At 41.6% G+C, this 208,995-nt stretch overlaps 25 protein-coding genes, 2 long non-coding RNA genes, 5 other non-coding genes and 1 pseudogene across 56 annotated transcripts; 16 read left to right on the forward strand and 17 right to left on the reverse strand.

The window, feature by feature from the left end:
• The first annotated feature begins 932 nt into the window (after positions 1-932).
• LOC103979902 (probable apyrase 7) lies at positions 933-8,174 on the forward strand. 5 transcript variants are annotated; one of them, XR_010486246.1, is made up of 5 exons: positions 933-1,305; positions 2,808-4,805; positions 5,633-5,952; positions 7,330-7,412; positions 7,551-8,174. XR_010486246.1 is itself a non-coding variant. In XM_065105302.1 (4 exons), the coding sequence occupies exons 2-3, from the start codon at positions 2,966-2,968 to the stop codon at positions 5,926-5,928; spliced, it is 2,136 nt and encodes a 711-aa protein (XP_064961374.1). In that variant the 5' UTR covers positions 933-1,305; positions 2,808-2,965; the 3' UTR covers positions 5,929-5,952; positions 7,551-8,174. The 5 variants fall into 5 exon arrangements, 2 of the variants coding, with proteins under 2 accessions (XP_064961374.1, XP_064961373.1); XR_010486245.1 differs by having other exon boundaries at positions 7,330-7,408; XR_010486244.1 differs by lacking the exons at positions 7,330-7,412; positions 7,551-8,174 and adding exons at positions 6,635-6,798; positions 6,879-7,191.
• Positions 8,175-9,715: 1,541 nt separating this feature from the next.
• On the reverse strand, positions 9,716-11,484 carry LOC108953451 (uncharacterized). Its single transcript, XM_018829461.2, has one exon. It carries the CDS (start codon positions 10,653-10,655, stop codon positions 9,906-9,908), a length of 750 nt encoding a protein of 249 aa, XP_018685006.2. The 5' UTR covers positions 10,656-11,484; the 3' UTR covers positions 9,716-9,905.
• An 874-nt stretch (positions 11,485-12,358) lies between these two features.
• LOC108952938 (uncharacterized) lies at positions 12,359-19,874 on the reverse strand. Its single transcript, XR_010485695.1, has 3 exons — positions 19,235-19,874; positions 14,426-14,699; positions 12,359-14,269 (listed from the first exon to the last, which is right to left on the reverse strand). It is a non-coding gene; the product is annotated as an uncharacterized LOC108952938 (long non-coding RNA).
• On the reverse strand, positions 16,900-16,971 carry TRNAC-GCA (transfer RNA cysteine (anticodon GCA)). The gene has a single exon. It is a non-coding gene; the product is annotated as a tRNA-Cys (tRNA).
• On the reverse strand, positions 17,109-17,180 carry TRNAC-GCA (transfer RNA cysteine (anticodon GCA)). The gene has a single exon. It is a non-coding gene; the product is annotated as a tRNA-Cys (tRNA).
• A 4,181-nt stretch (positions 19,875-24,055) lies between the features above and the next one.
• Positions 24,056-24,127, reverse strand: TRNAC-GCA (transfer RNA cysteine (anticodon GCA)). The gene has a single exon. It is a non-coding gene; the product is annotated as a tRNA-Cys (tRNA).
• Positions 24,128-26,607: 2,480 nt separating this feature from the next.
• On the forward strand, positions 26,608-28,618 carry LOC135608774 (pentatricopeptide repeat-containing protein At1g31430-like). Its single transcript, XM_065101814.1, has 2 exons — positions 26,608-26,757; positions 26,801-28,618. Exons 1-2 carry the CDS (start codon positions 26,608-26,610, stop codon positions 28,616-28,618), a joined length of 1,968 nt encoding a protein of 655 aa, XP_064957886.1.
• LOC135610601 (tRNA dimethylallyltransferase 9-like) lies at positions 27,474-31,235 on the reverse strand. Of its 4 annotated transcripts, none has more exons than XM_065105304.1 (3): positions 30,945-31,235; positions 29,278-30,654; positions 27,474-28,537 (listed from the first exon to the last, which is right to left on the reverse strand). In XM_065105304.1, the coding sequence occupies exons 1-2, from the start codon at positions 30,958-30,960 to the stop codon at positions 29,279-29,281; spliced, it is 1,392 nt and encodes a 463-aa protein (XP_064961376.1). In that variant the 5' UTR covers positions 30,961-31,235; the 3' UTR covers positions 27,474-28,537; position 29,278. The 4 variants fall into 4 exon arrangements, with proteins under 4 accessions (XP_064961376.1, XP_064961379.1, XP_064961378.1 ...); XM_065105307.1 differs by having other exon boundaries at positions 30,916-31,234; XM_065105306.1 differs by having other exon boundaries at positions 29,278-30,720; positions 30,945-31,233.
• A 6,313-nt stretch (positions 31,236-37,548) lies between these two features.
• On the reverse strand, positions 37,549-39,580 carry LOC103980875 (2-methylpropanoate--CoA ligase CCL4-like). The gene is made up of 2 exons (XM_018823847.2): positions 39,339-39,580; positions 37,549-39,202 (listed from the first exon to the last, which is right to left on the reverse strand). The coding sequence occupies exons 1-2, from the start codon at positions 39,534-39,536 to the stop codon at positions 37,739-37,741; spliced, it is 1,662 nt and encodes a 553-aa protein (XP_018679392.2). The 5' UTR covers positions 39,537-39,580; the 3' UTR covers positions 37,549-37,738.
• Positions 39,581-52,961: 13,381 nt separating this feature from the next.
• On the reverse strand, positions 52,962-53,891 carry LOC103980864 (uncharacterized). Its single transcript, XM_009397391.2, has one exon. The coding sequence runs from the start codon at positions 53,889-53,891 to the stop codon at positions 52,962-52,964; it is 930 nt and encodes a 309-aa protein (XP_009395666.2).
• Positions 53,892-57,358: 3,467 nt separating this feature from the next.
• On the reverse strand, positions 57,359-58,113 carry LOC135609171 (uncharacterized). Its single transcript, XR_010485696.1, has 2 exons — positions 57,880-58,113; positions 57,359-57,684 (listed from the first exon to the last, which is right to left on the reverse strand). It is a non-coding gene; the product is annotated as an uncharacterized LOC135609171 (long non-coding RNA).
• Positions 58,114-59,621: 1,508 nt separating this feature from the next.
• LOC135610602 (2-methylpropanoate--CoA ligase CCL4-like) lies at positions 59,622-61,939 on the reverse strand. Its single transcript, XM_065105308.1, has 2 exons — positions 61,524-61,939; positions 59,622-61,387 (listed from the first exon to the last, which is right to left on the reverse strand). The coding sequence occupies exons 1-2, from the start codon at positions 61,866-61,868 to the stop codon at positions 59,924-59,926; spliced, it is 1,809 nt and encodes a 602-aa protein (XP_064961380.1). The 5' UTR covers positions 61,869-61,939; the 3' UTR covers positions 59,622-59,923.
• A 1,831-nt stretch (positions 61,940-63,770) lies between these two features.
• On the forward strand, positions 63,771-65,433 carry LOC135610603 (small ribosomal subunit protein mS78 (rPPR3a)-like). Its single transcript, XM_065105309.1, has one exon. It carries the CDS (start codon positions 63,933-63,935, stop codon positions 65,271-65,273), a length of 1,341 nt encoding a protein of 446 aa, XP_064961381.1. The 5' UTR covers positions 63,771-63,932; the 3' UTR covers positions 65,274-65,433.
• On the forward strand, positions 63,825-63,898 carry TRNAV-AAC (transfer RNA valine (anticodon AAC)). The gene has a single exon. It is a non-coding gene; the product is annotated as a tRNA-Val (tRNA).
• Positions 65,434-67,945: 2,512 nt separating the features above from the next.
• LOC135610605 (protein BPS1, chloroplastic-like) lies at positions 67,946-69,086 on the forward strand. The gene has a single exon (XM_065105315.1). It carries the CDS (start codon positions 68,013-68,015, stop codon positions 68,961-68,963), a length of 951 nt encoding a protein of 316 aa, XP_064961387.1. The 5' UTR covers positions 67,946-68,012; the 3' UTR covers positions 68,964-69,086.
• A 155-nt stretch (positions 69,087-69,241) lies between these two features.
• On the forward strand, positions 69,242-73,004 carry LOC103979850 (uracil-DNA glycosylase, mitochondrial). 4 transcript variants are annotated; one of them, XM_065105312.1, is made up of 8 exons: positions 69,242-69,735; positions 69,815-70,079; positions 70,145-70,371; positions 70,566-70,724; positions 71,224-71,254; positions 71,469-71,604; positions 71,887-71,970; positions 72,750-73,004. In XM_065105312.1, the coding sequence occupies exons 1-8, from the start codon at positions 69,466-69,468 to the stop codon at positions 72,814-72,816; spliced, it is 1,239 nt and encodes a 412-aa protein (XP_064961384.1). In that variant the 5' UTR covers positions 69,242-69,465; the 3' UTR covers positions 72,817-73,004. The 4 variants fall into 4 exon arrangements, 3 of the variants coding, with proteins under 3 accessions (XP_064961384.1, XP_064961386.1, XP_064961385.1); XM_065105314.1 differs by having other exon boundaries at positions 71,549-71,604; XM_065105313.1 differs by having other exon boundaries at positions 70,151-70,371.
• Positions 73,005-73,355: 351 nt separating this feature from the next.
• LOC135610604 (pentatricopeptide repeat-containing protein At5g66520-like) lies at positions 73,356-76,718 on the reverse strand. Its single transcript, XM_065105311.1, has 3 exons — positions 74,597-76,718; positions 73,771-74,073; positions 73,356-73,629 (listed from the first exon to the last, which is right to left on the reverse strand). The coding sequence occupies exon 1, from the start codon at positions 76,493-76,495 to the stop codon at positions 74,825-74,827; it is 1,671 nt and encodes a 556-aa protein (XP_064961383.1). The 5' UTR covers positions 76,496-76,718; the 3' UTR covers positions 73,356-73,629; positions 73,771-74,073; positions 74,597-74,824.
• A 1,358-nt stretch (positions 76,719-78,076) lies between these two features.
• Positions 78,077-85,786, reverse strand: LOC135586162 (two-component response regulator ORR6-like). Of its 6 annotated transcripts, XM_065105321.1 has the most exons (9): positions 85,455-85,592; positions 83,770-84,076; positions 81,883-82,067; positions 81,708-81,815; positions 78,992-81,627; positions 78,794-78,840; positions 78,639-78,716; positions 78,500-78,570; positions 78,077-78,416 (listed from the first exon to the last, which is right to left on the reverse strand). In XM_065105321.1, the coding sequence occupies exons 5-9, from the start codon at positions 79,119-79,121 to the stop codon at positions 78,332-78,334; spliced, it is 411 nt and encodes a 136-aa protein (XP_064961393.1). In that variant the 5' UTR covers positions 79,122-81,627; positions 81,708-81,815; positions 81,883-82,067; positions 83,770-84,076; positions 85,455-85,592; the 3' UTR covers positions 78,077-78,331. The 6 variants fall into 6 exon arrangements, with proteins under 6 accessions (XP_064961393.1, XP_064961394.1, XP_064961392.1 ...); XM_065105322.1 differs by lacking the exons at positions 83,770-84,076; positions 85,455-85,592 and having other exon boundaries at positions 81,883-83,762; XM_065105320.1 differs by lacking the exons at positions 78,077-78,416; positions 78,500-78,570; positions 78,639-78,716; positions 78,794-78,840 and having other exon boundaries at positions 81,140-81,282; positions 81,508-81,627; positions 81,932-82,067; ... (1 more) ...; positions 83,925-84,000; positions 85,455-85,786.
• Positions 85,787-89,336: 3,550 nt separating this feature from the next.
• LOC135582292 (uncharacterized) lies at positions 89,337-119,979 on the forward strand. 3 transcript variants are annotated; one of them, XM_065105323.1, is made up of 17 exons: positions 89,337-89,564; positions 90,479-90,600; positions 91,664-91,709; positions 91,789-91,861; positions 91,948-92,005; positions 93,547-93,642; positions 96,684-96,801; positions 99,688-99,954; positions 102,590-102,691; positions 102,858-103,215; positions 103,334-103,447; positions 105,275-105,903; positions 106,245-106,438; positions 111,106-111,328; positions 112,907-113,026; positions 114,085-114,858; positions 116,390-119,979. In XM_065105323.1, the coding sequence occupies exons 1-17, from the start codon at positions 89,469-89,471 to the stop codon at positions 119,486-119,488; spliced, it is 6,489 nt and encodes a 2,162-aa protein (XP_064961395.1). In that variant the 5' UTR covers positions 89,337-89,468; the 3' UTR covers positions 119,489-119,979. The 3 variants fall into 3 exon arrangements, with proteins under 3 accessions (XP_064961395.1, XP_064961396.1, XP_064961397.1); XM_065105324.1 differs by having other exon boundaries at positions 90,482-90,600; XM_065105325.1 differs by lacking the exons at positions 89,337-89,564; positions 90,479-90,600; positions 91,664-91,709; ... (3 more) ...; positions 96,684-96,801; positions 99,688-99,954 and adding an exon at positions 101,931-102,043 and having other exon boundaries at positions 116,390-119,712.
• Positions 119,980-120,182: 203 nt separating this feature from the next.
• LOC135610606 (protein OXIDATIVE STRESS 3-like) lies at positions 120,183-121,130 on the reverse strand. The gene is made up of 2 exons (XM_065105326.1): positions 120,782-121,130; positions 120,183-120,682 (listed from the first exon to the last, which is right to left on the reverse strand). The coding sequence occupies exons 1-2, from the start codon at positions 120,991-120,993 to the stop codon at positions 120,364-120,366; spliced, it is 531 nt and encodes a 176-aa protein (XP_064961398.1). The 5' UTR covers positions 120,994-121,130; the 3' UTR covers positions 120,183-120,363.
• Positions 121,131-123,699: 2,569 nt separating this feature from the next.
• On the forward strand, positions 123,700-127,439 carry LOC103980849 (polyamine oxidase 5-like; annotated as a pseudogene).
• Positions 127,440-135,598: 8,159 nt separating this feature from the next.
• Positions 135,599-139,628, forward strand: LOC135582296 (protein indeterminate-domain 5, chloroplastic-like). Of its 4 annotated transcripts, none has more exons than XM_009395963.3 (6): positions 135,645-135,885; positions 135,976-136,034; positions 136,121-136,173; positions 136,263-136,491; positions 136,842-137,238; positions 138,288-139,628. In XM_009395963.3, exons 4-6 carry the CDS (start codon positions 136,314-136,316, stop codon positions 139,381-139,383), a joined length of 1,671 nt encoding a protein of 556 aa, XP_009394238.2. In that variant the 5' UTR covers positions 135,645-135,885; positions 135,976-136,034; positions 136,121-136,173; positions 136,263-136,313; the 3' UTR covers positions 139,384-139,628. The 4 variants fall into 4 exon arrangements, with proteins under 4 accessions (XP_064961399.1, XP_009394238.2, XP_009394246.2 ...); XM_009395971.3 differs by having other exon boundaries at positions 135,645-135,865; XM_009395955.3 differs by having other exon boundaries at positions 135,645-135,849.
• Positions 139,629-140,816: 1,188 nt separating this feature from the next.
• Positions 140,817-150,955, reverse strand: LOC135610607 (protein argonaute 1A-like). Of its 2 annotated transcripts, none has more exons than XM_065105329.1 (23): positions 150,749-150,955; positions 148,576-149,252; positions 148,274-148,482; positions 148,011-148,160; positions 147,791-147,924; positions 147,409-147,518; positions 147,013-147,119; positions 146,771-146,909; positions 146,515-146,631; positions 145,472-145,579; positions 145,296-145,367; positions 143,443-143,565; positions 143,171-143,336; positions 142,890-143,014; positions 142,668-142,805; positions 142,432-142,574; positions 142,267-142,329; positions 142,124-142,187; positions 141,875-142,010; positions 141,692-141,765; positions 141,493-141,587; positions 141,378-141,409; positions 140,817-141,262 (listed from the first exon to the last, which is right to left on the reverse strand). In XM_065105329.1, the coding sequence occupies exons 2-23, from the start codon at positions 149,242-149,244 to the stop codon at positions 141,063-141,065; spliced, it is 3,174 nt and encodes a 1,057-aa protein (XP_064961401.1). In that variant the 5' UTR covers positions 149,245-149,252; positions 150,749-150,955; the 3' UTR covers positions 140,817-141,062. The 2 variants fall into 2 exon arrangements, with proteins under 2 accessions (XP_064961401.1, XP_064961402.1); XM_065105330.1 differs by having other exon boundaries at positions 148,247-148,482; positions 150,749-150,899.
• A 4,820-nt stretch (positions 150,956-155,775) lies between these two features.
• Positions 155,776-163,798, forward strand: LOC135610608 (SNF1-related protein kinase catalytic subunit alpha KIN10-like). The gene is made up of 11 exons (XM_065105331.1): positions 155,776-156,032; positions 158,120-158,308; positions 160,706-160,890; positions 161,152-161,334; positions 161,419-161,550; positions 161,644-161,829; positions 162,460-162,549; positions 162,629-162,712; positions 162,832-162,966; positions 163,052-163,297; positions 163,510-163,798. The coding sequence occupies exons 2-11, from the start codon at positions 158,125-158,127 to the stop codon at positions 163,621-163,623; spliced, it is 1,539 nt and encodes a 512-aa protein (XP_064961403.1). The 5' UTR covers positions 155,776-156,032; positions 158,120-158,124; the 3' UTR covers positions 163,624-163,798.
• A 1,228-nt stretch (positions 163,799-165,026) lies between these two features.
• Positions 165,027-165,661, reverse strand: LOC135610612 (histone H4). Its single transcript, XM_065105339.1, has one exon. The coding sequence runs from the start codon at positions 165,594-165,596 to the stop codon at positions 165,285-165,287; it is 312 nt and encodes a 103-aa protein (XP_064961411.1). The 5' UTR covers positions 165,597-165,661; the 3' UTR covers positions 165,027-165,284.
• A 5,667-nt stretch (positions 165,662-171,328) lies between these two features.
• LOC103979710 (peptidyl-prolyl cis-trans isomerase FKBP18, chloroplastic) lies at positions 171,329-174,625 on the forward strand. The gene is made up of 6 exons (XM_009395895.3): positions 171,329-171,878; positions 172,975-173,045; positions 173,156-173,242; positions 173,792-173,941; positions 174,077-174,136; positions 174,279-174,625. The coding sequence occupies exons 1-6, from the start codon at positions 171,623-171,625 to the stop codon at positions 174,339-174,341; spliced, it is 687 nt and encodes a 228-aa protein (XP_009394170.2). The 5' UTR covers positions 171,329-171,622; the 3' UTR covers positions 174,342-174,625.
• A 1,486-nt stretch (positions 174,626-176,111) lies between these two features.
• Positions 176,112-180,537, forward strand: LOC103979687 (outer envelope pore protein 21B, chloroplastic). Of its 2 annotated transcripts, none has more exons than XM_065105337.1 (5): positions 176,112-176,275; positions 176,774-176,848; positions 176,954-177,106; positions 179,784-179,872; positions 180,300-180,537. In XM_065105337.1, exons 1-4 carry the CDS (start codon positions 176,183-176,185, stop codon positions 179,838-179,840), a joined length of 378 nt encoding a protein of 125 aa, XP_064961409.1. In that variant the 5' UTR covers positions 176,112-176,182; the 3' UTR covers positions 179,841-179,872; positions 180,300-180,537. The 2 variants fall into 2 exon arrangements, with proteins under 2 accessions (XP_064961409.1, XP_009394141.3); XM_009395866.3 differs by having other exon boundaries at positions 176,113-176,275; positions 179,774-179,872.
• A 150-nt stretch (positions 180,538-180,687) lies between these two features.
• LOC135582309 (mitochondrial phosphate carrier protein 1, mitochondrial-like) lies at positions 180,688-184,714 on the forward strand. Of its 2 annotated transcripts, none has more exons than XM_065105335.1 (6): positions 180,688-181,194; positions 182,046-182,395; positions 182,541-182,584; positions 183,176-183,390; positions 183,488-183,665; positions 184,265-184,714. In XM_065105335.1, exons 1-5 carry the CDS (start codon positions 181,036-181,038, stop codon positions 183,614-183,616), a joined length of 897 nt encoding a protein of 298 aa, XP_064961407.1. In that variant the 5' UTR covers positions 180,688-181,035; the 3' UTR covers positions 183,617-183,665; positions 184,265-184,714. The 2 variants fall into 2 exon arrangements, with proteins under 2 accessions (XP_064961407.1, XP_064961406.1); XM_065105334.1 differs by having other exon boundaries at positions 183,488-183,612.
• Positions 184,715-185,973: 1,259 nt separating this feature from the next.
• On the forward strand, positions 185,974-189,806 carry LOC103979674 (uncharacterized). Of its 2 annotated transcripts, none has more exons than XM_009395855.3 (2): positions 185,974-187,268; positions 189,169-189,806. In XM_009395855.3, exon 1 carries the CDS (start codon positions 186,188-186,190, stop codon positions 187,208-187,210), a length of 1,023 nt encoding a protein of 340 aa, XP_009394130.2. In that variant the 5' UTR covers positions 185,974-186,187; the 3' UTR covers positions 187,211-187,268; positions 189,169-189,806. The 2 variants fall into 2 exon arrangements, with proteins under 2 accessions (XP_009394130.2, XP_009394122.2); XM_009395847.3 differs by lacking the exon at positions 189,169-189,806 and adding an exon at positions 187,555-187,878.
• Positions 189,807-192,242: 2,436 nt separating this feature from the next.
• LOC135610609 (protein REVEILLE 1-like) lies at positions 192,243-196,490 on the forward strand. The gene is made up of 6 exons (XM_065105332.1): positions 192,243-192,804; positions 193,675-193,812; positions 193,902-194,013; positions 194,095-194,156; positions 194,315-194,695; positions 194,778-196,490. Exons 1-6 carry the CDS (start codon positions 192,793-192,795, stop codon positions 195,531-195,533), a joined length of 1,461 nt encoding a protein of 486 aa, XP_064961404.1. The 5' UTR covers positions 192,243-192,792; the 3' UTR covers positions 195,534-196,490.
• Positions 196,491-200,202: 3,712 nt separating this feature from the next.
• Positions 200,203-200,775, forward strand: LOC135610610 (histone H4). Its single transcript, XM_065105338.1, has one exon. It carries the CDS (start codon positions 200,292-200,294, stop codon positions 200,601-200,603), a length of 312 nt encoding a protein of 103 aa, XP_064961410.1. The 5' UTR covers positions 200,203-200,291; the 3' UTR covers positions 200,604-200,775.
• Positions 200,776-200,917: 142 nt separating this feature from the next.
• On the reverse strand, positions 200,918-200,992 carry TRNAQ-CUG (transfer RNA glutamine (anticodon CUG)). The gene has a single exon. It is a non-coding gene; the product is annotated as a tRNA-Gln (tRNA).
• Positions 200,993-201,817: 825 nt separating this feature from the next.
• Positions 201,818-203,762, reverse strand: LOC103979655 (glycosyltransferase family 92 protein RCOM_0530710). The gene has a single exon (XM_009395826.3). The coding sequence runs from the start codon at positions 203,645-203,647 to the stop codon at positions 201,935-201,937; it is 1,713 nt and encodes a 570-aa protein (XP_009394101.3). The 5' UTR covers positions 203,648-203,762; the 3' UTR covers positions 201,818-201,934.
• Positions 203,763-208,995: the final 5,233 nt, after the last annotated feature.

Below are 208,995 nucleotides of genomic sequence, written 5' to 3' on the forward strand. Positions count from 1 at the left end.
TTGAGTTAATAGATATTATAATCAGCTTATGTGGCATATTGACTCATAATAAATCATTAATATAATATCATATGTAATATAAGTTTTAACAAAAATTGAAGTTCATCTTGTCGAGAAAGAGGAAGCGACAGAGGTCATAGTGGTGAACGAAAATGGAGAGGCCAAAGGTAAAGGTGAGGGAGAATTGGACCACTATGTTGTAGGCGCGGCAAGTAGGGACACAAGAAAAGACAAAGTGGGAGGTAATGAGGATGAAGACGCTTAGAAGGAGGAAGAGAGATCAGAAGATCACTAGTGCCTAGCATTGGAATAATCGATACACATCCACCTAAGGTAAGATCGAAAGCTCATAAACTTGTCGTCAACACGGGAGAGATTGCGTGCATACGATGCCCTTCTAGACAACTGTGGCTTAGTGTTATGCTAGTGATCGCTTCTACGACGACGTCTTTTCCTATCATTAATGGTGGTTTCAAGTTTTTTTTAAAACTTAAATTATATATATCATTATATTAATAATTTATTATGAGTCAACATATCACGTAAACAAACTCAAATATATTAATTCAGAATTGATAGGATAAACTTATATGTTATATTTTTAAAAATATAAAGATTATTTTAGATATAAATAAATTAAAATAACTCATGGTTAAAATCATAAGAACTAAAATAGACCTTCATATTTTTTTACTTAAATTATCTATATTATTATATTAATAAAATATTTATATACTATAATTTTAAAAATATAATGATTATTTTAGTTACAAATAAACAGTATAAGTTAAGTGAAAAATCACATGGCCCTTAATCCATTTTGCTCCGTCGGATCCATTGTTTCAAGTTTGGATCCGCTAGCTAGAGCCGTTATCGTCTTCACGGCTTTGCACGCGGTTCGAGTACAGTTACTAATCTGTTGGCTCGATCCATTGTAAGAAACAAAAAAGGAATACGTAATTAGGTACAGCGTTGTCTCTCCAAAGCCCTCCTCCCCTCTTCACAAAACTCCTCGCTTCGGAGGGGGATCGCCGCCACGCCACGCCACGCCGCCACCCTGCTCTCTGTCTCCTCCGATCCGCGGATCGCCGCCACCGCACCTGGATTCTCCGTCTCCTCTGATTTTGACGATTGCCCGCGCCAATCGTACAGATCCCGGGCGTAGCTCAGCCCTCTCTCCCCGATCTTCACCCTCTCCTCCCACCGCACCTCATTCCTTGATCTCCACGTCTCTGCTGGGTTCCTCCGTCACAGCCACCGATCTCCAGGGCTCCCTGGGGATCCATTCAAAGATAGATCGCCGAGGTACTGTATCTTTTTATGCTAGATTTGTAGCTGGAGACCTTGAATTCCTCCTTATCTGCTAGATAGTCTGTGTATTTACTCTAGTTTCCTCGCACTTTGCGAGGGCCGAGGATGATTTATATTCGTAATTTGAGATGTGTGAAATCAGAATATTCGAGAACTTATAGAATGCAGTTTAATATTTTTCCTTCATCTTTGATAAAATATATAACTTTCTGAAAAGTCATATGAAATTAAAAATGGAAAAAACAAAATAGGCATAGAAGGTTACAACGAAAAAACAAAATGATTCATTAAAAATGATTGTTGTATAACTACTATAATCGTATTATTAAGTATTAATGCAGTGAAGTATTAATACATAAATTTTATATGAATTGAAAACAAATCACCTCTATTTTTTAAGATAGCTATTTACCCATTTCAACTTCAATGTTTCTTTAATCACTTTGTGGGTGAAGTGTGAGGTGTTGAGGTAATATAATAATAATTAAATAAAATAATTCTGTGATGGGGATGCCCATAGAACTTGACATTATTCTCATATCCTATGACCTCTTCCTTCTTTTTTATGACATCCAACTTCCTAAGAGATCAAGGATTAGTTTTTATCTCTGTTTTCTACATCAACATGCTTTCTTCTTTGTTTTACTGGTGGTAGACAATAAACATTACAACAATGGTGGAAGATGATAGATTTGATGATTACAAGGATTAATGAACACATCAATCAATTTCAGCATCTCCTCTGATACATAGTTTTTTTTTTTTATTCTTCTTTTCATTTTGTCATCCCTCTTCATCATCTTCTGCTTCTTAGTTAAGGAAAACCAGAATCGTAGACAAAGCTGATAATTTGCTGGCTAGATTGACCATAATCTGCAATTTTATGCTATCACCCAGTTCTTTTTAAGTAGGTAAATGCCTTCTATGATGAATTGCATGCTCCGTATCCCTTCTAATACATCTATACTCTGTCGAAGTTCTATAAACATTTGCTTGCAATAATGATGGGAAGCTTTTTCTGGTGTCGTAAGGATATTTTTGTCAGATCTTAGTGAAATGAGCTTGTTCTTTTCATCCTGGAAATAATTTATGATGTCTATTTGTCAGTAAAAATAAACTTTCATATCTCTGCTTTGATATTTTTAAAAAAGATATTAGTTTATATGTCATTGCTTCTTGCTATTACTACCTATTATTTTCAGAAATTTTATCCAAAATTCTATTGTCAGTAGTTAAAGATGCCATCTGGGTGCAAAGACTAATGTCCACAACATCTGAGAAGAAAGAACTAATATCCACTGTGCATTATCATTTTGAAGTTTGGTCAACACTTTTGTTGGTTGGCATTACAAGTAGTGACAATCTTGTGAAAGTTCCACAGTTTTCAGATTCAGCATAATGCTTATAGCTGCATGGCCTCTGATCTGATGCTTGCTGTTTATCTTTGTATTATTGATCAATCCAGTCATTGTAGTTGATAACAAATATATTTTCAGGTACAAAGTTGTATATCACAAAGTTGCTGATTGATTCCTCATATTTATTTGGTGTTGGCGACAAACCAGAGGCAAATGATATTTAGTGACACTGCAGTACTTCATCCACTGTCTGCTAAAACAAGTTCTATTATATCACTCCTGAAAGGGAAGACAGCATGCGGCTTTCCTTGTCTCTGCAAGATCTAAAATCATTCTCTAAATTAAATTCAGGAGGGGTGGATGACCTTGTAAATGATAGGAGTTATGGACGTGCAAAACATCTTCGTGCTCTTCAAAGGGAAGGTGCTGCATCAAGCTTTTCGAAGGAGAAATCCTCTCCGTCAACACCAACCAAACGGAAGATATGGGTACGAGCAACAATATTTGTCATTACAGTTCTATTATTGATCTCATTGATCTTACTATTCTCAAGATTCTTTCGTACTTATTGGTCACGTGAGGCATCTGAGTATACCATTGTACTCGATTGTGGTAGTACTGGGACACGGGTTTATGTGTACAAGTGGGCTGTTGATCAAAATGAAGGCACTAGAAATTTTCCTATTGCATTAAGGTCTTTACCTGAAGGTCCTCAGAGAACTCCTGCAACACAAAGTGGTCGTGCATATCATCGTATGGAAACGGAGCCTGGTTTTCATAAACTTGTTCATAACGAATCTGGTTTAAGGGCTGCTTTGCAGCCACTTCTTCAGTGGGCTGAGACGCAAATACCAAAACATGCTCACAAAGGTACATCTCTGTTTCTGTATGCTACAGCAGGAGTTCGAAGGTTACCCAGTTCTGATTCAGAGTGGCTGCTGGAGAAGGCATGGACCATTCTGAAGAATTCATCATTTTTATGCAGGAGAGACTGGGTTAAGATTATATCTGGCATGGAGGAAGCATATTATGGGTGGATAGCTCTTAACTATCGTATGGGTTTCCTGGGTTCTTTACCAGTTGGAAAAACATATGGTTCACTTGACCTGGGTGGTTCATCATTGCAAGTTACTTTTGAAACAGAAACGCCCACACAAGATGACACAGGCATAGAATTGAGAATTGCATCTGCTAGTCACCATCTTAGTGCTTATTCTTTATCAGGTTATGGATTGAACGATGCATTTGACAAATCTGTGGCTCATCTTTTCAGAAAGATCGTGGGTACGACAGATAATATTAATAATGACAAGTTACAGCTTAAACATCCTTGCTTAAATACTGGCTATAGGGAGGAGTATACATGTTCTCGCTGTACTTCAGCTAGCTTAGAAGGAAGTCCTTTGATTGGAGGGAAAACCATGACCAAAGGTCTGACTGGAACAACTGTTGAACTGCTTGGTGCTCCTGAATGGGATAAATGCAGTGCACTTGCAAAATTAACAGTTAATCTGTCTGCATGGTCTAACCTTAGTTCTGGAGTTGACTGTGAACTTAAACCTTGTGCTCTCAGTGATGGTTTGCCTCATCCACATGGGAAATTCTATGCCATGTCAGGTTTCTATGTGGTTTTTCGGTTTTTTAATTTGTCTTCTGAGGCTTCTCTTGAAGATGTGCTAAAAAGGGGTCAGGATTTTTGTGGAAAAACATGGGAAGTTGCAAAGAATAGTGTTGCTCCACAACCTTTCATAGAACAATATTGCTTTAGAGCCCCTTATGTTGCATCCCTTTTGAGGGATGGGTTGCACATTAAAGATAGCGAGGTTATAATTGGTTCTGGTAGTATTACTTGGACCTTGGGGGTAGCCTTATTGGAGGCTGGACAAACATTGTCCAACAGAGTTCCACCACAGGGTTATAATATAGTACATGCAGACATACATCCGGCTATTCCTCTATTATTGCTTTTGATGTCAGTTGTATTACTTTGTTGTGCACTATCATGTGCAAGCAACTGGATTCCAAGATTTTCCCGAAGATCATACCTCCCACTTTTCAAGCATAACAGTGTCACAAACTCTGTTCTTAATATCCCTTCCCCTTTCAAATTCCAGCGGTGGAGTCCTATTATTTCAGGTAAGCTTCTCCATTGATGATAGTTTTGGTTCTCATATGCTTTAATCTTCTCTTTATGAGCCAAGAAAAAGCCTTTTTTCATCCGTCTCCAGAATAGTTCCCTTTGGCTGTTACATAATCCAGAAATGATGCTTGTTAGCATTTCTTGGCTACATTTATCACATAGTTTTCCTTATTTGCCACATTTTAGAATAGAAAAACACTGCTGCTCTTCTTGTAATTATGGTGGCTGGGTGATGAAATATTTCAGAGTAAAGGATAATAGTGCTGTAAATATTCTGAGACTGACAGTTGATATTGGTTGGTGTTTTAGTTAAAGTTCATGGTTCTATTTTGACGTCCTCTTCCTTTTCTGTAAAGAACCTAATTTCATGCTTTCTGAACGAACTTCTGTTGACATTAAAGTCATTCCAATAGGCTATTTGAATTTTTGTGATATTTGCCTCTATCAGCTCCTGCATGATTGATAAGCAGTATAATTTTAGATTGTCAAGCTGTATGATGATTCCAATAACATCTTTCTATCCGTAGAAATTTCTGAAGTCCAGGAAAATGCCATGAATTCTGCAGGTGTACCATTTCAATTGTTTTTAAGCCAGTGGATTCATGAGCTTGATCAAATGATGTTTACTAATTCTGCTGTAATGATGGAAATTTATTAAAGTATTGGAAGCCAATTGCTTTCAAAATTATCAGCTTTTTTTTGTTACGTAACTAGATTAATCAAATGAAGATTTTATTGGCATGTTGCTATTGTTCATTGACCAAAAAAAACCAAAAACAGCATATGATCCTTTTCAATTTGTTTTTTTCTTTTAATATATTAGGTGATGGAAGGATAAAGACACCACTCAGTCCTACAATTGGTGGTTCTGGGCAGCACCCATTTAGCATGCGACATGATTTGGGAGGCAGCAGCATACAGCTTAGTGAATCTTCTGTGCATCCCTTGGTTGTTTCTCATAGTTCTTCATCTGGTAGTTTAGGCCAAATGCAGTTTGGCAATGGTGCGGGAACCTTCTGGCCACCTCACCGGGGTCAGGCAACACTTTCGAGCCGGAAATCTCAGTCAAGAGAAGATCTCGACTCTTCATTGGCAGAAGCTCACATGGTGAAGATTTGACCTAGAGGTTGCACTGCAGACATGGTACAAGCTCTTAATTCTTTTTATTATATTTTCCATTATCTGGAGCAACTTCAGTAAAAAAGTTTAAACTAAAAATAACAAGGAGTCAGAGAAGTCAACTTGTAGTTCACTTCCAAATTCTCATAATCCTGGAAGACTCTGCCTACTGATTGCTGTAGCTTTGTGTGTTATGTGGTTCTTCTTTAGCAGGTGTTCAAATGTAACAGATCAAAATATCTGATGATATATCAACTTGCAACATTCTCCACGGCCGTCACACTTTATTTCTAACTTGATGGTTCTCCACCTTTGGCCATATTTATATAACAATAATGAAGTATTTTCCTTCGGTTTTCATAAATGATAATATGAATTTAAATGGTCTCATCCAACTATCACCATTACAGTAAATGTTGTTTGATGCACACCAATGATACAGTCGTCATTCATCTGGAATGACAAGCATGAGGTGGGGGTTTGTTTGGTTTTGTTGTTCAGCTTCGCTGAATGTAAGCGGTTGTGTATATCTTTCTTTTTGTAGGAAAAAATGTAATATTGATTATAACTGAGAATAAGCAAAATTACAGAGATATTCATACTGTAGAAACTTGCATAGTTGCTAGATGTTTTTGCAAATATAGTTGGACAAAGTCAATTTAGTTGAAACTACTAAAGGGTCTCTCATGTTTTTTTGGTGGTTCAGGTTGGATGAGATTCACAAACCACAAATATTTATGATGTGGTGTGTGACAGTCTGACTCACAACTCTTGGTGCATCAGTTAGTGACTTTCAGAATCTATATGATAATACGAAGTTTAATTAAGTTGCTGAACATTGCTCTGTTTGTCAACTGCCAATTTTTCCCGGTAACTCTATGAGTTGACTATTTCTGCTTGAACTGCATCTTGGACAATGGAGAACTAATTTGATGTTTCTGATTTAATAGGCAAACAGAAGTAGACGAGGTTTTGGCTAGCAGCTAATGGAAAGAACTTTATCACACTGCCGGCAAGATGAATTAAGATTGCCCTACTCTCATTTCATTTCCTGTTGCAACCATGTGAAGCCCCATTGGCTTAGCAGTTAAACTAGTGATACTGGATACTATGTGTCCAAGGAATCTGTTATATAGATCATTCTAATCATTAAAGGAATTCCATGATTTCTTTAAATCTACTTCGTTTCAAGCATGCCATAGTCTACGATTATTTGTTGATCTCAAATATACTATATAAAAAGATGGTGCCAGTATGCCTTCAGTTCTTGGGAAACTATTTTTGTTTGTGCTCTTTTCATTCTAGGTTAGATCTATTTGCAATTCTGAAACTTCTGTTGTTGCAGTTGATTGTTCCACTTGACCTGTTCGATCATATTTCAAGAATTCATTTCATTTGTAGTTGAACTCTCATGTTTGGAACGACAAGCTTTGATGAATTCCATTTCGGAGGCTTTTCTTCAATGAGAGCAATTAACTTTGTAGGTGATCTCCCAATATTTATTTCTGTTTGCAATAGTTATTTACAAGCATTTCAATTGAGAGCAATTAAATATTCTCTTATTGTATTTAATAACTTTCAGATCTTTCCTGTGACATCATATAATAATAATTATTTTCTAGGCAAGATGCTCCAAATTGAACCTACCATGGACCACAGCCTCAGCTTTCTTCTTCTCCATTCCTCCTTGAGTTTGTTTGACAGATCATGTTCTACCAAACTACATGTATAGAAGGCAGTGGACACCAGCACAGTGTCCAAAGGATCCTCTCAAGGAGTGTGACAGGCCACCATCAACACACACACAAAGCTGGATCTTTCTCTGCTGGACTTGGAAACCAACTTGTCCAAGACTGATGACAAGTTATTGATTAGATTAATCGATTGATTGAATGCTGTTATCTTTTGCATGCTCAGAGCTATTGGCCTTTCAGTTCTTCCAATTGAAGATTTCCTAGACTCACCATCAACCTTGCTGAGAGACCACAAAGGTATTATCTCTTCCAATGCTAGCTTGTGTCATATGCCACAAATTCTGGTTTCTTTCACACTAATCTGCTGATAGTTTGATGTCCTGAAACACTGGTTTAGAATTTGCACTGGCCATTTATAATATATAGCTCACTGTTAACAGGGCCAGTTACTATTTGATGAAGAGAATAGCAAAAAGTGTAGAGATTAAGAATGTTTATAACCAACAAGTATTATGGTTGTGATTCAATCAATGACACAAGCATTTTAAATCAGCCATGCATTGCAGACCTGCAACAGGTCAAAATCTTAAATGATGTGCTCTTCCTTGTGGGGATCATTACAAGTTTCTCTTAAGACAAAGAGAAGTTTATATAAAGTGAACCTGTCATTGTCACCTTGAATCAAGACTGGGACTTCGATAGGCACAGATGACCAGACAATTCATGAAATGACCTCTTGGTTTGTAGAAGAACACAAGAAGTTTCAGGACTCTTATAAGTAAGAAATGTCTTTCTTCTTGCAAGAAGAGCATAGTAATATATGAAATGAGTGGATCATCCTAATCCATTAAATTCTGAAGTCCCTGTTGTGTTTCTTTATGATAGAGACATAGTTCTTCCCTTGCTGAAATAGTGAATGGTCACAGTCAATGCCATGATAGATGAGTTCTAACCACCCCAGGACCATGGTCAGAGACAACTGAGTGAAAGGCTGCAAATATTGACATGGAACTGTTCCTGTGAGCAAAACTGATGTGGATCCTCAACAAACCAATTCTTACAGTAACAGGTTATTAAAACTGAAATCTCTGATCTTGAATAAAAACATAGGAAAAGAATTAAAGAATAAGCGCATAAACAATCACAAAAAACTGAGGTTTTATGATTCTAACAAATTTGACATTACAGGAAATGATGGGGATAAGGTTAACAATGATCCTTTTATCCTCACAAATATAGTAGCATAGTGGACAGCCATTTTGATGAGATCAGACAATATGTGTTCTCATCTTTTCCCAAGTTAGCATTTGCATACACATAATAAAGTTTGGGACTACATCAGCAACCTATATCAAGTGTTGGCTGTATATTTTTAGGCAAGTAATCAAGTTCTTAAAAGAATAATAGATCTGTCTGATGACTCTTTGACTTTATATATATATATATATATATATATATATATATATATATATATATATATATATATATATATATTCTGAAAAAAAGAAGAGAATAATGTGTCTGTTTATACATTAAATACAGCAAAAGAATCCCTATGGCTGGAAAGAGGTAACAAATTAAATGCTTTTGCATGATATCATGTGAAACCTTCTCTGATTCAGTCTGTTGCTTCTTAAATGATTGGAAGAGCAGTTAAGCTCTTCATACTAATATGTAAATATACACATGAAGAGGAGTGGTGATTCATATTTCTAGCAAGCAGCAACTGCTTGTACTGAAAAGTGTGTCACAGAGTGCAGGAAGCAGGAAAAGCATGTCTGACAAAAGACAAAGCATGAAGATCTAAGGACATCATCACCATCATCTTCTATCATATATTTTGGTCTCATTTTGTTCGATTTCATATGGAGAAATTTCCCCAAAATGTGGCTTCTGTTGGAGTAGATTATACTGGAAATGAGAATGTAGCAAAAGGTTGTTGTTGAACACAAGAGTTAGTATGATCTCCTCGATCAAATAGTAAGCAAATCCACACAAACACCAACCCAAGAACAGATCCTGAAATCCTCAAGGGAGACGAAACTTGAAATCCAAAGACGAAGAAAGAATGCAGACAGGAGAGACGAAAGAGATTGAGAGCCATGAATGAGATGTCTGAATTCAGGTAACATAAAGCAGCAGTCACAAGAGGACGGATGTGAAGTAGTTTTGGAGACTGTCGTACAGCAATTACCTTTTAGTATTGGAAGGGTTTTAAAGAGCTATTAAGAAGATGATGGAGGAGATGGAGATCAGTTGACGTGCATTTGCCTTTGCCATCTTCTACTGCCACCGCCGGCTACTGAGAAGCCGGATCTGCTCCCGGTTTTTCTTGATGAAATCGTCGAATCGCCGGTTCAACTCGTCGTGGCTCGCGGACGCCGCCGGTGGCTGTGGCGGTGGAGGCGACTGCTCCCCGATCATTTTCCTCGCGGCATCCGTCGACTCGATCTCGGTCTCCGCCACCGCCACCGCCTCGTCCTCCTCTTCCACCGTCGTCATGCTGCTCTGGGACTCCGGTTCGACGCTCCTCTTGCTCGCAAGCGCCGACGAAGCCGTGGACCTCTCGCCGGACTCCGCCGTGAGGCACGATGCTTCGGACGGCGAGCGCTCAACGGGATCCGGTGCTGGAGTCGCCATGGTCGTCGGAGGCGGCAAGATACCCGGCGACGGCCCCCGGAGAAGGCCAGCAGTAGGCGCGGGCTCGAAAGTTTTGAACCTTCTGGGACTCCCGGGCTCCGCCGTCCTCTCCTCCACCGCCCATTGCTCGCGGTGCTGCATCTGATCGGAGAGCTTCCAGATGGCGAGGATAATGAAATGGACGGCGATGAGGAGGTACGGCGGCGCGAGCCAGGAGCGGAGGGAGGCGCAAAAGCCCGGGAGGGCGGAGGACAGGACTTCAGCGGCGGCGGGGACAGCAGCCCTGGCGGCGGCGCCGCAAGAGACGACGCCGAGGAAGCAAAAAGCGACCTTGGTGGCCCAAATCGCTGTCTCGTAGCCGCTGGTCTGCGAACTCCATTTCGTGGCCGCCATCTCTGCAAACAATCTTACAAGAAGGAAGGAACACCTCGAACCAGAGAAACACCCAAAATCCAAGAGCAGGAGAGCTGCGATTAGGAGTGCGACGCCATTGTCGGCAACCCTCGAGCTTTCTCTGCGATGCGGGGGAGGCAGAAGGCGTGGGTTCGAATTCGAAGTGGAAACTGTAGGCTATTTATGGCGGAGGGAGAGAGAGAGAGAGAGGAGGGCGGAGTTAATTTCCGGCCAAATGACTTCTGTTTCTCGTGATTTGACCTAATTACACTGTACGAAATGTCATTCATTGTTGCTTTAATTGTCGTGCGAAGGAAAAGATTACAGCATGTGAAATGACTTAACGGGCCTCCACGCACATCAGCCGTTGGATGGACGATGGAGGGTTGATAAATTTTCGGCAAAGCGTTAATAAAAGCTAAAAAGCAAAAAAAAAAAAGTAAAAGGGATACAGTTAAATTCCGCCGCTTTGGCGGCGGATGCGGTGAGTCGCCAGATGTAGCAAACAGGAAAGGATGGGTTCCCAGTGGTCAAGCTATCAGTCGGGCCCTACAGAATCGAACCAATAGTGTCCTCGGTGGGACAAAACACACACGAGGTCAGGTACGGCGGATCAAAAAGTGTTCCTTGGTCATCAAGGTGGTGTGATTCTTCACATGCATCACAAACTTTTTGTCCCCAATACAAGTTAGAAATCATCCATATTAATATCAAATTTTACTTGTAGGTTATCAATTTTAATTATTATTTTTTGTCTCTGATCGCAAGGAAAGGTTGTGAGTGTCGATAGATCATCAGAAAAGAAATATATTATTCATTTACAAATAAGAACAAGGAATATGGATATCACTGACTGACAAAAGAGTTGGTATCCAATCCTCACGAATTAGTACTACCATGCCACTTGAAATCATCAAAGATGCATCAAACAAATTTGAATCCATATATGATGAAAGGATATCACAAGGTAGGACCTACTCTATCAACATCGTTCCAACTAATGATCTTATTAAAGTGTAACACAAAGGGCTCCTCGATGAGAAAATTTTGCTGGCATTGACTTACAAACCAAATCATTTTGGAGAGAGAGAGAGAGAGAGAGAGAGAGGGGGGGGGGGGGGATAGTGTTTTTGTCATAACTATAATAGGATCAGTGTTGTTCAAGAAACATGTTAATGACTCAGCATACAAGAGGAGCACTATTTAGAAAGAATAACTTTGGAGGTAGGAGAGTTAATGATCCATATACCAACACCTACTCTCACATGAAGAGTTTCTTTGGGGATCCATAATTATTATTATATACAACCGATACTTCATTAAAGTCTACATGTTACTATCCTTCTTCACTTAAATAAAGAGATTCTAAGTTCAAATCATTGTGGTAGTGGTTATCCAAGACTTCGAGTCAACCAATGCATGCCATGAAACAAAAAACATTATTGTTGACTACTACACTTCCCATTGCTTCTCTCAGTTGGTGGATGGTCCTGAAGGACAAAGAGTGGAGAAAAGGTTGACTATTTGATATATATGTGAGACTTGACCCCTTCCTTTCACCAACTACATGACCTGGTCAACAATAGGTTAAAAAGAATATATATATATATATATATATATATATATATATATATATATATATATATATATATATAAAACATACCAAAACTTAATAAATTAGAGAAATACTAAACCTACCCATATTGATCCTAAAATGTCTCTAACTCACATTGACTCACTAGTGGGAGAGGAGGACAAGAAGGCTGCCATCACCTTAGATATAACTCAAAAGAAGATTAACCATGTTTAAGAGACAACACAACCCAAGGTCAAGGACAAACCCTAATATGTATAATGCTAAAAAAATCAGTAGTTTAAAAAAAAGTTACAAACCCTAGAAGATGTTGAGCAACTTAGATGATAAAGAATTTGATAAATCATTATATGGGTTTTTTTGGGTTTGAATTCTTCTTTCCTCACTTATCGTTAAGGATTTAAAGAAGCTTCATGCGATCAGCTTCAATCAGGATATGCAATCATCCTTGTACTATAATTCTCCTAAAAACACACTTTTAATTTGCACACTTGTGAGTCGACAGTACAGTTTATATAGTCTTCCAAGCACAAGACAAAATGTAAGCCACTAGAAGCTTCTGCACCCTCCATGAAGGCACTTGAAAGTCGAAAACGACACTTATAATCCTAAATCCTAAACCACTTGGTCATCGTAGTAAGAACCAGTGCAAGGAAAACAACCCACATGAAAACAATCAACCCTCGCTCACCACTTTATCTTGCTTTTGCACCAAGGTAGCAACTCCAATGGGCTGATGATGACACCCATTGGCTCTATTCTCCTCCAACTTTCTTTTTGATAGGGCATATACAGGCGACGCACACTCCTAGGCAGCGGCCTGCAGCCACATCATCACCGGGCGTCGCACAGAGCTGAGGTGGCAGATCGCAACATGCCGGGTTCGGATCCCCGCAATACTGTACAAAGCCACCCATGGTACCATGCCACCTCGAAAAATCCGAGCTGACGTCGCTCGATGTCGTCCCGAAAAACTCAGGACGGTGCCGCAAGGTACGTGGCCACCCTGAAAAGCTTGGGGCGGCACCGCTCGACATCAATCCGTACGGGTTGATCGACGCCCACGTGGGAAGTATGGGTCGATCGCCCCAGCGGTCGACAGACATTAATTGACCAAGTACAATTGGCTCCGCACGTAGGTATAAAAACTCACCCCTGGTCAGTACCGGGAGGAGAAAAGGGAAAAAAAAACTAACTTAATCTTAGGAGGGGTCGAGTCGGGTCAGGAAATCTCCCGATCCCGACTTGTGTGCAGAGATCCGATAAACACATGACGAGACATTGGACACATGAAGACTGACACCCATCTCCTCTGCCCGAGTATCGGACCAAACGACCCTATGCATATGGAGTCAAGCCTTGCCGTGACTCCCCAACCACAAATATAAAGAGACACTAACACTTTTTTTTTTTTTCCTTCGCCTTTGTAGAAAAGTGTTAGGTAGAAGGTGCGGAAGATATTTTCTTGTGAGATGAAAATTCACGATATGATTGAGGATTAAAATATTCAATGATATTTATTTATTTTATTCATACTTATCTAATGATATTCTCCACATGGTAACAAGTTTGCTAACGCTGTGATTAAATCAAACTAACTGTAGTCTGACTTTTATCTCTACGAATAAGATGAAAAAAAAAGTGACATGTTAAGAGATTAAAAATACTATTGACCTGCAAAAAAATTCATTCCCGATATGCATCGTTCTGATGCTCTAGTAGTCGATTCAAATATTAACAAGTATTAACTTTTAAATGTAAGAATGTAGAGACAGGTCGCATACCTGGAGAGGGTTCTTGTTTGATGTTGATGGAAGATGAGTGACATGGACATCTCTGTGAAAGAACGGGACCGATGGAGTGGATCAGTGAACCCATCATACAGGACGGTGGGTGAGAGTTGATGCAGAGGCAACCCACTCGGTGTTTGGAGTTGTCATGGTTGGAATTGGTCTACGTACGGGCCCCATTCATGCCTCTGATGTTGAACGGATCGCCAGTCTGTACTATCTGAAATGAACTGATGAAAGGTAGCCAAAGTTGATCAGTTCGTCAAATCCAACGTAAAGTTGAATCTCAGTCGGTCTCAAATCCCATCAAAATATATCTGGTTTCGATTCAGACGAGTCGAAAATAGATATCGATATCTGTAATGAGTAGATGTTCGAATCTGAACCTGTCTGATTTGATGTGTCTGCACCCAAATCTAACTCTCTATTCGAATGTTTCTCGGATCGATCAAAGGATTTCTGAGGTCGCATGTTTGTGAATCATGAATCTCGTATTATTCTGCACATTTGCCGTGATTTCTTTCTTGTAGGATTGTCTGAGGGACCAAAGGATTTGACGTGCACAGATCTCGAATACGCCAATCAAAATGTTTTTGCACATCTCGAAGCAGCATAGCACGATGGAGGAGATAGATAAATCATGATATGAAATTGATACACCTACAAAAAAGCATACAAGTGTAAATTAAACACATAAGGGTATATTTTTTCATGCAAATTCACCTTCAATTCGACATTCAATGTACTATTTAAAGAAGGATATTTCCTTGAGAAATGTTCAATACAAAAAAAAAACAAATAAACAAACCAAGTAATTGACTTGAAATTGTTGGAACATTATGATTTGTTGTTGTGGTTTATAATGAATGGAGCAAGAGTACAAAAATAAATAAATTATAAAAAAAAAGGAATACTCCAAGAACAAAATAATAATTTATGTGAACTAAAAAGATAGAGGAGAATGAAAGAGCAATAAGCTTCATTTCTATAGCTGTTTAGATGGAGTCTGAGAATAATCAATAATATGCATGGCCTTTCACAACTGGAGCAGTAATATAATATTTCAATTGCACTTAGCTATTGTAGTTGTCTGATAAACCCCACTTGTAATATATAGCTCATACCTAACTACAAAAGCCAAAAACTTCAATCACTTAGAAACATTGATCCTTCCACCTACACATCTATCTTATATTGCCTGCAATCTTTGTGCTCTAAATACTGACTCTCATACAGCAGGTATGGGGGATGCTTCTTCCTAACCATTATCATATGGTTGCATCATCAACAAACAGGCACTAGAATTCATAAACAATTGACACCTAATTTAACATGATTCGAATTTCACTAAACAGCTATGTAGCTATTTTCTGTGCAGTCATGATGACATTTTTTAGGACAATGATGAAACCATTGATACAACAGGGAGCAGATTGTGACTTGCTTATTTGCATTGTCTAATGCCTCATGCATCAAAGATTGTGAGTGAGATATATTGACTTGAGCAAACTGCATCAGTTGCACTAATCATGAACTAGCATCCAAATGACATGGTTTAGCCATAACATTTATCAAATCTTCGTACAGTATGGCAAAAATTACACCAACCAGCAAGCACATCATTGTGGCATAATTAAATAACAAGAACCTTTTTTTAAATCCTAAAGTAAGTCAACAGCTTTGTTACACTCCATGCCACTTATTGCCTGTTAGATATATCTGATGAACAACAAAGTAAAAAAACAAAAAAGTAATTTACATGCTTGAACATATAACTAATTTGATCTTAATAAAATCATGCATGGTTTAATCATGAAACTAATCACATTGTGTGGCTGACAAGCCGCCTAATTAAAGTACTTACTCGGATTAGGAGCTGTATAGGATAAGGATAATGATTCGATATTTAAAATATGACAGCACAGATTTTGCTACTAGAATAAAACTGCTAGCAATCAAGACATCTGTTGCTAGCCCATTAAAAATATCTTGAACTGACCATGTCTCCAACATGCACAAAATAAACAAAGCCATCTACTAAAGTAACAAGCAACGTTGATGTCTCAACCTAAGCCATTATTGCAGCATTTGATTCAGAAACCCTTGTCATTTCATTATAACAGTGAACAGCTCTTTATTTCGAATACTATTTCAGTGAAGTACTGTCTCTAGTTGAAGATTGCTATGTCAGAAATTTGCTCATATAACGTGACATCTGGAACTATTGTCTTTGCTAATCTTAATATAACAGAACCATCGATCTGCCAATAAATCCAGCCAAATGAAGTTAGATCAGCATTTCATTGCTTGGAATAGGTATCAACATTCTACAAATTCATCAAGATTTCTTGGAAAAAAATTAAAGACAGTCAAAAACTTCATACAAACCTTTTTTTTTAAATCATGTCAAAAAACATAATAAACTTAAACTTGAAAAATTGGTCCCACACATTAGATGGATTAGGACAAGATTTAATTTTTATTTAACAAACATAATACGTCTTACAGTAGATAGAAGTACTATCATCATACTCTATTTAACGTTCTGAGATCTCATATATGATAAAAGTAAATTACCTATTATTATCAAAGATTACTCATGACTATAATACAAAAAATTATAATGTTGATATCTCATGTACAATAAAATAAGTTGTCTATTGTTATCGGATATTACTCATGATTATAATACAAAACATTATAATGTCAGGTCGATAATACCGATTTAGATTTTTTTAAGGATCATAGACCAACATTTTAATGCCCAAATGACATTAGTAGGCTAAAATTTGTAGATCATGAAACAGTTGATAATATTGAAAGCAAACAACCAGAAAATATTATAAATGAAAATTTTCATAGGGCCCAACCGGGTTCGAACCGGTGACCTCTTGATCTGCAGTCAAATGCTCTACCACTGAGCTATGGACCCATTTTTGTTTAATTTTAGGGATCATAAATAACATTATAATACCTAAATGACATTGTTAGAACATAAATTATAAATCAAGAGACAGTTTATAATATTGAAAGCAAAAAACCAGATAATATTATAAACGAAAAATTTACAGGGCCCAACCGGGTTCGAACCGGTGACCTCTTGATCTGCAGTCAAATGCTCTACCACTGAGCTATGGACCCGTTTTGATTAAATTTTAACTGATTTTTATTTCAACAATATGAGCTAAAATTTTAAGCTCAGGTAAACATGAAAGAAATACATGTAAACATTTAAACACCAATAAACACAAAAAACATCAATCGCATAATCTTCCATCATAAATAGCTAAGTTGGAAGGTTCCTGTTCTCATTTTATGCATGTTATGGGAGAAAGTGTGGACGACAGACATATCTAGCATAGCAAATCAGATCAACCTGTAAAATAAGTTGGGTAACTGTCCCAACCAACAGTATGTTATTGTAATTTAACTAACGTTTTGAATTCTCAGTGGGCTAATTCTACTTATACTTCTAGTAATGCTACATGTTTAAGTTACAGATTATGGACAAATTTAAGATCAAGAAAGCACAGATTTAGAGATTTTGACAAAATAAACCATCTTTCAAGTCAGATAGATATTTTGATAAAATAATCATCCTGTTTTCTTATACAAGTCAGATAGATTTTTCATGTTTGCGAATGGACAACATCCAAATTATTAATTAATAGGAAGAATTTGTCAATCTACGTCTATTAAAAAGATTTATTTTCTTCGGTGCAAATAACTTTAATATACTTGGCATTTTTTGGCTAAAGGACATATTATTGTATTAGGCTGACAGAGTTCCACTGATAAGTCTACTAAAGGATTTCTAGTCTACCCGAAGAGATTATGTCAATTTTACATCTTCATGTGAACTCCCAAATAATTACTGTACATACTTCAACATAACATCTTGCCATTTTTCCAACTTGATTTGAACTTCTATATCAATGCTATATAATCTCTCACTAGAAAAATCTTGTCCAAATATGAGAACTCGATAACTTAATAGATCAACATCCAAGCTTCCTATATATCCAACAGAATCTAACCCAAACGAGGGCACTGCATACACATTACGCATCATTTTTGAACCCTAATCTCATAAATGGCTAATAATAAAACAAGAATAATTGTAAAGATATCTATATATTATCCCTTTTGTCTGATGAAGAACTGTCGTCTCATGATCTTGTAAATGCAGCACTTCCTCATGTTACTTTCAGAAAAAGATCCTTTGATGAGTAACAATCAGATATCTGGCTGCATTTCTTAGATCAACATCCAAGTTTCCTACATATCTGGCTAAATCTAACGCAAAGGAGGACACTGCACGGACATTAAGCATCATTTTTGAACCCTAATCTCATAAATGGCTAATTCAAAAACAAGAATAATTGTATAGATATCTTGTATTGCCCCTTTTGTCTGATGAAAAACTATCGTCTCATGATCTTGTAAACGCATCACTTCCTCATGTTACTTTAAGAAAAAGATCCTTTGATGAGTAACAATCAGATACTTAGATGTCTTTCTATAAGATCTTCCTATGATGAGGATCGAAGAAGAGCTCGGCGGTACATGTCTCAGCAGATTCAATGGTAGAAGATTCAGGAAAGCAAGACTTCGAATCCCATTACTACAAGATAGATTACATGATACCAAGAATACCATCCAGTGTCAGGCTGAACATGGTCATAACAGAACCAAGAATAATACTATCAATTGTGTTTCCAATAGATAAAATCACAGGGCTACCAATTCAAGTCCTTTTTGTCCCTAGCGAAAACCTGCAACAAAAATCGGTCTTATGTCTCGATAAATCCATCTCAAACTCTACATCCTTACTCATAATAATAAATTATAATATTCTACAAGAGATGAGAACTGGTGTTTGGATAATCTTGAAGCACCTTGAATGTCCTGGGAACAATGGGAATTTTCATGCCCAATTTCAGGTTAAATTTCCATTCTCCACTCGATGCCCCAAAACAAAACAATCTATCAATTGACTAACGATTAGTACTGGTCTGGTTAAGATCCAAGTCTTGAATCTTACATCCAGTGCATACTTCTTTGAATCCAATCCGTCCTAAGCACAACCACCAAAAACTAGCGATTCTTGTACCATATAGAAAGTAATTACTCCGATGTAACGCTACCAATTCGTAGAAAGGAGAAAAACTGAACGGTCCAGCAGAAGAACAGACCTGAGAAGCCCATTCGACGACGGAGGAGATCAATATATGAGGTTTCCACGACAGCACACCGGTCGAGAACTCGCTTCGGCCGATCCCGCCGCAGCAGGCGAGAGGAGGGGAGCCGCCGAATGAGGAGGACAACGAGGGGTACCGGAGGCGGATGAGGCGGCTGAGATCGAGACGCCAGAGCTAGGAGGAGGGAAAGGGGAAGGGGGGGGGGGGGGGGGAGAAACCCGTCGCGGTAGTCTGGTAGAAATCGATGGCGAGCCCTCGCGGTTTGTTGCTTTTGGCGGGCGGTTTGTTGCTTTTGGCGGGCGGTGTTGTGGCTCTTATTACCGGTTCAACTCGGAGTGAGTTGTTGTGGCAGTCCGAGTCCACTCGTCGCGACATTGTGGAGTCGCACCGCAACTGGACTGTATGTTTTATAAGCCACATTGACCATCATCGAGCTTTTATCGCACATTGAATATTTTATTTCTGCATTCTGTGGCTCCATCATCGTCTTCGTCGATGGATGACCACCAGCTTTTGGGGCCATGAACGGTGGCAACCCGCCTCCCATTGCATTCCCCGTCAGAACGCAGAACACAGAGAGAGAGAGAGAGAGAGAGAGGCATGGCGATGATACCTTGGACTCTTGCAGTCATGGACCGCGGCCTCGCAGGGAAGAATCACCGGGGCGTCATGAACTCCATCTTCATGGCTGCGCCTTCCCTTCGGCTTCCGTTACCTCCTCCGACGAAATGTATGATCTGAAGAGAGTTGATGTACGTGATCTTACCATTATATAGCTCGAATCCTGATCGCCAGCTTATGGTGATGCCAATGTCCAAGTCACTGGCGCGATGTCTGTCCCTTGCCAAGCCGTGCATTCCCTTGTTCGAAGCCTGCACACAAGTGGCTCATCTCAGCAAAATTCATGCCCTTGTAATCACCAAGGGGATCTCCCAGAACCGACATGCGCCGAACGCTGTCCTCCTCCAGATGTGTAATAAGCTTCTAAGATCCCATTCCCGAGCGAATTCCCCGGGCACGGTCTTATTAGCCCTTTACAAGCAGCTGTTACGGTGCGATGCCAAACCCAACGGTGTCACCCTCTCCCTTGTTCTCAAGGCATGTCCCGATCTCAAAGCTATTGGTTTGGTAATGGATGTTCTTCCGCAGTCGGCTTTCGATCCGATACTCTGGTGCTGAACTCGTTGATCCACGCTTATACTGCTTGTGGGTCCGTAGGATTTGCTCACGGCGTGTTTGATGAATTTCCTGACAGAGATCAAATTGCTTTGACTGAGCTGATAAATGGTTACGTTCGTAGTAGAGTCTATGGACCTGTTCTCCCGTATAAAAGTATCACAATAAGTCATAATTCCATTTGATTTGAAAGCTGAAAGAGAATCACGAGAAAGTTGTTGGTGTTGAATAGAGACTAATTGTTGATCAAGACGGTCATACCAAGTATCGATTGGAACAATAATTGAAATAAGAGTGGTTGGCACGATGATTTGTGAAGTTGACAATCACTCGTAAGTATTGTCTTTATTCTAGCCTTGGACCAAGGATGCCCTCATGCTCAAATCCTTTACAAGAAACGAGTCAGGAAAAAAATTAATAAACATATTATTTTATTTATAAAATTGAGAAATAGAAATGATATTTCTTTTAATATGAAGTACATAGAACATCAGTGAGTGTTAAAATATTGGTGTTTAAATTAAGTATTTGTGGAACTAGTGTGAGTGATAGATATTTTGTTACCATCACCAATGATGATGTCTTCATTATCTCTATAGTCGTTAGTTGTAGATGAGGAAGACATGTTAAGAGTATGAACCATTCCGATAGATCAAACTATAAAAGAGGGGAGGTTGCTGCTTATCTCGATCTCCACTATTTGAACTTACATGACCGAGGAAGACCGTACATTCGAGAATTGGATGAGAGGTCTACTAATAGACATGCGGGTGTGAGAGAGGGTAGAGGGGCAACCACAATGATGTCTATCAGTAAAATAGCAACGACGATGGTTGGTGTTCCTTGCTAGCTTATGAGGAAGGTGGTAGGCAAAGGGGCGACCATAGTTGGCGATGTTGTGCACCCCCGAGGACGAGGAGGTCGAGAGGAGGCGACAAGCCTCTAGTTGTCTGGAAGCTATCGAGCGACCGCAATGAAGCAAAGAGGGAGCGCTCAAGGCAGAGAACGCTCGGTGGTCGATGAGGAGGAAAGGGAAGCGCTTGGGTTAGAGAGCGCTAGGTAGTGGGTAAGGAGGAAGGGGGAGCGCTCCTCCGTTCGAGCAACAATCAATGAGGAGAAAGAGAGAGGAGTAGTTCTCTAAGGAGAGGATGTTGTTGTTGCTACAGTGACAATAGCAAATCAACAATTTTGGTGCAGGTCTACGATGAGAACCATTAGGGAAACAAGAAAACTCTACAATTGATTGAAGCTTGAGGCAAGAGGAGGAAATCGAGTAACGACGATCAACAGAGAAGAGTGATTATTGTCGTCAAATAGTAAGGACGGGGATGTTTTACTTGAGACACCTCAAGAGGAGCTCCGATACTATGAAGAATTGAGAAATATAATATAACATATATGAATAAAATTTATTGAGATAATAAATATTTAAACAGGTTTTGAGGGAGAGATTTTCCTTAATCACTCACTCAAATCATGCAATTAGATTAGTTATTCAAATCGATCATCAAATCATAAGAAAATAAGAATATTATTTCATCTGTATTTCTATCCTAATCTTTTATTGGGGTTGAGCTTTATGGTGCACTACATGAATTACTGGTAAGAGTGAATTGGCACCCGAGAATGAGAGATTTATGGTGCACTACATGCGATAGATCTGTTGGAACATTATGATTTGTTGTTGTAGTTTATAATGGAGCAAGAGTATTAAAATTAAATAAATTAAAAAAGAAGAAGAGAATACTCCGGGAATAAAATAATTTCTGTGAACTAAAAAGATAAAAAGGAGAATGCAAGATTAATAAGCTTCATTTCTACAGTGATTTAGATGGAGTCTGACAATGACAATGACAAACCCCACTTGTAATATATATAGCCCATAGCAAACTACAAAAGCCAAAAACTTCAATCGTTTAGAAACATTGATCCTTCCACCTACACATCTATCTTATATTGCCTGCAATCTTTGTGCTCTAAAGACTGACTCTCATACAGCAGGTGGGGGATGCTTCTTCCTAACCATTATCATATGGTTGCATCATCAACAAACAGGCACTAGAATTCATAAACAATTGACACCTAATTGAACATGATTCGAATTTCACTAAACAGCTATGTAGCTATTTTCTGTGCAGTCATGATGACATTTTTTAGGACAATGATGAAACCATTGATACAACAGGGAGCAGACTGTGACTTGCTTATTTGCGTTGTCTAATGCCTCATGCATCAAAGATTGTGAGTGAGATATACTGACTTAAACAAACTGCATCAGTTGCACTAATCATGAACTAGCATCCAAATGACATGATTAGCCATAACATTTATCAAATCTTCGTACAGTAAGGCAAAAATTACACCAACCAGCAAGCACATCATTGTAGCATAATTAACTAACAAGAACCTTTTTTTAAATCCTAAAGTAAGTCAATAGCTTTGTTACTCTCCATGCTACTTATTGCCTATTAGATATATCTGATGAACAACAAAGTAAAAAAACAAAAAAGTAATTTACATGCTTGAACATATAACTAATTTGATCTTAATAAAATCATGCATGGTTTAATCATGAAACTAATCACATTGTGTGGCTGACAAGCCGCCTAATTAAAGTACTTACTCGGATTAGGAGCTATATAGGATAAGGATAATGATTTGACGACTAGAATAAAACTGCAAGCAATCAAGACATCTATTGCTAACCCATTAAAAATATTTTGAACTGACCATGTCTCCAACATGCACAAAATAAAAAAAGCCATCTACTAAAGTAATAAGCAACGTTGATGTCTCAACCTAAGCCATTGACGCAGCATTTGATTCAGAAACCCTTGTCATTTCATTATAACAGTGAACAGCTCTTTATTTCGAGTACTATTTCAGCGAAGTACTGTCTCTAGTTGAGGACGACTGTCAGAAAGTTAGCGAAGTACTGTCTCTATTTGAGGATGGCTATGTCAGAAAGTTAGCGAAGTACTGTCTCTATTTGAGGATGGCTGTGTCAGAAAGTTGCTCGTATAACGTAACATATGGAACTATTAAATTTGGTAATCTTATTATAACAGAACCATAGATCTGCCAATATATCCGACCAAGTGAAGTTAGATCAGCATTTCATTCCTTCAAATAGGTATCAACATTCTACACAATCATCAAGATTTCTTAGATTGTCATAATATAACTATAGAAAAAAAATTAAAGACACTCAAAAACTTCATACAAATCTTTTTTTTTTCAATCATGTTAAAAAACATAATAAACTCAAACTTGAAAAATTGGTGCCACATATTTGATGGATTAGGACAACATTGAATTTTTATTTAACAAACATAATAGGTCTTATAATCTTACATTAGATAGAAGTTAACAAACATAATGATACCATCTTCATACTCTACTTAACATATCTCATTCACGATAAAAATAAGTTATATATTGCCATCAAAGATTACTCATCATTATAATACAAAACATTATAATGTCAAGTTGATAATATTGATTAAGAATTTTTAAGGATCGTAGGCCAACATTTTAATGCCCAAATGACATTAATAGACCAGAATTTGTATTTCATAAAACAGTTGATAATATTGAAATCAAACAACCAGAAAATATTATAAATGACAAAAAATTTATAGGGCCCAACCGGGTTCGAACCGGTGACCTCTTGATCTGCAGTCAAATGCTCTACCACTGAGCTATGGACCCATTTTGATTTAATTTTAACTAATTTTTTATTTCATAAATAAGAGCTACAATTTTAAGCACCCATAAACTTGAAAGAAATATGTTAAACATTTAAGTACATAAACATCAATCGCATAATTTTCCATCACAAAGAGCTAAGTTGCAAGGTTCTTGTTCTCATTTTATACATGTTACGGGAGAAAGTGTAGACGACAAACATCTCTAGCATAGTAAATCAGATCAATCTGTAAAATAAGTTGGATAAGTATCCTAACCAACGATATGTTTTTATAATTTAACTAATGCTATGAATTCTCAGTGGGCTAATTTTACTTTTTCTTCTAGCCATGCAATATGTTTAAGTTGTGGATTATGGACTGATTTAAGATCAACAAAGTATAGATTTGGAGGTTTTGACAAAATATGTCATCTTTCATAATCTAATTTAAAATAATCATCCTATTTTCTTATATAAATCAGATGCATTTTTCATGTTTGCAAATGGACAAGATCCTAATTATTAATTAATAGGAAGAAATTGTTAATCTATGACTATTAAAAAGATTTATATTTTTCAGTGTAAATAACTTTAAGATACTTGACATTTTTTGGTTGAAGGACATTATTTTATTAGGCTGACAAAGTTCCACTGATAAGTTTATTGAAGGATTTCTGGTCTACCCGAAGAGATGATGTCAATTTTACATCTTCATGTGAACTCCCAAATAATTACTGTGCATACTTCACTAAATCATTTTTGTTTCAAATGATAAAAGTTTTAAGTGCAAATAACTTCTATACTCTTTTTTGCTGTAGAACTATTAGGACAACACAGTTCTATCATTCGTCTGCTAGAGGATTTCTGGTCCAACATAACATCTTCTGTCATTTTTACAACTTGATTTGAACTTCTATATCGATGCTATACAATCTCCCACTAGAAAAATCTTGTCCAAATCTGAGAACTCGGTAACTTAATAGATCAACATCCAAGCTTCCTACATATCCAGCTGAATCTGACCCAAGGGAGGGCACTGCATGCACATTACGCATTATTTTTGAACCCTAATCTCATAAATGGCTAATTCAAAAATAAGAATAATTGTAAAGATATCTTATATTGTCCCTTTTGTCAGATGAAGAATCATAGTCTCATGATGTTGTAAATGCAGCACTTCCTTATGTTACTTTCAGAAAAAGATCCTTTGATGAGTAACAATCAGATACCTAGATGTATTTCTATAAGATCTTCCTATGATGAGGATCGAAGAAGAGTTCAGCGATACATGTCTCAGCAGATTCAATGGTAGAAGATTCAGGAAAGCAAGACTTAGAATCCCATTACTACAAGATAGATTACATGATACCAAGAATACCATCCAGTTTCAGGCTGAACATGGTCATAACAGAACCAAGAATAATACTATCAATTGTGTTTTCAATAGATAAAATCACATGGCTACCAATTCAAGTCCTTTTTGTCCCTAGAGAAAACCTGGAATAAAAATCTGTCTTATGTCTTGATAAATCCATCTCAAACTCTACATCCTTACTCATAATAATAAATTATAATATTCTACAAGAGATGAGAACTGGTGTTTGGATAATCTTGAAGCACCTTGAACGTCCTGGGAACAATGAGAATTTTCATGCCCAATTTCAGGTTAAATTTCCATTCTCCACTCGATGCCCCAAAACAAAACAATCTATCAATTGACTAACGATTAGTACTGGTCTGGTTAAATCCAAGTCTTGAATCTTACATCCAGTGCATACTTCTTTGAATCCAATCCGTCCTAAGCACAACCACCAAAAACTAGCAATTCTTGTACCATATATAAAGTAATTACTCCGATACAACGCTACCAATTCGTAGAAAGGAGAAAAACTGCAACGGTCCAGCAGAAGAACAGACCTGAGAAGCCCATTCGACGACGGAGGAGATCAATATATGAGGTTCCCACGCCAGCACATCCGTCGAGAACTCGCTCCTGCCGATCCCGACGCAGCAGGCGAGAGGAGGGGAGCCGCCGAATGAGGAGGACAACGAGGGGTACCGGAGGCGGATGAGGCGGCTGAGATCGAGGCGCCAGAGCTAGGAGGAGGGAAAGGGGAAGGGGGGGCGGGAGAAACCCGTCGCGGTAGTCTGGTAGAAATCGATGGCGAGCCCTCGCGGTTTGTTGCTTTTGGCGGGCGGTTTCGTGGCTCTTAGTACCGGTTCAACTCGGAGTGAGTTGTTGTGGCAGTCCGAGTCCACTCGTCGCGACATTGTGGAGTCGCACCGCAACTGGACAGTATGTTTTATAAGCCACATTGACATCATCGAGCTTTTATCGCACATTGAATTTTTTAGTTCTGCATTCTGTGGCTCCATCATCGTCTTCGTCGATGGATGACCACCAGCTTTTGGGGCCATGAACGGTGGCAACCCGCCTCCCATTGCATTCCCCGTCAGAACGCAGAACACACACACAGAGAGAGAGAGAGAGAGAGAGAGAGGCATGGCGATGATACCTTGGACTCTTGCAGTCATGGACCGCGGCCTCGCAGGGAAGAAGTACCGGGACGTCATGAACTCCATCTTCATGGCTGCCTTCCCTTCGGCTTCCGTTACCTCCTCCGACGCAATGTATGATCTGAAGAGAGCTGAAGTACGTGATCTTACCAGTATATAGCTCGAATCCTGATCGCCAGCTTATGGTGATGCCAATGTCCAAGTCACTGGCCCGATGCCTGTCCCTTGCCAAGCCGTGCGTTCCCTTGCTCGAAGCCTGCACCCAAGTTGCTCATCTCAGCCAAATCCATGCCCTTGTAATCATCAAGGGGCTCTCCCAGAACCGACATGCGTCGAACGCAGTCCTCCTCCAGATATGTAATGAGCTTCTAAGATCCCATTCCCGAGCGAATTCCCCGGGCACGGTCTTATTAGCCCTTTACAAGCAGCTGTTACGGTGCGATGCCAAACCCAACGGTGTCACCCTCTCCCTTGTTCTCAAAGCATGTCCCGATCTCAAAGCTCTTGGTTTGGTTATGGGTGTTCATGCTCAGTCTATAGCATTCGGCTTTCGATCCGATACTCTGGTGCTGAACTCGTTGATCCACGCCTATGCTGCTTGTGGGTCCGTCGGATTTGCTCACGACGTGTTTGATGAATTGCCTGACAGAGATCAAATTGCTTGGACTGAGCTGATAAATGGTTACGTTCGTAGTGGCCGTGCTAAGGAGGCTGTCGACCTGTTCTCTCGAATGATGGAAGCAAACGTGAGGCCTGACGGGATTAGCATTGTGGCTGCATGCACCGCTTGTTCGCAGCTGGGTGATCTGAGCTTGGGTAGGATACTGGAAGGATTAGCATGCAAGAGGGGGGTGAAGGACAACACTCATGTGGTCAATTCATTGATCGACATGTACAACAAGTGTGGGAGCATCGATGATGCTTGGAAATTGTTCGATGAGATGCCCCACAAAGATGTGGTTTCTTGGAACTCCATGGTTGCTGGGTCGGCGAGGACTGGCGACATGGAGGCTGCACAGAGTCTGTTCGATCAAACACCAAACAAGAATGAAGTGTCCTGGAGTTCACTGATCAATGGGTACGTGCAAAACGATCGCTTCAAGCAGGCTTTGAGCGCGTACAAGGAGATGATCGACGCCGGTGTAGCTACCAACGAAGCAGCTATTACCAGCGCCGTCAACGCTTGTGCTCATCTGGGTGCTCTTCACTTGGGGCGGCAAGTACACCTGAGCTTGGACGAGAGCAAGCTCTGCCATGACACCGTCTTGAGCACTGTGCTTGTGGATATGTACGCCAAGTGTGGCTGTTTAGATACGGCTCGTTCTCTGTTCGCGAGGATGGTGCACAAGAGCCAGGTCTCATGGAATGTGATGCTGATGGGATTGGCCATTCACGGGAAAGCAGCCGAATGCCTCGAGCTCTTCTCGGAGATGTCCAAGGATGGCACAAGGCCAAGTAGCACCACCTTCGTTGCAATTTTATCGGCTTGTGCGTATGCTGGATGGATCGAAGAAGGAAGAGACTTCTTCGATAAGATGACCGAATCCTATGGGATTACTCCTCGCGCCGAGCACTTATCTTGCATGGTTCATCTGCTGGGAAGAGCCGGGCATGTTCCCGAAGCATGTGATCTTGTTAGAGCTGCTTCCCATATCGAACCAGACGTGGCAACTTGGGGAGCTCTACTGAGTTCTTGCAAAAGCCATGGCTACGCAGAGCTTGCAGACGTCGTTGCAGGAAAGATGCTCGAGTTGGATCCTTGCCACACCGGAGCTTATGTGCAGTTATCAAGTATGTATGCTTCTGAGAACAAATGGAGGGAAGTGGTGGAGATCCGAAGGGTGATGAAGGGGAGAGGCATCAAGAACCGCCCAGGATGGAGTTGGTTCGAGCTGGATGGGACCGTCCATGAATTCCTGGTAGGAGTGAATTGGCACCCGAGCATGAGAGAGATTTATGGTGCACTACATGCAATAGATCTCCACATAAATGCATGATAACTGTTTGGTTGAATGCACAGAATAGTAGTTTTTCTGGTATTAAACCAAAGCTATGCTATCTTGTGATCTATTTTCCTGTTTTATTTATAGAATAGCACAACATGTTGTCAGCCAAATCCTTTTTAACTGATCTGTGTCTTTTGTTCCTTGTTTGTTTTAGAGCATCCTAATTTATCCAAGTTTCTGGCTACAAGGAAGTCAAAAATGCATGAGGTTATACATGAGAAGATGAAAGAAGAAGAACTGAGCTCATGAATTTTCCTCAGTTTATTCAATTTCTTTTTCCATGAAAAGGCAACTTAATCATATCCTTAAATAACAGGCAAAAATGGCACAAAGGAGACTCTTTGCTCTTGAATTCACTTCACAATAAATTATGCTACAAGTTCTTGGAGGAATTTGGAGTGTGGCCACATTCATTATGCAGCATTTAGATGCAGAACAGTAGGTTTATAGAGATGGCAGTGAGTAAATGAGAAATATATTGGACATCACTACCACACTACTACTAAAGCATAAGAACCTCATTAATCACACTAACAAAATCATTCCAGCATGCATTTTCTAACTGGTTGACAAAATTCAATTGACAAAATAACTCACATACTCTGACAGAAAGGCGAAAACACTGACATCAATTTCTCATAAACTTGTACCTTATCGACGCTGGGTGCTTCTGATCCAATTCATAACATGATCGCAATCTTGATCGCGGCTAAACAGCTTAACTAGTGCTCGATAGGACTTCAACTCGTAGGTTTCCTGTCGCCCATTGGTGTGTTTCTTCATTTTAAGCGACTCGGGCACCACCAATCTCCCCGTTTGATCATGGTACGCATCACAAATGAAATCGATGACTTCTTCGAATGGTCTCGAGGCATCAAGCCAGTAATAGATAAGCTCATTCCGAAACCATGTGATCTGCCTCTTTGCAAAATTTCGAGATGCTTTTTGGAATTCGGATAAGAATGCACGGAACTCTTCAGGAGTGCTTCTTCCTCCTTGTTCCCTACAGCTCAGCAGGTACTCCATGGCTTGCCTGTACCCAATTGCTCGAGTCGCAGAATTCATGTTCGGATGAAGGCCAATGTCAAGCAGCCACGAGGCTTCTGAGAGAAGCCCTTCGGTTTCCATCAGCATGTCTTCGCACCTCAAGTCGATCGACCTATACAGATCAATTCTCGGGCCCGTAAGGAAGAAGCAAATGAAGTTGTAATCCAGGTCCTTTGCAGTGTTCAGGGAGCTGTTTGCATCAGGTAGGTGTTCGACGACCGAGGTGTGCGATGCTCTCGAATCAAGACGCTGGCGAAATGAATCATACGGCACACTGAAAGCTGAAGGAGGCATTCCAGAGGACCTGATGATCTCGAGACTACGCCGCAACCGATACCAGTTATTTGTGGGCAGAAACCGAGCATTTGGATCACCGGCCTTGACCACTAAATCCACAGCTGCATCCCACTGCTTACTGTTCTGCAATTCCATGAGCTCTGCACATACTTCGTGCGAAATCATGAACGACGCCTTTGGAACGTCTGGCTTTCCATATATGTACCATCTTAGATAGAGTCCAGTCCCTCCGGCAACAATTGGGACTCGGCCTCTTCCTACAACGCCCTCGGTTGCTCTCCTGGCATCCTCAAAGAACTGCCCGGCAGAGTAATCGTCCGAGGGTTGCAAGATGTCGATCAAGTGATGAGGCACTTCGTTTCTGTCCCACGTAGAAGGCTTGGCCGATCCGACATCAAGTCCACGGTACACTTGCACGGAATCAGCGCTAACGATCTCCCCATCGAGTGCCTTCGCTAGCTCTAATGCGAGCCTACTCTTTCCCGCTCCTGTGGGGCCGGAGATCACGATGACTCTGTTCTTCTTCGTCGAACCGGAGACGGAGCAAGTAGCCCTCAATGTGTTCGATGGTGGGAACCGAGCCGTCGGGGTTAGTCTCAGAGGTGAACAGAGAGGAAGATCCATCTGCAAGCTCGATGCCGGCCTCGTGCCCCACGAAGGCAACCCGAATCCCGTTCTTGTAACTGGAAGAACGTCTACAGTATATTAGACAGGAAATCTTTTCACACCATTGAGCACCGAAGGGTGGTCTGCACATCAGACACCATCATATTACCAGCTTCAAATCAAAGAAATATGAGAAATTGCATCAAAAATTCAACCGAAATAAGGGATTCATGGCATGTTAGAAGAGGAGAGGGAGGTCCATCCATAAGTAAAAGCCTAAAGATAGGTCACCCTCCGGCGAGAAGAACATGAAATAAAAAGGAAGAGGCTCGACGTACAGGCATTTCATCGAATGCTTGGTGCGCACCTATTCGTCGGATCATATCGCCTTCTCCGGTACCCCGCGGTAGGGTTATGGGAACCCAACCCTATCCGTAAGCCAGGCGGCGAACCGGAGAAGCGAAGAAGAGCGCTCCAAAAGGGCGATGCACGTCGCAGCAAAATAACGAACCCAACACCGACTCGACTTCGACGGCGTATCCAACGGTGTCAACTCGTACCGCATCCGTCTTTAGATTTCTCTTATCTTTTAAACCAGCGGGTCGACGAAACTCACCCTTTAGCCTTCTCCAACTAAGAAGAGCATGAGATGCGGCCCCACGTCGGCACAACGCGTATCAATCGATCGACACACCGGTAAACGATTCGGGTGAGAGATTTGTATGTGCCGGCTCGGGACCGAGCTCCGTAAACCAAACCGGGTCGGGTTTGTGCACGGTGTCCTAAAAGCCCAACCCATCACATCTGACCTAATCTTGTTACGTACTTATTGATCACGATCCGGTCAGATTTCGACACGTTGAACTCAATCGATCAATCTTGCCATGTCATCATGAATTAAAGGACAAAAATATATTTTTAAAAAATATTTGTTCGAATTTCTTAACTCGTACTGCGGATTCATGACATGATGAGAATTTACTTTTTAAGTATTTTATACTTATATTTTTATAATGGATAAATAATGAAAACAAGACTTAGAATTCTGAACGGACGACACCCATCTCATGATCGACTTGGTACACGTTTGCTAACAAAGCATCTCGAAATTGAGGGCAGCAGAAGTCGTGCAAGTCAGCTTGTATTATGTGAGACGATGCTATCCTACCTTAAGCCATCCACGATAACATAGGACAGTGTCATACGGTGCAAAGCCGATCAACCCGAGCTATACGGAAAGTATGGGTTAGCCTCTCGAGGTATTATAGATCATTAATGAGCCTCATACGATCAATCATTTGACAAATAAGTATAAAAACTAATTCCCTCCCCACCGACAAGGGGAGCATACCTCAAACATCTATGTACTATCTCGAGCTAACTTAAATTTCAAATGGATCAAGTCAGAAAATCCTTATCTTGATGTTGACTTTTCTCGAGAGGGAGGAGCAGCAATCAATGGCCCACCTTGAGTCGACCGAGGAGGTGCTCCCTGACTTGACTTGGTTCCTCCGTCACATTATCGGATCCTCGTGTGGGAGACCCTACATCCTTGTCACGATAGAACTAAGCGTTGAGTTCCATAATACCTTTCCATAACAAATTGCTTACCAAAACCATATAAACTTATTGCAAGTTTGATCTCGTCGACTTCTTCCTTACTGATTCAGGTTCTTAGTATTGTTTGATGTGCCTAGAGATTCGAAACCAATCTAAATTTAATATTTAAATCTATCACAAATCTGGGTGCTAGAATATACTCGAGCCCTACTAAATTTTCTGTACGATTATGTGCATCCAATAAAGATATCTTTTTCTGATACTTAAATTAGAATAAAAATTTAACAATTTAAAAATATTATTAGTAAAAAGTAAAAATAGGATATTATATAGGTCTTTTTTATGATGATTTTCGGCAATAATTAGAAGAAAGTGAAAATTAATTATGTGAAATCTTCGAACTATCTATCGGATCCAACCAACAAACAAACAACACCGTACAAACAACAAGGCGGTATCCTATCACGTCATTGACTTGGTTGCGGTCGTCGTCGTCCTTATCTTCCCGAGTTCTGGCCCCCACGGCGCAGGGCCCCTCGTGACGTCGATTCAGCTAATATTCCCGAGTTCTGGCCCCCACGGCGAAGGGGAAGTGCTTCTGTCCTTCAACCATATCCCCCTCGTGACGTCGATTCATCCTCGGAAGTACGTCCTTTCCTTAAGCGATTGGACCACCGAGGCATATGTAGTAACGCAAGTATAAGTTTAATTATCATACGGTCAACATCAAGCATACAAACAACGTATATTGGATCCTTCCAAGGATCTGATGAGGATAATAATGATGATAAAACTCGGATTGACGTCAGCTATCCCAGATGATGCCTCGCGCCTCAGTTGACCTGACACCACCTGGTCAAACAGACCGGAACGTCGCCCGAGGCACATTAACATCCTGCTCAGGCTCGATCCTTCACACCACGCCAATACCGCTGTCAGACGTTACCAGGAGTACAATCCTGCTCTCTGCAAACGGGCACATCAGGCAACGGTAACCTTCACTATAAAAACCCTCACGCTCCGAGGGGGAAAAGGGAGAGAAAAAGAACTAAAACCCCCTACGACTATTCACTAATTTGATCGTCGAAGAGGTCGGGCCAAGCTTTTCCGACCCGACCTATGTGCAAGTACGAAGGCAGACCACCTTCCCCGAATGCCCAGGAGAGGAGTCTCATCCCGGAGCGAATGGCGGCCCCGTCGGGATCGCACCAAGCAAAGCCGACTGCCTTAGCGGTCTCCGTGATCGTCTAGAAAGATCCCCGCCCATTCGGACCCGAACCAAGCCGTGTTGGCTCCGAGGCCATGGCTTAAAGTTGTTGACACTAACATTTTGGCGCTAGAAGGAGGGCCCGAATGTCAAGGGATCGGCCGATCGACTCAGACAAACCCGCAGCTGAGGGGTCACACCCGATCGGGGCTCCGGGAGAACACCCCCCTGTATGGAGAACCTCGAGATGAACACCCTGTCATGACCTCAGAGCACTATTGGCAGATATTTAACGACCAGGGCTTGTCGCCACCCGATGGCGCCATAGTCGACCCGTCGCCCGTGTCGTCAGAGGCCTTTTAGGACCTCACTCATCAAGTCCGAACTCTGACCGGTATGGTGCAGTCTATTATCCCACTCGTTTCTCCTCCGCTGCACCCGCTTGCGATCCAACCACTGCGGCAACAGGAGCCGCCCGTTCGGGCTCACACGCCACCTCCGGAGCTCCCCACTTCGCCTCGGGTCCGATCGACCCCACTCAGGGATCGGGAGATTGCAAACCCGAGCGGGCACCCAGAACCCAAAGCATTATCTTCGGATTCAATAGACTCCCTACGAGCCCAGCTGCGCTCTATTGGTCAGCGGCTCGACGAAGTGCAGAAGGAGGTTCGTAGGTCAAAGGGAGAGCTCGGGGGGGATACACACCATGGGTCTCCGTTCGTACTCGAGATACAAGATCAAATAGTTCCCCCGAGCTTCCGGCTCCCCTCTCTTGACCCGTATGATGGAGCCACCGATCCGTCGGACCATGTAGCCGCTTTCCACGCTCAAATGTCGTTGTATGGAACCCCGGACGCCTTGATGTGCAGGGCGTTTCCCATGACTCTAAAAGGCCCGGCCCGCTCATGGTATAGCGGCCTGAAGACCGGGACAATCGCCTCCTTTGATCAGCTCGTCAAAGATTTCGAGCTTAACTTCCTGGCCTGCGCCCGGCCAAAGCCGTCCGTGACACCGCTCCTCGGACTCAACCAAAAGGAGGACGAGCCCCTCTCCCACTTTGTAAATCGCTTTACTACGCAAATCCGGGGGTTGCCGGACGCTCATCCCTCTCTGTTAATGCAGGCTTTTATGATAGGCTTGCGGCCCTCCAGATTCTTCTGGTCCTTGGTGGAACGACCCCCCACCGCGGTCCCGGAGATGCTCCAACGGGCAAACCAGTTCATTGCGGCAGAGGTCTGGATGGCCAGGAAGCGGGAGGAACACAAAAGGGTCAGGACAGAGCCGTCCCGCGGGCAACAGTCTGCCACACCGAGGCGTAGATTGGACCGCCCCGACCCGCTGGTGTTGACATCTCGACTCCCCTCCTCGGGTGCGTCCCGAACAAATATATTTCTCCAGAGAAGAGACAAATGGTTGCTCAGAACCCCCAACCCGATGAGAAATCCGCGGGAACTCGCGGATTGGTAGAAGTATTGTTGTTTTCATCAGCAAAGCGGGCACGACACTGATGAGTGTCGCGAATTGAAGCGACAGATTGAGGAGCTCATCCGCAAAGGGCACCTCGGTCGGTAGCTCTAGCAGGGCGAGGAGCTTTCCCCCCGCCCAGAGGGTCCTATTGAGCGTCTGATCAATGTGATCACTGGCGGCCCAGCGGCCGGGGGGAATAGTATGTCCGGACGAAAGGCATACGCTCGGGCTACCGCGGCCGAGGCATAAACCCGACCCCGAGGTCACGTTTCCTGCCAAAGGGGCCGGGCGGTCCGAACATGACGATGCACTTGTCATAACGGCCAGGATTGCCAACACTCAAGTAAGGAGGATAATGATCGACACAGGGAGCTCGGCCGACGTACTTTATTTCGACGCCTTCCGGAAGCTTGGGCTAGCCAGAGAAACTTTGGAGCCGATGACCTCGGTGCTCACCGGGTTCACCAACGACTCGATTTCGCCGTTGGGAGCGGTCACTTTACCCCTAACCTTGGGAGCACCACCAAGATCGAAGACGGTGATGTCCACCTTCTTAGTGGTCGACCTCCCCACTGCATACAACGCCATCCTCGGTCACCCAACCCTCAATAAAATCAGGGCCATCGTCTCCACTTACCACCAAACGGTGAAGTTCCCGACCCACGCTGGGGCCGGAGAAGTCCGGGGAAGTCCCCGTGAATCCAGGCGGTGTTACTTGACGGCAGTCTCACTGCACAAAAGGGCGAGAACTGAGCAACCCCTAGGGGATCCCCGAGAAATGAAGAAGCCGACGACGCCAACTTGCGACTTGCCGTTAGTGGAGGATCGGTCGGACCGGACGATCAGAATCGGGTTGGAACTCCCCGAGCAAGAGCGAAGGCAGTTCATCGGCTTCCTACAAGAGAACGCCAACGTCTTCGCTTGGTCACCATCCGACATGACAGGCGTCGACCCAAAGACGACCCAACATTACCTGAGCATAGCGCCCGATGCTCGACCAGTAAAGCAGAAGCCCCGACGACAAGCTCCTGACAGACAACTGGCTATCCGCGAAGAGGTGGAGCGACTTTTGGCAGTAGGCTTCATAGAAGAAGTCAAATACCCGCGATGGCTGTCCAATGTAGTCCTTGTAAAGAAAACTAATGGGAGTTGGAGGATGTGTGTTGACTACACCAGTCTCAATCGTGCATGCCCAAAAGACTGCTACCCCCTCGCGAGGATCGACCAGTTGGTCGATGCAACCGCTGGGCATACTCGTCTTTCGTTTATGAACGCCTTCTCCTACTACAATCAGATCAGAATGGCGTTGATGACCAAGAGCACACGACTTTCCTCACCGACCTAAGGGTATATTTCTACAAGGTTATACCATTCGGGCTGAAGAATGCTAGTGCTACGTATCAGAGAGCCGTGAACAAAATGTTCACCCAATAGATCGGGAGGAACATCGAGATCTACGTCAACGACATGATCGTAAAGAGTTGTGCGACAGCAGACCACTTGACCGATTTGGCCGAAACGTTTGCTGCATTGCGAAGATATGGCCCGCGACTCAACCCGACAAAATGCATTTTTGGTGTCAGCCCGGGAAAATTTCTCGAATTCATCGTCCACGAGAGGGGAATCGACGCCAACCCAGAAAAGGTTCAGGCAATCATCGGTATGCAAACCCCTCGGACAATCAAGGACTTGCAGCAACTTAACGGGAGGCTCGCCGCCCTATCCTAGTTTCTATCCCAATCTGGTGAATGTTGCCTCCCCTTCTTCCGGGCCTTGAAAAACCCGAGTAACCTTCAATGGACGGCGAAATGCGAGGAAGCCTTCATACACGTGAAACAACACCTCGCCAGCCTTCCCCGCCTTGCCTCGGTCTCTCCTGGGGAGAAGCTCAATATCTACCCGGCCACCTCCCGGCACGCTGTTAGCTCCGTCCTGACAAAAGAATCCCCAGGTGAGCAGTTGCCGGTCTACTACATCAGCCATGTCCTAAACGGGCCTAAGGAGCGATACCCGCCGATCGAAAGACTCGCTCTGGCGCTCGTGCTGACAGCTCGAAAGCTACGCCCCTACTTCCAAGCTCATCCGATTGAGGTAATCACCGACTAACCGCTCCGGCTGGTTTTATCTAAATTCGATGTTGCAGGTCGGCTCCTCAAGTGGTCGGTAGAGCTTGGAGAGTTCGACATACACTACGTGCCGAGGACTGCCATCAAAGCCCAGTCGGTAGTCAACTTCATCTCGGAACTGGCTCAGATTGAGGACGAGGGTTCTGAACAGCTTGGGGAGGCATGGGTCCTGCTCAGGCTCGATCCTTCACGCCACGCCAACACCGCTGTCAGACATTACCAGGAGTACGATCCTGCTCCCTGCAAGCGGGCACATCAGGCAACAGTAACCTTCACTATAAAAACCCTCGCGCTCCGAGGGGGAAAAGAGAGAGAAAAAGAACTAAAACCCCCTACGACTATTCACTAACTTTATCGTCGGAGGGGTCGGGCCGAGTTTTTCCGACCCGACCTGTGTGCAGATACGAAGGCGGACCACCTTCCCCGAACGCCCAGGAGAGGAGTCCCATCTCGGAGCGAACGAAGACCCCATCGGGATCGCACCAAGCAAAGTCGGTTGCCTCAACGGTCTTCGGGGTCGTCCAGGAAGATCTCCATCCATTCGGATCCGAACCGAACCGTGTTGGCCTCGAGACTACGGCTTAAAGTTGTTGACACTAACATGACCCACCTGTGTTGACCAATAATTTATTGATTTGCCTTAAAAGATCACCCGTGACTTATGCACCCACGTGTCTTGTGAATGGAGGATGAGATAGAGCCGTCGTTGCCTCCGATCATAAGAAGCTAGCCGTCAGGGTCACGGATGTGCGGGTAGATGGAGTAATTGTTCTGCGAGGCCGACTCGGTCCGAGTCGTGGACTACATTCGACCCGGCCGAACGGCGGAGCCCATCTCCTTGGCCATCTCCCTCAGCACGTACTTCTGTATCTTCCCCGTCGACGTCTTCGGCAGCTCCGCTCGGAACACCACCGTTTTCGGCACCATGTAGTGCGGCATGCGCTCTCGGCACCACGCGATCACCTCGCTCTCCGTCGGTGGCGCCGCCGACGCTTCCTCCTTTAGGCCGACGAACGCGCACGGCGTCTCCCCCCAGAACTCGTCCGGTCGCGCCACCACCGCCGCCTCGTTCACCGCTGGGTGGCCGTACAGGATGGTCTCCACCTCCACGCTGCTTAGGTTCTCCCCGCCGCTGATGATCACGTCCTTGGACCGGTCCTTGATTTCGATGTAGTCGTCGGCGTGCATGACGCCAACGTCCCCCGTGTAGAACCACCCGTCCGCGCGCACCGCCTTCGCCGTCGCCTCCGGGTCCTTGAGGTAGCCCAGCATCACGCAGGCGCCGCGCAGCACGATCTCCCCCATGGTGTTCCCGTCCCTCTTCACGCTCTCCCCCGTCTCCCCGTCGATCACGTCGGCGGCCGTCATCGCCAGGCAGCGCACGCCCTGCCGCGCCTTCAGCCGCGCGCGCTCCGACGCCGGGAGCCGGTCCCACTGCCCCTTCCACGCGCAGGAGACCGCCATCCCCGCCGTCTCCGTTAGGCCGTACCCGTGGCTGACGGCAAAGCCGAGCGCCTCCGTGCGGTGGAGCACCGCGGCGGGGGGCGGCGCCCCGGCGGTGAGGACCTGGACCGGGCCGTGGAGCGGGCGACGGGCGGAGTCCGGGGCGTTGGCGAGCATGTTGAGGACCACGGGCGCGCCGCACATGTGGGTCACCCGGTGGGTCTCGATTGCGGCGTAGATGGCGGCGGCGTCGAAGCGGCGGAGGCAGACGTTGACGCCGGCGGCGGCGGCGATGCCCCAGGGGTAGCTCCACCCGTTGGCGTGGAACATGGGGAGCGTCCAAAGGTAGGTGGGCCGCCTCGGCACGGACCAGTCGATGAGGGAGTCGATGGTGATGAAGAAGAGGCCGCGGTGGCAGTGAACCACCCCCTTGGGGGCGGAGGTGGTTCCGGACGTGTAGTTAAGGACCATAGGGTCCCACTCGCTGCGGGGACGGACCCACCGGAACTCCGGGTCCCCCGTCTCGAGGAGCTTCTCGTACGTGAGGGCGGAGCTCTGTGGCGGCGGCGCGTCCTCGTAGGGATCCTCGATGGTGACGACCCGAGGGCGCTCGGCGGAGGCGGGGAAGAGTCGGAGGACGTCGTCGAGGAGGGGGCGGGAGAGGACGTCGACGAAGACGAGCTTGGAGGCGCTGTGGCGGAGGAGGATGGAGATGGTGCGGGCGTCGAGGCGGAGGTTTACGGTGTTGAGGACGGCGCCGCTCATCGGCACGCCGAAGTGCATCTCGTACATGGCCGGAACGTTGGGGGCGAGCACCGATACCTAAACCAAGATCCAACGATAGCGCCACAGGATCGAACAAGATCGAATCTCGAAGCAAAGAGAGACACCAAAAAAGATGGGATTTCAATGACACGGATCCTAATATGGAAACAGGAGGCGGAGGTTGCAGCGGTACCACATCGCCGGGGGAGATGCCGAGGGAGGAGAGGGCGGAGGCGAGGCGGAGGCAGCGGCGGAGGGTCTGCGACCAGGTGAAGGCGGTGCGGTTGTAGACGAGGGAGGGGCAGTCGCCGTAGACGGTGGCGGTGCGTTCGAGGAACTCGAGCGGCGTGACGGGGCAGCTGTTGGCGGCGTTGGGGCCCAAACCATCCATGGCGTTCCGCTGCTCTTTTTTGGTGGAAGGGGGCGATCTCCTCCGGGTTGGGATTTATAGGAGAGCAGACTGGGATGGTTACCGTTGGCGGGAATGCGTCAAGTCCATCCATCTTCTTCTAGTAGTAGCTCTTCGGGGATAGCTTGTCATAATATTCCATTATTAGTGGAAAGATTTGGAAAACACGGCAGAAGCATGATGAGAAAACCAGCTCTTCGTTATCATCTTCTTTCACGCTGATGGGGACAGCTCAGACTTTGAGATCGGAGCAAATGGGCCTCCGTCGCAATAATTATCCAAGCCAGCCTGTCGCAGTGCCCTCCGCTCCGCGTTAAGATTCATACGGCGGCATGGGCCGGACTTACGGTCCAACCCACCGAGGGCCCAAACACCACCACTATCCTAACCACCTCGGTGGGCCCCCGATCGGGTCACAAACCAACGCTAATGAGCTCAGCGAAACGGTCCGAGTCCCGAGGCTTATTGTGTAACGCGAATCTATCGATGTGCGACTAAAAGGCTCACCCGAGTCCATTTAAGTTGTGCTACCGAATCGACTTGGATGGTGATGACAATGATTGCGTTGCAACATCATCATGTGACCTCCTCTAATAGCGATGTCAATTGCATGCACTACTGAACATGGCGTCCATTGCCCCCTCTCTGTCACTCTTTTTCTTTTTACCCAAACCATATGAAAGAAACCGAGAAGAAGAAGAAGAAGAAGATGCATTTGCATTGCAGGGATCCATCTGCCAAACATATCCCACAATTCAGAATTTGAGGGCTCCACGGATCAGAGCCAATTCTTTTGATCACAGGAGCTCCAATCATTGTGTGAACGTTTTGGTAGATAGATAGGCCTCACATGCATGTCTATCCTCTTTTCGCCCTCTCTTCTTCTTCATGTTTTGGTAGGTTGATAGATAGGCCTCACATGCATGTTGATGAATTGACGTCTCATGGTTGGTGAGTCAGCACGACCGGTCCATGCATAATCACATCAAATATTTAAGTTATAAATTAATTTTTCTTTTCTTACTTGTCATTGTAATTTAAGGAATTCTTAATCTATTTCTTTGTTTGTTTATAAGAATTAAGGAAATAACTATTAAGCATTTCAAATAGAATGATATCATATTTGTTAGAATATTAAATAAAAAAGTATATTAAATAAATACGAAAATAAAAATATATTTTCTTTAATGGAGGCTCACCTCCTCCTATTTAAGGGGAGAGATTTCTCTCCTTCGTTCCTCACATATTCGAGCTTAGTAGCGGGAGGAACGAGGAGTTACACCTTGTTGACGAGAGGTAGCCTTTCTTGAATATAAAAGTTTTAGTTTTTATTTTGATTATTTAAATATTGAAAGTTTTAAAATTTAAAAAAAAATATTTATCAATCTTTTAAATGTCAAAATTTTTATTATTACAGTAAAGTAACCAGTTAAAGTTTTTATAATATTTTTCAACCTATAATTAAGATTTTTATTATAGATTTAAATATGTTAAAATTTTATATATTATATATGATATTTATTGTATTACAGTTTATCTTTAATCTTATCTGGATTAAAATATTGTTAGATAAAATATGTTATCAAAATTTTTTTTTAATATTCTTTGATCTGAAATTTAAAATATGTTATTTTGAATGATTTAAAATTTGACTAGAATATGTTGAAATTTTATATGTGTTGAAAGTATAATTTATATTTGAATTTAGAAGGTTATTTCCTTGTATTAAAACTTATCTCCCAATCTATCTTTTAATGTGTTATGATTTCTATTCAAATTTAAAATGTTATTTCCTTGTATTAAAGTCTTTCTCCTTATCTATCTTTTAATGCATTATTATGTTTTTATTTATATTGTTAATGGGTATATGCTGTGATATGAAATTGGATAGTAATTGGAATGAAATTGCTCACAGGCCAAGCCCAACCCACGGGACAGGCCTTGGCCGTAGGCTAACCCAACCCAACCATCATGGGAGATCACATGCGACGCACATGACCAGCCCATGGGCCAGGGCTGGGCTAACTTTGTGTGATGCATGCTCAATCATGTATAATACATATGACCAATAGATGAAATAGCTCAATCTAGCCCAATATTATTGTTGGATTTGAGCCCAAATATTGATTGAACTAAACTAGACTTAATTAGTCTAGATCAATTTAGGGTGATTCCGAATTGATTGACTTATTCAAATTAGTTTAACCTAAATTGAACTTAATCTAATCCAAATTATACTAGTCCAGGATGGTTCCAGACCAGTTAAATAAGGATTAGAGATCGGTTCAGTTAGGTTGTAGTAAATTGAGTTCAATTGAATCGATTGAACTAAAGTTCAAGCCAATTGAGGACTAATTTGTATTATTTGATATTGATGATATTTGAAAGAGATATTTTAAATATGTTATTTCATCCCGAAATGGACATGACTAGTGTGAGATTATATTATTTTCCTACCGAGAGCAGGTAGGGCGATTCCCTTCGGGGATTAGCGGGCTATCAAACGTGGCAGCTGGATGATTCCTCCATTCGCTGTTGGGAGGAACGTGTCCCCACTTTGGCGGGTGTGGGACGTCACTCCATCCGCTGTTGAGAGTACGATATGAGTTTGCCTCCATCCACTGTTGGGAGAACATAAACTCATCCCGTAGGATAAAGCCTCTCCATCCGCTATTGGGGGAGTACTCATTCAGGTATTTGATATATGCTAATGGGATGATTGATTGAATTTTGATCATGTATTCATTTTGATTTAACTTTTGGGGTTCCTACTTGGCGTTACGAAATTTTCTTTGTTTTTGATTTTCAGAGAAGCCTTCCTCTAGTACTAAGTCAGATTCCAATGGAGAGAGGACCTTCCTCTACCGCTAGGTAGAGCTACTTGAATGATTCTTGAAGTTAACATCACTATGTTTACTTTTCTATTTGTAATTTGATGAATAAATTAATTGTAATAAATGGTTATAAATGATGAATAAAGTGATGTTTATCTATTTAGCTTGAGTGTGTAGAAAGATACGGAAAAAAAAAATTCTAGGATTTGACATCTTTTATGGTATCAGAGCATAGTCTAGGGCCTGTAGGTGTATTAGGTCTCTTGATTGACTCTAACCAATGATTGTCTTTAACCTATTATAGGAGTAATGGAGCCAATTCTAGAGATTAGTGGTCCTGTCACTCGGGGTGCTCATGGTCGCAATACTACTGGTGTACGCACTCGGAGAGGTGTTCAAACAAATAATAACTTGGAAGCTCCATGCATCGTAGAGCAAACCCAATCCTCACGTACACCTATCATCGATTATGTGCCAGCTTCTCCGACTTTGTAGAATGCCCCTCATGCCCCAACACCCGTCAATACTCAAGATGACGTACACGGAGTCCTCAATGCTATTATAGGATACTTTGAGTGTCAAGAGGAACGAGATGAAACACCATGGGGTAGGAATAATACCTTAGATCACTTTAAGAGATTGGGACCACCAGTTTTTGAGGACAAGCCAGATCCAATCTTTGCTGAACATTGGATTCGTCAAGTGGAAAAGATATTAAAAGCTATCGAATGTAGAGAAAATCAGAAAGTGCCTTTTGCTTCTTTCATTTTGGAAGGGAAGGCAGACACTTGGTGGACCTAAAAAAAGAGGATGTTAGAGGCTGGAGGTTCCTACTCAGCGTTGATGAATTTTTTTTGTTTTTGATTTTCAGAGCAGCCTCCCTCTAGTACTAAGTAGGATTCCAGTGGAGAGCGGACCTTCCTCTACCGCTAGGTAGAGCTACTTGGATTATTCTGTTAGGACCCTTTTTCTGAGCTTTTGAATAATGTTTATTGAGTCCGTTTAGTCCAGTTGTTTATTGAGTCGATTTGGTTCAATTAGAGTCAAGTAGAGGTTTATTTAATATTTATTTATTATTAGAGTTCAAGTCCTGAGGGACTCTGGGTGGAACTCTATAAATAGGGATGTAACTACTTCTTTTCGGTAAGCTATGAAAAATATTATTCTGTCTTTTGACAAACCCTAGGAGGCCGATCCCCTCGAAGCGATCAAGGAGGGCCGATCCCCTCGAAGAGAACAAGGAGGGCTGATCCCCTCGAAGCGATCAAGGAGGCCGATCCCCTCGAAGAGAACAAGGAGGGCTGATCCCCTCGAAGCGATCAAGGAGGGCCGATCCCCTCGAAGCGATCAAGGAGGGCCGATCCCCTCGAAGCGATCATTATCATCCTCATTTCTCCTCTTTCTTCCACGATAAGGCTTTAGGGTCTTATCATTTGGTATCAGAGCCTACGATAAGACTTTAGGGTCTTATCATTTGGTATCAGAGCCTACGATAAGACTTTAGGGTCTTATCATTTGGTATCAGAGCTGCGTTCTTTGGCGTTCTCGCTGCAACGAAGCTATAAAAAAAAAAGAAAGAAAGAAAGAAAAAGAAAGAGAGAAAGAAGAAGCAGCAACCGCAGCCACGCACCCGCAGCCACGCTCGCCTGCTTCCCCTGCTTCCGGCCAGCCCACCCGCCGCCCGTCGCTGCTCTCCGGCCAGCAACCGACTCTGCCCCACCTCCGGCCAGAGTCCACCGCCGCCTCCCACCCGAGCCACCACCGCTGCCAGGAGACGACGCTGCCAGCGTCCCACTCCGCCGCAGCCCTGATCCTCTTCTCTACCGCCGCTGCAGGGCAACTCCTTCTCCACCGCCGCCGCTGCTTCCCGGCCGATCGATCACCGCCGCCCGCCTCCCAGCCGCAACCCTAGCTGTGCCCCCCCCTTGGGTCGCAGCCCCTCGTTGCAGCGGTTGCAGAAACAGAGTTCCTCTGTTGCTGCAGCCCCTCGTCGATCGCAGCCGCGCCTCCTCCAGCACTCCTCTTCCCCTCGAGCGCCGTCGTCGCCCAGCCGACCCACCACCACTGCCAGCCATCGTGCGACGACCGCCGCACGCCTCCCAGCAGCCGATCCTCCTTGCTCTGCATCTTTTGTAACCGAAACAGGGCTATCACGGCAACTCACATCTGCTGCCCTTGTTTCCAGCCGCCGACGTCGCCTCGAGCGCCGTCGCCGTCGCCTTCCAGCCGCTGCTCCCCCGTGCGACGACCGCCGCTCGCCTCCCAGCCGCTGCTCCCGCTCGCTTCCCAGCCGCTGCTTCCCCTTGATCTGCATCGGTGGTGACCGAAACAGGGCAGTTACCACCGTCGCAGTAGCGGGTCCCCTTGCTGCCGCAGTCGTGGATCCCCTTGCTGCTGCGAACGCCGGTTGCCACCACCGTCGCCACTGCTGCCCAGCCAGCGACGACGCCGCTCGCCGCCCAACCTGCCACGACCCTCGCTGCCTCCTTCTCCACCGCCGCCGCTACGCTCCGGCCAGCAACGACTGCTGCTGCTAGCCACCGCAGCCTTCACCTCAACCCCTTCAATCTGCACCGTTGCTGCAGCCCACCTTGCTCTGCATCGTTGCTGCAGCCTCAACCCCGGCCGCTTCAACGCCACCTCCCTCTTGTTCTGCCTCCGTTGCTGCAGTTGTCGGTTGCCATCATCGTAGCGTCAACACAGTTGCTCGGCGATTGCTTCCTTGGGTCACAACAGTCGCAACCGTCGTCTTTCAGCCTTGGTGCTCTCATCTCACGCAGTGACACAAACACAGGGTAGCTACTCTTCCTCTAACGCAGCGATCGCAGCACTGCCTTGGCGTCCACCTCCTCGGCAACTTCGCATCGATAGTGTTAATGCCCTTGACCCGACACCAAAAACAGGAGTTAGATTACAGATTTGCAGTCTTACGCAATGGCCATTGATAACTCGGTGAAAGCACAAATGGAAGCATTGGAAATCAGAATTGAGAATCGACTGCAAGAAACACTTAATGATTTCAAAAAGAGCCTAATGGAGAGCCTCAACAAATTTCAACAAAATGGGGACTCAAGTTCTACGTTGCATAGATCTGAAAATACAGGAAAAAGGTCCCAAGATTGTGACACAATCTACTCATACATGAAGGTGGATGAACAGCTCTAAAAAATTTATCAGACTTCTACAGTGTTGGAATATCAGAGTAGGTTTGAAGGATTGTCAAATCAAGCTAGAGATTAGTCGGAACGACAACTTCTAGATACATTTATTGAAGGGCTTATTCCAGAGATTCGGTGTGAAGTTAAGGCTCGTCAACCCCGCACTATGATAGCTGCGATCTCATTCGCACATCTACATGAGAAAAAAATCAAAAGGGAAAATCATGGAAACAGAAGTGACAACAACCAGATGATTAGTAAGCCACTGGCCCCATCTATTCCCAACCAAAGCCTTGACACCCGAAGACTAACCCAAGAAGAACTCAATGAAAGATCAGCAAAGGGTTTGCACTATGATGAAAAGTGGAGTATGGAGCACCAATGTAAACAAGGGCAACTTCTGATGATTGAACCAATTATAGAGGAATCGAAAGCTAAGAATGTGGACTCCGATCATGAAGGTATAAATTCTAATGAAGATGTTGGACCTACTATATATACAATGCATGCATTAGCCGACTACTCTAACCCGCAAACTATGGAAGTTGGCGAAACTCTGGAACATCAGCCTGTTATAGTTTTGATTGATACTGGTAGCACTAACAATTTTATGGACAATGAGACTGTTGACCGATTGGCCCACCACATTGAAGACTATGACAAATTCGAAGTAAAGATCGTTAATGGATGGATTTTCACTTGTGATAGCAAATGTTCAAAGATAAAATTGATTATACAGGGCTAGAAGTTTCATGCAACGATTGCTACATTGAAAGACCGACTTGTTGCTTACACTATTAAAAAGTGGAGATCATACTTACTTGATCAACGGGTTGTGATGCGTTACAGATAGTCTATGACAAAAGTACTGAAAGAGAAGCTCCCAGAGATTGATGCTGCTCAGCCTTGAGGACAAGGCTGATTTGAAGAGGAAGGAACTGTTAGGACCCTTTTTCTGAGCTTTTGAATAATGTTTATTGAGTCCGTTTAGTCCAGTTGTTTATTGAGTCGATTTGGTTCAATTAGAGTCAAGTAGAGGTTTATTTAATATTTATTTATTATTAGAGTTCAAGTCCTGAGGGACTCTGGGTGGAACTCTATAAATAGGGATGTAACTACTTCTTTTCGGTAAGCTATGAAAAATATTATTCTGTCTTTTGACAAACCCTAAGAGGCCGATCCCCTCGAAGCGATCAAGGAGGGCCGATCCCCTCGAAGTGATCAAGGAGGGTCGATCCCCTCGAAGCGATCAAGGAGGCTGATCCCCTCGAAGAGATCAAGGAGGGCCGATCCCCTCGAAGCGATCAAGGAGGCCGATCCCCTCGAAGCGATCATTATCAGAGCCTACGATAAGACTTTAGGGTCTTATCATTTGGTATCAGAGCCTACGATAAGACTTTAGGGTCTTATCAGATTCTTGAAGTTAACATCACTATGTTTACTTTTCTATTTGTAATTTGATGAATAAACTAATTATAATAAATGGTTATAAATGATGAATAAAGTGATGTTTATCTATTTAGCTTGAGTATGTGGAAAGATATATAAAAAAAAATTCAAGATGTGACACCACGGGTCGATGTCGGGAGTCGGCTTGACGGGTCACCGAAATTGATCGACCGCAGGTCGTGGTGGTGATCGACTCTTGGTTGGGATGGTAGTGGCTCGGGATGTTTGATCTCCCGATCGAAAATCCTTAGTTGTCGGTCGGGTTGTCGGTGCCGCTTGGGGAAGACGCTACTCGATCAAGATAATCGCGTCTCGGAGTGGCCTCTCTCCTGCACACAAGGCCCTCGTCGGGTGGTTCTCGACTTTGGCTCCTCAACGAGTAAGTTAGTGTTCAGTTCTCTGTTTTTTTGCCTCTACTTGGCCAGATGCCAGCCAGGGGTTTTTATACCACCGCATGAGGGTAGGTCGTACGCGGATTTGACATAACGATCGATCCTCGAGGGGCGAGATGGTACTTTTATGCAATTGTCGTCCTGGGATGCACGGAGCAACACTAGTCGACATTGTCTTGGGGTGCATGGAATGGCGTCAGTTGACGTCGTCCTGAGATGCACAGAACGACGCCAGTCGGCGCCGTCCCATGCTTTTCGGGACATACTAAGAAACAACGCGGATCCTAGCTTGGTGCGTGGGAGTGCTCCTCTTGCTGACCTAGCGATGGAGTTGACTGTGACATGGCCAGAGTCCAAAATATACCTTATCACTTCTCCCCCCCCACTAAGGCGTGCCATGGGACCCTTGCGAGAGAGCGAGGGGCACGCTTAGGTCGGCGTGCCGAGGGTGAATTGGTTGCTCGTGAGGGGAAGTTGGGCTTGGCGGGCGACACCCTATGCATTGGGAAGGGTTGAAACTATTGGCCGGGCGGTTGGGCCTAGGTAGGATGATACTAGCGAGTCGCTGGTCAGGAGGCTGAGTTGTGCGACTCAAGTACATATTGGACCTTTTGGCCGAGTGACTGGTCTCGGGCACAGGTTGAACTAGCGAGTCGCAAGTCGAGGGAGCCAACCTGCACGACTAGAGCAAAGACTAGACCTGTTGCCGAGTTACTGGTCTTAGGCGCAAGTTGAGGATTGACGAGTTGCAAGTCGGGGAGCCGAACTGTGCGACTAGAGCAAAGACTGGATATGTTGGCCGAGTGACAGATCTCGGGCTCAGGTTTAACTGGTGAGCCGTAAGTCGGGGAGTCGAACTGCGCGACTAGAGCAAAGACTGGACTTGTTGGTCAAGTGACTGGTCTTGGGCACAGGTTGAATTGGCGAGTCACAAGTCGAGGGATCGAGCTGCGTGACTCAAGCAAAGATTGGACCCGTTAGCCAAGTGACTGGTCTCGGGCACAAGTTGAACAAGCGAGTCGCAAGTCGGGGAATCGAACTACGCAACTAGAGTAAAGATGACCTGTTGGCCGAGTGACTAATCTCGGGTTCAGGTTTAACTGGCGAGTCGTAAGTCAGGGAGTAGAACTGTGCAACTTGAGCAAAGACTGGACCTGTTGGCCGAGTGACTGATCTCGAGCTCAGGTTGAGGATTAGTGAGTCACAAGTCGGGGAGTCGAACTGTGCGACTAGAGTAAAGACTATACATATTGGTCAAGTGACTGATCTCAAGCTTAGGTTTAACTGGCGAGTCACAAGTTGGGAAGCCGAACTGCGCGACTAGAGCAAAGACTGGACTTGTTGGCTGAGTGACTGGTCTCAGGCACAGGTTTAACTAGCGAGTCGCAAGTCAAGGAGCCAAACTGCACAACTAGAGCAAAGACTGGACCTATTGGCCGAGTGACTGGTCTCGGGCTCAGGTTTAAGACTAGCGAGTCGCAAGTCGGGGAGCTGAACTGCGCGACTAAAGCAAAGACTGGACCTATTAGCTGAGTGACTAGTTTCGGGCACAGGTTGAACTAGCGAGTCACAAGTCCCAAGCTGCGTGACTCGAGCAAAGATTAGACCTGTTGGCCGAGTGACTAGTCTCGAGCATAGGTTGAATTGGCGAGTCGCAAGTCGAGGGAGCCGAACTGCATGACTAGAGCAAAGACTAGACCTGTTGGCCGAGTAACTGGTCTTGGGCACAGGATGAATTGGCGAGTCGCAAGTCGAGGGACCGAGCTGTGCGACTCGAGCAAATATTGGACCTGTTGGCCGAGTGATTGGTCTTGGGCACAGGTTGAACTGGTAAGTCGCAAGTCGAGGAGCCAAACTGGGTGACTAGAGCAAAGACTGGATCTGTTGGCTGAGTGACTGATCTCAGGCTTAGGTTGAGGATTGGCGAGTCACAAGTTAGGGAGCCAAATTGCGCGACGAGAGCAAAGATTGGACATGTTGGCCAAGTGACTGATCTCGGCCTCAGGTTTAACTAACGAGTCACGAGTCAGGGAGCCAAACTGCGCGACCAGAGCAAAGACTGGACTTGTTGGCCGAGTGAGTGATCTCGGGCTCAGGTTGAGGACTGGTGAGTCACAAGTCGGGGGGTCAAACTGCACGACTAGAGCAAAGACTGGACCTGTTGGCCGAGTGACTGGTCTTGGGCACTGGTTGAACTAGCGAGTCGTAATTCGATGGATCGAGATACACGACTCGAGCAAAGATTGGACCTGTTGGCCGAGTGACTAGTCTTGGGCACAAGTTGAACTAGCGAGTCGTAAGTTGGGGAGCCGAACTGTGCGACTAGAGCAAAGACTGGACTTGTTGGCCGAGTGAATGATCACGGGCTCAGGTTTAACTGGCGAGTCGCAAGTCGGGGATCTAAACTATGCGACTAGAGCAAAGACTGGACCTGTTGGCCGAGTAACTAATCTCGGGCTTAGATTGAGGTCTGACGAGTCGCAAGTCGGGGAGCCAAACTGCACAACTAGAGCAAAGACTGGACCTGTTAGCCAAGTGAGTGGTCTCGGGCTTAGGTTTAAGACTGACGAGTCACAAGTTAGGGAGTCGGACTGCCCAACTAGAGCAAAGACTTGTACCTGTTGGCCTGGCGGGGCGTTGGGTGGCGCATCAGGGTGCATCGTGCCATGTGGCATGCCGAGTGGAGATGCGCAGGTTCTGGCAGGAAGTTTCTTGTCATTAGTGATTTCTGGCGAGAGGCCTCTCGTCATGAGCTGCTTCTAGTGGGAGACCTTTTGTCACGATGGTTTCTGGTGGGAGCTTCGAGACCGAAGAATCTGGGGAAATCCAAGGAGTCATGATGGGCTTCGAATGCTGTGACCATCTCTTTCCTCGAGGAGTCCAAACATCACTTTGCGGTGAGCTTGCTTCCTCTTTATAAGCTCCTTCCAGAACAATGGCCACTACTTTGCTCAGCCTTTCATTCCGTGCCTCGGCTCCTTTGTCCTATCTTTGAGGTCAGGATGTCTCCGTCTTCCTCTTCGTCTTCTTTCATTTCTTCCTTTTCATCTTCTTCTTTATCTTCTAGGGGCCCGGGGGTAGAGGTGGTTAGTTCGCCTTTGGGTGACATGCCCTTGGGGGCCGTCGGGGGTTTCACCTTACTTGAAACCCTCAAGGTGTGGCACGATATAGACTCAGTGGTGACCGAGGAACTCTTGGGGCAATTCAGGATCGCTATTGTATCCTAAAGTACTATGGTATTTGTGCCTCTCGGCTCGGTCAGCAGCCATATAATTCATTTCCCAACAGATTTGGGCTTATCGTGGGTTCCCTTGAGGTGGGACTGCGGTTTCTGTTGCATCCCGTTATTGAGGAGTGTCTCCGTAAGTGGGGGATATCGTCATCCCAAATGGTGCCAAACTCTTGGCAATATATGGTGGCTTTCCTTGTGGAGTGTTGGGGAGTGGGGATCGAACCAACCCAAACGCTCTTCCTGGCCTGCTTCCATCTGTGTAAGGTGCGAGGTGAGTATTACCTAACCGCCCATAGTGGTTTTAAGATTAGCGATGCTCCTTCCAACAAAAAAGGTTGGAAGAGTCGCTATTTTTTTATCTGTTGCAGTCAGGGGTGGAGTTTCAGTACCGGATGGACTTCACGAACCATCAACAATGTCCCCCCATTTCTTTATAACGGAGAAACAGCGTAAGTGAATCATTTAAGGGGAATTCTGTCCTCCTCTCGAGCAATTAGGAAGATAACCGAGGAATGGCTGGTCGAGGTGGGACTAAGCCCAGCCACTTGGGGTACGACCGCTCTTGCATTACGGATCGTCCACCTTATCCCGAGCTAGCTGATTGATCGGGTTTCTATTTGCAGAGATGGTGAACCTCCAGTCGGTGAAAGGGGTGTCTCATGCCAAGGCCGCTGCGTCGTCGTTTCGGGACGACGAGGGTTCTGGTGCTGGGGGTGCCTCGTAGAAGGGCACACCAAGGAGGACGTCGGGATCTCTAGAGGTAGGTTACCTATAGAAGAAGGCAAAAATCATGACTCGAAAGATGTACACGAGCTCTTTCGCCCCTGGGAGTGCCACCCCAAGGTCGTTTGAAGCCGCTCCTCAAGGTGAAGCTCTGGGGAGTGCGAAGGGAAAGGGGGTGGCTAGACCATCTGGTGATGACCCCTCAAGGAGGCCATTGGAGTGTCCAAGGTCAATGTGGGACTTGTGCCGTGTCCGGCCTCGGACCAAGGGTGATGAGTTTCAGGCCCTGTGCATGGCCGACATCCACGCGGGGGAGGCGGGGACCCCCTATGCCTCTCGGTGGGCAAACTGCCAGGCCGACAATCAGATCTGGGTCGATGGGCTGATTGCTCAGGAGTTTACCCAAGGGGCACTCCTCCTCGGAGACGCTGATGGACTGGGCGGTGAAGTCATTCATCTAGGTGCGTAGTGGTGTTCTTCCCTTGTGTTGATTCTTCCTCCTGCGTATGGATTTTAACGTCGATCTTGGTGTAGGGCTAGCATTATACCATGGTGCTGATCAATCACGTTTATGATGTCGAGAGGGTGATCGAGCGTCTATCGGACGCCAATTCCGGCCTTCGCCTGGAGGTCTTGGAGTTAAAGAGCAGATCCGGTCTGGAGGTCGTCGCCGCGGCCGAGCAGTGTGCCTCGGACCTAGGGGAGGAGGTGGATCGTCTGAAAGCCGAGTTGGAGGAAAGTTGAGCCCGTGTTTGGACACTCGACGATGAGCTGCAGACCCTCTCCTAGGATGTCGAATTCGCCAAGTCTTCTGCTTGGGCTGCTGAGGAGGTTCTGAAGGAGGAGCGTCTGGCACTGCCCGAGAAGATCAAGGGGGCGACTGCCGAGTATAAGTCGTCTCCCGGGTTCGAGCGCGACCTGGTGAGGTCAGGGCGGGTGGCATATGAGTTTGGGTATCAGGTTGCCTTTGCTCGCTTTCGTGTGAGGTACCCAGACCTAGAACTAGAGTCGGACCCCTTCGCCGACCAGTAGAAGGATCAGAATGTTTACATGTCAGCGAACATCCCTTTCGACGATGGGTCCAAGATTCCTCCCCTGAGCTAGGGTTGTAATATTTTCTCTTTTGCCTTGGTCGGGTCAAATTTTGATTTTGTATTGCCTGGCCACAATATGTATTTTCCTTTTGATCAATGAAAATTGACTTTTCGGCATCTTGGTCTTCTGCCTGGTTTTCTACCTTCATGGATAGAATCTTCTTAAATTTGTTGTGTTCCATGTCCTTGGTAGGGGATTCCCCTCCATGGTCTCGAGGTGGTATGCCCCTTCTCGGACCACATCGTAGACCCGATAGGGGCCCTCCTAGTTTGGCGCGAGCTTTCCCCTCGCTTGGGTCGGGTCACTTACCTCGACCTTTTGTTTCACCAGTTTTTGTTTCATCGGCCTAACCTCGGGATGGATGTTGAAGTGGTGTTGGGTCACCTCTAGGTCGATTATGGGCATCTCCTTGGAGGACCACGCAAACACATCAGCATTTGCCTTCGGGAAATCGATAAGCCGGAGCTGGTTTGCTTCAGGGAGTGTCGTCCTGACCTTCACGGTTAAATAGGATCGATTCCTCTTCAAGGGCACCTCGGTGAGTTAGTCAGGGGGCTCGAGGTGCATTGGGGTCGCGGCTCCTTCACGGGGATCTGGGACTTGATAGGTGCATGACCTCTCCGGGAGAGTAACAGCTGTAAGGTAGATTCTACTGGATCTCTTCGGGATTCCTTGACTCCTACCAAAGTTGAAAATTTGATGGCCTGGTGGTAGGTGGAAACTACCGCTTTCAATTTGTTGAGGGCCAGGTGGTCGAGGATGACGTTGTAGGCCGAAGGTAGATCGACTACTGTGAATGTAGTCATTGTCATCTTGGCTTTTGGCTCTTCCCCGATAGTAACGAGGAGGACGGTGGTCTCGAGCGGGGAGATGGAATCTCTGGTGAATCCGGCGAGCGCCAAGTTCATGGGGGTGAGGTCTTCATTGCTTAAGCTGAGCTTCTTGAAGGTGTTAAGGTACAACACGTTGGCAGAGCTCCCGGTGTCAACCATTATTGTTTTGACCCAAGCGTTGGCAATCCGGATGGAGATTACCAAAGCGTTGTCATGGTGGGAGGGCTCGAACTTAGGTCGGGGGCGTTTCTCCACTATGCTGTGGGCGTAGGCCTTCCTTGCTATCGAGTTGCTACCACCGGTAGTCGGTCCACCAGTAATGACATCGATCTGCCTCTCAAAAGGTCCCCTGGGGCTTGGAGTTGCTTCTCCTAGTTCCTTGAGGTAGCGCCTGAGGTGACCTCTTCGGATTAGCTCATTGATTTGATTTTGAAGGTCGTGGCAGTCCTCTGTGTCATGGACGTAGTCCCAATGGAACCTACAATATTTAGATCGATCCTTGTGAGTAGCCTTTAGGGGATTTAGTTGTCGTAAGAGACCTTTTTCCCTGATCTGGAGAAAGATCTTGGTACAAGATGTGTTCCGAGGCAGAGCTGGGGGCCTCGGGAGTGACAGCTCCATTCAATCGGGTCTCCTGTAAGACTGCGTTGGTGGCACCGAAGATAGTCCTTAGGCCAGCTCCATCCTCGACCTTTTGTTATCTTCACACGTCCCTACCATTAGGGCTTCGGCAGCGATGTATTGGTTGGCACATTGTAGCATCTCGAGGATGGTTGCAGGCGGCTTCTCAATCAACGACCAGAAGAACCTCGAGGGTCTCAGGGCCATCAGAAATGCCTGCATGATCAGAGAAGGGTGAGCATCCAAGAATCCCCATATTTCAGTGGCAAAACGTGTCACAAATTTGGAGAGTGATTCATCTTTGCGTTGGGATAATACGAGCAAGGTGGCGATGGAAGGCTTGGGCCGCACGTTGGCCAAGAAGTTTTGCTCGAACTCCCTTGCCAGCTGGTCAAAGGATGAGACCGAGAATGAGCGCAGTCGGCTGAACTATGCTCGCATCGATCCTCCGAAGGTAGTTGGGAATGCTCGACACATCAAGGCATCAGAGGTGCCATAGAAGGCCATCTGAGCCTGGAACGCAATGACGTGCTCTGCAGGGTCAGAGCCGCCATCGTACGTTTCCAATGCCGGTAGCCTGAAGTTAAGTGGCACAGGCTTGTCCTGTATTTCTTGAGCAAAGGGGGATCCACCTGAGTTGCCTTTGCCCGTCTCGCCTCGTGACTTCTGGATTTCACGCTGGAACTCATCCAAGCATCGGTTGACCGCGGATAGTTGGATTATGAATGAGTCATCCATTGAGTCTGATGATATGGTATTAGGTTTAGGGCGCGGGCATGCTTTGCTCGGGTAGGCCTCTCGGGTTTATTGTCTACTCTCGGGCTTCTCCCATCCCGAGTTGCTCCCTACTCGGCCTTTGCTACATCGGGTCGGTCGGGGAAGCTGCTAGTTGCACAATCTATGGCATGAGCGGGATGATCATCTGCATCATTCCCACCAAGGCTTGCACTTGCTTGGCTAAGCCGAGGAACTCCTCGGGTGACACGACCGAGGGTCCCGTGGTATATCCGGGGGGAGAAAACCCCGGATCATTGAATAGTCTCCAATAACGATTTGGCGTCAAGGCTGGGATCCCCCTGTCTCTAAGGACAAGGAGGGGCTAGTCCCCGAGTCCGGAAGGGGGTTGACTGGCTAGTGGCTCACCCTCGGGGAGAACTCCTACGGGACGCTCCTGCGACATGGCCCTCATTCTAACGCTGAAAATGTTGATGAACTGACGTACCGTGGCTGGTGAGTCAACACGGCCTGGTCCACGGGTCGATGTCGGGAGTCAAAGATCGGCTTGACGGGTCGCCAAAGTTGATCGACCGTGGGTCGGGGTGATGATCGTCTCCTCGTTAGGATGGTAGTGGGTCGGGACGTCTGATCTCCCGGTTGGAAATCCTTGAGCGCTGGCCAGGTTCTTGGTGCCACTTGGGGAAGATGCCTCTTGATCAGGATAATCGTGTCTCGGACTGGCCGCTCTCCTGCACACAAGGCCCTCGTCGGGTGGTTTCGACTTTCGCTCCTCGACGAGTAAGTTAGTGTTCAGTTCTCTGTTTTTTGCCTCTCCCAAGCTAGATGTCGGTCAGGGGTTTTTATACCACCGCTTGAGAGTAGGTCGTACGCGGATTTGGCGTGGTGGTCGATCCTTGAGGGGAGAGAAGGTACCTTTGTGCGACCGTCGTCTTGTGACGCACGGAACAACACCAGTCGGCGCCGTCCTAGGACGCACGGAGCAGCACCAGTTGACGTCGTCCTAGGGCGCACGGAACAACGCTAGACGACGTCGTCCCATGCTTTTCGGGACATATCGAGGAACGACGCAGATCATGGTTTAGTGCATGGGAGTGCTCTTCTTGCTGACCTGGCAATAGCATTGACTATGATGTGATCAAAGTCCAAAATATATCTTATCACTTCATGTCTCATTTATCTATTGTCAATGACCTAAAAGTAATTGTGTTTTTGTCTTCCCATACATTAATAACCAAAGAAAATACTAATCGTAAATATTGTGTCAATATCAGTTTTTTTTTCTTTTTCCTTTCCTTTTGATAGGACATATTTTGACGCAACTGTGTGATAACGAGCAGCAGCCACCTCATGACCGACGTGATGCACGTGTGCTGACAAAGTACCTTGGAACTTAGGGTGGCAAAAATCATACCCATGTTGCTTGGATCTATTCGATGCAACGCTGTCCTACCTTAAGCCATCCGCGATGATACAAGGCGGTGTCGCAAAGCGTAGAGCTGTGCATGTCGATCCGTGCCGCGCGGAAAGCATGGGTCAACCTCCCAAGATATCGTAGATCATTAACAAGCCTCATACAATCGTTCCTCCAACAAACAAGTATAAAAGCCAATCCTCTTCCCACCAAAAGGGGAGCACACTTATATACCACATTGAACTAACTTAAACTTCGAAACGGTTGAATCGAAAATCTCCCTCCCGACGTTGATCTTTCTTAACAAGAAGGAACGACAATCGAAGGCCCGCCTCTAGCCGATCAGTGAGATGCTGCTCCCTGACTCATGTGGGCCCATGTCGACTCCTCATGTTAAGTTCCACAACACCTTTTTCACATCAAATTGTTTGCCAAAGTCATCTAAACTCTGTTGCAAAGTTTGATTTCCTCAACTTCTTCCTTACTGATAATTAAGTTCTTGATATAGTAAATTATGATCGTTTGATGTGTCTAGAGATTCGAAACCAATCTAAATTTAATGTTTAAATCTATCACAAATCTGAGTGCCGAAATATACTCGAGCCCGACCAAATTTTCTTTAAGATTACATCAGGTTGTGCATCCAACAAAGATATTTTTTCTGATACTTAAATTAGTAAAAACAAATTTAACAATTTAAAAATATTATTAGTAAAAATAGGATATTATAAAGGTCTTTTTTATGATGATTTTCGGCAATAATTAGAAGAAAGTGAAAAATAATTATGTGAAATCTTCGTACTATCTATCGGATCCAACCAACAACCGACACCGAACAAACAATAAGGTCGTATCCTATCACGTCGTTGACTTAACCGAGATTCAGAAGCTGAAATTTCACCTCTCCCATCAATAGGTTTAGCCAGAGCATTTATAACACGACCCAAATAACCCTCACTCACAGGTATCTGAGCAATTCGTCCTGTTGCTTTTACGGAACTTCCCTCTTGTATCATCAAACCATCACCCATTAATACAACGCCAACATTATTTGATTCCAAATTCAGAGCAATGCCTATTGTACCCTCTTGAAACTCTACTAATTCACCTGCCATTACTTCATCAAGACCATGAACACGAGCAATTCCGTCGCCTACTTGAAGTACGGTACCGGTATTCACAATCTTTATTTCTCTACTATAGTTGCGGTCGTCCTCGTCCTTATCTTCCCGAGTTCTGGCCAACCCTATCCCCCTCGTGACGTCGATTCATCCTTGGAAGCACGTCCTTTGCTTAGCGATAAGACCACCAAGGCATATGTAGTAACGTAGGTACCAGTTTAATTATCATACGGTACACTTGCACGGAATCAGCGCTCTAATGCGAGCCTACTCTTTCCCGCTCCAGTGGGGCCGGAGATCACGATGACTCTGTTCTTCTTCGTCGAACCGGAGACGGAGCAAGTAGCCCTCAATGTGTTCGACGGTGGGAACCGAGCCGTCGGGGTTAGTCTCAGAGGTGAACAGAGAGGAAGATTCATCTGCAAGCTCGATGCCGGCCTCGTGCTCGTTCTTGTAACTGGAAGAACGTCTGCAGTATATTAGACAGGAAATCTTTTCACACCATTGAGCACCGAAGGGTGGTCTGCACATCAGACACTATCATATTACCAACTTCAAATCAAAGAAATATGAGAAATTGCATCAAAAATTCAACCGAAAAAAAGGATTCATGGCATGTTAGAAGAGGAGAGGGAGGTCCATCCATAAGAAAAAGCCTAAAGATAGGTCACCCTCCGGCGAGAAGAACATGAAATAAAAAGGAAGACGCTCGACGTACAGGCATTTCATCGAATGCTTGGTGCGCACCTATTCGTCGGATCATATCGCCTTCGCCGGTACCGCGCGGTAGGGTTTTGGGAACCCAACCCTATCCGTAAGCCAGGCGGCGAAGCGGAGAAGCGAAGAAGAGCGCTCCAAAAGGGTGACGCACGTCGCAGCAAAATTACGAACCCAACACCGACTCGACTTCAACGGTGTCAACTCGAACCGCGACCTTCTTTAGATTTCTCTGATCATGTAAACCTGCGGGACGACCAAACTCACCCTTTTGCGTTCTCGAACTAAGGAGAGCATGAGATGCGGCCCCGCGTCGGCCCCACGCATATCAAACGATCGACACACCGGTAAACGATTCGGGTGAGAGATTTGTGTGTGCCGGCTCGGGACCGAGCTCCGCAAACTAAATTGGGTCGAGTTTGTGGGTCGGTGGCCTACAAACCCAACCCATCACATCTGAACTAATCTTTGTTAGGTACTTATTGATCACGATCGATCAGATTTCAACACGTGGAACTCAATCGATCAATCTTGCCATGTCAGCATGAATTAAAGGAAAAATATATATTTGTTCGATTATGTTAATTTGTACTTCGGATTCATGACATGATGAGAATTTACTTTTTAAGTATTTTATACTTAAAATACCCATGTTGCTCGGATCTATTCGATGCAACGCTGTCCTACCTTAAGCCATCCGCGATGATACAAGGTGGTGTCGCAAAGCGTAGAGCTGTGCATGTCGATCCGTGTCGCGCAGGAAGCATTGGTCAACCTCCCAAGATATCGTAGATTGTTAACAAGCCTCGTACAATCTTTCCTCTGACAAATAGGTATAAAAGACAATCCTCTTCTCACTAACAATAGGAGCATACCTATATACCACATCGACCAGACTTAAACTTTAAATAGGTGAAATCAGAAATCCCTCTCTCAATGTTGACCTTTCTTGATAGAGAGGAGTAGCAATCGTAGGCCTATCTCAAGCCGAGAGATGCTCCTCGACCCATTTTGGTTCCTCTGTCACATCACCTTATCCTCATGTGAGCCCATGTCAACTCCTCAACGTTAAATTTCGCAACACCTTTTCACATCATCTAAACTCTGTTAAAAGTTTGATTTCCTCGACTTCTTCTTTACTGATAATCAAATCAAGTTCTTGATATAGTAAATTATGATTGTTTGATGTGTGTAGAGATTCAAAATCAATCAAAATTTAATGTTTAAATCTATCACAAATCTGGGTGCCGGAATATACTGGAGCCCGACAAAATTTGCTGTAAGATTACATCATTTGTGCATCCAATAAAGATATTTTTTCTGATACTTAAATTTTTTTAAAAAAAGTTTAACAATTTAAAATATTATTAGTAAAAAGTAAAAATAGGATATTATATAGGTCTTTTTATGATAATTTTCGGCAATAATCAGAAGAAAGTGAAAAATAATTATGTGAAATCTTAGTGCTATCTATCGGATCCAACAAACAAACAAGGCGGTATCCTATCACGTCATTTACTTGGTGACGTTTCGTCCTCGTCCTTATCTTCCCGAGTTCTGGGCCCCACGGCGAAGGGGGAAGTACATCTATCTTCCAACCCTGTCCCCCTCGTGACGTCGATTCAGCTAATCTTCTCGAGTTCTGGCCCCCACAGCGAAGGGGAAGTGCTTCGGTGACGTGGATTCATCCTCGGACGTACGTCCTTTCCTTGAGCGATAAGGCCACGGAGACAAATGCAATAATGCAGGAATAAGTTTAATTATCATACGGTCAACATCAAGCATACAAACAACGTCTAGTGGACCACTTCCAGGGCCCCACTCCTGTTGAAATCTAATCCCCGGAAGACCGATTGTGTTTGACCAATAATATGTTGATTTGCCTTAAAAGATTACCCGTGAGTTCTGCGCCCACCTGTCTGGTGAATGGAGGACGAGATGGAGCCGCCGTCGCCTCCGATCATAAGAAGCTAGCCGTCAGGTTCACGGATGTGTGGGTAGATGGAGTAATTGCTCTGCGAGGCCGACTCGGTCCGAGTCGTGGACTACATTCGACTCGGCCGAGCGGCGGAGCCCATCTTCTTGGCCATCTCCCTCAGCACGTACTTCTGTATCTTCCCCGTCGACGTCTTCGGCAGCTCCGCCGGGAACACCACCGTCTTCGGCACCATGTAGCGCGGCATACGCTCTCGGCACCACGCGATCACCTCGCTCTCCGTCGGTGGCGCCGCCGACGCTTCCTCCTTCAGGCTGACGAACGCGCACGGCGTCTCCCCCCAGAACTCGTCCGGTCGCGCCACCACCGCCGCCTCGTTCACCGCTGGGTGGCCGTACAGGATGGACTCCACCTCCACGCTGCTCAGGTTCTCCCCGCCGCTGATGATCACGTCCTTGGACCGGTCCTTGATCTCGATGTAGCCGTCGGCGTGCATGACGCCGACGTCCCCCGTGTAGAACCACCCGTCCGCGCGCACCGCCTTCGCCGTCGCCTCCGGGTCCTTGAGGTAGCCCAGCATCACGCAGGCGCCGCGCAGCACGATCTCCCCCATGGTGTTCCCGTCCCTCTTCACGCTCTCCCCCGTGTCGCCGTCGATCACGTCGGCGGCCGTCATCGCCAGGCAGCGCACGCCCTGCCGCGCCTTCAGCCGCGCGCGCTCCGACGCCGGGAGCCGGTCCCACTGCCCCTTCCACGCGCAGGAGACCGCCAGCCCCGCCGTCTCCGTCAGGCCGTACCCGTGGCTGACGGCGAAGCCGAGCGCCTCCGTGCGGTCGAGCACCGCGGCGGGGGGCGGCGCCCCGGCGGTGAGGACCTGGACCGGGCCGTGGAGCGGGCGACGGGCGGAGTCCGGGGCGTTGGCGAGCATGTTGAGGACCACGGGCGCGCCGCACATGTGGGTCACCCGGTGGGTCTCGATTGCGGCGTAGATGGCGGCGGCGTCGAAGCGGCGGAGGCAGACGTTGACGCCGCCGGCGGCAGCGATGCCCCAGGGGTAGCTCCACCCGTTGGCGTGGAACATGGGGAGCGTCCAAAGGTAGGTGGGCCGCCTCGGCACGGACCAGTCGATGAGGGAGTCGATGGTGATGAAGAAGAGGCCGCGGTGGCAGTGAACCACCCCCTTGGGGGCGGAGGTGGTTCCGGACGTGTAGTTAAGGACCATAGGGTCCCACTCGCTGCGGGGACGGACCCACCGGAACTCCGGGTCCCCCGTCTCGAGGAGCTTCTCGTACGTGAGGGCGGAGCTCTGTGGCGGCGGCGCGTCCTCGTAGGGATCCTCGATGATGACGACCCGAGGGCGCTCGGCGGAGGCGGGGAAGAGTCGGAGGACGTCGTCGAGGAGGGGGCAGGAGAGGACGTCGACGAAGACGAGCTTGGAGGCGCTGTGGCGGAGGAGGATGGAGATGGTGCGGGCGTCGAGGCGGAGGTTTACGGTGTTGAGGACGGCGCCGCTCATCGGCACGCCGAAGTGCATCTCGTACATGGCCGGAACGTTGGGGGCGAGCACCGATACCTAAACCAAGATCCAACGATAACGCCACAGGGTCGAACAAGATCGAATCTCGAAGCAAAGAGAGACAACAAAAAAGATCGGATTTCAAAGACACGGATCGTAATATGGAAACAGGAGGCGGAGGTTGCAGCGGTACCACATCGCCGGGGGAGATGCCGAGGGAGGAGAGGGCGGAGGCGAGGCGGAGGCAGCGGCGGAGGGTCTGCGACCAGGTGAAGGCGGTGCGGTTGTAGACGAGGGAGGGGCAGTCACCGTAGACGGTGGCGGTGCGCTCGAGGAACTCGAGCGGCGTGACGGGGCAGCTGTTGGCGGCGTTGGGGCCCAACCCATCCATGGCGTTCCGCTGCTCTTTTTTGGTGGAAGGGGGCGATCTCCTCCGGGTTGGATTTATCGGAGAGCAGACTGGGATTGTTAACCTCAGCAGGAATGAGTCAAAGTCCATCCATCTTCTTCTAGTAGTTCTTCGGGGATAGCTTGTCATAATATTCCATGATTAGTGGAAAGATTTGGAAGACAGGGCAGAAGAATTGGGCAAAAGCATGATGACAAAACCAGGTCTTCGTCATCATCTTCTTCCACGGTGGTGGAGACAGCTCAGACTTTGAGATCGGAGCACATGGACATCCGTCGCAATAAATATCCAAGCCAGCCTGACTCGGTGCCATCCGGTTTAAGATTCCTGTGGCGGCATGGGCCGGACCACGTTCCAACCCACCGAGGGCCCAAACACCACTATCCTAACCACCTCGGTGTGCCCCCGATCGGGTTACAAACCAACGCTAATGAGCTCAGGGAAACGGTCCGAGTCCCGAGGCTTAGTATGGAACGCGAATCTATCGATGTGGGACTAAAAGGCTCACCCGAGTCCATTTAAGTTGTGCTACTGAATCGACTTGGATGGTGATGACAATGATTGCGTTGCAACATCATCATGTGACCTCCTCTAAAAGGGAAACCTAGCGATATCGATTGCATGCACTACTGAACATGGCGTCCATTGCCCCTCTCTCTCTCTCTCTCACACACACACACACACTCTTTTTCTTTTTACCCAAACCATATGAAAGAAAGCGAGAAGAAGAAGAAGAAGAAGAAGATGCATTGCAGGGATCCATCTGCCAAACATATCCCACAATTCAGAATTTGAGGGCTCCACGGATCAGAGCCAATTCTTCTGCTCATGATCACAGGAGCTCCAATCATTATGTCAATGTTTTGGTAGATAGATAGGCCTCACATGCATGTCTTCCTCTTTTCTCCCACTCTTCTCCTTGGTGTCTCATTTCTCTACTGTCAAAGACCTAAAAGGATACAAAAAGAAGAAGCCCCCATTCAACGTGCAGTGCAGTTTGTCTTTGTTCACTGGCGATGCAGGAGAAAAAGGCATTCAATGGAACCAAAGGAACCACTAGCTTTACAAAATCAAATAGATGAAATGATAGATTACACAGTAACAAATGAAGCCATGAAGAAAGAAGCTTGTTTGAGGCAGCAGTTCGATAGAAAGGAAAAAAGAATCAGCTTTATTCAAAGGAGAAAAGAGCCATGCCTCTTCCTTTGCCTACTCTTCCCTTTTGTCAATCCGACTAATTGTACTGTTTGAGCAATTGTCCAAAATGTATCAAGATAAATTCTAACATCCGAAGAACAAGAAGAAAGAGCTACTGTTTATGTTCCATGCCATGCATACTTCTTCAGATTATAATCAAGAAATAACTTTCAGAAAAGCCATGTCTAGTAATACTCAAGAAAAGCACACTAATTTGACTGCATGCAATTGATCGCCAACATACGCTGGACAAGAGAAATCAAAATAAGAGAGAGAGAGAGAGAGAGAAGAAACATGCATGCTTGAAGGATTTGTCATGTTCTCGCAGGACTTTCATGAACTATCAACAAGGATCAAACCTGTCGCTCTTCTCCTCCTCAAACATGCACTGCACGAATCAGTTCTTACCCCTGCATGCAATCTGCCATCGCATAAACCAATCCAAAAGAACCTCGCTTTATCTCACGCGGAACCACCATAAATTCTGAAAGATCTGTCATGTTCTCCAGGGACTTTCTTGAACTATCAAGAGACGAACTGGGTTTCTCGACCGAGGACACAGCTTCACGCATTCACAGTTCAAGAAAGCCTGTGGAGGACATGTCCAGAATCTCGTGACCTGACAACACGTCAAGAGATCTAAACAAGGCAAAAATGAGGTCTAAAAATGGTGGAAGAGAGAGATGAATATGGTGAGAGAGACGACGGCCCGATCCCGGTTTAAATAGAGGCGTAAAGCCTCGAACCGGCGGGGCTCGATCCGTGCACGTGCCAACAGCGCCTTCCCGCTCGTGCTTTGATCCAACGGTTGTCCCTCGACGGCGGCTAGTACGTGGACGCATCTCGTTATCATCATCATGTAATAGTATTAAGTTACTACGTCACTAAGGTGCCGTGGTGTAGTTGGTTATCACGTCAGTCTAACACACTGAAGGTCTCCGGTTCGAGTCCGGGCGGCGCCATCCTTATACACTATTGTTTTTTGTTTTCCTTTATATGCGCGCGGGCACACGCGAAGAGGCCGAGAAACCTATCACTGGGAGAGAGCCTTCGTGTTTATGCGCTTTCCTCGACGGTGACCAGTTCTTGGCCAAAATGGCGGCGACACTTCGTCGAACGCTCAGATCCCCACTCTTCCGCTGCCGCCTCTCCCCACTCTCCACTACCACCTCGGCCGATGACCCCAAGCCCAGCTCCTCCCCGTCTGACACCACCTCTGCCGCTAAGTCGGCCGTCCGCTTGGAGTCCGACCCGGACCGTCTCGCAGCCCTCTTCGAGGCCGCCGCCCGCCACCCTTCCTTCTACGGCGACCGCCCCATCTACCATATCTCGATCCGTAAGCTCGCCCGCCACCGCCGCCCCGACCTCATCGAGCGCCTCCTCGAGGGCGCTATGTCGGATCCCAAAGCCCCCAAGTCGGAGGGCTTCCTCCTCCGCCTGCTCTCCCTCTATGCCGACGCCGGCATGCTCGACCACGCCGTCCGCACCTTCGATGCCATGCCTGGACTCGGATGCCGGCGCTCCGAGCGCTCACTCTGCGCCCTCCTGTCGGCCTTCCTCAAGAACGGCCGCGTCGACCGCCTTCAGGAGGCCTTCGATCGCGCCCCCGGAGAGTTCGGCGTCACTCCGGGCGTCGCCTCGTACAATGTCCTGCTGAAAGCTCTCTGTGTTAGCGGCGAAGTCGACAGAGCACGCTCCTTGCTCGATGAAATGCCCGAAAGGGGCATCGAGCCCGACATCATCTGCCACGACACGGTCTTGGATGGTTATCTAAAGAAAGGCGACCACGCCGGATTCGATAAGGTTCTCGAGGAGATCAGCAGGAAGAATCTTAGCCCAGACACCGGCACTTACAATTGTAGGATCGCGGCGCTCTGTGCGAAAAGCAACAGCTTAGAGGCGGCGGAGTTGTTGGAGGAGATGAAAGCAAACGGAATCCAGCCGGATCGGATCAGCTTCAACATCTTGATCGACGGGTTCCGCGAGGAAGGAAACATGGACTCGGCTATGAAGGTTTTCGAGAGAATGAAGGCTGTCAAGAGGCCGGACGGCGGTGCAATGTCGCCCAACTTCAAGACCTACATTGTGTTGCTGCAGGGTCTGGTGGAGAAGGCGGAGTTCGACGAGGCAGTGGAGATCTGCAGGGAGTGTTTGGAGAGGAAATGGCCGCCGCCGTTGGAGACGGTGAGAGGACTGCTGGATGGATTGACGAAGAGTTCGCGTGTGGAGGAGGCAAAGGATGTGATGGCGAGGATGAGGAAGGCGATCAGGGGCGACGCGAGAGACGCTTGGAGGGAGATCGAAGCGGCGGTGTCTCTCGGTGAGGCTCCAAAATAATGTACTCGTCATCGGTAGTCCTTCGGAGCGAGAGGATGAACAAAAACCAAGGGAAAGATGGATGTTAAGTGCTTAATAAATATTGTTTTAGCCACCACATCAAATATAGTAGTAGGAAAGGAAAATAGAAGTTGACATTTTAGTCAACGGTGAACACTAAGAGATAAGATCGATATGTGAATGTGTGCAAAGCACAAAAGTTGGCTGCACAAGTAGAAGATGTTGGAACAAGAATAGGAATTTTTAACCTCCCATCAAAACAACGTAAAATGTTCTAAAACGAAATCGAAAGAACGTAAAACAGAGGCATAGATCGATTCTCTTCGTCTCTTGTTAGGAAAACTGTTCAAGATATACTCATAATATAAATTTGAACATACGATGAGGAGGGTGGCAACCTTCTCACCGTACTCTAGAAGCAAATTGATATAAATATCCTTCCATCTCCTCCTCCTCCTCCCATACGATGAGGAGGGTGGCAACCTTCTCACCGTACTCTAGAAGCAAATTGATATAAATATCCTTCCATCTCCTCCTCCTCCTCCCTTTGCGTCTCTTCAAATAACAAAGTGAAAAGAGCTACTAACGAGATTGATGACCTAAGGGGCAACAATCAACAATAAGGAGTATTGGTTAGGAGGCAATGATCGATGATGAGCTTAGGGTTGGAGGAAAGCTCTATAATATTATACTATTTTTGAACAAATTTATAGTATTTTTGATAAATATATCAAAAATTTTATAATTCTATCTTAAAAATATAAATGATAATATAAATCTTATACGTGGAGATTAAATTATTTTACCCTATCGATTGACCCATAGTGTTTGGATAAGAAAACTCTGCTTAGTCATAGCAAGGGTATTTCAAAAATTATAAAACTATGGAAGGTGTCCCTTAGTAAATTTGAAAAGGGGGTATCTCTTTTAAGATTGATATTGGCTAACCTTATTGTGCTATTGGTAACCCCTTATTTTATCCCACCATCTAGAAAAAAATTATAAAATATATTTTTACTAAATAAAACCTCTCAATTACTGATATATCATGTAACTCATTTCAGCCACCAATCAATTATGTTGATAAGTTCCAACGACAAAACTCTAGTTGCATCCCCTCCAAATGAGAATAATAATAATAAAAGAAAATATATTTCATTAAGTGATAAATTGAGGGTATTTATGTATATTTTTATAAAAGAATATCTTAAGAGTATTAAAAAAATTAAAAGAATATTACTATTTATACCCCTCTCAGTTTACTATTTATAATATAATCTTAAAAAATATTAATATTTTAAAACTATCTATTTATAAATGAACATAAATATTATTTTTTTCTTTCTCTTCTTCCTCATCCTTTTCTTCTTCCTTCTTAAAGACGACGTGTCGAGCGGGCAACAAGTAGGGTTGAACAAAATTGATAATAAATAAAAACGAGAGGAGCAACATCACCGTCACCAACACTTACAATAAGCATGGATGATAGTGACAATAAATAGAAAGTCATTAGAGATAATGGCAAGTGATGCCTCTAGTAAGTAGGGTCGGTAAGAAATGACATATATAGTGAGGATGAAACAATAGATTATGGAAAAGAGAAAAAAAAAATGATAAAATCAATAAATATGATATTATAAATAATAAAAATAAATATATCATTATTTTAAATGAGATTATCAACAACAAGCAGCTTGTCAATAGTAAAATAAATAAATAAATAAATAAATGGTAAAACTTCTTCTTAAAATAGGGTTATAAATAACAAAAAAAAATGTCAATACAAACCTCGCAAACAAATCTGAAAAAAAGATCTTTTCTAGGATAATGCCATATTTTTATTGTTTATATATATATATATATATATATATATATATATATATATATATATATATATATATATATATATATATATATATATATATATATATATATATATATATATATATATATATATATATATATATATATATATATATATATATATATATATATATATATATATATATATAATGCTTTTGCACTTTGTTGCATCTCACGCCACCCACTCGTGGATAAGACCTTTTTGAGTTGGAATGGCTTTGGTCCAAACAAACACGCTTCCTCTTCTTAACAGTAGCATGCGTACACTGTGTCGTCCCGTCGGGCTTTGCGGCTTTCCAACGCCATTGCTTTGATCGTTCCTCCCAACTTGCCCAACTTGGAGGACTTTTAATCCGTGCCATCTCAACTTAGACTTTCCCACACCCAACACTCGGTCATGTGTTAGGTGGTGCCATTAGCAATCTTTCATCAGCCTCCATCCCTACCCTTTGCTTACCATTGTTGACCTCAACCGGTCTGCCTGCCTGCGCGTTGATTCGCATAGTACGTGGGCCCCGCGCGGGTCCCGTGTCTCCAGCCAAGTTTGCGTGTACGAACGGCTCGGACAGACCATGACATCATCCTCTCGTCCCTCCTTTGAGCACGATTCGAGCTACGACTCTTACCCTTTGGGATTTGGACAAGGCATCATCCGCTTCATCTCCCTTTCGTGTGGGACCCGTCTCGCGCGGGGTGGTTCCCCTGTCACATCACCCTCGTCAGTCTGTTTCCTCTCTTCTTCCGCCCTTGTCTGGACTCGGCATCACTTTCCTCTCTCCTCTCCCACTATATTTGCCAACATCCCAAACCATTACCGTCCATCCATCACAAAGAGTCCGCACCGGCGGAAGCCCAAAAGATCTACGAGTACCAGCCATGTTTCTTGTGCAGAAGAACTCGCTTCACCGTTTCCCTTTCCTCCCCTCTTCTCCCCCCAAATCTCCGCCTGCCTCCTTGGCACGACCCTTCGAGGACGCCCTCGCCGCCCGCCTCCTCTCGCTCCTCCCCCTCCCCGACTCCTCCCCGTCCCTCGCCCTCTCCTGGCTCGCCCGCGCCGTGCGTCTCCTCGCCCTCACCCTCTCCGATGCCGCCGCCTTGCTCCCTGACGCCACCTCCTCCTCCGACCGCGACGCCGTCGCCGCATACCTCGACTCCGGCGTCGCCCTTCTCGACGCCTGCAACGCCGCCTCCGCCGAGGTCGACCGCCTCCTCCGCCGTCGCCTCCACCTCCGCTTCGCCCTCCACCTCCTCTCCTCTTCCGACGAGGGCCGGAACCCGGAGAAGCTAAGCCGGGCGAGGGGCTCCTTGTCCGAGTGGCGGAGCTCCTCTCCCCGCCCGACCGGCGACTTGGCCCGGTCCCTCGCGCCCGCCCAGCCCCCCCGTGGCAAGCTCTCCGCCGTCCGTAGGGCGATCTACGCCGTGGAGGCCGTCTCCTACCTGCTATCCGGCGTCCTCGCGTCCGCCCTCGGCGGCGGGGACGTCGCCGCTCTCGTCCCCGCCGACCTCCCGTGGGCGAACGAATACCGCAAGGTGGCCGCGGCGGTCTCCCACAAGCTAGCCGGCGACCGCGCCCCCGCCGAGTTGAAGGCGGTGGAATCGGCGGTCAAAAAGATGACGGACGTCATGGATGGGATCCAATCAAACGGTGACGGAGACGACGCCGAAAGCTTACGGAAAGCGGTCGAAGCGACGGAGAAAGCGACAGGCGAGTTGACGGAGTCGTTGGACGCCTTATCAGGCGCCGTCAACGAGCTGTTCCGTTCCGCGTTGGCGTTGAGGAACACGGCGTTACATGGCTTCCGTGCCGGTCCGGCGGGATGTAAATAGTTGTGGGAACGGAGGGCAAACATGGAAGTTTTCGTAGGAAAAAGGTTGCACAGAATACCTATGGGGTGTATAAACTGCTGTATCTTTGGTGGCAAAGAGGAATTCAAATGGTCGATTCAAATATACATTTATCCCTCGGTGAATTGTGTTCATGAATCGCAGTTAATCAATTCATTGATCGAAATAACCATAACTTCGATCGAGTTGATCGTCGATCGAACCAATTCGCCGGCCTAAGTCTGATCTAGTCGACGGTCTTGCGGTGGGATGCCGGCAACCACACGGCGCCAACCACGACGAACGTGTCAAACTAAACCAGAGAGTATTCTAGTGGGTAATGGTCGACCGGTGGTTGGGTCAACGCCATTTTCCACACACGCACATCCACAGCTCACATGACAGCGATGTATACCAGATGCCGGCACGTGCAGTGGACGCGTGAGGAAGATAAGGTGCGGGAAACAGGACCACCAATAATTGAGGTTAAATTAAAGGAGGGGCGATGAGTGGGTGGGTGGGTGTTCCGAGTCCACACTCAAGATCCTTCTTGCGTGGATGTCACGCAAAGGGAGCGGCGGTCGCCATCGCGGGATGGACGGTCGATGCCCCCAACCTGTTCGTCATAATGTCTGGTTTGTCTGTGTGCAGACCAAACCGTGGGAACGTGGTTGCCCGCACGCTTCAACAGAATCGTGCGACGCATGACGACGGAGACCGCCAGAATACGGCAAGCTGGTTTGAAAATTATATTATCTCAAAAACCATTAATGGTGTACGTATATTTAATTGCATTAGCAATTCAAACAAGCCATCTCGACTTGGTCTGACCTGAGCTCGACCCAAATCCAAAGGCACGGACTTTGCCGGTCCCGCCAAAAGACACGACACGAGTCGCGACTGTGCGCGGGCACTCGAGGGGAGAAGAAATGGCCGCCTCCGCCAAAACCCTAGCGGAGCTCCTCCGTCCCCTCTCCCCCTCGACCAAAATCCAGATCTCCAAGTCCTCCTTCTCTGCCCGGACTCCCGAGCAGAAGAAGACGACCGAGACCAACAAAGCCCAGGCGCGATCGAAGCGGGACCTCCGGATCTGCACCGACATAATCGAGAAATCGAGAGGTATGCCACGGACCTTTAGGTGATCTCTCTTTGCTCTCTACTTTGACAGCGTCCGATGATGGTAGATTCAGCCGAAAAGATGGAGTACGCGAAGCTGGAGGAGCTTTTGGTGGAGGAGACGTGGTTGGAGGCTCTCGAGGGGGAGCTCCAGAAACCGTACGCGAAGAACCTGTGCAGGTTCGTGGAGAGGGAGATGCGTGGGAGCGTCCCGATCTACCCTCCGCCGCACCTTATATTCGATGCTCTCCACCGGACGCCTTTCCATCAAGTGAAGGCAGTGATCATTGGGCAGGTATGAACTCTGCAATTCCACATTACTTCATACAGGTTTAGATAATTGAAATGTAACATTGTGTGGACGATCCAAGGAGATTCAAGTTCCAAACTATGGATTGGATCACTCAATTTAAGATACTCGTAAGGCACAAAATATGGTGAATTAGGACATCCTTTAAAGATCACAGTTTGTGTATCTTTGTTCCACAGGATCCTTATCATGGACCTGGTCAAGCCATGGGTCTTGCTTTCTCGGTGCCGGAGGGTATCAAGGTTCCTTCCAGTTTAGTCAACATATTTAAGGAACTCAGGCAGGATGTTGGGTGTTCTTTGCCATCGCATGGAAATTTAGAGAGATGGGCTGTGCAGGTAAATAAGTTTGATCTATAGTGAATTTATTCTTTATATCTTTGTTCTTCTTGGACATAGTTTAATATCGAGCAATGTCTTGCACTGATGATGAAACCAGTGAAGACAACTAGTGAAGTGAATTCATGATTCATTACAGTTGCTCCTTCGCAACTTGGGCAACCAGGGTTCTAGAGATGTTACAAGCTTAAAGGCACATTGGTTAATTTGAGCTGATTTAGAATTCTGTTGATGACAATGGATCAAATGAGAGTATGTTAAGTTTGCACAAGCTAACAATTCTCAAGTTACATTGCTCAATTAAGTAGCAATATGTGTACGAAAAATTGCACACAGTTCATCTTATCGACTAGCTAGTTAGTGTCACCTGTCATACCCTTAGATGATTATTGCAACTAAACTCTGAGGTTGGTTGCCCTCATGTAATTGTTCAACAATTTTAAGAGTTGATTGTTTACTGAACTCTTGTGGACTTTCAACTGACATAATATTCATGCAGGGGGTTCTTCTGCTGAATGCTGTCCTCACCGGTATGCATATTTCTTTATTAGATTTTTGGATGTCAAGTTCATTGGTGAAAACTTCATTATGGCAAGGAAATCCATGTTCATTTGTGATGATAACAATGTTAGTTTTTGTTTAGTTAGATTTTCCTACCGTCATTGGTCTAGAAATCAGCTTTGTTTGCTAATATGGTGTTCTTCATAGTACTGGATAATTATTTTGTATTTTTGACTTCATCAGTTAGGAAACATCAGGCTAATTCACATGCTAAAAAAGGATGGGAGCCGTTTACTGATGCTATTATTCAAATAATTTCACAGAAGAAAACAGGAGTTGTTTTCCTCCTCTGGGGGAATTCTGCGCAAGCAAAATCAAGGTTTGTCTGTTCACTACTCAATTTCTATAATCAGACCATCATCTTCCACAAAAGCAGGAAAGTCGATTAAAACCTTTAACTTAAAAATCATCGAACAGCGGGTGTCCTAATAGATCTTGTTTTCTAGGTGAATGAAAATAGATTGTGGTTTGTATCATACAAAAAATGAATTGTTACCTGTTACCTATTGATTAAATAAAGAATTCCTTTGACTAACTTCATTTTGATTGTTGATTGGTACTCATGAATATCTGCTTAATTTGTTTGGAATTCAATTTGCAGATTGATCGACGAGTCAAAGCATCATATCCTAAGAGCAGCTCATCCATCTGGTCTTTCAGCCAACAGAGGGTTCTTCGGATGCAGGTTTGTCCTCGTAACTACAAATGTTAACAAATTTAATCAATTCCTTCAGATGCTACACTAGATTCCGAGATATTTCAAGGATATTCTTTTCATAAACCAATCAGTACTCAAGTTTGAATTTGCTAATTTTCAGAAGATGGAAGTACACTTTCTTAATTATTTTAAATCCTTATCAGTTACAACTTTGCTGCTTGTTAACTCTATTTGTATGTATATTTGGTGATCTACTTTTCTTTGGCTAATGCATATAAAGTTGCTCCTTTACCATAATCAAGATCTTAAGTCATGGAAATAAGCTCTCTACTTGTGCTCCCAAGATCATGTATCGACGAGGTCCTGATGAACCAGGCTGCCTCACCATGTATTGGATCTAACCTCAAATTAGGACCTTATGATGGTTTGATCTAACACTACACTTCTGATTGCACAGGTTTTTCTTTTGTCCTTAACTAATCATAGTTCAGTGGTCCTTTCTTTTACCTTGTGAGGCTGCATTGTTTCTGGTCATATGTACTCTCTGGCTTTCTCTTCCGATGCTCAATAGCAATGGTTCACATGCAGTAGTTGCTGTTCTCCTCTTGCTACATAGTATATATATTCTTTTCTTTTGTCAGTCAGTCTGTCATCTGCAATTATGCTTAATTGCGCCGTATAATTTGTAATGCATCTGCTCAGATAGCTTTTCTCCTATTACTGGTTTAGAGATAGCCATCCTCATACTTGCAGTCAAAATTTCAATCAACTTAAGGCTCCTCTGATGCTTAGCTCTTCGGTTTCAGGCATTTCTCTCAGACGAACCAGATACTGGAGAAACTTAACCTTTCTCCCATAGATTGGCAACTCTGAGCTCAGATAAATGCCGAATTATCAGGTGCAACCTCGCTACCATCACCTGATATGGACTCTCTAATCCGTGGACGGACCATCAGGCCTGACCAAATTTTGGTGTGATTTAACTATATATTGTTGTATATGATGTAATTCAATTTACCCCACTGTAAGGATACACTTACCTGCAATTTTCTTGTATTGAATTACCTCTGTCCAAAAGAACCTGCTTATATATATATATATATATATATATATATATATGAGCAGATGCTATTTTTTTGATAGAAAATTCAACTACTAATTTCTCGTTTGTTGTTCAAGTGTTTCTCAATAATTTATTGGTTAATCATTTTTATTTACAACACAGGGAAGGTAATGATAATTATAAGGCTGATTCAACTAAAGTGGTGTTTGGGTTGTCTGCTAGTGGTTGCATGCAACCAATCTAATGGTCTTACATTTGCTTGTCTGTAACTATTAATTGCACGCAATTCTAGATGTTTCTTAATTTAACAAGTAACAATGGCATTTGGAACGTATCAAAATTTTACAGGTAAACAACACTAGAATTATTTTATTAAAAAAACAGCATAAGGAACTAACTATATGTCATCCAAAAATTGATATATTTCCAATGGTCAAAGCATGCAACTCCAACGAGAGATATCCGAGTTCCAACCATGGGGCAAATGAGGAAGAACAATTAAGCAGTGTTCATGGATGTAATACCTTCTTGCCCCTCTGCTGGATCTCTTCCTCCTCTCAGAATCCCCCCATGAAGTTTCCATCATCTGGACTGGAATCCTCAGGGAATGAACTCCTATGCGGCTAGTTGCCATCAGAAAAACACATGTGAATTCACTCGGTGATGCAAAAGAACAAAAAAGAAACAATTGGGTGTATTGTTGGAGGTTTTCCACAAGTGTTTCAAAAGAGGGATGTTCTTTAGAAGAACAGAATCTCTCTTACCTTTTTCTTCTTCTTCTTCCCCACACATGTTTCTTTTAGCTGACAAGGCAATTACGCTGCTGCAACGACTCTTCGGATTTTGATTGATCGATGACACCATTCCCAAAATTGGGTTGGTAATCCATGGGATTCACATGCCTCCACAGACGTGGTACTGCGACAAATTGGTCCTCATGAACTTGCAACCACTTGAAACAAAACCATTTTATGTATCAAGACTTGTTAGATCATCCATCAGGTCATCCCCGTCAATAAAAGTTCTTGTTTGTGATCCTGGTTGTGCATCTGCTGCACAGCTATCTCCTGTAAAGCATCACTTATCTTGTTCAGTAAATTTGTCAGGCTTAAAAGAGAATACAACCTCCAACAATTTGGGGTTGCCTACATAAGAACAACATCTTCTCTCTTTTGAAGAGAAATATAAGAGTTCCAAGTATGTAACATTCTCCAAGTAGGTAATTGGAAGCATAACACAAATGGAAAAACCTAAAGAAACATATACCATAGTGGTTAGTGTGTTGTTGCGCAATTGATAGATCTCATGTTCTTCAAGTCTATGCGGGAATGTCTTGTATCTTGTTTAATTTTCTTAAAACAAAAACTAAAGAAACAAGGAAGCACAAGGACTACAAACACACTAATGTAGGAATGCATATAAATGATTGCTATTAATATTTAATTTTATTGTTTTCAGCATTTTGAAAATCTTTTAGAGATGCATCCTCTTTTAGAGCTTTCAGCTTTTTTTTTTTTTGACATCTTCTACAAAATAACACTTAGATGTCATGGATGATATTAACATGTAAACAAGTAAGGAACTAATTACCTCTTTAGCACCACCTTTCAACTCCCACATGCCACCTCAGTCAACTGACAATTAGTTTTGCCTGGAAATTACCGGCAGGCGACAGATATTAACTTCAATCAACACCGGCGATAGGAGGCAGTGTAACTCCACACAGTTGCAAGCAGTAAACTCCTATGATCTAAGGATTCTGTTCAAATTCTATCGCAAAAGTATCATCACCAAAAGACCGAAGTTGACTCCTATGATCTAAGGATTCTGTTCAAATTCTATCGCAAAAGTATCATCACCAAAAGACCGAAGTTGCATGTCGATCCGCTTTATCGCCACCAAAATTTCCTTCATCTGTGCGTGAGATCTGTCTCCGGCAATAAATTCACAAGCTACACCATCGACCTCAATCATGCTACAACCTGGCACTTTCATCACCTTCCTCATCTCCATTTCCCTCCTCACCCTAGCAACATCCTCCCACCTATCAGCTGAGGCACACATGTTTGACATCAACACATGCACTCCACTGTGATCAAGGCCCAGCTTCTTTAAGCTCTCGACAGTTTCCCTCCCTAGTTCTGCCTCTCCATGCATGCTACACGCATTTAACAAGGCACCCAACACATATGAGTCTGGTTCCATAGGCATCTCTCTCACCACCTTCTTTGCTTCCTCGATGAGTCCTGCTCTGCCCAAGAGATCCACCAAGCACCCATGGTGCTCTACTCCAGGCTTGATCTTGTAGACCCCCTCCATACTCTCAAAGATCTCCCTCCCTCTGTCTACCAGACCCATTCGTCCACATGCACTTAGGACACAGATAAAAGTGACCTCGTTCGGCCTCACTCCTTCCTCTTCCATTCTGCTGAATAGATCCATCGCCTCCTCGATGTGCCTACTGTTCGATAAACCTGAGATCATTGCTGTGTATGCATACACATCTCTCTCGGGCATCGAATGAAAGACTTCCAAGGCATTACTGACACATCCACATTTGGCATACATATCGATCAATGCAGTTCCTAGGATTTTGTCCAACTCCATTCCATTCCTTTCTGCAAACACATGAATCCACTTCCCCTGGTCCAAAGCCCCGAGAGAACCGCAGGCGGACAGAGCACCAACGATGCCCGCATGATTAGGCTGCACCCTGGCAAGCTGCATCTCGCTGAAGACTTCCAGCGCTTCTTTGAATCTCCCGAATTGGGCATACATAGTGATCATAGCACTCCAAGAAACTGCATTTCTTTCAGGCATCCGATCGAACAGCTCGCGAGCAGCATCCAATTTTCCCAACTTAGCGTACCCACTCAGCATCGCAGTCCACGAAATGACGTCTCTGTTGGAGCTACAGTCGAACAGCTTGCGGGCGGAGTCGACGCAGCCGCAATAAGAGTACATATGAATCAGCCCGTTCTGAACGAAATCGTACGACTCCCAACCCAGCCCTACGATCATGGCGTGGAACTTGCGGCCGTCCGACAAGGAATCGCGGTCGAGGCAGGCGCGGAGCAGGAACGAGAAGGTGTAGTTGTTGGGCAGGAAGCCGGCGGCAAACATCTGGTAATAAAGGCGGAGGGCGTCGGCGGGACGCCCCCTCTCGACGTGGGCTCGGATCATGGTGTTCCAGAGGAACGCGGAGCGGCAGGGGAGGCAGCGGAAGACGAGGCCCGCGTAGTCGAGGTCGCCGCGGTCGGAGACGGCGCAGAAGGCGACGAGCTTGCCGGCGACGTAGGGGTCGGAGATGGTGCCGGTGACGAGGAGGTGGGCGTGGATTCGCTTGGCTTCGCGCATGGAGAGGCGGGGGTGGCGGAGGAAGGAGAGGGTTCGGAGGTCGGACTTGACGTATTTGGTCAACGAAAGTAGCATCTCCCTTTGGTAGCCGTTGGAGAGAGAGATTTGTTTATACACATATTTCCTATACATAGGCCAATATTCAAAGTCTTTTATTTTTTATGATGCCCCTTTTTTTATTTTTTTTATTTTATATTATATATTTTTTTAATATCCTAAATATTCTTGATCATTAGTTTCTACGTTATCGTAGTCACCTTCTTCTACGTTATCGTAGTCACCTCCTTCGTATCACCTCATATAATTAAGTAGAGCTTTATGACGAACAAAAACGATGAGTCTCAGAAGAAAAGAAAGCGACCACAATGAAATCTCATAGACGACAACCGATAATGATAAAGATAATTAAGATATTAGAGGAAAAACATATGCACCAAAAAAAAATTTTAAAAATGGGGGATCATCGAGAAAAACCCTAAAAAGATTTTTTTTAAAAAAATTATCAAATATAATAAGTAAAATTTTATATTATATTATATTATATATATATATATATATATATATATATATATGTGATAATTTAAGTTTAACCTTTATATAAATATTTGGACCAAAAAATATGATTTTTATTCTTTATTTATAGCTAAAATATTAGTTTGACAGTGTAAACTAGCCAATTAGTGGTTGAGGATTTGAAACTTCCACTTAAGATAAGTTGGAGAGATTGACACATCATGTTTATTTTTACTTGATGAATCATTTTCCTAGTAAAATAACATAATGTCTTCCATAAATTCATGATGATAAGAATCAAGATATTCCAAGTGTTTTTATTTTTTGTTTATAATTTTAAATCAATCTAATAACTGATAGACTTTATTAGTAATTGTCAATCTGACTTTTCTGAATAGATGTATTTGTGACAAGTCTTAATATATTACACTAAAATCTTTGTGGAGGGATAGCAATTCCGATTTCCATAAATCACTGAGAAGATTACTAATTATAAGATCATCTTGGCTCACATTTTCCGTGTATATAGATTTAAATTATTGTTCTTGTTTCTCTGAAATCTTTTGGGATCATGAGATCACAAGGTGATGGCATGAAATCTCATCAAAACTGAATAATTAAAGATATTATATTGGTAGAAAATAATTAGAAGAGCAGTTAACAATGGATTCCAATCACACCCACCACATGTTTCTCACACCATATCAATGATTTTGTTCTTTGACATGTCTCTCTCTCTCTCTCTCTCTGTGACACCCATGTTTGCAGATGAACACAGCCAAAGAAGGAAGATAGTGAGGGATTCCTTCTATATTGCTTGCCATCACTATATCTCCATGGTTTTGAGAAGGAACATGTTGCCTTCAAGACTCTCTCTCTCTCTCCCTCTGACACTAATGTATGCAGAAGAGCACAGCTACAGAAGTGGGGAATTCCTGCTATATTTAATTCCCATCACTATCTCATTGGTTTTGAGATGGAAAATGTTGCCTTAAAAGTCTCTCTCTCTCTCTCTCTCTCTCTCTCTCTCTCTTTGGTTTTGAGATGGAAAATGTTGCCTTAAAAGTCTCTCTCTCTCTCTCTCTCTCTCTCTCTCTCTGCATTTGCAGATGAACAGAGAAACAGTGAGGAACTCCTGCTATTTCTATTCATCAACAGTGATTCCACTGAAAACAATAGGCAATGTCTGAAAACAAATCATGCAAGTGTGGAAAATGCTGCTAGTTTCTATTTCCACCACAACCATTCTGAAAGCCACAGACAAAATGTGAGGACAAGATCGGCATCTCTCTCTCTCTCTACATTTCTGTTCTCATATTATGCTCTCTAAGAACATGTTACCAGAGAAAGAATTCCAAAACAGGTATATGTATCTCCATCGAACAAAAAATAATCGAGCCAATTAAGAGCTTCAAAAACTCCTTTCTTCCTCCGACGTCGACCATCGTTAGCATGCTATCGGATTCGACTGCACAACCGAGACACATCGGATGGTCGAACGGGCTTCAGCAGGAAATCCTCAGCTCCTTCTGCCAAACACCTAAACACCCAAAACAGACGAAGCTGCACTCGTCACCCCATCCAACACCTTCGTGGATTCAGCTATTGAAATGTCTCTGTTACCTGTTGATCCTGTTGGGGACGTTCTCGGACGACATGATCACCACAGGGATCTCCCTCAGCTCCGAGGATTCCTGCAACCGAAGGAGAGGTGTTACCCTGTTCTTATGATTCAGGGAATGGGTCGTCTTGTTGATCGCACCTTTACTCTTTTGAGAAGCTCGTACCCTGTCATCTCCGGCATCCAGTAATCCGTGATGATCATGTTCACGTCCGGTTCCTGCCATCAGATGCCATCATCATCAGAACAGAGAGCTCGAAGAACAAGCAACCACGCGATCATCTCTCTCAACTCACCAGTCCCAGCAGCTCCAGTGCCTTCTTCCCGCTGTCCACCGTCGTCACTGCAACACAACGACGCTCAAGACATAAGTAGAGAGAGAGAGAGAGAGAGAGAGAGAGAGAGAGAGAGAGAGAGAGAGAGAGAGAGAGAGAGAGAGAGAGAGAGAGAGAGAGAGATGACATGAAGCTTGGGATGAACGGCTTGAAAACAACCTCTGTACTTGGAGCTGCGGAGGATCCTGGCGATCATGGCCCGGTCGACGGAGCTGTCGTCCACGGCCAAGACATGGATTTGGCGCTCTCCTTCTCCGCCGCAACCATTGCCTCCTCTCGACGACGACATTACAGACGCAGAGGAGTCCAAGCACCCGCAGGCGACGCCCTCTTCCTCAAACCGCCTTATATACGGAGGAGAGGCAGCAGCAGCAGCAGCGAAGACAGAGAATAAAGAGCAGGAAATCCCAACCAAATCCCCGTTATAAGAATCCCAAGGAGCGCTGTACCCGATCGAAAGAGACAATCTTTACGGATTCGGAACAGGGGTTGGGGTTGCGATGGGTGGAAGAAGAAGTCCACGCATTGACCCACTGACTCATCCCTCGCTGGCATCATCTAACCAGAGGAAAAGGATTGGCAGGGATATCTAATTGGATACCATATCATGCACGTCGACGGGAGGGAGGGAGGGAGGGGGACGAGATCTTTGGATCAGTACCGAGGGAGATCTCGCTGGAGTCGGAGGAGCTCATCATGCCGATGCTGAATCCAACCTCGGTGATGATGGTTGTGGAAGGATCGGGATTGGGGGGAGGAGATATTGGTCTGCGGGAAGCGTATCGAACCGCAGCGACAGCGAGATCTTTTGCCCCATCAGGAGATCGGACAGTGAGCAAACGGGGAAAGATTCGTCTGAGACCAGCAGATCTCATCATGTACTTCCCCTTCGCCAGCCCCACTAACTGAACCGGCTTCGGCTCGGCTCGGCTCGGCTCGGTTCGGTTCGTCGGGGTTTTAGCCGAGTGAAGTTTGGGTATGTATTTAATTTCTTCGACTCGAATCATGGGTTGGTTGAACCGGTGTAATTGAACCGGTGGGGAGGAGGTCCAAAATTATACCGTGGGGTGTTTGATCGTCTTAGGTCGGCAAGTACATATCTACAAGTTTGACCAAAATGTCACCATCAATTGGCATCGAGCTGAGGTGGGTTACTGTTCTTTTTCGAATAGTTTGGTTATATTACTTCATGTGCTTTAGTTAATTATTTGGTTAGACTTTACTGTGTCACAGATAGATTTGGTGAGCCTTTGACTCTTTTTTAATGCTAACCTTAGTACTTAAATTCACATCAAAATTATTTGTGATGTGTTATTGGATTACTGAACTATGTTGACCCCCATTTAATAGTAAAAATTCTATTAAATCACCGCAGGTCAACCACTTTATAATGCCAAATCCTACTAAAAGAATTCACTAATGTCAAGTAGGAAACACCGACTCACAACACTCCACCATTGCATGTGGAAGATAGCTGAGGGCAGTCGACTTGCAAATCAAATGCAATGTCATCCGAATTACTTAAGACACCATCACACAGCATGGCAAGAGACAGACAGACAGCTAAGAATTCGTTGACAAACTCGATGATATGAGGGTGGGAGTTGACATTCACAAGCAGGAAGACGCCGTTGTTTTGTTTGTTTTCGTTTACTGGGGTCAACCTCGACCTCGACGTGCAGCAAGATTTTGTGATTCCAAAGTCCAAATGCCAGCGAAGAGAAGACACAAGAAACAAAGATGCCAAGCTACTGATGTATAAAATAAGTCAACCTATTTCCTATCTGCTACGTACAGATAAAGCATTTAGATGGGTCAACTTGGAAGACACTACGTGGTTGCAATAATACTGATGGATTCACCCATCAATAATAGTTTTAAGCACCCGGCACAGATATATAGAAGAAGACATTATGCAGCAGACATGGATGAAATGAGTCCTACATTATAATACTGCTGTGAGATACACAATATTGTATACTTGTTGCATTCTAGTAAATGATGATTGCTACTGCGGTTAAGGATTTATGTCATGCGTACCGCAAGCATTGGGTTGACATCTATGTGGTCCACCATGAAATATATGCTAACAGTCAGTTAATAATATAGGCAAACTCTATTCAAACATGCCGGTCTTCTAATTTTCTTATTTCGAGTCAGCAGAGACGATAATTTTCTTCTATTCAAACATGCCGGTCTTCCGAGCACAAATAATTGACAAGATTAATGATGTTATATCGATAATCACGATATAACATCATTAATCTTAGTTTCAAATAAGGTCAGCTTAGTTTCAAATCTGTGAGATAAACTACCAATCCTCGTCATATTAGTTTCAAATAAGGTCAGCTATATTCATTGGCATTTCATCAATCTGCACACTGTAATATTGTTTGATTTCTCTTAGCATCCTGAGGTCATCATTTTGGTGCAAAGTTTATAGCCACAAGCTGCAAATGATCACAGAAATGCATGTTTAAAATTATGTACTTGAGAAAAACACCGAGCTAAGCTATGGAATCTAATTTGCAGCATCATGAACAAAGTGAAACATAAAGTGAATGTGTTCGATATTTATGACTGAGCATCATTATCTAACGAAATTAGCTGCCTCAAGTGAACCTGTGTAATGAAGTTTAAAATATCATAAAAAAAATTAACCGCTATGAAGTCACCTTTCTTTTCTTGCTGCAAAATATAACGGCTTGGGTAATGGTAAGATTGTCATGCAGGTCACATAACGTGCCAAATTTCCATTTGTCATGCTCAACAGCAACAAAGAATTGATTGATGCCCTATATACAGCAAATGAACAAGGTTAACATTCTAATAACGCACAGAAGTTAAGTGATAAGAGAACCTTCAAATACATTACCTCCAACATCAGTTCATCACGCTTTACAAGGACTCTTATGGGGTCGGCCATGAACTTGTTGGTCAACTCCAGAATTTCTTTGGGAAAAGTTGCAGATACCAAAACAACCTAGAGAAGTAATTCAGAAGTATCAGCAGCAGCAAACATTGCAATCTAGCACAAGGTTAGACATTACATTTATTTATCAACATAATCAGTGCAGAACCTAAGGGCTTCTTTGGAACCTGATACAACCGAGTCCAAATATTATATAGGACTATAACTGTAGGGCTGAAGAGGGGAAAGCAAGGTAGTGGAGTTGTTAGATGAATGGAGATCGCAACCCAAATTCCTAAATGATCCTTGCTCCTTCTGGAGATCCTGCAGTAAATTAGGTTGGTAGCTCATCTGAATAGGTAATGTATACAGTAAAGTACAACTACATATGCAGCAAAAACAGAAGGGAGGGAGAAACAAGGCTAGAGCTAAGGAATTATATAGAAGAATTGCTGTGCAATAATGTTGGAGAAGAAATCAAAATATTTCATTAAATGACAGGTGTTCTAGTTGGCAAACGATGACAATGATCCAATTACTAACATGCAGCAGCTTAGGAAAGTGACAAATAGGCTCTAGTTTCATAAGAGAAATGACAAAAAAAGAAGACAAGCAAACTGGAAAATTCTACTTACATGGTAACTGAAGCAAATAAGATATTGGAAGAAGAGATTGAGGAAAGGGAAGGAGGGGGTAAATCAAGTGCCTAAATGACAGACACGACAACCTTGAAAAGAAGATACGACACATGAGTGCAACAAGCAACAAAATGCAGACAAGTTAAAAAAGGTCAAATATAGAGAACAGAATAATAAGAGAGATAAAGAGAACAAAAATGGGTAGTAGACACAATACTCTATACCAAAGAACAAGGTATCAGAAAAAACTGACATGGGTAAAATCATGAACAAACACTATTTGATTGACCAAAAAAAATCCAGGCAAAAATAAAGCATAACAACAACAATAAAATCATAGGTCCCAACTATTTGAGGTCAGCTACATGGATCTTTTGCCGCCATTGAGATATGTAAAAAGTCATATGCTTATTTAAGTTTAGAGTACTTAAATATTTATTTATAGTTTCTATTAAGGTCTTTTTAAGCCTTCTTCTACCCCTATTCATACCACTAACATAAATCATTTCACCTTTTCTGGCTATCGCATTTGGAGGTCTCCTAAGCACATGCTCATATAATCTTAAATGATTTTCTCTCATCTTATCCTCAATAGAAACGATACCTAGTTGTTCACAAATAAAAATCTTTTTTTTCCTATCTAAAATGCAAAAACAAAGACAAATGAATTTGAAAAGAAATTCAATCATTCATCTACCCGATGTAGACTAATTTGTTCAAAAATTCTAGATTTAACTGTTTAAGTGATTAAGCATACATGGAAATGAAAAAATAAACGTTAATTTTACAAACTTCAGGATAGATAATGAACATGTATCTCTGAGATGTCAAGAAGTATAAATGTCTAATACATCAATCTTGTGCAAGACTTGAATAATAGGCTTATCACATTGAAGAGAGCTATGAGAATTGGCCTCTCAGCATCAACTGCGAAGTTGTTGGTAATGTATCAAAATCGTCGAAACAGGAGGGACGAAAAAATTGCCACCTTACATAATGGGTGAAAGCAAACAATACTCAGAAAGGGTAGGAAATGGAAAGAAGTGGAAGAAAATAAACTTATGAAATCTTAAATAGTGATTTTCAGTTCGTGCAACTTAGTCCATGTAGGAACTAAGTGTATTTCACATCAACAGGAAGCAAAGGACATCCAACAAAATAGATGGAGGAAAAGAAAGGACAATAAAAAAGATACACAGTTACAAACGTGCATCACCCGACTTCTTGTCCTTTGTCCTGATGTGCTAGACATTATATTCTGTGCTTCAGAGTTCAGAGATAGCAAACATATAGACCTAGCCTTGCACCTAGGTCGCAACCAGCAAACAGCTGAACAAAACCAACAAAATTACTGCAAGAGTGAGACAACTTTCGGTGTTGGGTCATACCTGAAGTTCAGGAGGAAGGTATATGTACACTTCATATCTAATCATTAAAACCTCTGCTCAGCATTTCATCGATCTTCATCCTTTGCCAATATCACCAATTAACTTAATGTTTCTTAAAACATAGCCTAAAACGGTATATCTCTGCATAAACCCACCAGGACTAGAAGTTTGATGGCTTTTGTGTATAAGCTCCTCTGCCCTTGATCATATCACAGAATCTACCTGGTGTCCCTGAAACCACATGAACACCAAGCTCTAGTTTTCTAATATCCTCACCTATGCTCTTTTCACCGATACATGCATGTGCCTGCACATTTATGCAATATCCCACAGCTAGTATTACTTTTTCAGTCTGAGCAGCAGGCTCTCTCATGGGGGAGAGAATAAGTGTCTGCACTATACGAAAGTTAAAGAGTACTTCTAAGAATAACTAGTTAAAAACAATCGAAAGCTGGGTTTCGCCACGTCCACATATCATATGAAATGTTTCACTAGCCAACATGAGGTGTACAAGGTGGAGGTAACAAACAGGTAAATTATGAATACCCAAGATCTTGTAAGACTTAAGACACTCGGAGTACGGATGAACAAACAGAGAAGCAAATGAAATACTAGAATAAGATAGAAAATACTTGGTATTTAAATAAACTATAGCATATGTTTAAGTGTTATCATTTTTTAACATTGAAGAGGTAATTACATTAAATCCTAAAACACACAGGAAAACTCTCTGGGGCTACAAGAGTTTCAGAATAAGAAAAGGAGCAAACGAAAAGATTAAAAAAAAGAGATAAGCCAAAAAGAACAGCGAAAATTACTTGTCTTTAGCTACTAGGAAGGACAAGAATAAATCGTGAAGGTTTTAGCAGATTTAACCATCACAAAGAACTGACTCACGCATCCAAAGACAAACAAGCAAACCATATGATGAAGAGACAATGCTAGTCAAGATATAAAAAGTTTTGGGTCCATTTTATTTGTCATAGAATGAAAATTCCCAACAAATAAAAGGAAAAAACAAGCCATGTTCAAAAGCAACAGAAAATAAGCAAGAAGTGTTTGGATTCACAAATTTCCTTAAAAGGATAGGACTGTCTGGCGTAAAGCATGCATATCTTATCGGTTCATATTTGCAGAATCAAACATTAAAATCATGGTAACTTCAACTTACTTGCTCCTATTCCAATTTAACCTGATATGTCTTCAAAAATGAAATGAATGCCTATAAGCCACATCGTTTTTGGTTAATCTTTAACTAAAAAATTTAAATTGCATTCTTCTGGGTTGAATATCAATCAGAACAACAATTGATTTCTTTAACTCCGGGCACTTTATTGTTTAACCAGTGCATAGGATGCCAAACTTGGTAGCCTCTTTGTATTACACCCTGATGGAAAATATCCTTTAGCTTATTGCTACTTGAATTAAAGGGCAAAAAAGAGGCAAGAGGGATTCTAACTTGTAGAACTCCGCACAATTTATACTCTGATTATAGTCTCAGTTATCGTATAGTATGTTTTGTGTTCATCCGAATAGCTAGAGTTTCCGACACTCATCACAATCAACACTCCTCTCCAATAACAAACGTAACAGTCAAAACAGATCGTTCATATCACCATCATGTAAACCGACCTAAAAGAAATCAACGTTATGTGATATGAAAACGATGCGAGAAACGATCATACTCTCTGGAGGTGGTGTCAATTATCTGGCAAACGTAGAGGGCGATCATCGAGGACTTTCGGGTACCGGACTGTGCCTGGGCGATGACGTCGCGGCCTTGGATGATGGGGACCACGGCCCGCTGCTGGATCGCGGATGGCTTCTCGAACCCGTAGGCGTAGATGCCCCGAAGAAGTTCGTCGCGGATCCCCATCTGGTCGAAGCTCGCGACGGCCTCCACCACGGGGCTCGTGTCGAACACCAGGTTCTTGTCGTCGACTCGACGGCCCGGAGGATGCCGACCCCGAGGGTCCGCCGTAGCAACTGCGGCAGCCATGGAGACGGATCGAAGCGAGACGGGTGGGAAGAGGGAAGAGTTCGAGCTCGCGGAGCGAGGAAACGAATCGATGGCGTTTCCACGGAATCCATCGGTAACGAGCAACACGGGGTTCAGTTACCCAATGGAATGATCAAACGATCACCCTCGCACCACGTCATGTATCCAACGGCTATTATTTTTCCAGATAAAATTGTTTTTTGGACATATTACGCGCTTAAAATTTTCCTTGTCTGTGTGTTAGTTTCTCTAATCCCTCTATTCTCCAATAAGTACGTTAGCTTTAATCAATCAAACTCGGTTAATGATCATTGACCATTACTATAAAAATTGACTTTATTGGGATTAAAGTTAATGCTTACAATTAAATCTATGTACTTATTTGTGTTTGCCTTTAAAGTTTTATAAGCTTGTCAGGATATAAATTAAAATATTTTTCGATATTTTTTAAGTCTTTTTAAAAAGTTTTTTTTCCATAAAGTACCACCTTTTTTTTTTTTTTCATATTATGCTCCTATTTCTTATAATATAGTAAATATTTATTATTATAATCCGTTGCATTGTCTTCGCCTTTGGCTCGTTACCCCCATCCTGCTCATTTCGTATATTCTCCTTCTTTGTCGAATCTAGATACTATCGGTTTCTAATCGAGTCGGTAGCCATGTCTCCACCTTTTTTTTTTTTTTGTTAGCCAATGTCTTTCTCTTTGTAACTGTAGTCACCATCATTCTCGTATCCCCTTTCCTTGATGTTTGTAAGCATTTTGTCATTCTCCTCCTCTTCCTTAATTTCGTTAATTTCTTATGGTCTCCCTCACCTTTATATCTATGATCATCATCAGAATGATTAAAAAGTATATAGCGAAATTTGTTAATAATGATAGGGCTACTCCTATCACGGTATGGGGAGCAAGTAGTCCTGAGTTTTTATAACTTGATTTTATTAATAAATTGGTTGGATATTGAAGAGATGGAAGGAGAGAAAACAGAGAGGGGATGGGGTGACGATAGTGAGGTGACAAAGATAATAAAGAGAACCCCATAGGCAAGGGCGGAGAGGATGGCAATGAGAATTTCATGGTGGTGGCATAAACGACAAACGACAACGATAGACATTTATGATATTATAATACATAAGAGCAAAAAATAAAAACAGTGATACATTTCCAGAAAAACAAAAAAAGAATAACTTTTTCAAGAAAATTAGCCTTATGTCTATACGGTTTTTTTTTTTTCATTACGTGGTTTTTATAATTTATTTTATTTAAATATTATAATTATGAGGACACATTTATATAGTTCTCTTAGCTTTATACATTGTATAGCATCTTGACCAATATGACATCGCCTCGAATACTTAGAAAACATGATTTTTAAAGTGCCAAAAAATAAAAAAAAAATAAACTTCATAAATTACATCATAAGAATCCTAAAATCTTGACAGGAGTGGACACGAGGAGAAATGTGTATAATAATAAGAACCAAAGAAAAAAGAATGGCAAAATTATAATTTTTATTACTGCCAATATCATAAATGTTATTCCACATGGATTCCAAAAAAATTAAATTATTATTATAAAATATTATCATGTTCCAATTTGCATTATAGAACTAATTGATTAGTTTAATAAGTTTAGTAAGTTTGCTTCGATGCAATCTACCACAACCCGATATTAGAGATGATCCATTAACTTAGTAAGTTTAGTTACTAATGTAAAATTCTTAAGTTTGAATTAACAAAAACTAATCCGAATTTTTTATATATATTTTCAATTATAGTTGAATTAATTATAATTTTTGAAATTTTTATTTGTTATTGAAAACTATTACATTCTTTTTGGCAAACCCAATAATTCTATCTCGACTTCTCTTCATTGGTACTCTTTCTTACCACACTACACATGCTAAAGTCTTAAAAATTTATGTGGTATTTTAGAACACTCAAATGCTATTTTCTAATTGTTCATTCATTCTTAATTCAGCCCAATTGCTTTTGTTTTTGAAGGCTTGTTGTTGCCAGAGTGTGCCACTTGCAAAAGGGAGCTCACAGCCATTTCTCCTGTTTCTTCATCATCTTTGCAGGGTTGTGAGCAATCATAGTAGAAGCATGGCTGACTGAATTCATTGCTTTTGCACTGGTTTTGGGTAGTGTCAGATCTGGCTACTGAATTATCACTGCAAAAGCTTGCATTGGTTTCATGGAGCAGCATACTCATTTCTGCACTACTTTTTGGTGTTCTTCAGCCTGTATTATATGATGACATATGATGAGGGCAGTGGATGACATGTCCTTCGTTTTGTTCTTTTGTGTGATAGAGTGGGACAATGGTGAATGAGAAAGTAGAAACACAATTTATGATCCTCCTTGCATGTGTAGTCACTCATCATAGTTTGTGTGGAAGGAGGGATATGAATATTTATTTCCGGGTTAATTATACATTATCTTTTATAATTAACTATTTATTTTGATCTATATATTTTTAAAAATTATATTAAAACCTAAACTTGTGAAAATAAAATATTTAATATTTTTTTTATGTCATCGACTCTCTTGATAGAAATATCAAAAGGTTTACCACTGAGTACATATTGATTCTGTCTTATTCTAATTTATCACTAAGCAAGTCGATATGAAAAATAAGATTAAATATTTAATTTTTATAAGTATTGGTATCGTAGTGTAATTTTTGAAAGTATAGGGATTGAGATACTAAATATAACTAATTACATTAGGTAATATGTAACTAACCCTTTGTTATATCATTTGGATGATTTATTACTTCAGCAAAAATATTATAATTTAATATACATATATATATATATATATATATATATATATATATATATATATATATATATAAATATAATTTGTTGGATAAAAATCAAGATTTTAGATGATTAAGAGAGTAATATTTTAATATACAATATTAAATGTTTCAATTTACTATGATAAAAAAGTCACTAATAATAATGTGCATTTATTATTCATCTGCTTTGTGAGAAAGAAGACACAATAATTGCATTAAAAAAAAAACCCAAATTTATTCTGCACTTTTGAAACAAGAATTTAAGAATAAAAAAGTGTCTATAGATAAATCAGCTATAATTTTCAGCCATTACTACAAGTTTAATGACTGGGAATTGCTTGGCAGGAGGTGAAGCTCTAAAATTCACAGATCCAAATAAATAAGATAAACAAAATTTCCAGTTGCTTCTGATTTTATGAGAAATTAAAAATTTAAAATATTTTGATTATTTTTAATTTTGATTTTATGTTTCTCAGTTGTCTTTAAAATTTTAACTAAAAATATTGAGTATTAGGTGAAAATTGGGAACTGTTATTGAATAACACAATGAATATTACAAAAATTATTATTATTATTATTATTATTTTATAATAACTGTAATTATTTTTAAGTAATTTCAATATTATAAATGTTATTATTTTTATGCTATATTAAAATCCAGTAATGATCTGATAATTTCAAACAATGTAAGGATAAATATGCAAATATATGCGTGTCATATTTCCAAATAAACCCATCCCGTCGCTTGAAAGCCGACTCAGCTTTCCTTTGACCCGACGAGGACCGACTCGCTCGCCCAAATGCGATGGCCCGTTAAGGATCTCGCCGGACCCAACCTTCGCTCCCGCGGCCGGGCGGCAGCAGCGCCTCCTTCCTCCCCTTCGATCCCCCGCGATGAACGCCGGAAGCGCGGCGAAGCTCATCGTCGAGGCGCTCCTGCAGCGCTTCCTCCCTCTCGCGCGCCGCCGCATCGAGACCGCGCAGGCTCAGGTCTGCTTCTCCACCCTGTTCTCGAAGTTTTGGTTTTCTTTGTGATTACTACGGAAATAATACTTTCTCTTAGGTCAATTAGTACCCTCCGCATCGGGCAGTGAGTTGACTTCTAGTCGAGGATAAAGGGCCGTTGGTCCTAATTCAAGCCGATCTTATTACCGTAGTTCTTCTCCTTCTTTCTTGCACGTAGGCAGTTGGTTTTCGCTGTCCTCGTTGTGGCAATACTTCCGTTTGAATGTGAACTCTCAAAAATGCATAAAGCAAGCATTCTTTTAACTACTTCTAGGTTTTCTTGTTTCTCTTCACATCTTAGTTAACAGTTCAGATTATACAGAACGATGGTGTGCTCCCATTTGAGGACGTTGTAGATGGAAGTCTCAGGTGGTAATGGAAATAATCGTTAAATGATGAAGTGACAAAACTTGATACATTTATTTGCTCCATGTGATTCATTTTTGTCTCCAAAATGATGTGGTAGATGTTGTCAGGATGCAGTTACAATGACATTTGAATTGCCAATTCCAATATGTCCTATGTGAGTTGAAACATGCTAACACTTCATAATGTATATAACGTTTGCATATTTCGTTAAATAACGGAGAAATTTCTATTGATTAATAGGAAAAGATAAAGATTGTTTTGTGAAATTATGGATTTCCATCTTGGGATGGTTTGATGCATAAAAAAAGATTTCTTGATATTACTATTAACTTTTGTTTTTTTTTATGCTTTTGTGTTGGGCTAGTGTTGGGAGGGAGCGAGCAGTTGAATGGTTTCAATTATTAACTTACATCCCCACTTATTTGATCTGAGCTACAATGATTGACCTTGAACTCTTTTTTTGGAATCATGCGTGTGGAATGCTATATGGTTATTTTACATTTCACATATCTAGCTACCTTTTTTTAAAGCAGGATGGACAATATCTCAGGCCGTCTGATCCAGCTTATGAGCAAGTATTGGATTCATTAGCTATGGTTGCACGACATACACCTGTGCCACTCTTGGAGGCCCTTCTTCGTTGGAGAGAAAGGTACATGGAAAGAATTTATTTTTACTTTAACTAGTTTGCTAATTTTGGTTGATTATTTATGCATGAACCACCTATTATGTTAATTGATTTTGTAGTCATGCTGATCTGTGTTGAAGGTGCCAACACATGGTTAGCTTAGGTTTTGGCTTATGTAGGTTGACACAAAGGTTGGCCAATCGGCATGGCAGGGTAGTGTTCCATGTCATACTTCAAGCTGTAGTTGCTCTAATTAAGCGAAAAGACTTCAAACATTCAAGCATAGATACAGAAATGCTAGTTTGAAGTTAATGAGGTATGATAGGTAGCATCAATCGATTCCATAGACTGCAGTTGGGTGCTCCATAAACTAGCATGTGACCTCAAGAATTTGATGCTCTATGGGCATTGGCATGCGTGGAAGATCCTTGTGAAGGAAAACCAACATATTCAATTCCTGTAATCTATAAAACCTTGTCACCTCATGCTTGCCAGAGTCAGTATCAACGTGTCACCTGAAGAATTCGATGATGTGTGGTATTCGACAACTATATACTGATCATGCAAGTTTTTAGTAGTGACATGATATCTGATCTTTGCATCAGATGGATATTCTGCCCAGTTATATGGTAGGAAGGGCTCATAGTCATACTTATGTTCTGAAACAAATTGAAAGGCATGCCATTGAAGATCCTGATAATATTTGGTCTATAACAAGCATATGCTGGCCATATAAAGCAGCAAGAAGGACTTGATCTGCCGATTTATCCTGCTTGAATGCACCTAGTAATTTTTTTCCAGATCAATGGTAGTTTATCTACATGCAAAGTGGGACCGTACATATTCTTCCTTGAAGTAGCGTAACTTTTCCATCGCCATTTGTGGTTCACATTAATGATGGTCCTCCGAAATGATTCCACGTGCATGCTTCATAAAAGAGTCCGAGTGATGTTTCTAAGTTCATAAATTATTCTAGACAAGCAAGACATGTTAATTTTAAAATTAATTATTTTTGGCTAGTATCTTATACAAATTAACCCAATTGCATACTTGTGGTTTACACATTAATTTCTGATTTCATCTCCAGTGAATCTCCTAAGGGTGCAAATGATGCTTCTACGTACCAAAGGAAGGTATGTTTCCCCGTATTGCACCATGTGGATTTTGGCGTTCATTTTATCACACTCGATACATTTTTATTTTCTCCCGCAGCTTGCAGTGGAGTGCATATTCTGCTCTGCTTGCATTCGCTTCGTGGAGTGTTGTCCCCAGGAAGGAATCACAGGTTATTGTTTTTACCAATTTATCTCATATAGTCCTGCAGATATCTGTTACATTACATATCTTCTAACTTGAATTAAGTTATTTCAGAAAAACTATGGTCTGGTCTTGAAAATTTTGTGTTTGACTGGCTAATTAATGCAGACAGGTGAGGCTTCTATTGGCTTTTATTTATTTCTTTTTCTTTCATTAGTGCCAACGACTTATACATGGGTTCGAGAAGTTTTTTTTTTAATGATGGAAACATCGGAAGTATTGTTTATGAATACACATTGAGAAGTGAATATTCAGAAATATTATTTTGATTGAGAAGTTTTTTAGTTTTTATATATTTATACGCTGATTGAAAGTAGCTTTAAAGTATATCGACTTGCACTCTACTGTTCTACTTGAGACACTAGTCTCAACCATGGTTTTAAATCTCCGTACAAGACCCATACGAGTTGCTGGTTGGACTGGTACTAATTGGGTATATCTTGATGGTTTGCCCGCGTATTGGTCGACACTGAGGAGGGAGGGGAGGTGCAAAAGGAGTATAGGAGGAGGAGAGAAGTGGAAGAGGAAGAGGAGACAAAGGAGGAGCATCGGAGATGGTAAGATGTGGGCAACACAGGGCAAAGAGAATCGAGAAAGAGAGAATTTTTGAAAAGACAGTAATCATGTAAATATTTTCTAAATAGTCATTGGTTATGCAAATTCATATTGATGAAGAAAGGTTGACTGGTGATGATATATTATGACGACCATGGTATCTGTAAATATAAATTGACATCGTTAAGTGTACATGGAATAAAAAATATATCGAGGATCCTTTCTTCGATTTGCACGATGACACATTACCTATCAGAACCATGGTTTCAAATATTGGTTGGTATGGCATATGTTGAGTGGTATTTACTGGTTTGGACTGTATTGTACCACTATGGTTTGGTACTGGTTGATATGTATTTCTTTTAGCTGAAACCGGATGGTAGGGCTTGGTATGTTGCCTGGTACCATATCAAACAAGTAGATTAGTAAAATTAGTATCCTAATTTCGTATTTGTTGCCACTTATTTATTCCAATCTTATTTGATGCTTTTCTGACGTGTTCAAGTATCTCTTACTGAAAAACTTTTAAATGCCACCAGAATTTGAAGTAATATACATGATTTTAGGTTGCATGCACTATGCTGTTGGTACATGCAATTTGAGATATTTTCTTTGGTTATTTTTGATCTGGCTTGAAGTTCAAGATGCAGATTGTTCTTTCGTACACTGTACCATACCAGAACAATGTATATTAAGTTGATGCTACACTCTTGTGCTTTTGGAATAAGACCCCAGTTGTGGTACTGGACCTTGGCCAGAATTGTTTGTGTCAGCTTGTATGGTCTAGCACAACCCAGAACTTTAAACCTTGTGTGGAAGAATTTAAGGCCTCTGGTAATAAGATGTCCTATGTATTTCACCATGTTTCTTTATTTTTCTCTTTTGTTTACTATGGTAAAGTAAAAGAAGATTTGAGTCTTTTTGAGGGATGAGCTGAAGAGCTGATGGTTGCACAAATTAAGTTCAATTTGCTAAATTATCTTCACTTGTTAATTGTCATATGATGAATCCATTAAGGTATTTTTACTGTGGTTTATTCATGAAGATATATCTGCTGTTGCTGAACCTTTGTTTGATGGTGTGTATATATATATATAGGGTTGTTAGCCAGGTTGACTACCCTTCATTGGTTGATCTACGAGGGCTTCTCTTAGATCTTGTTGCGCAACTTTTAGGTGCTTTATCTCGGATTAGGTATGTATTCACTTGCTTTATGCTTCATTAAAGTATTTTTTGGCTTCGGAATCAATACTTATATTGAAGCCCAAAATCCTTAAATACTTTTAAGATAAGGATGATAGTTTACTGGTTATGAATTAAGATGGTCTTTAATCTGTATATATTATCTAGTTTGAATCATCGTTCTTTTTATTTTTACCTGTGCAATTCTTTCAATGATGTCATATTATGTTTTGTTACTTTGAATATGCCATCCTTAAATGCTTTTAAGATAAGGATGGCAGTTTACTGGTTATGAATTAAGTTGGTCTTTAATCTGTACATATTTCCTCTTTTGAATCATCGTTCTTTTTATTTTTGGGTATGCGTTTCTTTCAATGATGTCATATTACGTTTTGCCACTTCGTAAGAACATTTTTTATTCTTAGCTTGTTAAATTATATATATTTCATAACAGAAAGTCTCTTCCGCCATAGTTATTGAAGAATCATCGTGTTTCATGACAACATCTTATCTATGAATGGATATTTATATATTTTGATATGAATCATATTTTGTTAAGCAACAATGTTAGTGTATGGGTTAGCCCATGGTTTTCATATTAATACTTGAAGTTCCATAAGCAAGTTCGAAATATGAAAATTTGAGTAGTCATCCTTTTCATTTTGGTCTATGAGACAAAAGTGTGCACTTAAATGCTTCATTTATGTAGTTGGAAGGATTGGAGAAAACTATAAGCCTATGGTGATTTCAAAACCAGTTCAGTCTCCTTTTGCTGCTTTACTGGAATCAGTTCTCTTTTTCTTGATCTTCTTTCCCACTATTTTCTTCTCTTCATCTTACGATTTAAGAATTAATCTAGTATTTTATGAGTGTAATTTCAAACAATCATTATTTGAATCCATCATGTAGAACATTGCTTTTTCCTGTGAGGCATAGTATCGAGGTTTTGGTGACTCGTGGGTAGAGGTATAGTAATACTGGCAGTTCTGTGAAAGGTCAACTACCTCCTTCATTAACATCATCTAAAGCACTGAAGTGACATGACTAATTGATTATGGATAGCGTTGTTTTAAAGCTTTTAATTCTCTTTAGAAAGGTTCTTAAATAGTTGAATGCATTTTTTATTTGATGTAGCTATTCATTTTCTAAACCAAGAAATGTTTTTGTTACTTTGAAGTTTGAACTGCAAATTGTTATTATTTAATTCCAGTGAGAAAATGCCTTTTGGTATGCACATTATGGTCTTCTTTGGACATGTTAAGTTTAGCTTGCATGACTTAACATCATTCCATCAGCCTTTGGTGCTTTGCCCAACTTATGACTTGTGCATTAAGTTGTTAACCCTTTCCTATTTATACTTCTTCATCCTTTTTGATATTCTCATTATAAATCAAATATTTTCAGGGTACACTGTTTCTTGTCTGGCAACATTCTTGTTTCATTTATAGCTATATACTTGATAATTAATATTATATCTGTAAATCTAAATCAATCACTGAATTACATTTTAAGTATGTTCTTTCTTGGTCATTTTCTCTCTTGTTAAACATTTCTTTCCTGTAGGAAACCTATCCAAGATGGTGGAAGTTACTTTTTCTACCATTGTTGCTGCTGCAGTCCCATCCCTCTTCTCGCTTCTCTCTTTTCCCTTCTCCCTCTTCTTCACTCTCTTCACTACCTTTCATCATTGATGCTGCTGACACCCACCACCCCTTGTTCTTGTTGTAATGACTATCTTTGCATTTTAAGCATGTTCATTCTTGGTCATTTTCTCTATTGTTAAGCATTTCTTTCCTGTAGGAAACCTATCCAAGATGGTGAAAGTTACTTTTTCTGCCATTGTTGCTGCTGCAGTCCCCTCCCTCTTCTCGGTTCTCTCTTTTCCCTTCTCTCTCTTTTTCTCTCTCTTTGGTACCTTTCATCATTGGCACTGCCGTTACCCACCACCCCTTTTTCTTGTTGTAATGACTATATTTATATTTAAATTTTTTATAAATTTTTAGAGGTAAGCATGTTACTTTACTCAGGTGAGCACCTAGCACTTTAGGCAATAAGGGATATCAATGCCTTAAAGCGCTTCATGCTTTTGAATTTTGAAAATTTTGTATGATATCATTGAATAAAATAATGAAAAGCATGAGTAATATGTCGAGTTGTACTGATGTTTGTGTTCCAATATCAATGCTTGGTTGGATTGGTAAATACCAACTGGTGTGTATTGATCCAATCAAGGTGTTTTAACTTTTAAACCATGTTCTCAGTGACTAATGTTATACCAATCAGCCCAAAGTATTTTAAATTTAAACTATGATCACTATGAGGTTTTCCCCTGTAGAACTTGTTAATCTCATTTTATTTGACAATCCTTTTCTTTTTCATTCCTTTTGTATATAATTGTTTATGAAATCATGCTCTTACTTTTCCCTAGTTTAGCATCTCCATTTTTTGTATATAGCATACCATTATGTTTTGCTGCTCACTATGTATGGTTTATCACTTCAAATACCATATCAACTTACTTGTGCTTGAAGCATAATATGTACAACTTTTGACATGGATTCCATCCTTCTATGACATCATTGCAAAATTTGTATATGACAATATCAGTTAATAAACTCACATGTGCTGTTTTATATTACTTTAGCTAGAGCTATGTCATTCTCAAATAATAAGATTTAAAAAATGCTACATGTTGATGATCACAATTTACTTTTCTCCATTTTTGCAAGTATAAAGCTCCGAGAGTACAACAACAACAACATATGGATATTTTGCAGCTATTGAGATTTGTAAAAAGTCATATGTTTAGTTAAGTTCAGACTTCAGAGTACTATTATTTGTATAAAAAGCTCCAAGAGCACTATTATTTGCAAGTATAAGTGAACCACATGAATTGACACTCGGTGATCGATTTGATCATTTGGGTAAAGTTTGAACCTAAATAGATTGTCTTTTAGCTTAAAAAATCATCGTTGTAGGAAGACATTGCATCTCATTTGGAGATTAATTTGTTTCTTAGAAGTTGTTGATGTATAGTATATCTATTCATGCAGGTTCAGTTCAGTGACGGAACGATTTTTCACGGAGCTTAATACTCGGCGTATCGATACTAGTGTTGCCAGAAGTGAGACACTTAGTATTATCAATGGGATGCGCTACCTTAAATTGGGAGTATGTGTTACATATCATGTACATGAAATCATAGTTTTGTTTGATGAAGCCTTTTTTTTTTTTTTCAAGCTATGTCTTCAGATGGATCATTAATATTGCTTGCTTTGTTTAAGTCAAGCTATTATCCTATTAATACCAGACACTACTAAATCATCAAATTACTGGTTTTCTTCTGAGAATGATGTTCTAACTTAACTTTTTTTATGCGATAAGCATAAGCATGGACATGGAGTACAAAAATGACACATTGCCTATATGTCGACATGGAAAATATTGAAAATCACAAAATGAGATTCTATGGACAAGGTAATTAACTAATACTTAAAGAAACTTCTGTAACTTTTCTACGAGGACATAAGTTATATGTCCACTATCTACAATCACCATAATATGTGACTTACGAGAGTCATTGCAATGATATTTACAGCAAATCTTAAGAATGTTATATTAAGGTCGCTCACTCAAAGTTGATGGCTCGATGCTGCTTGCAAATGCTATGGAACTATAAACAAACTTATGGATTATATTCTTCTCCATTATCTTTGTGCAAAACAAGTCTTGAACGATAAACATTTTGCAAATTGACTTGCTATCATGTGACCTAATTAGAGAAAGCACCTTGACAAGTAACAGAGGTAGTGCTAGGCAAGGTTTTTAATTTCGGGTGCTAGATCTGTTTTGGTCCATGGCTAAATTGGTACAGGTCTGGTTTGTTCCAGTGTGTATTGAGACATGGTATGTCAGAACATACTGCGGTACCATTATGCTGGAAGAGGGGGGAGGAAGAAGGAAGAAGGAAGGAAAAAGAAAAAGAGGAAAGAAGATGGAGGAGATGCACAGTAGATGAGGCCGATTGTGTGCAGCCGTGGTGATCAAACGTTGGACAGAGGAGAGGAATACTCATGAGTGAGCCGTAGGTGACAGGGCTTTTAAAAGGAAAAAAACACAAAATAGTCATCTTAATAAAGAAAAGGGACCAGGCCATCTGAAATAAGATGATCCTTTTCCAATAAGCTATTGCTTTTTCTTGTGATCTGCACTTCAAGATTAGTAGTGAAAATGAATTTCAGTCTTTTATAAACAATGTGGTGACACTGGGCTTTTTCCCTTCCTATGTTCCTCAAAAGGAAACTGTGCTGACATGAGATCTGTTATCATATTGTTACTTCTCATGCTAATCGCATTTGTTTGTGGTAACATCTTATTTTTATTCATTTCAGGATAGTAATATGACAGTACAGATTAAAAGAATGTAGCAATTTCAATGTTTGTTCAAATGCCAGAAATGCAAGCTTACTTAAGTTTGGCCACAAAGGTATCAGCATACACAATCCTGTGCTATCAGATCATGTTAAGACAACAGACAGCTAAAGATTTTTCAGTATACAATACTATTTATTATTATATTAATTATTAGCATACCCAATATAAGGTTTGCCAGTCTGCAGATTTCTCAAGTTCTATGAACAGCATCAGGGTAGGAAAAGGACGAAAGAGGGGGAAAAGAGAGAGAATGATGGAAGGGTGCAGACTCAGTTGTGGTGGAACCAACTGTTGTAGGTGGCGTTAGTGTTCAAGGAGATGAGGCCTCAGATAAGGCAGAGGCTAGGGATGTGGCCTTAGATAAGAAATTAGATGTGGCCATAGATAAGAAATTAGATGTGGCTTTAGTGTCGAGTAAGAGGACATTCCAGAAGTATGTAGGCTGTGTCAGGCATTGGATGAGTTATAGAGAGGCATCAAGCAGTCGATAAAGAGATAAGATGAAGCAGAAGAAAGAAGAGGGAATGCGAGAGGGTGAACAATGTTTGGCTCTGGAAGTGGTGTTGACAGACCTGGAGGATGGCAGACAGCCATGGTGCAGGTAGCTTGGTGCATCTAGCACAATAGGCATCACAATGTCCATTCGAGAAAAATCAACAGTTGAACATGGAGGATTATGGCTTTCGTTATGAGCTTTGGACTGACCCGAGCTGAATGTAGATGATGTCAAAAATTCGTTTGAGATGATATGAGCCAGCCTGTGCAGGGCTTGAAAGTTGAAGTAACTTGGTCAGAATCTCAGATCTATCTTGGTTATAGTCTGGCTCAATGGGTCCAATCTAGCTCAGGCCACTAGGAGCTCTAGTTATTTTGGGCTTTAGTTGATTATTTTGTTATAAATGACACTTTTTTGCAAGGTTTGTCGTACTGAGGCATGTTGCTCGGTATGAGCGATATGTACCGGTCCGACAGGAAACCGGTATATGAGCGGTACATTAGTATGCTTCGTTGTACCATGTGTCGGTATACTTGGTACGGCTTGGTACGTACCGTACCGATAGCTAGTTGGTACACCAGTACGGATCGATAAGGTGAACCATGCTTTTTTGTGCAAGCGACATTGTTTAGAGGATTGCTATTGAAGAGGCTGCTTTAAGTTGTCAAAATTACCGGCTTAGTTAATGTGCACTTGGGATATGTCAATATTGAAAAAATAATTGTTAATATGAATTATACAATGTGTGATAATGCTCATGCTAAGCAAAGCTCAAGTTTATGTGATGTGTAGACTTTATTAGAAGTAAATTTGGTTGTCGGGGAAAAGGGGTTTTAATCTAGTTCAAAAAAGAAAAAGGAAATCAATTGATAGAAGGTATATAACAAAAGACTGAAGGAAAGCTAAAATTCAATAAAAGTATTATATTGGTGCCTAGTTGTAGGAAGCTTCTATCTGATACTAAATAACTCCAGAATAAGACTATTGTGAGAGGAACTGAAAAATTTTTAGAAAATATTTTTCTTTTACTTAAATTATCTTAAAAAAATTTCTGTCTTAATGCTTAAAGAAATTCTTCTTTTTCTTTTGTCTATTGATGGTATGACTTGGTCCTTGACTTTTGCCAGGTAAAGACAGAGGGTGGTTTGAATGCATCAGCATCCTTTGTGGCAAAAGCTAATCCTCTCAATTGTACTCCTCACAAGAGAAAGAGTGAATTATATCATGCCTTATGTAATATGCTTTCAAGCATATTGGCACCGCTTGCAGAGGGCGGAAAAAGCCATTGGCCTCCGTTGGGAGTGGATTCTGCACTGGCATTATGGTATGAAGCAGTAGCTCGAATTAGAGGGAAACTGATGCATTGGATGGAGAAACAGAACAAGCACATAGCAGTAAGTAGCTCCTTGAAGATACATACTAGATCTGAATTTCTTCTCTTCACTATGCCAGGATTTTATATCTGCTAGTTGACTGTTCTACTGAAGGTTAATGTTTCAAATTGAAGGTTTCTGGAATAGTAATCTAATTTCCAAGCTCATTGCCTGTTCTATAGCAATATGAAAATTAGATTGAGAATTATAGTCTCTTGTTAGACATTGGATGTGTATACAACTGTCTTCTCAGTAGTGTACTAAATCTCCAGTCTGCTGGTAATATTGGTATGATTGTTTTGTGTTGAGTTGATACTGACTGATGTTAATTAGATATGCTGTTGTTAGAAACCTTTCAAATTTTATAGGCCCCTTTCTGGCTTCTTTTGAAGCCTTTGACCTCCATTTGGGTTTTGCTGTTGGATCCTGGGGAGGCTTTGGAGGAATTGAATATTTTAAGATCTTCTAAATGGGTCAACCGCATGGTACATTGTTATCGATTTTCTCAAATTTCATTTCAATTAACGCCACACATAAAGCACACTATATATAAGTTCTGAACATTGTAACACAGGGCACATCTTTGTATTGTCTGTGTTGGTTTCTGCTGGTGCTTGATGCTTGTATTTGTATGGTCATTGGCACATATTGAAGTGTACACATATCAATTTATTCCAAATATGATACAACATTAGTAATATTTCTATTATGTGAAACTGAATGAAAAAGAGGTCCACACAATTAAAATATAGGAACCCTTCTTTATTTTTTTAATATCTTGTAAACAGCTCCAAAAAGAACTGCTTGCACATTAGGTGCTTGATGTGTGCCACATAATATTTACAAAATGTAACGTTAATACATAGATGGTTAGATTGCTCTGTTATATGTAAGGTCTGGCTATGAATAGGCTTGCTCATGTAAGGTTTATATCTGGTACATTCTTGGCGCTGAGACTCAGCCCAATTGAAACCCCACCTAATGTGCAAGCAGTTCAAGGTTTCCTGACCTGGTAGCTGGTGCCAACTTTAACAACTAGAAGTGTATGTCCAATGTAAATGCATTGTGTCAGTGGGTTGTTTCTTGTTTCACATTGTGTTTGCAAAGTGACTGGCTTGGTGGTATTGCATTAAGCCTCACTATCTAGAAAAATCGTGCTCGATCTCAACCTGAACAGACATTTAAGAGTAATCAAGTTGTACACATTGGGTTTGATTAAATATGCTGAACCAGGTAACATTTTTTTAACTTGTGGATTTTCCGTGTCCTTGTGCTAGATTTAATACAGTGAGAACAAAAACATACAATTATCATGGAAAAGTCTAAGCTACCTTATGAATGTTGTTGAGACATGAGATGAGCGCACCATTGGAAGCAATGCTTTAAATATTGGTCAAACCATTGTGTACCAACCAGTAGTATTTATTGGCCCGACTAAGGACCAAAATCGGATCATATGGCTTAGTACTTGTTAGTATTCATTTTTTAATTATTTTTTTCAGTGATGTATGGAGGTACAGGTCTGTATACTGTATGGTTTACAAATTGTGCCTCTGTTTGACAATATGTTGAAGTCGATATCGGTTTGCGATTTTAAACCTTGATGGGAGGTCTAAAGTTTTGTGGATGGAGGTTGTTGTTTTAATGATGACCGAGATGTTACATTCTCGTGGAACGTATGCAGCATAAAGTTTTATACTTGGGTGGAATCAAAATAATGTGATATAATAATCCTAAAAGACAATTATAAGGAAGGTTTTAAAGAATTACTTCAATCTGGATTTAGATTAGGAACCAAAATTGCATTTTTTATTGTGAGCCAAGACCAATATTGTCATGTTTGTTTGTTGTTATTGATATTAAACACATGAAACTTTTGGATTGTTGAATTGCCTGTGTTTGTACTAATTTGCTAAGTTTTTTTTTTCTGTTTAAATGTTTGATAAATACAGTGGTGCATGAAACAAGCACGTATATTGGTTTGTATATATGTCTGCATCTAATTCAGCAAGGAGGCAAGAAGGAGAAAAGGGGGCCTGTGGAGATCATATTGTAGTGAGATGTATGAATATAAGTCCATACGAAGCCTACAAAATGAAAACTTGTACTTGTAAGTCCATCATATCTATTGATGTTGAAGATCCATAACTACAGAGTTAAAAAACTATTAGATCTGCAGATATGTACCTGACGTTATTGTGGATTGGATGCTATTTCCAAGTAGCGTTGATAATAGTTGATTCTCATCTCAGCTCAGTTACTCTGTGGTCTCTACCGTATTGCAAAATTGCTATCGGATGTCTGGGATATTTCGTATGTTAAAACAATTTTTTTAATGACCATTGGGGAAGATTAGAGAAGTCAATTCGTTTTCTTGGGCCTTTTCTCTTAGGAAATTTGCATGGACTAATGTTAATGTTTCACACAGCATATTGACATGCATAAAGCGCTCGCTACCTACAAAAAAGACCAATTGTGACAGATCCTCTAAAAAGAAAAATTATAAACTTAAAGCAGCAGGTAATATATCAATTGTGGTTGTGAAAGACACTGAAGTGCCATTCTCGCTGCAGTAGCAGACTTCAATTTGTTAACTGTTTTTGTCTTTGATCTAAATCCTTATAAATCTCGATTAATTTCTTTTCTTTTTTCCCAGGTTGGCTTCCCATTGGTGACCCTTCTACTCTGTCTAGGCGATCCCCAAACGTTCAATATTAACTTTGGTCCTCATATGGAGCTTTTGTATAAGCATCTTAAAGTGAGTCTTTTCTGTATAGTTTTCTTTTATATGCTAGTCTACTTTCATTTTGATTACTGGTAAATTTTTTTTGCTGTGGCATCTTGGGTTGGTTATTTGAAGGCAGTTATTCACCTTTTGATGTCCCATTCCTGTCAAGAACTAATTTGTTTCCATATTAATTCAGGACAAGAACCATCGTTCCATGGCACTAGATTGCCTGCACCGAGTTGTGAAATTTTATTTAAATGTTTATGCAGATTACCAACCTAAAAATCATGTATGGGATTATTTGTACAGTGTAACGTCACAGTTGTTGACTGTCCTAAAGAAAGGTCTGCTAACTCAAGATGTTCAGCATGATAAGCTTGTCGAGTTCTGTGTGACTTTGGCTGAGAGCAACTTAGATTTCACCATGAATCATATGATTTTGGAACTGTTGAAACCTGATAGTTCGAGTGAAGCAAAGGTTATTGGTCTTAGGGCTTTGCTTGCCATTGTCATGTCTCCTTCAAATCAACGGTTTGGCTTGGAAGTTTTTCATGGTGATACTTCTGATCCCCAGATTGTCTTTTCTTCAATACTGTTTCCTTTATATTTTGATTCTGTGCAATTTTGTATGTTGCTATTACCTTATTTTTAACTTGTTCGTTATTATTTCAGTCCATGGAGTTGGCCATTATGTTCCGAAAGTGAAATCTGCAATTGAGTCTATCCTAAGGTTATGTAATAAAGCCTATAGCCAAGCTCTTCTAACTTCACCAAAGTCGTCCATAGGTATGTTTTCTTTTCTTAATTCAAGGTTACTTTCTGTAAATGTATCTATGTGATCAAATTGTCCTAGTGGTGCAAATTTAAAGTGATTTAAGTCATCAGCATGAGAGAGTTTGTTTAGAGCATGGCTAGTATGGTGCAAAAGAAGATCTGATGTAGCTTGCTATATATCTTATTATAATCAGTGCTTCCTCCTGGAGCATATTTCTACTGTTATACATATCGTGAATGATTTTTATCCCTTTGAGAAGAACACATGGAACTTGGAAGTGCATAGCATCTTTTGTTTCATTCGTCTCCCTTGAGGATTAGGCCCTTAACAACAATCAGTCAAGATTACGCATAGTCGCATATTACATAATATTTTATGTACCAGATTTTAGAGATGTGGGTACAATTCTTGATTTATTGAGAAAGTAGAGTGAACCCATAGATTAGTTTGGGTGGGCATCTCATACCATGTTAAAGGAAACTTAACATTATTGGACAGTCGAGTTTCAACCTCATGAATGAATGGAGTATCAGGACATTGAAATTGTTAATGAGATAAGATTTGTTTGTGATGACTATGATATGTGGAAAATGCTTTAAAATTTCATCTTATGGTACCACTTTCCTCTTTCTAATATGGCAATCATATATCAAGTACCACGGTAACTGAGAAAGATATAATTAAGCTTGAAGTTTGTTTATGATAGCTTGGAACTTGACCATATTTGAAAGGTCAAGTTTGCACTTAAAATCTGAAGATATGGTCAAGTTTGAAGTGTATGCAGTCCTTTTGTATTGTATTCCAGTGATTACCTGTCAGATGAAAATTATTTTCAGTTTTAACTTGTGAGTAAAATTATTTTTAACAAACTTGAGAAAGAAAATTGAGATATTATGTTCAAATAAGGAGGGAAATTTATAAAAATAATGTGAGAGGAAATATCAACATATGGAAAATGTATTTTGATTAGTGGAATCTGCTATGCTTGTTGAAAAAATATTCACTATTCCATCTGAATTCAAGATATTTGTTTGGCAATTGTGCTTAAATTTTGTTGTAATTAACAAATTAGACGACTAGAGTGGTTTTGCCGATCATGAAATTCTGGAAAGTTGTATCATTTCTTTTGCTTTCATGATTAATATTGTTGTCAAAGTTTAGTTCTCGGACATCTGAAATAGTAGGACCTTCTTGAATGTTACATTACCATTCCGATAGATGCGCTAATGTATGATGAATACACTGGATCACTGATATCGGACAATGCAGGCACATTTTTGTGTTTAAGGTGTCCAACTTTGACTAATACAAATATTCTTGTTGACACAAAGAGGTGATTCCATGATTAATAGTCATTTAACACATGGCAGCGATTCTATTCTATCCAAAATGAATGCCCAAACATAGAAACATGATAGAATTCATGTAAAACAATCTTTTAATATTTTGAATGAAGAAAATGATTTATGGCTTATTCAAAGATAGAATGCTTGCTTACATCTGATTGTCTTCTGCGTGGTTGGTAACCAGCAGTAACTTTATCATATCAGTGGGGGGATGCTAAATTATAATTATATTTGTAGTTTAAAATTTAAATGTATTTGTTTGCTTTATCATTTAAAGCTGGAAACCAAGATCAAATCAAGACCTCGGGAAAATTCCAATTTTTGAGCTTTTTTAAAGTTGACTGGAATCTTTTGAACCTGTGTTCCTTTAAATTGTTTTTTATTTCCTGTTGTTAGAATGTTTGACTACTAATCCTATATTCTTCTGTTCTCCATATTATTTGTGGGTTAATTGTGAAATGTTTTTGACATCAACTTCAATAAGCTTTTCAGATGCTGTAATGAAGGAAAAATCTCAAGCATCTCTCTTCAGGTCAGTGCTGAAGTGCATACCATATTTGATCGAAGAAGTTGGCCGCAGTGATAAAATAACTGAAATCATTCCACAGCATGGCATAAGTTTTGATCCTGGTGTCCGTGAAGAAGCCGTGCAAGTAATGAACCGCATCGTGCGGCATCTTCCTCATCGTCGTTATGCTGTGGTGAGAGGGATGGCTAACTTTATACTGAAACTTCCTGATGAGTTCCCTCTTATAATCCAAACTTCACTGGGCCGCCTAGTGGAACTTATGCGCTTGTGGAGGGCTTGCTTGTCTGATGAATTGTCAATGAATGATGCTCAAACCATCAAGAGATCAAGTCTTGGAGGTGATAAAGTGAACAGTTCTCCGTTTCTTCAGTCAGCAGATTTGTCTGAGTTCCAAACAACAGAAGTGGATGCGCTTGGTCTTATTTTTCTCAGTTCAGTGGATGTTCAGATAAGACATACTGCACTAGAATTACTTCGGTCTGTTCGTGCTTTAAGAAATGACATCAGAGACTTGTCAGCAAACGAACGGGCTGATCATAGGTTACATGAGGCAGAACCAATTTTTGTCATTGACGTATTGGAAGAAAATGGGGTGATGTTTTCTGAAACTGCTTGTTTTTTTTTCATCTTTTCTATGTGGTTGCTGTTTATTATTTGATATAAATATCCTCTTTCTGACATGAAAAGCTCATGCATTATATATTTTAAAGATGTACAAGAAAGTAATGAATCTTAATGCTAGATGAGTTATATTTGGCAAAGAAATGTATTATCATATAGGCACAAATTTATTAATTATATTGGAACTGGTGTCATGTTCACTTAAGTGGTTGAGGAGTAGGATTTCTTAACAGGAACAAAATGATAGATCATTAAGTATGTTGGCTTCCAATTGCTTGGTGGTGTCCTGATAGTTTTTTATGTGTTTCGCAGGATGATATCGTTCAGAGTTGCTATTGGGATTCCGGTCGTCCTTTTGATTTGAGGAGGGAATTTGATCCGGTTCCTCCTGACATAACACTTCAATCAATTCTTGAAAACTCTGACAAAAACAGATGGACCCACTGTCTTAATGAGCTTGTTAAATTTGCTGCTGAACTTTGCCCAGCTTCTGTTCAGGAAGCAAGGTAATGCTATTTTACTTTGGTTAGGTGGATTACTATTTACTAATTTTCAGTCTTCAAGATTTAACTATTGCTGTCTTGTTTTGCCTTAGAGTGGTCTTTGATTTATAAATAGTGTTTTACATAGTTGGACTTATTGCTTGATCGAACTAGTGTTACATATTGAGTTGCTTTGATTTCAATGCCATGCTAAGACAAGGCATCACCTTCATTCCTACATAAAAGTTCAGACTTCTTGTCGGGTCATACTGGTAGCACGCTGAGTGCTCCATTGTGAAGTTTGTCAAATTATAAAATTGATTTTCAGCAACTTGTGAAGCTTTAATCTAGGTTTTGCCTGAGATTGTATATTAAGATGGCATGTTCCATGGTAGTGTGGATTGTTAGTGCTTGTTGCTTCTGTTCTTGTTCTTTTGCTTTCTTTTTGGACTTCTTAAAGAATACACATTATTGTCCTCTGTTTTATTAATGTCTGTCTTATTTTTTCCTTCTCCTTTTTGATAGAACTTGTAACCTCCTATCAGAGATCTCTATTTTGAGGAAGAAGACAAAGGCCTGCAAAAAACTAGCACTATGATTGATTTTGTCCCTCTTTTTTATTGAAGTCTGTCTTATTCTTCTCCTCTTCTGTTTTGATAGGATATGGCCCCTCTTACCAGAGATCTCTATTTTGAGAAAGACAAAGACCTGAGAAAATCTAGCACTAAGATTAATGTGCTAAGTTTATTGTAACAAAGACTTGATAAAAGAGAACAAAACCCATATGTCTAAGGCTTGAGAGCACATCTTTATAGGGCTACAGATACCATTAGGAAACATTTATAAAGTCTAATGCTAAATTATCCTAGAAATTCTCTATAGTTGCATAAGAAATGTTCTGAAAATAGCTAAATATTCCCATCATCTCATCCATTTTATGCCACTGTAGCTGTATTTATTTATTTCTGCATTGATTGTGGACGAGGCTACACAGTCATCCATGCTATTTGGAGAGTTTGGCAACAGAGTGAAGTTGCTTACTTCCTCTTTTTTAGCCGATTTGAGGCTGTATATCCTTAGTTTGGTTGGGAAAAGATATATCCGTTAAGGACTCTTTGGATTTTGCAACTTGACCAAGCCTCCTCTCCATTTTGTTGTAGGACTGCTGGTTGTAATTAATGAAGTCAATAGGTGGACCATCTGCTGCCTTGTGTAGATGGGCCAACTGCCAAGGACGTGGACCACCCTATCTAGGGTTTGGTTGGGGTCTGTTTCCGTTTTGAGTGTCATTATGACATTTGTAGGCTGTCAAATAATATTTAACCTACTTATGGTTATAACTTATGGTTTTTAGACTTCTTAGTTCTTACAATGATATGTCCTTATTTAACCTACTTTTGGGTATGCATCATGAGAACATGTTTTATTTGGATCAAGATTAGGAATACTCGAATGTGATTAGCTATTATTGAACCCCAAAATGTCAGTGGCTAAATGAGGTGTCCGCTATGTAAAGCCTGTGTCACACGATGCCTCAAGCAGATTTCTGCTCTTTTGTTAAGCTATTGATAGGACATCAGTCTGTTAGTGGTTCACTATGCTCATGCATAGTTGGATACCCTGCAAAGGGAGGCAACAAAGAAAAGTATAATTGTCTTGGTCAAATACAATTGATTATTGTATGCTTTGGAGATTTGTTACGTGGTTCACAAAGAGTTTGGCTGCTTGACTTGTATGTAGGGGTGCAACAGGGAGGCATGCTGAATCGGTCAATGACTACTAAGATAACTGTCTTTTCTTCAACTTTGGTTAACCTCTCAATGAAATCCATCTTAATATTTTCCCCAATTACGTATAAGCAGGGACTGAAGCCCACCAGACAGTTTCATGGTTTTGTAGTTGATTCTTTGACATGTTACAGTTGATTATGTGGTTACATGCATCCTTCCATATGCTTGGCCAAGAAAAATCAAAGTGACATGCTAAGCCTTAAATTTACCACCATGTCCAGCTAAGTAGTAGTAAGAAGGTGGACAAGATCTGGTCACAACGAAGAGAAATCTTCCCAGGCACATTTTGATTTTTGCAGTAAAGCATAGGTGGCCTGCTAATGTAGTGAGGGATGGAACTTGGAAGTAGCATCAGTCTAGTCATTGTTGAAGTTTAGTGATCTCAACGTCCATATTATAGGTAACTGCAAAATAATCAAGGATATGGGACGCTGGACTTGAAACCAAGGTTTGTCATCTCGTGTCGACCAGTGGTGCTAGTCCTGGCCCAGATCGGCCGGTGCTGGCATACTATCTGTTGGGACACCGGTATGTATCGACAAACCCAAAAAAAGCCCAAAAAGGGCCACAAAAATACTTGGAAAAGAAAATAATCCTATTTTAAATCTTTTAATTATAATTTAATATAATTTTAATTAAATTTCAATAAGGATTAGATAGCAAATTTATCTTGTTTTGATGTTGAGTAGCATCTTTGCCACATGTTCTCCGTTTCTACTGTTAATGTTGAATCATTTACAAAGATACGAGCAATGTTAGATTACATATTGAAACTCTAATTGAAGACACCTTCAATCATATGACACGTTTGACCACTTTATTCCCTCCAATTGAAGCTCTAATCACCGATTAGGATGTTTAATTAAGAAAGAGATGACAGAATGAGAAAGAGGGGGTGTTAAAAAGAGGGGAGTGAGGAAGGATTTAAAGGGTTGAACCAGGCCCAAAATGGGGTCCAATGGTCAATTCCAATGATCAAATTGACCATTGGACCAAATTAAATCCCAACCCTTGATACGGTATGGTTGAGATCCTGATCGTTACCAATCGAAACATGTTGGTAACGGTCATGTTTCGATCGTGTCACCCATTTGACTGTTGGACCAAATTAAATCCCAACCCTTGATGCGGTACAATTGAGATCCGACCACCACGGATTGAAATATGTTGATAATGGTTATGTTTCGTTCGTATCTTCTGATATTTGGGGTGTACTGGGTGGTACACCTCTGCATGATATCTTCCGCCCAATACGGGGCGGTTCGCGTATGGTCGTTGGGTGGACCAGTTCGTACCACCTGTACCATACCATATCGGGCAAAATTGCATTCCTTGGTTGAAACAGCACAAATTGTCCTCCTTTCTGATATATGAAAGTGCATTTGCAGGAGATTTGTTCATCCAATATAGTGTCTGCTATCCTTGAAATTTTGGCAGGTAATTATGCATTCATTTGCATAATTCCTTTCATATTGCTGTCACAAAAATTACAGCATTTAGGAAACACTATTAGAAGTTTCAGCTTCATCACTTTTAGATATTTCAGCATACATGTTTGAAAGTCCCTCGTTGATGTGATTAATTTGTACTGCCAAGGCAGATTCAGTTCCATACAATTTCTTGGTCACAGCAGGGAAAAAAATCAGTTGGAACAAGTGAAATTCAATTGGAGTTGGTTGGAGTAGATTGATTTCGACAATTTCTAGCAGATTTGTCAGCCTCACAAGAAGGAATAGTAGTAGAATGGGACCAATGGCTATCATAAAGTGTTAACTATAGGATAAGATGGAAGGGGACGAAGTAGGGTAAAAGTGAAATTTTTTGTTATTGTAAGTTTGTAACTGTGAAATGGAGGACATGCTATCGCATCATGCATGTCATGACCCTTGCCCTTATCATTCGTCACTGCTATTGATTTGTTTGTTGTCTGCTGCTGTTTGAGATAGAGGGAAAGCTAGATAAAAGGAAGAAGACAGTAGCGTTTAGGTTCTCAAGGGAAAAGCAATTCTATGTCAGAAAAGGATATCATGAGATTCAGGAGAACGTAAATTTTAAGGGTGATTGAAGAGATGCTAGGGTCTAGTGGGACCATTGCTCTCTTTTGAGCTGCAGATTGATCAGTTCTGAATCATTTTTGTGTGTTGTGTCATGTGTGTATATATAATATTTTTACTGCTATAATATTTTTGTATGATATGATATGATTGATATTCATATTCAGAATAAATACTTTAAATTAATTTTTTCTTTTATTTTTCATTGTTACTTTTACATAAATTTTCTTCTAGTTTTATTTTTTTTGGAAAAGTTAGGTAATTTGTAGAATATGAAACTCTTTAAAAGAATATTTTAATCATGTATACCTTTTTCCCCCTTAAATTTAATATTTTTTTAATTTCTTATGATTCTGTCATTTCCATTCATTCTAAATTTAATTTTGGGTCTTTGACTCTGTTGATCATATCTGTCCAGTCACATTGATGCCTACTTTGTTTCCCTTCGTCATTCTTGATTTTGATTTTTTTTTTCCTTGCAAAACATGATTTTAGTCAATTGTATTTAACACTTATGGTCTAACATATTAAATAACCTCAAAAACTTAAATTTATAGTATTTATTTTTTTCATATTATTTAAATTTAAAACTTATAGTTGAAGAGTTTGATGGGTGGATATGAGAGAAAAACAGATCTCTACTTTCACTGTATTCTAGATTGTTAGACTTACATGAGCTTCCTTCATTTGCATCACTCAATCAACAATTAGGGAATGCTTGTCATTGCAAGGCCCTTTTTTAGCATCATACAGTGGATGATTAATCAATAACTGTTTTTACTAATTATGATGTGTTAATTATTTATCCCCTGGGTAATTAAAATTTACTTTTGGCTTCTATTTGCAGGCTGGAGGTTATGCGTAGACTTGCACTTATTACACCTGTTGAATTAGGTGGGAAGGCTTCTCAGTCCCAAGATGCAGAAAACAAATTAGACCAGTGGCTAATGTATGCGATATTTGCATGCTCTTGTCCACCTGATAACAGAGAAGATGGTGGCTTCACAGCAGCTAAGGAACTTTTTCATTTGATATTACCATCACTTAGACATGGATCTGAAACACATGCTGTGAGTTCCTCTTTCAGATATTACCTTTTGATGACTTTTTGACAACCTTGTCCAAGGATAGGCAGCGGTGCGCTTATGGTTGAGACTAATTTTATGAAATTCATGCTGTATCATCAGTATTTATGATGCTTAATTTGTAGTGTTACAAAAGTTCTACTTTGCAACTGATTAAAAAGGGATTAGGACATTTGATTATAAGATGTTATAAACTATTACGTCCCGTAATTTCTTTTACATGTATAATATAACAAAGATTTATGCATCTAAGAAGAGGAGAACCTTGCATGTGAGAGTTTCACTAGCCTTGCCCATGCTCTTGCAGACTCATTTGGCTGAGTGGGCCCCTGGAACATGGCCAAGCACTTTGTGTGAGGCCTCAAGATCAGTATGTGAGGTTTCCTTGGAACAACCTTATAGAAGAATTCTGAGAGGATGTGATTGTAGTCATTTTGATGATCAGAATTAAGTTGGATGATTTGTTAGGCTGGTTGGTTGTGAGATAAAGAAGATTATAATGGCTAATACTTTGATATAGTAAAGCTATGATCTAACATCAAATTTGAAAGATAATTCTCATTAAAAGGTGGCTTTCAATGATATTTCTCATAATGGTCTTGGCATGAGAAGTAATATCAGATAGCGCAAAGCAAGGTACACACTGTACATACGAAACGTGTGCTGTATCATTAACATGGAAGTCTTGAGTTTCTACTTTCATCCAATAAACTATACAAGCATTAACTAGCACAGATTTATGGAAGAAGAAAGAATGTGATCACTACTTAGAGAACAGTCAAAACTTATTTGTAAATTTGCAGTGTTTTTTAAATTAGTATAATTTATGTAAAATATGTATTTTTTAATTAAAAGAAATAAATATTTTATGATTTATATCATATTATTTTTATATATTAAGTTATATATCTTAAAATATTTAAATTTACCCATGTTTTGGCACCCATACTTCAGATTTGGACCCTTATGAGCCATACATCCATATCCTAAATTAGACCCATGACACTGGGATCCATGCTGCTTTAATGTTTCTTACCTAAGCCAAAGCAATATAGTGTGTAAATTGTACAAATTACTGAATTAGTATAGGAACTTGTTGAAGATGCTGTGTGGCAAAAATTCAAGTAATCACTTTTTTATGAGAAAATCATGTCCCAGAAATGTTTGCAAATACATAATTTGTGAACTGCATATTATGTGTTTTGCTATCGAGAAAATCTATAGGTTGACTTGTATCTTCCTTTTTTGAGAAAATTTTTGAGAAACAAAGACCTATTCTTAGTGAATTTGATTAAATTTGTGAAAATACCTGGGAAAGGTCTCTTTTCTTTAAATTGTTATATAGATATTTTTTAATCTTTTAAGAAATAGGCCAGTAAAGAACTATGTTGTGTTCTCTTTAAGCATCTGATAACCTTTTTAATGTTTGGTATCTTTAAGTGGAAAAAAAATGTAGCACTTTAATATAAAGAGGCATAAATGCTCTCTCTTCTTGCATTTTCTAATTTTACTCTTAATGTTGGGATCATCAGTAATAGTGCATTTGCTGTTTTCTTGGTTTAGCATGGAGCTGTAGCTGCTCTTGGTCACTCAAACTTGGAAGTATGTGAAACTATGTTTGGCAAGCTTGCAACTTTTGTTGAAGAAGTTTCATCAGAAGCAGAAGGGAAGCCAAAATGGAAGGTGTAGCATTACTTGACTGAAAGTATTATTTTAATTGGTATACGAGCCTCTTAGTTGCTAAGCATCTCGGTAGATTTCTTGTGGGAAGTCTTCCATTCATATATGCTTGCTTAGACAAGTGGATTGTTCTTGATAAGTTGAGCTGCTTCTTTTGTACTGGCTATTTCAGGTTTTTCATGTAGATATGTTAGATTTTGTGCTAACTTAATCTTTCCATAACTTCGCATGCTTTTCATATTTTACTTGTCTGAATACAATATTGACATGGTAAATATAATATCCCTTTTTCATCAAACAAACTCAAGAGCTAGCTTCCATATTATAGCTTAATGTAGTTTTATTTTGGAATAGGAAGGTTGGAACTTGGAAAAATCTGTTTGGTGGATCTATGATATGGTCAGTTCAACTTACACCAGCTACCTAGTGTAATTTGCATTCCGGATATAGGCATGACTTTGGTCTTGTTTAGAAGTAGCAAGATGGAAAATCCATTTGCAAATTCACTAAGTCATGCTTAGTTTTATCTGAATCAGGCTTCATTTTGATGATTCTTTTCACCAATAATGCTTAATGGATTAAACCTACTACCATTTGGGATCATACTGAAGAACTCATTTGACTGAAAATCTTCTTGTTGTTCTGCCTGGCCTATTCTAAATACCTGAGGAAGTCTTGCTGTGTTTGTTGATCCATCTCTCTATATCATCTGGTGTCCCCTAATACACCGTTATGTGTCTGCAGAAATAAAATGAAATGACAATCATAATGTAGTAAGATATGATAAATGCTCTTAGCATTCCATTTGGGTGTTAAAATGACATGCCTTGTTTAGGTTTTCTTTTGTATCCTATCCCATCTTGTATAAAGTCATAATGTCCCAACTATTTGGGTTCAGTGGCATTGATCTTTTGCAGCCATTAAACTCTCTGAAAAATTATAGCTCTTGCATGTATATATATATATATATATATATATATATATATATATATATATATATATATATATATATATATATATAAGTTATGTATTGACTATTTATATTGAGTCTGTGCATGCAGAATCAGAAGTCTCGCCGTGAAGATTTTCGCATACACATTGCAAATATTTATCGTACAATTGCTGAGAAAGTTTGGCCAGGGATGCTTAGCCGAAAACCTGTTCTGAGACTTCATTTTCTGAGATTCATTGAGGAAACATACCGCCATACTAGCACATCATCCTCTGATAGCTTCCACGAATTGCAGCCTCTTCGTTATGCATTAGCTTCTGTTTTAAGATATTTAGCTCCAGAGTTTGTGGAGTCAAAGTCTGAGAAGTTTGATATCAGAACTCGAAAGAAACTTTTTGATCTCCTTATTTCTTGGTGTGATGATACAGGCAGCACATGGTCACAGGAAAGCAGTAGTGATTATCGTAGAGAAGTTGAGCGTTACAAGGTAGGACAGCATAACCGATCAAGGGAATCTATAGACAAAATTACCTTTGATAAGGATGTTGTTGAACAAGTGGAGGCAGTACAGTGGGCCTCCATGAATGCCATTTCCTCTCTTTTATATGGACCTTCTTTTGATGATAATGCCAGAAAGATGACTGGTCGGGTCATATCTTGGATTAACAACTTGTTTGTGGAACCAGCTCATAGGGCACCATTTGGGTATTCTCCTGTGGATCCACGAACTCCATCGTATTCAAAATATATAGGAGATGGAGGACGTTCAAATGCAGGACGGGATAAACATAAAGTTGGACATTTTCGGGTTCTTCTAGCGAAAACTGCCTTGAAAAATCTTTTGCAGACAAATCTGGAACTCTTTCCTGCTTGCATTGACCAGGTCAGTTTCATCTCAACATCTTCATACCAGCCTTAGCATATTCATTTGTGTCCAGTTGAACGGCATTCCACAAGTAACTCCTGTGGAGTTTTATCAATGCTGTCATGAAAATAATGGACATGAGACTTATGTATCCTTGTCTTTGCTAGACAATAGGCTCAATTACATAACCAAGTCAAACTGGTAAATACAAGCCGGTGCATACCGGTTCCTGCTGGTTTTTCCAACAATGGTCCCAATTACATATTTTCTTCTATTAAATTGAGAAATTCATGATAATGTGTAAGTTTGTAATTTTGTTTGGTACCGAGGTTGCAAATTTTCAAAAATGACAATCATTAACCATTTACAGCTATTAAACTGAATACTAGCAACTCATTATCAAGTTGAATGTTGAGATTGAAAGAACCCCTCCAAAAACAATGAAAATAACTGGAATAGAAGTGTTGCGTTTTTATTTGAGCCTTAAATGGCTGATAAGGAGGTGATTATGCATCGATCATCGAATAACTTACATCTGCTATATGGCTTCTCAGAGGTGCATCATGTTGTAGATTTTTTTCAGTTTTGTAATACAAATCTATTAATCAGCTAGTTTTAGTATTTAAGTCAGTCTTGGATGACACATCCATTGTAATAACACACAACAGTGATAACCTTCATATAAATTATTTCTTTTGGTCGGTTGATTTCTTAACAGTTGTATGCTGTCTCACCTGGTTTGCAACATGAGATATGTAGTTATGGTTGACAATGTGCATTAGGTCAGAATGGTAGAAGGAATCTTTTGTTCACTGATTACATGTGTACTTCTAGTGTATAGTAATTTTGCATATAGCTGCATGCTATTTTAAAGTAAATCATTTTCATGATTTTATGTCTGAATTACTTCACATATGATGACATTTTAGTAAAGAGGAAATTAGTGTCATCTGAGTTCTCCATTTGTTTTCCTTAACAGTCTTTAACATTGTGGATCCAAGTCACAAAATTTGGTGGTAACCTGTTATTGATCCAGGGTCAAAATTACCTTGTCAAAGTTCTTGTAACCTAGTCAAAGTTACCTTATCATGAGTCTGAGCAATCTGGCGTTACCTGATCATCAGTCCAAGCAATCTGGCTAACTACCTTTCTTAGCCCTGTTGCGTGTGTGTTCCATTCCCACATGTGTTTTCCAGATTTCTCGGATAGATTGAGCTAATTGGGTTGTACTACACCAGCCCGTCTCTAAATGTTTTGGTAGATCCTCATTCTGCTTTAATTTTAAACCAAGAGTTAGCTCTTAAGTCATTATTATCTGTAAACATTATACATCCTGTCCATTTTCATGTGCCATAGCATTCTTTATTGATTAATGCTTCCTAGAAAGAGTTTAAAGGAGTTCATATGTTTATTTAGAAAATCAAGATAACTGATTACTACTGCTGAAGTTTGAAACCTGTATAATGAGTAGTAGGATACTGTTATGATATTATCTTCCTTTGACAGATATGCTTGTTCATGATCCTAAGAACCCTTTTACTATGTACAGTGCTACTCTCCAGATTCTTCAATAGCAGATGGTTACTTCAGTGTACTAGCTGAAGTCTACATGCGTGAAGAAATTCCAAAGTGTGAGATCCAGAGACTACTAAGTTTAATCCTCTATAAGGTAGTTGATCAATCCAGACAAATTCGGGACAATGCCCTCCAAATGTTGGAGACCCTCTCTGCCCGTGAGTGGGCCGAGGATGATACTGAGGGTACAGGGCATTACCAGGCATCTGTGGTTGGTAACCTTCCAGACTCTTATCAGCAATTCCAATACAAGCTCTCCTCAAAACTTGCTAAAGACCATCCTGAACTGAGTGAGCTCCTTTGTGAGGAAATCATGCAGCGGCAGCTTGATGCAGTGGACATAATTGCACAGCATCAGGTTCTAACATGCATGGCCCCTTGGATTGAAAATCTTAACTTTTTGAAGCTTTGGAATTCTGGCTGGAGTGAAAGATTGCTGAAAAGCCTTTACTATGTGACATGGAAACATGGAGATCAATTTCCTGATGAGATAGAGAAGCTCTGGAGTACTGTTGCTAGCAATAACCGAAATATTATTCCAGTTCTTGATTTTTTGATCACCAAAGGGATTGAAGACTGTGATTCTAATACATCAATAGAGATAACCGGAGCATTTGCTACATACTTTTCTGTAGCGAAACGTGTGAGTTTATATCTTGCACGCATTTGCCCACAACAGACAATTGATCACTTGGTCTGTGAGTTATCACAGAGAATGCTGGAGGAGATTGAGGAACCTGTTAGGCCAAGCAAGGTTGATCCTTTGGCAAATTTTATCTTAGAGTTTTCTCAAGGGCCCACAACTGCTCAAGTCGCAACTGTTGCCGACAGCCAACCTCACATGTCTCCTTTGCTTGTTCGTGGCTCCCTTGATGGCCCACTTAGAAATGCTAGTGGGAACCTGAGCTGGCGGACTTCAGGAATTACAGGCCACAGTATCTCAGGCCCTCTGAGCCCAATGCACCCTGATGGTAACATGGTTGCTCCTACCACTGGCCGGTCTGGGCAACTCCTTCCATCACTTATGAACATACCAGGGATGAGCATGTCGGGACCGTTGATGAATATTCGAAGTTCAACTGGCAACTTAAGAAGCCGCCATGTGTCTCGTGACAGTGGAGATTGCCCAATTGATACGCCTAATTCAACTGAGGATATTTTGCATCCTGCAAGCAGTGTGATTCAAGGGATCAGTGCCAGTGAGCTCCAATCTGCTTTGCAAGGACATCAACAACACTTACTTTCCCGTGCAGATATAGCACTGATTCTACTTGCAGAAATTGCTTATGAAAATGATGAGGATTTTCGTGAACACTTGCCCTTGCTCTTTCATGTTACTTGTGTTTCCATGGATAGCTCAGAAGACATTGTGCTCCTGCATTCACAGCATCTGCTTGTTAATTTACTTTATTCACTTGCTGGTCGGCATCTGGAGTTGTACGAGGTTGAGAGTAGTGATGGGGAGAATAAGCAGAAGGTGTTTAGCTTAATAAAGTACATTCAGTCAAAGCGTGGCAGTTTAATGTGGGATAATGAGGACCCAACTCTTGTGAGAACTGAACTCCCTAGTACTGCACTACTTTCAGCACTTGTACTGAGCATGGTGGATGCCATCTTTTTTCAAGGGGATCTACGGGAAACATGGGGTGCAGAAGCTCTCAAGTGGGCAACAGAATGCACATCCAGACACCTTGCATGCCGCTCGCATCAGATATACAGGGCACTGCACCCTAGTGTAAAAAGCGAGAACTGTATGTTACTCCTCCGTTGCCTTTACAGGTGCTTGGGAAATCCTGTGCCAGCAGTTCTTGGCTTTGCGATGGAGATTCTCCTGACATTGCAAGTGATGGTAGAGAACATGGAGCCTGAGAAGGTAATTCTTTACCCGCAGCTTTTCTGGGGTTGTGTTGCAATGATGCACACAGACTTTGTGTACATCTACGGCCAGGTGCTTGAGCTCTTTTCCCGAGTGATTGATCGGCTGTCCTTCCACGACCGAACAACCGAAAATGTGTTATTATCCAGCATGCCACGTGATGAGTTTGACACATACAGCTGTGATGCAGCAGAGCTTCGTAGAGAAGAATCACGGTCTGGCATGGAACCATTGCCCCCAGAGAGTCAAAAGGTGCCGGCATTTGAAGGTGTGCAGCCTCTTGTTCTGAAGGGACTAATGTCCACTGTTAGTCATGGTTCTGCGATCGAGGTGCTATCTCGAATGACAGTTCCTTACTGTGACTCTATATTTGGGAACCCGGATACACGACTTTTGATGCATATCACAGGTCTACTGCCCTGGCTTGCCTTGCAGCTAATGAAGGATTCAGTTTCCACAGACTCGGTATCACCTCTCGAACATCAGTACCAGAAGGCTTGCTCTGTTGCTACCAACATTTGCCTCTGGTGCCGTGCGAAAGCTTTAGATGATCTAGCAGAAGTGTTTGTAGCATATTCGCGTGGTGAGATAACATCCGGTGATGACCTCTTTACTCGTGTGTCTCCACCAATTTGCTCTGCGTGGTTCCCTAAATACTCATCTTTAGCATTTGGTCATTTGCTGAGGTTGCTCGAGAAGGGTCCAGTGGCTTATCAGCGGGTGGTATTGCTAATGCTTAAAGCATTATTGCAGCAAGCTCCCATGGATGCCGCCCAGAGTCCCCATGTTTATGCAGTCGTCTCACAACTTGTGGAGAGCACATTATGTTGGGAGGCCCTTGGTGTTCTGGAAGCACTGTTGCAGAGTTGCAGCACTGTCGCTGGTGGACACATGGACGATCTGTTGTCAAATGAAAATGGGCATGGTGCAGGTGAGAGGTTTTTGCAAGGTATGTTGGCACCTCAGAGCTCGTTCAAGGCCCGAAGCGGACCTCTGCAATATTTAGCTGGATCAGCATTTGGAGCTGGACTCGCAGCTCAGGGTGCTGGGAGCACAACAGATGGTGGTTTGTCAGCAAGAGAAGTGGCACGTCAGAATACCCGTCTGCTTCTTGGTCGTGTACTCGATACTTGTGCTCTCGGAAAGAAGAGGGACTTCAAGCGACTTGTGCCCTTTGTTGCCAGCTTCGGTGCATGAAGCACATGTGATGTGGGAAGTCTTGTGCAACAATTGCATATGCTGGTATACCGGATATACTTCATCGACGAGGGATGATGCTGATGCTGAATGATCGTTTCATGGTATGTTCTTATTGTCGTTGTAGTGACTACCCGTGGAATGGGATTAGGAGCAAAAAGCTCCTGAACCGATGGAAGTTCTCCGCACAATTCATGGCTCAAGATCCTAAATTAGCCGCTTTCTCTCGGTGTGCTATTGTGGTATTAGATCCAAATTAGTTGTAAGTCTGGCAATCTTGAATGTATCAGGGATGTTATCTTGACCCAGATGTCTTTATGGCGTTTCCTTTTGTAGGTTGTTGAATCCATGCCAACGTCAAGTTAATTGGGTATGTAAGGTTGCTGTTCTTATAAGCTATAGTTGTGTCAGTACCTCAGCATGGTTAAGCAAAGAACCTAAGTGACAACCTTTTGTAGAAATGTTTCCCCATTAAAGATATTATCATCCAATTGTAATGTTCATGTCCAAAGATTGTCTTCTCTTAGTACCCCAAATTAAATGCATTGCATATTCTCTTGAAATTAAATTACGAGTGTTTCTATTTTTCTAGGCTGGTATTTTCACCAGCAACTTTTGATTCATAAGGTGTTGTATTATGATTTTGGATTCGAAATCTCATCTGACATATGAATTATAAGTTGGAAGGGCCATGTAGAATTAAACTTCCTTTTTCATTTGATATCACACACATACTTTGTAGGAAGCTTTGACAGTCTACTGAACCTAGATTTGGCTCTCCCTCAGATCATGATCAGATATCATGTCTCTTTGTTTAGGAGACACAGAAGATTGCATTGCATTGCATTGGCATCTAATACTTGCTTGAACAGTCATCAGGCAAACAAAAGGGTTTGGCTTGAGAAGTTGTTTGATCTCTGAGGAGCCACAGGAGGCCTGCCGCCACTAACAAAGCTGTGCTTCCTTCCACCGAGAGAAGACAACGGGCCCCTGGAAGCCTTCTTGGTGATGGTTCTGGAGGACTCCTTTGGAGACAGCGATCTCTGGTTGTCCAATCCCCACCCATAACTCTTGCACGGCTTCATCTTCTTCCTTTGTGGCCTCTCCGGCTTGGCAAGATCCTCCAGGCACCTCACACTGGACAAAGACGTGAAGGTCTTCGACTTCCCCTGGTAATACTTCGACAGCCCTCTCCTATTGCCACAAACACATGCAACGATCGTAAGCATCGACGATGATGTCCAGCCCTCGGTGTAGCTTGCTTAATGGCGAGGGATGATCCATTACACTTACTTGAAAGGAAGCTGTGCGACGAGGGAAGCCATCTCGTAGAGAGGCCCGTCACCATGCGGCTCCTCCTCCGTCGTCGGCGACGCAGAAGAGGCGGTGTCGTCCATGTCGTCCGAGGAGGAGGACGTCGAAGCACCGGGAACGCTCGAGAAGCTCTCCCCGTCGTCCTCATCCATGGTCCCATGGCTGCTTTGTGGGATGAAAGAAGCATTCATGGCCAGCTACACTGCTACTCGACTCTCTTACTCTACGCCTCAGCCCTTCCCCCCACCCTACCATACGCTTAAGCCTCCGATACCTGTCACCCCCTTACCTCTTCTCCTCGCTCTGAGCCCTTCTGATCCAAAGATCTTCCTTCTTCTACTACTGCTTCATGCTACAATCTGCAGCCGATGCTATCATAGGAAGACGAGTCGCGTGCACCGGCAAGAGAGACGTTTCTGGAGACACGGAAAGCAAATGGCTTGATTGGGTGGGTGGGACAGCAGGCGGCTATAAAAAGAGGATGGAGAGTCGAGTCGACAGTGAGGATAAGCATTGGTGGGTTTGCCTGAAACTTCTTTTTGGACTCTCAGATTCGGCGTTATCCACAATCTTGCTTTCCCGTCTCTTCTTTTGCCCCATGGCGCCGTGTAGAGACTATGGATAAGACCTCCACCTCTCTCTCTCTCTCTCTCTCTCTCTCTATGTTTACTTATAAGTAACTGCAAATAAATCTTGCCACTCCCAAGTAGCTCATCACTGAGCTTGGTGAAATGGTCCTCGATTAAGCTTCTGCATTCATGTGGATATCTTCTTCTTCTTCTTCTTCTTCTCATGCAGTTGTATCCATTTCAGTTTCATCTCATACTAACATTGTATGAAGTACTTGAGAAGCACATGTACAGATGAAATGGTTGCTGGTTAAGCCTGTGGATTGATGAAGATATATTGGAACTCAATATAGGATGTGAGCACAGTTATCTTCTGCTGTATTCATCTTTAGTCTCATCTCATACTGACATGGAAATTTCCTCAGCAGGACCATCATTTTTATAGTCAGATAATGATCTGCAGATGCTGCTTTTGAGGAGTCCCACAAGGCACTGATGCCACCAAAAGCAGAAACATACTGTGGCATAATGAAACCTATCTTGAAGCCTTTACCTAACTACTGCTTTCCATCTTTGACAAAGAGAGAGAAAATAAATACTCAGCAGCAGATGCAGCTTTGCTTTGCCTTTCTCACATTTGTTCTGGACCTCATAAAATCACACCCAAAATAGTTTCTTTAATGCCATCCAAATCATGTTTTTGTTTCTATCTTTGCATGCAGAACTTGCCACAAGAAGACCAGCTAAGTTTTGAGTGACAGACTCCATATGGATGGTGACAAACAGCAAAAAGGATTAGATTCCTTGGAAGGACCACCACAACAACAACTACTACTACTACTACCTTTGATGATGGACCCATTCATCTCTGCATGCATGGTTTAAGCTACAGAGAAACGAGCTCTGAAATCAAGAGCTTTAGATGATGTGAGATCCTAACTAAAATCTCACCAGAATCTTTCTTAGATTTTGTAGTTGTTTTCTGTCCTTTGAAGATCTAACCTGATCACGTTGACATTGACCAAGGACAAATCATAGTATACTTGCCATGGTGAGGAGAAATCTCACAACAAATCACATCCATGACCTATTAACTCATTTGAGCTTGGATCACCATTCATTTGAGTTTCTACTCTCTCTCTCTCTCTCTCTCTCTCTGCATCATTTCAACTATTTTTTTATTTTTTAAATTAATAAATTGAGTTTCTCTTTTTATATTTTAATAACATAATATAAGATACAATCATTTTTTTTATATTTTCAATACTTCCTCTGGCATGTAAATAATAGAATATGAATAGAAGATATATATTCTTTATATCAGTAAATAACAATATGATATTTAGTCAAATTTCTTTTATAAATAAAACAAATACCTCTCTATTACACATACAGTAATAGTCTATCCTTTTTCATTCTTAAATAATAAAAAAACAATTTGTACATTTGTGAGAATCTCCAAATACAATTTCAATTTTATTTTTAAAGCCTTCATCAATGATTCCTATCGCATCACTCATACAAAAATCTCATGAATGCCACGAAAACCTGAGCTGGCTGGACAAAGATATTGCATTGCAATTATAGCAGTCCAAATGAGTCATTTGCTCCTTTACATTTGATGTTGATGCTCAAAAGGTCAATAGAGCCACGTCATTAAATAATTACCACTATTCATCCTTAAATATATATATATATATATATATATATATATATATATATATATAGCTCCTAGTTTTAAATTTTTTTTACAAAAGGCCCCATCTTACAAAAAAGAAAACTAATTTCTCTTGTCTTTATTAGACTCGTTTCTATCTTCGTCCATAGTGTCGCTTACACCTTTGCCCTTGGTCGCTTTCGTCTCCGTATATTTTCTTGCTAGTAAACGATTGTCCTACCATTGAGAAATTCTCACCGTGTTCTTTTTTTTCTTAAATGATCATTTTACGCATATTGCTCATATCCCCTCATCTCGAACAATCGCTCATCGCCTATAGCATAGGCACAACTATGCGCAAAGGTAATTAGTGATAGAGGCCTTACCCTTGTTGGACATTGACAACCACATCTCTTGCCTTTTGCCCCTATTGACCCTATCGCCCATTGCTCTTACATGAGAAATGAGCGAGTGGGAGCGTCGCTACTATCCTCTCCTTTCTCGCCTATAGTAATTCCCTCATTCATCACTGGCAATTGATGACAAGAGAAATTTATGGATCTTGACGATGAGAAAGACGTATAGATACTAGTGAGAGCACACCCTCCCCTCATCTTGCAAGGCACTATAGGTAATAACGAGGGGAATTCGTGAATCTTGACGATGAGACCTATTTTTTCTCGCTCTATGGTACAAGAGAGAGGAGGGGATAACTAGGTCTGGTGAGAGCATAACACCGTATAGGGTAGACGCAGGAGTGGATCGAAAGGGAGTAGTGGTATCATAATTTTTTTATGTGGTCGAGAAAATCGTTTTATCGAGTATATATATATATATATATATATAATATAAGAAAAAATGGAGCCTCGTCTCTGAAGCTGGTTGGCCGACGGCACGCAAAGGACCTTTTCGTTCGTGTTCCCCGTCGTCTCGATCTCTCGCCGGTTTGGCGATCTCACGAAGGCCTCACGTATGAGCCGGTATGACCTTTTCCTTCGTGTTCCCCGTCGTCTCGAACTCTCGCCGGTTTGGGGATCTCACGAGGGCCTCACGTATGAGCTGGTTTGATAAGCTCCGTGGCTTCCCCGATCCGAGGCACCACGGCCTCATGATTCGATTCCTATACGTTCGTGTAGTCTTTTCTTGAATTCTCTATAATCTTAAGCGGAGAGCGGAGATCGGTAGGCTCTTGTGGCGGTCGACCGGCGTCAAAGGGGCAAGGGCTTCTCGAGCCGGAAGAATTCCAGAATTGGCGGTATTATGCTCTTCTCTGACGAGTTTCCTTTAACTTTCTTTCAATTGGATTTTCTTGAGATATATACATTGTTTGTTTTCCTTTACTTCCCAAGAAAGAAAAATTCTATTCTTGGATTTGGTATATGTATCTTGTTTATTGGAAATCTTGATTGATTCTATTATCTATCTATAGATTGCGTCGGCGTTTAGGGCACGCTTGGAAATGCAATCGTATTCTGTGCATTGTAGTGTATAACATTAGATTACGTATGTAAGTTTTAGGATAAGGAAGATGATGGAAATGCAAGTGAACAAGTGATGATTAGATTAGGTTCGAGCCCATATGGTTTGTAAAAGATGGTGTCAATTAACAGATGGCTAGCCATAATTTTAGGGTCATGTGTCTAAAACAGAAATGTCATGTAAAATTTCTGCTTCTTGAATTCTTTCTCCCTATCCTCATTATTTATAGGGGACATATCTATTGCGGGGTCTGGGGAGAGTCAAATGTACGTAGCCTTGCCTTTAAATATTTAAAGAGATTATTTCTGTGACTTAAACCCTAAGTCTCCCAGATCACAAAGGAGCAATCTTACCGTTGTACTAAGGTTGTTAGGACCTTTTTTCTGAGCTTTTGAATAATGTTTATTGAGTCTGTTTAGTTCAGTTATTTATTGAGTCGGTTTGGTTCAGTTAGAGTCAAGTAGAAGTTTATTTAATATTTATTTATTATTAGAGTTCAAGTCCTGATGGACTTTCGGTGGAACTCTATAAATAGGGATGTAGCTGCTTTTTTTCAGTAATCTATGAAAAATACTATTTTGTCTTTTGACAAACCCTAGGAGGACGATCTCCTCGAAGTGATCAAGGAGGGCCGATCCCCTCGAAGTGATCATCCCCTTTCTCTTCTTCTTTTTACGATAAGACTTTAGTGTCTTATCATTTGGTATCAGAGCGACGATAAGACCTTTAGGGTCTTATCAATTGCTATCAGACGATAAGACCTTTAGGGTCTTATCATTTGGTATCAGAGCGACGATAAGACTTTAGGGTCTTATCAAAGGCCCACCCTCTGTTGTCATTATTTATCCTTTCCAGATAATGAACTGGTCTTTTAATTGATATTGATGGCAAAACTGCTGTCTGTTTACTATTTTTTTCCTCTTGAAGAATATTTTGGCATCTAAGCTAATTTTCTATGGTTCTCCTTTTCTTTTAAGCCTCTTGGTAGACAACAAAAGGGGAGGAATAGTTGCTTTTTAGGATATTATACAAGAAACAATGAGGAACAAGCCCCTGGAAATAACAAGATGGATCAAGTAAAAGGATCATCCACAGAGAAGATTTGGAGAAAATCTACTTAGAAAATCTTTAGGTCCTGCTTTTGAACCCTTCTCAGTCTGTAGAAAAAACATATCTTGAAAAGAATGTTCTAGACGTGGCGTGTGGGCGCACCATTTCGCTCTAACGCTTTAGTGATGGGAATAAGAAAAATGTGATGCTCCAGTGTGGATTTGTTGCATACCTAACTAATTAAAAAAAAAAGAAATTCTCTAGGATTATCGAAAATAACCGAGATCCAAAGTAATGTCTGAAAGAGGTATGATAGATTTTTCTGTTGCTTAGTATCTTAAGTGGCACCAAAAAGGGCAGTAGAAAATGAACAAAATGTTTTAAACAAGATCTAGGAAGTTCAATGGGAAGCTGGCATCATTCATGTGAAACTTCATTGCTTTGTTGTCAGTGGATTTTGAAGTTGGCAGCATCCTGTATATAATTGTTCACTAACCTGCCTAGTATGTCTAGGCTGCTTGCTACATTTCAGATTTTAGCTGTGACGTTTCTGTTGTTGATTTCTCAGAATTTGTTTGTCACTGTTTCCGATATAATGCTCTTCATCGCAGAATGTGGTTTCCATTGTTTCAAACACATAGGGTAAAACTAAACATGAAGTTCCTAATCTTTTGCATTATCATCACATGAGCCCGAACCTAAATCGAATGATATTTGAACAGACAAATGGTTGAAAATTTTATTTTGCTGATTAGGGTGCATGAATGTTTCTTAATCTGGCACTTTCTTTTTTCAATACCCAGAAATCTCTGAGTCATTTACATCTTAGCTTACTGATACCAGTGGCTAAACTGTGAAGTCGTCAATTTCAACTTAATATATTTCTGTTCATTGACTAACTTCGCTTAATTCACCCCTATCAGGGTAACAAAAGTTGTGCAGCGTGGCAATAGAGTAATAATCACGGTGGACAATATAAGTACATTTGTAGCTGATGCTGCTATTATTACTGTTCCTCTTGGCTTCCAGAATGGAAACTCTGCAATCTCTGATCTTGGTGTTGGCATAGGGAATAAGATTGCTCTTCGCTTTAGCACCATCTTTCGGCCTAACGTAAAAGTGTTAGGGTTAGTAGCTCAGGCATCTTATGCCTGTGGCTATTTTCTCAATCTCCACAAAGCCCAGGACATCCTGTTCTTGTTTACATGGCTGCTGGAAGGTTTGCTTATGACATAGAAAAACTTTGTGATGAAGAAGCTGTAAACTTTGTGACGTTGCAGCTGAAGAAAATGATACCAGATGCGACAGATCCGGTTAGTTTGTTTGCTTGTATCGACCATATGGTACTTCAATTCCTCTAAAATCAAACGTAAATAAACTTGTTGTTTTCTGACAGATACAACATCTGGTTTTGTGCTGAGGAACATATCCAGACTCCCTCGGCTCCTATTCTTGTGATCTAGAAGGGAAGCCATCCCACTTGTACGAGAAATGTATATTTTGCTGGCGAAGCAGCAAGTGGTGATCATTCCGAGTCTGTTCATAGAGCCTACACCTCTGGCATGACGGCTGCTGAAGTCTGCCGAAGGCGCCTATCGGTACAGCATAGTGTATCAGATCTCTTCTCGATTGTGGTGAGGGAGGAATTTGCAGAAGCTATCATGCTTTAGGACTTGTATCTATTTAAAAGATGTTTTAGGTACTCTAAAAACTCTTGTTTTCTCTCTACATTTCTTGGTCTGCTCAGTTTCCATGACATAATCGTGATGATCTCTTTGATGTTTGTTGATGTTGTCTATGAACTATGCCTCAAGCGCATAAACATCCTTGTTTATGTTCATGCCAGCAGTAAAGAAAATTTACACAGCACTCTTTGGGTTGAGTTTTTGCTTGTTAATACAGACATATTTTGGCTCCAACCTGTGAGCTATCAAATATAATTCTGTTAATCCTGCATGAATAGATTGTGTAGAAGAGACTCTGTTGCTGACCGCCTGAGCTACTAAAAGAGTGTATAGGCTATTCGATACGAGAGAAGAGATAAGCCGCAGTTGGAAACCATAGAGCGGAACACGGTTCGCTCCTCCTCCTTGCATTTCCTGATGAGTACGTGCAGGTTGCTCCATTAATGGCTGGCTTCATCTCTTGGGGTGGCCGTCTCCAACCTGTGGAGTGGGGGCTCATGAAGGTGATGGAAAGGCCCGGAAACCCGCACCGGGGGATAAGCCCACCAAAGCTGGAAGAGCTCTCTCCGACGAAGACGGTGGCCCGGCCCCTGGACCAAACAACAAACACCTCTCTCTCTCTCTCTCTCTTCGTAGACATAGAGATGTTGATGATGATGCTGATTAGTAGTGGACGGAAGAACCAAAGCAGACGTACGTCCGAAGTGGGAGCTACCAATTGAAATTGAAGACAAAAAGGTTGCAAAGTAATCTACGTTTGAAGGGTACATTCTAATCGACTCTCACGCAATCACATCGTGGACCACAACAAGAACAATATCGTAGTCCTTGATCCTATGGGTATAGATAGAGAGAGAGAGAGAGAGAGAGAGAGAGAAGAGGGCTCGTGAACCCAAGGTGGGGGCCGCAAGGGTCCCCACGCGAGGATCACATGCCCACAGGCGAAGAAAGCAGTCAGTACATGCAAAAACTTGTAAGAACGTCGCATGTGAGGACGCCTCCTCCTCCCGTAGCACGTCAAATATAATAAGATGGATATGTTCCTTTCAATATGCATGCATGTCATCAATTCATGTTGGAGGTTGGTTGTCTCCATGTTGGAACCTCACGGATCCATACTTTAATTTTCACCTTACCTTACTCGAATTCAAATTCTATTTACTGACTCCAATGTGTCTTTTTCTTTTTTTCCTTCAAATATTATTTGAGGAGGAGGAAGAGCTGACTAACATTCCAAATACCAAATATAATATAATTTTATTATATATTCTTTTACATAAATTTATATATATATATTTCTCATCTTTTATAGAAAACTCAAAGATATATTTCTTTCTAAACACCCAAAATATTCGTCACTCTCGTTGAAACCTTAAAGATACACGAGATATTTATAGAGGAATCGAATTTTAATCGTCATTTTTTTTTATGATGATTTTTTCTCTTACTAGAATTTATTATCCTCCTCCCTCCCAAGACACTAACCTCAAGATTCCCAAAATAATTATTAATCTCAAAATACTTAAGTTCATTAAACTTGAAAAACAAACAATCCTATTTTCATGATTTTATACCTTTGGTTATTAAGTCCTAAAAGAATAATTTTGTTAAAAACACACTACATATCGAATTTCACGTATAAACCGACTCGAACTCGATATGACCATCATTTTATTTTTTATAAAAAAATAATATATAAGATATTTAAATGATCGAATCAAACCCAAATCCGATTAAAAGATTCTTAAGCATAGACTCAAACACCCTAAAAAAATAAAAAATAAAAAACCCTCCTGATTTCTATATCAGTATCACCGTCATCATTATTTTTCGTGAAAAGATAATCTTACCGAAATATATAAGGACTCAAACTATAGTACATATCTATAGTACATGTCATATGTCATATATTGCATGTACTATGCTCATGGGATCCAATGTTACAAATGCATCCGTCATCAGGTTATAGTAATCATGCAAAGAGAAAAAAAGGACATTTGATTATTGTTGTCTCTTCTCCCATGATCTCCTCCACATGACCACATACGTAAGAAAGACATTCTAAACCGGTCCTCCATATTGTTTCTTTATGTGATACCTTCTTCCTTACACTACTACACTAACATACTATTTGGTGCGTATAGGAGTTTTCGAGGGAGAAACGATAAGGATGAACTTTATCGTTAAAAGAGCCCCCCTCATCGTGTTGTTTGCTACCATGGGAATTGATTCCCAACAAAGATGCCATGGGACACAAGATGGGTCCATCCGTACCAATTGGCCCCCATTAATATATTCAAGAGAGAGAGAGAGAGAGAGGAATGAAACCACTAAGAAGTTGAGTTGCCCCATTTGGAGATTTGGGAGTTTGTAGATGCTCTCTTTTATATTTGCCTCGATAATTCTTTTTCTTTCTTTATTTGTTTGTTCGTTTGGTTATGCCTAAACTAACTCATCTTTTAAGTAGAGAAAGAAAGGCTTTTAAGTTTTTATTATAAAAATACATACATGAAACATAAAAATATATATTTTTATAGTTAGCCTTTGTCGAGCACTATCATTTGATTGTTAATTATCTTTAAAACTCTAATTATGCGAATCATAACAATACTACACTAATATCGTCCATGTTATCGATGTAGATTCAACTCAAATAATATTTTTTTAATCATATACGATTCGAATCCTTTCTCTATGGATAAAGATTTAGGAGGTATACTCGCTATTCTTTTTTAATACATTCTATTTAGAATACCCAATTGACTTGAAAGTCGAAAGAGTCTCAGTGTTATACCTCCAAAAAGTTTTTTAGAAGTTGGATGCTTTTGTCAAAATTTTTACATTAATGGATTTGTTTTTTCACATGGAACAAGCAATCACTTCTGATATTAATAAATATTAAGAGATTTTTAAATATTATTTTATGTAATTTTCAATCCAACAAAAATATGTTAATCGTAGTCCATGAAGAATGAATGCTTAATAAAAATTTATAAATATAAATAATATGGATGTCACTAGGCGAAACGGAAAGAGTGCTTCCTTATTCTCGTGCCCGTCTCATCCTCTATCCTACACTCTCACTTTATTTTCCAATTAGATAGGATAGGGGTGAGGACGAGGAACTCCCATTTGAGACGAAAAACTTGTGACTTCTTCGTATTCTTTTACATAATTATTTTTTAAAAATAAATAAAATTATTATCAAAATTAATTAATAATCTTAAAATTTATAAATAATAATAATATTTATAAAATTTATATATCATAATAATATTAAAAATATTATTTATTATTTTTTTAAAAAAATATTAAAAATTAGATACAAAATTAGTTTAATGGTTAATATTGGAATATTAAAATTATAAAGATTAGATTTAATTCTAAAATATGTATATATATATATATATATGAAAAGGACGATAACGAGTACAAAATATGTATGTATAAACAAGAGCGATCTACTTGTTCTTGCCTTATAATCACACGAATAATAAAAAATATTTCATTTATTCCTTCATCCCCACGAAAACGATGCATTTAATAAATAATGTTGCTTAGACTTTGTAAAGATGGAAAAGTAAACCACCTTAGTCATGGCCTCATGATGGATTCATGAATTAGTCATAGGTGTCGAGGAGGATCAAATAGACACACCATTCTTTGCCCCAAGTCCTCATTTCAAATGAGCTTCCGAGCTCAGTCAACTTTGAAGTGACATCAAAGAATTCGAACGACAATTCTCTGCCTATTGTTTATCGCTCTATCACCGACAAATTTGATGAATATTTTGTACACATTCAACTCCCGATGGCTTTCATTAGCAGCCATTAGACGAATCATGAAATTACACCAAGTGAAATGTCTTTTGTACCCATATATATATATATTTATATATATAGGGCGAGAGAGAGAGAGAGAGAGAGAGAGAGAGAGAGAGAGAGAGAGAGAGAGAGAGAACAAAAACTAATCGACATGCTTATAGAAGATCTAAGTTGGTCAAGTAGATGGAGATTCACATCATCAACGTCACCTCAAATTATGATGTGCCGATTGCATTGCTTTGAATCATCGGATGCCTCACATTGACCATATCTTCACATAATCGATCAAAATTTGACTATGATATGAAAGATTAGACAGATTTCACGATAAGTGGTGAAAGAGTGAAGATTAAGAGTTACGTATCGAAAGACTCGAATGATATATACTAGATTTATCTATGACTTAAAGTTCACGACATGAAGTATGATGTATCATGTCATGTGAAGATATAATAAATTTAAATTTGTAGATTAAATTATTATTTTGACTCACACTCCTCATCATTAATCTTAAATTCACATCATTTTTGGATAGTTGTGGACGTCTTATCTATAATTTATTCGATTAATTTGGATTTTTAGGTTTGTAAGTTTTTGGACAAATTAATCATGTTTTTTTTATTGCATTGTCAATCTTGATTTGGTTAAATGCTAGACAGGTTAATTGCTGCTGATGAGATGACAATAACCTAAAAATTAATTATATGATTATTAATCTTAAAAAACCTTAAAACAAATAAAAAGAAAGTGCATGAGATAATGATTCTATATTTAGTTATCATACTATTATTTTCATTTTCTTTTATTAATATCCCTTCTTTTTCTTTTCTAAAGTTGCAACATCACTTTTTTCCCTTTTCATTTTATAAATCGATTTGCTTTTTCACAAGTTTTCCTTTCCTTTTAATAATAATAATAATAAATAAATTTAATTTTTTTTACAAAGGGTAAGTGAGGAAAGTGAGATTTGTGCTCGAAACATTACGATAAATTATCAATTAGTCAACACCGAATGAGTTTTCGAATCCTTAACCTTTGATAAAAGAATTTGATATATTATCATGAGGCTCACATTTTAGATATGAAATAGGAATCTAATGTGGACTTAATATGTGGATGCCAATTATGCCAAATATGTTACAATGACACCATAAATTAAGGGTGGGGGGAAAAAATATATTTCATACATGAACATGAGAACATGATGTTTGGTGTAATTATTGACACATGTGGAGAAAATAAAATAATAAAAATAAAAAAGACAACTTTGTAAGCGAATCTTGATTCACACGAGGCACGATTCTACGAGCTAAATAATGCCAAGTATCGCCAATTGATGTGTCTTTATCTCTACGGCATCTCTATGTCCCATTGAGACCCCACAAGAAAAGACTCTTCCTTTCTCTTCTTCTTGAGAAAACCCAAAGGTTTGCTTAATGATGGAATTAACAGTTCTTTTTCTCCTTTTAGCTATTTTATTGTTGTTTTAGTAGGCCATGTCATGTAATTTTTTCGATATTTAAGCTTTAAATTTTGGAGAAAAAGAAAGATATTTTGTATTTCTCAATAAATGTACTTAAAAACACTAAAAGTATTTTTTTCGATTAAACTTGTCGTAAATAGATAGTCATCATATACATTTTGGAGCATCTTTGATCGTGAAATCTGATTCTTTTTTGGTGAATGATTGTTTGAAGTTGCGGAATCGATGTATATTTATTTTTGATCTATTGAAATAAATATATTCTAAGAAAAAAAAAATAGAACGAGAAGAACACAAGTTGGAGACAAAGGGGGGCTGTTGAGTCCTTGTCGGCACCAACTTTAGCTGCGGGATGAGCTTCTCCTGTCCTAACATTTTGATGCATGAGTTGCAGAGAGAAGAACAAATCAAGGCCCGCATTGTTCTACACTTGCCAAGCATTTCTTGCTTTTCCTCATCCAAATCTCGCTTTTCGACAAAAAAAAAATGACATGGTATTAGAGCCAAAGATTCTTTCGTTATGATATATATATATATATATATATTATTCGACGACTCGAAAGTAACTCTTTGAATTTGTCCAACTTTACATCTTCTAAAATTGTGTATTGCTTCTGTCTTTTCTTTGAATCACACAAATTTTATATTTCTTATTAGTATTTCTATCTAAAATACATGACAAAAAAAAAAGTACTATTTGGTTGAAAAGCATAAGAATTATTGGTCTTTTTAGTCATACAATAACAATAACAACAACAACAACAACATCTTAATCGTTTGAGGCGAATTATATGGATCTTTTCTCGACATTGAACCATCTACAAATTACATTCTTAAAACTTGATGGTCACCTCCACCTAACTTTCTCATGCGTGATAAGGATGTGATGGAAGCATCCTTCGTATTTTAATCATGCTTCCACATATATTTATTTTTGTTTTGGTACCTTTCTCTGTGGCTGATCCACCATGGAGGAGGGCAGCTCCTGCAGCAGAAGCTAAAGGAACACCCCATGAGGTTGACAATTTAGGAAAGAGAACCCACAAAGTAACTTTGCATCGAGACCCAAACCTATGTAGTCACTTTCTTCTTCTTGTCATCCTTCCAGCTTTGTTGCTGTTTTGCATACAGTACATGGCAGTAGCTGTGACGACAGATGTATGCCTGCCTTCTACTCGCTATCATACACACACACAGCACCAAACATTGTTGGTTTGGTGTCAGCACTCAATCTCTTTCTCAGTATATTCTCCATTTTCATACTGCATGGATTTCCGTACCTTCAGTGTTACTCTCTCCTCTTATCAGGGCACCAGAAATGTTTTCCTCCTCTTCCTTCTTCTTCTTCTTCTTCTTCTTCTTCTTCTTCTTCAGTTTGAGAGACTAACCCAATCGATGATGTGTTTGGTACAAGTCACTGTTGTCGGCTTTCCATGATGTGTTTTCCTAGATATGTGAGGAACTCATGCACACAGCTTATATATATATGCCTTGCAACTCCCAAGAAAGAAGGGCTTGCAAGGTGTTGGCATAGGCTGGTGATACTTCTCCATCAGGGAATATTTACATGTTGGGACCAGAAACATGTTCTTGCAAAATTAGGGTTTTGTAGACAGTAGTACTCCCAAGCAGCTCTAGAATTCCATTTTCTATTATCTTACAAGAAACATTTTTCTTCTTTCTTTTTTTTTATTTATGCATTGAAATGCAATCAGTCCTACAGAAAAGCTTCTCCGGAGAAGGTGTTGTTGGTAACATCCACACACTGAATTTTCCACATCTCTTTGTGGTCTTGCTAGTTATTCAACATCATATTTGCTATCAACTATTTAGGGTTTAGATTGTGACCAGATGCTCTCTCATGTGAGACTCATTCAAAGATGGAAAGAAAATATACCCCAAAAAAAAAATCTTATGTATCAATCAAATCTAGTCAGCCATACATATGGATTCTTGTTAGATAATTGAGGGTGAGCCAATGAATCTTGTGTTAGCTATTCATTTCAATCATCCTACATTAACATGGATAGGTTTATTAGGCATGTAAGCAAGAAAGCTTTTTCCAATGATCTACATGTTTTCTTTGATTGAGAGGAGATTTGCAATAAGTGATAGCAACTGTGCTCTCTTTTAATCCTAAGTTGCAATACTTTGAGCTTGTTTGGTAAGTTGTATACCTTGTCTTGTGGCCTCAAGATAAGTCAAAGTCAACATTAATATATAATTGTTAACATCTTAACAGGCATGTCTATCCTTCTTGCCTAACACTTGGAATTGTATTCAAGCATAGAATCTACTAGAATAAAAATTGGAAATGCTGTAAGATTTCTTTTATCTCACATCACACACACATATATATATATATATATGCCTTCAGTTCATCACTAGAACAGTTCTTCAGCTCACACTGCAGAGTAAACGAAGTGTGGCTTGCTGCATATTCTATGCACTTGCGTATGCCAGTCTCTCTTTAGTGCATATTCTATACTGCAAATTGGAAGACAGCATATCATCTCACGCGTCAGATGCCAAGTCATCCATCATATTTCAGAGATTTCATGCACATCTTTATCTTCTTTTAGTCCAAACTTGATGTCACTTTTCCATGGATAGTTCTCGTACTCCCAACTGTGTGTTGTCTTGATTATTCTTACACTGAAGCAACACAAACCTAGCAAGCAGCAACACACACACACACAGAGAGAGAGAGAGAGAGGGGGGGTGTGGTGTGATTCAATTCAAGCGTCCTACTCCACCACCATTACAGTCGGTGATGGAGATGAGAGGACGTCACTCGAGTGTTTCCACTCACCGCCGTTGGGGTAAAAGAAGGTTGAGACGAGCGGTTGGCTTTTGTCTCGTGCCGAGAGGAAGAGACCAAATGGAGAGGGTAAGGGCTATGGGCGTCTATGGGACCCAATCCTTGCCACATACCGACACACTTGCCTGAGCCAGACGCCATCTACAGCAGCAACACACACACACACACACACACACACCCTCTCTCTCTCTCTCCTTGTCGATATAGATTATTGGTGGAGTTTTTATTTGTGGCGTAAAGAGGTGGAGGAATAAGAGGAGGGAGGGAGGGAGAAAAGTGGAACAGAAAAGAATGAGAATCGAGATGAGAGAAGGAAAAGTATGACAAGTAACTCGGAGATATATCACACAGCTGAAGAAAGAATTCCCGGCTTGGCTAGCTGTGCTGCCGCCCTTTGCCTGCCGTCTCCCTTCGTTTCCTTGCGCTTTCCTCCCCTCCCAAGCTAGAGTGAGAAAGAGAAGATAGATCACATCTTCTGGGTTTGGGCCTGCTGCAGTTGTTTCTCCTCCTCTGCTGTCTTCATCTTCCTCTCTCTCTCTTTCTCTCAGACACTACATGTCTCTTTATGCTTTGTTTCTGAGCCAAGTGTTGGTTTACTTTGCCAGCTTTCTTTGTTCTCTAGTAGACTTGGGGGAGCAGTAGCCAAGAGATTGAGGGTCGTCTGGTGGGTGCCTGGATCCACTCCTCATGTACCATTATTTGGGTTTTTTCTCTCATCTTCCTCTTCTTTGGTTGTTTCCTTGTCTGTAGATCTGGAGGAGGCCTGAGGTTTGAGGCGAGCTTGGCCGGATTGATTCTTAGCGGTAGACACAACAAAATCCCATTGTTCCATGTTGCGTAGTGAGTGTTCCATCTGCAGCACTGATTTGGACTGGTTACTGATCCTTCCCAGATACCAGACAAAGAAGAGCGAGCAAGACTAGCATCTGATCCGGTTTAGAAGATGAAAGCCGCTTCGTCGTCCACGCATTTCTTCGGAATCAGGGAGGACGGCCAGCACAGCCACCAACAGCCGCAGCAGCCGCCGCCGCCACAGGAACTACCAGCGACAGCCTCGTCGGCCAATACTCCACACTCTGCTGCTCCTCTGAAGAAGAAGAGGAACCTCCCTGGAAACCCAAGCAAGTATCTAAGCCTCTTCTCCTTTACATCCTTCTTGGTAGCGACGCTGACTTGATCATACCTCCGTATGATCGAGCAAGCATCTTCTGGAACATCAACGTATGCTTTCTTGCGTCCTTATCCTCTCTTTCAACTCTTAATTTCTTCAAGAAAGGTAAGAATCCATGCATGATGGATCTCAACTCGATTTGGTGACCTAGGTTTCGAGAAAAAGGTCTCGCCTCTTCCCTTTTCTTGATGTTACCAAGTCAACCCATAGTCAAAAGCATGCGTTCTCGTGCACAGCATCTCTGCGAGTGCTCACTTTCTTTAAACCTCGGCCTTTATATGCGTTCCATCATGATTACAGATCCAGATGCGGAGGTGATAGCTCTGTCGCCGAAGACGCTGATGGCCACCAACCGTTTCATCTGCGAGGTGTGCAACAAAGGGTTCCAGCGGGAGCAGAACCTGCAGCTGCACCGGCGCGGCCACAACCTGCCGTGGAAGCTGAAGCAGAAGAACCCCAACGAGGTCCGCCGCCGGGTGTACCTCTGCCCCGAGCCGACCTGCGTCCACCACGACCCGTCGCGGGCCCTCGGCGACCTCACCGGCATCAAGAAGCACTTCTGCCGCAAGCACGGCGAGAAGAAGTGGAAGTGCGACAAGTGCTCCAAGCGCTACGCCGTCCAGTCCGACTGGAAGGCGCATTCCAAGATCTGCGGCACTCGCGAGTACCGCTGCGACTGCGGCACCCTCTTCTCCAGGTACTGCCGCCTGCATGCACCCATCTCCCATCTCCTTCTGATGCACTACACCCATCCAATCCACCCATGATTGGGCTGTCATCACACTGCAGCCTGCTGCTTCACATTGCACTGGTATCAAACACACCCTCTTGTTGGTGGAGTTAGGGTTAGGGTTAGACATGTTTTCGGATTCAGAACTGCTCTCACGTGAATCACAGCCAAGCAACACACTCATCTAATTTCTCATTGAAACCAACGCCTCTCTCTCTTTCTCTCTCTCTCTCTCTCTCTCTCTCTCCGTCTCCATTGTGTTCACGTGGTGACTTGAAGGCAAGGCCGAGCAGGATAGTTTGTTGCCTTGCGATTTGGAGATATGTGGGCAACTGGGCATCCTCTCGGCATTGCAGGTCCACACCGATTCACAAGCATTCCTTTGGGTTGTGATGCATAGCGATTGGAAACCGAGTGCTCTCTACCTGTGTTTAAATGAGTTGGTAGAGATGTTTTACTGATGATTTGTAGCTTTCATTCTTCTGGTAACATTCTTGCCTCGGAATCCATGAGGGAGTGCATGAAGTCTGGGACTTGCATTGATGCAAGAGGAGAGCTCATTCATGCATGCTCTTGTTGGTATTCGTATTCGCTGCAAAATCTCCCTCGTTGCATTGATTGATGAGTCAGTCCTAATAATGGGTGGTCATACACTGACCTTTTCCAGCTTCAAGGAGGCTTCATTCTTCGGCCCTTATTTTAATGCCTCACAGGAATTGAACTCTCTTGCCTCTGTACCTTTTAATATCATGGATGGTTTGGTAAAAGAACTGACCGGCACCTGCATCGGACTTGGTGAAGAAGCTTGTCTGTATGCTTTATCAGAATAAACTTTAGATGAACATTCATAGAACCCAAGTACTAATCTTGATTCCCTTTATTTCTTGCTGAGAAAGCTCATAATCTGCGTCGCCCTCTGTTATTCTGTCAGAACACAGTGTTCTTCCGAGTATTGTTGTCTTCTTCGATTCAATGAAACTGAAATCTTGACGGGTTAATGCTCAAAATGGATGCAGGAGAGACAGCTTCATCACCCACAGAGCCTTCTGCGATGCATTGGCACAGGAAAGCGCGAGGCTTCCAGGCGGCATAAACACCATCGGCAGCCACTTGTATGGAGGCAGAGGCATGAACCTGGGGCTCCCGCAGCTCTCCTCCTTGCAGGACCAAGCTCAGCCTTCCGCCGACCTCCTCCAACTGAGGGGAAGCAGCGGCACCGGCCAGTTTGATCACCTCAACGCCGCCTCCTTCCGGCAGCCCCATCAGCTGGCCCACTCATCCCCTTTCTTCCTCGGTGGTGGGCCGAACCAAGGCTTCGGCGAACACCCGCAGTTGCTCAAGCCCTTCCACGGGATGATGCAGCTCCCAGATCTCCAAACAAACGCCAACGCCTCATCCTCCTCCTCTGCTGCTGCCGCCGCGAATCTTTTCAATCTTGGCTTCTTCTCTAACACCGGTAGCTCGAGTACCATGAACAATGGCAGCGACGCTGGCGGCCAAAGCGGCCATCTCCTGGGCCCCGACCAATTCAGCAACGCAGGTGGAGGTACTGAGGCCATGTCGCTGTTCGCTGGAGACCTAATGAGCAATCACACTGACACCACCATGTCTTCTCTGTATAACCCCTCTGTGCACGCTGAATCAGTAGTACCTCAGATGTCAGCCACCGCACTGCTTCAGAAGGCTGCCCAAATGGGTGCCACATCCAGTGGTGGCAGCGGAAGCTCGATGCTCAGAGGTCTCACCGCCTCCTTCTCCGGTGGTGGTGGTGGAGAGATCTCCAGAACTGGCGTAGGAAACGAGAACCACTTCCAAGACATCATGAACTCGCTTGCCAACGGGAACGGCGGGGTGTTCGGTGGCTTCAACCAAGGATTGGACGGCATGGGGGAGAACAAGCTGCACCGCAACCTGTCGATGGGCGGCTTCGGAGGATCCGACAGACTCACGAGAGACTTTCTCGGGGTTGGCGGCATGATGAGAAGCATGGTGGGAGGAATTCCGCAGAGGGAACAGCACCATCTCGGCATCGACACTACGAGCTCTATGGATCACTCGGAGATGAAGTCGGGATCCTCTACTCGATCCTTTGGTGGTGGAAGACTGCAGTAAGAGCCTGCGAGAGATCGATGTAGGAGAACTCAGTAGAGGTATGTAGCCAATTGAGCTTGTTAGGTGCGATAATATAGTAGGATCTATCAAGCTTTGTCTTGTAGTCGCATGCATGTATTAGTTGAAGACGACGTCTCAGTCGAGGATATCTTCCTTCCTTCCTTTCTTTCTTTCTTTGTTTCTGCTGCTGTTGACCGCTTTACTTCTTCCGTTCTTCTAATAATAAGTCTGCTCTTTTTTCTGAACATGGTAATCAAACATATCGATATGCTGCTGCATGCACCATGCGCTTGTTGACGTGGTTCTTTGTGCGCATGAATGCATGCATGCATGTGTTGAGTCAATGAGAGATGAGAGAGAGAGAGAGAGAGCTGGAGTTTGACTTGATATGGCATGCAGCTGTTACGTGAAGAATGTCTCTTATGTTTCTATATTATATTTGAGTGATATCATAACGAATCCACCAACATAACGTATATATGTATGTATCTATACATACATACATACATACATACATACATGTAGAGCTCCGCATATTGGATGCGTTTTCGTCCGATATCGTTCACGTGAGGCTGCCTGTATGATCACGTGAAGAACAGTGTACTCTCACTTCACGTACTTCATTGGCACATACATACTGCAAGCTGGCTCGGTTCACATGCTTTGTACACCTGATGATTGCATAAATCTTAGATAATAATAATAATAATGTACATAATTATAGCATTGAAGAGGTGACATGGTTTCTTTTTTCTTTTTTCGTCGTGAAATAATAATAATAATGATGATAACATTGATGGCACATTCCTTTGGGACTGTAAATCCAATGCTTAAGAATGCCTTGTGATGTTTAAGGACCAATATACAAAGAGTAATTGAGATCCTATTTAGCTTAGACGAATTATTATATTATGTTGATCCAGCTGCAAAGTAACATGAGTTTTGTCTCATGTCTTGTCCCTGTTGTGTCGAATTACGTGGTATGAAGCATTTATTTACTGACATCTACGCATGCATCGAAGGTCACTACAGAGTTTGGCTGGCTCCCGTTTTGAGATGGGAGACTGCAGATTGAGATCCAGCCAGAAAAATCTACATAGGAGCTATGTTATCTCAGAGAAATTAGACCACGTAGAGCGTCGATGTGAAGTTTTAATCTTACTTCTGTTGGCTCGATGGGAGTTTAACATAATAAGGCCATAGTGATTGATGTAAACCATAGAAATGATTCTTACAACATAGAATTTACAGTGATAGATCTTGTGATTGTAATCCAACATATGGAGAGTAATCGTCATGGATTTAAAAGATTAACATGCCTTGTGAATGTAATCCAACAGCATCGAACTACAGAGTTCTATAAAAGATTAACATGCTCGAGCATTTTGAAGGCATTAATTGTGTGAAGCTGAACTTTACTGGAAAAATGAAGATCAAGGAATAAGAACGATTCAATTTTATCATCTTAACTCCAATCATGGCTTCTTTCATCTACAAAGAGAAAGGATTTGCTAAACAAGTTTCATGTCTGCCAAAGATATCTGCCTTATGTACAGCGGTTACAGGTCATCATCATGCGGGACGATCAATGTCCCTTTGACCAAGATACTGCAAAGAACAAACATTGGCAACAGTGAGTTCCAAGAAATGGGAGACCACGGCCACACAGATGGATCGGCTCAACAGTAGAACATGACTTTCTTGATGTTTTCTTTCAAGGCCGGAAGGGGTCTAACTGGTGCACCACCACCCAGGAGGCGACCGCCGCGTTGAGCACGTCCAACTGCCCCACTTGCCATCGAACCATTGTCCGACGTCTCTGGTTCCATATAAAATCGTGCTCGGAATGCAGCCAGATGCGCATAGTATGCAGGTGGCACTGTCAAAACCATGAAATAGTTTCGTTCGGGGTTTCATTTGTCCAAATGGTGTAAGTTGATGAAAATTTCTCATGTATCACTTCGTAAGATGGGAGAGAGAGAGAGACGGCATACCTATAGACACGGATCGCGTGCACCTTGCGTAGCTGCAAAAACATTAGTATGTCTTTAATAGACAGGGCGATGATAGCAGCTCGCAAGAACGAACAAAAAGAAGAGAAAATCTTACGTGTAACAAAGGTTGTTGGTCAGTGTTTGTAGTGTATCAGCTGTGAATTTGTTCTCGTCCCACAAGACATGGTAGTGAGCAGGTCGGCTTGTGCCCTTTTATGTGCACCATGACAAGATCAAATATAATTACCAAGCATATCTTTTATTTTCAAAAAATGTGTGCTTTCAACAAAGAGGAATAGGGAAAGGAAGTTTACCTGGATGCCAGCATGACTGCACAAGTAAAAGTCAAACTCAGTAGGGTGACAGATCTTAGAGTCAACCACAGTACCTACAAATTCCAACATCGAACCAGCTCACGGTTAATTTTTGACATCCAAGAATGATGTGTTATCATGCAGGACTCTTATTATATGCATCTAGTATTCGAGAAAACTAACCGGGCAGAATATTTTCGTTCTTTTCAAATGAACGCTGATCCTTGTGGTTACTTGCAAACAATCTAGTGTGATGACGTTTTTGAACCACTATGAAAGTTACAGGTGGCTGATAATTTGGTTCGAGTGAGGCGCATGCCTGAAGAATATTGAAGTAAAAGAAATATAAAATAAAAAACATTTGAATAAAGACTGAGTCAATAAACAAGCAAAGGCTGAAAATCTTAACATGGCAAAGACTGATCATTGTACCTTTCTGATTGCATCAAGTTCGTAAAGTAAAACTTGATAAAATTGCCCCTCGCTAACTCCATCCCTGCATCAAGACTCGAGAGACCATCATTAATCTTCACCAAAGGAAATTAATCAACCCAAACAACTCTCTGTGGTTATACCTATAAAATATTATTCGCTGCGGCTTTTGTCCAGTGGCTCTTTTGAAAGAAATAAGAAGTTCCCTGCAAATTTGGCGAAGTCAGATGGATTTCTTGGTACAAAGATAAAGCAAAAAAGGTTACATTCAGCTAGTTCTCAATGGTGAGAAATGACCATAAACATACTTTATCATTCCACCAGTTACTGTTCCACGCTGAGGATCTTGCCAGACTTTAAATAGATCTTGTATCAACTCCTGGCGATGGGCCTGAGCAGAAACCAAACCAGCATACTTTGTTATCTCTGGCCAGTCTTGAGAAGCAACAACCTGAAAAAAAGATAGATTAGGCATCTATCAAAGTCAAAATCACAGCCTAAAGAAGAAGAATGTCATTTATCATTCACATTAGGAATATCTTACAGCCGCAATAGAGGGGCTCGTATCTTCCCCAGGATGAGGATGTGTTACGTCAGCACCAAATATAATTGTAGGTCGGTCACTAACTAGTGGTATGCGCCCACTCAAGGCATCCACAAGAACTGTATTTCTTCCCCCAACCTGTCCGATTTAATGCTCTTATCAAGCTAAAAAAAAAAAGAGAGAAAATGAAAACGGATCAATTTTCATACAGTCTTAACCAACCTTCACATTTATCTTGAGAGCAACATTAGCAAGGTACTGCTGCTTGTTCATTCTGGAAACATGTTTAGTCAAGCAGCACTGTGAAATCAGTCCAAGCTCTGTCTCACATATCCGCTTTAGATCACCTACATAAATAAACGAAAACAGTTTCTAGGAGGGACCAAAGGAAAAGCAAAGTTAAAGAGCTCAAGCATAGTGGAGTTAAATACTGATAGTGAGCAAGTATTCAGGCATCATAGGCTGAAAAATATGAGGAATTGCATGCTTAAGAGGAATCACACCATAAAGAGAACCATTATTATCAGGCAAGATCACAATAAGCAAGTCAAGTTCTTTTCCCTGGGGTTGTAGTATGCTCCTTGCATCATGACATAGTGCTTTTAAAGCTCGAACCACTTGATCTGGCCTTGCACTTAACGGATGAAGCACTGGTTCAAGTGAAAATACCTGCAATAGTTAAAGAGTCACATTGTTATGCTCACGTAATATCAGAATCAATGGAACAAGATAAATCATGCACAAATTAAGGAAAATAAAAGATAAAACACCGTACCATTCCAGATGTCTGGCACATCAGTGCAAGCTCATGACAGAAGTCACGAGCAACACTTTCTTGGACATTCCGTGCAAAATTGATGCAAGTCCAGTTGTTTACTATCCCACCATTCACCACTTTCTATATGTTAAACAAAATGGAAGATGACACAATAATGAGAAGATATCAGGGAAGTACCATAGTATGCTCAAATCGCTCGATGATAATTTTTATAACTGCAGTGACACATAACACATTGCAAAACTATAAATGCAGCATGAGATCATTCGTTGAAGTGAACAAACCATCAAAAGATGAAAAGTTTTCAGTACAGCAGTGGTAATAATGGATTATGGATGAGCAATTAGAGGCATAAAAGTGAGGATGAGCCTTATAAGAATAACTTAAATTTTAGATAAAGAAACTTTTAAGTACAACCAACTGAAACAAAATCCAAGATAGAAATTCATGGGAATGTGAGTTGTACAAAATAGTACAACTCAATATGGTTTGCAAAATTATTCAGTGCTGCATGGGCACAAATCTCACTCTGGTCTCTGATTACACTTTGATTGTTGATAAGCACAAATATAGCATGCACCCTGAGATGGTAAGATGACTTTGTATTTTATACAATGACATTAAAATAAATTGCTCTTCCAGGTGGTGGGCAACATTTCCAAGCATATTCAGCAAAATCCCTTTTGATTATGTTAGTAACTACTTCAATAACAGATAATATTGTAAATCCAACTTTCCAAACACTCAATATGATTATTACTATGTTTCAACACAATAACATATTCTTGAAACCACTTGAAGCAGACTGCAAGAGTGCATCCTGAATTGGGTGCGGTGCTAACAACACAATTTGGAAAATTGTTTACATTTCACATTACTAACTTGAAGCTCCACTCAGCCTACAGTGTGCTTCTAATAAGAATTGACGCATGTGAGATCACTCAAGACATCACTTCCAAGCAAAAACAATTTGGAAAATTGTTTACATTTCACATTACTGACTTGAAACTCCACTCAGCCTACAGTGTGCTTCTATAAGAATTGACGCATGTGAGATCACTCAAGACATCACTTCCAAGCAAAAACATTATATTACGGAAATCCTACAGTGTCGTAGTCAATCAAGAAGACAGTTGTTTGCACTTCATATTACACAATCACTAAAAAAATGCTGAAAACACCATCAAGAACTACTATCCTAATCAAATCTATAAGCCAGCCACTAAAAGAGCAGGACAAGACAGCAATGGGAAGAAAATGACAATAGGCCTATAGGAGTTGATGACCTCAGCAATCTTTGCCTGAGTGCCATTATCTCCATTCTCCACAATCTAATTTAATCAAGTACAATCAAATGGGGCTCTTCCACTCCTTTTCCCGTGAAGGCTGTGTAGATAATTCCTACCGTCAGGTTCCATAAACCTAAGTTCCTTAAGCATAATTGATAAAATTGGATAAGCTTAAGCTTCAATATTGTACACAGACCCAAAACACATCAAGAGTTTATTGAATCCACAGCCACTTTGACACGGACACGGTGGTGATAATAGCTAAAGATAACCAAGTTTTCACTTGAGCATGGTCCCTAATTCGAGACAAAGATTACCCATCAGAGATATGCCCAGTGAGTAGCATAATTTGATCCAGATGTTTTACAATAGGTTATTTGGCAGTCCAGCTCAAATTTTTGTGACACAAATAAAAATTTTGATGTGTACAAGTTTGAGAAAAATTCAACATAAAGCTCGAGCCGAAGCATAAAAAGACAACCTATTTATGATACCAAAAGTGCATTTTCACAAAGTTATCGTGATAACTAAAATAAATACTTTTAATGTCTTGGATGGTACCTTATTCATCATATTCCACTGGCCGATTCTTGGCAAGCAGTCCCTCTCTCTGCCATTGTCATGGTATTTAAGCTGCAAAAGCAAAAGTCCAGATCAATGATACTGCAGCATATCCAATGTTTTTACTTATGAAAGCAACAACAATATCAAAATAAAATTGATCTCTGCTTACGTACCCATGGTGCAGGTAAAACACGTGCCTCAACTGATGCTAGTCTATCACTGATTTTGATACCAAATTCTCTAGCATAAGGGTCTTCATGGTAAGCATTGTGATGAACCGTCTGAAGAGCAAAATAAATATATTAGGAAGATAGACCTGCATCAAAACAAACTAATGGTTGTGTTTCATTGATCCAGTCAGTAGTTCAAGTGAATCCACCTAACTGGAGATCATCAGATTGTATCTTCTTCCAATCCCACATGAGGATTACTTCTAGTCAAACAAAGGCATAACTGGACATGCAATCCATAATTTTAAACTGTCTTGATAGCATGAATTACAGCAAATTTTGTAGATTCAAAGACAACTAAAAAGTAGAGAGAGCAAACAAGAACTTGCTGCAATAGTTGACAGTCAAAACACCATATGCATTCTTTCTCCTGCGACTAGAACTGAGAACAAAAAAGACAAATTTTCTAAAAAGAGAGCAGAGATACTAGGACATGTGAAGGAAACAAAAACGTGACACGTGAGGTGTCTTTGCCACATGGATTATGAAATTTTATACTTCACATGCAGGACTCTAAATTTCCCCATAACCTATTTCAAGATTCAAAAATTGGCAAGTCAAACATCTCAAAATTCTAACTTTCCATTACTTAGGCATTGTATAAAAAGTTTTTAAAAGGTTTATGAGGACCTTCGTTAACATTTTTCATACCCACCATGATCCTTTTAACACCTTATCATCTCAATTCTGACATAATCATGCATGAAGTAGAAACAAACTGGCACTAGATACTCTATTGAAAAATAGAAATAAACAAAAAAAAAGCCTGCCGATTGTTTCCATCATAAGGCTGGGATATAAAATTGACATCACAGCAATAATCCAGAATTGAAATGGTTATCTCACTTGTATGGAAGAATCAACTCAATGCATGAACTAAAAAACAAGGATACAGAAGATTCAACAACTAAAACTGCCAAAAATCTTAAAAAGAGATCACTGACAGGATCAGAGACTATTAATTAATGAGGTTGAGCCAAATATACCTGCAAAATGTCAAGCACTCGATCGTGAGGACGCTGGCATGTCACCTTCAGTAGAGCAGTTATTTGTTTCTCATTCAATCTTTTGGAATATCTCTGTCCTTCCACAATCTTGCAGACCTAAGATCATATAAAAAAATCAGAACATGTATTCTTCATTATGAGGTCCTAACTGCTTTTGTAGTCATAAGCCTAGAAAAGGGAACTCAAACAAGTACTTCAGGATCCATAAAACAGATAATGATATAGGTGACCTCACCTCCAAAGGCAAATAGTTTGACCTCTGCTGGCTGCCAACTTGTAGACAAGGCAAATTGGTGTGTTTGATAGTAAAACCGTATGTTTCTTGAAAATATTCCACTACAAATTTCATCGTTCCTCTTTCATCAACTGGGAAACTAATATTCCAAATTTTAATGTACAAAAATCATGTTAGCATCGAGAACCATAGTAGTAAAATAAAAAGAAAATCAATAGATTAAAAAATTAGTAGACACATACGTCAGCTCCCTAGTTGCTTGAGATGTTAAACCAGATATGCGATACTTTCTGCGCATATTCCCACGATGGGTGACCTCAACCTTTACTCCTCTAAGAGCCTTCTTGATCTAGAGTACATGTATATACACATACATATATATGAGATAGAACACCCACATAATGAAACAAAAATGCCATGCGGTTATTCACACCTATCCATGTGAATTATAACAGAAAGGTGACAGCTTTCTCTTATATTTTCTAAAGTAAAACTAACCATGTTGAAGTTTACAGAACATTGGAAAGAGCAAACTCAAATTAGATTACAAATACAAAGAAACAAACAAAAGAGATTTTTTCAAAATAATAGTAAGGGAAAGACATGTGATGAGAATAAACAAGATAGTAGAAATATACCTTCACTCGATCAGCATCAGAGAGCTGTCTTGCTCGAACATCCCTATTTATGAGTTGGGTGACAAAGTCAATGACAGGCAGGGGCTCAATGAAGGCGGAAGAAGACATGTCTGCACAAAGAGAGAATTTTAGCATATACACACAACATGAGTCATGTGACCCTCCCATTTGACATCAAGCTGAAATCCAAGTCTTGTTTTGAAGGAAAAAAAATAAACACTAAAATCCAGGTTACTTCCAACGAAATAAAATTTGTTGATTTTCTCCAGTTTGTTTAGCTGCAATTCCGTTGGTTTGTCTAACGAAGGTACCACCATCTAAAAACCAAAGAGGATCTAGAGTGGCAGCCATAAAACAGAGGGAGATATAGAGATGTCACTACCAATGTTTAGTGAGAGTCCCATTTGTGTTGGGCGAAGACTCTGATAAAAGCCCCGCCAGCTTTCTAATCCATCCCCAAGTGGTTGCCTTCTCCCCAGATCAGGTGAATAGAAGGACCGACCAACAGGAAAATATCTACACAGAATCAAAGGAGATAATGCTCAGATAAAATTTGACAAAACAAATAAAAAATAGCTCAGCATACAGATATTAGCTGTTACCTTGTGGTAGGGCGTTCACGTAGCACAATGTCTAGAACTTGTAGAGCTTCCTGGGGAGCATCAGCCTGTCGCCCAGATAAAAACATTTCAAGGTGGTGGAGATCCACACGGGCAGCAAACTTTATAACAACTTTAAATGGCCTCTGCTTCCTGCGGGACAGGTATACACATCAAGAATTTCATTTGCAGAAAAATGAAATCAATATATTATTGCACCAAAAAAAGGTACAGATCACCTTTTAATGGACCTTTCTGTCCCTAACCTTTCTTTGCCTGAACCATCATCTTCATCAACTAGGATTATTTGAAACTCTCTAAAAGTGAAGGGAAGAGGCCCAGCAGTGTAGAGACTCTTCCTGCCATCATAGACTGGAAGCCGTCCTCCTAAACAAGACTTTCTATGCTGTCTGACTAGCTGTTCCATCACAGCACGATTGACACCACGTGATATAACTTCCGGAGTGATTGACACCTGTGATCAAGTATATGTAACAAATATAGTGAGATAATAAGATACATAGGAAATGCACATGAATTTGAAGCACTTCTGAGAGATGAGACTAACATCATATTGATGAAGGTCTTTATCAGGTAATTCAGCAACGAAATGATTTGCCTTCACCACACATTTAACCCCACAGCTTCCTTTTCCAGGCCGTAATGGAAACCTCAAAGACTTGCTAGATGGAGCTACAGGAATCACAGTTTGTATTGCTTGAGTAGTAACTCCATCCTCAACAAAGCATTGCTGAAATTTTTCAGTGGAGGAATCCTCTGAATGCCATGATGAACTAGCTTGTGATGATGCTTGGTGCAGATCGGGAGCTGGTAGCCTCAATGGACCTGCAGCTGAGGGGTCAGCCACATGTCCACTTGACAAACTGGCACCGCCTCGGTGTCCATATTGTTGCTGAGGTGCAATTCCTCTTCTTCGTAGAGGCAAACCTAGGCCATCATATCCTGGAGATGGCCCACATGGCTGCTGCGGTACTGAAGCCCCATGGGGCTGTTCGCTTCCTCTCCGGCGATAATAACTCCCAAAACCACAGCCTTGCTGTGAATGCTGAGGGTTGGCTGGACCCCAATCACGTCCTGAACCACGGACCCGTTGTTGTGAAGCAGTAGCCCTTTCAGGCAGATGCTGGCGAAAAACTCGCCCACTTCCACCACTGGTCTCATGGAAAATTGAACTATCCCCAGCATCAGGAAGTTCAATTCTGTGATTCCTTACCATGTTGCCAACTGCATAAAAATGTGAAGTACAAAACTTAATTTAAAATTCAGAGAAAGAAATAGAATAAAGAAATCTTGCAGCCAACAAATTATGAACAATCAAGGAGGAATCATCTATACTTACTCATTTATCCACCATAACTTAGAATTAATTTGCTTCTCAGAATAAGAAACATACAAAAATTTGCAGTATAAAATAGTGAATGTGAGAGCCAAACTGAAGCATATCACAGAACATACCCATAGAACAATTCCACGGTATAGAATCTGATAATGCATTGTTAAAAAATATTGAGCAACAACAAGAAACAATTATGTCGATAGGCAAACACAATATTATCAAAATCAGTGAAGGACCAACATCATCTCGACACAGTGCTTCCAAACGTGGAGATCAAATGTTTATGCTCAAATACTATGTCATAAGATTTACAAAATAAAACAGCAGATCGAACCAAAGAAATCTTGAGTACCCAAAAAATCATATTTCATGAACCATAGATATCTTTACGCTAGGTGAACATATTATAAGATTTGTAAAAGAATTGTGAATCAAACCACACTATGCTTGCAGCAAAATGACATAACGACATTGCTGATAAAATAGTAGCAAAATCCATGAACAAAATGATTTTTTTTCCATTGTCAATGCACCTTGATCGTATAAAGGTCAACTCAGTTAGCTTAAATACAATTATGGATTATGCAATTCACAGTTCAAAAAGGGGAAATAATAAACTATGACTAAAAGGACAATCATTAACCAGCTCTAAAATCAAGAAAGACTCCCAAGTTGAAACTATTAATCAAGCACGAACCGGCAACACTACTAGAACATATGCAAACTACTCCGTGAATGGAAAAAAGGAACGAAGAGCAACCAAAAATACATCTATAGAGCACGCTAGACAAACTTCAGAAAATGCCACTTTATATTCCAGTTATTACACTTAAAACTGAGAACGGTATCGAGAACAATCTATACTACAACTAAAACAAGCCAACGATCAACTCAAGGAACCACAAATCATGTTGAGAAGAAAGTATAAGATCGTCGATCCATGACAGGGAAACGATTAGCTGCAACTATTAGGTAATAAATCCTCGAAATCATGAACAAAAACGTGGAATGGAAGTCGGCAGCTACGAGAGAAGAACCCCACAGATCGGTTGCCTCTGAAGCCAAAACCCAGCGTCACAAGGCAAACATAGACAGAGCACAGTACATGATCGTGCTCTAAAGATCTTAGTACTAAAGCTTTAAGAACCACCATGAAGGAGTTCGATCTCGGATCCTTAACACCCGAACTAACGACACCACCAAAGATCGATACCCAGAACCAAAAGAAGACCGCAGCGATCGAACAAAAAAGCAAGAAAACCTCACGAATTTGGTACTACATGCAGCGACATCAAGGAAAGCAACCACGTAACAGACCGAATCATTCGGGTCTCGAGGGGAATCGACGAGGAATACGGGAGGGGGGCTGCGAAACTGGCCTTACCGTGATCGGAAAACCGGTTGATCGGTCGGGAATCCGCTTGTCGCCTCGGGAAGCCCTCCTCTCTCCCTTTGTTCTCTACTGAGAGCCGGAGGAGTGGGTAAAAGCAGAGAGGGGAGTAAAGAACAGGAGGAACTCGCACGCCTTCAGACGAGATAACGCAGGCGATGAGTCGAGGAACTCGGTTGGACCCGGTATTTAAAGCCACGTCGGGGCGAGTCGGGGACCGAGTTGCACGGTGTGGTGTTGGTGACGGCGCGACGTCAGCCACGTTTCAGCTTTCAGGTGAATTTTTCTTGCGGGTCCCTCGGTGGCCCCGAAATTTCAACGAGTGTGGTTGGCTGACGCTACAGCCCGCTGGATGCGCCGCTACTTGTGATCGGAGGGTTTTCTCTTCCGTCAAAGCCATCCGTTTCTTCCTACGCGTCACCCACATGGGAAACGTCAGTGGGCCACGTGGAAGCAGGAGCGGAAACGGCGGTGGCCGTTGTCAGAGACCGGGAGTCTTCCGAGACTCACCTCACGGTTCGACACGTGGTTCAGAATCTGGGGCCCAGCGCTCACTCGCAAATGCAAACGAGACGTGGCGAAGATGTATTGGTCCGTTTCGCGTACTGGTTTAGGATTAGTACGTTGTAAGGGATCCGATTGCATGCGTGGAACGTGTAATTGAGACAGAGGACAAATGTGCTGGCTGATTAGATCCACACTCGAGTTCATATATGATCATAGATTAATACGGAGATTAGATTGATGATTTGGCCACAGGGATTGCTAATCTACCACTGAATCTACTAATTAGAATATGGATTGGCGCACCCAATCCTTAGATCATGGCAAGAATTGTTGGGAGGATAACAATTTAGAAAGGTTTTGCTAATTGTCATATTTAGGGTTCGCTAATAATCGAAAGTTTTGATTACCAGAATCGATGAGACTTTTCTCAATAGAAAAATCTATATATATTAGATCGACACATGATGCACGATAATTCTATTAGATGCAGAGTTCAACAAAAATCGATGCATAATTGTTACAAAGTCAACGGTGCAAGGGCATGCTCAATCGTATCTTTGTGTTGCGTCTTTTGAACATAATTATATTTTTTTACTCAAATAGTATAAAAAATTTTAAAAAATTATTTATATCCTTTGTCATTATTGAATTATCTAATAAAATTTACTTAATAAAAAGGATTTGTATTTATGAGAAATGTTTGTTTTAGTTTAGAAATTATTCATACATGTTTTTTTTTCAAATATATATAATTTTGAAAATACCCATTTAAAATGCTTAAAATATATTACGAATGACATACGAAGTGAATTTCAAAGCCAAGGTCTTTATTATTTTAATATCAAAGTAAGTATTCACTCAATATCCAAGATTTATAATGCAGTATTTGAGGAGGATCAATATATGTCTGATTTTGTTTATGATTATTATAGCATTATTAAACACAATTATAAAGAAACTAAATAGGTAAAAAAATCAATTTTGTTGGTAGACTCTACCCATTGGCCCATTTTAGGTATGATTTAGAACAGCTAAAACAATTACATTTAGGTCACTTTTCATTATTCTCATGCTATTTAGAAGAACCTATGTTTCAATCAGAATTGTCTTCATGTGTTCCAAAAAGCATATGATTTTGGATTTACCCATTAAAATTCTATTTTTCATTATAAAAAAAGTTGATATCTAAATAGCATTTCAACATTTCAAGGAGTATTACGAAAAAATTGCTTGAATAAAGAATTATTTCTATGATTTAAAACTATGCTTACATAAATTATGATGAACACAAAGAGTGTGACTCAGCCAGCAGTGTGTTGATTCTGTAGTGGGTTTGCCACCCAACAAGTCCTAATATAAGATAAACACCATGGTGGATTACACATAATAGTTCATATATATATACATATATATATATATACATATACATATACATATATATACATATACATATATACATATATACATATATACATATGTATATATTTATATGTATATGACAATGAGATTGGGTAAGATATAAACATTGAGATGGTTAGTTCCAATAATTAACTAAATATTGGAAACAAAATAATCCTATTCTTATTGTCATTACTAAATGGTATTACCTTTTGAACCAAAAAATATAATTATTTCACCTACTAAGGAATCATTTGAGATTCCCACAAAAAGATACATATTCAAATAAACATAAAAATATAACATAATGTTAAATGCTAAATAAAAATTTTCAAATAGCTTGAATTTTAAAAGCAAATATAGAGTAGCAAATGTGAAAACAATACCAACTTGATACATTTGATCATGAATTCATTGCAATGTAATCACAACATAACATTAAGAATATCATATAAAATGATAAAAAAATTATGACATAATATAAGATATTGTAAATACAAAAGGAATACTTTTCAAATATAAATGTAACATATAATAAGAGTATATAAAAACAAAAAACATTTCATACTTAAAACTGTAGAGTTGAACATAGCTGGCTAAGGTTCATGTTTAAATATGGTATGCTGAAAAAAAATCATTTTTTAAATCATGATCATATCATGTAGCTTTTTCATGACTAAATCCACAACACAAATTTGAAGTCACCTTAACAAAATTATTATTATTTTTTCTGAACTTGCAATTTAACAGATAAAAAATATATTCATAATCCCTTAAAAAATTAATAAAATATTTTTTGTTCTTTATAATCCTAGTATTATCGATTTTATCAAATTTTTTTCAGTAACCCTACTGATGCTGCCATTGTCGCTTGCCGATGCCACTTGCCATTCTCTTGATGCGATCTTTCGAGAAGAAAAGAAGAGGAGAAGAGAATATTTATGTCTATTTGTAAAGAGATGGTTATAAATAATAATCTAAAATTAGATTATTACAAATAATACTCTTAAAATTTTTAAAATTAGATTATAAATAATAAAGAGAGGGTTACAAATAATAATCTAGAAAAAGGGTTTTAATACCTATCCTAATAATTTTCTTAAGATGAAACTGTGTTATTATTGTTGAAATAATTTTTTATTTTCAGAGAACTTTTCTAAAGGTAAATTTCTAAAAAAACATATTATTTTTCCCATGAAGTGTTCTTATTTTCAGAATGGAAAGTATTATTTTTATCTTATTTTTACTATTTATAATTTTATTTTAATTTTTTTATATTTTAAAACTAATATTCCATAAATTGACGTAAACACTATCTTTCTTCCTCCTCTTCTAAGTTTGTGCCAAGCCGCCTCCGGTCGGAGACGTCCGTAGTCCACTCTTCCCACCAACGCATTCGCCACGCACGGGCTCTGCACTGTCGAGCTCGCCTGCACCGTGCTGGAGGAAGATAGCTGTGGTAGCGTGGGAGGGGAACCACTACCTTTGTTGTCGCCGTTGGACCTTCCCGTCTTCCTCCCATCGCAACCCTCGCTGCAAAAAGTGAACAGAACGCGTCCCGCTCGATGTGCACCGCGACGACCACCACCTTCTTATCCAATGGACAGTGCTTGCGCTATTCCACAAGCAGCCGCCCGCTCGGATACTTTCGTGCACGGGTTGAGGCACACCGAAGCCGACTGGGAACCGCCACCTCCTTGTCCAACAACCCTCGCTCGGGCAGTCACCTCCTTACCTATTAGCAAGTGGGAACTCGATGTCATAGACCTTCCCCACGGACGGGTATAACAGCTCGTAGTTCCTCTTCGACGTCCGGAGAGGGGGTGCATTGACAAAGCACGACGCGGCAATCGTTGGTGGAGAGAGCATCAGCGAAGCACGGGGCGATAGTGAGCGCATGCTGGGGAAGCGTCGGCGGCGGCAGCAGGGTGCGCAGGACGGGTTGTGGAGGAAAAATAAAAATAAAAATAAAAAAGAAAAAGAAAAATATTATATTATATTATATTATTACTTTTTAAGGATTGTGAATAATAATTTGGGGTTCCAAACAGTGAGCTTCTTATAGAATCCCTAATATTTTTTACCTGATATCTAAAATATCTTTTTTCTTTCCTTTTTTTATGGATTCGGTCAATAGAGGGAAGCTATAGATTTATTAAAATAAAGATATTTTAATATATATATATATATATATATATATATTTATGAATTTTTGAAGAAAAAAAAAACTCATAACTTAGGTTTTTTTTTTCTCGTACAGTGCCCGAGTTTTAAATTTTTCTTGAAAAAACTTTTTTAAAATGACTATTTTACTTTTATCGATCATCATTTCCCATCGTACTCCTATATTTGGTAGCCTTACTTATCGTGGTCGACCGTGGCTCTCATCGACTACCCTCCTCTTCTCTCCTAGTCACTTACGTTGATGTGTGTGAGTTGGTAGGTAACGTCGGTCACCGCCTCTCCTCTCTCTTGGTCGTCTATACTTAAATGCGTGGGCTGGCAAGCAATGTTGGTTGCCTCTCTGGTTGCTTGCACCTAAGCGTAGGTTGGCAACGTTAATCGTCTCCCTCTCATCTTTTCATTGTATATGTCTTCGTACGCAGATAGACCTCATAAATCACCCTCATATGGGTTAGCGAGCAATATTGGCCACTCCTCTCTCCCTTGGTCGCTTACATCTCCTTACGTGGGTTGGTAATATCGATCGCCCTCTTCCCTTCCCATGTTATTTATATTATGGGTAGGCTTTGCTAATCGCCCTCCTCTCCTAGCTACTTATATTTTTAATTGACATTTGCATTGGATAGCCAACGGGTCGGGCAATTAGGCGTCGAGGGAATTAATGAAAATTTTTTAAAATTATCTAAGAAAAAATAATCTTTTCACACGGTCAATCTTTTCAAAGTGAAATATAAGGTTATGGGGTATTTTTTCATAAAATTTATTTTTAATTTTTTTAATATATAATTGTCACGTCAACTATTTAAAATTCCATGATTCCACCAATCATGCCAAGTGATGTTGTCCTCCTCTTTGTCAGCGCCACGTTGGCATCTCACTACATAACATAAAATAAAATAAAATAAAACCAAGAATCCTCCTTTGGGCCGGCCGAGTATTTGGCAATACATCGGAAAGGAAAGATTTCGATGACGATGACAGGTCACGACGATCGCCTCCTCCTTCCCTTCTAATTCCAACCTTCCGCGATCGGATTCCCCTCTTTCCCCAGCTCGATCTCGTCTCTCCCTTCTCTCTCTCTCTCTCTCTCTCTCTCTCTCTCTCTACCGAATCCCAAACCCTAAGTCCGACCTTGCCCCTCTCCGCCCTCTTCGACGCAGGCACGCGGCGACCTTGGGTGGATTCTCAGGTCAGTCCTTTTCCTGATTTGGGTCCGTAGCTTTCGATGTTTGCGGTTGGGAAGATGAATCGTTGGTTGGGAGAAGAGCTGAGCAAAAATCGGATTTTGATTGTACTGCGTGGAGAGGAAGCCGGCGAATTAGGCTGGCTTTGGTTTCTGCTTAATCGTGAGATTTTCAAGCGAATTCGTGATTTTCTTTCGGTTTCTTGATAAATCTTGGATCTGCTTATCTTTTTTCTGTGATGACCTTTACTGGTTGTACAGTCTTGCTTGGATTTACTATTTGTGTGCCCGAGATGGCAGTTCTCTTTCCGCTTTGGCGATGGGATTATGGATGGATTTAGGGATTCATTGAGTTTGTGGTTTTGATGAATTTTGGTCTGCTTTGGAATTATTGGGCTTCTAAAGAATGTTGGCAGAGTAAAGGAGCCTCATGTTTCCTGCTTGTGGTTGGTTATTTATTATACATGGTGTATGAGTGTCCAGTTATTTCAGACATTTATATTGAATTTTTTTTTCTTCCAAAATTGATCTTTATTCTTGGGCTTGTTTTAGATATTGTAGAAGTTCTGTTACTCAGACATGCTATATCGGTTTGATATTTTAGCCAGTGGAATATTTTTCTTCATTTTAAAAAGTTGGTGACTGTTTTGCATTATCTGCATGTCTCTTTGTGAGCTTTTACCAGCCAGATCGGTTAAATATCTGATTGTAGTTAGTGTAGCTAGATTTTCAGTTTGGGATAATATACAAGACATCTCTCTTGGTGATGGGTCTGGGAGCTTAGCATGTGTTCTCCTGGAAGTAAATTTTTTGTGACATCAAACATTTCAAAGAGGATTTTTATCAGTCTATAATATAACAAAGCGTGTTCTAGGACTTTGTTATGTAAGATTGGTTTTCTTATGTTGAATGAATGTCATGGTTTTTGACAATTTAGCAAGAGTGATTAAGTAGTACATGTTTAGTTGTGTATGTTGGATAAGACTTATTGATAATGAGGTCTTAACATCTGAAATGAAACTTGATTAATGATCGAAATTTTGATCCAGTACCAATGTCACAGCAGGACTAATACGGTGAGTGATGGTTTGGGTTGGTACTAGTTGGACCTCTGCAAGCAAAGATATAGGGATGGAGATCTTTGTCCTTTGAAGGGCAGACGAGTGGAATGGTGGTATAATAGAGGGAGGAATGGTGATGGAGGGCAGGGGAGCGGAGTGGAGCAGAAGCAGTGATGGTAGCAGAGAGTCTGCGAGAGCAGGGAGCTTCAACGAATAGGGATGACAAGAGGGCAGGAAAGGTAAAGATTGAGGGTGAGAAGAGAGGAAAAGAAGGGACCTAAGTCCCACTACTGGGTGGTCTAGGGCAACACTACCGCTGGATAAGTTTGACATTTTAAGCATACTGCATGTTAAGCCCATACCGGACTAAACCGGGTGAAATAGTCTTGTTATCGCACAGGTCAGCCATCGGACCTGGACAAGCAGTTTTTGATTCTTTAAGCTTTTGATAGCATATGATTTTATAGAATTAGTAGATTAACCTTCATGAAGCATTTAGGACAAAGATTTATGAATACATGAAGCATGTTATGATGCCAACATGTTCTTTTTCTAGTATGTTCATGGATTTATTATATGGTTAACAAGATCTCATAGTTTATACAATCAAACTTATTGTACGTTGTTAAATTGATTGTGACATGGAGATGGAATTGAAGTCATATCTCATCATGTACAACAAGTAATTTTGTAGGAGTTCCCTATTCCTTTTTCAATATGAACTACTCTGGTCTACATGTCAATTCAGTAGTAATGCATGACGAGACATCATCTGGTTAAAAGTGTCTTCTAAACATGTTAGGATGTTATATTTTTTGTTTATTTAATTTTTTGTTATCCAATTATTGACTCTTCAAGAGCTGTAAACCGAAAAAAAAAATCATCAGGTAAAGTTTTCTAGTTTACAGCCTATGGAAATACATATTGACTGTTGTAAGTTGAGAAATAAACTGCTCAAGAAGATACATATTCTGTTACAATATATATGGGAAGCACATCGTACTGAGTTTCCTTTTAATCATTATATCACAGTCACAATGGAAGGATCTGGCAGAGGGGGCAGTGCTGATGTCGTTCTACAAAATTATAAGCTAGGAAAAACTCTTGGCATTGGCTCGTTTGGCAAGGTTAAGATTGCAGAGCATTTACTGACAGGACACAAGGTTGCTATCAAGATCCTAAATCGTCGTAAAATAAAAAACATGGAAATGGAAGAAAAAGGTATGCCATAAGCATTATTTCGGAAAGTTAGATGGATGTTATAGTTTTTGTTATTTTCTTAGCTGAATTCTGTTATTCATGCTTGCCTTTTTTATTCTCCATTTGTAATATAGTCAAATTCTAACATCCATATAAACATGTTGATGTATCATCTGCAACCTAACTGTCTGAATTCACAAATGAGTGGTGGGCTTCACGCAAAGGATCACACTAATTGCCCTCGAATTTGGTGATGATCTTTTAGAAATTTCACTTAATTCATATCCTTATATTTTTTCTGTGAGAGAGTTGCAAATTTGCGATTTGGTCCTATTAGATGCACGAATGAGCTAATGCAATATCTTATTCTATTAAATTGCAACAAGCGATACTAATTTTTAACACATGAACTACTAATTGAATAGGATGATTTGTACATTTCATTGTCCAAATTTACTTGCAAAATTATATGTAGCAACAAAGTATGGGTGAAGTAAAAATGAATCTTAAAAATATGAGAATCTAACTGAGCTCTTTGAGAATAATTTTTTTATGTTTAATTCTTCTTCACAGATAACATTCAAGATTTGACTTCGAAAATAATATTTCCCTTTTGATGATATTGTTCATTAACATACTTTTATTTTTCTAAAAATGAATCTACTTCGTAGAAATAAAATATTCAATCAATATTTTTAATCTTCAATCAAAATAAAATTTTAATTTATTTTTTTTTTCATATTTGTTTTATTTTTCTTCTCCTTGAGTAATCTAGGAAACTAATTCAGAAATTATCAAGATGTTGGCGTGTGACAACTTATAAAATATGCAAAATACCCCCTGAACTAATCAATATTTTTAAAATAAAAAAATAAATTAGTGTTGCATCATGTTTCTATTAAATAAGAACTCATCACGAGTTCTAATTATCAAAATTTGGACCAGCTTTGATTATGGAATATTTGGTTAAATCAAGGACTCTGATTCCATACCATATTTGAGGTAGGAGAACAAGCTATGATGCTAAATCTAATGTAGGACTCATATGAGTTGATGAAGTTTTTATTTAGAATAAAGGAAGATAAGAAAGGATGAAAAAATAATAAGAAAAAATTGGATCAATAAATTGAGTTTATTTTTCACATTATGTTTAGGTGGTATGAGATCAGATTTATTTATTTTTCTGATGAATTGAATTTATTATCCACGTGTGAGACATGGGAAGGTGTGGAGTCTTCATTCTGAGAGTTTTCTCCTTGAGCTATAGACTCATAGCGAGTCTGGTAGGTATTCCTTCTTTGTTTTTTATTATCTTTCAGTCCATCCCTTCTCTCTCTTTCTCGTCCTTTGATCGTCATACATCAGATGATCAAATTTGGTGTAGGATGAATTAATTATGAGAATGAGTGAAGAGAAACATTGAATGATAATAGAAAAAGAAATTTATAACTACCAAACTCGCTTTGGTTTAAGAAGAAAACTCCTAGGATGGAATCTCAAAAAATACTCTCACGATGAAATCTCACACTTCTGCATGTTTCACGCATGGATGATGAATTTCTACCATAGGAAAAACTAGCATGGTCTTGCAAAACACACATGATATGGTAAGTAAACCCGTTGATTCATTTTCTGATGTCTTATTACATTTCATTTCCCGACCCCAAATATAATTAAAAAGGAAAATAGATAAATAAGAAAAATTATAATTACATCAAATCAAATAAATCATTTGCTCATTTCTTCTTCGATGGAAGGCAATGTTGAAGATTTGATTTGGAAATAATCACAGATAGATCTGTTGTTTGCAAAAGAATTAGAGTCCCAACTGTCCCAAAATCCAGATATTGTTTAAAAATTCTGTTAAGCAGAAGGCTAAGAAGCTAAACATATAAAAGATGTCCTGAGGCAGGAAAATGAACTAAGAAAAAGGTGCAAGCCTGGTAAAGCAGGCACATGCTTATAGGTGCCTAAACTCCTTGAATTTCTTGGTATTCCTGTCATTGAGTGGGGAGCTTCACCTCCTCAATTGCATTGATAGAATCACGAGGGTAAATTCATGATAACCCTCGATGGATAAAAACAGTCTAAGAAACTCATGGTTATATTCTGAAAGACTGCTTTGAAGTTATCATGTCATTGTTACTTTTTCTTACTTGTTTTGGTGTACACAAGCTTTGGGTTGTTAGCACTTTGGCTGATGCATATCCATGTGATAAATATATCACTTCTCCATCACGGCCATGGCATATCCATGTCAAACAAATATGATGTGCCCAACATGGCCATGGCTTTGAAATTTGTCATGTCTACGCTTTGGTGGAAACCAAATATTGGTTTTGTAAACAGCTTCTAACATATCTTATGTTCTCTTTGATTGGTTAATGTGATGCTATATGACTATTCTCTGTACTGCAGTTAGACGAGAGATCAAAATATTGAGATTATTTATGCATCCCCATATTATCCGTCTTTATGAGGTAATAGAGACTCAGTCAGATATTTATGTGGTGATGGAGTATGTTAAGTCAGGCGAGCTATTTGATTATATAGTTGAAAAGGGAAGATTGCAAGAGGATGAAGCTCGCCGTTTTTTTCAACAGGTACTTTAAATAAATTTCTTGTCTTGCATCACCTTTTCTGAGGTGCATATGAATATCATAGTTGTGGTGTTTTTCTTTGATAAATACAATTTACTAATATATACAATAATCTATTTAGTTTTCTAAGTTATACTGGTTTGATCTCTGCTTTAACAGTCTTTTTTCCTTAATAAGTTTATCAATATTATTATATTACATATCATGTAACAATCTATTCATTGAAACATTCCTAACCTTTTCTTTTCTTCATTTTTGGTAAAGATCATATCTGGTGTTGAATATTGTCATAGAAACATGGTTGTTCATCGGGATTTGAAACCAGAGAATGTGTTGCTAGATTCAAAATGGAATGTTAAAATTGCTGACTTCGGCTTAAGTAATGTTATGCGTGATGGCCATTTTCTGAAGACTAGTTGTGGGAGCCCAAATTATGCTGCTCCTGAGGTATGTAAATGTTCCATTATACTAATATATATTTTTTCTGTTTCCTTTGGCCTTTTACCATGTTGTCATATCCATCCTTTGTAGGTAATTTCTGGAAAACTATACGCTGGACCTGAGGTTGATGTATGGAGTTGTGGTGTCATTCTTTATGCTCTTCTTTGTGGCACCCTTCCCTTTGATGATGAGAACATACCCAACTTATTTAAGAAAATAAAGGCAAGCAATCTTTGAACATCTTAGATTTTGTTACCCCAGCTTTGCATGCAAACATAATACTCTGACATATATTCTTTCTTATCAAAACCTTAGGGCGGGATATATACCCTTCCTAGCCATTTGTCTCCTCTTGCACGGGATTTGATTCCCAGAATGCTAATTGTTGATCCTATGAAGCGAATAACCATTCGTGAGATTCGTGAACATCCATGGTTCCAGACTCATCTTCCTCGCTATTTGGCTGTACCACCACCAGATACTCTGCAGCAAGCTAAAAAGGTAAGTTCCATTTGGAACGACTGAAGTCATGTTCTATTTTTAGATGCAAGTTCTAATCTTCTGGACGACTTATGTTGGTTTAGCTAATAACAGTATGTGTATTTTTGTTTCTGTTATTGGCTAATACTAGATGTTTCAGTCCATTTGCCAATTAAATGCAAGGGATGAGAAGAAATAATAGGGTTTGTTGCTTTCAGAAAGAAAATAGATTAAATTAGCATTATTTTGCATAATATGTGATGGCGATGATTTATAGTATACCTTGTGATAAATGGTTTCGTACAGAACTTGCTTATCTGTTAGCAAGCTTTTTTTTTGTGGTGAGAAAATGCTCAACATTCAAGATAAAGAGCATTTTATGTAATATGTGTTCATTGTTTTTTCTATTTATTTCACACTGTTGCCAGTCATCATACTGTATAAGCAGTAAATAAATGTATTTTCACTCTATTTTTTGTGCCTTTCTTTGTTGTGTACCTCATATGTTGTTCCCAAGTGCGCATGCCAGTTCTGTATCTGAAGTAGGTTAATCAATGATTCCTGTCTTTGCAATGTCACAGTTCTAGCTGTTCTTCAGTAAATGCCATGGAAAATCCTACAACGTGTCTCAAAGAATTTGCATTCTTGCAGATCGACGAAGACATTCTTCAGGAGGTAATCAAAATGGGCTTTGACAAGAACCAGTTGGTTGAGTCTCTTCATAGCAGAATCCAGAATGAGGTATTTCATGTGATTTGTATCTTCTTCGAGTCATAACCATTCTTTCCTGTCACCATAACTTCTTCTGTTCTATAATCAGGCAACTGTATCATATTACCTACTTCTGGACAATCGTTTCCGTGCTACGAGTGGCTACCTTGGGGATGATTTTCAAGAAACTATGGTATGTGATGCATTTCTCCAGGTCTAACATATAGTTCTTACTGATGGTGTTAACTGTGTTCTTGCTTGCATAACATGCAATACCAAATGTGTGTGTTGTGTAAATGCTTGTTTCTCTAGGATGGTGGTTTCTCACATATGGGTTCAAGTGAAACTCCAGCTATTGCACATCGGTTTTCGGTATATATGGATCAACAGGGTATTGGTTTGAGGTCACATTTTCCTGTTGAAAGAAAATGGGCTCTTGGACTTCAGGTCATCACTCGTTTATCTTGTTTATCTTTGCATTACTGTCTAGTTAATCCTCCTCCTGGCTTGAATATTTAATTTTTATCGACAGTCTCGAGCTCATCCTCGTGAGATAATGACAGAGGTCCTTAAAGCTCTACAAGAACTAAATGTCTGTTGGAAAAAGATTGGACATTATAACCTGAAATGCCGTTTTATTCCTGGCATTTCTGATCATGCTGAAAGCATGCTTGATAATTCTCGGCATGCTAACCATAGCTTTAGTGATGATTCCGCCATTGTTGAAAGCGACGATGTTGCTGGGAAAGAATCCAGCACAGTCAAGTTTGAGATTCAGGTATCACACTTCTCTCTCATTTTTCAGGTTTAATCGGAAATGTTTGTCGAAAGTGTTAAGCAAAATGTTTTGTGTTTAGCATGCGGAAACAACAAGCAATGTGGCTCTACTTGATGTTCTTCCTATTCTTCAGATAACATTATTAATCGAATTTATATTTAGATCATGTGGGTAATGCTTCCCTTTTCTCCTTGACCTTTGTTGGATTGCAGCTCTACAAGACCAGGGAAGACAAGTATCTCCTTGACTTGCAGAGGGTCAGTGGGCCGCATCTCCTCTTTCTCGACTTATGTGCTGCCTTACTTGCTCAGCTTAGAGTCCTATAACACTGGCCTTCTTTTCTTCTAAGTTTTGTTGTTCCTTCTTCTTGTGAATATGGAATTTGCCTAATGCTGATGCCACACACGTTAGTAACTTTCACGTTGATGTGTTGTCGCCACGAGATCACACGGTTAAATGATTGCCTGATATTTTTGGGCAATGTTTACTAAGTTTCTGATACCTAAGTCTGATAAACCTCTTTTGATCTCAAAGAGCACTAATTACATGGCTTGTTGGCATAAATAATGGGTAGAACATGATCTCTATGATGCCCGAAATTTATCGCATTGTAAGCAATTTTGTTCATGGTGACACAGTTTTCTTGTTAAGGACAGTGAGGCTTTCATCGATTTGAGGTCTTAATATCCTATATTCTTGCTCTTGAACTCCATCATTTATTCTTTATCCTTTTCTCTTGTTGCTCCGTATGAGGTACTCCAACGTTCGTTAGCAGCCCTGTGGCCTTCGTCATCCGCCGTCGTCGCATAGGACGGCGGCTCAAATTCCTCTGCCATTCCTATCAAATGGCATGCTATTGCAACCGCATGAAAAGTGTTGATTTCTGAGCCGTAGTTGGTGGTAATGTATTGATCAGACCTGTCGAAGCATTCTGGCGTCTGGTGCTTCCCATCCATCAGGCACCAGATCAGCATTGCTCCTCGCTCCGAACACGTCCAGTGCCTCCTGACGAATCACCTACCTCGAATTACCCACCAAAATCGAATCCCAAGAGACAACATGTCTGCTACGAATTTCATCAAACACCTTAAGATCGAAAGCCTTCCGCCCAGGAGACGAACGTTCCGACCCCATCCTGACCATTAAAGCACGAACACTCAATTCTCCCACGAAAGCCGATGCAATAGCATGCCATTTGATAGGAATGACAGAGGAATTTGGGCCGGCGAAAGGCGTCCTATGCGGCGGCGGCGGACGACGAAGGCCACAGGGCTGCTAACGAACGTTGGAGTATATATATATATATATATATATATATATATATACCTTTTTCTTTAAGGAAAGTGGATTCTTGATGTCCATGATGAGATCATTCGGATTCCGGCTTTAATTGGGGAGATATGAGATGGGGAATCTAAAGGAAATTGGATTCGTGCGGGCATGATTTGAAGTGGGAATAAAAGCGGCTTTCTTGATTGCCATTCTTGGTCTCAATTGTTTTTGTTGAACTTTGGCCCTCATATCTATTGTTGGCTCTGGTATTTCACATTTGAACCTTAAGTAACTTCCAACTTGAAGTACTGAATTGAAGACAATGAAGTAAAATAGAAGCCTAGTAGGATTCGGCATCACAAGACTTTTTATAGAATTTGATGAATTGATTTGTTTATGCATGGCATGTAATTGAGGGTGAGCCGATTGCTCCCTAGTGAGACGGAAGTTCCAAGTCTTGGAAACAACATCCGTTAAAATATTTTTAGAATCAAGACTGTACATATTTACCCATTCAAAGATGCCAAATTTCTTGTATCTTTTTGCAATTTCTATTTTCATCAGCGACATTGCTCATCTCATTTTCCGAACTTACTATCTAAACACATCTTCTTCAGAAATCTAACCAAAAAAGGAACCCTAACCCTAACCCTAGCTAGCCTAGGGCCCCAAACCCCGCCGCCGACGTCGACGGCGGCACTCGAAAAGGGACAGCTCAACCACCGAACCCGTAGAGAGTACGGCCCTGACGCTTAAGAGCGTAGACGACGTCCATGGCGGTGACGGTCTTGCGGCGGGCGTGCTCCGTGTACGTGACGGCATCTCGGATGACGTTCTCGAGGAAGATCTTGAGGACGCCGCGGGTCTCCTCGTAGATAAGGCCACTGATGCGCTTGACACCACCACGGCGGGCAAGGCGGCGGATGGCCGGCTTGGTGATGCCCTGGATGTTGTCGCGGAGAACCTTTCGGTGACGCTTCGCCCCGCCCTTGCCGAGACCCTTGCCTCCCTTTCCGCGGCCGGACATTGCGCCCACAGTCGATCGATCCAAAAGAGAACGGTTGGAGAAGAGGAAAAGGTGAAAGGCCCGATTGCAGCAAAGGTGGACGGTATTTATAGAAGAGGGAGTCTAGGGCGGCGGCAGCGGTCGATCCGTGGGAGTGTATCGTTCTGCTGTTGGATCTCGTATTGACGGCTACGATGGGTTCTATTCGTTTGTTTCGGATGCGTGACGGGGCAGGTTAGCGGAACTGGTGTGGTTCCATGGTTCGCACGTGCGGAAGGTGTGGCTCCCTTGATCTCGTTCGAAGCCCATAAAAGGCCTATAGCTTCGTCTTCGTGGGCCGGCCTAATATGACGAAGCCTTAAGAGGAAGCGGACGGAGAGGCGAAGACGAAGAAGAAGACGGCGGAGACATGAATAGCAATGGCGTGTGGAGAGGAGCCTATCTACCCTGCAAATCCACCTCCACGAATCCGAGGTACCACCCACCCTCCTGATCTCCTCGTTTTATCCTCCGAATACGAGGAAACACGTCCGCCAATCCACAAGTACAGCTTTGCTCGTCTGTATGTAGTTTCGTCCATCGTTGATTTCTAATCTCCATGTAGTTTATAGCCCTAAATTTGAAGCCGTCGATTGCCTTTGCTTGGCGTTCCGATCTCATATATGGTCGATATGGTTCCATAGATTGTTTCTTGTAATGTGAACCTTTAATTTATTGATATGAGTGCTCTAGTCGTGTCCATGTCCGACACCAAAACTTGCAGGATTGGTACTTCAGCATATATTAGGACTCATGTATCACCTGCAATTTCTTTATGTTGGTGTCGGATCCGAAGCCCTTCGTATCATTTGCATAAGGTTTCTAAACACATTGAATAGTGGAAATATATATGTTCTTTTGATTTTTAACTTACTGTGACTTGAATGATCTATGTAACTTTTATAAATAAGTATTTTTTGCCAATGGTTGATAAAAGTTAGATTTGTGATGATCATAGAGTATCTAAATTGGCTTGATTTATATTAATAGACAAAATTATAGCAACGAATGAAAATTATGTATTGGTAATTGTTGTATCACGAATTTAGCTAATTTTGTCTAAGTCGGTGCCCTTGCATGTCCATCCGCAAAGAGTCAGCCTATCCGAAACCTTTTAGGGTCCTTTAAGACCAACAAAAAAAGGACGAGTTAGCAGAAGCGTTTAATTCGGGATTCCATAAGTAATCATTTTAATAAACACTTGATAAACAATGTAAATTACAAGCATAAACTTCACAAGCACTGAATGATTGTGTGACAAAAGATCCAAGGTTGATGCGGGACAAAAACAAAAAAAAGAAATTACTATTAGAAAAGATTCTAACAACTGACCTGATGAGGAAAGTCAACTCCTTATGCTAGAGAAACCTTCACAATAGTTGAAAATATTTTTTTTTTATGATTTCATAGGCTTAGAAGAGGCATTTATTTATATTAGTTCTAGGCCTTCAAAACTAACTAACTAACAATGTGGGACTATTGAAAGAAATATAAAACATAAAAATTAACAATGTGGGATAAATAAAAGTGATAAGTGGGTAGGTTGTTCTTTGAAAATAGTCTTCTTCTGCTTGTTCTGCATTCATCCTCGCCACTTGTGAAAAAACTCGTCCTCGAGTTTATGTTTGGATAAAATGAATTCTCATTTGAAAAGTAGCTATGTAAGTCTGCAACATTGAAGGTCTTTGAGATCCCCCAATCATCTGGTAAATCAATTACATAAGCATTGTTATTGATTCTCTTTAAGACCTTGTAGGGACCATATATCTTCGGATTCAATTGTTGTAAGTGCATATGAGAAATCTCTCTTTTCACAAATACACCAAAACCATATCTTCTTTCTTGAATATATTCTCTCTCCTATGCTTATCAATTGCTTTCTTGTACTTGGCATTACTAGCTTCCAACTTCTTAGGTGTCAACAAAGTTAGGACTGCACTTTGACTCGTACTTTTTGAATATGTCTCTTTTGTATCAACTTTTCTACCTTCTCCCTCAGCATCTCACTCTCTTTTGGGTTCATCCGGTAGTGAGGTAAATTTGGTAGACTTGCTCCTAGAGTCAAATCAATTTGGTACTGAATATCTCTTATGGGTGGAAGTTCATCCGGTAACTCTTCAGGGGTGATCTCTTTGAATTCTTCCAATATCGATCTTAGTTCGTTTGAAATCTTTGCTTCGGGTGGCTTTTCTTCCTTTACAATAAGAGCATAGCATACTCTTGTTTCTTTAGAATTGGCAATGAAATTCTTGCACAGAGTTGGAAATAGATAAGAGAGACTTCCCCTCTACTTTAGAAGTGTTGGTTTCATCTTCCTTTTTGTTAGTCGATAGAATGACAATCTTCTTTCCATTTCACCAGAACACATAATCATTCTTTCTTCTAGCGTGGGTTGCATTCACATCATACTACCATGGTCTTCCAAGTAGTACATGGCACGCATCCATATCAACTACCTCATGTATAACTTCCTCCTTGTAACTTTTCCCAATTGAGAAAAGAACTCAACAATTCTCAATTACGGTGACAATTGGGCCTTCTTTAATCCACCCTAGCTTGTATAGTGTTGGATGAGCCTTCGTCTATAATTTTAGGTGCCTCACCAGTGATTTGGATATAATGTTATCATAACTTTCATTGTCTATAATCAATGCACAAACTTTGTTATTAACACTGCATTGAGAATGAAAGATTTTCTTACACTGCGATAGAACTAATTGCCTTGGGGTAACTAATAATCTTTTCACAACACATGCGACGTATTCCCTTTCTTCCGATAAGGTCCCTTTGATGCCTAAGGTAGTAGTTGATTCAGATGATTCAACTAGCTTTCCAACAGAAAAGATTGTGTCCTTGGGAATGTACTTGAGGTGCCTTTTATAGTGGGCTTCGAGTGTCGTTATCTCCAAATAGTAAATAGCTGTGCTTCTTCTGGCGATTGGTTAGCATTTGAAGTTTGTGTATGCTTTAGTTTCTCCTCTAATGCTGCAAATTTTTAGAGTTATTTCAGTGAAATTAACAACTGAATGATGCAGGCTATCACACGACGATGAAGAATGCCATCAGAAGTAGTCTTTGGTCATCAACTCCTAATAAATATCATGAACTCTTGAATGAAAGCACATAGCTGATTCCAGTTTGAAGATTCAAACCCATCAACACAGCAAGAAACTTTGTCAAAGAAACATCATCCAGAAGCCAGCAGTCAAGTAAACCTAAGCTGATTTACATTCAAGGGATTGAGCCTGATCTGGACATTCCATTCTGTTGGATGGATAATAGCCTGTAGAATCCTGACTCCTTTCTCCATGTCTCCTTGTCATAACATCATCTGTCAGGCCCAATGCAACCTGATTTGGGGACTGACAACAATCATATTAATGGGTACAGTTGTACTGACTGATAGTACTGAGCATACTAACTGTGGTATAAGAACTAGCAAAATTTCAATGACATATGTCATATATTCTCTTTTGAGTAGTCAATTGAACCATCAGCACTGTACAAATGTAAAAAAAAGAACGATGTTGCTGCTGTTAGAGGTGACAAGTTCAGGTTTTGGTTCAAAAATTGTGATTGTGGCAGAATTCGCAATTCTTAAATACTGTTTTGTGTTGATAAACATACAAGTGTGCACTAGTTCTTTTGAGTTCCTTCTTCAACACCTGTGGCTGGCTGCAAATGAGATGGTGGTAATGTGTGGTAAGCTTAGAATTGAGACAAATGATTTCCTATTCTTTACATGGATCATGGACTCGGAAAAATGTGAACAACAAGCTTATTTGTTCCAGCAGATGATGAAGAGTGAGAACAACTGTCTCACACTGACTGCATGTATGCTCATTCAACAGATTCTTACTAGTGGATCTCAGTCTGACTTGACAAAACACAGGATAAAGAGTTGATGAATTTGCAAGCCACAAAAATCCAACAGGTAACAGAAGGGATGTCTGCACAAGAATGATAGCCTATGAAAGAAATGATAAAAATTAAAGGATAAAGTTTCCAACAGAAATCAACTGATATTAGATACAAAAAGGAAGCTGAGATTGTATCTTACAGCATCTGTCAGCCTATCTACGAGAGTATATATGAGATACAATTCACGTGATGTACAAACATCTGTGCAGACTGCACGAGAAGCATACAAGGTTAAAGGTCTCTACAAGCACATTCATAGCTCAACTGTCTCCATTGTTCATCTCCGAGTAATCCTGTGCTTATTTTCCAATTTTACATCTTTCATAGGGCACAAAGCCCCTCGTGGACTTGATCTTGCTTGCTTTGACGCTAATGAAAGCTGAGTTCTCGCTCGGCCTTAGCTTGAAGGCACGCATGGGCTCAAATATCTAAAAGATCTTGGAGATTTCCTCCCATCTCCCGATGAATCGTTCCGTGGACTTAGTCTATTAGCTAAAATATCTGAACGGAACCCAATTAGTTATCCTGGAGCTTGATTCTGCATATCTGTGTCAATTTTCTCTTCGTGAGAGCCAACGTCAGCACTTGGCAACGACATGAAACATCGTGTTGCATTTCGATCATTAGAAGAGCATGTTTTCTGAGAATTGGCTACCGGCGAACATTCTTTAGGATGGATCTGATCTTGCGAACCCAAATATAACTCCTGCAACATGGAATACAGCAATTCAATACTAATGGATTTTAATTTATCTTCATAAATAAATAATTAGGGATTAAAGAATGTACCAGTGGAGATTTATCTAGTTTATTTGAACCATTAGATGCTGGATCTTTGGACAAAATTCTTTCCTCTCCTTCCACAGATGAGGTAGGCGAGCAACATCTATTCTCTGGTTCACTCACTGACAATTCTACTGGATCTGATCCAACCACAGATGACAATGGTGATGTTTCTGATCCAACCGCAGACAAGACTGATACAGGTGATCCACTCTCTTGTTCAGAGAAAGATGACAATGGTGATGTTTTGGGCAATGTTTACTAAGTTTCTGATACCTAAGTCTGATAAACCTCTTTTGATCTCAAAGAGCACTAATTACATGGCTTGTTGGCATAAATAATGAGTAGAACATGATCTCTATGATGCCCGAAATCTATCGCATTGTAAGCAATTTTGTTCATGGTGACACAGTTTTCTTGTTAAGGACAGTGAGGCTTTCATGGATTTGAGGTCTTAATATCCTATATTCTTGCTCTTGAACTCCATCATTTATTCTTTATCCTTTGCTCTTGTTGCTCCGTATGAGGTACTCCAACGTTCGTTAGCAGCCCTGTGGCCTTCGTCGTCCGCCGCCGCCGCATAGGACGCCTTTCGCCGGCCCAAATTCCTCTGCCATTCCTATCAAATGGCATTCTATTGCATCGGCTTTCGTGGGAGAATTGAGTATTCGTGCTTTAATGGTCAGGATGGGGTCGGAACGTTCGTCTCCTGGGCGGAAGGCTTTCGATCTTAAGGTGTTTGATGAAATTCGTAGCAGACATGTTGTCTCTTGGGATTCGATTTTGGTGGGTAATACGAGGTAGGTGATTCGTCAGGAGGCACTGGACGTGTTCGGAGCGAGGAGCAATGCTAATCTGGTGCCTGATGGATGGGAAGCGTGGGAAATTATACCAGACGCCAGAATGCTTCGACAGGTCTGATCAATACATTACCACCAACTACGGCTTAGAAATCAACACTTTTGATGCGGTTGCAATTTAGAAATGTTTGGTCACTGTCGCTTTCTTTTACATGTTCGATGAAATGTTTGCGAACCTGAGCGAGAAAAGAGCTGCTTGTGGCTTCCTGTGGCATCATGCGCAAGTAGGCGCAGAGCAGCTGGCATCAATTCATGGCAGTGGTTTTGCAAGTCCAATGCGAATGAACTCATGCGCCGAACTCTTCTTATGTGGGACGGATCGAGGAGGGTGTTTGAGTAATTACAGAAGCGAACGATGGATCCTGTCGGGATATTCTTGGAATTTTCCAAGCGACCGGATATAGTGAGATAGATAACAGGTGGCTTCTGTCCATCCCGAGGCCGATGGCTGCAACGCATGGCTGTCTGAGGTCGCTTCGTCCTGCTCCCCTCCTCTCCTCCTCCTCAGCCGCAGCAGCAGCAGCACCGAAGCAGCTATTCCACTATCCATGTCCTTCCCGCACTTCACTCCCCATTTCGAGAAGGGATGCGCTTCTGATATCTGTTCTGCCCCTCGGCTTCATTGCGCTCCCCCTTCCTTCGCAAGCCAGGGAGAGAAGAGGAAGGAAGGCCATCGCTCCCGAGGAGTACTCCACCAGCCGTGAGTTCCCTTCCGGTTCTTGTCTTCTTCACCATAAATGAAGTCCTTAGCTGCTAGTATTGTGCACTGGTAGCATTGTGGTTACTTTCATCAGTTTGGTTTCTGTGACTCTGGTGATAATTATGCTTACATATTATGTTTGTTTATCTTTTACTACACACTTTTTTGCAGCATATAAAATTGGATGTGGGCAGCATGGCCAGATTCAAGAGTCGATTTTTCTTTTGCTATGTTAATTGGACCTTGTATGTCTGCACTTAATTGTTACTTATAGGAAGGGTTTAGCCCCTTGAGAGTGTTCAACCTTCACCAACTTCATCAATTTGTGTGCAATGACTGAGACAACCAACCCCGAGGTCTGAACCCGGTTGCTTTTGATGTGTCCTGAAACAGATCTGTTAGAGTAGCTATGAATTAGGCAGTTTCTCCTTAAGATAATTAACATTTCTGAAAATAAAGAAAAGAAATTGGCAGCATTGATAATATATAAGGTAGAGTATTTAGTCCAATTAATCACAAAAATTTAGAGAGAGAAAGATATATAGCCATCATTGCTTCGGTTCCAGAAAAACCAAACAAAAGCAATTCCATTCTTTTTGACAAGCGCATAATCATATTGTTCAATTTATTAACCACTGTGAGATGATAAAAGTCCTTTTTTTGAGATGGATCTGTTTGTTATCTTAGCATCTTCGTTAGCTATATACCAACTTTAGCAATAAAAGAGCACCTTCAATTGAAAGGAATCTTATTTTTCAAAAAGAAGAAAAAATAATCTTGTTTACTTATTTAACATAAGATGTTCTTTGACATGATGTTATTTGAGACCTTATGGCTCCATCTTGTTATAAATTTATGTCCAATCACCTTTAGAAATTTGAGAACTGCAATAAATTTTGTAAAGAAAAGGTCGACTTTGTGGCATTGAAATGCATTCAACAAACTTTGCGGCACTGAATCAAGGTTGCATGAGTTATCATCTTGGCCTCGCTAGATATTGCCCATCACCGGTTCTCTGTTATGTTTCTTCCATGCAATTTTATCCCTAATTTTGTCCTGCTTTTCTGTTTGCCTGAAATCTAAATGTTGAAAACAGCTAATGGTCTGAAGTATTATGATCTTATTGAGGGGAAGGGCCCGAAAGCTGAGAAAGGTTCCACAGTTCAGGTTGGTTCTGAAATCAACTAGACAATATCTTGATCCACCTGAAAAAGTTTTTCTGGGCAAAAATGAATATCGGAAACCACTTCAAGTTTTGGTGACCTGTGTTTTTATAGGTACATTTTGACTGCATCTATCGAGGAATTACAGCCATCTCAAGTCGTGAATCTAAACTTCTAGCTGGCAATCGCGTTATTGCACAGGTTCTTTCAATAAGCCCATCTTGACAGGGTTTTGATATTGTCTTTAACTGATGTTTTGTTCATCATTGACTACTCTATTGAGCTTATATAATGGAGACAAACTTTTAATATACTGTTTTCAGTCCTCTCATCAAGTATTGTTTGACCAGCAGGACTGGTGGAAAAACATAAAAGCTTTTAATACATGGTATCATCAATCAACTTGAGCAAGGTTACTAGTCCAATGATACATGGTACCAGTTTCTTGGGCAATTACCATAGTGTAATTCCTACTCTTTTGCTGGTGATTGTTCACAGTTGCAAAAGAAGATCATTATGTTTTTTTCAGACCTATCTCTATTATGAACTAATGTCTTGATAGGGATTTATTTCTGATTTGCATTTCTAATTAGTTCATAAGTTCTTATAACTATCTGTTCTCAGTGAGTTGAGGAATGTTCCAGGATTACTCAACGATTGTCAAGAGAATGTCATTGCTCGTCTTAGTATCTCCTCATATCCAGTTGGCTTGCAATTCTAGTACTGACAGAGCTTCTCTTCTTTTAGTAGCCTTATGAATTTACTGTCGGGTCGCTACCTGGTAAGGAAAGAAAGCGTGAGTTTGTGGAAAATGCAAATGGCCTCTATTCAGCCCAGGCTGCACCAAAACCCCCTCCAGCTCTGTATTCAATAACCGAAGGAATGAAAGTAGGAGGGAAGGCAAGTATTCCTGAAAAGTAGCTTTCTGCTTTTTCTTAACGACATAATTCAAACAGATTTTTGTAGCTTATGTGCAACTAACTTAATGCGGTTATCTGAGTTTCTCGTGTCCATGTTCCATCTTTATTTATGCAGAGGACTGTGGTCGTTCCTCCCGAGCTCGGTTATGGAAAAAAAGGAATGAATGAAATACCAGTAAATGTCGATACTAATCTCTGATATTTTTTTGTTGAATCTTATGTGTTTTGTTAAGAAATTACACATTGTTTCTAATGTGGTTTTTCAGTTGGGCTGCATGAGTTCCTATATTTGCTTGATTTTCTCATTTGCTTTGCAGCCTGAAGCTGATTTTGAAATGAATGTGGAGCTTTTGGAAGTGATACCTCCAGGAGAAAAGTAAACCATGTTCTGAAGAGAGCACTGTTTCTTCTATGTTTTTCCATATATGTATATTTTATGATTTCTTCAGTACTAATTTCGTCTTTCAGTGGAAATAAAGAGCATCATTCTGTGTTAGTAAACCTATTCTTAAGCAAGAGAAAGGTCAATATATCTTTTTTGTTAACCCTGCAAACTAGAATGTTGAAATTTTTGCTAGCAAGTTGAGCTACTTCAATGTTGTACTTCAACAAGAAATCAGAAATTTTGGTTTCTATGACAATACATTTCATATGTTTGGAGCTACATGTGACTTTTATTACTGCATTTTGTATTGTTTGCAGTTATTAGACTGGAAATGTGATTAGTAGCTGAACTCAAAACCAGAATCCCACTGGGTATAAAGTATGTGCTAAGAACTGAAGGAGCTTTTTTTGTTTTTTGTTTTTGTGCTTAAACCTTGTCATCTGCCACCATATCTGTGTAACATCACAATTGACTTTGATGATAGACATGTTCCACACCATTTTGATCTTTTTAGCACATTCTAATGATACACTCCATTAATGCAAGTAAGTTGACAAACATCTTGTTATCGCTTGATGTCGGTGATCACCTTTGAGTAGGGCAATTAATTGAACTTGATTTAGATCTAACTTACACTACGGGTGTCGATGTTGCTCAAGATACGAGGGCTTTCAATGTAACGATAAACTTAGGTTTCTTTTGATACTCAAGTTAATAATATCGAGATGAATAAGATAGGATATATAAGGGCTTTTCATTTGACGATAAACTTTGGTTTCTTTTGATATTTAAGTTAATAAATTCGAGATGAATAAGAGAGGATTGAAATCGATTGAGTTTGACCTAATCACAACCCCCTTATCTATTAGTGGTTAGAAAGATAAGATTTGAAATAAACGATATTTAAAAATATTTCATTCTGATCGATTGACATGACATATTTTTAGTTGGGTTGAGACTTCCATTTGTGAAGCCCAAGCAAGAGTGATTATTCCCCATATCATATCTCTAACTCTATAATTATCTATTTCTATAAAAATATTTGATTTCTAGTTAAAAAGAATTAAATATTTAAATATTTAATCCATCGGAAGTCATAGAGTTAAGAAAATAAACATTTCTATCATACATGAAAACAAAATTAAGGAGTTATCAAAGTAATTTAACTTTACCACATAATAATTTGATTGACTTTCTTTGATCACAATTAAAATTAACCAAAAAATCATACTTAGCGATGTGATGAACCCAATACATCAAACTCCCGTCAAAACTATTTTCGTGACTCGAATCCTAATCAAATATTTGTCGTTATGCCTCCTCTAAGATCTACTTGTGTACATATATTTCATAAATATATGCAAAAGATCTAATTATCAAACCCTTAATCTTCTTTATCTAAATGAAAGATTGAATCATCTTTTTCTTTTCCTTTTATCCAAATTAACAAAGAGCAAATAATCATATATTCTTGTCGTTATTAATTTAACTTAGGATAATATAATTCTTTCATTTATTTTCTTTTTTTGTGACACAGATAAATTTATCCTTTAAAAATCAAGTTAAAGTTGGTTTATTTTGATTAATATCATTAAAACTTGAAATTTCTTTTGCTTCTTTTCATAGGCTTTTGTCGAGATTTATACTCTTTAGTTGCACTCATGCAGTCATGTCATGAGTTGACCACCGATGCTAAGTAGCATGACTCCCTGTTGCAAGTTTCCTCGCGTGGCTTTGCAGGGTATAAAAGCAAGGGCGGGAGGTGGGGGCGTCACAAGAAGCCCCTGCCGTGTCCCGTCGGCTCCTCGACCGCTAGGGTTCGAAAGAGGAGAGGGGATGGAGAGCTCGCTCAGGTACGATGGCGATTCCGAATCCCTTAGGATCCACGCCAAGGAGAAGATTCCCCTCGCCTCCAAGACCCTACTGCAGGTTTGCCCCCCCCCTCATTTCTCTCTCCCCTCTTTGGCATTCTACCCTCCTGCGATGTGCGCCGCACAGTTCCTGTGAAAGCTTTGATACAGATCGCAAGTTTTTGTTCGTGTAGATGAGGGATTAGTGTAAATTTGGAATCTTATTTTGGTGAGCGTTTTCTTGTGTGTTCTGCAAAGTTCCGGTCTTAATGATCGAAATGAAAGTTGAACTTTGTCCGTCTAAAACGGAAATTGATGGTAATAATGTCTCGCGTGCATTTCTTGGAACATTCCATTAGAGGTTATCGTTTAATTTATCGCATCAGTTTTAAGTACCCTTTCAGCTTGTGCTTTTCGTTCAAGAATGTTGATATTTTTTGGTTTGGTTAAATCATTACAGTAAATCTTCTACTCTATGTGCCCTGTTCAATGCCTAGAACGGTGTTCCTTGCTTGTAAGATGATTAATATGTCAGGAATGAGCAGACTGATAATTTATTATATTTGTGTCCTGCCAGGCTCATGGAGAATTAGACACAGGGGGTGGGACTCCTAGTTTTCTTGCCCTGTTTGTTCGGCATTTCTATCCCGAGGTAATTCTCATGCTCGGGTCCTGGCTAGCAACATAACAACGATCTTGAATTTAAAGCGTCTAACCAAACATTGGGATGCGAAATGCCTTTGTTCTTATCATGTAGTTATCAGCCAGCATGGGTATAGGTGTTCAGCTCAACAAAGAAGAAAAACTCAGTTACAGTGTTAGGGGAAAGAAGTCATTTCCAATCACAGCCAACGGTCTAGTGGGCATAAACTTGAAAGGAAAGTGCTATTTTGACAAAGAATTTAAAGAGGTTTGTATTGTTGATGCTGCACTATCTCTTTTATGAAGGTTCAACTGTGCATGCATATTCTATTTTGCTTATAGATTATCTGTTTTTCATACTAACCTTGATATAGTAAAGCTAAATACGTCCCATGTTCCATCCCGCATTTCTTGTCTAATTTTATTGTGGTCTTCCAATTCATAGAATGAGTAAGCTTTAGTGAATTTTCTTCAGCAAAATGAATGTTATTTTTTGTGTTTGGTCTTGGGTAAATGGGTGTAGTGCAAGATTCTTTTTAATGGGTCTGGGCTTTTGGATCCAATTTAGGCTGAAGACCAGTTCAGTTCACATTAAGCATAAGCATGTCATGATTATCACAAACGTCCTAATGTTTCTCTGGTTCAGCTCTATTCCAGCTGTGATGAATTCAAGTTGTTTTGTGCAAAATTTTGTTATTTTCAAAAAGGGTTTGGGGTGAATGCAATGTTCTCATCAAAATTTTGGGTTAATGCTTGGTCGGTTTATGGTCACTTTTCAAAGTTGATTTTTTTTTATCAAAATGACTTTCCGATGATAGAACTTATTTAATCTCAAGTTACAATTTGATTGCCATTCTTGGTCTCAATTCTTTTTGTTGAACTTTGGCCCTCATATCTATCGTTGGCTCTGGTATTAAACATTTGAACCTTAAGTAACTTCCAACTTGAAGTACTGAATTGAAGACAATGAAGTAAAATAGGAGCTTAGTAGGGTTGGACATCATAAGACTTTTCATAGAATTTGATGAATTGATTTGTTTATGCATGCCATGTAATTGAGGGTGAGCCGATTGCTCCCTAGTGACATGGGAGACGGAAGTTCAAGTCTTGGAAACAACATTTGTAAAAGTATTTTTAGAGTCAAGACTGTACATATTTACCCCTTCAAAGATGCCAAATTTCTTATATCTTTTTGCAATTTCTATTTTCATCAGTCACATTGTTCATCTCATTTTGCATTTTTTGTCATCTTCTTATAGTTTTAACTTGCCATTTTTAGGTAGGGACCTGTCTTATAATTTTAGAAATAAAATTTTGTAGGTCGCTGTTAGGTTGGTTCCCAAGCAATCTAGGTTTGGTTCTATATGGTGTTTGCGATTAATACATGCCATTTGTGGTTAAAAGGCGCAAAATATATCCGATCAATATCGCAGCCTGTCTTTTGATGATCCTTGTGTTGGCTGCAGAATTAAAAATTGGAGCTTTGAAGATGCCTTCCATTTTGAAGTAGTGGGTAATTAAAATACAAATGTTAGGAGGATATCATAAATCATGGTTCGTAAAGGATCAGTTATTGAAAAATCCTTGATTTTTCGAGGGATCACCAAGAACAGTGGATTTTGGCGATCCTCCTGATCTTGACCAAATTTTGTGTTAAATCAGGAAGTTTAGTCATTTGTTGGTGGGTCAAGGAAACATCAAAATTTCTAATTTTCCTGGTCAAGTTCCAATCATTGCAATATTATAAGAGCAGTAGTAGGAGCCATGATTAGCTGAAACTGATTCTAATCTAAAATCATACAATTGATCTATACCTGATTTGATCTCGTGAGCCTTGCATTAAGATGTACAATAAGATTAGATGTATCGTCTATGCATGTCACCGAAACATTGTGCAAGATCAAATTCATCGTAATTGGCAACATGTTGAGATGTGAAAAGTTTGATTTCTTATAAATGTTGTAGATTTTTATTTTCTTATTATTGTCATTATCGGCATAAATATGGTGGTGCTACCTCTAAGCAGAGATTTATTTGCTTCTGGTCAGAGTTGGATTAGCGCCACATTACATGGTGTCGAACCAGATCCATCCAAAACCTGTGGTCCCATGGGTTAGTCACAATATAAGATTACACCCTGTGGGAACTTTAGGCTTGGTTGTTGATTTAAGATTTGGATTTGAACCAGGGACCAGGTTGTCATTTGGGCCTGGGCCAATAGCAGCGGTTGAGGGAAAATTAAAGGTGTCATCGTTGTCAGGAAGTACCTTCTTGCAGTGGTTGATCTGAAACTTCATGTTGATTGGATGAACAGTGCAATAGTAGGTAAAACTGCAGACCTAATAATTGAACAATAGCAGCACCAAGGAAAATTAATTGAGGTATCTTCACTATTGGCGAGAACCTTCTTCCAGTGGCAGATCTGAAATAATTATGTTACTCGGTTAGCATTGCGATAGTAGGTAAACCTGCAGATGTGATAATTGACTATATTCTAATAAAATATTTATATTTTCTCCATGCATCCCTGGCATAATTTAATAAGGTTGATTGGACATCCACCCAAAATTTTGTTGATAAGAGTTCTACCGCATGCAATCCTTTAGTTGCTTTTTCTTTGAGGAACACTACACCTGTTTTTGCACTTTGACTGTGATTGTTATATCTTTATATCTAAAGTGAGTATGCCATTCGTTATACATTTTTTATTTTAAAATCTTCATTCCATTCAATTCATCATAATAATTTGAAAATCAGGAAAACAACCAATGGGCTTTCTCACCATCTAATTGATAATGGAAAGCCCTAATGTTATGCTGGAAATTTCTTGTTTAATATTGACAATTGTTATTTCTCTCTGTAGAGGACCAGAAAGCCCTAATGATATGCTTGAAATTTCTTCTTTAATATTGACGATTGTCATTTCTCTTTGTAGAGGAAGCCAGGAGGAGCAGTTGAGTTGGCGTGGAGCATATTCAATTTCCAAAAGGACCAAGACGTGAGGATTAAAATAGGATACGAAATTTGCGACCAGGTATAGGTGTCTCCATCTCAGTGCATTGGCTCATGGCAGCTTATATGTTTAGCCTACTCAACAATTGCTAGTCACACATAAAATTTGATTTCAATCACATCCATGTGTGCTGAAAAAGATGAGCATTTGCTGCATGTAGAGCAGTTGCAGGGATCTTCTGAAATTTTAAGCACATAATTTACTTTATTTAGTTTGTGCTTTTACTTTTTATGCATACTTCCTAAATAATATAAGGGGTAAATCAAAACTTAGGAAATTGACATTTAGCTAACCAAATTGTTTACATCTGCTTGTATGATTTGGAATTTGACAATAATTAATCTTGAGGAAGCAGTAAGAGGGACATGCATAGTCTATCTATATATGAATATAATTTAGGTCTTTCTGATATGATTTATGTTCTTTTTTTTTTGTCTTTGTAATGCAGGTGCCGTACTTGCAGATCAGGGAAAATAATTGGACCCTCGGTGCAGATATCCATGGTAAATGGAGTGTCAGATTTGATTTATGATCCAAGAAAAGAGATGTCACATTATGCCATCGAATTCCTCCATAGGTCAAACCGAGATTGTCTGAGACGGCATAAACCTCTTCTAATTGATTGGTTTTGTCATGTGGAGTGAACTCCATTAAATGCTATTTGTTGGAATATCTTTGCACACTGATGTCCTCATCTTTTCTCGTTTGATTTCGGATCCAATTCCAAAAATTGCCAGTCTTCGGATCTTTGTGGATCTAATGACGTAACATATTTGGATCCGATTGCTTGCTTGGTGGATCCAATCCCCCGAATCGGGCGCGTCTTGATGTTAATTACGGAGTCGACCGTCACGGCAACGGAAGAGGTGAAGGATTCCTGTCGCCACGTGGAAGAAGCGTAACCGTGCCCCTGCTTCCAAAACTACCCTTCTATTATGACGAGAGATCCCCTTGAGTGTTGGGACCGTCGGAGGAATTTAATATATTGTTAGGGTGTTTATGGTAACTTTGTGTCTCCGAGGGTTCAGGGCTTAAGACCGCCGCCGGTTGGAGCAACGTGGTTCGTTTTCCTTCGAGCGACTGTGGCATTCAGCACGGGAACTCCGTTTCCCCGAGCTCGCAGGTCGTATTGGAGGAGGGAGACGTGACGCCGCGGAGGTGGAGTGGGAGGGCCAGGAGTAGCGATGGGTGCAGGTGAAGCTGGGAAGGGCAACGGATGGTGGAAGGGGATGCGGGTCTTCTCGCCGGAGTACTATGCTGTGTGCGCCGTCGGTGGGATGCTCAGCGCCGGCACAACCCACCTCGCCATCACCCCCCTCGATGTTTTGAAGGTCAACATGCAGGTGAGTTGTGGTTGATCCCTTAACAAGAGCTCGTTTTTCCATCGTTTTGCACTTGCCTGCCGTTCTTTTGGATCAAAGTTGTTCCTTTTTCTTTAAGGAAAGTGGATTCTTGATGTCCATGATGAGATCATTCGGATTGCGGCTTTAATGGGGTATATATGAGATGGGGAATCTAAAGGAAATTGGATTCGTGCGGGCATGGTTTGAAGTGGGAATAAAAGCGGCTTTATTGATTCTCTAGGAATCTGATGCCGTTGGATATTGCGAGAGTATCAAAAGGAACTCTACGCTTTGAATTCTATGTGGTAGGAATTTCCACAGAAGTGGGAGTAGAATCAATGCTTGTCATTGCAACTTTAGGGCGGGTTTATGTTCTTACTCTAGAATTATGTCTAGGGTTGCACACTAACCATGGTGGCACTAATTTATCTAGATTGTATACCTGAGGTATAACTGGAGCTTGTTCTTTGTGGATATACTTGGAAGTTGGAAGAATATCTGCTTACCGTAGTTAGGATCCATTTTCCTCTATAAATATTTGATCTTTAGATTCTTTGGAAAATAACTTTGCATTCGGTATTATTTGGTTAAACAGTTATTTTAACCAGAAAAAAAAATAAAAATATATATAGCACCTAATCAATATACAGGAATGACGGATTTGGCACTTAAAGCTGCTTTCCTTTCAATCATAAATTTAATTGCTAGGTCAATATCTCATACCTATGACTTGTATCTTTAATGGGTTAGGTTGTTTTCAAATTTATGCTCATAAAGCAACATACTAGTGAGAGTATGTTTTTTATGTTTTTCTTAAGTCTATCGTTGTTTGTAATTGCTGCTAATGACAGGTGAACCCCCTTAAATACAACAGCATCTTTTCGGGTTTGCATATCCTTGTCAAAGAACAAGGGCCGTCTTCCCTTTGGAGAGGCTGGGCTGGCAAACTGTTTGGATATGGTGCTCAAGGTGGCTGCAAGTTTGGGCTCTATGAGTATTTCAAAAAGATGTATTCTGATGTATTGACAGGATATAATAGGAGCACAATCTTCTTTGCAAGCAGTGCATCTGCACAAGTAATAGCAGATGTTGCCCTTTGCCCATTTGAGGCTGTGAAAGTTCGTGTTCAAACACAACCCAATTTTGCTAAGGGCTTGATTGATGGCTTCCCAAAGTTATATGCATCTGAAGGCCTGTCTGGGTAATCATCTTAGAGAGATGGTCTTTCTCTGTCTTGTAACATAGTTTAATCTGGAACCTAGTCTGCATTAAGATCCTGAAATGATCCTCCCTAACTTTCAATCGTTTGTATGTGAACAAGTATTTTGTTTTCATTCCCAATGCAGCTTCTACAAGGGACTTTTACCACTCTGGGGCCGGAATCTACCATGTAACTTTTTCCTTCTCTCCTTTCGTTTACTTTGTTTGCATGCATGATTATCATAATTTGTGTTCAAGTTATTCAATTTCCCAGTGATTGCATTTCCTTTGTTGTGCTCTAGTGCTGTGCTACTGTACAGGTGCTTTAGGTACTGTTGAGGTTGCTTCTTAAAGCAGTTCTAAAATGAGAACATGCCTAATTTGTCCCTAGAATTTAATGATCTAGGAACAGTTTCTATGCTGTATTCTTTTTCTATATCTAAGTATTTCTTGTAGAAACTTGAAACATCTACTAACTGATGTGAATATAACCCTGTTAACTTTATCGGAGTATCCCTGTTAGCAACATAAGATTTGCTTATTGTGTTTAGCTTTGACATCTAGTAAGTTGAACGCTTTCAGAAATATACTTAGACAGACAAACAAACAGAGTACACTTCTCTATACCCTTATTTAGATAATCAACATCGCCTAGCTTTATCATGGTTTTTATGGTGTGTTTGTAATTAAGTTTCTGTCTTGTAAATCTGTTTGGCTGTTTCTATTATCATATCTCTGTAAAATAATACAACTCAAGTTTGACAAACCACCATTTATGCAGTTTCTATTCTCATGTTCTCCACATTCGAGCATACTGTGGATATACTATACCAAAATGTTATCCAAAAGAAAAAGGAGGACTGTTCAAGAGCTCAACAACTTGGGGTGACTTGTATAGCTGGTTATGCATCCGGAGCTATCGGTACTGTTGTGTCAAATCCTGCAGATAATATTGTTTCTTCACTTTACAATAAAAAAGCCGACAATATCTTGCAGGTTAATATTATCTCCCCTGTTTTTGTTGGATTGTTTCTTCACCCTACTATAGATGCTTAAGCTACTCCAACAAGAAACTTGTCGTACATATATGCAGGCTGCGAAGAACATAGGATTTCCCAATTTGTTTACAAGAAGCCTTCCTGTTCGATTTACACTTGTTGGACCTGTTATAACCTTGCAGTGGTTCTTCTATGATACTATTAAAGTGTTAACTGGATTGTAAGTATCTTAAATCTCTGGAAGTTGCACAAAATCTACAATGTTCCATAGTGGTTAGTTAAACTACATTTACTAAACTATTTCAGTTGCACTATTTCTACTTCACATGAAACACTTAAACATTTCCTAGCTTTAGAACACTTGCCAATTGTAGATTCTCTTTAAATACCATTTTCATTGAAACCTGTTCTGCATTCTGTAAGGACTGGAAGTATGGAACAGATTAATGTCATTGAGCAAAAGGGAGTTGCCTTTAAAATCAGTTCCTCCAATTGACGATTGGTTAGATGTGCAGAATAAACATTATGTGAAATGAAAAGAATATGTGCATATAGATTGGGTTAATAGACTTAGGCTGTTGCACTAGATGTTGGAACCTCAATCGTGATCATTAATATATAACCTCCATTCCCTCCATATTTTAGCATCTTCTTTTTCTATTTTTGAGCTAAAATGGAAAAGAAAAAAAAACTGGCCTTAAGTCTGAACCAGGCTAACAGCATCCATCAACATATGCTCCTGCCTAACAAAACTAATACTGCCTATTGCCTAAGGAGTTAAGAAAAAAAAAGGTGTATATTCAAAATGTTGTTGAGATATCTACATTGATTGAAAGAACACAACATGTCATTTTTGCATTGAAATGTTTCAGGCCGACAAGTGGTGGTATTGCCCGCGATTTTGATGAAGTTAATAGCTTAACCTGATGAGATGCTTGGAATTGATGCTGATAGATTGTGCAGTGAATGAGAAATGATTGACATTCTACCATGCTCCTGTATGGTACGGGAGATGGCTTCTACCTTCTTAATGGCTATGACCAACACCTTCTAATTCCAGCAAAGCTGATTTTTTCTTGGAGTGAAAGGTTCTGCAACGAAGCGAAAAAATCAAGGCAACACATTTCTCTTTGCAGTATGAACGATTTGTGCTTTGGACAGAAATTTTTTATGAGTTGTTTTTTATTGACTAGCGCACACCACACTTCTTTACACAGAATAATGTCAATGATGATAGTATTTTCTACAAGTTTTCGCTATACACATGTACACACTTCTTTGGTAAAGTATATCATAATTCGAAATGTTACCATGCTTTAAAATTGTCCTACTGCCTCAGTAATGACAATTGATAGATAGCTGAAGTTGTCATTGTAATTATGATCTTTGAGCATTTCAAACAAGAAAACAGACTGATGGTTGGTCCATAGGGCCAGATGACAATGCCAGGCAGTAGTGCACAAGCACAAAAAAGATTGAAGAGTGGGAGCAGTCAATATCTTCAGAATGTGCAATGCATATGACATGGCAATGAGTTGAGCTCCAATGATGCTTCAGCTATTTTTAATGATTGGATATGATATGCTAATATTGCATATAATTGTTGCTGGAAACAAAGTACCAAAGAAACACTTATTCTTGTGGTTCATTTACTTCAGGTGCAAAGGTTGTTTAGGAGACCATTGTCCTGTGCCATATGAAATGCACAAACTACATGGTGTAGTCATATATGCATGGAACATTTACTTCTACTTGATATTGTGGATACAACCAACTCTTTTGTGGATACAAACAAGCAGTCTGTGGATTTTGTTCCATAAAAGATGTAAATTTTACTGTGCCAGTTAGATGATGTTAGTAATTATTACCCATAAAAATGTAAATAAAATAAAGATAAATCATATAGAATGGTCCTAAGACTGTCACTCTTAACTTTGGCCCTTCATCTTTTGATGAAATTATATTTTGTGATCTCCTGCTCTAATGCATTAGTGAAGGGTAGAAAATTTTTTTTATATAAATAATTTCCCTCTTTTTTTTTTTGTATAAATCGAGATTTGACGCAACGATTAAGTTTTTACTAGCTAGGTTAATTAGTATATTCAAATTTATAGGATGATGATGGTTTTGAAATCTCATTTAATATATTTTTATATCTAAAAACATTGATATGATGATAATGTATGAAACATTATTGTAAGATAATTAAATATATAAAATTTTAGAGGATAATTATTATTAATAGTAATACTATATTATTATTATTATAATCATCATTATTATTAGTACTACTATTACTATTATTTTTTTTCTTAATATTTTCGACATTATTAGGCATTTCATCTCATGTCAACGATTTTTGCCTCCCGTATTGTTGTCTTTATCTTTCGACGAAATATTAGGACAGCTTTGATTCTAATAATTCGGAAAAATATATCCCATCTGTGATTCGTGAACGAAGTCGTCACTCGGGTTGGAGACTCAAATCGTACCCCGAAGCTCGAAAACCATATCACATCCGTCCATAACCATCTTAGCCGTCCATGTCACCGGTCCATCTCTATATATTATCCCAGCAGAGCGAGCGTCATCGGAGGAATCGGTTCCCGTTCCCTTCCCTTTCCTTCCCCGATGTCTTTCGATTTCGATTTCGATCTCGAAATCTAGGGTTAGGGTTACGATGTCTCGTTCTGGCTGATTAGATCGTACGCCTCCTTGGCTTCGACTGCGGGACGATCTACGCTTGTGTGTGGTAGAGGATTTTAGGGGTTTCTTGATTTGTGGCCGGAGAATCGATGAACGATCCGTCGCAGTTGATGAACCGGAGCTTCGGGATCTGGCCGCCGCCGGTGGCGGAGGAGTCCATGGGGTTTCCGAACCCCGTTCCGCCGCCTCCGCCCTTTGCTGCCCCTGGCGGGGTCAAACCGGGTCGGACGAACTGGAAGGCTAAGAAGGCCGCCGACATGCGGAAGAAGGCGGCGACAATCTCTGGTGGAGTAGGAGCAGGTGTCCCCCTTGGCGGCGGTGGCGGAGCCGGCGCTGGTGTCTCCGGCTACAGGCCTCCGACTCTCCACGAGCTCCAGTTCCAGAACCGCGTCAAGGCTCGCAGGTTCTACCCCAAGAAGAAGTTTCTGCGCTCCGCCCCCTTCGCCCCCCGGAACACGACCTCCTTCATCATCCGCGCCAAGAAGTCTGGCGGGATTGCGTCGCTAGTGTCGCCGTGCCCCGTTACGCCGGCGGTCCTCCCGACCCCCAGGTTCTCCCCGACCCGCGAGGACCTCGCCGACATGGTTAAGGAGGAGTGGGGCGTCGACGGCTACGGCTCGATGAAGGGCCTGATCCGCCTCCGATCGCCGAGCGGCCACGAGATCCGGCCCGCCGCCGCCACCGGCGGTGGCGAGGAGGACGTCGAGGACGAAGAGGGGTCGAGCGAGAGCGACGTGGAGGAGCACCTGGAGGTGGAGCGGCGGCTGGACCACGACGTGAGCCGGTTCGAGATGTTGTATCCCGGGGAGGAGCACGGCCTGGAGTCCGCGGCGGACCTGCTTGAGAGCAGGGTCGACGACCAGGACGCGCACATCGCGAGGCTGGAGGAGGAGAACTTGACGCTAAAGGAGCGTATTTTCCTGATGGAGAGGGAGATGGGGGACTTCCGGAGGCGGCTGCAGTTGCTTGAGACTCGGTGCCCCGCGAGGGAGGATACCGATCACAATAACGACGGCAGCAACAAGAAGAACAATGGGGAGGCAGCCCCAGAGAACGAAGACGATGCGGAGGAGTGCTCGGGCGAGAGCAGCGGCAACCCGATGCTGGAGTGACCCGAGAAGCAGCAGAAGGCGAAGGAGATCAGATTACACTGCCGCTGCTGTGCTATGGGTATAGTCTCTCTAACCCATGTGTTTTGACTCCTTTGAATTCATGGAGTAGGTTAATAATGTTGTAGAATTGCATGATAAGAAGTATATATATATATGTGTATTTAGGTACTTGTGTGCTCTTCTTATCTTTGGGGCTTCATTTTATTGGATGCTTTGAATTACTTGTTCTTGATTGATTATGAATCTATTTTTATGATCATTGAATGTGAAATTTCATATGATGATCTCAAGATTGTCAAAGTTGGTCAGATCATACATTGATCGTTGTCTGTGGTTTGAGGTAGTCAAATCTATGGTGATATCGGGTAATGGTCGAGGAAGGGTTGGGTTTAGATGATGGAATGGAGGCACTCTTCAGGACGAGTCGAGCCGAAAGCAAGGCTTCGATGAAGCTTATTTGAATCAGCCAACGGGTGGGCCACAAGGCCCTTAAGCCCAGCCATGTCCGTCACATTGTTGGGCTCAATGGGCTGGGCCTGGGCCCATTATGCATGTGGGTGCCACAGATGGGGCCTCTCTTTGCCACGTGGCCCCTTCTGGCATGTTGTTCCTTTTTTAAAGTAATAATACTGTTTAATAGGTTTCAAAATGGGATACATTCTACTGAACTCAGTGTTGTTTTGTGTAATGATATGTAGCACATGAAATGATGTCTTAGAAAAAGAAAATTCTGATTGGATGAATCAAATCATAAGTTTAATAATTTGTTAGAAAAATAAAATGTTATGTGAAACATAAAAATCATTTAGATAATATTATAAAATTACTTCTTATAATATGATATTTTGATAATGAATAAAAAAATGAAGTATTTTAATATTTTCAACATTTAAATCATCTAATTAGTGAACTTTTTATGATCCAACTGACTGGTTTGGTCAAAGTTTTATAACTAAATCGTCAAAGTCTTTTGTTCGAGCATCATGGTAACTCGAGCCCTTTTTAACTGGACCACATTTAAACCGGTCTGAGGCCGACCCCTATGGGCCTTTCGGGTCTTGACCAAGTCGGCTCATTATCCTTACTTGAGGTTTTTATAGTGTTATTTGTTTCTAACAAAAGATACCACATCACTCTAGGAATCACTTCTACGAGAACATGCAAGTGTACGCGTACAACAGGAATTCCCGTTTCGATTGCACATTGTTGAGTCTCGGAGGATAATATGCGCAAGCATTACTATATCCCAATAACCCAATATTATATATAATGGATAGAGAGATGGGGTAAAAAGATTGAGTTTTCTGTTGATATTCCGATAAAAAAGAAATGTACCAATGAGAGGGGGGACCAAACATAGCAAAAAAAAGAAAGAAAAAAAAAGGAGGAGAAACAAGGTCCCTAATATGTGGCCAAGTTCTCTCTGCACTTAATGTCATGGATTGGTATTAATTCTTTGGCTCTCTTTTTCTTGTTTGAGGCCTACTCTGATATGCCCTCCCACCCCTCCAAAAAAAAAAGGAGCAGATAAAGCTCAATCCCTTCACTGTTGCACCACTTCTTTTATATGGTCAGAATCATTTCCACAAGTGAGCCAATTTTATAATGCCCATCAGATATTTTTATTCTTGTTTCTGGATATTTGTTATTCATCAGAAGTCACTGTTAACAAAACCCAATAAACAGAAAGAGAGACAAAAGAATGATTTGGTGTCTCATCTTTTGTCCACACATGAGAAATGTTGTTTATTTTGCTCTTTATCTGAACTTTTTTTCTCTTGCATCTTCACAGCCACAAAGAAAAGTCATGGTTGCAGCACCATAAGAAACAAACACCAAGTTTGCCTCTACTTGTCATTGTGCCCACTGTCACATGTTGACATCATAGTAAAAGAAATCTGGTTTTAGTTCCATCCATTACTCATAGCAAAATGAATGTTTGAATCTTGTGCACACAGCATTGACAAGTCAATCAAAACATGGCATTAAAAGCACCAAAGAAGAAGAAGAAGATGGACAGCATTGAAGGAGGAAAGGGATCACTTTCACTCAGTCAAAGATTAGCACTCCCCTACTGAACTAAATGCCCTCAAAAACCTGTTTCCTTTCATCTAATGTTGGTTGCCACATATCTAAGCATACTGATGAATGTCAACACAGTCCCTGGCTGCTTTAGAAACACAAAAATAATCCAAGTCTAAAACATGTGGTCAGCTTTTTCTGGTGTTTTCAGCTCACATGTTCTGCCTTAGAGAGAGAGAGAGAGAGATCTTGTCTTTTTCGTATGTATTCTGTGGATGAAAGGTGGCAGCCACTGCAGAAGCCAATGGATGGTGTTGACATGGCATAAAGTGCAGACACCTTTGTCAACTCACATCTTGTGGTCAGAATCCTTTCTCCATCTGTGTCATTTTTAGTGGCTCCATATATTTCTGCAGATATTATTGTCCCTCTTGTGCTTCCATTGTAGCAGTTTGAGTTCCATCGTTTATTGACACTAAAGTTTCCTTCCTTGGGAGACTTGAGATCTGCTTGTTTTGGCATTTGTTCTGTGCCATTATTTCATAGTAAATAATACATCTATTATTTCATATGATCAATTTTGGTTTTCATCTCAAATTGATTTGAAGCGATCTATTTTTTTTTAGAGTTACAATTAGAATAGAGAAAAAGGTTTTAGTTGTGGGAGAGTTCCGTTTGAGGGCAGTAAAAACTCATCTCGTAAGAAAATATTTATTTTATTTTGTATCTTGTTTTATGAAAAAAAATATTTGCATCTCTTATCTTGCTCAAGTCTGATGATGCAATATATATATATATATATATATATATATATATATATATATATATATATATATATATATATATATATATATATTGATTTTTATATTTTAAAAAGTTATATTATTTTCCTATAGTTACGAAAGTCAAACGTCTAAATCCATTTATCCTAACATCATCGATTTTATCAACGAAAATAAAAAAATAAAAGATAAAAAGATAATTTTAACAATCCAATTGGTGGTGACGGATGATGTTGGTAGTAGTGGACAACAACATCGTTGAATCTCGTAGGTGAGTGTTGTGGATGAGGAGAGCGGTAACAAGAGGTGAGGATCGATTTGCATCTATATTGACGTCGACGAAATTGTTGAGTAATGTTGCTTTGCTTTTGCATCTGCATCAGTGTCGATACAGGCGACCCTTTCATCGTTCAACAATTGTGTTGATACCGACGTATATACAGAACGATGAAAGGATCGCTCAATAATTGTGTCGATGTCGACACAGATACAAAGCGATTCTCACATCTCATTGGTACTCTCCTCATCCACAATAGTCATTCACGGGATCTAATAATATCGTTGTCCGCTACCACCAACACTATCCATCACCACCAATTGAAATATTAAAATTATTTTTTTATCTTTTGTTTTTATGTTTTTGTTGATAAAATTGACGACATACTTTTAATTAAAGAAATATCAATATAATTTTTTAAAATATAAAAATTGAAATATTAAAAATAACTAACTACAAGAGGATTCTTGTATAATATGTAATTAGTTCGATGATGCAATATCGGATGATTACTTAGTCAATCATATCTGCCCCATTGATTGCTTAATCTCCTTCTCACCCAAATCAACCATTTCAGAAGAACACGGTTCCTTTGATCCCTTGTTTGAACCAATTGGGCACAGAGAAAGGAATGAGAAGACGACATCCTGTGGCGAAGCAGAGAGCCCCTAAGGCATCGTGACACGTGGCGTCGAGAGGAGTCATCGGTGACGCTGACGCGGCGGAAAAGCGCTCCGGGTCCCGCTCCCCGCCGCTCGGTTCTGATCCACGTTTCGTGGCCGGAGTCGTTACAATCACCTCAACCACGTATTTATTTCCTGTTAGACTCGTCGCAGGAAACCCCCATACCGGGCCTATAGAAGGGCAGCTCCTGTTGTGTTTTTCCTGACGTGGTCCAATGGAAGAGAGGCGTTTGCCGAACCCTGTCGGCGGATCCACACCAACAAACATGTGGCCGAGGATTTTTCCTCCAGGTCAGGTGCGGCCCGATTTCGAGTGGTGGAGACAGCCGAAGCTTTTAATCCGCTTCGACTCCCGACAGGTGGCGGTTAGCGCAGTGGAGGGGTGCCGGTGACGTGGCATAAAGCGCAGATAAAGCTCCTCGCTTTTCATCGTCTCTCCACCTCTCTTTGAATCCCTCGCGGCCATAAATTATTATTATGTCCACCTTTTCTTCTTCGCTTTTCTCTCTCTCTCTCTCTCTCTCTCTCTCTCTCTTCGCTTTTCGTACGTGTGACATTCTGGTTGGCCCCAAACAGAAACTAAACTCTAATTGGGAGTGAAAGGTGTCCCACTCTCCACCCACATCTTTACTCTTCCATTGTGAGCCTTCCGATTTATACACTCCATTTTTTGGTATTTATCCACACTCCTAATCAATTTTTCAGCCATATTTCAACCTCACCATATAATAATAATATTACAAAAATTTCACAAAATTTTAATTTGAGATTTTCCATACCAATCCTTTCGAATTTTGATAATAATATATTTGCTCTTATAAATTTTGATATAGCACATATATATATACACACATTAATATTCTGTTTAATCATGATTAGTGTATCAATATTAGTTAATAAATAATATTAGGATGAATTCATCAGAAAAACCCCTCCTTTTTTATTTTTTCCTTCTTCCATTTATTTGATTTACAGAAATACTTATATATGTTTGGAGCATAATCTGAAAATTTAAGATTATTTTGGTATTACTGAAAGAAAAAAATGGTGCTCTACTAGAAATTTGAATGTGAGGGGTGTTTTCGGGAAGTCGCCCATAATATTAAACTAATTTCCGTAGAAATAAAAGAGAAGGGAATAAAAAGAAGGCGAACGGAAGTCCGCCACGTGTCGGTGGCTTTGTGCGTCCTCGACCACAAGAACGGGGTGGTTTCTGGTATTTCCCACGGCGGAAAGGGCAAGCCCTGCCCCACGCCGACGTGGCAATCTCCTCTGGATATTTAGGGAGCGACTTCTCCCCCATCTTCCTCCTTCATTCCCATCGATCCCGATCGAGCTCGGCGTTCTATGCCCTGCTGTTCCCTTGCTCCAGATCCGTTCTCCATGGCCAAAGTTCTCTTCTAGCTCGGACTCCCGCGGTGCTTGTTCCTCGGTTGAAGCTCCCGTCGGTGTTCTCTCTTTCTTTCGAGGGCTTCTCGATCGTAGGCTCCAACTTTCGCAGGAATCTCCCTTCCTTCCCTTCTTTTCTGTTGCTGATCGGGTTGGTGCCTCATGGAGTTCTGGTGCAGTAGACGGTCTGGTTCTTGATTTGTCTCCTGTTTGTTTCTTTTCTTCCCCCTCGCCCCTCTCAAAGAGTTCAAAGGGGAAAGGAAGTGATTAGCTGTTTCTTGAGGTCTATGTTGTTTGTAAGCGACTCTTGGTGAGTTGGAGGTAGGGAGTCATCCAAGTTGTTGTCTCAAAGAAAAGGAGAGTAACCAGAGAAGGGAGAAAAGGGGTGGAGGAAATTTCCTGGAGGGACTTCTGCAGCACTTGATCTCGATGGACATGAAGGTGTGTGTCTCTGATTTCTTGATCTAGTTGTTTTCTCTATCCAATTTCTGTTTATGGAATTGAAATATGTTGGTTTCTGCTTGGGGTCTTTGTTATTTGTATTAGTTGCCTTTTGATGCTTTGACATAGCTCACTCACTGATTATAAAGCATAATCTACCAAAGAGATAGCTTTGTCTGTCCAAAAAGATTTTGGTGGTTTCCAACTTTTGGTAACCAGTTTCTTGCCATTTTTAGTTTATCAAATCACATTAAGAGCAAGATATGATATTCAGGGGAGGTTTCCCTTCAAGAAAAATAAAAAGCTGCGATTTTTTTTTCTTTCTTGTGTTGTTGTGATTGGTTGTCATAGTCATTGTTGTGAAGAACTTTATGGAATTGAACACCAACCCTGCTTTTTTGCACATATAGGGAGGAGGAATATGCAAGAGTGAATGTTGAGGTGTATTTGACTTTGACCAATTGTAACTTTATTTGATCTTGAAATTGGTTATTGGGAAGAGATTTCTTTTGTTTGTTATAACAACTGAGAACAATTCTCTAAGAATTGGTAGGCAGTGGAGGACAAGTGAACAAGCATCTAACAACCATGAGGTTTGGGAAGGTCAAGATGGCATGCAACACTAATCATGCATGACAGATTTTGCTTTTGGATACAGTGATGCTTTATTCTCAGTGAATCAACTTTGCCGCTATATCGATGCCTCATGATAATCTAATCTTCTAGTGATACTAAATGATACATGAGGAGTTAGATAGATAATATCTTCTAGTGATACTAAATGATACATGAGGAGTTAGATAGATAATATGGTGGTTCCAAGATTGCAAAGAACTTACAGCTATAATTCTTTTTTTTGTTGAATACCAGGACAAGCTCGTTCCGTCTGTCAATGGCATCTGTATGCCAAACAAGCGAAATAAGCGGCTATATGTTCACATTAGACCATCCATTGATCAAGCTCAGTTGAAGGAGTTTGCTTCATCAACAAAGGAGCTGCCTATTAGGGTATTTTTCTCCCATAAAAAACTTTAATACTGTTATAATATTCTTCTGTTTAGCGAGATTCTTAATGGAAAGTGATCCTCGTTCACTAGGTGAGGAAACCTTACACGATAACAAAGCAGAGAGAAAGGTGGACAGAAGAAGAGCATGAAAAGTTTCTGGAAGCTATAAAACTCCATGGCCGTGTTTGGCATCGAATACAAGGTGCTTCATCGGCAGTAATCACTTATCTTGACATTAGGCTCTAAACCTTTGTTCTTGTTCTGATTAAGAGTCTTCCTGCAGAACATATTGGTACCAAATCTGCCATTCAGATCAGAAGTCATGCACAGAAGTTTTTCTCAAAGGTGAACTTATTTTTCCTCCAGTTATTATTTCTCTTCCATCATCTGTTCCTCCAGTAATTATTTATTCATTATGATGGGTATCAAGACTATCCCTATGTGGCTTTTTTCCCACAGAATTAGTGAACAACATTTCTGATTTCGGTTGCCTTGTAATATAGGTTGACCGCAACTGGGGTACAGGAAATGCGATTGAGATTCCTCCTCCTCGACCAAAGCGAAAGCCGTTGCACCCGTATCCTCGTAAGCTGGAGAATTTATGCACAACCAGAGTTCCAGATACGAAGCGACCGGAACAATCTTCTTCACCAATTCCATCTTTCTCTGAACAAGAGAGTGGATCACCTGTATCAGTCTTGTCTGCAGTTGGATCAGAAACATCACCATTGTCATCTGTGGTTGGATCAGATCCAGTAGAATTGTCACTGAGTGAACCAGAGAATAGATGTTGCTCGCCTACCTCATCTGTGGAAGGAGAGGAAAGAATTTTGTCCAAAGATCCAGCATCTAATGGTTCAAATAAACTAGATAAATCTCCACTGGTACATTCTTTAATCCTTAATTATTTATTTATGAAGATAAATTAAAATCATTAGTATTGAATTGCTGTATTCCATGTTGCAGGAGTTATATTTGGGTTCGCAAGATCAGATCCATCCTAAAGAATGTTCACCGGTGGAACCACAACTGACTAGTCTGAAACTCTTTGGAAGAACAGTCTTGGTAGCCAATTCTCAGAAAACATGCTCTTCTGATGATGGAAATTCTCAGAAAACATGCTCTTCTGATGATGGAAATGCCACACGATGTTTCATGTCGTTGCCAAGTGCTGATGTTGGCTCTCATGAAGAGAAAATTGACACAGATATGCAGAATCAAGCTCCAGGATTGGGACAATTTCTGCCACATGAATATACAAGTGGGAAAACAGGCAGAATTCCGTGCGATGTTGCTGCACTGTCTATGTACTACTTTTTGGCCCCAGATGGCGTTCAAAAGAACTCAGCTGATGAAATGGTTGCTCCAATGCCTTTCTGGCCGACATTCTATGGAAGTCTACCTATCTCATTCACCAACCAACTGAACACGAGGTTGAAACAGGATCTGCCTCAAACCAGTACTGAAGCCCCTTCTCAAACAATTGCCATGGAAGAAGGTTCCTCGGTTGGTTCCAATTCACCTTCTGCTTGGAATGAGAGCATAATGGATGACGGTAACCACACTGCAGTAGGCTCTGAAGGTTCAGCATTTCCAAAGGAGCCCATGCGTGCCTTCAAGCTAAGGCCGAGCGAGAACTCAGCTTTCATTAGCGTCAAAGCAAGCAAGATCAAGTCCACGAGGGGTTTTGTGCCCTATGAAAGATGTAAAATTGGAAAATAAGCACAGGATTACTCCGAGATGAACAATGGAGACAGTTGAGCTATGAATGTGCTTGTAGAGACCTTTAACCTTGTATGCTTCTCGTGCAGTCTGCACAGATGTTTGTACATCACGTGAATTGTATCTCATATATACTCTCACAGATAGGCTGACAGATGCTGTAAGATACAATCTCAGCTTCCTTTTTGTATCTAATATCAGGTAATTTCTGTTGGAAACTTTATCCTGTAATTTTTATCATTTCTTTCATAGGCTGTCATTCTTGTGCAGACATCCCTTCTGTTACCTGTTGGATTTTTGTGGCTTGCAAATTCATCAACTCTTTATCCTGTGTTTTGTCAAGTCAGACTGAGATCCACTAGTAAGAATCTGTTGAATAAGCATACATGCAGTCAGTGTGAGACAGTTGTTCTCACTCTTCATCATCTGCTGGAACAAATAAGCTTGTTGTTCACATTTTTCCTGAGTCCATGATCCATGTAAAGAATAGGAAATCATTTGTCTCAATTCTAAGCTTACCACACATTACCACCATCTCATTTGCAGCCAGCCACAGGTGTTGAAGAAGGAACTCAAAAGAACTAGTGCACACTTATATGTTTATCAACACAAAGCAGTATTTAAGAATTGTGAATTCTGCCATAATCACAATTTTTGAACCAAAACCTGAACTTGTCACCTCTAACAGCAGCAACATCGTTCTTTTTTTTTACATTTGTACAGTGCTGATGGTTCAATTGACTACTCAAAAGAGAATACATGACATATGTCATTGAAATTTTGCTAGTTCTTATACCACAGTTAGTATGCTCAGTACTATCAGTCAGTACAACTGTACCCATCAATATGATTGTTGTCAGTCCCCAAATCATGTCGCATTGGGCCTGACAGATGATGTTATGACAAGGAGACATGGAGAAAGGAGTCAGGATTCTACAGGCTATTATCCATCCAACAGAATGGAATGTCCAGATCAGGCTCAATCCCTTGAATGTAAATCAGCTTAGGTTTACTTGACTGCTGGCTTCTGGATGATGTTTCTTTGACAAAGTTTCTTGCTGTGTTGATGGGTTTGAATCTTCAAACTGGAATCAGCTGTGCTTTCATTCAAGAGTTCATGATATTTATTAGGAGTTGATGACCAAAGACTACTTCTGATGGCATTCTTCATCGTCGTGTGATAGCCTGCATCATTCAGTTGTTAATTTCACTGAAATAACTCTAAAAATTTGCAGCATTAGAGGAGAAACTAAAGCATACACAAACTTCAAATGCTAACCAATCGCCAGAAGAAGCACAGCTATTTACTATTTGGAGATAACGACACTCGAAGCCCACTATAAAAGGCACCTCAAGTACATTCCCAAGGACACAATCTTTTCTGTTGGAAAGCTAGTTGAATCATCTGAATCAACTACTACCTTAGGCATCAAAGGGACCTTATCGGAAGAAACTAAAGCATACACAAACTTCAAATGCTAACCAATAGCCAGAAGAAGCACAGCTATTTACTATTTGCAGTAGTACCACTCTTTCAGTGAGGATATATTAGTATTACCATAGCAGAAAAAACAAAAAACTATTGCTTTTGAGTTAGATAATCTATTTTATCAAATAAGATCAAGATTATTTAATCATAATTTAATCAAAATCTATCACCTCGACATTAAGTGGTCGACACCTCGACATCAAGTGGTTGATACTGTATGGAAATCTAGGAACGACATCACATGCGCAGCGGAAAAAAAAAAAAACAAACACCCCAAATTTCCCAAAAAGATGTTTATTGTCGTGCGAAGATTGGTGCGTAAAATCTACGAAACTGAAACCACGCGTGAGATAGTTGTATTACTTAAGGAGATCATATATTCCTAAATCCCTGCAGATCTGTAAGAGGGGATGAAGGAGGTCAAGCGTCCTCTCTATCGGAAGAAAGGGAATACGTCGCATGTGTTGTGAAAAGATTATTACTTACCCCAAGGCAATTAGTTCTATCTCAGTGTAAGAAAATCATTCATTCTCAATGCAGTGTTAATAACAAAGTTTGTACATTGATTATAGACAATGAAAGTTATGACAACATTATATCCAAATCACTGGCGAGGCACCTAAAATTACAGACAGAGACTCATCCAACACTATACAAGCTAGGGTGGATTAAAGAAGGCCCAATTGTCACCGTAACTGAGAATTGTAGAGTTCTTTTCTCAATTGAGAAAAGTTACAAGGAGGAAGTTATACATGAGGTAGTTGACATGGATGCGTGCCATGTACTACTTGGAAGACCATGGTAGTATGATGTGAATGCACCATGGTAGTATGATGTGAATGCAACCCACGCTAGAAGAAAGAATGATTATGTGTTCTAGTGGAATGGAAAGAAGATTGTCATTCTATCGACTAACAAAAAGGAAGATGAAACCAACACTTCTAAAGTAGAGGGGAAGTCTCTCTTATCTATTTCCAACTCTGTGCAAGAATTCATTACCAATTCTAAAGAAACAAGAGTATGCTATGCTCTTATTGTAAAGGAAGAAAAGTCACCCGAAGCAAAGATTTCAAACGAACTAAGATCGATATTGGAAGAATTCAAAGAGATCACCCCTGAAGAGTTACCAGATGAACTTCCACCCATAAGAGATATTCAGTACCAAATTGATTTGACTCTAGGAGCAAGTCTACCAAATTTACCTCACTACCGGATGAACCCAAAAGAGAATGAGATGCTGAGGGAGAAGGTAGAAAAGTTGATACAAAAGAGATATTAAAAAAAGTATGAGCCAAAGTGCAGTCCTAACTTTGTTGACACCTAAGAAGTTGGAAGCTAGTAATGCCAAGTACAATAAAGCAATTGATAAGCATAGGAGAGAGAATATATTCAAGAAAGAAGATGCGGTTTTGGTGCATTTGCAAAAAAAGAGATTTCCCATATGCACTTACAACAAATTGAATCCGAAGATATATGGTCCCTACAAGGTCTTAAAGAAAATCAATAACAATGCTTATGTAATTGATTTACTAGATGATTGGGGGATCTCAAAGACCTTCAATGTTGCAGACTTACATAACTACTTTTCAAATGAGAATCCATTTTATCCAAACATAAACTCGAGGACGAGTTTTTTTACAAGTGGCGAGGATGAATGCAAAACAAGCAGAAGAAGACTATTTTCAAAGAACAAGCTACCCACTTATCACTTTTATTTATCCCACATTGTTAATTTTTATGTTTTATATTTCTTTCAATAGTCCCACATTGTTAGTTAGTTAGTTTTGAAGGCCTAGAACTAATATAAATAAATGCCTCTTCTAAGCCTATGAAATCATAAAAAAGAAATATTTTCAAGTATTGTGAAGGTTTCTCCACCATAAGGAGTTGATTTTCCTCATCAGGTCAGTTGTTAGAATCTTTTCTAGTAGTAATTTCTTATTTTTGTTTCTGTCCTGCATCAACCTTGGATCTTTTGTCGCGTAAGCGTTCAGTGCTTGCGAAGTTTATGCTTGTAATTTGCATTGTTTATCAAGTGTTTATTAAAATGTCTACTTATGGAATCCCGAATTAAATGCTTCTGCTAACTCGTCCTCTTTTTTATTGGTCCTTAAGGGGATCCAAAAAGGTTTCGGATAGGCTGACTCTTTGCGGATGGACATGCAAGGGCATCGACTTAGACAAAATTAGCTAAGTTCGTGATACAACAATTACCAATACATAATTTTCATACATTGCTATAATTTTGTCTATTAATATAAATCAAGCCAATTTAGATACTCTATGATCATCACAAATCTAACTTTTATCAACCATTGGCAAAAGATACTTATTTATAAAAGTTACATAGATCATTCAAGTCACAGTAAGTTAAAAATCAAAAGAACATATATATTTCCACTATTCAATGTGTTTAGAAACCTTATGCAAATGATACGAAGGGCTTCGTATCTGACATCAACATAAAGAAATTGCAGGTGATACATGAATCCTAATATATGCTTAAGTACCAATCCTGCAAGTTTTGGTGTCGGACATGGACACGACTAGAGCACTCATATCAATAAATTAAAGGTTCACATTACAAGAAACAATCTATGGAACCATACCGACCACATATGAGATCGGAACGCGAAGCAAAGGCAATCGACGGCTTCAAATTTAGGGTTATAAACTACATGGAGATTAGAAATCAACGATGGACGAAACTACATACAGACGAGCAAAGCTGTACTTGTGGATTGGCGGACGTGTTTCCTAGTATTCGGAGGATAAAACGAGGAGATCAGGAGGGTGGGTGGTACCTCGGATTCGTGGAGGTGGATATGCAGGGTAGAAGCCTCCTCTCCACACGCCATAGCTATTCATGTCTCCGCCGTCTTCTTCGTCTTCGCCTCTCCCTCCGCTTCCTCTTAAGGCTTCGTCATATTGGGCCGGCCCAAGAAGACGTGGCTATAGGCCTTTTATGGGCTTCGAACGAGATCAAGGGAGCCACACCTTCCGCACGTGCGAACCATGGAAGCACACCAGTTCCGCTCACCTGCCACGTCACCCATCCTAGACAAACGAATAGAACGCATCGCAGCCGTCAATGTGAGATCCAACAGCGGAACGATACACTCCCACGGATCGACCCCTGCCCGCGCCCCAAACTCCCTCTTCTATAAATACCGTCCGCCTTTGCCGCAATCGGGTCAAAGACTTCCGTCCGCCGTCACCTTTACCTCTTCTCCAAGCGTTCTCTTTTGGATCGATCGATTGTGGGCGCAATGTCCGGCCGCGGAAAGGGAGGCAAGGGTCTCGGCAAGGGCGGGGCGAAGCGTCACCGAAAAGTTCTCCGCGACAACATCCAGGGCATCACCAAGCCGGCCATCCGCCGCCTTGCCCGCCGTGGTGGTGTCAAGCGCATCAGTGGCCTTATCTACGAGGAGACCCGCGGCGTCCTCAAGATCTTCCTCGAGAACGTCATCCGAGATGCCGTCACGTACACGGAGCACGCCCGCCGGAAGACCGTCACCGCCATGGACGTCGTCTACGCTCTTAAGCGCCAGGGCCGTACTCTCTACGGGTTCGGTGGTTGAGCTGTCCCTTTTCGAGTGCCGCCGTCGACGTCGGCGGCGGGGTTTGGGGCCGTGGGCTAGCTGGGGTTAGGGTTCCTCTTCTGGTTGGATTTCTGAAGAAGATGTGTTTAGATAGTAAGTTCGGAATATTGCCTTCTGCAATTGAGAATCTGAACGATCTAACTTCATCGAATTTTACTGGGTGATTCATGTTTTAGTTAATTTGACGGAAATATCTCACGGAAGGGCAAAGGGAGGTTGATTCATTATAAATACATATGAAATGTAGATGTAATTAAAAAGGGTTTAAAATTAATAATGTAAAACATCTTCAGTGTTGAGAGTGGGATTTGAACCCACGCCCTTTCGGACCAGAACCTTGCGCCTTAGACCAACTCGGCCATCTCAACGTTATGATATTGATAATATTATCTTATATTTCAATCTCTTGTCATGGAGTCTATATCTATCATAATAAATCAAGTTAAAAAAAATGTGATCCTTGTCTTTACTAACTAGAATTTTCTATTTTACAATTCAAATCTTGTCATTGAAAATTGAAATGCTTAGAACAAGGAGTTGTCTCCCTCTACTTTACAATTCAAGTAATAGCTTGGACTTGAATAAGGTGTAAACAAGGAGTTCACCCATGCAATTTATTGTTTGAGATGAAAAATATAGAGCCTCACCTACTCATGGAAGATCCTCAACTCATATGGTTCTTATGGTGAAGGTGGAGGTGTTATATATATATATATATGTATTGTGTCTGTGTGTGTATTGCTGGCCAACTTTATTAAAATGTATGAAAGGTAGCCACTGTATTAGAATGGTGAGAAAAAGCTTGTTATTTTTTCTAGGAAAAGTTACCTATCCATGCGGTACCAGCTTTCCCACCCGTTCGGTGGCTGGGAAACCAGCGTGGGACCCGCGTAAGACGGTGATGTAAATAGACGGTAGAAAATAAAAAAGAATGGAGAATAGGGGAATCAAAATTGACTATCGTGATGCACGTCACAAAGAACGGATGGTCAACGCGGGCACGTTTAGACTCCCACAAGTCTTCGGTCAGACCAAACGCGGCAAGCCAGCTTGTCCGATGCGGGAATCAGACGTGTCCCAATGTCTACGTTTCACCTAATGGCATTCTTTAACCGCCTCTTGATGCTGCCGATCTTGACATTGTAGAAACATCCGTCTCCGTTCCGTGGAACTTTCGATCGAGTCAAATCATATCACCGGCCACATATACATATAGGTTTGAGTATCCAATGTCCATATAAACTATATGAATTTAAAAGAAAAACACAGAACGAATTAAAAAAATCATATTTATAAAAGAAAACAAAATTCTAGTGTTGCCAGACCATTCGGTGTGCCCCACCGGGGCCCGCTGCGCTGAACCACTTGTGAGTCGCATCTCTGACGAGGGTGTCGTTCACATCGCAGAACATCCCGGCCCAACCCCTGGGCTCGATCGGCTCCGACCCAAGGCCGGGCGCCCGATCCCTCGACCCCAGGTTGGTCGTCTCCTTCCAGTCGGCGACGTAGGTCGACACCCGCCGGCGGAACTTGGCCTTGAACTCGTCCCACGCTTGGTACTTGTAGTGGTTCACCCGGGCCTGCCCTGCCGCCGCCCACCGCGTCCTGAACCCCTCCCTCAGCCTGAAGTGGTGGACCGAGTTGACCAGCGAGTGGGCGACCGCGTCGAGCCGCACCACCGACTTGTGCCGCTGCTCCTTCCGCCGCCGGCACGTGTACCCCTGGGTGACCCCGAGGCGGGGGTGGGCTCGGTGGCCCGATGGCCCGAACTCCAGGCATCGGATGGAGACCTGCCCCACCTCCGGCTCGACTGCCAGGAGCGAGCCCATCATGGATCGGTCGGGGCGATCGGAGTCAGCCCAGGCCGGGGAGAAGACGAACTCGTCAACGTCGAGGAACGCCATCCACTCGCAGGCGTCCCGGTTTGCCGCCGCGCAGTGGGAGAGCCCGGCCTCCTGCGTCTTCGGCCACGGCCAGTAGCGAGTGGTCACGTTGAACCCTTCTGAGCCGAGTCGACTCACCGCCGCGTCCAACTCGTCCACGCTCCCGTTGTCGTACAGGAAGAAGCGCCCGACGCCGACACCGGCGTGGTACGCCACCCACTCCGGGAGGAACTTGGCGACGTTGTAGACCATCGTGCAGGCGCAGACTCGTGCGCGGCCCGGCAATGCCTTGCTGTCGGTCTCTTGGACGCGTGGCGTGCGGTAGCTGGCCACAGTCGGGATCGGCGCCGCCTCGGGTTCGGTCGCGAGGGACACCCGCATAGGCACGGCACTTGACAAGTCGGCGGCGGGTGGGTGGGGGCAGCGGAAGACCTCCTGGGCGGAGGAAGTGGCGATGGTCCAGGCAACGGGACCTCCTCCAGAGACGGGGGAGAAGACGCAGCGGAGGCCCGCGGCGGGGCGGCCGATTCCCTGCCGGTGGTTGACGCTCTTGGCGAACACGATGACGTCGTGGGCTGTGGAGAGCGACTCGTAGGTGAGCCGTGTTGACCAACGGATCATCTCTCGCGGTGGGTCCTCCTGGCCGCGAGACGGAGCGGCCGCGGAGGTGGCTCCGGAGAGGCGCGGGGTGTAGAAGGGACGGACGCGGCGAACACTATTCGGGAGGGAGCAGCGGAAGGAGGAAGGGCCGGCGGGGAGGGCTGGGGAGGTGGCGCCCGTATGGAAGAGGCAAAAGAGCTTGGCGCCACCGGCTGCGGCAGAGGAACTATTAAGAGGGAGGAGGAGAAGCACCTCCCAGTCAGGGAGGAGGACGGAATCCATGGGAAGCGGGGATTGGAGGCGGCGGAGGGATGCGGGGAGCTCGTGGACGGCATGGTTCATTAGGCGGTCGATGGGCTGCGTCAGGGTGGCGGGGTTAAGTGCGGCGGGTGGGAGGAAGTCGCGGGAGACATGGAAGGAGAAGGAGGCAGCGAGGAGGACGAAGACGCCGATTGATAGCAGCGACGTCGTGAGCTTCCGCCGCATCGTTGCGCTAACGGAATCAGAAGGCGAGGAAGAGGGGCCGGGTAGACATACCATCGAGGTTTCCACGCCACAACATTACTAATAGAAATACGATTAGAAGACTGGTGATACTCGTGGGTCCCTCGGTGGACCCACTCACGACGTTCCTTAAGGAAGCTAATTAGGGAGCTTAACGGAGATTAGTGGTGAATTAGGGTGCTTAATGTCTGATTTCGGTCAACGATCAACAGAAGTAGAATCATATTTCATATTCGAAAGATGACATTATTACTCTTACTTGGGAAGGCGAGAGCCATCCTAAGAGTTCCAAGTAACCAAAAGACAAGGAGAACATAGTACGAGTACTGTGCATGTTGTTATTCTTATTACACCAGGATAACAGTGTCATGCTCATTTGAGGACGACGGCCAACCCAAAGGAATAGAAGTTGGGCTCGCTCCCGGCAACCATTACAGTAACTAGGGAGCACTGTTGCCAGCAGAAGACGAGCTTGCGCTGCCGGTGTCGGACGATGACACTGGCGGCAAATTCAAATCCACCCGATGCTCCCGCCGTCTCCTCTTACTACTTCTCGAAGTCCCCTCGACCGCTACCCCTGACGCCGTAGGTGCCTCCGCTGCACCTTCTTCTCCCTCCGCCTCGTCCGCCTGTTCCTTGGCCCAAGACGTCTCCCCGCCGCTTCTCCCTGGATGTTGCTCTTTCCTCTTGGAGCCGCCCCTTGTTACTTCCTTGGCTATTGCGTAGCAGCCTTTCCGGTTCCTGTGGCTCGCACGGTGGCCGCCGAGTGCCTGCCCGGTGTCGAACTCTTGCTTGCACCCGTTGCAAACGTACTTCCTCTGCTGCGCTATCCCCGCGCCGGATAGCAGGAGCAAGGAGTTCGCGGCCTCTTGCTCGAACCCCGGACGCATAGACGGCGGGACGGCCCCGCGCCACTTCCGCGCCGGGTGAGATCTCATGTGGCCGTGCAGGGACTTGGCGGACCCAAATGTCCTGCCGCAGACGTGGCATTGGTGCGGAGCGAGAGCGGGGGCAGTGTCCCTCTGCCACCCGCTCAGGTGGGGGGGAGGACGAAGGATATCCAAAGGGGGCAACCGGTCAGGTGGGATATCAAGGCCATCTTTTTCCTCCTCTTCTTCTGCCTCCTCCTCCGGGAATACGGGGTCGGCGTCGACAGTGTGAGTCCGCTTGAGGCGGGACGGGTCGTTGCCGTCATCATCACCGCCTGCGCCACCATCATCAGCGGCAGCGAGGCCGCCGCTACCAGAACGGTGGGGTGGTGGAACAGGGGCATGCGCAGCGCTCATCGGAGTTGTACGGGCCGATGGAGTTGGTTTCAGACGAGGGAGCAAGCATAGCGCACCGAACCGATGCGTCGCACGGGGAAGCGCTGCGTTCCGTTGGCGGTTGGTTTGCACGGTTTCAGAGAAAGACAATTGTAATGATACATGCCCTTTTTCAGGCACGGTGAATTCTTGTCATCTTATTGTAAGCTACCTTGTGATAACCATGACTTTAACATAGCATACCCAAAGGCGGAAGCGGAGAAGAGGCGGAGCTGCGATGGCGCTGACGTGCGGCACCAGGAGAGGGAGGCGAACTGGCGGCAGCGAAGGTGGTGGCGGTGGTGCAGGGGAGGGGATCCGAGTTGGGAAGGGAGAGAGCCGAGCCTCGAGGCCATTGGAGATCCTCTCTGCCTTTGCTCTCTCTTATTGGAGGAGCAACTCGTTGTTCGAGTTTGCTCGTTGCTTTCGCTTCTCGGAGTCCCGCATGTAACGGAACGGAGGCGAGCGTGGAGAGTGGAATGTGGCAGAGGAAAGTAACTCTTTGATCTCAATACCGCCACGCCGAACTCGATCGGATCCTCTCCTTAAGAGTGTTTGATATAATGTGTGTGTGAACTGTTATTGTTTGGCGGTAACGCGAGGCAAAAGGTTGGTAAAAGAAGACTCGGGTCATCTCATTCGAAGTGGCCTTTGAATTATTTATTTACGTTGACTGCCGTCAAAAACCGCTGATCCAACGGGCGAGATCCGAGCCTCCGACTTCTCTTTACTGAGGCAAAAGAGTGAGCACCTCGTGGACACCGTCAGAGGGAAGAGCGAGCAAGGGAGCTCTCATGTCATCCCTCCTTGCCTCCGAGCTTCTTTATGAGCCGTCTCCTTCCTCCTCCTATGATGAGGGTAATAATGGCGATAAGACTCGGGTGATATCAGCTACCCCGGGTGACGTCAGTTGCCCCAGATGACGTCTCACGTCTCTGTTGACTTGTCAGCACCTGGTCAAAGCGGACCGGAACGCCGACCAAGGCACATTAACACCTTGCTCAGGCTCGATCCCTCACGCCATACCAACATCGATGTCAGAAGCTACCAGAAGTACGATCCTGCTCCCTACGGGCAGACATATCAGGCAACAGTAATTCTCACTATAAAAACCCTCACGCCTCGAGGAAAAGGCAAAAAAAAGGAGAAAAGACGGGGGAGACGAGAGGCACACAAGAAGACACAACTTAGCTAAAAAAACCCCCTGCGACTATCCACTAACTTGATTGTCGGAGGGGTCGGGCCGAGCTCCCCGACCCGACCTTTGTGCAGGGGCGAAGGCGGAGGTCACCCACTAAACGCACAAGCGAGGAGTTCTTTCCCGGAGGGAATAGCGACCCCATCCCGATCGGAACACCGTAATCGGCCACCTCAGTAATCTCGAGGAACGTCCCAAGGAGATCCCCCATCATCCAGACCCGAACCAAGTCGCGTCAGCCCCGAGGCCACGGCTTAAAGTTGTTTACACTAACATTTTGGCGCTAGAAGGAGGCCTCAATGTCGAGGGATCAGTGGATTGACTCAAACGAACCCGCAGTTGAGGGGTCACACCCGATCGGAGCTCCGGAGGGACACCCCCCGTGTGGAGAACCTCGAGATGAACACCCTGCCACGACCTCAGAGCGCTATTGGCGGATATATAACAACCCGGGCTGGTCGCCGCCCAAAGGTGCCCCAGCCGACCCGTCGCCCGTGTCGTCCGGAACCTTTCTGGACCTCACTCATCAAGTCCGAGCTCTAACGGGTATGGTGCAAACCATTATCCCGCTCGTTTCTCATCCGGCGCACCCGCCTGTGATCCAACCACTGCGGCAACAAGAGCCGCCTGTTCGGGCCCACACGCCACTTCCGAAACTCCCCACTTTGCCTCGGGTTCGATCGGCCCCACTCGGGGATCGAGTGATGGAAAACCCGAACGGCCGTCCAGAACCCAAGGCATTATCTTCAGATTTAACGGACTCCCTGCGAGCCGAGCTATGCTTTGTTAGTCAGCAACTCGACGAAGTGGAGGAGGAGGTTCGCATGTCAAAGGGAGAGCTCGGGGAGGACGCACACCAAGGGTCTCCGTTCGCGCCCGAGATACAAGATCAGACGGTTCCCCCGAACTTCCGGCTCCCCTCTTTGGACGCATATGACGGCTCCACCGACCCAACAGACCACGTAGCTGCTTTCCGTGCTCAAATGGTGTTGTACGGAACCTCTGACGCTTTGATGTGCAGGGTGTTTCCCACGACTCTAAGGGGGCCAGCCCGCACATGGTACAGTGGTTTGAAGACCGGGATGATCGCCTCCTTTGATCAGTTCGTCAAAGACTTCGAGCTTAACTTCTTGGCTTATGCCTGGCCAAAGCTGACCGTTGCACTGCTCCTCGGACTCAACCAAAGGGAGGACGAGCCCCTCTCCCATTTTGTGAATCGCTTTACAACACAAATCCGGGGGTTGTCGGATGCTCATCCCTCTCTGTTAGTGCAGGCATTCATGACAGGCTTGTGACCTTCCAGATTCTTCTGGTCCCTCGTGGAGCGACCCCCCACCATAGTACCAGATATGCTCCAGCGGGCTAACCAGCACATCGCGGCGGAGGCCTGGGTGGCCGTGAGGGGAAGGAGCGACTTCTGGCAGCGGGCTCCATAGAAACAGTCAAGCACCCACGGTGGCTATCCGATGTAGTCCTCGTAAAAGGAATCTAGGCCCTACCTCGGTCTCTTACGAGCGAAGGCTCAGTATCTACCTGATCGCCTCCCGGCTCGCGGTTAGCTCCGACCTAACCCCCTTTTTGTATCTACATGGCTCGATCACAGACTGCCCGAGTCCACATCAGCACGGCCTGCCTGCTTGAGCCGTGTCCCTCGGCCGCAGTCTGCCCGAGACCACGCTTGCGTGGCCTGCCCGCTGAGCCGTGCTCCTTGGCTGCATGTTGCCCGAGACCATAACCTCTACACAGCCTGCCCGCCTGAGTCGTGCTCCTCGGTCGCAATCTGCCCGAGACCACGCTTGCGCGGCCTGCCCGCCTGAACCGTGCTCCTCGACTGCATGTTGCCCGAGACCACAACCTCTGCACGGCCTGCCCACCTGAGTCGTGCTCCTCGGCTACATGTTGCCCGAGACCTCCACCTCTGCACGGCCTGCCCGCTTGAGTCGTGCTCCTCGTGCTCCTCGGCTGCATGTTGCCCGAGACCACAACCTCTGTGCGGCCTGCCCGCCTGAGTCGTGCTCCTCGGCTACATGTTGCCCGAGACCTCCACCTCTGCGCGGCCTGTCCGCTTGAGTCATGCTCCTCGACTGCATGTTGCCCGAGACCACTACCTCTGCGCGGCCTGCCCGCATAAGTCGTGCTCCTCGGTTGCATGTTGCCCGATACCACTACCTCTGCGCGGCCTGCCCGCCTGAGTCGTGCTCCTCGGCTGCATGTTGCCCGAGACCACTACCTCTGCGCGGCCTACCCGCCTGAGTCGTGCTCCTTGGCTGCGTGCTGCCCGAGACCACTACCTCTGCGCGGCCTGCCCACCTGAGTCGTCCTCCTCGGCTGCATGTTGCCCGAGACCACTACCTCTGCGTGGCCTGCCCGCCTGAGTCATGCACCTCATCTGCATGTTGCCCGAGACCACATCCTCTGTGCGGCCTGCCCTCCTGAGTCATGCTCCTCGGTTGCATGCTGCCCGAGACCACAACCTCTGCGCGGCCTGCCCGCCTGAGTCGTGCTCCTCGACTGCGTGCTGCCCGAGACCACTACCTCTACGCGGCCTGCCCGCCTGAGTCGTGCTCCTCGGCTGCATGTTGCCCAAGACCACTATCTCTGCACGACATGCCTGCTCGAGTCACGCTCCTCGGCCGCATACTGCCCAGGGCCACCGCTGCACATCCAACCCTCCTTAGTTGCTAAACTCCACAATTCCCGCACCCCTGGTAACGGGCCGGCAACTGCCCAATAAGGATAGTTTCTTAAAGCTGAAGCCATGCCTCGAACCCCCCTTTACAGCAACCGACGCATAGCTTCCTTCAAGGGGGGAATATGATGAGGGTAATAATGGCGATAAGACTCGGGTGACGTCAGCTGCCCCAGGTGACATCAGCTGCCCC

The sequence above is a fragment of the Musa acuminata genome, chromosome BXJ2-4 (assembly GCF_036884655.1).
Source record: "Musa acuminata AAA Group cultivar baxijiao chromosome BXJ2-4, Cavendish_Baxijiao_AAA, whole genome shotgun sequence".
Classification (NCBI taxonomy): Eukaryota; Viridiplantae; Streptophyta; class Magnoliopsida; order Zingiberales; family Musaceae; genus Musa; species Musa acuminata.

Coding starts and splice junctions, on each gene's coding strand:
- LOC135582309 (XM_065105334.1), top strand. CDS start 181,036: ATGGGTGCAGGTGAAGCTGGGAAGGGCAACGGATGGTGGAAGGGGATG. Junction 182,396..182,540: donor GCATCTGAAGGCCTGTCTGG/GTAATCATCTTA, acceptor TTCCCAATGCAG/CTTCTACAAGGGACTTTTAC. Junction 183,391..183,487: donor AAGCCGACAATATCTTGCAG/GTTAATATTATC, acceptor ACATATATGCAG/GCTGCGAAGAACATAGGATT.
- LOC103979687 (XM_009395866.3), top strand. CDS start 176,183: ATGGAGAGCTCGCTCAGGTACGATGGCGATTCCGAATCCCTTAGGATC. Junction 176,849..176,953: donor TTCGGCATTTCTATCCCGAG/GTAATTCTCATG, acceptor CTTATCATGTAG/TTATCAGCCAGCATGGGTAT. Junction 179,873..180,299: donor GATACGAAATTTGCGACCAG/GTATAGGTGTCT, acceptor TTTGTAATGCAG/GTGCCGTACTTGCAGATCAG.
- LOC108953451 (XM_018829461.2), bottom strand. CDS start 10,655: ATGGCGGCCACGAAATGGAGTTCGCAGACCAGCGGCTACGAGACAGCG.
- LOC135610609 (XM_065105332.1), top strand. Junction 193,813..193,901: donor CAAAGGAGCTGCCTATTAGG/GTATTTTTCTCC, acceptor CTCGTTCACTAG/GTGAGGAAACCTTACACGAT. Junction 194,157..194,314: donor CACAGAAGTTTTTCTCAAAG/GTGAACTTATTT, acceptor CTTGTAATATAG/GTTGACCGCAACTGGGGTAC.
- LOC135610608 (XM_065105331.1), top strand. CDS start 158,125: ATGGAAGGATCTGGCAGAGGGGGCAGTGCTGATGTCGTTCTACAAAAT. Junction 162,550..162,628: donor ATAGCAGAATCCAGAATGAG/GTATTTCATGTG, acceptor TTCTATAATCAG/GCAACTGTATCATATTACCT. Junction 162,967..163,051: donor AATGGGCTCTTGGACTTCAG/GTCATCACTCGT, acceptor TTTTATCGACAG/TCTCGAGCTCATCCTCGTGA.
- LOC135610610 (XM_065105338.1), top strand. CDS start 200,292: ATGTCCGGCCGCGGAAAGGGAGGCAAGGGTCTCGGCAAGGGCGGGGCG.
- LOC135582292 (XM_065105323.1), top strand. CDS start 89,469: ATGAACGCCGGAAGCGCGGCGAAGCTCATCGTCGAGGCGCTCCTGCAG. Junction 106,439..111,105: donor GCTTCTGTTCAGGAAGCAAG/GTAATGCTATTT, acceptor TTCTATTTGCAG/GCTGGAGGTTATGCGTAGAC. Junction 114,859..116,389: donor TTCCTGCTTGCATTGACCAG/GTCAGTTTCATC, acceptor TACTATGTACAG/TGCTACTCTCCAGATTCTTC.
- LOC103980875 (XM_018823847.2), bottom strand. CDS start 39,536: ATGGATGGTTTGGGCCCCAACGCCGCCAACAGCTGCCCCGTCACGCCG. Junction 39,203..39,338: donor GCATCTCCCCCGGCGATGTG/GTACCGCTGCAA, acceptor ATCTTGGTTTAG/GTATCGGTGCTCGCCCCCAA.
- LOC135610604 (XM_065105311.1), bottom strand. CDS start 76,495: ATGTATAGGAAATATGTGTATAAACAAATCTCTCTCTCCAACGGCTAC.
- LOC135610612 (XM_065105339.1), bottom strand. CDS start 165,596: ATGTCCGGCCGCGGAAAGGGAGGCAAGGGTCTCGGCAAGGGCGGGGCG.
- LOC135610602 (XM_065105308.1), bottom strand. CDS start 61,868: ATGACAAGCTATCCCCGAAGAACTACTAGAAGAAGATGGATGGACTTT. Junction 61,388..61,523: donor GCATCTCCCCCGGCGATGTG/GTACCGCTGCAA, acceptor ATCTTGGTTTAG/GTATCGGTGCTCGCCCCCAA.
- LOC103979850 (XM_065105312.1), top strand. CDS start 69,466: ATGAGTGGGTGGGTGGGTGTTCCGAGTCCACACTCAAGATCCTTCTTG. Junction 69,736..69,814: donor TCTCAAAAACCATTAATGGT/GTACGTATATTT, acceptor CCAAATCCAAAG/GCACGGACTTTGCCGGTCCC. Junction 71,971..72,749: donor AGAGGGTTCTTCGGATGCAG/GTTTGTCCTCGT, acceptor CTTCGGTTTCAG/GCATTTCTCTCAGACGAACC.
- LOC103979674 (XM_009395855.3), top strand. CDS start 186,188: ATGAACGATCCGTCGCAGTTGATGAACCGGAGCTTCGGGATCTGGCCG.
- LOC135610606 (XM_065105326.1), bottom strand. CDS start 120,993: ATGAATGCTTCTTTCATCCCACAAAGCAGCCATGGGACCATGGATGAG. Junction 120,683..120,781: donor GTCGCACAGCTTCCTTTCAA/GTAAGTGTAATG, acceptor TTGTGGCAATAG/GAGAGGGCTGTCGAAGTATT.
- LOC135610607 (XM_065105330.1), bottom strand. CDS start 149,244: ATGGTAAGGAATCACAGAATTGAACTTCCTGATGCTGGGGATAGTTCA. Junction 142,806..142,889: donor CTCTCAAGATAAATGTGAAG/GTTGGTTAAGAC, acceptor TAAATCGGACAG/GTTGGGGGAAGAAATACAGT. Junction 141,766..141,874: donor GAACGAAAATATTCTGCCCG/GTTAGTTTTCTC, acceptor TGGAATTTGTAG/GTACTGTGGTTGACTCTAAG.
- LOC103979902 (XM_065105302.1), top strand. CDS start 2,966: ATGCGGCTTTCCTTGTCTCTGCAAGATCTAAAATCATTCTCTAAATTA. Junction 4,806..5,632: donor GTGGAGTCCTATTATTTCAG/GTAAGCTTCTCC, acceptor TTAATATATTAG/GTGATGGAAGGATAAAGACA.
- LOC103979710 (XM_009395895.3), top strand. CDS start 171,623: ATGGCTGCAACGCATGGCTGTCTGAGGTCGCTTCGTCCTGCTCCCCTC. Junction 173,942..174,076: donor GAATGAAAGTAGGAGGGAAG/GCAAGTATTCCT, acceptor TTATTTATGCAG/AGGACTGTGGTCGTTCCTCC. Junction 174,137..174,278: donor AAGGAATGAATGAAATACCA/GTAAATGTCGAT, acceptor TTTGCTTTGCAG/CCTGAAGCTGATTTTGAAAT.
- LOC135608774 (XM_065101814.1), top strand. CDS start 26,608: ATGGCGATGATACCTTGGACTCTTGCAGTCATGGACCGCGGCCTCGCA. Junction 26,758..26,800: donor ATGATCTGAAGAGAGCTGAA/GTACGTGATCTT, acceptor CCTGATCGCCAG/CTTATGGTGATGCCAATGTC.
- LOC103980864 (XM_009397391.2), bottom strand. CDS start 53,891: ATGGAGCTGTCACTCCCGAGGCCCCCAGCTCTGCCTCGGAACACATCT.
- LOC135586162 (XM_065105320.1), bottom strand. CDS start 83,804: ATGAAGTGTACATATACCTTCCTCCTGAACTTCAG. Junction 82,068..83,769: donor ACCTTCCTCCTGAACTTCAG/GTATGACCCAAC, acceptor AATTTACTGCAG/GATCTCCAGAAGGAGCAAGG. Junction 81,283..81,507: donor TTTGCAGCAAGAAAAGAAAG/GTGACTTCATAG, acceptor GATCATTTGCAG/CTTGTGGCTATAAACTTTGC.
- LOC103979655 (XM_009395826.3), bottom strand. CDS start 203,647: ATGGTATGTCTACCCGGCCCCTCTTCCTCGCCTTCTGATTCCGTTAGC.
- LOC135582296 (XM_065105327.1), top strand. CDS start 136,314: ATGAAAGCCGCTTCGTCGTCCACGCATTTCTTCGGAATCAGGGAGGAC. Junction 136,492..136,841: donor GAACCTCCCTGGAAACCCAA/GCAAGTATCTAA, acceptor TCATGATTACAG/ATCCAGATGCGGAGGTGATA. Junction 137,239..138,287: donor TGCGGCACCCTCTTCTCCAG/GTACTGCCGCCT, acceptor AAATGGATGCAG/GAGAGACAGCTTCATCACCC.
- LOC135610603 (XM_065105309.1), top strand. CDS start 63,933: ATGCGCGCGGGCACACGCGAAGAGGCCGAGAAACCTATCACTGGGAGA.
- LOC135610605 (XM_065105315.1), top strand. CDS start 68,013: ATGTTTCTTGTGCAGAAGAACTCGCTTCACCGTTTCCCTTTCCTCCCC.